The sequence below is a fragment of the Agelaius phoeniceus genome, chromosome 17, assembly GCF_051311805.1.
Source record: "Agelaius phoeniceus isolate bAgePho1 chromosome 17, bAgePho1.hap1, whole genome shotgun sequence".
Taxonomy (NCBI): domain Eukaryota; kingdom Metazoa; phylum Chordata; class Aves; order Passeriformes; family Icteridae; genus Agelaius; species Agelaius phoeniceus.
Window position 1 is genome coordinate 1,297,567 of NC_135281.1, and position 205,940 is coordinate 1,503,506.

The 205,940-nt window shown below is 57.3% G+C and overlaps 1 protein-coding gene and 1 long non-coding RNA gene across 10 annotated transcripts; one reads left to right on the plus strand and one right to left on the minus strand.

The window, feature by feature from the left end:
- Positions 1 to 2,509: 2,509 nt before the first annotated feature.
- DLGAP4 (DLG associated protein 4) lies at positions 2,510 to 158,631 on the minus strand. 9 transcript variants are annotated; one of them, XM_077187358.1, is made up of 15 exons: positions 154,208 to 154,667; positions 129,187 to 129,355; positions 72,539 to 72,629; positions 63,212 to 64,229; positions 61,855 to 62,001; positions 55,672 to 55,889; positions 52,670 to 52,784; positions 49,999 to 50,049; positions 48,641 to 48,887; positions 10,640 to 11,001; positions 9,267 to 9,358; positions 8,444 to 8,853; positions 6,507 to 6,598; positions 5,207 to 5,359; positions 2,510 to 4,134 (listed from the first exon to the last, which is right to left on the minus strand). In XM_077187358.1, exons 4-15 carry the CDS (start codon positions 64,160 to 64,162, stop codon positions 3,919 to 3,921), a joined length of 3,054 nt encoding a protein of 1,017 aa, XP_077043473.1. In that variant the 5' UTR covers positions 64,163 to 64,229; positions 72,539 to 72,629; positions 129,187 to 129,355; positions 154,208 to 154,667; the 3' UTR covers positions 2,510 to 3,918. The 9 variants fall into 9 exon arrangements, with proteins under 9 accessions (XP_077043473.1, XP_077043477.1, XP_077043474.1 ...); XM_077187362.1 differs by lacking the exon at positions 61,855 to 62,001 and adding an exon at positions 62,621 to 62,674 and having other exon boundaries at positions 154,208 to 154,665; XM_077187359.1 differs by lacking the exon at positions 154,208 to 154,667 and adding an exon at positions 154,054 to 154,070.
- Positions 158,632 to 184,947: 26,316 nt separating this feature from the next.
- LOC143695414 (uncharacterized) lies at positions 184,948 to 189,977 on the plus strand. The gene is made up of 2 exons (XR_013184573.1): positions 184,948 to 185,256; positions 188,574 to 189,977. It is a non-coding gene; the product is annotated as an uncharacterized LOC143695414 (long non-coding RNA).
- Positions 189,978 to 205,940: the final 15,963 nt, after the last annotated feature.

Consider the following 205,940-nt stretch of genomic DNA (forward strand, 5'->3'; position numbering starts at 1 on the left):
AGCTCTGCTGCCCCTCCTGTGGCCCCAGGCAGACCTCGTGGTTCCTGAGCTGCACGCGGGGCTCTGCGCCTCCGGCAGGGCCTGGGGACCCCCAGGCAGCTCCAGCAGAGAGCAGCAGCTCCCAGGGGCTCGGGGCCAGTGAGCTGGGTGGAGGTGCTGAGGGACAGCATGGGGCACAGGGGGAGGAACCGCTCTGACCTGCACCACCTCCCCGGGCAGCAGCTGGGGCTGGGAGGGTCCTCCAGGAGGGCCCCCAGCCCTGCTGCCCCCCAGGCCCCGGGCTCTGACCCAGGCACACACAACAGCCCCATTCATGTGACACTCTCATACTTCCCAGGGTGGTTTGGGTTGGAAAGACTGTAAAGACCATTTAGGCACAGCCCCCTGCCATGGGCAGGGACAGCTTTTCCACTATCCCAGGGTGCTCCAAGCCCTGTCCAGCCTGGCCTTTGATTCTTCTAGGGATGGAGCAGCCACATCTTCTCTGGGTAACCTGTGCCAGGGCCTCCCCATCCGCACAGGGAGGAATTTCTTCCCAATATCCTTGATCTCTGATAATGTGAAGCCATTCCCATCCCTTGTCCCAAGTCCCCCTCCAGCTCTCCTGGAGCTCCTTTAGGCCCAAGAAAGGTCTCTGAGGTCTCCGCAGAGTGTTCCCTTCTCCAGGCTGAACACTCTCAGCTCTCCCAGCCTTTCCCACTTCTCCAACTACTCCGCCACTGCCAGTCCTGCCCCAAAACTCCCAAAAAGTGGGTGAGGCTCCGGGACCCTCCCTGGCAGTGCTCCCCCATGGCTGGGCCGGGGCTGTGCCCAGAACAGCGCAGGAAGCGGGGACCGCTGTGCACCCCCGAGGGTCCCGGGACCGCTGTGCACCCCCGAGGGTCCCCAGCCCCGCGGTTGTGCCGGAGGCAGCGCGATCCCCGCGCATGGACGGAGCCGGGAGCCGTCCTGGGGTGGCCCCGGGGACAGGCGCTGTCCCGCTCCGGGCGGGGACCGAGCCGAGCCGGGCAGAGCGAGCCGAGCCGGCGCCACGGGGCATTCCTGGAGATTCCCAGAGAACGGGCCCCGCGCGGCAGGGGCTGGGCCCGGGGAAGCCGCGGGAAGAGCCGAGAGCGGCTCCAGGAGCCGGAGAGCGCGGGGCTGCAGCGCCCGGCCGAGACGGGGACACGGACACGGACACGGACAGCGGACAGAGACACGGGACAGGGACACGGATCCCAGACACGAAGAGGGACACAGGCGGGCACGACGCCCTCCTGCCCGAGCACGGCACGGAACAAGAGGAGACCACGCCCACCGCCCCCTCGAGCCCCGCCCCTCCCAGCAGCCTCACGGCCATTCGCCGCAGCACTACGTTCTGTGCTGTGATTGGTTGATAGGGCCCGGAAGTACTGTGACACACGGCCTCACCCCTTGTATCCACTGGGGGCGGCCATTTTGTTTCACCCGCCATCTTATGGGAGGGCGCAGCCATTTTGTTAAACGTCACACCGTGCTGTGATTGGCAGGCAGCCATCTCGTGACACCACCATCCCCACGTGATCTTAGGCAGCCCCGTGATTGGCTGCACCTGTCCTTAGGGCTCAAAACAGGTGGATTCAAGGAGTAGGCATGAAATTATTTATAAAAGGGGTGTTAAATATCTGCAACAAATAATTCTCAGAGTTATAAGAGGTGTGTCTAAATACGTATAACACGTTTTTGTACACGTCTTACACATATTTATATGTATATGCATATAGAAGTATGTAACTCTACCTCTGTATTTGTGTATGCATTTTAATACATGTAGAGGAATTTAAAGTATTGTATTAATTATAAGATACAAAACCATATTAAAATTAATTAATTTTTGCATCTTTATAAATTCACTTACATGTTAAAATATATGCACATATATATATATATATATACACACAAATCCATATTATATAAGAACATAAATATTACGAGCAAGCCCAGCCCAGGGCAGCAAGGAGAGCTTGACCACTCCATGAACAGCAGCAGGGAAGAGTAAATGATAAAATAAATAAATGAACTCCCACATCTCCTTGGTGTTCTGTTTCTCTGCCAGTGATTCCTAAAGCTGCATCTGCCCCAAAATCCGATAGTGCAACCCAACAAAGTCTCTGCCCCCACAGAATCTTTAGGTTTGAGAAAGGCCTCCAAGAGGAGTCCCAGCTGCTGCCAAACCCTGCCATGCCCACGCACCACCAGGTGCCACCTGCACAGACCCTTCCAACACCCCCAGGGCTCGGGACTCTCCCCCTGCCCTGGGCAGCCCTGACCACATTTTCCATGAAGGACTTTCCCTCAGTATCCAATGTAAACCTCCCCTGGAGCAACCTGAGGCTGCTTGCACTTGTCCCCTGAGAGCAGAGCCTCATCCCCAACTCCAGCCCAATTTGAATCCCAGCACAGCCAAGCTTTGGGAATTCTATGGCTGGGGCAGAGACCTCAGAGCAGTGTTCATGGACAGCCCCAGACAGCACACAATGGGCAGCAGGCATCGTTCAGGATTTCACTTTTATTTATTTTTTGCCTTCTGGATCACCAACACTCTCACTGAAACCACTGGGATTCCACCTCCACCCCCATGACAGTAGCACACAATCTCCCAACTTGTTCAAACGTGTGAAGAGGAAAAAAAAAAAAATCCCCAGCAAGATCCCTCAGGATGGGACAAAAACCTTCTGTGTGAGAGGGTGGCAAAGAATCAGGGGGTGGCAGCTCTGGCTCTGAGGAGCCAGACCGGAAAGGAGACCTACAAAGGGGAAGAAAAAATGGGCTAAAAAATATTTAGCAATCCTTCCTCTACCCAGAGAGCAGGGAGATAAGGAAAAAATAGTCATCTGCTTACACACAGGGTATATATTTTTACACACACTTGGACACACATCTAGATATAGTACATGTAAAAATATATGCTATACATCTGCCCACCCCCGCGGTGGCGTGGGCAGGATCCGTGTGTAGGAATTACTATACAGGTACTACTAAGTGTATATGTGCATATGTACACCCTCCTGTCTCCTCCTGGACACGCTGACCCCACAGCCCCCGCTGCAGCAGCTCCTCTCTCCACCAGCCAGCCAAGGACAACGGTGTGGGAATGGGAAGAGGAGGGAAACCATAGTGATGTGCTCGTGCTCTGTGCTCCTTCAGCTCCGGCCCGGAGCGGGTTCCGGCTCTCGGGGTCCCCTGCGCCAGGTTTATTGCACATTTTGCTTCTGGGCTGCATTTCAACCCCACATTCCACAGCCCCGGCGTCCTCTCCCTCCAACAAGCTGAAGATAGGGCCCCCTGTGCCCAGCCTCCCCCACCCCAGCATCCCCCTCCCAAGAACACAAAGCCCAGCAGGCTGCTGGCTGGAGAGGGCAGCAGGAATGACACACCACAGGTGTTCTCTGCGGGGACAGGGGGGTCCGGACACGGGAACCGAAACCATGCAAAGGGTGGGAGAACGGGAGCAGGAGGAGGGAAAAATAAAGGATGAGAAGGGCAGAACAGATCTGAGGAGGAGGAAGAACACAGCATGGCAAGTGCTCAAGGCTTCATGTTTTCTTGTCCTCTTCTTGTAAACAAGCTAATAATTCTCATGAGATAGAACAAGTAAAAAGACTGAAGTTCCAAGTCGAGGGGCTGGAGTTCCCAGGAGTCTGTCCAGTCCATTCAGCAACACCACAGCTGGGGAGAAAACGAGGGGCATTTTTTCTTTTTTTTTTAATTTTTTTTGTTTGTATTTTTTTTTTGTTAAAATCTTCATTACTTAAAGCTGAGAGAGAAAAAAGCCAACTCAGGAGCCCTTTTCAAGGATGGCTCATTGTCTGTAGACTGAATAAATCACACTAGTTTCGAGAGAACCTTTTTTTTCCCATTTAATGACTTATAAAAGCCGCGGGCTGGCCGTGGCTGGGCTCAGAGGCGGGTCTGGGCCTCGGGGACGTAGATCTCGATGCTGTCGGCGCTCTCGGTGGCCGAGTTCTGCCGCACGGAGGCCGCGCGCTTGGCCGCCATCAGCCGCTTCCGTGCCTCCTGCCGCTGCTTGTCCGAGTCGGAGCCTTTGTCCCGGCTCAGCTGCGATTTGGACTTGGCTGGCTTCTTTGGCACTGGAGGGGGTGGCTTCTTCTCTTCCTTTAGGGAGACAGTAAGGAAAAACCCACAACTGATACAGATGTGCGCGGCTGGGCGCCGGCTCAGCCCTGGAGGGACTGGGATGGTGCTGGGGAGAGCAGCTCTGCAGCCAGACACCCCTCAAATCAACTGCCCCTGTTTCTATAAGGAGCCATTTTGCATTTCACAGAATCACAAAATGTCCTGCATGGGAAGGGACCCACAACAATCATGGAATCACAGAATGGTCTGGGTTGGAAGATCACTCAGTTCCACCCCCTGCCATGGCAGGGACACCTTCCTCTAGACCCTGTCCAACCTGACCTTGGACATTTCCTGGGATGGAAGTCCACAATCCAGGGGCTGACGATCCACAACCAGGATGATCAAGTCCAACCCCTGCATGGACACCTGCAGGACAGACACCCTGTGCCTGAGAGCAGTGTCCAAACACTCCTGGAGCTCTGGCAACCTCGGGGCCGTGCCCATTCCCCGGGGAGCCTGGGCACTGCCCAGCACCCTCTGGGGGAGAATCTTTTCCTGTTATCCAGCCTAACCCTCCCCTCCATGCAGCTTCCATGGTACAGGATTCTTCTGGAATGGCCTGGAGTTCAGAAATTGTCTGGTTCAGCTGCAGCTCAGAGCACAGCACAGGCAGCACGTAGACACAACTTCACGTGGAACTACAAAATTTTAATAAGCCACCGTGCCCTGAGTCACAGTCCTCCCTACCCTTACTGGCAGAGCCAGGACCTCACCTCTCCTGCATTTTTCAAAGGTTCAACTTGTTTTTCACATTACTTGGGCACAAGGGATAGTTAAATCCATCTACACAGTGCTAGGAATAGTTGAGGCCCCTGCACCACTGCCCACCACTCTGGGCTCTCTCCATCCAACACCTTTTCCCCTTGCACAAAACTGTTCCCACTATTACTCAAGAGGAATGGCCTTGGCGCCTTACAAGGCAGTGAGATGACCAGTGCAGGATGGCAAAAGCCCTTGGGAGCATCTGTTTGCAGACAAAACCAGACCTCAGGTACCGCAAATGTGTACAACAAGGTGCTGTGGCCACTCCCCAGTGCCCCTCACTCACCTTTCTCTCCGGTGTCTCTGCCAATTGCCAGCTATTAGCTTTGAGGTGGTACAGCTCGTCAAACTTCATGCTGATGTCTTCAATGGACAGCTGGAGGAGATCCCAAAATCCAGCCAAGTCCTGGGCTGTGGGTCTGGGATTGGCATTAGGGTTCTAGAAAGGGAGAAGCATTAAAAACCCCATTTCAGAGAGAATACACCCAGCAGAGCAGCATGAATAGCACCTTCACCCCTTTTATGTCTGCCTGCAGCCAAACTCAGTGAGAAGCCACAGGAGACAGCGGCCCTGAGCATGGACACACAAAGCCATCATTTACAGCCCAAATAATTTCTGCCAAGCTCAGGAGGCAAGTCCTGACTCCTTGTAAGCACTCCTCCTTACAGCAGAGTAATCCTGAACCAGACACCCAGTGCTGGCACTAACCCCACAGCAGGAACCTCCAACAGTAGGTGCCCAGCGTGGCAATCAGAGTGACAATGCTGTCTTCTTACACAGAGACTGCCATTTCAGGGGGGGAATAATGGAAATGGATACCCAGCTCTGATGCCTGGATGTGCAGCACTCTAAGGAGCCAAACTGAGCTTTCATGAGCAAAATAATTTTGCTACATTTCTGCCCAAAACAACCTGAAAGCATCAGTACTTCTCAGGCTGAGTTGAAAAGTTTTAAGTAGCTTAAGTTTCTTCCAAGAATAGAATTTTCCCAGTTCCCAGACAGCTGAACCACCACCACAGACCCTGGAAAGCATGGGATCAGATCCAAGCAGCTCATAGAAAGCTCTGCTGGTGCTGCTGCTCAGCTGGGATCAGCACTATACCCCCTCCTGCTCCTTAAGTCTCTCCAAGATTATTTTACATCTAAAGAGGAATTCACCCCTGAGGAAGTTTGCAAAATCCATATTACCATAAAGCTTGAGGGGAAAACTAAACCACAGATTCCATCAATCCCCATTAGCCAGGTCAGCTCTGAGCAAGGGCAAAGCCCTGCATTCCCTTTCAGAGATCAATTCCAGTGGCCTGGGGACAGTGTCACCAGCCACACACGCAAAGGGAGCATGTGTGGTCAAGAGCAGACCTTTCAAACAGGCCCCCCTATCCAGCCCAGCCTCAGGGGTTTGCCTCAAAAAGCCCTTCAGAAGCAGGAGGCCCCTCTGTGCTAACCCAGCCTTTCCCCAGCTGGCACTGCAGGCTGTGGCTTTGTTTTCACAGGGACTGCAGCCTGTTAACACTGACCAAGTCCTTGTTGTGCTGTTCAAAGAGAGGCATCCTCTCAGAAACCAGGAAAAGAGATCCAGACTCACCAAGTTTTGCTCACAGAGGCCATGGAATTGCTGGAACTTCTGTGACATTAGTAACTGTGCACTGCCCACTGCACTCAGGACTTTTCCTAAGACTGTGAGGGACAAAAAAAAAAAAAAAAAAAGAGGAAATAAAAAGACCTGAATTGAATAGACTATTAATTGTAGCAATGAGCTCCAGCATTTCTGGAGCAAACACTGGAGTCATCAGAAAAGGAATTTCAGAGATCCTCAAGGCACCAACTGCTCTCACGAACTACATTTGCAACTACATTTGTCTGCCATTGCTCCTTCTGGCAGGCCAAACACAGACCTGGCTGAGGACATTACAATATCCAAGCTGGCAGGGAGCTCCTCAAACTGCCCTCAGCCCCTCAGAGAACCACCAGCACCACCTCAGCAAAGTCTGCTGGCACCTGCTTAGTGATCCCAGCCTGCTCTCCCAGCCCTGCCCAGGGGAAAGGTGACAAAGGTGACACAGGGACCACTCTCCAGCCTCCCTGTACCAGCAGGGATTAACACCCAGGCCAGGACTTTTAACACTCAGGACTTTATGCTGCTCTTAATGGGTTTTCCAAGCAGCCTCTGGGCATGGACACGTTCCTCTGCTCATTAGAGAAAATACAGCCTGGGCTTTTCCCTCCCAGAGGGAGGTTCAGAGTCCCAAGCCTGCAAGCTGCATCACCAACAGGGACCACTGAGTCCTGCTCCTGCTCTGCTGCTGCCCTGAGCCTGCTCAGCAGATCCTGGCTGGATGAGCACACCCTGGGCTCTCCCACCCACCAGGGCTGTGGTTACACAACCAAGCAGCCTGCTCCTGGCACACAGAACAATGCCATGCAGGTCTCGCTGTCTTTCCACTGCTCCTGGCACACAGAACAATGCCATGCAGGTCTCGCTGTCTTTCCACTGCTCCTGGCACACAGAACAATGCCATGCAGGTCTCGCTGTCTTTCCTTGCCACAGGTCAAGCCAGGCCAGCCCCAAGGCAGGGAGATTCCCTGCCAGGCAGCACCTCAGGGAATCAGATTAGGGATTAGCTCCTGGATACCCAGCAGTGACAGTGAGCTAAAACTGAGCCTCACCTTTGTTTCACCTTTCTCAGGTTTTAGAAACATCAAAACCAGGCTCCACACAAAGACCCTGCCTTTTGCAGCCTTGACTCCTACTCCTGTCACTCTGTATGCACCAGAGGCGTGATTCCCACTGCAAAAAGCCCAGGGGTTTTGCCAAGGCATTTGAAAATAGAGGAACAAGCCTAGCTGGGACTGAACCCCATAAAATCAACTGGCCTCTTGCTCCCTGTTCCATGCTTTTGGTGTACCCAGCACAAATTCAGTGATGCTTTCCCATGTGAGGAAACCTCTTCTTTGCTTTAAAAGACCAGTTCACCAACTGAACTGAGCAAACAAGCTCCAGAGTTGTGTTCCTTCTGCCCCACTGCCAGCTAAGGTCTCCCCTGCCTGTTTGAGGGTAATGGGTGAGGCAGGGAGATATCCCACAGCCTCCCTAAAAGCTTTTTCCATTTGACCTTTTTTAAGATTAAACCAATTTAAGCTTTTAGCAGTTTTGAGTGGTCAGAAGTCACACCATGCCCTGTACATCTTTCATGCTGCATCACAGCATTATGTTGTACTCCATTTGCTACAGGAACTACATTACCCTTTCCAAGGAAAAAGCATTCCTCATCTCATCCTCATCTCCATGCTCTGGCTCTGTGGGCTGTCAGCAATTTCACAGAATGGTTTGGGAGGGAAGGGACCTTAGAGCTCATCTCATTCCATGGGCAGGGACACCTTTCACTAGACGAGGCTGCTCCAAGCCCTGTCCAACCTGGCCTCGGACACTTTCAGGGATGGGCCAGCCACAATTTAACCGACCCAATCCTCAGCTCCAACTCCTTCTTGAGGGAGGAGCTGCTGGGCGGGTTCCCCACCCACCTTCCTCAGAGAGATTGTTCTCTTTGGTCTCCTGGTCCATCTGGCGGCACCAGCCCTCCAGGCGCTCGGTCTCTGCCTGCAGCAGCTTCAGGAACCAGAAGCCGTCCCGCCGGCAGGGCCCCGCCTGCGCCGGCTCCGACGGCGACGTGGAGGAGCTCTCGAGCCAGGGGTCAGGAGGAGGGAGAGAAGAAGGCTCCAGGGCCGGGTCGTTGTTTTCTCCATAGGAGAGGTTTCTCTTAATCTGTGAGGGCTTGGCTGGTTGCCTGGTGGAGGCATCAACACCAACAGAGTTGTTGTGCTGGGGGCACTCAGCGAGGCTTCTCTCAGATGATTTACGGCTGGAGTTATTGGGCTCCTGTGTGTCAGAGTCTGTGTCCTGTTTGGAGGACATGCTGCGAGAGTGGCTGTTTCTGCAGGGATCAAAAGCCATCGTTCAATAGGGCTCAGCCTGGCTGGCCTTCCACACCGACAGCAAAATCCATGGGCACAGCAGAGCCCCCCCTGCCCCTCCTCACACACACTCACAATTACAAGGTTGCCTGCTTACTGCAGCCGGCCGTTCAGACGAGAGGCTGACGCATGACTATAATTACAGCCCGGAATTTTTTAATTTTTGATTTAATTTCAACCTCCCATTGATTTGGCTGTTAGAGAACAAATGCTTTAATGCTTTTTGCAGCGGGTGTGCACTGTGGAGGAAGAGTTATCCGTGGGCCCCATTCAACACCACTCACTGGCACAAAGCAGGGCAGAAGGCCTAAGCACAAGTGGGGGAGGCACCATTTAAAAGAAAAGGAAACTGCACAAGTTGCGTCTCACTTACCGCCACTCGTCCTCTACCTGTACCCCGATGGACTGGAATTTGGTGGCTGGTGGAGGAGGCTCCTCTTTTGCCACTGGCTGAAGGCAGTCAACCTTATTGAACAAAAAAAATACAGACAAAAACAGACAGAAGAACTTGTGGCTGGAATCCACGTTAGTAGATAGACCAGGAGTGTGCACACACAGAGCATGCTGACACCACACAGGAGGGCTGGCTAAGGACAGGCACGAGGCTACTGCTCAGCTCTGCTCCCACCTCAGGAGCAGGGCTGTGTCCTGCCAGGCTGCTGCCACCACCTGTGCCAGGAGCCCTGGGCTCTGCATGGCAGTGCCTGTGGCATTCCACACAGTCAGGCACCACGGCATCCAAGGGAGGACAGCAAGGTGATTGAGACTGACAGCAAAGCCTCTCTCCCAGGGATTGACACCCTCCATGGCTCTGGATAAGAGGGTTAGAAGGTTTTAGGAAAGAAATCCAGGTGACTTAAGAACCAGCTCAGAAAAGGAAAAGCAGTGGAAGGCAGTCAGCCTCTCCAGTGGATTTCCCTCCCCTCGCTGCCCTTTCAGGTGTTCTGTCCCACCAGCTTTGCTGAGAGCCCCTCACTGTCACCTGTACTGAGCTGGCCTTGCTGTAAAGCTGATGGAGAACTCATTCAGCACACACAGAACAGCTCAAAGCTTAGACCCTGCACTTGGAGCTGCCCAAGCTCCCCTCTGCTGGTAACCAGCACCTGGGACAGAACCAGAGCTCACAGCCACCTGTGACTGAGAAACCCGTCCCAGAGGATGCATTCTGCTGACTAAAGCACCAATTTACACTACTCACTGGGCTCTCATTTCACTGCTTTATCCACAGCTCTTTTCCATCTATTCCCACAGTTAAATGCTTCCAGCAAGGGAAGCATCAACCTGCTGGGAACATGGGGTAGCAAGGAATTGCACCCTCCTGCCTGCAGCCCTGGGATCATTTGGCACTGCAGCAGCCCTTCCCACATCGACATCAAGGAGAAGGGCCCACCTCTCAGGGGAGAATTGTCCCTACAACCATGATGGACAAGAAGCAGACTGATTAGAAGCAACACAGAGTACAGGGCACAGGCAAAGCAGCAGCAACAGGCCTCTTCAGAGGGACTCACCCAGTTAACATGGCCCCTCTGCTCTAGAAAACATTTCAAATTTGTACTGAAAGAGCTTAATCCTTTTGGGGCTGTTAAGGGAAAGTGCTGTTGTCTCTCACCCTGGGAACACAGGCAAGGCAGTGAGTGTCCCTTGCTATTCTAAGTGAGCTCAGATGCACACCTGGTCAAGCAAAGGCACATGCTAAATGGATGGGGCAAGGACATTCCTTGGGACAAAGAACAAACTATTCCATACTTGTATTCCTATAGATGATAGCTTTCGTTTGGGGATATTCTCCACTTTAGGCTCTTCGTTAGTCAGAGTCCCTTTGTCACTTTTCAAAGTTGCATTTTTCTGAGGTAACTCTGGAGTGTCTCTGGCTGGAGTCACGACGCTGCCCCTGGTGACGCTGGGCGTCCTGGTGCTGTCCAAGCTGTCTGAGGAATTGCTGAGCCCCGACTGGCTGGTGACCTCACTCTTGTGGTCCTGGCTGTCCAGGTAGGTGTCCTGGGCTGACTCAGTGCTGCTCTGCACAGTGACAGAGATGAAGGGCTTGGACGTGGTCCGAGGTGGGACGGGAGGTGGAGTCTTTTTATATGCCACTAGGCATGATGAACCTGCAGGGACGGAGGGGGACAACGGAGAACGCAGGAGACAGATTGGAGGGAAGGAGATACAGTGGAAGAGAGAGAAAAAGCAGGTCAGTCACAACATCCAAGAGGAGCCTCCGAGCAGCAGCTGGAGGCAGAGGTGCAGAACCAGCCCACAGGCAGCAGCTCACGCTGGGGACCCACACCAAAGCATAGGGGAAGCGAAGGCAGAGCCAGAGCTAGCTTGCAAAAGAAGTCAAAAGGAATACCATGATGTGTGGAAATCTGGAAATGGAGAAGAGGGATAGAAAAGCCTCCCAAGAATGCTACAGGGTTTGGCAGGTGTAAGCTTCCACAGTGGGGAAATATTCTTTGGCTAAACCCTATGTTTTAGTGTCCTAGAACAGCCAAGTGTCTCAGCTCTTTGTCCCATCAGTTGACGAGTTTCAATGTCTGGATCAGGGTGATGTTTTTTCCTATAAAAATGGAAAGAAGCCATAAAAATTGTTAGATGTTGATGGCAGGAACACACATTTGAAGCCCCTGACAAGCCCAGCTGCTCCATGCCAGAAGAAAAGGCATTATCTGGATGCAACAGCCCAAGAGTGGTGAGGCTGCTACTCCATGGCCCCAGATCCAAGTGGCAGCAAGGCTGGAGACGTGTGCCCAGCAGACACAGAACACACATATCCCACCTGTAGGGATAGATACGTGGCTGGCTGCACAAACCCAGACAGCAGCCACAGCCCCAACCTGCTCCTGTCTCTGGCTAGCCAGGATGGAAGTCCACCAGTGAAAATACATGTAAAATACAAGTAAAATCCATGTGGCTGCTGCAGCAGCCATGTTTAGGCTCTCAGTCTGCCCAGGATATACAAGCCCCTGAGGCCAAAGTCCCACTCCAGGTGCTGTGCATGCAGGACAGCTGCACTGGGCAGGGCATGGCCAAACACACTGAGCAGCCACCTTCCTACACACACCTGATCCCTTTCCCCTCCTATCCATGCACTCTCAGTCCTCCCCAAGTCACTAGACTCCCTTTCTAATCCTACCTCCACCTCTATCCTACCACTAGACTCCCTCTTCTTATCCCTCCTGCCATTAAGTCCTGTGCAATCCCAAACTGGTTTTCACCTGCACCCCATAACACATCCCAGCCCTTGCCAGCAGTCTCCTTAGTCCCAGAGATCTGCAGTTACTCCCCACTCCACACCTGCCTCACCATTTCCAGCAGAGCCAGAGCCAGTTCTGAGCATCCCTGGGAGCCACATTCCCTGTGGGGCAATCAGAACTGCCCCAGGAGCCTTACTGACACTACGTGGACATGCCTGCACTTACACATCCCACGATCTACCATATTAAGAGCTAAAGCTCCACTTCAAAGGAGGACCTAAAAGGGAGGAATCACAGAGGAGGAGATCTGTGTTTCCAGCAGCATTTCTGTGCCCAGAAATGCTGAGCAGCACCACAATGGTTCTGCTGGCAGAGGAGAAGTGAGAGGCCTGTGCAGGGCTGCCAACCCAGCTGTCTCCAGCCTGCATCTGCACAGGAGCTCAGAAAGCACCTAATGCATCCCAGTTCCCTCAAGCCACTACACTAAGTCCAGCACAAACTGAGCAGTGTCCTGATGGCAGAACCCACCACCCTCTGCCTCACAGGGGTGAGGGGTAACCACAGTCCCCCTGCCAGAGCTGCCTGACGTGGAGCATCACCTCCAGCAGCAATTCCTTGGCCCAGTCTCACGGCCTGACTCACACAGCCCATCTCAATGGAGCAGTGTAGGAGCAGCCTGACCAGAGCCATGGCAGGGGGCACTCCCTGGATCAGCTGTGCCTACACCCCAAAACAACAGGTTACTCTGTTACTGCACCAGGGCTACAGCAGCCACTGGCCAGGGCAAGCCAGAGCCACCCCAGCTGGCAGAGCTGAAAGCATGGCACATGTCCCTTCAGTTAAATCCCTCCACATGGCCCTGCTCTGCTCCAGGCACAGTGCCCAGGGTGCCCTGCGACCCACAGCCCCTGTGCCACTGTCCGGCTTGGACAGCCCTTGGTGGCTTGGCTGGCACAGCCACAGGAGCCCAGCCCAGCTCCCCAGCTGCTGTGGGCACTGCCAGGGCTGGGGACAGGACACTGATGGCTCTTTGCCATAGAACAGCCTGGCCAGGCAGAACAAGGGGAGGGCACAGCAGCACAGAGCTTCTGGGGCAGATCAGTGGTGTCCAAGGCCAGGCAGCCAGACCCAAAGTCATTGTCCACCTACCAACAGACAGCACAGACACTCTTTGTGCTGCTCTGCTAAAGGGGGAAACCACAGTACCCCCTTGGCACGTTCCTGGGATCCCTTTGTGCCACCTGGCTTGGCTGAAGGGCAGCACAGGCTTTGCTGGAAGGGAAAGGCCCAGGAGCAACAAAACACACCCCTGTCCATGTATGTGTGCTCAAAGGGTTCATTGCCTGAGCTACTAAAGTAAGTCTAAGTAAGGCTCTAAGAAATATTGCAAATGACAAACACAAAAGGATCAGGAGCTTTGAACAACTGGGCATGCATTAGTTAGTGCAATTGCAAATTAACCCCACTGAAGCCCTCTGCAAATATAAAACAGGACTTCTGACTGCCCAGCAATCTCAGAAACCACACCTTAGAATGGGCTTCAAAAACCAAAGTCAGAACAAGCCCATCCAGAAGAGTCTGTCCTTGGCTCTCAGCACAACACTGAGCTAAGGGTCAGTGCTTCCTGCATCTGTGGCAGGAGACAAACCCTGAGGAAGACAAGAACATCCCAGTGCTTCCACAGGAGAAGCAGGGAGCATTCCCTCCTGGCTCTGAGGCCAATCCCACCGGTCAGGAGCATTCCAGTTGCTGACTTACCCCTCCAAAGGGCTACAGCTCAGCAGCCATGATCTGCTCTGGATTTGCTGAGGTTACTCACAGCTTGTGCTGCAATGTAGAACTACAATTCCTGTGGGCACTAGAGCAGGACCATCAGCTCAGTTTGCTTAGGAACATCATCCCTGCTCCAAAAAGTGTAGAACAACAGGAGAACATGGAAATCATGCTTAAGCTTCCAGTTTTGCAGCACTAGGCTTTTCCTGCTCACAGGATTTTCTGAGGCTTATTTCAGCAAGCAGGTGGAATTCACAGCATGCTGTGGATGATTGATTTTGGGGAGGAGGATGTTTGTTTATAATCTTTCTTCTGTAATTATTTTTAGAAAGCAGCATGCTTCCAAATGAACACCTTGCACCTGCCCTCAGGGGCTTGGGCAATGGCCACAGATGCAGCCCTGGGCAGGGGAGCTGTTTGCAGAGCCTTACACTGGAGAGTCCTCTGCACCCTCAAAATCCAGCTGGGCATGCTGGGCTCCTCTCCCTCTCCTTCCAGAGGTGCTTGCTTCTTGGAAGACTAAAAGTAGAGTCACAAGAGAATGTGAAATCCAGCCCCAGTTCCCCCACCAGGCTGGTACCTGCTCAGTACCTGGCAGCACCACCAGGGTCACAGCCAAGGTATTTGGGCTCAGATTTAAGCACCACAATTGCCCTCAAGTGTGTCTGGCCTCAAGTGCCAGTGCTCTGTTGCTATTGTTGATTCAGTACAGCCTGGTGACATTTCCAATCCTTCCAGGAACTTCAAAGACCTTCTCAAACCATCTTTATTTTTGTTAAATCACCTCAAAGGCCCCAGCCAGAGTCAGCTGAGGAGGCAGAGTCAGCTGAGGAGCTCCCCTGCCCTCAAACATCAGGGCTGGCTGCTATCCCTGTCCTGCTCCATGCATCCCCCTTTCCCCTCGGGAAGGGCTGGAGGAACGACCTCATTTCCTCACACAGAAAGCAGAACACTGAAATAATCTCTCCTACAAGGCAAGCTCATTTGCCTTTTAAATAAAACAGCCATAGAATAATCTTGCAGCAAATGGCATCAGTGGCATTATTCCCTTGGAGATCCCAGCTGCAGGGCTTTGGGCTGGCCTTTGCCATAGGGTGTCCTGGCTGGAAGGAGCTGCTTTGGGAGGCACTTTCCAACAGCAAAGGGAACTGGAACAGCTGCATTCCAAGTGACCTGACCTCTGATTTTCATCAGCTTCAGGAACACTTCAAGGTTGGAGCTGTAATGAACTGTAGGATGTTTTCTTTGTAGAGAGTCCAAGTGAAAATGAGCCCCAGGGACAATTCATACCCAAGACAATATGGACACATTGATTTTATGGGTCACAAGAATCAATTCAGACCTGATTGTTCTCCTTCTGCAGGTGAAGATACCTGTACCAGTTAGAGGCACTGCTAAGAAGCCTGCTCAAATTTTGTTAGTCAAGAGGAAAATAATACAAGTTAGAAATCATAGAGGCTTGGGTTGGAGGGACCTTAAAGCTCATCTTTTTCCTACCTCTGCTATGGCAGGGACACCTTCCACTATCCCAGGTTGCTCCAAGCCCTGTCCAGCCTGGCCTTGAACACTGCCAGGGATGGAGCAGCCACAGCTTCTCTGGGCACCCTGTGCCAGGGCCTCATCACCCTCACAAAGATAATTTTTCCCCTAATATCTAACCTAAATCTCACCTTTTTAAAACAATTTCTGCTTGTTCTATTACTATCTGCCCATGTGAAAAATCACATGGCTCCCATGTATTTCCATCTAGACACAATGGGAAATGCCTGTGAAGTGCCACCTCCTGCTCTGACAGAATTAATGTCTTTAGAGAGCTGGAGGAGATTTAAAAGAAGTTTTATAGTGATTAAACAAAACTCCCAGAAAACAAAGTCAAGTGACTGCATTTGTTCAGAGAGGCAGTTTATGGAAATGCTATAAAATACCTCAGTGCTTTCCCTTTGTGAATGTCAGTAGCAGTGATCTTTGAAAAACTAAAAATCTTACCTTGATACTACACTGAGTAAGAGACACACACGAGGGGCTGTGGGAGCCAGGATAGGGCTCTGGGCTCTCCTGCCCAGGGAAGAGCCCTCTCACCTGTTGTGACAGCCCTGCATAAACCCAGCCCAGACACCATGAGTACTTCTGAAGGAGGTCAGAGGAGAAACTCAACACTCCCCATCCTCAGCTTCCAGCCCCAGCATGGCTGGAATGGCAGCTGGGACAAGGGGACCACTGCAGGCCGGTCACTTCTCCCACCATGTTATCCTCTTGTTCCCAGGACAGGGCCAGGTCCTGGGCTCTGCCACCCTGAGCCCACAGGGACTGCAGAGGCAGGAGAAGCCCAGCAGGGTCAGGGAGCAGAGCAGAGGGCAGGAGGGATGCAGCAGGGACAGAGGAGAGCAGAGGGGCAGCAGGCTGGGGTCACACCCTGCCCCTCCAAGGCAGGAGTGTCACTCCAACCACTGCAGCTGTTCCCACCAGCAGCTACAGAAGATGAGCAGCCCTCACTCAGAATGACACCCCAGAACACTTTTCCTAACCCATGGGAAGTGGCTATTTCCTCCTGAACAGCATCAATTCATTGGTGGGAAAAGCACAGAGAGGGGAGATGCCATTCCTGAGTACCCCTGCTCCCACAGAGGCTCCTCTGGGAGCAGCCTCCACCCAGCCCCACACTGCAGCTCCCCTGGCACAGCTGGTACCAGGCTTGCACACACTGCCTTTCAGCAATCTGGCATTTTGTTACAGAGAGAAATAAGTTGTTAGCTTTAAGCAAATGGCCTCCTCCAAGCCCTCCCTGAGCAGGCAGAGAAGCTGTCCCAGCACTGTCAGACCTGTGCCAAGCACACGGCCATGGCTGGGAGAGGTTTGTTACCCATTGCTCCTGTTCAGGTCCTGGCCACAGCACTCCTGCACACCCCAAAGGCTCTGCTGGCAGGACAGTATTTTATCATCCATGTATCCATCTGGCACTTGGTGTCAGGAAAAAAGGGACTGCCCTGCACTTGCCTGACCACTCCAAGTACAGCACGTTCCTGTGTATCACTGGAATGAAAGAACTGGACATATCTGCAGAAAAAGGACTTCAAACTCAAGGGAACATCTCTCAAATGTTGCAATCAGAAGCAAATGCAGAAGCAAAGGCTCTCTCTGAACATCAGCTGTGTTTGTAGGCCAGCAGTAGAGCTCTCATCCAGAAATGCACCACAAAATGCTCTGTACAACCATTTGTGCTCTCTGATCAGCCGTGACTGAGATGCCCTCAGTGAGAGCTGCAGCCCTGCTCACCTCAGAGCCACCCCACAGGGTGCCCAGGGATGCCTGGGGCAGCCACAGGGGCACTCAGGGCTGCATGAGCCCCAGCAGCCAGCTCCAATCACAGATCCAACCACAGACCCAGTCCCTGTACTTTGGGAGGGAACATTTCACCAGAGAAGGAAAGGCTGAGGGCTGTGAACTCTATACATGAGGGACTTTGGATTTTTCAATGATTAAGCATCATGGAGATGCTCCAATTTGGAATTCCTGAGCACAGAAACGATAATAAGCACTGATATACTGAGAGCTATTACACTGGGAAGGCAAAGCAGGCTGCTTTTTTTATAAAAAAAAGCCACTTGTAGAAGGTCACCAATTTAAAAGAGGCATGAAGCAACAGAAGACACACCCCAAGAATGCTGGGGTTAAAAATAAGGTACCTCACTGCTGGCTCCTGACAGATCTGGCCAGCCCTCCTTTCAGCAGAGCCTGCTGCAGAGTCAGCAGGGACACAGCAGATGCTGCAGGGGACACCAGGCACAGGCACTCCCAAAGGCAGCTGCAGCAGCTGACACTGGGGCTGCTCTGTGTGCCACAGGAGACACTGGCATTTCTCCCCACCCTCCCCAAAGCCATTGTCAGGGGTTTTTAAGCGAGTTGAAGCCATGGTGAGCAGCTCCACCCTGCTCCAACCACACATCCAGCAAGTGTCCCTTCTGTCCTGCGGGCTCAGACAGGTCTCCAACCCAGCCAGCACAGGGCAGCAGCCCAAAGGAGCATTCCCTGCCTCTCCCTGCCCCAGGTGAATTCATCAACAACCAGCAAGGCCCCCAAGCCCAACCATTCTGCCTCAAGGAGTCACCAGGTGGGAGGAGAAAAGCCATGAGCTGGTACCAGGAGGAGCAGCCTGCATCTCTGGGTGAGGGTGCCTCATCCCAGGGATGGGTGCCCTGCCAGCTCAGTGCCCATTTAGTGCTAGCACACACTTCTTCCACAGAGGGGCTGGGATAAGGTGTGGTTTCTGAAGCTCCTCTGCTCTGTGCTGGGCCCCAGGATGGGCTGATCCCCCTCAAAAACACTCACTAATGAGGGCTGAGGCCTTTCACACCAAAGAGGTGAAGCAGCACAGACAGTGGAGCCCTGGCATCTCTGATCAGCACCACACTTCTGCTGTTCACCCAGCCCAGGATCCCACACTGTCCTGCAGCACCTGCACTGTCCAGGTGGGCACAAGAGAGTCACCAGTGCCTCCTCCTGCTGCCACATCCTGCCTGGCTCCTCCAGCACAGCCAGGGCTGCCAGAGGAGCTGAGAGCCCAGCCAGGCAGGCCTGGAGCTCAGTCCTGGTGGCCAGGCACAGCCCTGCACACAGGCACCCTGCAGCACAGCAGGGTGGGCAGAGGCCATGGGGGCAGGGCCAGTGGAATTCTGATCTCATGCAGGTTTTGTAGGAGCACAAAGCTCCAGGCAACAGGAGCTCAGCTGGGCTTTAAGGCCACCCCATTCCTCCCTGCTGGCCTTTGTGCAGAGGATGCAGAAATGGGGTCCCACAGTATTAAGGAGCACCAAGTTGGGAGACCCAGGACTTGCTGCATCACCCACAGCCTGTTTGTTTGCTACAGACTCCTCTTCCTCACTCCAGGCCTTCCTCACTCACAGCTCCAGAGGGCTCTGAGCCCTGGCAGCACAGGGGGAGGGAGCAGGTCCCTGGCTGCAGCAGTGGGGATGTCAGGATGGAGGGGTTGGAACCTTTCTGTGCACACAACTGGAACATGGGAGAACAGAGAGAACCCACACTGCTGCTTTTCCTGCCTCTGCAGAAGGCAAGGAAGCCCTGCAGACACCCTGCCTACACATCTGCACTGAACAGCCTCAGCAGTCCTCTTCAGAGGGCCATCAGGAAGGGCTCAGCTCTGAACCATCTGTGCCACAGAGCATTTCCAGAGAGAGCAGGCACTTCCATCAGGCCCTGGCACTGGAACAGGGCACATGGACCTTCCTGCAGCCAGGGGCAGGTAAGAGAATGCAGGACTGGACAGACTGGAGCACACAGCACCTCACGGAGCCTGCCCAGCAGCTCAGCACCCACCACTCCCAGGAGATACCAGACCTACATGGAGCACAGCTTAAGGACCACGTGTCAGCCACAAGCTCCTCAGACAGTGAGACAAGCTGTGCTGAAAGGTGCTGCCACAACAAGAGCAATCCTTTCTGCTGAGGCACTGAAGCATCATCCACTTCACCTGCCTGATGCAGGGTCCTGTGCCTGCAGCATCTCATCCAGATGTGGCAAATAAAGCTCAGCAGCAGCACAAGGAAGTGTCCCCTGGACTCAGGCACACACACAGGTGGTCAGTGCAGCAGCACAAGCACACAGTGCCCAGGGCAGCTCGAACAGCATGAGCCAGCAGCTCAGAGACAAGAGGGACCTGCTAGCACAACAAGAGAGGGAAAACACAACTGAAGATATGTAGAGATTTGCATTCCAGAGAGTATTTCCCAGGAGTGGCACTTATTGCAGGCAGGCTCCATCCCTCCTTGCTTTTAAACACTTTTAAACACTTTCTAAACATTGAGTGGCAGTCCCAAAATGTCGGTTCTGTCACTCTGGAGCTGCAGGGTCTGTTCTGCCAACTGCACTCTGAGCTTTGTGTCTGGGCTGGTTTGGGCTCTGCAGGCTTGAGTGTCTCTAGGATGTGCCAGACCATGGAACCAGGCAGAGAGGGGAAGGGAACTGGGTGCCACAGGATTCCTGTCCCACAGCAGTGACCAGCCCCTGTGTCCCTCTCCCTGTTAATTGCTGCCCTTTCTGCAAGGTTTGCTCAGGGTTATCCAGCACAGACATGGAATTAGGGCATAAATGTGAACCAGACAGGAATTAGCCAGTGCCACCAGGTCACAGGCTGCTCCCCTATCCCTCCTCCACGTGGGATGGTTTCCAGCTGCTCTGCAAAGCAGCAAACTGCAGGGAGGAGGGGATGCTTTGGGAGGGTCCATGTAAGGAATGATGGCAAATCCTCCATGCACCCAGTACTGCAGCCACTCCTAGGTGCACCAAGGGTATCAGCATTAATCATCCATGTTTAGTGCAATTAGGGAGGTCTTGTTAGTTTTTCTCTAAGCTAGCAGTTTCTAGAATCTCCTGCAGAAGTAAGTTCCACCAGCTAATGATGCACTGCATGAAATATCCTCTCCCTTCACCATCACTTCACTTCAAGCACTGCCACATCACTTGGAGGATGGCATATGTGGATGCTTTTAACTCACTTCCCTGCCACTGCAGAAGTCCAGGGAATCTCAACACACCTCCTCAAAGTCACAGCCAGTCAAAATCCATATGGCCAGAAATGGCTGGAAACCATGGCAAACCAAATCTCTTCTTATCTGTGTCAGAGCTCAGCAGTTGAAACAAGCTATTTTAGGTTATGCTGATTGCTGAAGCCCAAATCCAGTCACTCCCAAGCATCTGCTCACGTGTCACAGGAGACATCTCAAGCTCTCCATGCACAGGCAGCGAGATGCACCTTGAGCACAACAATAAGTGCAATATCCCAGGTGCTGCCATCTCAGAAAGGTGAGTGTGCCAGTCCAGCAGGGCTGAACAGCACTGAGACTCCCCACATGCCTCCCTCTCAGCCCAGGCACCTCCCCCAGCCCACCAGGAACCTCTGCCCAGGACTTTGTGACAGCGCCAGGAACAGGAGTTGCTCCCCTACAGCAGAATCACCCCCAAAGCTGTGGGACAACCAAGCCCACAGAGGGGTCCACAGAAGGTTTTGCAAACACTGCCCCGCTGCTGAAGCATTATTGGCACATTCCCACTTATGGACAGTCCTGGAAGCAGAGTGGAGGGGTCACCATCATTTGAAGTGTGCCACTAAACACTGTTCACAGAAGAGCTGGCCAAGAGGGTGCTGAAAACACTGATGGCAGCCAGCAGCTTGTCAGCACAGAGTGTGATAACAGGAACAGGCCTGTGCCGATGGCAGCAATCACTGAGCTCCCCAGCACAAATGGGGCTCCCAGGGAATAGCTGCATCCCCCAGAACATAAGTAACCAACAGTCCTGCAGCCCACCTAAAATTCTGAGAAATTGCCACCACCATCACTGCCAACAAACCCACCCTCAAGGTAAGAATTAATTTCTCCATCACTTTGTTCAGCATCAGGGTTTTTATCACCGTTTTCAGTTACTGTATCCCAAATTTTACCTGATGCAGGAAATCTGCTACTCTCCCTTGCTCACAGGAAGATATTCCACTGTTTTAGGCAAGGACAAGCATTTAGTGATGCCACCAGAGGAGCAGCAGAGGTGGTTTTCCCAGGACATTATGAAAAACCTTCCCTCCCCACACCCAGATGACGAGGGATTCTTTGCAAGCTGAAAACAAACCCCACCCTGTAGCCATAGGGCCAGGGAAAGCACACGTGTCAGCAGCTGAGGAGACAGCACTGAACAAACTCTGCACCTGGGACATGGGAAGGCATCAGGCTGGACTCATCTCACAGTGCAAAATTCCAGCCTTTAGTCAACACTCTTTCCACTTGGACAGTGGCTGTCAGGCAGCCAGCACCCAAGATTTACATCTCCTAAGCTACAATCATCAAGAGGCTTTAATAGCCAGATTCAGTTGAAGCTATTTCCTCCCTTAAGTATGTACAAACCAAGATGTGGCAACATTATGCTAATAGTGAAGAATCAAAGTCAAAATTGCTGGGAAACTTCTGTTGGCTGAGGCACAGGACAAGCTTTGCATGTTAGAGAAAGCTACTCCATATTCTATTTCATTGTTTAACATGGCATTATCCATAAGATTAAAAAAAAAAATCACATGAACAAGCGCAGAAAAGACTGTAGCAGGCTGCTCCCTCTCCATTAGCATTAAATTTGACAGTGGTTCAGCTATTGCAGCACAGTCTGGTCTGATCTGGAGAGGAAGGGAAGTCCTCAGACTCGGAGCAGACAATTAAGCAAATACTCCAACCTTTTATTCCCTTTGGTAGGGTGCTAGGAAGCTTTGGAAAGCTGTGCTCATTGCTTGGATTGCCCAGGGCTCCCAGCTGAACTAACCATGGACCCTGCAGAGCACAGAGCTCTGTGCTGGTGACAGAGGCACACAGGAGCAGAGCCATGTGTCCCCAGTGCCACTGCTCATACTGCTCTCCCAGAGGCCAAGAGTCCCCAGCTCTGAGTACCTGAGAATTCCAAGTGTCACAAGCAGTCCCTGAACAATGGATACAAAGGGAGGGGGTATCTGGAGCAAACCCAGCACTTTCTACAATATTTCTGCAATAGCTCATTTCAGGAATTGAGCAGGATTGACAAGAGGAGCCACTGTGCAACTCCAGCTCTGAAATCAGAGAGCACAACAGACCCCAGGCCTGCACACAGAGCCTTCTTCTGGGGCTCCAGTACCTGTGGCCTACAAAGCTCCCAGCCACCACCAGGTCCTCATCTTCACAGCTCGCTCTGCTTTTCCTGCAGGCTCCAAAGCACCACATTCCTGCTTCACAGGCCTCAAGAGTCCCCAGAAGCTTTCAAGTTCAGAGCCCAGACCACCACTTAGCCACAAGTATGGGTAGCAGGTCTGGATTCAGGGTGCAGGACCTGTTTGCCCACAGCCCAGCCCCTCCAGCCTGCAGAACCTGCCATGAAGGAATGCCAAGGATCTGAGACTTTGCTAGGAAAGGGACACAAGGGAGAGGCCAGAGCCCAGCTCTGCCCAGCACATCCAGTGAACAGACTCAGTTCTAGCCCACAGAGCTGAAGGCACTGCCTTAGTCATACTGTTCCCGTGGCACTGGGACCTACTCCCTTCTGTCCCCTGTCTGGAATCCAGGATGTGACAATGACTCCCTGGCCTTCCAAGGAGGGTTATCAGTAAAGCCCAGCCTCCAGCAACAGCATTAAACATCACCAGAGCACTCCCTGCTGCTTTCAGGAACCTACTCACTGTGGAACAGACCATTCTCCTGCCTTGGCAGTTATTGTCAAAAGCCTTCTTGGCTTCATTTCCCACCTTGCTTATATTTATTCCTGTTTCCAAATGAGTGATCTCCTCTCCCTCCACTCCTTTCAACTTAGCAGTTGTGTAACTCCAGCTACAAAATAAAAACCATCCACACCAAATTCAGAAATCTCAGGGTGTTCTGCAGGATATTCCAAAAAGCTTCCTCCCAGGAAGCTTTTCTCCTTCCTCCCTTCACCTGTAAACACCAAATACCAACCAGCAGGTGAAGAGAGGCATTTTGGCTTTTCCTGATCAGTGGCTCAGCACTGGTAGAGGGTGAATGGCAGGATAGGGATCATGTAACAAGTGATTTAGAGTGGCTTAAGGAAGGTGATGAGAATGATCCAGACAGATCATGTTTTGAAGGTGCTCCTGAAAGAGACAGTTAACCAGAGGTGTCTTTGGAAGAAGCCACTCCTTGCTCAAGCACAGCAATGGGACCTTCCCACAAAACAGTGCTCACTTGGTCTCCCAGAGCCTGCTGGAAAACACACCAGCCCAGCTATTCCATAGTCCAAGGAGCTCTAAACAGATCAAGAGCAGCCTTGAAAGAAGCCTATCCACAATGCCCCTCTTCTTGCTCATCTGCAGCACTCCCTCCCAGCATGTTCCAGGTGCTCTGAGGCACCTGCACCCACAGCAGGCACCACAAGGAGCACTGGGGTTCTCAGGAATGCAAAGCCCCTGCTTTGGCAGTTCTGAAGTGACCTAACCAGGAAGCACAGTGGGGCCACAGCAAAAATGTGGGATCTGCTGGACTCAGTTTAACAGAAAACATCAGTTCAAGGGACATTGCAGATAGGAATTTATGGGGCTCTGCTTACAGGTCTGCAGAGTTACAGCCCTGCCCAAAAGCTGTCTGCCAGCCTTTGAAGGCACTGAGAGGTTCAGCAGGCTGGTGATGTTCTAACCATGTCCATACCCATCCCTTCCCCTGCTCCCAGCCCAGGTCCCAGGCAGCTCCTGCTCCAAAGCACACAGGGCAAGTTCCTCCTGCAAGGGCAGATGGAGGCAACAAATCAAACTGCTCCTTGCAGACACCTCCTCACCCAACCAAGGCCATAATGGTTTTGGAAAGAACCAGCTCAAGATTTCTAAAACTTGACTACTAAGAGCTACACACCAAGGAAAAGATGGTGCCATCAGTTCTCCAGGAAAAATCCCATCTCTACACTTCTCTGAAAATCCCAGCCAAACTGCAAAGATTGCCCAAGGCTGCAGTTATTCCTCCACTTGGCCAACTCCCCACACTTGGCCTGGGAACAATTTTAGACTTGGAATGCATTACTGCATTCAAGCAGCCACTCCTTGTCATGCCAGTTGTCCAACCCCCAGACCAGCTGGAGGATGAAATTCCTAGGAACAGTGACATGCCAATCTTTGGATGCAGGGCTTTCCAGGGCAGCCACCAGCTCAGCCTCTGCTGTGCTCAGCTCCAAGGCATTGCTGAGAACAGCTCCTGTGGCCTCCCAGGACAGACTGACTGTGTCAGCTACTTGGGGTGAGTCCAGCAAGTGCTTTCACCTGAAGTGGCCTCGTGAAATAAGAGCCACCAGCCAAAAATAACCCAACAGTGAGTTGAGCCCTAGAGCAGCACTGAGCTTGTGGGATACGAGGGTGGCAGCAAGGAGCAGGTCTCCAACTGCCTGCTCAAGGGGCTTGTTTGCCAGGAGGAATCCTCCATCAGACTATGGCAAAATGCTCCAGAACATGGTGCCACTGTGGGGGCACATGGCTGGGAAGGACAGAAGGACACTGCTCTGCCCTTGTCACTGCAGGGGGAAGCACAGAGCCTATCCAGGCAGGACCCTCAGCACACACAGTGGGTCCCAGTGTCACCTGTACAAGGGCTTGGAGTCACTTCTAATGTCTGGGACACCACATTGGGAAACAAACCCACTGTATCCCTGCTGCTACATTTTCCTGGAAAGCACTTTCAAGGAAACATCGGGTTGTTTATGTAGCAGAGGCCCAGTTTCAGAGGAAGAGCTGCCCAGTCAAGTTTCTTGGATCTGGGCCCTGCAGAAGCCTCAAGACAGGCACAGCAGATACTGACTGAAGATGAAGGTCAGTGGAACAGCATGACTCCACCAGACAATTCCTCTGTAGGGCTCTGGCAGCCAGGCAGGACCAACACTGTGAACTTGCTGTCAGCAAGAGACTGATCCAGCAGGGAGAAGTGCAGTGCTGGAAAGAGAGAGGGGTTAAACTCTCACTGCAGCCCAGGTTACTGGAGACCTGCAGCTCATACTGCAGGAATAACTGTCCTCCTCAATACACCTAAAAAAGTCTGCTCTCAGCTCTGTCACTGTATGATAGCAAGTGAAAAAAAGTCCTTTATCCAACATCCTTTCCAAAGCCAAAACCAGCCACAAATGCTTTTGAAGATAAATCAATGGTAAACTGAAGGCGGCAAAGAAGTGGGACATCAATGAATAAGAGCATTAATTTTCACATCTGACTTCTCTTGTTTCCAATGGCACAGAGCTGGTGAAGAGCTGGCAGATCTTGGACCCCAGTCAGAGGGGGCTGGTGCACCCCAGAAACGTGTGGGGCCCAAAGCCCTGCTGCCCTGCTGCCACTGCCCCACAGGGCCCCCACACTGCTGCTGGGTGGGGCTCCACCTGCTCCAGGGGCATCCCAAACCCACTGGAGGTGCCAGCTGCTCTGGGATTAGCCTCTTGTGGCCTTTCAGGGAGGCACAGCAGCTTTGCCAGCCCTTCCCACAGTGGCCATTCTCCAGATGCTATGGCTGGTGCCCCCAGCAGCACCATCACACCAACAAATCCTGTTCTCAGGGGTGTTTCTATTCCTGTCCCAGACATGCAGCAGACACAGGATGCCTATGAGATGACAGCAGACAAGCTTCATACCTACAAGCCCAAGGCTTGAGATGGGGAAGACAGCTCTGCATTAAAGCAGCCACAGGCAAAAAAACCCAACAACCCCCTTTTAGCAAGAGATTCAATACCAGTCTTTAGCTGTAACTATGACACACAGCCCAGCTGAGGAAACAGAACAGCAACACATTATTTTGGATACTGCTTTGTAAACAGATGTGTGGCCAGTTATCTAATTGTGGGAACATGGACGGGAGTAGGCTTGGAGGGAGCAGCAGAGCACTTGCAGGGTTATTTCACTGCAAGCTCACAGCAGTTTGCATCATCTTCATCAGGAAATTTCCATGGACTGCAATGTCAGCAGCTTTGCTGCAACATGCCTGGGAGAATGTGTGAGGTGCCACCTCCCTTGGGTACCACAGGACCGTCCCCTCCTACTCTGGCCACTTACAGACACAACTGAGGAGACAGTTACAGGAGGTATTTCCTCAGCTAATTGCTAATTACATTAATTGGCAAGATGTCTGACTCAGCTGCTCTAGAGCCTGGTGGAAGCTGGGCCTCCTTCTCCCTGTAGCAGGAATGCCTTATCCGTGGGGACAGGGTGTGACAGCAGTGAGTCACCTCAGCCACAGCAGGCCACCACAACTGGTGCCAGCACAGCGTCCTGACTGCAGGAGGATGTGTCTGTCCTGGCAGCTCCCAGCAGGCAGGCAGTGCTGGCAGGGCTCCAGCACCAACACAGGTGTTCTGCACAAGGTAACACAGCCAGCATTCCTGTGATGGCATCCATGGACAGAGGACAGCAGCCAGAACCGCTGAGCTCAAAGGAAAAATGGACAAAATAGCCCAGGATTGGGGTGGCACAACACAGAACATAGAACTGTGCTTGCACTCTGCCCTGCCACACAGTGTCACAGCCACAGGGACAGCAGCAGAGCTGGGAACAGCAGAGCCAGGGCCCTTTTGCTCCCACCTGCACCAGACTCCCCCAGTGCTGAGCAGCCCCTGCCCACACCCAGGTGCCAGATGGACACACAACCCCATCCCACTGTGGGGCCATGGGTGTCTCAGGTCTGAGCTCTGTTAACATCCCACTCATGAGGGACAGAAGATCCAGGTAACTTCTGGTTTCTCTAGGTCTGGAACCCAACCAAGCATGCTCCAATTTAAAATACAAATATCAGTACTGTGTTAAGTATCTAAGTCAAATATCAGTGTTAGGTTAAGTACCAGCTGTCCTGAAAGCCAGGATGGCATCCCAAATCCAGCACAGCCTCTCAGGCTGCTGTCTGGCAGGACATGTGCCTGGCACAACAGAGTCTTCCCCAGGACTGTTCAGCTGGAGTGTTTCAGAAGAGCTCCCTGTTCAGAACTCAGGGACACAGTTCAGTGCTATGGCAGGGCTGAAGGAAACATCTCAATACAACTCTGCTGGGAGTTTTGGCCAAGCTGGTAAATCTCCCACAGGAGCACCAGTGCATGCCAGTTCTGCAGGCACAGATATGCACACAGCATTTCTGGGAGTGGCCAAGAATGGACTGGACACTAAGTACCCCCTTTTAAACTAACAGCACTCTGGAATTGTCTTACAGACTTCAGTCTGAGCTTTCTCTTTGCTCACTTCTGCTGTGATTTTGTAGCACAAACATGATTTAGAAGAAATTTTAACAGGGTCTGAATTCACATGATGGCTGGAAGCCTTGCCTTAGCAGGCTGCCTTTTCTTCCTTCAGCTGCATCACAGGACACCTGTGCCCTACCTCCTCAATACATGGAGCACTCTGAACACAGAGGAAGGCACAACAGCACTTCCTAAAGCTAGAGAGGGGCTCTTGTGAGCAAATGATCCTGCACTTCCTCATCCAGGCTGTTATCAGAGAAATAATGCTCTCAGGAATCTAAGCAGAGAACTGCTTTATGGTTTGATTCAGCAGCCCCTGCCAGAATGAAGCATTGTGCTTTAGGCTTTGGTTCTTGCACACCAGATGCCAGGAGTTTCAAAACCCTCAAGTTATTTAGATTTCCCCATTCACCATATGTTCTCTGTAAGGGTCAGAACAATCCTTAGTTACTGTTAGGTGTAAGAGCCATAAAGTGCAAAGAGCAATGCCAAGGAACAATAATTGCTTCTGCAGTGTGGAAGCTCTCAGCCTGGCTGTGGCAGGTTTCAGTCAGACTTTGTCCTGCCATGTCCCACTGGGATCCCCCTGGATGAGGGATGTTGACCTGCTGGCTCCCTGAAGGTACCAGGGAACAAGAAGACAAACTGAACAAACAAGTAGGCTCAACCTGAAACTCTGGAGAGAGAGCGCACCACAAAAATCCCCAAACCACTATTAAGTGTAGGTTTCCCTCCATTAAGATGACCCATCCCTGCTCCCCTTCCAGCCAGTAAGTACTGTGGGGATCTCTGTGCAGCCCACCAAGGTGAGCAACAAGCACCTGCTGCCCCTCAAGACCAGAAACAACCACAACACCAGCACACACAGTAAAGCAGCTGCACTCTGAGGAGCACGTGCAGAGCTGGAACCACAGCACTTGAAGAGTCATTTCCCATAGGAGAACATGGGCCCAGATTTTCATGCCTTGGTGCCTAACAGGATATCAGGCAGCAGTTCAGAGGTGTTAAGCACTATGCTTTATCAATACTAGAAAAATCAGACCTCCCAAGCAGAAACTCCTTACTAAGGAAATTCACTTGCTTGTCTTACCAGTGAGAGTTCACCATAAAGCCAGCTAAGAAGTTTTATTAATAAATCTCACCTGCAAGAGGAAAAATGAGTTATACCTTCAGTTTTTAGTTACTGGAACATGCAGAAACTGTGCAGAGACCAGAGTTGCCATATGCACAAGTTCCACTACAGAACATGCAGAGTTCCCCCTTCAGCAGCTCTGTGCTGGACTATTTCCTTCCTACAATTCTGACTGTAGCTACTTGAAAACCCCAACTCTGACCTTCCCCACTTAGAGATGGAGGAAAACAGCAACCAAGAGTTCAGAACTACAGTCAGTGCTTGCCAGCAAGAGAACTCCACTGGCAGCCTTCCAAGCCTGTGCACTGGACCTCGACGTGTTACACAAGGCCAGCTCCAAATCCAGGCAGCCAGAAGCACCATGGTCCAAGAGCAGGGCCAGGTCTGGCAGGAATCAGCTGTGATGCAAATGGATGGCTCAGAGAACCTCAGCACAAGAGGCCAATTGAACAGCAGCCATGACCCCTTCAAATAAAGAAATCTGCTGGTAACCTGAAGCCAAGTGCACAGAGAGAATGTGCAGAACAGCTGAGCTCAGGTGTGCCCACGGTGCAGCACAGCACACACAGGTATTCCCAAACCAGGACAGACCAGCCTCCTCCTGAATCCATCCCCTCTCCAGGAAAACCTCAAAGGACTTGGAAAACCTGGGCACGGGGTTATGGCTTCTGGAGTTTACTGAGAATCCCAGGAAGCTCTGGCTGGAAGGAACCCAGAAGGTCATCCAGTCCCACACACCTTCCACTAGCCCAGGCTGCCCTGTCCCTGTGGCCAGGTGTGCAGGCTTCCCAGTTTACCAGCCATGCCCAAGTTTCTGGCAATCCTGCCAAGAGGATTAAGCACCCGTCAGCCCAAAGAGAGTTAAACTGTCAGCTCAGCTTTCAGCACCAGGAGCACAGAGGTGTCTGACAGCACTGCCAGCTCTGCTTCCCTCCAAGCTCCAAAGTTTCTCACAGTGTTGCACAACACACAGTGCAGCAAGTCTGCCTAAAATATGCAAATATTACTGACACACAAGTGATTCACAGCCTGGCTGGACAAGGAGATCTTTAAGACTGAAGAGCAACCATGTGCCACCCTTGCCTTCTGGGCTTGCCCCAGCAGTACACAGAGCTCAGGCACAGGTACCTTGGCTCACTGAGCTATCTTCCTTCTGCTGAGGGCTTAGAGAAGCACAGACAATGAAAAAGCAAATGCATTTCTCTCCAAAGCAGCAGGAAGGATTCTCTTCTCTTTTACCTTCACTGACCAGTTACCAAGAGGCAAAGGGACACCAAGGGAAAAATCCTGCTCTGTGTGGCAGCTGGTCCAGATGGGAACCTGAGGCTTCACCACATTCAGTAACTTCACTTTTCTACTCATCTGCCTGCTCTGCAGCCTCTCCTTCTGTTTGCTTTGAGCACAAACCCATATTTGTTAACCTCCATCTCTGGGTGATGCTTGCAGGAGCCATCACCTGTATATGAGTACACAAGGCCATGGCTGCAACAGGATCAGGCAGCTCTGGTTACACAGCCTTTATCAGAGATCACACACAACAATTTGATGCTTCTGCAAGCCAGGACCTGGAGACAAGCAATCTCTTGACTTGCAATCTGAACAAGCACTCAGTGTCACAACCCTGAACCAGCTCCTGCTGCAGGAATGAAGGAAACTTCAGTGCTGGGGAGATGCCCAGAGAGACTTGTAGCAATTTTCACTAATTTATCTTTCAGGCAAGAACACTATTTCCCTGTATCTTGGATATTTTTGCAGTTATTCTGTAAACACTGTCAGTGTCCACTCACTCTTCCCTTTTAAGCCTGGACACTATTTACCACCCTGTAGGTGACCCTCTTCTACAAAGACATTTTAAAAGTTGTTTGAACACTGGTCTGAAGTTCAGAGAACTCAGCAGAACACCACATTAATTTGCAGAATATTAGGTTTTATGATTCTGTTCCCATCCTCAAGCATTCAGCCTGCCTTGGTTGGCACCTCAGGTTTTCCTTCTTTTCCTTTTTCAGAGGCCAACTGAGCTCACCTGAGGGGTTTGAGGAACCTGCAGGTCCTGAGAGAAGGGGGTTGGCACAGGGGAAAGGACATCACCCAATGCATTTGCAAGGGTAAAACCCTTGCACTGCAGCCCAGGGGGGTCTGTGCAGCCCTGCAAGGAAAAGCAGATAACAGCTAATCCTCTAGGGCTCAAATCTGGGGGATAAGGAACTCCACACAGTCCTATTCTGAGAGAATAAACCATTTCCCAGTGACTTATTCATGCAATAAAGGAATTTGATGAGTTAACTATTTAGACAAGCCCATGAGTAAGGACAGAATCAACCTACTCTTCCAGGAAGCAACCTACTCATAGCCTTTCATGGAAATCTCCAAATACTTGGGAAGTAGTTGTTTTGCTGTATTAAGGGAAACTTCATCACCCTTCCCTGTGGCTGAAAATGTTAAACATGCACACACTGAAAATGTTAAACATGCTACAATATAGCTAAACCTACAAAGCATGCAGTTTGTAGGTGAGTTTTTAACTCCTTTCCTGAACAGCCTCTGTCTGCCCACTGCAGCCATAAACAATGTCAATCCCAGACCTTCATGCTGTTATTTTCTCCTCTACAGGAACCTGAGTGCTGGAAGTCAGAGTCAAGTAGCCTTGGAATGGCCTTGCAGCCACCAGGACAGATGTGACCAGTGTCAGGAGAGAATGAAAACATCTCCTGCCCTCTGTTTTTCTAAGCAGTGCTGGTTAAAAAGCAGATTTTAGCATCTTTAGCCAGACAGCAGCTACTTTAAAAACAGCAGCAGTATAAATTAATATGATTCAAATGCAATTGGCCTTTCAGTCATTTTTCCCCTAAACAGGACATGTATCAAATGTTTCAGGGGAACAGACAAGGTAAAAAAAAAACCTTTGTCTTCATGCTAAGAGCTGTTGTAGCCTTTCATCCTGAAGACCCAGCAACCCAGAAGAAAAACTAGGAAAAGAAAAAAGGATGAGTCTGTCAGCAGAACTGCTGGAAAACAGTTCTGATCTTTTCAGGAAAACAGCCAAAAATTTCTCTCACGCTGAAGAAGTCAACGCGTTTGAGCTTCCACATTACACAAAGTTTTGTCCTTTTTGCCTGAATACAAGGTTGCTTAAAGCAAGCAAAGCTCAAGGGAGCTGATACACTTGCCAAGGAAGTGTCAACCCTGAGAGATGACAACCTGGAGCAGCCCCAGCCAAACTGTGCAGGTGCCATGCACAGGTCCCTGCTGAGCAGTGGGACCAGCACACAGCACCCCAATCTCACTCAGAGACACCCCACAAACAGAGGAAATCTGCTTGTCCATCCCCCAATATCAAACATTACAAACAGAACAGTTACAGGTAACAAGCTTCTGTGTGTTGTGCTTCTTTGTATGACAAAGCCCTCTAACAAAACCAAGAAATAACTGGAAAGCATCAGCTCCCTGCTTGCCAGGCCAGGCACTGACACCAGCCTGCCTCCCATTAATCAGGAGGAAGTTAGTTAATATTTGAGTAGGCTATTACAGTTCAAGGCAGAGGATTGAGTACACCGTGCCATGCTCTCAACCAGACTCCTTACAAAACAGTTAAAACAAGATAAAGCTGGAGACAAATGCACAGCAAAGACTGTACAGGGCAGAATATATCCTCACAGTGTTTTGGTGACAAATCATGGTATTTCAGGAAACAGGAAGTTCCCCTGGTTTTGGCAGAGTAGAATTAAGCCATGAAATAAGCCCAGTTCTCTGCTAATCCCTGCCTCTGCTGAGTTCACACAGACCGTACTGGCTCTCCTGGTCTCATCACCCAGCTCACGCCACTGGTGCTTTCCACAGAGGAGACAGCTGTCTCAGGAGTGCTGGAAAGGCAGGAGGCCCCAAAAAAGCTCTTCCAAGTCACACCCTGGTGAAACACCAGCTTTTCTGACTGATGTCAGAGCTGACACAGCTCGGTGTACCTGTCCCCCAGCCCAGCAGCACCATGCCCAGGATGTGACCCAGTGGGGGCCTGGGTTTTTAGCACCACAAGCATTTGACAACAGAGCCCACAGCACAGCAACTGCTGAACATTTGGGACTTGCTGGCATTAACTTAAGTGAGGTCAACAACACACGAGGAGATGGAGACAGTTTTGAGAAGGAGAGTATATGAGATCTTTTCTGCCACCACCGCTCTGGTAACAGCCTTAAAATCACAGCTGTAATTCAGGCTCATTTCAAAGCTCCATATCTTCCCTGAAGTCTATTGAGCTGTTCTGCTTTCTGCTCCAGCTATTGATTACTGGGATGGATGGGGTGAGGGGGAACATGAGCCACTGCCTCCCAGCCACTTCTCAGTGATGCCACATCTTGTGACATCACGACTGTCTCCATGGTGACACAGCAACACAACTGAATTGAAACAGGAGGAGGCCAATTAGAACAAGAAAGCTCTTTTGTGGCTGGAACCATAGTAATGAGCAGAAATAAGAGAAGCTGTTATAAAAAAGACATGGTTGTAACAATAAAAAGCTTGCTTTTAGCTTGCTAGGTGAATCCCAAACCATATCTGTATGTGAAATCCCTTCTAAACCAGGAAACCCATGATACCACTAGCTGCATTCCCAGATCCACAGAACGCCTGGATCCAAGAGATCACTTTTCATCTCCCCTCTGTCAAGTTCTCCTCTCCCCTGGAGCCTGCTCACACATTCAGGAGGCTGCTCAGCCCTTGAGCTCGAGGAGAGCACCCAAGCTGAGGTGCCTTTCAGCCTCCACAATTAGCACACACACGTGTGCGGGGGCACACACAAAAGAATCCAAGCCCAGGCCGCCAATGCACAGTGACTCAGCCAGCAAAGGCTCCACCCTCAGGGATGAAGCACACTCCGGGTTTGGAATGGATGACATGAACAAGATCTGGACCCTCTAAATATCTATTCTGATTTATTTTCAACCTCCAAATGAGAGACACACAGGAGCCATCTCAGCCAGAGCCAGCAGCACCATGACAGTGCCAAGTCCGACTCCAGTTGATCCGCGCTTCCCATCCTACGGCGCAGGTTGGTCAGGAAGCACTTGCTGCAGTCCCACAGATGAGACAGCTGCTCCATTGCTCCAGAGTGCCCAGAAGCAACACACAGCTCCAGGAACTCCCCAGGGAGAGCAGCTGCTTGGAGTGTTCCACAGCCAGGCTCTCAGCCTGAGGCACCTCCACTGTGGCTATGCATTCAGCCCATTAAACACCAGTGACGTGCCGTACACTCACCGGATTTTTGTTTTCTCAACCAAGTCAAAAACTGCAGCAGGAGGGAACAAGCTGAGCACAAACTTCCCAAGAAAGGAAGATTGAAGGTGTGAGGCACAGCACAAAGTCAGGGCACCTGGAGCAAGGAGAGCAGCAGCCAACAAAGCCACTGAAGCACAGCAACTCTGCACACACTGGAGGTTAAACCTGCACGAGAAACGCTGCCTCCCACAGCTCCTGGGAGCAGCCCTGTTGTGCTCCTCTCCTGCAATTCCATGGGAAAGCGAGGCATGCAATGCTGCCAGGGCAGGCAGAGCACACAGGTCCCTGGTCCTGGCACCCCCATGGCATGAGGAGGCAGGGCAGCAATCTGCTTGGCAGCTGCTCTGTGATAAGAGGCACAGCTGCCCAAAACTGAGTTGCCTTAGAAAAAAAAAAAAGATGCTGAAAAGCACCATAAGAATTAGGATAAATTAGATTTAACAGGTGCCCTCAACCTCTGCAGAAGCATTTTTTGGTCCTAACCCATTCAAGTGAGTCTTTGTACATAACCCTTGTACCAGCCCCTGCATCTGTCAGGTGAGGTTATTTCACATGCAGCAGCAGAACCTGAGGTAAGGCACTAACAGTGACTGGGGTTCTTGCTGGGATTCACCATTAAAAATGAGCCATCCTGTGGCACACGGCTGAGAAATGGGACAATGGCACTTCCTCAAGCCACTGTCACCTCTGAACACAGCTGGTTCAAGCACAGCTTTTGGCACACGGCTTCTGCAGAGCTGCACCTGAGTGGCTCCAATTTCCAAACAGCAGAGACCCTTCAAAAGGTTTGTGTTCATGTTTTAGTATATTCTGGACCCTGTGTTCCTGCTTTACCAGCTCCTTCACCCAGATCTGCAATCACATGCACCTGCTGCCTGCACACACCATCACCCACACCCAGAGCATGTTTGCTAACAGAGCAAGAACTAGCACAGAGCAGAAAACATGATTTTCTCTGTGAACCAGGCCTTGCAGCAGTAGAAAAAGCATCAGCTACAGTAGGGAAAGAAACAGGCAGAGGCAGAAAAAATGGCTTTGGAAATAACCAGCCTCTAAAGTTATTTTTAGAGCTGCCTCCCCCAACACCCAAGATATTCAGAGCCGTTCAAAAAAATATAAATCAAAGGTAAGTGCACAAATAGCACTGCCAGGAGCAGGCAAACAGTGCTTCAAAGTTACTGCTGCCACCAACAGCGATGGCTGGCCTGCTTCTGCTCCATTCAAGCAGCCTCCTCAGCCTGGGCTCTGCTTTGCTGTGCCACAGTGAGCGCAGGGCAGCCAGCCCAGTGTGCTGGGCACTGCACACAGTGCCAGCCGGGCACTGCGGTCCCGGGGGAAAGAACAGCGCCTCCATCCCCTTGGAGAGCACGCAGGTACAGAATCAATGAGATTGGAAAAGACCCCTGAGACTGAGTCCAACCTGTGACCAAACATCATCCTGCCACCTAAACCAGGACTGAGCGCCCTGAGCCGCCTCCTCTGAGACCGAGTCCAACCTGTGACCGAACATCATCCTGTCAACTAAACCACGGCTGAGCCTCCTGAGCTGCCTCCTCTCCAGGCTGCGCCGGGTGCCCCATTCCCTTCCCTGGACAACGGGGCTGTGTCCCTGCGCACTCTCGGAGCGGCACTCGGAGCTCACCCGGCCCGGCCCGGCCCCGGCCCCGCGGGCAGCGCCTCAGCAGCGGCCCGGCCCGGCCCGGCCGGCGCTCAGCTCGCCCTACGGCCCTGCTGCAAAGCGCGGCGGCCGCAAAGCGCGCCCGGCGGCGGCCAGGGCAGGGCAGGCAGCGCCCGGGGCCGGGGCCGAGCGGGACCCCCCGGCCCTGGGACCGCCCCCCCCCGGCCCGGGATCTCCCCCCCGGCTCCGGGATCAATCCCCCACCCCCGGCCCGCAGCGCCCCGGGCTGGCCCGGCCGCTCCCGCTGCGGCCCCCGGAGCAGCACACCGCCCCCGTGCGAAATCCGCCCTGGGCCCGTCTCGCCAGCAGGCACCGGGCAGCTCCCAGCTCCAGCTCCCGGGGCCCAGGCGGCTCCTGCTGTCACTGAATCACTTGGGCTGGAAAACACCTCTGAGACCACTGGGTCTAACCTGTGATCTGTCCTCACCTTGTCACCGCCCCAGAGCACCCAGTGCCACATCCAGTCCTTCCCTGGACACTTCCAGGGAAGGGGACTCCACCATGTCCCTGGGCCAGTGCCTGACCACCCTGTCTGTGAAGAAATTCCTCCTAATGTCCAACCTAAACAGCTTAAGGACAGTGTCCTCTCATCCTGTTGCAGGCTGCCTGGGAGCAGAGGCTGGTCGCTGCCCTGAGGACACCACTCAAGATGTTCTTCCTTTTATCTCTTAACCTGCACATTTCATCAGTCCTGATGCACTACAAAGAGGAATTAAAGCATCCACAGATGAACACCCAAAAGGCAGGGATCTCTTCTGGCTGGGGCGCACACAGGGCCCCAGTGTGTCAGAGGGAACGTGTGACTGTCAGAGCTGTGTGTCCAGCAAAGCCTCACATGGCTGAGACAGCGAGCAGCAGCCACAGCAGCAGCCACCCAGGCATGGTGACAGCAGCCACAGCTCCATCAGGCCTTTTGGCTGCCCTCCCCAAAGCCCTGATTCCCCCAGCCAGCCTGGTTCAGTGCTTGACTCATGTGAGAAGAGCTCCTGGGAGGGAGCAGGGCCTGGAGGGCTGCACTGGCAGCGTCTCCTCAGCACCTGGGTGCTCTGCAGCACTCATCTCCAGCAGGGCCCTCAAAGGAGCAGCGATAAAAGTTAATGTGTGGCACCACACTGCTGGTCGTGCAGCAGCGAGAAGATTGCAGGGTGACAGCAACGCTGACACTGAACCTGTGCCAAGAACAAAGGCCAACAGCAGCAGCACCGTGGCCAAGGCAACAGGCTGCTGGTGAGCAGGGCTCTGCTTCCCAGCATCCAGGATTCCCTGCTCAAGGCCTGGCGCTTGGCACGCTGCAAACCTAAGCATCACTGAAACCCAATACGTTGGAAATAAAGTAGCTGCTTTGTCCAGAACCAGGAGCTCAGAAGGTGCAAGCACTGTCCCAACACCCTCATACTTCCAAGGGATCAGACTAAACACTGTTTCAGGCACTGGGAGAAGTCTTCCAGCTCCATTCCACCAGCATCCATCTCCCCAGAGCCACCTTCTCCCCAGGAAAGCACCAGCCCAGGCAGTACAAGGCTGGGCATTACAGCAGTCCTGCACTGCCAGGGAGCTTGCTGTGCTGAGAGGCCAGAATTCCCAGTCTGGGCCTGCTGCTGGAGGGGCAGCTCAGACTGGCAGCTGCTCAACGGAGCACACCAAAGCCTGGAAGAGTTCCTGCACAGAAATGTTTGGGGCATGCTGAGGGACTGAAAAGCCTCAGGGTTCAAACAAGGGAAAGGAGGGCTCCCAACAAAGCAGCCACTGCAGTGACCTGAGAGCCCTGGCAGGGCCCAGGACCTGTCCTGCACACATTGTTCTCCACAGAGCAGCACTGACCAGGCTGGCAGCCAAGCACAGACACAGCTCCTAACGAGGGCCTGCAGCAGGGTCCAGGCACTCCCTCAGGGACAACCCCACAGCAGCCTTTGGGACACCTTCTCTGGCTTCAGATACAGGTAGCTGGCTTATGTGTAAGGCCTAAGAGGGATGCAGCATTTACACTTCAACCTCTGAATTTGAACTTCTAATTCAATGCAGCTCTAGATATGCCCACTCTGGGTATGAAGTTTAGGCTTGGAGATCCCTCCTGCATGCAGCAGATGCCTGGCTGGGCCCTGTTCAGGTAGATCTTAACCACTCCCAGAACAGAAACAAAACAGGACAAATAATACTTAGAAGTTAGACTAATCTTATGAAAAGAACTTGTAATAAAAATTCCCTTTTATGAACTCTTAAATAGCTTTCAGCTTTCATCAAACATCACGTTGCACTATGACAGTGCATCAGCAGAAAAGCATAAGCAACTTCTGATCTCCACTTCAATTCCAGCTCTGACAGACCAGCACCACAGGTAAGAATTTACCTTTGAAACATTCACCACTCAAGTTTCTTGGTCAAACTTCAAACTGAAGAGACAAAACAGCAGCTTAAGCTTTGATCTCTTGGAACTAGGTTCAGAAAAGATGCCACCACAGTGAAAAGATTTTCACTGCAGTGAAACCTGGATGTCTGAATGAAGAGCACTAAATGGGATACACAAGACTGACTGTCAACACACCCTTGATGTAAATACTAGTGCTAAGGTTTAAAACTTATGCACATTCCTTTTCAAGTACTGCTGTCTGATGCACCAAGCTACAGCCTGGCTCGGGTGAGTCCCCTTAGAGACTGGTTTCATGTTCTTGGTGTTCCCAGAGAAACTGAGAAACTGCACCCCCCTAGACCATGCAGAGCAGAGGGGATAACCCAGTTCTGCATGCACAGTCTGTTCAGGGGATGCTGCAGCACCTGTGCAGGCATCAAGCACCCTGCCTGTGTGCCAGCAGGTGCATGTGCCCCTCTGCCTTTACTGGCAATTCACACTGCAAGGCTAAGGAGGAAGGAAGGAGGAGAGAATCAGAACTCAGCTGCTTTCTTAGATGTACAGAAATTTGGGAAGAGGCCTGGCAGTGCATAACCCACAGCCCTGTCCTCTACAGAAATGGAGCAGTCTCCAGACCTGGGGGACCATTAACTCCCTCAGCAATGCTTGTCACCTTCTGTGACAGCAGATCAGCAGCCACATTGAGCTATGTCAACACTGGGACTGGCCTACCTAATGCTGCCCATTTATTTAATTAGAGACCAGACTCATGTGGGCAGATGGATCTGAGCACTTACCTCGCTGTTTTCAGTGAAAATTACAAATACTTTTCAATGGTGCCTTTTGCATTCACCAGCCAGACCCTAGCAGAGCAGAAGTTGTTTCCTCTTGCTTCTCCAGGGGACAGAAGGTTGGTACTTAATGCACCGATCTGCACCAAAGGGCCAGCAATTAATTAATTCTGCAAGATAAATTGAAGTGGACAGAATTTCTGAATATTTTCTCCTCTCCTAAACTGGCCCATCTGCAAATAGTTTAACTTTTGCCTGTTTAAAGGCAGCTTATGTTAAACCCTGGTGTCATTCTGCACCCCACTTCTTCTGTCTATGTGGGAGACCAGGAGAGAAGGGAAAGAAACTCATTTTTCCATGAGCGCTTTTGGAGAGACCCAAATTCACCATTCCCAACTGCAGCTCTCACAGAACTTTATCCAACGCCTGAACTCTAATCGCCTTTCACAGCGAACAGCAATCATACTTAGCACTGCTCCCCTCCCTTTTAAATCTGCTCTGATAGAAAACACACTGACAACTTTTCACTGCAGAAATTACAGGGGATTTTTCTTGAACAAGGCCACCCGCCTGCACAGCCTTAATCCTTCCAACTCACATATGTCCCTGTAACTTGCACTGCTCTGAATCCAATTATGCCTCTTCAATCCATTAAAAATATTTGAGGCTGTTGTGCAGGTTGCACAGAGCAAGAGTATCAGCTGAAGAGGCACAACCAGGCCCTGCTGTACCACAGCTCTGCAGGTGGGCATGAAGTGGGTTATGAGAAAAATTAAAGTGTCACGGTGACTTTCACACAATCCAGTGACTAGCTCACTCCAGACCATCCCAGTCTGGGCTCAAACAACAAGAAAATCCATACAGGAGACAGGACCTGACACCCAGCTGTTTGTAAATGCCCGGCTGTCATTAGTTATCCATGAAAGCTTTCACATCTCTCTTGCTCTGGCAGCACACACGGCTGGGAACATGCTCACAGAGCAGCAGGTCTCCCGTGCATCAGCTGGGGCAGCAGAATAACCTCGAGCTGAGCAGTCAGAAGTGTCCACAAACCCAAACTGCACACCACACACAGATCAAGCACCCAACCACTGACATACAGAGCTGTGAGCAAAGCAAGCTGACAACATGTGCTGTGACACTGGCTACAGGGACCTGTGGGGCTCCCAGCACACTGTGCTTTGCTGATCCCACTGGACTGTACAGACAGACAACCCACACTTCACAGAAACCAAGTTCTTCCCTTATCACCTTTGCTACCCAGGGTCTCCTTGTCTTTTCCAGGCTGGCATAGTGCATAGTAGTTACACTCCAGCACTTCCCCAGATCCTGGGGTCCTCAGCTGCACCCCAAAGTTACACTGCCATGACAGAAGTGGGACGAAGTAGCAAGCTAGATGCAAAATTAGCATGCGGCAGTTCGGCATTTGCACCTTAAAGATGAGGTTTTAGGTTTTCCACACCTGCCAACAACAGACAAATTCTGCAGATAACCCTCCTCCAAGTATCTGGGCGCAAACACACATCAATACTTATCTGAAAGCCAAAGAGACTGAATTTGATCAATAGTTACAGCTTTCTCCATGCCTTCAAGCACATGTAACTTCATAGCACCAAATGCCTGTTGGAAGAGCAATTACCAGCAAAGTAATTTGGACCCTCTGGAATCAAGTCTGCCAACTTACACGACTTGGCAATCTGGCTTGTTATCATCCCACATGATTGGAATTTATTTTAGGATTCAATGCCACATGCTGTGGGTTTTTTTTTTCCTCTCTTTTCTTCTTTTCCTCTCCCAAGTGACAAGCTACAGCCTAGGATTCAGAGGTCCTAATTCCATTCTCATCTCAAAGACATTTCCTGCCCACCCTGGGGTCAAGGTCTTGGCAGAATAAGTGATATTAGCACTACCAACAGCATCCTGCAAACAATCCTCCTTTTTGAGCCTCTTTATCAAGCCTGGAGTAGAAATTAAGAGCTACATCCACTGACTGCTCACAACCAACCGCAACATCCTCACCGTCCTGCAAGGCACACTAAAGCCGGGTTGCACCTGCAGTTAAATCCCCAGGGGTTCAGCCTCAACTCCTGCACAGGGCGAGCCTGGGCTGCCACACCAGGTACCTTCAGCCAGGACCTGTTCTCCCAGGCTAAAAAAAGAGACTTTTCAGAGCCAGCTCTGGGCGGGAGGTGCCAGCTCGCTGCGCTGCGAAATGTCAGCCTTCAGCTCCGTGCCTCGCCCAGACAATTCGCTTTTCTTCTCCAGGGGAGGAAGAATCCGAACGCCTCTCCAAAGAAAGGGCCCGTGTCCCCCGGCGGGGAACCCATTTCGTGAAGCGCCGCTTCCCTCCCTGCGGCACCCAGAGCCTCCGGAAGGGCCCGAAGCCCCGGGCCGGGCACCGGCCTGACCCCGCGCGGCCCCCGGGGACGGCTCCAGCGGGGCTGGCAGCGGGCAGCGCCCACCCCCGCCCGGCCCGGCTCCCGCGGCGCAGGCGGCATGCGGGGGAGGAGGAGGAGGATGGAGCGGCCCCCGGAGCCCAGCCCGGCCCGGAACCGAGCGGGGCGGCCCCGGCGCTCCCACGGAGGCCCGGGACGCGCGTGGGAAGCGGAAGGGGCGGCGGGCCCGGCAAGCGGCGGAGCAGCGGCAGCAGCGAGGGAAGGAGGGAGGGAGGGGGCGGCACCCCCGCCCGCAGCCATGCAGGGCCCGGCTCGGCGCCCCGCTCGCGCGGTCACTCACATTGCCTGAGGAGCTCCAGACACAAAGCCATGGGAGACACAAAGAGGGGCGGAGGGGACCAGAGAGACGGGGGGGGCGCGGGGCGAGGGCGCTCGGCCCGGTCTGGGTCCCGCGGAGGGGAGGAAGAGGAGGACGAGCCGCCAGCGGGGCCGCTCGCGGTCCGGGGCCGCTCCGGCTGCTCGTACGGCCGCCGCTGGAGAAGGGAGGAGACGCGCGGAGCCGCCGCCGCACTCACCGCGCCCGCCCGCCGCTCCGGCCGCGCGCCCGGGCGGGGCCGCGCATTAAACGGCCGCCCCGCCCCGGGACCGCCCCGGCACCGCCCCGCGCCCGGGCACGGCACCGCCCCGCGCCCGCCCCGCCGCGCTCCCACGGCCGCGCGGGTCCCTCCGCCCCGCCGGACACGCGGCGGGACCCCCGACAGTACCGAGAGGGGACACGGGCGGCGGCGACCGCTACCTCAGCGCCGCTGCCGCGGGGGGAGCCTAGCGCTGCTGAACAAAGCGGGCGCCGCTCCCACCCCACGCGGGAGCTTTGTCTCCTTGTCTCGGTGACATCTTCCCCAGCGCGGCCGCGGTCCCACCCACGCGCAAACGCGGGTTTGGCTGAAGGAGCCCTCCCGTTTTCCCCGCTCCAGCCGCGGAGCGGGCGCGGTGGGACCCCCGTGGGCGGAGGTGCAGGGGCGCAGCGCTGCCGCCACGCACCTCCTGCAGCATCGCCGAGAGGAACCCTCCTGTGCAGAGGGAAACACATGGAAAATGAACAAGTGGGACAAGGAGGTTTCCTTTGTGGGTGTTTTCCCCTGGTCCTAGATTTGCTGGTGGAGTTCTTCCCCGCTGGGCGTGGGGAGAGGGATCGGAAGCTCAGCGGGTGCGGGCGGTGTGTTGGGGCTGTGCTTTGAGCCTCCCCTGGGGCTGCCAAAGCAGGGCTAATGGAGGATAGAGGTGTGGAGGGGAGCAGGGCTGCCACAGCGTGCGGGCTGCAGGAAGAACCTGCTGGGCAGAGCCACCCGGCTCTGCGCCCCGGGCACAGCCACGCTGGGTGCTGCAGGAGCATCCAGCTCTATCCCTCAGATCCTGCCCTGACACATGGAGCTCATGAGCCCGGGACAGCTCTGCGAGGCCGGAGTCGCTCTGTGTGGCGTCTGAACGAGACGGGCAGTGGGTGCGGGCACTGGCGGTGCTGGGCCCTGGGCAGGGCCGGGCCGTGCGAGCCCCGGTGCTGCCGCGTGGCCCCTGCCAGCAGAACGTGTCCTGCCCTGGCCCCTCGCTGCTACCATCACTCCTCGGTGCTGGGATTTATTGATGGCTCGCTGGGCTCCCAGCACTCGGAGAGGGGCTGGTGTGCAGCAAGGAGCGATCAAAGCGCCGTGGGAAACAGCGCGCTGAGCTCAAGCGCTGCCGGCTCCGCAGGCAGGACCGAGCCGCCGCCGCCCTCGGCGTTCAGCAACAGAATCGCTACGGATTTGCTGCTTCCGCTCTTGGAAGCAGCAGCACAATGGGGCTGAAGGAAAATTTGGTCAGAGTCAGTCCTGAGCCTTGGGACCTTCAGCCTAGGGCCTCCCCACTCTGCTGCCTACCAAGGAAAAAAGGAAACTTGTTTTCAGTTCAGGGTCTCCCACATAGCTCTGAACTGCCAGTCTCTTCCTGAACCTTCAGAAATACCCAGGTCATGGCTCAGTAGATGGAAAAGATAATGGGAAAGTGTGAAGGAGAAGAAAACAACCCAAACCAAGACATACACAAAGAAACCCTCATTTGCCTGCACTGTCTGACATCCTGAAAATGCTCCAGGCTGTTTGCAGAGCCTCACTCAACCCCACCCGGCCCTGCTCTCCTGGCACATGTGTGTCTGTCTCAGCTAAGGCTGTCCTTGGCTGCTGCAGGGACTTCCCCAGAGATGGCACAAGCCTTGTCAGAGGGGCTGAGCATCACCAACAGAGGGGACACAAAGGGGCACCTGTGACTGTGTGGTGTCAGGGCAGCTCTCTGCTCACCTGGGTCACAAGGATGGCCAGCACGTGGGGATGCCACCAGGCCCCTTGGCCTGAGGAGAGACCTCAGGAGTCTGTGTGCCTGACACACTGCCCTCCAGCCAGCTCTCCTCACGGGCAGAGCACAGCACTGTGCACGGACTCCTGGTGCTGCCCTCCCAGAGGCTCTGAGTGAGCTGAGGCACCCCTTGGTGCTTTGGCTTCTCCCCTCCCACGAGGACAGCACCAACTCCCTTTCCTGCTATCAAAGCTGATAAAAGCAAGCAACAAGAAGGACTTGTCTTTCTGACCATGTCAGCAAAGGGAAATGCTGGCAGCTGCCTTTGTTTCTACTCCTTTGTAGATGATCCCTGCTGGGAGAAGGCAGGCTGGGCCAGGACCTTGGAGCCGTGCTCACCTCCCGTCTGTGCCAGCACAGCATCCCACAGCGTGGCTGCAGCCCCCCCTTCCTGGGGACCTGGGCATTTCTGTGGGCTCAAACCCACTGCAGCTGGTTCTGTGTGCCAGCCACGTGCTTGCAGCAGGCAGGGGCTCACAGCCCTTGGTGCTGCCTGTGGGAGTGCTGAAACCTGGCAGCAAAGAGCACCGGGCACATAAAGACAGGGATGGTTTGGGTTGGGGGTGGAGCCGAGAGCGGGGCTGTGGCCGTGGCTTCCGGGGGAAAAGGGAGCGCTGGCTGGGCACAGGGCGGTGCTGGAGTTTCCATAATAACAAGGCAAAGATCAGAGGTGAAAATTGAATTGACAAATGTGGACAGAAACAGCTGTCATGAATTTCTTTTTGTCCCACAGACACATGAATACATCACAGAACGTGTGTGCGTGCCCTTTTTTCCTCTGCAAACACTGATGGAGCATGCAACAGAAATCTTTCCCTGGCACACACACATACACACACACACGCTCTCCCTCTAATCCCTTTCCTGCTTGTATGTCAGAGAAAGCTATTTCTGGAACGTGAAATCTAGGTCAAAAAGAAGGAGAAAATCTGAAGGGAATGATAGCAGTCCCTCCCAAAGGCCGTGTGGGGTCAGCTCAGGCCGAGGGGATTAGCAAGGGGCCGCAGTGGTGCTTCAGCCCCGGCCCAGCCATGGCTCCTGGCCTGGTGTGAGCTCCCTTCGCCTTCCCACCGCTGCTGCTTCCCCACACAGGAGAGAAGGCCATGACAGCCAAAAGGAGTGCAACAGAAACTGCCTGCCCACACAGAGCCCGGGATCATGGCACACCGAGGAGGAGAAGGAGGAGGAAGATACACGACTTTCCCAGAAGCCGTGGAAACTCGTCCCACAGTGAGCCAGCCCTTGGAGGGTGCAGGCACTTAGGCACTTTGTCCTTCCTCCTAAGCACAGCCCTGCAGCCCCTGCAAGAGCACCAATGCCAGGGTCCTGTGTGCCTTCCCCCAGCACAACCATGGGCCCTGAAGCCAGCTCTCTAATTTAGTCACAAACAGGGAAACAAAAGCAATACAAAGAAGACAGGAAACAGGTGGGAGACAGAGGGCAGTTGTTCTGTCCTGACCTTTGGGAGTATCTCTCCCAGGCAGTGCTCTCCTGCCCAGCCTGGGCTTGGAAAAGTTCTGGTACATGGAGGGCACAAGGTGCGTGCAGCCCTGGCCTCCCTGCAGGAGATCTGGACACAGGATAAGGAGCTGGACACCTGAGCTTTTTGGGAGCAGGCTGCTGAATCCCAGGGCAGGATGCTCTGAGCAAGGGTGGTGTTACCAGATGGCACAAGGAGGACTGGGGAGAGCTCGAGTACAACTGGCTTGGTGTGAGCTTTCCCTGCTGTATTTGCTTGCTCACCTCTGCTTTCCTGTTTCCCCTGGACATCAAATACTCTGCTCTGCATTGCAAGCAGTCTATTAAACAAGTAATTCCCAGAGCTGCCTCTAATAAGCAGGAGCCGGGGCTGGGGAGCCTTTTGTGGTGCTGGGAGCGGGCGCGGCTGTCACTGCAGGCCTGGCAATTAGAGGAATGGGTTCCACTGGGGCTTTTGAGTCTCCGGCTGTGCGAGGCACAAAGCTTTGTTTAAGGCTGATCAAGGGCAGCTCATCATCTGTCTCGCTGGCTGTCAAACGGGAGCTAATTGCCCTGTAATGTGCCGATGACACAGGCATTAGTGGGAGGAACTGGCGTGGCAGGGGTGTGACAGCTGTCAGGGCTCTCCCCCGTGCTCCCCACACACCGCGCATGCAGCTTCCTGCCCCTCCTCCTGCCCTCAGACGGTGCCCAAATCCCTCTGCTTCAGCATCCAACCCCCACATGGCCCTCAAGGAACAAGAAGCCTGTGTTGGCCCCAGAACTGCTGCTGCTGGTGCCTCTTTAGGATGTGTCCCTGCACAGACAAAAGCGTGGTGGTCCCCATTGCTCTGGGCTGGTGCACAGATGCTGGATGAAGGAAGGTGTCCCTGGGATGTGTCTGGATCAGGGCTCTTAATGGTGTCATCCCAGAGCCCTGCATGGAGCAGAGGCCTCGAGTGACCGTTACATCTGCAGGTGACAGTGCACCCACCCCTCCCCGTGTGTCCAGGCTGATGCCACCAAGCTGCCACCTGCTGCTTGGGAGGCCCCTCCCCTACACCACCAGCCACTTAGAGCCTCGGGGATGCACAGAAAAGGCCCTGGGAGTACTCGTTGACAGCAGCAGAACATGAGCCAGGTGTGCCCAGGTGGGCAAGAGGCCAATGACACCTGGCCTGTACCAGCCATGGGGTGGCTGTCCCCTGTGACTGTCCCCTGCGCTGAGCACTGGTGAGGCACCTCATGTGCTGTGTCCATTTGGGCCCCTGTGACAAGAAAGACATTGAGGAGCTGGAATGTATCCAGGGAAGGAAATGGAGCTGGGAAAGGGGCTGGAGCCCCAGGAGCAGCTGAGGAAGCTGAGGGGCTCACCCTGCAATAAAGGAGGCTCAGGGGGGACCTCACTCTCTACAACTTCCTGAGAGGAGGGTGCAGCCAGGTGGGGATCAGGCTCTTCTCCCAAGTAACAAGTGGCAGGATGAGAGGAAATGGCCTCAAGATGCACCAGGAGAGGTTTAGGTTTAGGTTGGATATTAGGGAAAGCTCTTCATGGAAAGGGTGCTCAGGCACTGGCACAGGCTGCCCAGGGCAGTGGTGGAACACATCTCTGGAAGTGTTCAAAAAACTTGTGGATGTGGCACTCGGGGACATGGGTTTGTGGTGGCCTTGGCAGTGCTGGGTTAACAGTTGGACTTGATCCTAAAGGGCTTTTCCAATCAAAATAATTCCATGATTTGCAAGGGAACTGAGCCCAGATGGCTGATTAGAGGTGTGAGTGCTGTCCAGATGTGTCTCCTGCCTCCCACATCCTGTGCATGCACAACCACAGATGCTCCTCTCTGCTCCTCAATCCTCCACCAAAACCCTTTCCCTCCCCAAGGCCCAGCAGCCAATGTGAAGGGCTGGGGGATGCTCTGGGAACCAGCAGAACTGTGCTGGGTCATGTCAGAGAGAGGTGGCACCCAGGCATTTTGGAAGCCCCCTCTGTGCTGTGCCTGCTGCTGCTGCCCGGTGCCAGCCTGGACCTGTGGCAGCACTGAGCTCAGCAGCACTGAGAGCAAGGAGAGGGCTGTGGGACAGGGGCAGCCAGGTGTGGGGAGTGGGACAGAGCAGAGCAGAGAGGGTGGCAGGAAGGAGGGACAGGGCTGAGCAAACAGCCCATCCCTCCCAGGGATGTCCTCCAGTTCCTGCCTCATCCTGGGGACCTTGACTGGGATGGCTCTGCAGCTCAGACCACTGAAGGGAGATGTTCCATGCCCATATCCCTGGGGAGGAAGGTCTGCATCCAGGCAGGAAGGCTGCAGTGCCTCCTCCCCATTCCCCACTCTACCCAGAGCTGGGATGTGCTGTCTCCCACTGACAGCCCATCCCATCCCATCCCATCCCATCCCATCCCATCCCATCCCATCCCATCCCATCCCATCCCATCCCAGTCCTGTGGTAGCTTTGCCCACAGCAGATGAGCTGAGGCTGCTCTGAACCCCCCTTGGTGCCAGGGCTGGTGCTGAGAGGCCCCATCCTGCTGGGGACCCATGGGGATGGGATGTGCTGCCTCCACAGACAGCCCTGGGGAGGTTCTGCATTCCTCCTGCCTGCTCTGCCACCTGCCTTGCACCATGAACAGGCGCCACCATGTTCAGGAACACCAAGGCATCACCTTTGCTAACCAGTTCCCAAAATTATCCCCAGGATGGGACCTCTCAGCTCCTCACACCTTGTGCTACACCTGAGCCCCATCTGGAGCACCGGGGCTGGCCAGAGCTGGGAAGGGCACAGGTTGCCTTGGAAAAATTGATGCAAAGTGATGCAGACCAAGTGACTTGGAGCATTATGGAAATGCTGCCATGGCTCAGCACAGGGATGCTGGGCTCTGGGGCTTGGGAATGCTTGTTGGTGCCTTAAAACTCAGTGCAAGATCTGTTTGTACTCCACAGCCAGGGATGTTGGGTTCTCTATGTGTCATCACAGAGTCACAGAATGGTTTGGGTTGAAAGGAGCTTAAAGCTCATCCAGTCCCACCCTTGTCCTGGGCAGGAACACTTTCCACTAGACCAGGTTGATCCAAGCCCTGTCCAACCTTGGATCAGCTTTGTCCAGCCTCGGACACTTGCTGCTCTGGGCAACCTGTGCAAGCACCTCACTAACCTCTAAGATCTTCCTGGAGCCTTCTCTTTTCCAGGTTGAACATTCCCACCCTCTCAGCCTATCTCCGGAGCAGAGGGGCTCCAGCCCTTGGAGCATCATCTCCATGGTATCCTCTGGAGTTGCTCCAGCAGCTCCACATCTTTCTTGTGTCAAGGGCCCCAGAGCTGGAGTCACTCTCCAGGAGGGGTCTCATGAGAGCAGAGTAGAGCAGGAGGAATCTCCTCCCTTGACCTGCTGGTCACACCTCCTTTGACACAGAGCCCAGAGCCTGTCTGCCATTCCAGCACCCACATCCAGCTGCTGCCCATCCTCTCGGCCGCACAGCAAGCCCCAACACGCCCCAAAAGTCACGGTCAGCCACGGCCGGGGATGCAGGTAGCCGAGCCCAGCGCCTCGCATGCCCGAGAGCCCCCAGGCAGTGCCAGCCGTGTCCCTGTCCCCGCACGCCGCGGCACTCACTGCTGTTGGTGGGCAGGGTCCTGCTGCCGCTGAGGCTGCCCGTGGGCGGCGGGGAGATGGAGCGGACGGAGCCCGTGTCGTCCTCCTGGGAGCAGCCCGCCTGGATGGCGCGGAGGTAGCTGTGGCTCCGGGATCGGAAGTAGCTGGGCAGAGGCAGGTCCAGCACCTCCGCAGCCGCCGACTCGGCCTCGCTGTAGGTGGAGTCGCAGACGGGCTCGTACTGCTCCCCCAGCTCCGGCTCGGGTGCCTGCACGGGGACAGCACAGTCAGCCCCTGCCTGCGGCCGCCCTTCCTTTCCCTTCCTTTCCCTTCCTTTCCCGTCCCGTCCCGTCCCGTCCCGTCCCTCCTGCTCCTCGCCCTCCGGCCGCTCCTGCAGGTCCTGCTCAGGGCAGGGGGGACGGCAGGTCCAGTGGTCAGTGGTCAGTGGTCAGTGCTGCTGGGCACAGGGTGCCCGGGGCTCTCTGCTGAGAGAGGGAAGAGGGCCCCTCCTTGGAGGGGAGAGGGTCCCAGCTTGTGGAGTAGGGGACACTTACCAGCACAGTGCCTGTAAAACACCCCCAGTCCTGCTGCTGAGAGCACCTGTGGCCAAGATCCCAGTGCAAACTCTGCCAGGGCCTCATCCCAGCACAGCTGGGATACCTCAGCCTGAATGTGAGAGCCCACCAGGGCATGCTTGCTCCTCGGGGGAGAATGTGGGGAGACAGCAGGGGAGAGCTGTGGGCTGGGGGACAGCCCCCACACTTGCCTAGGGTGGGTCTTGGAATCCACCCCAGCCCCATCCCTGGTGAGGGCCAGGAGAGGGCTTGGCTGTGGCCAGGGGTGAGCAGGGCTGGGGCAGCTCTCCCACTGCACTCCCCTTCCTCCCTCCTGCCCACAACCCTGCCTTGCTGTCCCATGGCAGCTGCTGGGCAAACTCGGTCTTGGGAGAGGCTCAGCCAGGTCAAACCAGACCCAGCCCAGAGCAGACTGGTCTGAAATACAGGTGAGAGATGCTGAGACTGGCCCTGTTGCCCACATCCATCTCTCCTGGCCCTTTCTTTCTCCTGGCACACAAGGACATTGTTTCTGCCCAGCACTGGCATCTGAGCTCCATGAGGTTTGGCTTAAGAAGTTCATCTGCTTTCCCCTTAAAACTGAGGGTCCCTAAGCCCCTGCTGGGCCCAGGACTCAAGCTCTCCAGCTGCCTTGCAGTGCCTGGGTAAGGAGTGCTGTCTCCTTCTCCTCCTCTTTTCCTTCTCCTGCCACTGGCCTGGGCATGGGCTGACCCCAGAGCCCACCTCACACCCTGCCACGGGTGTCCAGGCTGGCCCCAGAAAGCTCCATGAGGAAGGATGAGAGAAACGCCAGTGGGACAATACCTGCTCTCCATGGGTAAATATCTGAGGGATAAGTGAGGGGGGTCCAAAGATCTGGAAGAAAGAGTTGGAGAAGGTTAAAGGCCAAGAACAGGGAGCCCCTCACACAGACAGTGACTGCACAGGGACTGAGCACAAGGGGAGCAGGGGGCTGTCCCCTGGGGCCACTGCTGCTGACACTTCAGTACAAACTGCAGAGCTCGTAAGATGCCAAGCGAGGCCACACGCCCCTCAGACAGTGGCACGGACACGGCAAAGCTCCACAGGACACCTCAACCACGGGAGAAGCTGCTGAGCATTCAGCCTGCTGTGTGCACCATATCCATGTACACCACAGGGGACACTGGGGACACCGTGCTGGGACAGCCCTCTGCACACAGGGGCAGCTGCACAAGGTGGCTGTGGCTCCCACTGAGCACCTCTGGGTAGCCCCCAGCACTGGCCACACCTCAGAGCCCACAGAGCCGTGGGCAGCCCGAGTGCTCCGTGTGGGGGGAGCTGTCCTGCAGCCTGCAGGGCTGGCCTGGCCACCTCGCTGCTGTCCCCCTGTGCCAGAAGAAGCCACACAGAAGCTGTTCTGCCTCCCCAGCAGAGCAAAGCCACGGCACACATATGGACAGAGTCCTGACAGACACTGCACTGCCCGAGGGCACGGCTGCCTTCTCCTCCTCCTCTCCACCCTCAGGGCTTTGCCTGGCACCGCCTGCCCTGGATGACCCTCTTGGGGAGAATGTAGGCTCAAAGTGTGCCTGAGGGAAGAGGCTTGGCTCTGGGAATGGGCCTGGCCCTCTTGCACAGGGCACAGCTCATGGTGGGGCTTGGCAGTGCTGGGGTCACCAGCTCTGTCCCCCTTGGTGTGACCGGAGGTGCTGACATATGCACCTGGTGATCCCTGGACTGCCAGAGGTGGAGCTGAGTGGGACCGAGCAGAGGGGATTTGTCTGTCAGAGTTAGGGGTGTTTCCATGTGGGAAGACACTGGGGTCTGGCTGGACACACAGGGAAGGTGGTGGAGGTCGCACTGAAGTGAGGGCAGGGCAGGAACTGCCTCTGGCACTGAGATGGATGAGACCAGCACACACTGACCATGAACCAGCTCCATTCTGGACCAACAGACATGCAGTTTGTGGGAGGCCTCTCAATCCTGACCAGCTGCAGCTGAGCTCTCTGGTTTTCAGGGGACAGTGGCAGAGTGCCTGTGTTGGCAGCAGCCCCCCGTGTGAGCGGGTGCTGTGGCAGTCGGAGTGTCCCCAGCAATCCCAGTGCCACCAGCCTGGCTCTGGGCTGGCTGCCTGTGCAGCTCCTGGCTCATCATGGGCTGCTCAGACCCTTCAGCTCCAAGACCCTCCTGATGTCTCTGTGGGGCTGCTGCACTCAGCTCCTGGAAGCAGCTCTGGACATGGACAGAGCACAGAGCCATGGTCTCCTGCAGGGACTTCAGCACGGACTGACACGCAAAGGACGAGGACACGGTGGTGCTGACCCCGCTGTGCACTGAGACACCCAGCACATGGCTGCTGCTGCTGCTGCTGCTGCTGCTGCACAAGGGTCAGGACTGGCCACAGGGAACAGGAATGCCCAGCAATGCCCCTGCTCCCCCAGCTCCCCTCCAAGGGCTCCGACTGCTCTGGGACAGCAGCAGACTCCAGCCAAGGGCTCAGTGCCCCCCACACCTGGATGGGAACACAGGCAGGACATGCCCTTGTCCCCCCTCCCCCAGGGCTTCTGATGCTCCCTGCTGCTCTGGTCCCCTACACACACAGAGCAGTGTGGGGGTGCTGCCCGTGCAGACACACAGGAACAGATGGGGCAGAGGCCTGGGGTGACAGGGCTTGCTGGGCAAAGCCATGGGGCCATCGCTGCCCTGCGGTGGAAGGGCTGAGATGAGCACGTGGAACCTCTGCTCATCCTGGCACCAGTTATCTGTGGCCTGGGAGGCAGCTTCAGAGCAATCCCAGCCCCAGGGAGCTCCAGAACAACCCCACAACCATAGTGTGGGAAGTTAGACCCATTTTGCATCAACTACATCCCAAATGTTGTGGTTGGGGCATGAGCTCACCTTGTGGCAAGGGGTTTGCCACCCTCTGCCAGCATCTCACAGGCATCCTTGGCTTTGCCATGGTGCCCAGGAATATCCAAAAGAGACATGCCCAGCTGGCTGGCTGGACAGCCTCCCCAGCTGTGGGCTCTTTGTTCCTGGGGCCAGTCTGCTGCACAAGGGGTGAGGTCCTGAGCTGAGCAGGGTGACTGTCCCTGGTGACCCTGCGGAGTCCCAGGCTGGACATCACCAGATGAGGTCGGCTCTGGACCAACCCAGTGGGCATGAGGGGCTTGCAACAAGGTTGAACAGCCTTGTAGATGGTTCTGGGGGTGACACAGTGAGACCCTGCACCTAGAGCAGCCATGAGCTTCACCCAGCACTGTGGGGCACCCTCTGGGTTACCATATCTGTGGCAGAGGGGTTTTGGCTGCGCCAGCAGCGTGAGAGGAGGCAAAGCTGCAGGAAGGAGGTCTAATAGGAATCCTGATTAAAGAGCTGGTCATGACACTGGTAAAGCTGCCAGGGAACAGCCTGTGCAGCTCCTGGAGCACAGCCAGTGCCTTGCTTTGAAGAGGGAAGAAGATGCTCCTTCCCTCCTGAGCTGGCCTCCTCACTGCCTGTGCCAGCATCTCACCTGGTTGATGCAGCTGGACTCGTTGGCACTGTCAGAGATCTGGTTGTATTCTTCCTCCCAGGTGGGGAACTTCGGAGGTAGGAGGATCTCGACAGAGTCCAGGCGGTCCAGGCTCCTGCTGGCAGAGAGAGGGTGTCAGGGTGTCCCCATGGCTGGGGCAGTGCTGGGGCAGAGCCAGACCCCCCTGCCCATGGCCAGACCCCACAGCCCACGGCCAGACCCCCCTGCCGACGGCCAGACCCCCCTGCCCACGGCCCCTCTGCCAGGCACGGGCATGGGCACAGGCTCAGGCACGCATGGCAGTGCTGAGGTGATGCTGGGCACTGTGCCCACTGCTTGGCTGTGGAGAAGGCAGCTCTTCCTTGCCCTGCCAGCCCCTGGCTGGGAATGGCACACAGGGAAATGGTTGTGGGGTGCAGTGGAAGGAGAAGGGCAAGATTTTGGGTCCTGCTGCCCCAGGAAAGCACTGCAGATGCCAAGTTAGTCCAGCAGAGCCTCAGGGAGCATGTGCGATCTGTGCCAGCCTCCAGCCACAGCACTGCCTGGATTGCTGGAAAAGGGGGGAGAGGCAAGGTAAGAAATGACTTTTAATTTGTATTTTGTGGACTTTGCAATTGGAAACAACTGCAAGATATATATATTTACATTTGTATAGATTATCTGGAAGAAGTCCAGTGGGAACCTAGCTGGAATGACAATGCTGCACGAGCAGTGGATCAGTATTTCCAGTACAGCTTTGCTGGGAGAAACTGCCACTATGTCCTGGGGCAGAGCAGCAGGCTGTGCACAGGAGAGCCGGGCTCTCACTGAACCTGACCCAGCCCAGACCTCAACTGAAACCCAGGCACATGGGGGCAGGGAGGGATGGGGAAGGATGGGGCAGGGAGGGATTGGGAAGGATGGGGCTCCCCTGGGGCTCTGTTCCACCACAAGACCATGTGTGAAGGAGTCTGCGTGCACACGGAGGGGGACATCGCCAGCCACAGTGGCCCAGGACAGCTGTGGGGCCTCTCCCCTCTCCCTCTGGAATGGCCTGTGATCCCAGCACAGGCCCTCATGGTCGCCTCCCCCACATCTGCCAGGGCCGTGGGTACAGAGCTTTGATTGGCACCTGCCTGGGGACAGCAGAGCTGGGGGCACAGCAGGCCCTGTGCAGCCTGTGGGCATCCCACAGGGACTCTGAGGTGTCCATCCCGGGGTGGGATGGGAGCGGGGAATTGTCCCCTCTGCCAGGAGAGATGGAGGAGACACCCCTTGGAGGGTCTTGGGGCCCAAGGGCCTTGCGACTCCCCCAGCGTTGGGCTCTCTGCTGACTGCTGGCTTTCCCTCATGCTGAGAATTTTATCTGTGAGCTCACGCCACGAGCCAGCCGCGTCCTGGCATGGGCAGCGTCCCTGTGCCACCCCTCCGGCCTTCCCTCCGCCTGCCCGCGGGGAAACCGCGTCACCGAGCGGCCAGCAGCCCTTGGAGGGGCAGAGACCATCGCAGAGGGACGGCCCTGTGCCTTGCCCTGGCTCTGGCTGGCCCTGCGGCCCCCCTGTCCCAGCCCCAGCCCGGGGTCCCTCGGCTGCCGGGGCTCGGGGCTGCGCTGGACGGCGAGGGTCGGGCACCAGGTGGCGGCCGCGCTCCGCTCCCGGCTCCGGCCGGGCCCCGGCCCCATCCCCGGTTCTATTCCCGGCTCCGGCCTCATCCCCGGTTCTATTCCCGGCTCCGGCCCCATCCCCGGTTCTATTCCCGGCTCCGGCCCCGGCTCTATTCCCGGCTCCAGCCCCAGTCCCGCCTACATTCTTGGCTCTATCCCTGGTCTCAGCCCCGGCTCTATCCTCAGCTCCAGCTCCGGCTCCGTTCCCGGCCAGGCTCTGCCGGGTCCTGCCCCGCAGAGCTCCTGTAGGGCTCGGAGCCCTCGCAGCCGATCCCTCTGTCCGCGCTCCCCAGAGCTTCCCCAGGCCTGGCCCGGCCCTGGCTGAGCCCAGCGCTCAGGGCAGGCCACATCCCGAGGGACAGGCTGCATGGGCACAAGGAGCCCCAGCCTCTCTAGGTGGGTATTTTTCACCAGAGACCCCAGGACCCCACCCTGCTCCCCTGAGGCGGATGTGAGGGCTCAGAACAGGAATGGATCCAGAGCAGGCATTTCCAGGGCTCCCTACAGCTGATTTTATCACCGTCTCCCAGCAGAAAGCAGCACCTGGTCTTGATGCGAAGGCTCTGTGAGGTGCCCCTGCGCTGCCTGCACCCCACTTCCCTCTGCCTGCTGAGCCTCAGCAGTTCATCCCCAGCAGTTCCTCTGTAGCAGCCACAGCTGCCCCAGCTGCAGCACCCGGAGCACTGAGAGCCCCCAGGTGCCTTGTCCCGGGATGTGGAGCAGGTGCTGAGGACACTGCACGGCATCACTGCCCAGCTTATGCAGAGCCCCTCCTTCAGGACCAGCCTCTGGCCCAGCAAAGCTCCTGCTCTGCTCCCCTGGCTTTGTCTGGCTCAAACCACTGTGGGTCTTCCTCCTTCAAAAACCTCTCAGCCCTTCAGGATATCCTCCATCCCAGTGTGCCACCTTTCTGTTCCAGAGGTGGAACAGCTGGAACACCTGCACACCTCTGGAGCAGAGCAGCTCCAGGCACAGTCCCAGCAGGCTGAGTGTCCTCAGCCATGCCAGGTGAGCAGCTTCCATGGCCAAGAGGCCTCTTGGGGTTGGGATCTCTGCATTCCCCCAGAGCAGAGGATGCTTGAAGAGGAAATCCCCACAGCTCCATCAGAGGAGTGCTCCCCCCATGGCTGAGGGGACAGAGACCTAAAGCAGCTCCTAACGCCGGGGCTACTGGGAATCACCAGGATGGGGTGCCACATCTTCTCCTGTCAAGCTGTCTCCTCATCTCTCTGTTAGAGCTGGGGTGCAGGAGCCCTGCTGGGCTCTGATGCCACACTCTGTGGGGTGCTGCAACCCAAGGACTGCTCCAGGGGTGGCCCTGAGGGCCTGTGCAGAGCTCCCAGAGGAGCTCCAGCGTTACCTTTGTGTGGTGCTCTGCTCACTCAGGGACTGTTGTGTGGCCTTGAGGTAACTCTGCCTCCGAGCTGCAGTTTTTGGGGATGGTTTGGGGCTGGTTTCTGAGTCCTCGCTGTCATCATCCCCCATGGCTTTGATGTAGCTCCCGCTGCGCATGCGCCGGCACGGGATCTCGCTGTCCTTGTCCCGGGACAGTGTGCTGTTCCACTCCCCGTGGGGCACCTGCAGGAGGAAGGGCAGCATCAGCAGATGTGAGGGAGGGCGCAGCCCACCATCCTGGGACCAGCAGGATCGTGGGGAGCTGGGGAGATTGCTGTGCTTCTGCTGTGGTGTAGTGGGAATAAGCAACACAATTCCTTCGCAACCCTCCCTTAGCAGCTCATGCCAGGCAGCCCTTGCTTTGGTGGCCTCTGTTTTAGCACATCACAGCCATTCCCTGCCACTGGACACCTCCATTCCAGACATGCTCACACAGCCAGGACAAGCTGCACAATGCCAGGCGTCACAGGGGGAGGAGGGGACGGTCTCACTGGGCCTCTGTGGGGCATTGGGACAGGGCTGGACCCGGCTGTTCATCACACAGACCACGTCACTGAACATAAAAGTGCTGCTGTGGACAGAGCTTGGGGCTCAGAGCCCAGACCTTCATGGGCTCTTTAAGGTTTTGAGTTGAATGTGACTCTGAGTGGCTGAAATTACTTCCTGAAACAAGTCAGGCTCACAAGTCCCTCTAGAGGAGCCTGGGCACACAGACCTTGTTCTGGCCTCTCTGCTGAGAGATGAGTGGCACCTTGGGCATGAAAAGCACTTCTAACCCCAGCAAGATGACAACTCCACAATTAATTTAAAGCAGACACAGTCTCTTGTTCCCTCACTAGACAGGAGTGAACTGTTGGTGCCACAGGAGGCCTGAAGCACTGAGCAGACACAGCAGCCTCCACCCCGCCTGCCCATCCTGTGGGGGGGATCAGAAGCAGAGCCAGGGCACCCAGGACTGACCAGGATGAGCCACATGTGGTGGGGGACAAGTCAGGAGAAAGATGGGGAAGCCCAGGCTTCCAGGAGCAAGCCTTGGCTTTGTGGCTCACTTGAATTGCTGCTGACCTTTGTCCTGCCCTCGAGGACGTGGCCAAGGAGCAGCCAGGCCAGATGTGAGGATACAGCCATGTCCATGCCACACCAGTGCCAGGGCAGCCCAGACTAGGGCAGCAGCTGGGATGCCATGGGGAGCAGTGCCAGCCCTTGTGCTGAGCACAGCTTGTGCTGACAGGAGATTCCACCTTGGCTCTGCTGGATGGAGCTGCTGGCCCTGCCCTGCTGCCCAGGGAGCCATGGGGCTGAGCAGCCAGAGCTCACATGGTGCTCTGGGGATGCAGGGCTGTGCTGCAGCTGTGAGGAGCCAGCCCTGCATTGCCTGTTCCCATCCCTGCTCCCAGCAGGGCTTCCCTGGGAGCCAGAGCCAGTCTGAGGCTGTGTCTGATGGTGTTGGGTTGGAGCACCTCCAGGTGAGGCTCACATCTGCAGGCTGTGTCCAGGTGCAGGCTCAATCCACAGCTCACAGCTGAGGGTTTGTTCCTGCCCGAAGGAGCAGGGACTCAGCCCGTGTCCTGCCAGCCTGCTCCATGTGCCCACTCTGGAACAGACCCCAAACCACCCCTGGGGCTGCTTTGGGGACAGGCCCCTGCCTGGAGTGCACCCATGACCCAGCACCCACATTCCTGGGGGTGTGGAACAGAGGCAGGGCTGATCCAGGTGTGTGAGATCCAGCTGGGACCCAAGTGGAGCGAGTCTCCCATGTGAGAGACACACACTGGCCAGGCCTCCCTGGGCCCACTGCTGCTGGTGTGGAATCTCCCAGCTCTTTCCACTCTGCTCCTGCCATCTTTATGCCTGGCCATGGCTCCCAGGCCAAGCTCACACCACTGTCCAGCTCAGGGGCTGTGGCTGTCAAATCTCAGGTCCTGATAAATGCAAGAGCTGAGAACCCTTTCCCTGCTGGGTGGGAGTGCTGCCTCTGTCTGTACTGGTGGCCTTGAGGCCAGGAGGGACCCCACTGGCTCCAGCTGAGTCCTGCCACTGGGAGGATCCCACAGGTCACTGGGATGCCTGGCTCTGACCCTTTCCAGAGGAGACAAGGACCCTGAGAATCACTTTTATATCGATCACCGTGATGTCAGCTCTGACTGCAGACTGCATTTTGCTGCCTGCCTTCTCCTCAGGCTGAGCTGCACCTCCTGCCTGTGGGGTCTGGGCCAGCATGGGGCTGGAGAGGGCAGGAAGGGCTGGTGAGGGCAGGAAGGGATGGAGAGGGGCAGGAAGGGTTAGTGAGGGCAGGAAGGGCTGGTGAGGGCAGGAAGGGCTGGAGAGGGCAGGAAGGGCTGGAGAGGGGAGGAAGGGCTGGTGAGGGGCAGGAAGGGCTGGAGAGGGGCAGGAAGGGTTGGTGAGGGGCAGGAAGGGCTGGTGAGGGCAGGAAGGGCTGGAGAGGGGCAGGAAGGGTTGGTGAGGGGCAGGAAGGGCTGGAGAGGGGCAGGAAGGGTTGGTGAGGGGCAGGAAGGGCTGGTGAGGGGTAGGAAGTGTTGGTGAGGGGCAGGAAGGGCTGGAGAGGGGCAGGAGGGGCTGGAGAGGGCAGGAAGGGTTGGTGAGGGCGGGAAGGGTTGGTGAGGGGCAGGAAGGGTTGGTGAGGGCAGGAAGGGCTGGAGAGGGGCAGGAAGGGCTGGAGAGGGGCAGGAAGGGTTGGTGAGGGGCAGGAAGGGCTGGAGAGGGGCAGGAAGGGCTGGAGAGGGCAGGAAGGGTTGGTGAGGGGCAGGAAGGGCTGGAGAGGGGCAGGAGGGGCTGGAGAGGGCAGGAAGGGTTGGTGAGGGGCAGGAAGGGCTGGAGAGGGGAGGAAGGGTTGGTGAGGGGCAGGAAGGGCTGGTGAGGGGCAGGAAGGGCTGGAGAGGGCAGGAAGTGTTGGTGAGGGGCAGGAAGGGCTGGAGAGGGGAGGAAGGGTTGGTGAGGGCAGGAAGGGCTGGAGAGGGGCAGGAAGGGTTAGTGAGGGACAGGAAGAGCTGGAGAGGGGCAGGAAGGGCTGGTGAGGGGCAGGAAGGGTTGGTGAGGGCAGGAAGGGCTGGTGAGGGGCAGGAAGGGTTGGAGAGGGGAGGAAGGGCTGGAAAGGGCAGGAAGAGCTGGAGAGGGGCAGGAAGGGTTGGTGAGGGCAGGAAGAGCTGGAGAGGGGCAGGAAGGGTTGGTGAGGGGAGGAAGGGTTGGTGAGGGCAGGCAGGGCTGGTGAGGGCAGGAAGGGTTGGTGAGGGCAGGAAGAGCTGGTGAGGGCAGGCAAGGCTGGCTGCAGCCCCTGGCTGAGGAGGGCAGGGTCAGCCAGCAGCCAAGTGTGCCATGAAGGACAGGGGCTGCCTGGCTGTCCCTGTGCCGGGCCAGTGCTGGATGGTGTGGGGCAGTGAGGGGTGCTGAGCCCAGCCCAGGAGAGTGGGGGCTTTCAGATCTCAGGGTTCTACAGCTGCTCTGCTGCCACTGCTCGAGGGCACGGGCTGGGGGCTGCTCAGTTCTGCCATGGCTGCTCCATTTGCCCCCTGGCCTTGGGCTCCCTGGGCACAGCAGCACAAAAGCAGTTCCAGTGGCACCTGGCCCTCACCAAGCTGCCTTAATGCTGCTTTCCCTGCCTCTCCTCTGCTCTGTGCCTTGGCAAGGCAGCAGGGCACAGAGCTTCTCTCAAGGTGCTCTGCATTCCAGCTCAGCACTCAAGGAAAGGAAGGTGCTTGGGAGGACACCCCTGAATCCACTGCCCCACTTTGGAGCATGTCCCACCTCTGCCTGCACAGGGTTCACAGGTGTCACAGCTCCCGTGGGACAGAGAGCAGGACAAGTGTTTCCTAAGTGTCACACCTGCAGAGACAAGCAGGTGCCCTCGGGGCCCTGCAAAAGCAGTGCAGGTCCTTTGGGTGCTGTTTGGGGTCCTCTGGGTGTTTCTGTGCAGGAGGATGTGAGGAGCCTGTCCTGCAGTCTGCAGCTCTGCCATGGGGGTGACAGCCAGAGCAGCTGCTGTGATCAAGGACAGACGTGACAGTGGCCAGTGCAGCCCCTCGGTGGCAGCAGAGCTCCTGGCAGGTGACACCCGGGGCTCTGAGCACTGACTGTGTGTCATGCCAAAGTGGGATGAGGGCACCCAGGCAGGCACAGAGCAGTTCCTCACAGGTGGTGGGGCCCTGCTGCCCTTCCTGCTGCTCTGCCAGGTGTGGCCTTGGCTCTGCCCATTGTGCTTTGGCTACTGAAAGAGTGGGGAGCAAGAGGATGCCCAGGTCCAGAGACTTTATGGGGACTTGGGGGCTGCAGGATGTGGGTCCTTCCTTGTGCTCAGTCATGGGCCGTGTGGTGCCATGTGGTGCAGGGGTGTGGGATCCAGGCACGTGTCCACCCCTGGAGCTGGGCTCCAATGCTGCCACCACACTGAGCTGTCACCAGGTGCTGCCACCACACTGCACTGTCACCAGGTGCTGCACAGTCCCCAGCCAGCAGCACCGTCTGCCTGTGCTGCTCTCCTGTCCCCCAGTCCCTGGAGCCCTGACAGAGCAGGGGCAGGGGGAAGGGGAGCTGCTCTGCTGGGCTCTGGCAGGAGCTGCAGTGCTCCCTCCACTCGGGGCAGGTCAGGGGGAAGAGACTGGAAGAGCAAACAGGGTTTCCATCACACAAGTGCCAGCTCTGCCATGCACACACGGACATGCAGCACAGAAGGCCCTGCTGAGTGCAGCAGGGCTGCAGGGCCATGCACAGGCTGCACTGCTGCGGGCACAGCGCTGCTCCCTGTCCCTTGTGCTGTCCCACGGGCTCAGCCATGTCCTTGAGAAGCAAGCTGCAGCCAGGCTGTCCCTCTGGAGGGCACCCTCTGGGAAGGACCTGGGCTGTGCTCCTGCTCCGTGGCAGATCGGTGGGGCTGGCTTGAGGCACTCAGCACCGTGGAGTGGCTGGCACTGGTCAGGCCACCCACTCTGGATGATGAATTATTTTTAGGGCTCCTGGGGGTTAAGGAAGCTCTGGGGTGGTCTGGCTGTAGGTGGGGTTGGGGAGGCTGGTCTGGATGATGCATCAGGTCAATGGTGACTGTCCCCTCTGAGCCACCACACTGCCTCACTCCAGTGCTGTCTGTGGATCCACAGCTCCTGCTCACTCCTGCCTGGGGTATCTCCCACTCCAAGGAGCTCCTCAGCCTCTTTCCTTGTACTCTCAGCTGCCCAAGGGGCCCATGGGGACAGGGGGACCGGGGATGTGGAGCACAGCCTCCCTCCTTGGAGACTGTATTCTAAGGATGGAGCTGTGTCATCCTAGGGACTGATCTGAGAGTTCCCTACCCTCATGGGATAGGGAGGGCTGGACCTGGGGCTGGGTGATCACCAGCTACAACATCTGGCTATGGATGTTTCCAGGGCCTGGAAACATCACATGGACCCCCAATAGTTGCTGATGAATCCCCAAAATACCCCCAAAGGACCTTTCAAATGGGGCAGGAGAGGTGAATAGCCTTGGGGCCTGGGCTGTCCTGTTTGTCCCCATCCCATTCCTGCCCTCCCCTGTGTCCCTGCACCTCTGGCACCCACTGGGCATTTCTGCCTGGCAGCAGCACCCTCTGCAGCAGGGCAGGGCCCTGTGTCCCCAGGCACTGGGAAAGTAGATCCTTGCTGTTCCTCCCCCTGGCACATGGAGGGAGTGGGCTCGCTCTGTCCCCAGGTGTGACAGGGGACATTTGGCCTTGCAAAAGACATTCCCCACACACAGGCTCCAGGGGTCACTTCTCCATCGCCTCTCCTGTGCCAAGGAGGGGCAGGGATACAATGACCCCATGCTCCTGTGAGGTCCCTGAGCCCTGATCTTTGGGGCTGACATTGGACACCTGGGGACAAGGTGAGCCCAAGTAGCTTGGGGGGGCACCAGGCACCGTGGTTTTGGGACTGGGTGCCCGAGGTCTTGTCTCTGGTGGTGAACCACTGGTGAACCAAGCACAGGGCCTGCCCCAGGCACTGGGGATATTGGTCACACCCTGGTGTCCCCTGTGTCTCTCCTGACACGCCAGTCGTGGCTGTTGGCTGCTCCCTGCCCGCTCCAAGTCCGGTGGCGCAGGCTGAGCCCCTGGCCAGCGGTCCCAGGAGGATCAGAGCAGGAGGAACTGGGCAAAAGCTCCTGCTCCAAACAAGATCCCTACCTGGGCGCTGCCTGCGTCGGTCGGCGCGGGGCTGAGGGGCTGGTCCCAGCTCTGCGGGGCAGCCGTGTCCTCCCAGCCGAGCGGTGGCGCTGCCCAGCTGCTGGCCAGGCCCGTGCCACCCAGCTGTGCCCACAGCCCTGCGTCAGGCTGTCGAGAAACGGAGGCTCATTACATGGGGGGAAGGAGCAGGGCAGCCTTGCACCCCAGAGCCCAGGGGCTGTCGGGGCTGCCTGCTGGGCTCGGTGCTGCAGCCTGAGGGAACAGGGCCCTCGGAGAGCTTGCCTGCAGCTCTTTAACCTCAAATGCTTAACGGGAAGGAGCAGGGGGAAAGAAAAAGAAACCAGGCCAAGATCATTTTCCCTGCTGGTGTTCCTGATGCAGTCAGTTCAGTCCCTTGGAAATCTGATTTGCAGCCATGGCCAGCGAGGTATTGGAAGCTGAGTGTGCTTCAATAATTCATCAGTTTTTAAAGCCTCTAACCTGGCTGGGCACAGCCAGGAAAGCCCCTGGCACCTTTGCATTAAAAGGATGCTAGAGATTTACATGCACAGGCTAGTCCCCTCCTCCCCCCACCCAGGCCTGGCTTATTTGTCTTCATTCCTCTCTCTGGGCACAACCAGGTTCATGCTGCTCCAGCACCGCTTTTGGAGCCTGCTGCAGACCTGGAGCTGCAGGTGCCAGGCTTTCAAACCAGCATCAGCCATGCAGGCCATGCAAGTGGGGCTGGCACTGCCCTGCTGCCCCACCCTGCCCGCTGGGCTCCTACCAGTGCTCCAGGGAAGCTGGGCAGGGCAGGGCTGGCCGGGCACGCCGGCGCGTCCTGGGATGCGTGGAGATAAGGGGGGAGCGTTAGTCAGGGCTGCTGACCTTCAGGCACAGGGGGCTCCGTGGGGCCTGGGGGCTGTGTCCGGTGAGATGTGGCCCCTGAGTGTTCCCGGCTGTGTGGGCACTCAGGGCAAACAGCCACATGGGGCAGCTACGTCCCCACTGCCCAGGAGTGTTCCCCAGCAACTGCAGGGCCTGGGCAGGCAGTGGGGATGCGTGGGAGCCCTGCAGGGAATGGGGTCACACCCAGCAGAGGAGGTGGGGTGGCATGTCCCCTCCACAGGGACTGGAGGCGCTGGGACTGTGCCGCAGCTGTGGGAGATGGACCCCATTAGTATCAGTGTCCCCACAGGAGGAGTAGGGGCCTGTTCCCAGGGCCCTCCCCAGCCCTCTCCTGGCAGTGTGACCCGAGCTGGCAGCTGAACCATCTGGAGATGTTGGATAAGGTCACACAGGTGCCCACCAAGAGGATGTCCCTGAGCTCCCGTGCTCTCCCTGCACGGAGCACCCCGGATTCCCCCGTGGCACCCACCTGCAGGTAGTGGTAGGCCAGGTCCTGGTGGCAGGACTTGGATTTGAGCAAGGCTTTGTCGATGGTGGCGGAGGCCTTCTGGCACACCTCCCGGGCATGGCTGAGTGTCAGCGTGGACCAGGAGCCCCGCTTGATGTAGTTGGAGTCGTTGTTGATGGGGATATTGGTGCAAGGGGTGACCTTGAGGTCGTTATTGCTCTTGGAGGATTTCAGCATGTGCTCGCTGATGGTGTTGTAGGCGTGCATGAAGTACTTTGGCTGGCTGTGGTCGGGCTGCCGGCCCAGTGTCATCAGCCCCATGGGGTTGCGGTAGCTGCAGGTGTCGCTGTCCAGGTTGTCATCGGAGCTCCACCAGCCCGAGATGTTGGACCTGGTCCTGCGCTTGGGCTCGGAGGTCTTTGCCCGGTCCTTGCTCTTGCTCCTCCGGTTTTGCTTGGTGTCATCTGCCCCCTTCTTCCCGTTCACGTTGCCCTTGGCGGGGCCCTCCAGGGACTGGGACTTGGCAAAGAGCTTCTGCACGGAGTGCACCAGGTGCCGGATGCGGCCCGGGCTCTCGCTCCGGTGCTTGGCGTCGCTCCGCTGGAACTGCAGCGTGCTGAAGCCATCCCTGTGGATGGGCAGCTGCTTCTCAAACTGGTCGAGGAGGTTGGCAGGCAGGCGGTTGATCTTTGTGGCTTGGGCGTGGCTCGGAAAAGGGTTTTCATCCGGGACCTCGAAGTGGGAGTTGTAATGGATGCGGGGGAAAGTGCTGCTGTTGGAGATCTGGTTGTTGAGCGGCAGGAGACAGTCTCCGTGTACGGTGTTCTGGGCCGGGAATCGGGGATCCATGGTGAAGGAGTCGGTGGGGCTGAGGAGATAAGGGTTCCTGTCCTGGGGGGCATAAAGAGAGTCTTGAGGGGAGTCCAGGTTTTCGGAGAGATGGCGGCTTCTGTTGTCTCCTAAGCCCTTCATGGTCCCGGTGCTTCCTAGACCATGGCTCAGGGACGGTGTGGCAGAGCCCTCGCAGACCTCCCTGTAGCTGGAAGAAGAGACCAGATGTTGAGAGACCACTGTGAACCCCTCTGGCACCCCTCTCCTCACTGGGGGCACATCCCTGTCCCCCTCTGAAAGCAAATGCCACCACGGTTAAGGGACAAAGGAGAGAAGCAGGATGGCAGAGGCAGGAGGGGAGGAGAAGGGGTCTGAGACCAGGGGCTGGAGAGAGCAGGCCCAGCAGAGGAGGGACAGGATTCACGTTCCCACTGCAGCTGCAGCGCTCGTGTGCCTCAGTGCCCAGCCACAGGCTGCTCAGCAACACTGCTGCTGCTGCTCTGCTGCTGCACGTGGGATTGAACAGCGTGACAGAGGCACTGCCAGCAGGTCCCTGCTCTGTCCATCTGCTCAGCTGGGAGGAAAGCCTGCTGTCAAAGCCCAGCAGGTCCTGCTGAGCCCAGCCAGTCTGGAGCTGAGCACCCCAGCTTTGCAGGGTGCCTGGTGTTCCCAGGTGATGGATCCCAGGGCTGGCACAGCTCCCACAGCTGTGCTAATGTGACACCATTGCAAACACCTCTGCTGCCTTCCTGGCAGGTTCTGCCCTGGAGCACAGCGTGTCAGTAGCTCCATAGGAGCTGAGGTGTTTCTGAGCACTCAGAGCCTGACCTGAGAAGCTGTTGGCTGCTCAGACGATTATTCCTGCTGGGCTGCACCACTCCTGAGGAGCTGTGTCACCGGTGCCACCCTCCCAGCCAGCCCCTCTGTCCCCTCTGCCACAGTGAGGGGCTGGGGTTGGTCCTTCCTTTTAGCAGATACAGAATCCCTGTGGGTGGTGGAAAGGCAGCTGGATCCCCCGAGGGATCCTCACTGAATATCTCCCCAGTGGTCTTGCCCCATCCTGCTTGGTTCAGAGGGATCCTCATCTTTACTGTGTTATAAAGGGAAAAATGACAAACCTTTTGGGTTTGCTTAAAAGAAAAATCAATGAACATTTATCTGAGTTGAGCTGTCAATCAACAAGTTGATTTTCCATACTCAAAACTTAAAATCACAGAGTGTATAAATGAACTCTTATTTCCTGTTACATTTTAGTTTAGTTTCTTAGTTCCTTTTTGGTTTAGTTTGAGTGTTGCTCAAAAAAGAGAGAGTGGCTTTTAAGAGATGCAGATGGTATGTCCCTGTGAGGAGCACAGGTGGCAGTCTGTGCTCCTGGCTTCTCCCTTTCAGCCATGAATGCGTCTCCAGTCTCCTCCAGGAACTTGTCCCCCACGTGCAGCAAGGCCAGCAAAGGGGTGTGGGAGTGGAGCGACCACTGCAGGGTGGCAGGAATCGACAGGCTCATCTTCCTCACTCAGGCAAAAATATATTAATAATGAAAAGCAGCCAGAGCTTTAAATAATTGTTTGGAAGCACGAAAGAAAAAGAAGTGGAATTTATTCCATGGCTTAATGGGCTTTGCAGTCTCCATTTAACTCTGTCACTCCCAGTGGGTTGGCAGAGCCAAGCTGGGCTTTGTAAAGCTGCAGCAAGCACAGCCTGTGCTTCCAATCCTGCTCCAATGGAGACCCCAGTCCCCCTCCCCTGAGCCCTGCTCAGAGGGTCCTGCCCAGGCTGACCTCAGCCCACCTGCCCTGGGCACTGCCCACCGCTCCCTGCACCCATGGCAACTTCCCAGCACTGGGCATCCCTGGGCATCCCGGGCCCATGGGGCTGGTCCTGACCCAGGCCCTGCAGAGGCTGCACGGCCCCATGCAGTGGCTGCTCCTTTCCTCCTGCTGAGCTGCTCCAGCAGCCTTCACCTCCAAGCTGTGCCCTGCCCCTGCTGGGCTGTGCTGCTCTGGGAGTGAAGATTGGCCCCTCTGCCCCACACAGACAGTGCCCAGGCATTTGGGGATGGGGACATGGCCTTAGCTGGGAAGTGTTGACACCAAACCTGACCTTTCTGCCCAAACATCAAATGCAGCTTTAGCCTTGATGGGGCCCAGCTGCTTCTGGTCCCTGTGGGTGCAATCCTAATGCCCCTGTAATTCCCCTGTGGGTGCGATCCTAATTCCCCTGCAGGTGTGATCCTAATTCCCGCTGTACTCTCCAGCAGCATCAGCCCCCTGGAGTCCCCTGCCCATGGGACCCACTGGGCTGGTGGATCTGGGGTGGTGCTGGCTGGGGGGTGCCAGCAGGGAGGCTCAGGTGTGCCAGCTGGCACCCACAGTGCCCACAGAGCAGGGACAGAGAGTCCCAGGTGATGTTCCCAGAGGAAACCCTCCAGGCAGAAGGGAAGGATGGGGTGTAGGACAGGCTCCAGGCTGAGCTATTGATCTGAATTCCAGATGGCTTTGGATGGCCAAGCTCCACCTGCACACCTTGGAGAGAAGCCCTGCAGGAGGCAGAAGCTCAAATCCTCCCTGAACACCACCCAGGCTCAGCTCTGCCTGCCACAGCCACTCTCCCTCCCCTTCTTCCCCCAGTAAATCCCAGTAAAATCCTTCCCTTGTGCCCAGGGCCCTCCTGCTCCAAGAGATGCTGTGGAACCAGGCTCACAGGAACCACCACAGGAACCAGGCTCCCTGAGGAGACTTCACACCCTGATTTGATTACAAAGGGATGTCTTTGGATATTGATAGTAAATACATCTTTGCCTTCTGAGAACAGGTGATATTTGAAGCAGGAATCTCTTCCTAAGGCAGCCCATGACTGCCTTGTGCTCACTGGGTTCCAGATAAACTCAAACTGCCTTAAGAATCAAAGGAAGTAGGGCCATGAAATGGAATGAAGCAATGCAGATCAATGCCGTGCAGTGAAGGTCTGGTGTGCACAGGAGGAGGAGAAGAGCTAAGGCCAGGCTGGTTCCAGGTGCTGGAGAGGCAGAGGGGCAGGGAGGAAACCCTGAGGGGCTGGGGGATGAGTGGGAAAGGAGAGAAGAGAAAGTTTTGGAGGGGCAGGAGCAGAAGAGGTGGGAAGGTGGGAGCAGGGGAGCTCCCTCTCTCCCAGACTGGTTTCCCCCTGCCAAGGGTGGGCACTCACTTCTGTGTGGCAGAGTTCACTGCTCCCTTCTGCTGTGGGGCTGCCCCAGGTGTGATCCTGCAGCCTGTCCTGTCTGCTCCAGGATCCCTTCCCTTGGCAGCAAGGGAGGTGTGAGGTGCATCCCTGCTGGGGGCACATTCTAGTGCCCACCATGGTGTCTTTGCTGCCTCCTCTGGCAGCTGGCCTCCCTCTAAGAGGGATTAAACTGTTTTTCTACATTTCAATTACCCTCTGCAATCCTTGGCACTTTGTTAAGACATGGGGACAGGGAAAGGAAAAGTCCAGTAAGAGCTTCCCCACCGTCTTTTGGATTTGGAAGAATGGACAAAGCTTGAAACTAAATCTCCCAAATCCAAGATCCTGCAGCTCACAGACTGTCAAGGGCTGTCTCCTGGGACAGGTGTCAGCCCAGTGTCCCTGCTGTGTCACCCTGCCCTGAGCCAGGCACCCAAGCAGGGGTGGTCAGCCCTGCACCACAGAGGGGACACCAGGGTCACTGCAGGAGAAGACCTGTCCAGCAGAGGGTCCCAGAGGGGCTGCCAGGGCCAGGACAGGACCCCTGAGCCCATGGAAGGGACTGGTTTCACCCCATTACCTCTGTTCCCCTCAGTCTATTTCCTCAGGACTGCCCTTGCTCTTCCCAGTGGCTTTGCTGATGCTCAGAGGGGATGCACTGACCTGACCTGAGCTGATTTATGGCACTTTTGTGTGTACCTGACCCCGGCCAGATGCAGCTTCAGGGCCTGGTTCACAGCCTGCAGGTTTGGGTGAGCTGTACCCAACCCACCTCCAGCAGCACCTCCAGCAGCTCCAGACACCAGGCAGGGCCTGGAACCACAGAACAGAATTCCTGGGTGGTTTGGGGTGCAGGGACCTTAAAGTCCATGGGCAGGGACACTTTGCACTAGACCTGGAAGGTTACTCCAAGCCCCAACCAACCTGGCCTTGGACACTTCCAGGGATAGGTCTCCAGGCAGTGAGGCACCACAGGCTGTGATCAGCTTCTGGCTGGGGCTCTGCACCACAGGGGAATTGGGCAATGCCACTGCCCACCATGCCCCTCCTCAACTCCTGGGGTGGACGTGGCTTTCAGAAGATGCTGCTCTATTTCTATTGTCTTCAATGCTGCAAATCCACCTTAGACCAGCTTAGCTGAGGGCACAGAGAAGGCAGAGGATGGGGCAGACTCCCTGCCCTCTCACAGCCTCACCCCACTGCTCTCTGCTCCAGGATCTCTCTTTTCAGCTGGCTGGCATTTGCCAGCCCAAACCATGGCAGAGGCCCTGGGCAGGGCTCAGTCCTTCTCACCAAGCCTGCCAGATCCCAGGGAGCTCTGAGAGCACTCCACACTCACCCAGATTTCTGCCCCTTGTATGTGCATGTTGTAGCCAGAAGTGTTCCACAGGTGTGTGGATGTGGCACTTGGGGACACGGTGTAGGGGTGAAGGTGGCAGTGCTGGGTCAGTGGTCAGACTCCATGGAGGCCTTTTCCAACCTCACTGGTTCCATGGGGGCACATCCAGCTCCATGTTGCTGTGGGGTGTGTGTGACACAGTGCTGTGTGTGACACAGTGCTGTGTGTCACACATCATGGCTGCCCAGGTGTACGGGCTCTGGGGGGGTGCACCTGTGACTGGGGTGCCCTGGGTGTTTCAGGGCTCCTGCAGAACCAGGGAGTGCTGGGCTGGGGGCTCATTTCACCCTCCAGGGCAGCTCTGTGCTGCCTCCCTGCTGCCTTTGCCCCTGCCCTTGGCACACAAATGCCACACAAGGACTCCCTGTCCCCTCCCTGGCCACCCCGCTCTCCTGATGCAGCCATGGCTGCCACAGCTGAGCCATGCCTTGGCCCAGAAAAGGGCACATGAAGAGCTCCCCACGTGGAGCTGAGGCCCTGGCACAGGGTGCCCAGAGCAGCTGTGGCTGCCCCTGGATCCCTGGAATGTCCAAGGCCAGGCTGGATGGGGCTTGGAGCAGCCTGGGACAGTGGGAAGTGTCCCTGCCATGGCAGGGGGTGGGACTGGATGGCTTCAAGGTCCCTTCCTACCCAAACCATTCCAGAATTCCCTGGTTCCCTGGTTCCATGTACTACTGAGGCAGGGCTGGCCAGAAAGGGCTGGGAGCCACTTGGGTGATGCTCAGGAGGGGCTGGCAGCACATCAGGAGATGCAGCAGCCTGTGAAACGGGACTGCCTGGAGCACACATCCTCCAGGAGGAAGCCACCCCGGGCTGATGGGGCTGAGGGCACCCTTGGGGTCAGCCTGTCCTGCCCTCTGCCCATCAGCTCCTCCAGGGCTGCACATCCCCCGGCCCAGCCATCCAGGCTGGCTGCAAACACAGAGGTGCCTTTTGTACCTGGAGCCAGCAGCTCGATAAACACGGGCTGCAATCCGGGGAGGTGATTTGCCACCTGCAGGGGGAAAATGCCTCCCTCTCCTGCTGCGGGAAGCTGAAAGGATCTGCGAGCTGTGCTGCAGGTGACGTGGGCCTGCCCACGCGGAGCCCAGCGTTCCCTGAATTAGCAGGAGCTCTGGATGTGCTGCTGGGGCCGCTGCCTGCCAGAGCCCTGCATTAATGATGATTCAGAGTTCACAATCTGATCGTGGCCGATAAAAATAGCTGGAACAATTCCTTACACAACAGAGCCCCCTCCCGCCACGCTGCTCCGGGGATGCTGGGCAGAGCCGTGCTCAGGGATGGGCAGCAGAGAGCACTGCCCATCCTGGGGTGGAGGCAGGGGCTCCTGAGGAGGAGTTAATGCCACCCACCGTGACAGTGCCACCAGGGAGCCAAGCACAGCAATGGAGGGGACAGCGGCTTCCAGCAAACCAAGTGTGTCACCTTTTGGGATCCCTGCTCAGGGGACAGGGAGTCCTCAGTGGGTCTGCCCAGTGCCTAAGGATGTCCAGGGCTCAGCCTGCTAGGCAGGTGAAATGCAGCCAGTGCCAGCCTGAGCTTGGCAGTCTGATCCCTCAGCTGCATCCCTGGGCAAGGATTTCCCCATATCCCTCCTCATGTGGGAATACATGGCTGGTGCCCTTTGAATGAGGCATCTACACACAGCTCCTGAGGCCCCATAACAGCTGAACACCAGTGGGTGATGAGAAGGATGGGATCTGACTGGCACCATCCCAAAATGACAAAGAGTAATTTATCTTAAGAACTCTAACTACTAAACTCTAACTACTATTTTTTTGCCTTTTTTTTTTGTTTTGTTTTGGTTTTGTTTGTTTATTTTTAATCTACCAGCAAAACCAAATGCTGTGAAAGTCAAAGGCTGTGATATGCCAAAGATTTTTGACTTCAGGTGTTGTCTAAGCTGCAGGAACAGATGAACTCCTGAGAGAGACAGAGAACTTATTTCCATGCAGATGTCACTGGAAATATAACCAACTCTCCAGGGAACAAAACCCCAGAAATTCTGCAACCTATTTGTCTGTCCCTAAATAGAAGTTTCTCAAAGTTCTCTGTGAGACGGGATTTGCTCTGAATCAGGAAATGCAAAGCATTAAGTAGGTCAAATGAGACAAATGAGACAGATAAGAAAGGGAATTTTCAGGAAGGGAGCAGGACAGCTGATGAGGTGGCTGGAGGGGAGGGACCAGGGCAGGAGCTGGATTGTTGCCTTTGAAACCCACCTGCAGCCTCTGCTGCCTTGCAGAGCACTCGGGGCACAGGCTGGTGACCACATGGGGCATGTTCCAGCTTGGCTGGAAGAGCAGCTAATGAGAAAGAACATCCTGGCCCAAAGCCAACCTGTTCTGGCCAGTGGTGTTCAAGGTTGGTGTTCAAGGGGTCTGGAGGGGGTGAGGGGGTGTCTGCACAGCCCCCAGGGAGCGAGTGTGGGATGCAAAGCCCTCAATGCAAAGCCCTGACCACGGCTGCCCTTGGGCTGCCTCTGTCCTACTCCCAGGGGTGGAGGTGTCCAGCCTTGCACTGAGAACTTGGGACCCAGGCAAGGCAGAGACTCTGCTTGGCCTCCTGTGCTGCCAGCCTGCCCTGACCCCATCTGAGCCCTCCTGCCTCTCTGTGCTGCCAGAGCCATCAGCAGCCCCAGGGCCACAGCCCCAGTGCCCATCCCAGGGCACAAAGACCGCGCTGAGGAGGAGGAACTTCAGCCTGGAGAGGAGGAGACTGAGGTCAAACTTCATTGGAGTCTTCGAGGAGGAGGAACTTCAGCCTGGAGAGGAGGAGACTGAGGTCAAACTTCATTGGAGTCTTCACGGGGGGAAGGTGCTGAGCTCTGCTCTGTGTGACCAGTGACAGGACAGGGAATGGCTGGAGCTGGGCCAGGGCAGGCTCAGGCTGGACACCAGGGAAAGGTTCCTCATCCAGAGGGTGCTGGCACTGCCCAGGCTCCCCAGGGAATGGGCACGGCCCTGAGGCTGCTCCCCAAGGAGTGTTTGGACAGTGCTGCCAGGCACAGGCTGGGACTGTTGGGGTGGCTGTGCAGGGTCAGAGTAGGATCAATGATCCTTGTAGGTCCCTTCCAACTCAGCTCATTCCATGATTCTCTGTGTCCTTGCCCTTAATGTGTGTGGCAGAGTCGTTACAGGATGCTCTGAAAGGCTGTGACTGTCACTGCTGCACCACCAGCTGAGCAAGGACCTTCCTGTGCTCCAGGGCAGAGGTTCCCGCTCCCTAAATCTCCACACGAAGGCAGGCAGGGCCCTGCCTGCATTTGGGATGCAGCCTGGAGATGCTCTTGGCACTGGCTTTGCTCAGGGCCTCAAACAAAGCAGCTCCTGTCGCCTGAGGGTCCTGGGATGAAGAGGAGCAGGAGGAAGAGGCAGCAGCTCCCTGTGCCCTCCCTTCGGAGCCGGGCTGGGCCCGTGCGCAGAGCTCGGAGCTCGGAACATTTCCTTTGTCTCAAAGTGGGTCAGGCGGAGGCGTGACGTTACCATGGCAATGGGCAGCAGATTTCATAACTTTATTTTGTGGGGCGTGGCGCAGGATTCGCCAGGAGACGGAGGGAGGGTTGTCATTGAATCACCCTCCAGCTTCTCTTCCCCAGGCTGCTCCTGCAGGAGCTCCACTGCCCCTTGGGCACACGCACAGAGCCGGGGCTGTGCCCCCCGGGCCCCTTGGGAGTGCCAAAGCCACACAGGGCCATCCCAAAGCCACCCCAGGACCATCCCAAAGCCACTCTGGGGCCATCCCAAAGCCACCCTGGGGCCATCCACAGCCACCCCAGGGCCATCCCAAAGCCACTCTGGGGCCATCCCAAAGCCACCCAGGGCCATCCCAAAGCCACCCAGGGCCATCCCAAAGCCACTCTGGGGCCATCCCAAAGCCACCCAGGGCCATCCCAAAGCCACCCCGGGTCCATCCCGTACCTCTCAGCTTGCTGGGCTCAGCACTAGGCCAGACTCAGCATCCTGAGCACCGTGTGTCCCTCTGGGCTCCAGGGCTGTCCCTCATGAAGACCTGCAGGGCAGAGAGAAAAGGGGCCGTGTCCTCCCAGGGATCAGAGAGGTGTCTGTGATCCCTGTGATCAGAGTTCATCTCCCTGACAAACATCCCACAGCCCAATGCTGCAAACACTCGACTGCTCTGCCTGATACCCAGGCTGTGTCCAGCAAAGGGCAAATGGCAGAGGGGGAGGCAGAGGCAGTGCCCACAGGATGGGGAAAGATGTGGGAGTGAGTCCTGTGTCACTCTGGTGTCACATGGACTGAGAGGCTGAGCTGGAGATCAGCCAGGTGGGGAGGAGAACATCCAAAATGCTCCTTGCTGAGGGCTCAGGCCTAGGCAGAGCCCCTTTGTGGGAAAGTGCTCTTTGTCTTCCCTTCCCTTGTTTGTTTATGATGGACTCAGCCCCTGCAGTCCGTGGCGATGCCAGGAGCCACTGAGCTGGGCAGGGGGATCCTGTCACCCTCTGTGCCTCAGCCTCTGGGCTGTCCCCTTTGAGCCGAGCCCAGGGAGGCAGGAGGGACAATCCTGGGGACAATCCCCCTGCCTAGGGTGGCAGATGGCACCTCTGGTGCTCCCCTTGCTGTGTCCCAGCACAGCAGAACCTGCTCTGACTGTCACCTCCAGCTGCTCATGGCAGCTCCCACTCAGCCTCTCCCATCTGGTCACTAGGTGCTACTGTGCTGCAGCTAAAGCCTGCTGCTTCCTCCTTCCCTGCCACCCAACCACGCTGCAAACCATGGCAAAAATGCTCCCTCTGTGAAAAACCAGCTAAATAAATCTGGGAAACCCCCCCATGTTTCTTAGTGTCCCCAAAACCCCACTGCCCCACAGAGAACACAGCCTGAGTTATCCACTCAGTGGTGTTGGGGTTTGCCTTGATGAGCACCCACAGCCTGTCTGCCCTGCACTGGGAGCTGCTGGGGCAAACTGGGCAGCTCCTGCTGCAGGGAAGGAGGGGTTGGAAATGGCATGGGAACCAAAACAGGAGTTAGCCTTCCTAGGACAGCTTTTTCATTCCCACTTGAATGGAGGAGGCCATCTAGGTTTGAGAAGGTCTGTGAAAGCTCAAAGAGGGGTGAAAATAGGTGAACCCCAGTTTCTTGGCTCAGATGGAAGGCTGGGACAAGGACACAAATGTCAGCAATTTTTCTAGGAAAGCCAGATCCAGGTGCTGGGCTTGACTCCCCCCCCCTGGTGATGCAGAAGAGGAGCAAACCCAGAGATGAGGCAGCAGCTCTTTGTCCCCAGAATGGAGAGATGGGCACTGCAGTGCTCCTGAGGCCCCACTGTGCCCCTGCCACACCCAGCCAGAGGGGCTTCTCCTGCCTGGGGCACACCCAGCCCGGGTGCCTGGCTGGGGCACCGTGCTCTCCTCAGACAGGCCCAGCAGCCTCCTGGAACCTGTGCCAAGGAAGCAAAGCCTGGGGAGATGGAGAGGCACAGTGCAGGCAGAGAACAGAGGACTGTGCTCACTCCAAGGCCCTCAGAGGGGATATCCCAACAGACAGAAGAATGGGAAGCCTGGGCAGATCAGCAGACTGGCCTCCTAAAGTGGGTACAAACCCTCATCACCTCCCCACTGTGGCCCAGCACTGCAGAGGGAAATGCTAAAGCAAAGGGATGTGTGCTGGGACAGCTGAGCAGGGCATTTGCATCTGTCCCCACAGCTCCCCTGCCTCCTACACCAACACCCCCCTCTCTCCCCTGACTTTCTTGCTGCTGCTGGGCTGTGAGGTCAGAGCCCGAGGCTGCGACAGAGTGAGGCACATGTGGCTTCACCCAGCCCAGGAGGCCTCTGCTGTGGCCCAAGGGACACCTCCCCAGCCCAAAGGCAGACATTCCTGGGCTCAGGGGTGTCCCTGAGGTGGCTGTCAGCACACTGTGTGTGCCAGGATGAGCTGTGGCAGGGCCAGGTGCCACGGGCTGCACTGCACAGTCACTGCACTGGCACTGCCTGGCCCTCTCACAGCTTCTCCACGGCAAAGGGAATTCCAGCACTGGGAGCTGTGTTGAGTTTGAGCCCATGGTGCAGACAGCAGAGCCACCAGCACAGCCAGGATCCATGGCCAGTGCTGCCCCCAGTGTCAGCACCCAGCTGTCTCTGTCACCCACTGTGTGACAGTGCCCTGCTCTAGTGCCACCAGTGCTGGGATGGAGGGCAGCACCACCAGAGCCACTGATGGCCACCATGGAGCCAGCAGCACCTTCTAGGGATGCCCCAGCACCCTCCTGGCTGCACAGGCACCAGCACCCAGCATCCTGTAGCAGCAGTGGTGACCATTGGGAGGGAAGTGCCTGTTCAGAGCTTGCACCCCCATCACATCTGTGTGTGTCACCAGCACTCTCAGGGTGCCTCAGGCCCCCAGGAACAGCCAATCCTGGCACCCCCTGGCACATCCAACAGGTGGGAGAAGCAGGGCCTGGGTGCCAGGCCTCCCCTCACCCAGCAGGTTCCTCCAACTAAACAAGGTCATTGAAGCTCTGGAGCAAGAAGCATTTTGGTGTGGAACACTGTTTTTCCCTTTGCATGCTGTTCTTGCACAGAGAAAATGGCACCATAATTGCTTTTAATTAATATCAGCATCAACGCCCAAGAAAATGCAAATGAGCAATTGTGTCAGCAGCCCAACCACCTGATGTTACCAACCAGCCAGACACCTCCAGTGCCCCTTTCCTCCTCCCTCCACCCAGACACGTCCATTGTCCCCCTGTCCCTGCCTCCATTGTCCCCCTATCCCTGCCTCCATTGTCCCTCTGTCCCTTCCTCCACTGTCCCCCTGTCCCTGCCTCCACTGCCCCCCTGTCTCTGCCTCCATTGTCCCCCTGTCCTTGCCTCCACTGTCCCTCTGTCCCCCTCCATTGTCCCCCTGTCCCTGCTTCCACTGTCTCCCTGTCCCTGCCTCCACTGTCCCCCTGTCCCTGCCTCCATTGTCCCCCCTGTCCCTTCCTCCACTGTTCCCCTGTCCCTGCCATGCTCACAGCAGGGTGCTCTCAGCTGGGTGTGAGGGGTGGGATGGAAGCTGCTGTGTGGAAGGACAGGAGAGGGGCTGGAAGCCCAGGGAAGGGGATTGGGAGCAGGGGCCCAGCTGGGGCCCTGCTTTTCCAGGCAGTGAGGGCACGGGATGCCAGAGGAAGCAGTCAAGGGTCCATCCAGGACCCTGCTCTGCTCAGGGGTGCCTTGCTGATGAACTGATGCCCCTTCAAGACAATTTTGGTGAATGGGGTCTCAGATGCTCTGCAGCCAAGCCTCACTGGAGAATCAGCTGGTGATTATTGTCCTCTTGGTCTAAGGGAGGAGGCCACAGCCTGCCCTGCTGCAGCCTGGGTGGTTCTGTGTGGCTGGAGAAGGCCTTGAAGGGATGGATCTGGTGCTCCTGGTCCCACCTCAGAGGTGGCTGCAGGTTGGTGATGAAATATGAAGCATCAGTGTCTGCTGGGGCCTCCTGAGGAAGGCAATGGGGTTTCAGCCCAGTGAGCAGATGAGGAGGGCAGGGTGGTCCTTCCCCTTCTGCCGCTCCAGGGCCACACTGGTGTGCTCACAGCCAGGGCACAGCAAGGCCAGCAGAGCTGGGCAGGTGCAGGTGGTGCTGGGATCTAATTCTAGGGAAAATCCTGTGGAATGTTACAGCTCAAACAGCAGCATCTTGGGATGGTCCCTGTGAGAAGAGAGGACCCTCCCAGTCTGGGCTGTCACCTCCTGTTCCTTCCTGTTCTCCTCCAGATTTGGAAGAGCCTCAGCAAACCACCCACAGCTGCTTTTGGTAAACCTGAGAGGAGATGAAGCCTCCATGCCAGGGAACTGGCACAGTGACCTGGCAGCCAGCCCAGAGCTGGACCCAGAGCTCTGTGAAAAGGCTGAGAGTCCCTGTGGGATCCTATGAGCACAGCAGGGAAGCTGCAGGGCTGGGGGATGAGCAGGCCTGGCACAGGGGCAGGGAGGAAAGGGTGAGGAGCAGGGCACAGCCCCACAGGCAGGTGCCCAGCAATGGCAAGGGGCTGAAAAAGGGCCCCTTCCTCCTGCTGCCACCCCTCCTGCTGCTGTCCCCAGACTGAACCCCCTCTAACACTTGGATTTACAGACTGTAAGATCAGGGACAGACATTGCCAACCTTTCTGAAAGTGGCCACAACACCATTGTGTGCAAATCCAGCAAGAGAACTAATGAAAATAAATATACATGGGCTCTTGTAATCTCTGCACCACTTCTCAGGGTAAAACAAATGCATTGAGCTCCTTTGGGCATCCCAGAAAGAATCACCAGGGAGGATGTTTGGGGCTGAGCTGGGGGCAGCACCTCCAGGGAAGGACAAGAGGCTGCTTGGAGAGAGGGGAGAGCACAGGTGAGGTATGGCTGAGCATAAGGCAGGAGATTTGTAGGCAGGATTAAGATCCTTCTGAGGAGGCATGGAAGGAAAAATATGTGTGTGAAAACACCAGAGGGAACAATGGAGCAAAGGTGGGAAGGGTGGGAAGTCCTGCTGAGCTGTGAGGAAGGTGCTCCCCTCCCCAAGCCCAGAAGGTTCCCACGCAGATGCCTCGTCAGCAGGGTCCTGTTGGGGCAGGGCAGCAGGGAAATGAGGTTACAGCACATGGAATGGGCTGTTCCTGCTCCTGTCCCTGCTCTCCTGACAGGAGGGTGTCCTGAGCACAAGGACAACACACACTGATCCTGCTGAAGATGGAAGTTGAAGTCAGCGAGAAGCTGAGGCAAAGATCCACCCTGACAACTCCTACAGGTCAAACCCCACATCAATGTCAACAGTGATTCCTCTCAGTGTCCTTGGGGACAGAGTGGGGACCTGACAGTAGCACTCCTTTATACACAGGGGGACCTACCAGACCTTGGAGGCACCTCCTCAAGGAAGAAGAGTGACTTTGAGTGCCTGAAATCTGTTTGATTTGAAAGAAACATCACCCTCCCTTCTGCTGAGGTCTTATATTAAATTTGCTGGCACCAATTTACTAAATAAACACTGAGATAAGCTCTGCTCTACTCAACTGGTTCAGATTAGGTATTAGACAAAACAGTTTCACTGAAAGAGCAGCCAGGCACAGGAATGAGCTGCCCAGGGAGGAGGTGTGGAAGTGTTCAGGAGCCACTGGGATGAGGCACACAGGGATGTGGGGTGGCTATGGTGGGACTAGGTTGATGGCTGGACTTGGTGATCTTGAAGGTCTCTTCCAAGTTGAGGATTCTGTGAGAAGGGAGCATGGCCAGGCCAGCAGCCCTGGAGGGCAGGGGAGGGCACTGAGGGTGGGGGTTACCTGTCCTTGGCATGGGAACAGCAGCAAACAGCCCCGAGATCCCAGGGCAGGAATGGGGGAAGGAGCTGGAAGGAGCAGAGCTGAGCCTCTCCCTCCAGGCAGTGAGACCTGTGCCCCCAGCAGGGAGGACAATGCTCCTGCTGAGGGACCCCAGGGGGGTGGCACATCCCCTCCCCAGGGCCCATCAGGGCATGTCTGTAAAGCTGGGCAGCCTGGAATTGTGAGCAGGGATTCTGCACTGGGGCCACAGCCCAGGGACAGGAGCTCCCAGGAGAGGCAGGGCACACCTGAGGCTGGGGACTGCAGGGACCTGGGAGAGGCTTCCTGAGGGCATGGGGGTGTGGGACAGACCTCAGGACAGGAAATAGTGAGGGAGAAGAACAAACAGGAGGGACTGGGAGCCCTCACCTGCGTGACATCATGATGTGGAGAATAAAATTGGTCCAGACAAGGGACTTGGAGAGAAGAAATTCCCTAAGTGCCTTCCCACCAATGCCAGGGAGCCTGATAAAACACTCTGCTCACATATGGACAAGGATCTGACCTAGTTGTGCTCCTGAAACCTGGCTGGGAGCGTCACATAATTGGAGTGTTAAAACCAGCAAATGCTAAAATCAACAACTTCAGGGAGGAATGAGGGCGCAAAGGGGCATCAGATGTCATGGCAGGCAAGGTCAGCAGTTTGAGTCATACCCACCTGCAAAGCTCTCAGATCTGCTCCAGCAGAGGAGAAGAAGGTGCAAGAATGCACAGGGCCCTCCCCAGGCTGGCAGCTGCTCTGCCAGCAGCTCTGTGATCTGCAGGGGAAACAGGTTCCCTTGCTATGGGAGAGACCAGTGCTGAGCCTGCATCCCAGGGTGAGCCCACCAGGGGTGTGCAGGACACGGTGGCTCAACAGCTGGACACATCTGCACAGAATCCTGGCTAAGGTGAGACCCTGCCTCAGCCAGGGAAGGCAGAGGAGCAGGGCCTGTTTGGCACCCACAGTGCCCTACTGGAAGAGGGAGTCAGTTTATGGTAGCTGAGTGTCTGGGAGGATGGTCACAGAATCAGGGAGTCAGTAAAACCAGAAAAGCCCTCTGAGATCCCCAAGTGCAACCCTTAACCCAGCACTGCCAGGTCCACCACTAACCCATGTCCCCAGGTGCCACATCCCCACGTTTTTTTAACACTTCCAGGGATGGCGGCTTCACCAGTGCCCTGGGCAGCTGTGCCAGTGCCTCAGCACCCTCGCTGTTAAGAAATTTCCCCTAATATCCAGTCTGAGTGACTGTGGAAAAGAATGGAGGCACACTTCCCCAAAGCCAGAGGAAGGCTTATTTCCATTGCTACAGCTGCCCCTACACCCAGCCAGGGACTGTCCCTGGTGCTGCTGGCTCCTTGTGCAGCCCTGGGCTGAGCAGCACAGCCAGGGCACAGCGGGCTGGGACAGCCAGCCCGGGCTGCAATGGGGCTGCAGAGGGAAGAGAAGGCCAGAGGTGCTGCCTCAGAGCCACCTCCTGTGGCACCCAGCCTGTCCCCAGCCTGTCCCCACCAGGGAACCCTGGGTCCTGCTCCTGCCTGGGGTCAGGGGACAGAGCACAGCCCCTGTCCCATGTCCTGGCCCTGCTGGGAGCTGCCCTGCTCTCCTGTGCAGGAACACCTGAAGGATCTGTCCTGCTCCCTGTCCCTGACACTGCCTGTCTGCTGACCAGGGACAAAGGGCAGCATCTCTCATTGAGGCTGGGCACAACCTGACATGGCCACACCAAATTCAGCAAAAACCCCCTAAACCGGGTCAGACACACCACACAGGTGCCAGAAAGCTCCACGCTCGTGCAGTCCTGCTGAGAAGCCTCAGCTTTGTTCCTGCTCTGTCTCTGGCAGGGAAGGGACAAAGAAGCTCCTGGTGTGACTCCTGGGAGAAGCTGCAGCACCCATGGGAGCTGCAAACACCCGGCCTGGCCTGGAGCAGGTCCCTGCTCTGTGCTGGCCCCGAGCCCCGCGCTGAGGTGGTCACAGCAGCACCTTGGGCACAAGGGATGGAGCGAGGAGAGGCAGGGCAGGGCCGGCCCCGGGCTGGGCTGGGCTCTGGGGCTGGGCTCTGGGGCTGGGCTCTCTTCTCTGGCTGCTGTCACAGCGATGTCACCGCCTGCCGGCCACCAATTCATGGCAGTGCGGGGGAGGCGCGGGGCTGGTGGCCACAGGGTCGGGCTGGTGGCCACAGGGCAGCACTGGTGGCTGCCGGAGGAGGGGACGTGCCGTGCCCATCGGGGCTGCCCCAGCTCTGTCGCCGCGGAGCTGCCGTGTCCCTGCCGTGTCCCTGCCGTGTCCCCTCGGCAGTGTGGAGGATGCTCGTGTTCTGAGAGCAGGGAGAGCTCTGCAGGTGCTGCCTTTAACGATTACGATGAGTAATTCCCTTTCAGTCCTTTAATCAGTCGCTTTTAATTAGCGTGCCAGTTGTTTTTTCCTTAGCAAACAGCTCTTTCAATGAGGGTTTTCGCTGCATCTGCTGGGTTGGGAAAACACTGCTCCCTGATGGGGCTGTGCGCTCATTCTTTGGCAGGAGCTTCCTCCTGTGCAGGCTCTGGGTCTGGGCTCACGTGCAGAGCATGGCACAGGTCCTGCTCGTCCTTGGGAAGCCCCTTGTTGCCGGATGGAGCCATTCCTGGAGGTGCCCCATGCTGGTGGCATCCTGGACGTTGCTTTTTCCAGAGCCCCTCCTGCAGGCAGGGCCATCCTCCTCATCCACACCCCTTTTGGCCTTTGCCATTTCTCCTTTGAAACTCCCTTAGCTCTGTGACTCTGGTATCTCAGGGCAGCAAGTTCCCCAGGGGAATTCTGCCTGTGGAAGAGGATCCCAGCTTGGTCCCTTGGGATGCTTTGTCCCCTGGTGGGGAACAGAGTCCCCACAGCAGCCGCTCCCTGTGGGCCAGGCTCTGTTTCCCAGCTCCAGCCCCTCTGACAGACACAGAGGTGCCCTCACCTGCAGAGGTTTGTTCATGGTGCAGGTGTTTCCCTGCTGCTCTGCACATCTGGGCACTGCTGCCTGTGGGTCACCCAGCCCCACATTCAGAGCCAACACCCCAGTGCTCCTTCCCCTCCTCAACTCTACATCACTGAACTCCTCCTGACCTCATCCTACATCCATGTCAAGATCCAGCTCTTGGGCCAAAAGATTTGCTTCCATTTTCCCTTGAATAATAGCCTCCTTTTGGATGGGTTTTCCCTCTCCCTGGATAGGCTTTTCCCTCTCCTTGGGTGGACTTTTCCCTCTCCCTGGCTGGGTTTTTCCCTCTCCCTGAGTGGGTTTTTCCCTCTCCCTGGCTGGGTTTTTTCCTCTCCCAAGGTGGTCTTTTCCCTCTGCCTTCAGAGGACCCTGTCCCTTGCTCCTTTGCCCTCTGGAAGCTCTGTCTCTCCGAGGGGCCCCAGCCTCTTCCCTTTTCCTGCCCAGGGCAGGATGTCCAGACTGGCTCAGCTTCCCATGAGTCACCAGCAAATCCCAGCTTCCTTCTCAGGGCCCTGGCACCAGAGCCCTAATTACAGGGCAAGACTAGCGGAAACAAGCTTATTATTTACCAGGCTAATGAAAATTAATCATGCCTCCCCCTCCTTTCCTGGGAGAACAGTCACGGACAAGAAAGCAGATTATAAAAGCATTAGGGGTGCCTGCTGTGCTGGGCTCTGGCACTACCTGAGGGCTGTGTGGGGCTGTGTTTGCAGGTCACCTGGAACTCAAGGGTTAAAACTGCCCCCCAGTGCTGCCCGTTCTCCGCCCTGTCTGCTCTGGCTGAGGCTGGGCCCAGATGGAGCCCCCAGGCACTGCCAGCCAGGCTGGAGAGCCCTTCCCTGCCTGTCCAGGCAGCTGCTGGATCCCCAGGGCCTGGACCCCTCTGGCATCCTTGCAGAGAGCAGTGTGGGCTGCAGAGGGGCCCCAGCCCAGGGCAGTTCCCAGCACAGCCCAGTTTGCCCCATGCAGGCAGCCAGTGGCTCCAGGCTGCTGCACAAGGCAGGGAGATGATGGAGGAAAACATGACAAGGAATGGCTCATGTTGCACAGATGTGGAAAACCAGAGCACCCTGTACCCACTGGAGCCACTGGTTCTGGAGAGAGTGCTGCAGCAGAGGAATGAACTCTGGCAAATGCAAAACCCGCCAGCCTCACTCAAATTATCACCCCCACTCAAAATATCACCCTCACTGATAGAGGGGAAACTGAGGCATAGGATGGGGCAGGTCAGCCTGGAGACAGGGAGAGAGCTCCAGCCTGCTGAACCCTGCCAGGACCTGCCCCCATGGTCCACCTGGGGAAGGAGATCCCAGGGAGGCAGCACTGCACACCCAGTGCCCAGAGCTGCCCAGCCTGCCTGCCAGGCTGAGCACAGCCCTCCTTTTCCAGGCTTAAACATCTCCACACCCATGATCAGCCTCCCTCTCCCTGAGGCTGCACAGGCTGGGACTGGGGAAGGGACCAGGAAGGGGAAGATTGCCTGGATCAGGGTGTGGGATGGAGGGAAGGAGGTGAGGCCCAGGTTCCAGGGCTGGGCTGGAGAGCTGCTCCCTGCCAGGCCTGTCCAGGGCAGTGTTGCCCACCTCAATAATTAACTGTTGCTGTGAAGAAGACAGGAAATGAGCAGGAGGTCAATTTTCCATTTCCCAGTTGTGCATAATCAGTTCCAAGTACACAGCCTGCAAATAAATCTCCATCAGGCTCGTTACCTCTTAATTAACATCACCAGCTCCGACACGTACTGCCCAGCCCAGCCCCAGCCCCTGCCTATGTACAGTGACATGGAGCCAGGGCTGGCCATGGCTGCTGCGAATTCTCCAGCTGGAAATTCCAGCCCTGCTGTCCAACAGGCTGATCCTGCCCTGCTCAGACAGGAAAGCTCTGCTCCAGCATGGGGAGAGCTGCTGGATCTCTCCAGAACCAGCTGCTTTGGGGGCAGCTGGCACACACAACTGGAAGGAAGTTGGTGACACAACTGGAGTTTGTTTTCCTTTTGAATAGATTGGAATAAAGAAGAAAAGAAAGTCCTGTGGGTGAAACATTAGATTAGAGGGATGGAACCTCACTCATGAGGAAAGGCTGGGAGACCTGGGGGTGTTCAGCCTGGAGGGCAGAAGGATCCAGGGGGACCCCTGAGCCCCTTTCAGGGCCTAAAGGGGCTCCAGGAGAGCTGAAGAAGGACTTTGGACAAGAGCCTGGAGGGACAGGACAAAGGGAATGGCTTCCTACTGCCAGAGGGCAGGGACAGATCAAATAGGGGATAGGGAAAAATTTCTTCCCTGTGAGGGTGGGGAGGCCCTGGCACAGGGTGCCCAGAGCAGCTGTGGCTGCCCCTGGATCCCTGGCCAGGCTGGATGGGGCTGGGAGCAGCCTGGGACAGTGGGAGGTGTCCCTGCCATGGCAGGGGTGGAATGAGATGAGCTTCAAGTCCCTTTCAATCCAAACTTTCCATGATTCTCTTTCCCATCAGTGATTTCCCTCTCAGGCTGTCCCCTCCCCTGGCCTGCACCTGGAGCAGCCCTGTCCCCCCAGGTGAGCTGGCACAGGGAGGGCACAGGGGCTGCCACCCTCAGTGAGGGGAGGAAGGAGATGGGATGCAGGAATCCAGTTCTGCTCCTACCACCCTCCCACCTGGCTCTTCCCTTCAAAGCACTACGCAAACATCAACTCCTTAATCCTCCCAACGCTCTCGGGAGGGAGAGACATCGACAGGGCTCTGTTCTAGACACCTGATAAACACAAAGGGAGGCTGGAGGAGATGCCAGACAGGCAAAACCTGCAGGTCACAGGAGTTGCTCTGCTCTTCCTGCTGCTCCTGGCAGGGCTGGGCAGGCAGGGGACGTGCAGGAATCCTCCTGTGCTCTGGGATGGAGGGGGCACAGCCATGGAGGAGAGGGGTGCAGGGCAGAGCAGGGACTGTGGCAGAAATATGAGAGATGGTAAAACAAAATGAGAATGGGAGGAAGAAGATGAGCCCTGTTGTCCTTACAGACAGACAGACAGACAGACAGACATTCTGTTTCCAATTCCAGCTTTGATGGAATTTTATAAATATCATGAAATTAGCTGAAATGGAAGGAAACCCTGACACTGCTGCTGAGGCATCCTGGAGGGAAGTATTGAAAGGAAGCACTTGTACTTAAAAAAAAATGGATTTTGACTTGCTCAGTTTGGCAGGTGAGCTCCCCAGAGGATCTGAAAAATCAAACCATTGGTTTCCAGCCTGAACATCCCCAAACACTGCACCAGTTCTTGTGTCCTTTAGCTGAGCTCTTTCTTCTCCACCCCCGTGTTTACCCAGGAATGCATCAGGAGGCAGCTGCTGCAGCCCCTTCCTTTCACACAAGCCAGGCATCCCCGGGATTGGCAGCCTGGCTCTGATCCCTCTGGATTGGCCTCTCTGGAATCCTGCATTTGTGCTTCCTTGCCTCCATCCCTAAACCCTCCTGGAGCTCCCTGCGTGCCAGGATCCACTCTGTGCTCCCCAGGCTGTGCCCTGCATCCAGGCTCCCCCAGCCAGCTCTTGGGAAGGACCCTGGCTGCAGGCAAATCCCTGTGCCAAGGGATGCAGCTCCAGCCAGGGAACCCCCCCAGTGCTGCTGGGGCTGCCTGGGGACCTGCCCACAGCCCTGGGACCTCCTGGGCCTCTCCAGCCTGCTCCACAGATCCCCAGCACGGTGGGATCCCCAAAGCCCAGCCAAGGTCCTGCTGCTTTCCTGGGAGCTGAGTTCAACTGGTCCAGTCCAATTGTTTCCAGGAGAGATTTGCCTGCTGTGCCTGAAATCAGAGGTGCTGAATTTTTAAACTCAGCAGCATGGGAAGGCCAAAACCAGAGACCAGGGGCTCCTCCCAGTCACTGCCCAGCTCTGCAGAGACACAGCCTTGGGTCTCAGTCCCCTTGGGGGGTTTTTCTGGAGATGGAAAACCCTGGCAGAAACCTGCCATGGCACTGGCTGGATTTTGGGCTGGGCCTGGAGCCCCACCTCACTCAGACACACACACTTTGCAGAAGGGGATGTGCTTTGCTCTGGTTCCCCAGCACACAGAGGCAGATTCTGGGATAATTCCTCCCTCTTGCCCCAACCTTCCCCAGGGGAAAAGCTCCTTGAGGGTTTCTGCTCAGCTGCCCCTGCCCAGGGACACCTCACTGCTCCCCAGAACCACAGAAGAATTTGCTCTGCTGGTGTTTCCCCATGAGGCTGCTGGTCTGGTGCAGCTCAGAACCCCAGTGGGGAAAGGGAAGGTGACATGTGCAGGGATGGCAGGACAGCCCTCTGCCCAGGGTGGTAATGCTGAACCTCCAAAATCCTCCCCAAACAGAAACCCCAAATCCTGATGTTTCCAAAGTAAAACCCAGCCAGGAAGGGTGTCTGCTCCTGGCTGCCAGCACACAGGCTCCAGGTGCCTGAGGCCCCTCTGAGGGAGCTGTGGGCTCTCCTTTCTCTCTCACAGGATGTTTTTTAGCAGCTTGATCCCATTCTTGCCATGTCCTGCCCCAAAGCACACCCACCCCAGCAGCCACAGGCACCAGGCAGAGCCAGGGCAGCCCCTCTGTGCCCAGCCTGGGACAGGGGCTCTGCAGCAGAGCAGTGCTGGGGCTCCCCCCTGCTCCCACACCAGCCCTGTCCCATCTTGGAGGGGACACAGGAAAAGAAGAGCCTTTCCCAGGGTGGTCATGGGCCTCTATCAAGGACTTTGGGTGCTAAAGTCACCCACTCACTCTTACACAACCTCCCAGAGAAGCTGTGGCTGCCCCTGGATCCTGTCCAAGGCCGGATTGGACAGGGCTTGGAGCACCCTGGGCAGTGGAAAGTGCCCTGCCCGTGCCCATGGATGGTTTTAAGATCCTTCCCCACCCAAACCACTCTGTGATCTCCTCTGTTCAGCTCAGCCCCTGCTGCAGTGCCTGTGTGGCAGCAATGCCTCCTGCAAACAGCTGGGAACAGCTGTTCCCTCACCACCCGGGGGAAACTGAGGCAGGCAGCACACCCAGACAGGTCTGCAGTGCTGCATGCAGCTGTGCAGCTCCCCAGCTCCCTCCGTGCCTCTGTCCTGCCAGCCCAGGATGGCAGAAGTCTCAGTTTCAGTTTCTTCTATGGCCGGTGATGGGGAATGCAGCTGTGGGCATTCAGTGTCTGCAGCTCAGGCTGGAGCAGAGCTGAGGCCAAAGGTGGGAGGCTGAGCAAAGCCCAGGGTTCTGCAGCTGAAAAAAATCCGAGTTTCCCACTCCAGGAGAGTGATCTGGGGAGGGGATGGAGTCACAGAATCAGAAAACCACTAGGGTTGGAAAAGCTCTCCAAGATCATCAAATCCAACCATTCTTCCAAGCCCACCATTAGCCCATGTCCCCAGGTGCCACATCCACACCCAGGAATGGTGACTCCACCACTACCCTGGGCACACTACTCCAATGCCTGACCACCCTTTCCATGAAGAAATTTTCCATAATATTCAACCTAAACCTTCCCTGGCACAATTTGAGGCCGTTTCTTCCTGTCCTAAAATATATTTGGGGACACCAGCAGCCTCTGCAGACCCCTCCATGCTCTGGGAACATGGGTTGAGCATTGGAGCCTCCATCCCCAGGTTTGCAGCCCACGTTGCCGAGGTCTGGGGTGCCCAGGTGGCTCCAACCTGCTCCTCTGCTCCAGTCTGGGGATCAGGAGACAGCTGGAGCCAGAGGAGCTCCCATGACACTGCAGATGTCACAGATCTGCCAGCAGGCCCACAGGTGACACAGCTACCCCTGAGCCTCAACCAGCCCTTCTGGGCCACGGCTTTCCTTGTTCCAGAGCACAAAAGAGGGCAGGCTGTGTGCCCTGGGGTCACCTGCTCCCACTGCTGCCTGTCTGCACAGGTCACAGCCCCAGGGCCATCAGCAGCCCCAGCCCCCGGGCTCACACCCTGCCAGAACCCGGGGAATGCAGCCCTGGTGGCGAGGACAGGCTGGTGGCAGGGTTGGTGGCAGTGCTGGTGGCAGTGCTGGTGGCAGGGCTGGTGGCAGAGCTGATGGCAGAGCTGATGGCAGAGCTGATGGCAGGGCTGGTGGCAGAGCTGATGGCAGGGCTGGTGGCAGTGCTGATGGCAGAGCTGATGGCAGTGCTGGTGGCAGAGCTGATGGCAGAGCTGATGGCAGTGCTGATGGCAGAGCTGATGGCAGAGCTGATGGCAGTGCTGATGGCAGTGCTGGTGGCAGTGCTGATGGCAGGGCTGGTGGCAGTGCTGATGTCAGTGCTGGTGGCAGGGCTGGTGGCAGTGCTGGTGGCAGTGCTGATGGCAGTGCTGGTGGCAGAGCTGATGGCAGGGCTGGTGGCAGTGCTGATGGCAGGGCTGATGGCAGAGCTGATGGCAGGGCTGGTGGCAGTGCTGATGGCAGGGCTGGTGGCAGTGCTGGTGGCAGTGCTGGTGGCAGTGCTGATGGCAGGGCTGGTGGCAGTGCTGATGGCAGGGCTGGTGGCAGTGCTGGTGGCAGTGCTGGTGGCAGTGCTGGTGGCAGGGCTGGTGGCAGTGCTGATGGCAGAGCTGATGGCAGTGCTGATGGCAGTGCTGGTGGCAGAGCTGATGGCAGTGCTGATGGCAGGGCTGGTGGCAGAGCTGATGGCAGGGCTGGTGGCAGTGCTGATGGCAGAGCTGATGGCAGAGCTGATGGCAGTGCTGGTGGCAGAGCTGATGGCAGAGCTGGTGGCAGTGCTGGTGGCAGAGCTGGTGGCAGTGCTGATGGCAGTGCTGGTGGCAGGGCTGATGGCAGAGCTGATGGCAGTGCTGGTGGCAGGGCTGGTGGCAGAGCTGGTGGCAGGGCTGGTGGCACCCAGCCCAGGGAATGCAGCCCTGGTGGCCAGGACAGGCCGATGGCAGCCACTGGTGGGCACCAGCAGCCTGGGAACAGCCACAGGGGCTCTCCTGCAGCACTGGGCGAGGCAGACGGGGCTGAGGTGCAGTGGGAGGACAGGCTGTGGGATGCAGCTGTCTCAGCACGCACACAGCTCCAGAAATCACAGGGAATTCATGTGAGCCCTCATCCCCAGCCTGTCCCAGGAGCTGGGGGAGGTTCTCCTCTCCCAGTGCTTGGCACAGTCCTGGCACAGTGACTCTGAGTCCCAGGATGCAGCTGAGGTGGCAGAAGGGCTCCCTGGCACTGCTGCTCCTCTGTGGGCACCCTGCACCATGCCCAGCTCCCTGTGGAACCTCCTCTGCTCAGGTGGATCCTCCCTGGTGCCTCCCTCCTCAAACACTGGGCAGTGTCCCGAGGTTCTGCTGCCATGGAACACCAGGACATCAGGCAGGGGTTGGGGGAGGCCCTGGGCCAGCCCCAAAGCCCAGTGGGTGACCATGGAGAGCCACAGGCACACATCCACTGGGTCCAGGGACAGGGAGGTCAGAAACAGCCCTGGGCTCACCCCAACAGGGCAGGGACACACCTGAGACACTGACTGCTCACAGGACAGGCAGGTTATAAACAACCAAAGCCTTTCACCCCAAATATGCAACAGATGTGCCTCAAATCCCTCCAACAGTGTCTCAGAACCAGGATTCACAGCCCCAGCCTACACTGGCACACCTGCTCTCAGCAACTCCCCCGCTCCTCCTGTCCCCACCATTGCTACAGCACCTTCCACCTGGCCTTCAGATAAAAGGAAAGGAAGAAAACAGCACCAGAATTCTATTTTTTGGCTTGCAAATGCTGGTTTTCAAAGCTGAGCTGGCCACTGCTCCACAGGGGAGGGGGTACCTGGCCTTGGCCTGATGCTGTTGGGCCTTGAGACCCCTCCAGATGGCCCAGCCTGGGCAGGGGTGAAGCAGAGGGGCTGTTCTGTCACACAGCAATTCAGACCCAAGGGTGCAGGAGCCCCTCTGGGGCACCACAGCAACGCCCCCACACCCTCAGCCCAGCCAAGAGCCCCTCTGGGGGGGGAGAGCATCCCCCCCACACCCTGAGTTCATCCAGAAACCCCCGTGGAGGGCACAGCATCCTCCACATCTCTGAGGGCAGCCAGGAGCCTCTCTCCAGCCAAGCTCCACACACTGCAGGGCCTCTTTGTACTTCCACAGGAAATTACCAAACCTTTTCTGCAGCTCAGAGCTCAGGTTACTCCTCCCCACAGCACTTTCTGGTGCATGAACACTCAGTGTGGGGTCCCCATGCCCAGCTCCTGGGGTCACCCCAGCCTGCTGTCCTGTATTTAATCAGCAAAGCTCTGGCCTCCTGATCTCAGAATTCCCACGGGGTGCCAAACAGCTTGGAAAGTCAGAATGCAGCAAATAAACCTCGACATGAGGTGTTTACAAATTCCTCCCTCTCTGGCTCTCTGGAAGGCCGAATGTGACACCTCAGCACCCAGCAATGCTTGTCCTGTGCCCATTTCCAAACCCACCTCAGTGCCCCTCTGCAGAGCAACTCCTGACTCCCCAGAGCACGGGAGAGCTGGGCCCAGGGCTGGGCTGTGCCAGGAGGACAGAGCCAGGGCCACCTGCATGGCATGGCCAGTCCCTGGGGACACAGCCCTGCCCTGGATGTCGGCAGGGATGGATCCTGGGTGAGCACAGCCTGTGCTCGGGCTGGCAGCACTCACCCTGCTCCAGGTGAGCCCCTCTCACCCCCAGCCCCTGCCATACCCTGCAGGGATGCTGCTGGGCATCCAGGGCTGTCCCCGTGTGCCCATGCCCACACAACCCTGCTGACATGGGCACGCACACCGGGCACGTGCTGACACAATTCCCCAGGCTGTGACAACGAGCCAGAGCCACCACAGTGCCCACGAGAAGGGGGAGCAAAGGAGAGGGAGACAAACCCCTTGGCATGTGCCCAGGAGAGCTCAGGTGCCAGCAGCAGGCAGGGGACATGCAGGATGACAGAGCCCCGGGCAGACAGGCGCCCTGGGATCGCCTGGCTCCCTCTCCAAAGCTCTCCTCCACATTCCAGTGGCTCCTGGAGCTGCTCTGGGGTGGCTGGGCTGCTCCCCCAGAGCCACTGATGGCAGCAGGACGGTGGCTTTCCCAACCTTGGCACAGGCAGCACTGCTGCCCCCCTGCGTGGCCCTGCACAGGCAGGGACAGCTGAGCAGAGCAGGAGGGGACACGGCTGCTGCTGCCTGGCCAGGTCCCAGGGGCTGCCTGCAGCCCACCAGCCTCGTGGCACGGGGGAGCTGGGGGCTCCTGGAGGAGCTGGGGGCAGCTGAAGGATTTGGGGGCACACAGAGGAGCTGGGGGCTCATGGAGGAGCTGGGGGCACCTGGAGCAGGGCTGGCAGCTGCAATTCTCCTCTGAGGCCACCTCCTGCTTGTGCCACCCGGTGTTTTTAATGAGGGGACACTGAAAGGCCACACCTTCTTCCAGGGATGCTTCTGCACCTGGGCTCTGGAGATGTCCTTCTCCAAATCCCTTTTAAGTCACTTAAACCTTTTGGTACCTCAATTCCTCATCGGTAAAGCGAGGCTTATCCCATTTCCTCTGCCTGGCTTAGCAGGAGAGCTCCTAAGCCCTGCAGGGCTGGAAAAGCCTGTGGATGTGGATTTCTGTCTGTCTGGCACAGTGGGGCCCGGCCTCATTAGGGACTAACGTGCTCACTGTGCTGTGTGTGGCAAGCAGAGCCTGATGCTGTGTGCTGCTGTGCTTGGAGCTGGCAGGGGAGCAGGGGTGACCCTTCCAAGGCCTCCTTGTCATTTTGATCCATTCCCATGTAACGGGGGTGGTGGGCTCAGCTCAGGCAGCCACAGACACCAATTTACCTTGTGCCATTATCTGACAACAGACTCTTAATAAGGAGTCTGCATGGGTGGAAAAACTCCCTTCCAAGGCAGGGGGGCTACAGTGCTCCTGTATTCACACATATTTACATTGTGGAGAAGTACAACACCTCAAATGAGAAGGATGGTCACCTAAAAACACCCTCCTGTCACACTTCCCTTGCTGTGTCCCTGTGCCTGTCCTCCAGGGATAGCTGTGTAAGGATGTGAATAACCAGAGAGCAGCCTGAGGAAACAAGGTGGTGCTGGCCTCAGCTGCCCCTCAGGCAGCCCTCAAACACCCCCTCAGACCTAAAAACCTCTAAATCATCACAGCTGAACATTTACCCCTTTGCACTGCACCCCTGGGGGAGCAGCAGAAACTCTCCAAAGGGTGAGCAGGGTAAGGGGGCTGCTGCACCAAGTGTCTCCTGGGGAAATCTGGGGATTGTGCAAAACTTGTTACAGCTGTGGAAAGGGAAGGATCTTGGTAGAAAGGGAGGAACAAGCATTCAGGCTGTCCTGCCTTCTTATTTTCCTGTCTGGTCCATCCCATGTGGTCACTGGAGATGTTCACAAATTCCAGCGTGGCCTGTGAGTGCAGCAGGCTGTGCTGGAGTCAGACCCTGGGAGACTGAGGGTCTGGGAGCAGATTCCAAGGAGGCTCAGGTGGGCTTTGTCCCTGAGCTGTGAGCTTCAGGAGCAGGATGGGCCTGTTCCTGGTGCCTCTGTCTGCTTCCTGCCCTGGCTGTGGGTGTGTGCCCAGCAGGGACCTGGCCACAGCGCTGGGAAGAGATTCCTTATCTCAACCACATCCCTGGGCCCTTCAGCCCACAGCACTGAACTGCTCTGAACAGTCCTGGCCAAGGATAAGCTCAGGAATGACCCCTAGGACAGGAGAGGCTGAGAAGCCCATCAGTGCTGGGCTGGCAGGTGCTGTGGGAGAGTCCTGCAGCTCAGGGGTGTCACTGTCCCACTGGCACAGCAGCCCTGTGACCAGGCCAGGCAAGCTGCTGCTCGAAGTGATGAGTGAATGTGAGATGAGAATTTATTGAGATCTCCTTAGTCCTGTCTTTGGGACCATTTGTCATCAGGGCAGCTCATGCTGCTGGCTGGGAGTGCAGGGCAGGGTGAGCTGACCTCACCAAGAACACCTCCAGAGCCAGGCCAACATTGGGATGCCACAGAGCACCAGCTGGAAATGGCTCCTGACTGTGTCCTCCTTGCCCCCTGCACACATGGAGATGATCAGAGCCACCAGGTCCCTGTGGGAGCTGATGGGACATCTCATCACATGCTGCTACCCAGGATCTTCCTTTCCCAGCTCCCCCACAGGGCAGGAGGCTCCACCCTCCCTTTGCCCAGGTTTAGGAGCCAGTGCTAATCCCGTTTGGGATCCTGCAGGAAGCACCCGGTGGACTTGGGAGGGCAAATTCAGGTCCCCATACCCAGGTGCAGCCCCTGCCCCAGCCTGGAGCTGTCCCAGGGCTGCTGTGGGGCTGGGAGGGTGGAAGCTGCACCTCCCTGCAGTGCTCCATGTGCTCCTGGCAGTGCTGGGTGTCTGTGCCTGCATCTGCCAGACAGCAGCACTGCCAGGCAGCTGAGAGCAGCTCCTGCAGCGTGGGCACAGCAGCCACAGTGCCACCGGTACAGCAGCCACAGTGACACCAGCACGGCAGCGACAGTGTCACCGGTACAGCAGCCACAGTGACACCAGCACAGCAGCCACAGTGACACCAGCACGGCAGCCACAGTGCCACCGGTACAGCAGCCACAGTGACACCAGCATTGCAGCCACAGTGTCACTGGCACAGCAGCCACAGTGACACCAGCACGGCAGCCACAGTGCCACTGGCACAGGAGCCACAGTGCCACCGGTACAGCAGCCACAGTGTCACTGGCATTGCAGCCACAGTGCCAGCGGTACAGCAGCCACAGTGTCACCAGCACGGCAGTCACAGTGACACCAGCATGGCCAGATGGGCAGTGGCACTGTGGGCTCCCACAGCCTGGGCCAGGGAGCTGCGAGCAGGAGCCCAGGCCAGAGCAGGCATGGGGGGCCAGCATCCCCCTCAGAGGGTGGGAGAGGGGCCTGTGATCAGTATGGAGCCATCATCCCCTCAGAGGGTTGGGAGAGGGACCTGGGCTGTGTATGGAACCAGGATCCCCCTCAGAGGGCCAGGAGAAGGGTCTGTGTTGAGCATGGAGCCATCATTCCCCTCAGAGGGCCAGGAGAAGGGTCTGTGTTGAGCATGGAGCCATCATCCCCTCAGAGGGTCGGGAGAGGGACCTGGGCTGTGTATGGAACCAAGATCCTCCTCAGAGGGTCAGGAGAGGGGCCTGTGCTGTGTATGGAACCAGGATCCCCCTCAGAGGGCCAGGAGAAGGGTCTGTGTTGAGCATGGAGCCGTCATTCCCCTCAGAGGGTCAGAAGAGGGACCTGTGCCAAGCATGGAGCAGCACAGCAAAGATGAGAGGGAGGCCATGCTCAGGGCGGGGGACGACGTTTCAGCCCTCGCCCACTCAGAAGCAGCTCTCCAGCCGTCCTTTCTTCCTTTTCCTGTTTCCTCTTGTGACCCACAGATATCAAAGTGCCTCTTTCCAGACCTGCTGCAGCCTGGGCTCCTGCTGAACACTCTCACAGCCCACTGGGGACACAGGCAAAGGCTGTGGCACTTGTGAATGCAGCTCCTCTGCAGAAACACACGGTCAGGAGTGACTGATCAGCAAAAATCCCAGAACAAACCATCTGCAGGATGAGCGAGACAGAGCCACCCCCTCCCTCCACAAGGGACACGTGTGCTCCATCCCCAGGACACGGGACAGGCTGTGTCCCCAGTTGTTCACCCTGTCACTGCATCCCACTCTAAACACTGCCTGACTCTTTGGAAGGCACCTTTGGAAGAATTATTTTCCCACCAAGAGTATGAAGTAGATTTTTGGCAGGGGGGCCATTTCATCAGGGCTGCCTGGTCTCCTCCAGCTCGGCTAGGATGGAGAGCAGGAGCAGGGAACAGCAGCACTGGGCAGAGCTGGGATGTCTGTGCTGGCAGCAGCCTCAGCTTCCCGGCCATCTGGGGTTATCCAGGAACAGCTGCCAGCGCCAGGCATGGCCACAGGCGGTGCAAAGCACCACGAGTGTGCAAAAGTGCAAGGGGCAAGGACACAGAGTCACTCACCTCCCTCTGCCTCCCCAGCAGCAGCACCCAGTCCCCAGCTCCAAGGGCTGTGGCTGGGGCCCTCTGTGACCCCCATCAGCTAGGGGGTTTTGAAGAAGCTGATGTTGGAACTGGAGGCAGAGAAGCGACAGGGCTGAACTCAGTGGCAGCCTGAGAGCACCATTCCTGGAGAGGCAGCACTGCCTCCCTCTGAGTCCAGCTCCACACAGCTCCCACGCAGGGCCCCATCCCAGAGAGACACCGGGGCCACATCTGACATAGCTGGGGCCTGGGGGGACACAGCTGGCCCTGGGCTTGGTGTCACCATGACTCAGGAGCTTCTGGAACCCCAATTCTTATATTAAATTTTCCTCTGCTTTGTGGTCTCTGCAGAGCAGCAGCCACCCTCAGCTCAGAGCTCTAGTGCCCAGCAAGCCTCTGCCTCCTTGGGGAGCTGAAGGGCATCAGCAGCCCTTGGGATGCCTTGAGAATCAGCATCCCTCTGGGGGTGCCTTAGTCTCAGCATCCCTTGGGATGTGCCTGGAGGCTCAGCATCCCTTGGGACGTGCCTCTCCTGCAGTTGCCCAGTTTCCAGGACTGGGAGCAGGGTTTGAATGTGCAATTTGGGCCCCCTGAAGAGCCATCCCTGCCCCCTGGCAGCACCTCCTCAGGGCAGGGCATTGAGGGTTACTGTGCCTCTGTGCCTGAGCCAGAAGAGGTGGGAGGAGAGTAAACACCTCCCCCTCTCCAAATAACAGAGCCCTGGTTTTGGAAGATAATTCTCCTGTAGAACCTCAGCTCAACCTGGGTTTAATTCACTGCATCACCCAGCACCTGCAGGAACCTGGTTTGTCATGAGAGCCCCAGCAAATGGTCCTGATCTGGAGCTGACCCTGCAGTGCTCATCTGTCCCAGCCCAAGCAGCACACACACACCTGGGCTGGCACTGTGCTGGGACCCTCCAGGACACCAGGTTTGCTGGCACCTCTGGGGTCCCTTACTGCCCCAGCAGGCACGTGGACCCAGGAAAGAAATCACTGGGGTCACTGCCATCAGTCTGCCACCAGCCCTGCCACCAGCCCTGTCCCTGCTGTCAGGCCCAGTCCCTCCATCAGCCCCAGCTCTGCCTCCAGCCTCTCCAGCACATGGCCCAGGCAGGGCCTTTTTCTCCTGCAGACAAAGTCTGGCACCTCCAGGCTCTCTGTGAGCCCTGCCAGCCTCACATTGCCCAGCCCATGGCCTCCTGTCTGCCAGGGCTGGGGACATGGCCCAGCCCAGGCTGTCCCTGTCACTGTGGGCTGAGTGAGCAGAACAGAGCTGTGTGGGGAAGCACCGGGGCTGCTCCTGGGCTCCCAGGGCTGCTGTGGCACAGGTGGGCTCCAGCCAGCAGCACCACAACACAGCTGGCTGGCAGGGAGGTGAGCAATGCAGGGCAGCCTTGGCTCAGCTGAGGAAAAGGGATCAGCATCCCAAAGAGGACAGCAAGGGATGGCTCCAGGGTCTGCTTCTGCCTCTGTGGGATCCCTGCCTGTGCCTGCTGAGATCCAGGAGGAGAGGCATGGCAATGGTCAAGCGGCAGCAGGGTGGGGAGGGTGTGCAGCCCCAGCTGCAGCACAGAGCAGCCTCCTGGGGCTCTCTGTGCCCTGTTCATACAGGAATGCACAGAGCAGGTTTGTGGCTTTGCCAGGGCTCAACAACCCTCACTCTTGAAGTACTTTACAAGCCCTTTCCTGTAGAAAATACTTTCCTCACACCAAATGCCCCTGCTCCCTGTTAAAATGCACAGCTCTTGGAGAGGAGCAGTGCAGGTGGGAGGGTGGTGTCCCTCAGGAAGCTCCAGCAGCTCTCCAGCCTGGGAGGCCAGCTGGGAATTCCAGAGGACACTCAGGGTCTGGGTGAGAGCTCTCTGGCTGGGATGCACCCCTGTCTGCCATGGCTTGCTCTGTGCTGGGGATGGCACAGCCTCCTCTGCTGCCTGGCACAGGAGAGAGAGGGGCACAGCTCCTTGGGCTTCTCTCAGTCCCTCAGCAGCCATTCCTGAGCCCGCAGAGGTGACAAAGCTCCCTGGCTGCTGCTGTTCCCTGTGAGGCCCTGCCCTGTCCTCCCCCTGCCCAGCCAGGGCTGGGCCTTGTCCCAGAGCTGCCAACCCTGCCTGGACCTGCAGGACCTGCACGGGGAGGGTGCAGGGGATGCTCTCAGCCCTGCAGTGACCTGGAGCCCTGCACTGATCCTGAACCCTGCACTGATCCTGAATCCCTGCATGGATCCTGAATTCCTGCACTGATCCTGAATCCTGCACTGATCCCGAATCCCTGCACTGATCCTGAATCCCTGCATGGATCCTGAATCCCTGCACTGATCCTGAATCCCTGCACTGATCCTGAATCCTGCACTGATCCTGAATCCCTGCATGGATCCTGAATCCCTGCACTGATCCTGAATCCCTGCACTGATCCTGAATCCCTGCACTGATCCTGCAGCCCTGCACTGATCCCGAATCCCTGCACTGATCCTGCAGCCCTGCACTGATCCTGAATCCCTGCACTGATCCTGAATCCCTGGCTGATCCTGAACCCTGCACTGATCCTGAATCCCTGCATGGATCCTGAATCCCTGCACTGATCCTGCAGCCCTGCACTGATCCCGAATCCCTGCACTGATCCTGCAGCCCTGCACTGATCCTGAATCCCTGCACTGATCCTGCAGCCCTGCACTGATCCCAAATCCCTGCACTGATCCTGAATCCCTGCACTGATCCTGAATCCTGCACTGATCCTGAATCCTGCACTGATCCTGAATCCCTGCACTGATCCTGCAGCCCTGCACTGATCCTGAATTCCTGCACTGATCCTGCAGCCCTGCCCCAATCCTGCACCCCTGCTGTACCTTGCAGCAGTGCTCAGCTCACCTCCTGCCCCGGGATCTCTGGCATCCTGCAGTGCCATGGGCTCTGCCCTGGTGCCATGGGCACTGCTCTGTGCCACCACCGACTGCCAGGAATGGGAGCAGCCCCTCCAGCCCCCTCAGACCCAGTGCCTGCTGAGGGGGTGGCTTTGAGCTGCTGAGGCTTTGGCTACAAATTCTCCCGTGGCTGGTGATGATTCCTTTCCAGTCCCACTCAGCTGGTCCTGAAGACTGGCCTCTCCTCATAATTCCTGCTTTTGCTCATTCCCTGGAGTAACAGCTCCAGAAGAAGAGGGCTGAGCTCCCTGACGTTCCTGGAGCAGAAACAAGGGCTCCTTTCCAGATGTGCCCTACCCAGTTCTCCTTCACGTTCTCATGGCTCTTCCTACTCACCTCTGGCTGCTCCATCCCTGGTGCCCAGTGCTCCCCAGCTGGTGTGGGCTGAGTGCCAGCACTGGGACGAAAGTCAGGACTGCCCAGGGCAGAACGTGCCAGGAGCAGCCCGAGGGGAGGGCATGGCTGGGGACTCATTGCACATGGAGGGAGCTGCCCGGGAGTCCCCAGAGGCCACAGGGCTGGTGACCCTGCATGGCTGAGGGGCTGCTCGCGGCCCCGCAGCCCCTGTCAGCTCCAGCTCCCTGCTCGGCTGCCTTTGTTTGGGACTGTGGCCAGCTGCCCGCCCCAGGGTCCTGCCTGCTGAGGGCCCGGGATGCCACAGCGCCCGTGCCAGCTGCGCGGGTCACAGCGCGCTCAATGTCACCTTCCCGAGCTGCTGGGGCAGGCAGGGACTGCGCGGCTCCGGGGCCAGGAGGTGCCGCAGGCTCCCGAGCCTCTGATCCCGCAGCAGCTCCAGGGACATCTGCTGACATTCAGAGACACAGGCTCTGATGCACGAGCTCTACATTTGCACAGTTTGCAGCAGGGAGCTCAGGGACTTCTGTTTATTCTCACAAACGGGAAGAAACCCCCACATTTAGCTGCAGTCACTCCTCATTCCCAGCGGTGACCGACAGGGAGCGGCTCCCTGGCTGTTCCCAGTGACCCACCCCGCTGGCACAGGTGTACCCTGGTTGTGCCATCGGGAATGCCCTCCCCTGTCCGCTCCAGCGTGAGCAGAAGGCACTGCTGCAGCGGAGCCAGCAGTGCTGGGTGACACAGGGGCCTGAGAGCCAGCACTGGGCTCCAGCGCAGCCCCTGCCCAGCCTGGAGCGGAGCCTCCCTTCCCCTGCCAGCCGGGGGGCACAGGGCTGTGACAGCAGCCACTCCACAGAGCTAAAAACAACCACGCTGGTCCTCCAGCTGACACCACAACACCTTCACCTGGTGCCAGGCCTGCTGAGGGCTCAAACCGCTGCAGGAGCCAGTAGCGAACACAAGCAAACACCCAGGGGTGGAGCTTGGGCAGCACTGGGAGAGCCCTGCACTGTCCTGTTTGTGGGGGGAATTCCCAGAGCTCCCCTGCAAGACTCAATCCCCACGAGATCCTGCTGATCAGGGCTTGGCAGTGCTCACAGAAACAGCCAGCAAGACACCCAGGTGTCCCCAGAGCAGGCTGTGAGTGCCACCAGTGCCCCTGCCCACCACGGCCACCCTCCCCTCCCTGCAGGGAGGATGGAGCTGCTTGAGTGTTGCTCAGGCTCTGGCTTGACCTCCCTCTAAGGAGGGAGGTGATGGAAGCTGTGCCTGGGTCTCTGCAGTTCCATAACCCCTGGTGAGCCACAGAAAGTCCCTGCAGTGAAGAGAACCCTCAGCCTCATGCTTGCAGCTGGCCAGGGCCCAGGTGTCCCCAGAGCCAGCCCACCCCATGGCATCGTGTCCCACGCTCTGTCCCAGCCCTCTGGGGGCTGGAGGTGGGCACAGAGCCCTCTCAGGGCTCCCAGGTTGGGTTCCCAGCACAGACACCTTGCTGAAGGGACTTGGTGTTTTTGCATCTGGACAACACTGTGGGATCAATGGCATCAGTGGGATCAATGGGATCAGTGGGATCAATAGGATCAATGGCAGGTGCCATCACTGCTGATCATTGAACAACAAATGTGTTTCCTTACACAATTCCTCATCAATCCCTGTCCCACCCACTCTAAAAATGCAGTTTTGCCTTGCTGCCTATGAGCAGGAATTTCATTCCAGGTGATTTCTCCCAAGGACTTCACTTTCTTAGGTCTCCTCCACAAATCCACCAAGCAATTGTGTCAGCAAGACCCCGAGATCACTGTGGCCATAGATCCTGCAGCAAATGGCCAATAAACCTCTGCTCTGGGCTGTGTGTGCACCAGCCACAGCAGGGAAGGTTTAGTGAGAGGAAGGAGACTCTGGAGTGTTTGATTTCTCAGTGTTTCACCACAAAAGAGATGAAGGACAAGAACATTGTCTTGAAGCTCTGGGGGAAAGGCACAGCTGGTAAACAGCAAAGGAAATGATCACCTGTGGCCTTCACAAGTCTCACCTCACCCATTTCCTGATGGACTTGGGCTCAGCTTTCCCTTCTAACCACTGTAAGACACAAGCATGAACCAAGCAGTGAGGGAACGAGCCTGGCACGTGGGCAAAGCACTGCTCAGCCCAGCACTGTCCTGGCAGCACCTTCCAGTGCCTGACCACCCTTCCCATGAAGAAATTTTCCATAATATCCAACCTAAACCTCCCCTGCCGCAGCTTGGGGCTGTTTCCTCTTCTCCTGTCCCTTGTTCCCTGGGAGCAGAGCCTGACCCTCACCTGGCTGCAGCTTCCTGTCACAGGGACTTGCAGAGAGCAAGAAGGTGCCCCCTGAGCCTCCTTTTCTCCAGGCTGAGCCCCTTTCCCAGCTCCCTCAGCTGCTCCTGATCAGATCTGTGCTCCTCAGGCAGGCACTGATGGCTCTGCTGGACACAACTCCCTCCCTCCACGGGAGTCCTGGCAGCGTTTGGAACCTCCAGAGCTACCAGATGTCACTGGCACCTCTCCTGAAGAGGTCTCACTCCTGTGTGCTTCCAGAGGAGCACAGACTGAATCACAGAATACAGAATATCCTGAGTTGGACCCACAGGGATCACCCAGCCCAGCTCCTGGCCCTGCACAGACACCCCAACAACCCCACCCTGGGCATCCCTGGCAGTGCTGTCCAAACCCTCCTGGAGCTCTGGCAGCCTCGGGGCTGTGCCCATTCCCTGGGCAGTGCCCAGCACCCTCTGGGGGAAGATTTCCTGATATCCAGCCCACACCCTCTGAGCCCCCCAAACTCCTGTGATCCTTTGGGTCAGCAGCAGCTCAGAGCTGGCCCAGGGGGAGATCTCCAAATTGCCAAGTGGTCAGACAGTCTCTTCCCTAGCCTCCTGTGCTCCCAGAGCACTGCCATGGCTCAGGATGGCACTAATATATATTCATACATATAAATTTGGAACCACAGCCTGCTCAGGTCATTACAACCCTGCTTTCCTCACCCAGCTCTGGGCCTGCTGGTGCTCCCACTGCTCTCACAGGGGCAGGGGCAGCAGATGAGTTCTCCCAGCCCTGCTATGGCAGCATGAGAAGAGGAAAAGCTTGATTTCCAAGGAGAATGATGGATTTGTGAGGACCTCTGACAGCCTGGGGGACAGCATGGCAGCTGGGGCCCTGCCAGGGGTGGCCACTGAGGGTGACAGGGATGGGATCAGGAGCAGAGCAAGGGAGTCAATGGCTCCCAAGGCTGTACTTGGGGGCTCTATCTGGGGCTTTCAGGGCCAGCAGAACCTCTCCTGCATTGAGAGCAGCCTGCAGGGTCACAGCCCTGTCCCTTGGGGCCAGACCTGGCTTTTGTTACTCTTTCTTCTACCTGAGGCCACTCACCTTCACAGAGCACAGGGGAACAAAGTCCCTCCTTCAGAGGTGACATTTTACTCCTCTGCCTGAGACAAAAACTTGCAGAACCTCCCAACTTTTTCCCTCCCAGCTGGGTGTCCTATTCCAGCTCCAGAAATACCAGCAGCCTTTTAGTTCCCATAAGATCTCAGAGGGGTGTTAAGGTGACAGGTGAACTCTACCTAAAATGACCTCAGAACCAGGTGAAACAGTCTCTGAGGGTCAGAAACTTCCTCCCAAAATAAAAGAAGTGCTGAGATCCATTTATCTTTTCATGGGGTTTGTGTCTTGAGGATGTCTGTCATTTGTGCCTGCTGAAAGAAGCAGTGAATTCTGTTTTATCACCCTCTGTGGAAGTTGAAACCCTTTGGCCAGGTTTCCCCAGTTTCACTCATTGTATTAAATTCTTGCATAATTTTTCAATGAAAGCTTGGCTCTTTGTGGGAAGTGAGGATTTTGGGTTGGATGAACATTGAAAAGGAGGAAAAGAAAGAGAAAGAAATAAGAAGAAATCTCTCACCGTAGGGACCCTGTGCTCAAGTTATATGTCATAAATTGTTATGCCACATGGATTTCTGTCTGATATAGGCAAATGCAGCTTATGGACAAATAGGGAAATGCAGAATTAGGGGAAGGCTGAGCTCCTGCAGGTCACCTCTGCTGCCAGGGCTGTTCCTGCTCCTGGACCCACTGTAGGGCTTTGCAAAGACTCTCCCCTCTAGCACATCCTGCAGCCAGGTCCTGCAGCCACTCCTGCTCTGGGAAGCCCTCTGGGAATGTCCTTTCCCAGGACACTGTGTGTGGGGTGTGCTGCTGTTTCGGGGTTTCAGCAGAGACCTGAGATCCTGCGCCTGTCAGAGCTTTGCTGAAGGTGACTCGCAGGTGGAAGGGACTAAACATGGAATAGTGGGTGGAGGGGACATGGGAGAGCTGTGGGATGTGCTGGGGTCATGGTGACAGTGATGGAGCTGTCATCAGGCCCCAGGCTGAAATCCCAACTAAATCACACACACTTTAACGTTCCTCTCGTTCCAAAGCCCCTGCCATGGGCAGGACACCAGGTTGCTCCAAGCCCTGTCCCACCTGCCCTTGAACACTTTCAGGGAAAACCTCCAAGAATCAAATGTCAGTAACCCTCTGTGAACCTCCTTCCCAGCCAGAGGAATGAGCTCCTTGTGACCCTTATGCTTGGCAGGCTGTGTCCCTGTGGCCACCCCGGAGATGAGAGGAGGCTGGGTATTTCTGGGATGGGGCTGCACAAATCCCCCCTGCCCCCCTCGCTGTCCTCACCCACCCCACCCACGGCAGGGCCGGAACGTTCACACCCCACGGGATCAGGGTGCAGGGGCTGCTTGCAAGGCTCAGTGGGGACACTGCAGGCAGCCTGGGATGAGATGGTCCCAGAGGCAGCCCAGCTCCTCTGCAGGAAGCTTTTCCATGGGTTCCTGGGGAGCAGTGTTCCCAGCACCACGCTCCGCAGAGCCCTGGCTGGCTGCAGCCTGGCGGCACCAGGGCTGTTTGTTATTCACTGACTCCATCCTCCAGCCAAAAGAGCTTTGCAAGTAGTAATAAACCAGGATGAATGGGATGGCATGGGATGATTAACCAGGACTGTGGAAGATGGGCCAGCACCTGGGCTGCTGGCAGCACAAGCACCTGGTAAACAGGGCTGTGTCCCACATCCCATCCTCTGCTGGAGGGGCTGCCCTGAATCACTGAGCCAGGGAATGGTTGGGGGTGGAAGCGACCTTAAAGCCCATCCAGACCCACCCCATGCCACGGGCAGGGGCACCTTCCACTATCCCAGGCTGCTCCAAGCCCTGTCCAACCTGGCCTTGGGCATTTCCAGGCATGGGGCAGCCACAGCTGCTCTGGGCAGCCTGGGGCAGTGTCCCAGCCCCTGCACAGGGCATTTGGCACTGCCCATTCCCAGCACGACACTCCCAGCAAAGCTGGGCTCTCACAAACAGGCTCTCTTGTGTTGCTGTGTTCAGGTTTTTGATATCCTTCCAGCAGAACCTCTCAGATTTATCCCTGCTCTCCCCACACCTTGCCACGACAGTTGGGATTTTGATGCAGTTCTAATCGTTCTGGACTATAAAAAACAAGCCCTGTCTTTCACTAGCATATGGTTCTCCCCGTACAACAACAGACACCAGAACTTTCAATTAAGTTTCTGGAAGCGGTGCTGAAGCACACATGACTCATTTCACAAGTGCACTAACGAGTGAAACGATCCTGCTTTTTGCCAGATCTCCATTCCTCAGGAAACAAGCAGTATCTGATGTCTTGCTTGCTTTACACGCTGACGAAAACAACACCCTTCTCTGAGGCTGCCGAGCCCGGGTAGAGATCGCCCAGCTAAATATTCTAATATTTGATAACAGCCCTGCCAGCATGGAGCTGACTCATTCCATGGCATGTGCTGCTCCCTGAGGATTGCTCTCAGCACAGTGAACAATTAGCTGCTTCATTCATCCCAGCTTGAGAATGGCAGATAGTTACAGGACCACGGGCATGCTCCTGACGGGAGGGATTTATCAACACTCGTAGTTGTTGCTCCTGTAATTAATCTCATGCTATTTCCACACACTCTCACTCACCCTCTGCTCCCACTCTGCTCCTGGCTCCCAAACACTTCTTTATGGTCAGAATGGCACAGAAATAATTTTGGTTTTTGGTCAGTGACATGGAAATGACCAGGAAAAAAGGATGTAATGTGGGGGCTCTGCTCCCCAGCATTCCTTAAATCCTTTGGGGCAGAGCAGAGGCGTTCAGCCCCAGCCCCAGCCCCAGCCCGCGCTGTCCGTGGGCCAGCACAGCCCTGTGACAGCGATGTCACACCTCCCTCCACGTGCCTGGCCCCACAGCAGCCCAGGAACACACGGCTGCTCCATCCCCAGGCAGCTGCTGGCTCTTGGTGTCTCAGGGCTGCTGCTCCTGCTCCTGCCTCTGGGGTGGAGCTCAGCATCCCTCCGGGATGTGCTTCCTGGCTGCCTTGGCGGTGGGAACCCCCGGCAGTCCAAGCCCTGCCGTGCCCCTCCTTCCTGCTCAGGAATCTGACACTTGCATCCTCCAGCTCACAGCGAGATGGCAAATACCAGGCAAAGCATTTCTGTACCCCACATCCCTGCAAAACAGACAGCTCCTGGGATCTTCTGCCTCTAATTTTGTCCCTTCCAAGTCCTCAGACTGAGGCTCCAACTGGAGATTTATTTTATTGGCTGTTCATTGCTACAGTGATGGCCAGCGTGAGGACGGCGTCCTTGGCACAAGTGAACACAGCACTGACTTCAGCATCCTCCTCTTGTAATTACTGCCCAAAACTTCACCATGGAAACCAGGAGAAAGGGGGGATGCTCAGGAAGGCATGGGAAGGAGCACTCCCAGTGTCCCAAGGAATCACCCCAGTGGCTCTGAGAGTGGGACCCAGGGTGTGTCTGGCTGTGAGGAGGCAGCCCCTGGCTGCAGAGGGCTGGTCCTGCCACCCCACTGCCAGGCTGGGCTGCCCATCCTCCTGGGACAGGGCAATTGTGTCCCCACAGCTGCCATTGCTGCTTTGGGATCACACCCTGACCCCACGGAGGTGCTGCCACAGGGGATGGAGCAGGGACACCTCTCACATCTCCATGGACACCAAGAGGCCACCACGGAGCACATCCATGTGTCACAGAATCCCAGGATGGTTTGGCTTGGAAGGGACACTCAGGCTCATCTCATTCCAGCACCCTGCCATGGGCAGGGACACCTTCCCTGAGGGCACAGCCTGAGCCTGGCCCAGGCTGTCAGAGCTCTGTGTGCTCTCATCCCTTCATGGTGGCTCTGACTGTGACCCATGCTGCTCTGCCCTCCCTGGGCACATCCCCCAGCCCCTGCCTGCACAGCACACATCCCTGATGTCCACACTCCCCACGTCCCTGTGCCAACCAGCAAGGACAGGTGTCCCAGCAACCTCCCAGCTGTGGCTCATCCATCCCAGCTTCCAGCACAGCCTGACAGGAACAGGGGCCTGGGCAGGCACCAACCATTTCCCAGGGTGGCACAGCCCCTGGGGCTGGCACTGACCTGCTGTGCCCTTGGTGCCAGGTGCCCTTGGTGCCAGGTGCCATCTGTGCCCGCTGCCATCACTCCCTGGTTCTGCGCTGGCTGGACATGGACACAGGGCAGGGGACACCTCAGCAGAGCACTGCTGGGGCAGCTGTCCTGCTATTACTGTCACCCTCAGCTGGACCAGTGACAGCTCATGGATTCTTTGTAGGAGCTGGGGAGATTGCTCATGGAAAGGGGTCCAGGCACTGGAATGAGCTGCCCAGGGCAAGGGGGAGTCACTGTCCCTGGGGGGATTTAACAGATGTGGGGATGTGGCACTTGGGGATGTGGTCAGTGCTGGGTGATAGTTGGACTCAATGATCTTAGGGGGCTTTTCCAACCCTGATGGTTCCATGATTCTGTGAGATTTTCTGGTAAGAGCTGCCCAGTCATGTCCCCACTGTGTTCAGCCTTCAGCTCCCCCCTCCCAGAGCCAGCACCTCCCTCCTGGAGCTCAGGAGCTGGGACAAGGACCAGCCCCACCAGCTGCCTGCCCTACCACTGCCAAACCAAACCAAACCAAACCAAACCAACCATACCAAACCAAACCAAACCAAACCAAACCAAACCAAACCAAACCAAACCAAACCAAACCAAACCAAACCAACCAAACCAAACCAAACCAACAAAACCAACCATACCAAACCATACCAAACCAAACCAACCAAACCAACCCAACCCAACACAAACCAAACCAAACCAACCAAACCAAACCAAACCAACCAAACCAAACCAAACCAAACCAAACCAACCAAACCAACCCAACCCAACCCAACCCAAACCAACCAAACCAAACCAAACCAAACCAAACCAAACCAAACCAACCAAACCAAACCAAACCAAACCAAACCAAACCAACCAAACCAAACCAAACCAACCAAACCAAACCAAACCAAACCAACCAAACCAAACCAACCAAACCAACCAAACCAAACCTAAACCAAACCAACCAAACCAAACCAACCAAACCAAACCAACCAAACCAAACCAAACCAAACCAAATCAAACCAAACCAAACCAAACCAACCAAACCAACCAAACCAAACCAACCAAATCAAACCAAACCAAACCAAACCAAACCAACCAAACCAACCAAACCAAACCAACCAAATCAAACCAAACCAAACCAAACCAAACCAAACCAAACCAACCAAACCAAACCAAACCAAACCAACCAAACCAACCAAACCAACCAAACCAAACCAAACCAAACCAACCAAACCAAACCAACCAAACCAACCAAACCAAACCTAAACCAAACCAACCAAACCAAACCAACCAAACCAAACCAACCAAACCAAACCAAACCAAACCAAATCAAACCAAACCAAACCAAACCAACCAAACCAACCAAACCAAACCAACCAAATCAAACCAAACCAAACCAAACCAAACCAAACCAACCAAACCAAACCAAACCAACCAAATCAAACCAAACCAAACCAAACCAACCAAACCAAACCAAAACTAAACAAACCAACCAAACCAAACCAAACCAAACCAAACCAAATCAAACCAAACCAAACCAAACCTAACCAAACCAAACCTAACCAAACCAAACCAAACCAGTTCCCCCTGCCCCTCTCAGCACTGCCCCAGGGAATCTGCTCCAATGCAAGAGGGAAGAATCACAGAATCACAAACTCACAGAATGACAGAAACTCCTGAGCTGGAAGGGACCCACAAGGGCCATCGAGTCCAGCTCCTGGCCCTGCACCAGACACCCCCAGGACTCACATGAAGTGATTCACCGGCTGAGAGCTCTCCTGGGCCAGGGTGAGGAGCTGAGGTTTGGTGCTTGGCTGGAGCAGAGCAGAGCCCAGACCATGCCCCTGCTCAGAGCCCGAGTGCCAAACCTGCTGCAGCTCCTGCTCACCTCCCCTGCACAGGAGAGCCAGGGACCATTAGCACTGGATGAATGGGAAAGAATTGAAATCAGCTTGGAGACAATCCCCAGGCCGGAGCAGAGGCAGAATTAACCAGCTTATTATTTTTATTTAATGCCCGCATTGTGTCCCCAGATGAATAATTGGTGTGTGGGGCTCTGTGCACAGGGCTGTTATGAAGTTTAATTCATTAGTGCTTGTAAAGTGCCTGGAACTCGTGAGATGAAAGGTGTTCTCAGAGCGCCAGGAGCTGTTCCAGCTCCAGCACTGCGGATCTTTAATAAGGATATTGAACGACTCCTCTGAGCCAGCACATTGCTTTTTAACTTCTTTATGGCTGTTTTTACAAGCAGGATCCTAGAGAGCCAAAAAAAAAAAAAAAAAGTTGAAAGAGAAAGCCCCATCACAGTGCACAGATCTGGCTCTGCACAGCCACAGACCGGGGTGTGCCACCCTCAGCCCTGCCCTGGGGGACAGTGCCAGGGCTCTGTCCCCATCACAGCCCCTCCATGGGGACTGGGAGCTGGACAGCTCTGGGGATGTCACTGGATGAGTGCTGAGAGGGGCAGGTGGGAAGAAAGGAAGGTCTGGAGGAAGCTGGGGGCTGCTTGCCTGGTTTGCCTGCAGGGTCTGCGGGGGCCTGGCCTGTATTCCACGTCCTGAGTTTGGCTGATGCAGGGGGAGGGGACAGTGGAGGCCATCTGGCCATCCCTGACACCAGCTCACCCATCCATGGATCCATTATCCATCCATCCATCCATCCATCCATCCATCCATCCATCCAATCCATCCATCCATCATCCATCCATCCATCCATCATCCATCCATCCATCCATCCATCCATCATCCATCATCCATCCATCATCCATCCATCATCCATCCATCCATCCATCATCCACCCATCCATCCATCCATCCATCATCCATCCCTCATCCATCCATCATCCATCCATCCATCCATCCATCATCCATCCATCCATCCATCCATCCATCCATCCATCCATCCATCATCCATCCGTCCATCATCCATCCATCTCCATCCATCCATCCATCCATCCATCCATCCATCCATCCATCATCCATCATCCATCCATCCATCCATCCATCCATCCATCCATCCATCCATCATCCATCCATCCATCCATCCATCCATCCATCCATCCATCCATCCATCCATGCCTGTTATCCTGCTCTGACCAGCACAGTCAGACACGTGGGTGAGTGGAAGATTTTAATGGAATCACAGATTCATGGAATGATTCATGGAAGGGACATTAAAGCTCATCTTGTCCCACCCCCTGCCATGGAAGGGACACCTCCCACTGTCCCAGGCTGCTCCAAGCCCCATCCAGCCTGGCCTTGGACACTTCCAGGAATCCAGGGGCAGCCCCAGCTGCTCTGGGCACCCTGTGCCAGGGCCTGCCCACCCTCACAGGGGAGAATTCCCTCCCAATATTCCATCCATCCATCCCTGCCCTCTGGTAGTGGGAAGCCATTCCCTGTGTCCTGTCCCTCTAGACCCTTGTCCAAAGTCCCTCTCCAGCTCTCTTGGAGCCCCTTTTAGGCACTAGAAGAGGCTCTGGGGTTTCCTGGATCCTTCTCCCATCCAGGGGAACACTCCCATCTCTCCCAGACTGGCTCCTGATGGTGTTTCCTGCCAGCCCCATTTCTCTGCTCAGTGCAGCCACTCAGTTTGTGACAGAACCATTGCACTGAGCCCAGCTGTGCCAAGGCCAGGAACACGAATCCTTTGGAACACCTGCTTCTCCCACATCCATCTTCCTGCAGCTACTGCTGCTCAGTTACCTGGCACAGAACCCTGGCTGTGAGTGCACAGAAAACCCTTCCAGCCTCAGCCAGGTGGGAAGAGCTTTCCTTGTCTGAAGTGCCACCTATGGCATCTCCAACTGCTGCTGCATTTCCCACCACAACGAGCTTGGAGCAGAAGGTTTTTTAAATGTCCCACTGGGAGGAGAGCGAGCTGTTGTAAATTAAAGATGACTCTGACGAAGGGAACAGAATGATGTATTTGACTCCATGGATATCAGAAGGTTAATTAATTACTTTATTATACTATATTATTTTATATTATTATACGATATTATTTTATATATCTAAATCTGCTGATATTTTATATATCTGAATCTGCTAAGTATTTAACCCTGCACACACTGCACACACTGCACTGAATCTTGTGACTGTCAGCTGACACACACACACACACACACCTGGCCCTGACAGGCCAAGGAAACAAAACATCCTCACTGTGGGTAAACAATCTCCATATTGCTTTCTACTTTGGCACAACACAGGCACAGCAAGTGATAAGAATTGTGTTTTCCCTTTCTCTGAGGTTCAGAGAATGTGAATCTCAGAAATCCTTGGGAAGAATTGTGCCTTGCTTTTCTCTGTGAAGGGAAATGTGGCAACAGCGAGCAGCACCAACGAAGGACGCAGGATGGGGCTAAGAAAGCAGCAACTTCTTCCCTTGAAGGAAAAATGGATCCTCAAAAGTGGAGGCTGAGACCTCCCCACCTGCCTGCCACTCATTGCTCTCCTCCTGCTGCTGCAGAACTCTTGTGTTTCCCTGGGAGCTGTTCCCAGTGCTCCACACAGCACAGGGAGTGCAGGGAGCTCCTCCTGCCCTGGAACACCGGGAACAAGCCATGGCCTTGCCCCTGCTCACAGGAGAGGAGGACTCATTGTTTGCTTTAATTATCCCAAAGCTTCTTTACTTGGAGGAAAATAAAATATTTATCAGGGACTTGTGGCTCTGGCGAAGGAGATTATACTCAAATTAAATTTTTAGATGCCTGTAAAATTTAATTGGCCTTAGTGCAGGGCAGTTCCTGTCTCTGACAAGGAGAAGGGTTTCTCTGACCAGCCCTCAGCCTTTGGAGAGCTGTCCCCCCCAGCACTGCCAGTGCCGCCCAGGGGTCAGCTCAGGCTGCTGTGCCTGTGCCACCAGCTGTGCCCAGCCTGGCAGCCCCTTCCCCACGTCCTGGGAGCACAGAGAGGTTGATCAGTGTGGGGGAGGACAGAGCTGCCCAGCCCAGCTCCACAGCCCAACCCCAGCTCCTCTCTCACCACCTGATGGATGGGTCAGGTCCTCACCAGCCTCTGGAGGACCCTGCCCCTGCCACATGTCCCTGACTTCTCTGAGGTTTTTCATGGACAGCCTTTGGCCCTCTCCTAGTCCCCATTCCTGACTGAAATCCCTCCTGTCCCCAGGCCTGAGCCTGGCTTGGCCCTTCCCTGGCTGTGTCCCTCCTGCCCAGGATGTCCAGGGTGATGTCCCTCCTGGGCAGAGGAGCCTTCTGCAGACATCTGGAAAACCCCACTGCCTGTGGTGGAATGCTGTGGTGCCACCATGGTGAGGGGACAGGCACAAACCCCCATGGACACTGTCCCCGCTGGGGAGGGCCCAGGGGCACAGATCAGTTTATAATGACTGAACTGTTTGTTATCCCACTCCATTCTTGCAGAAAATCCCTTTGCCCGTGTGTGTGGAGTGATGGACTCCAGCTCTCCCCTGCTGGGAGTGATGGGCTCCAGCTCTCCCCTGCTGGGAGTGATGGGCTCCAGCTCTCCCCTGCTGGGAGTGATGGGCTCCAGCTCTCTCCTGCTGGGAGTGATGGGCTCCAGCTCTCCCCTCCTGGGAGTGATGGGCTCCAGCTCTCCCCTGCTGGGAGTGATGGGCTCCAGCTCTCTCCTGCTGGGAGTGATGGGCTCCAGCTCTCCCTTCGTGGGAGTGATGGGCTCCAGCTCTCCCTTCCTGGGAGTGATGGGCTCCAGCTCTCCCCTGCTGGGAGTGATGCTTTGTGTCCAAAAAAAGTCAAGGATGGAGAAACTGTGCTGCCAAAGGGATGGAGAGCCACTGTCCCACTTGGGCTGTTCCTGACAGACAGGATCTGTCCCTGTGCTGTCCCAGGCTGCCCCACAGAGCCCTGCTGTGCCCTGCCAGCCTGAGCACTGCTCCACTGGGAATCCAGGTCTCCAGGCTCCTGCTCCTTGCCCTCACACTGTGCTTTTCCCATTGTTGCTGACAGCTTTGCCAGAGCTGGGAAAGCAGGATTTCATTTTGTTCTTATTCCCGGAGCAGAAACGCACAAGTGCCAGGGAAAGAAATCTGAACCACAACGTGGAAATCCAGAGGGATTCAGGTCTGGCATGGCAGGGATCACCCAGGAGCCTCACTGCTAGTGAAATCCTACACTGAGATCAGAATCAGGGAGTTTGAAAACACATCCTATCCCCTTTGTGCTGTCCTTGGGCTCCCAGCCCCACAGGTGCTCCCCCAGCTCCGCTGCCTTCCCAGCAGTTCAGTGGTTTCCTTTCCCAGCCAGCCCTGCCCATGCAGGTTTTTCATTTCAGGATTAATGTCCCCAGCTCCAAAGGCTTCCCAAAGGCTTACAGGGCCATCAAGGGGGTTAACCCTTCCTTCTCCAGTAGGCAGGAACCTCCCCGGCATCACTGAGGGAATTAAACAGAGACATCAAAGGCCCTGTCAGAGCCAGGGGAAGGCAGAGACATTCCAAGTCCCAGCAGAGTCTCTGTCAGATTTAAAGAGGACAAATCCTTCAGAGATTTCTCCTTCAAGGTAAACAAGGATGGAAGCACGAGGGTGGCAGGGGTCTGAACAGGCAGAGAGCAGCAGGAGTGAGGTGGGGCTGGGGCACAAAGGACAACACAAAGTCTGTCCCCAGGGACACCCTAGAGCCACACCCTGCATGGGAGGGGACCCTGCTGGATCAGGCTGAGGCACCCACAGGGGACAGGCTGTGTTTGGTGTCCCCAAGGACAGCCAGGTCCTGCCCTGGCATCCCCCCAGTGCCCTCCCACTCATCTCAACCAACCCTCCAGTGCCAAACCCACTGCAGCCCTCCCCAAATCCACACGATCCCGTGGGATCCATCAGCCCTTGGGCTGAATGCACAACACCAGCCTGTGGATCATGGAGCAGCTGCCTGGATAGTGAGTGAATTTAGGGAATATAAGCCAGGCAGGCTCTGGGCCAGAGGCTGTTGTGACAGGGACACTTTGGAGCATCTCAGATAATCAGCACTTAAACTGCCCCCTAACCCTAACCCTAACCCTAACCCTAACCCCAAGGTTCTGGTAAAGTGTCCAAGCCCCAGGAGCTGCCCTGTGTGTGCCCCTGGTGTCCCCACCAGCTTGGGCAGATCAGCCCAGTCCAATGTGGCTCCAAGGGAGGCTGCACAGGGAGCTGCAGGCTTCACCAGCCTCTGCAGTCCTCCTCATCCTCAGGGGAGGCTCTTCATCTCCCCCCTTCCCAGGTGGAACAGATGGATGTGCCAGGGATGAGAAACAGTGACATGGTGGCGTTTCAGGGGACTGAACACCAGAGACCCCTGAGAGCTGCTGGGCAGGGAGAGGGATGGGGAGGGATGGGATGGGATGGGATGGCATGGGATGGCATGGCATGGCATGGCATGGCATGGCATGGCATGGCATGGCATGGGGGCAGTGGGAATGTTTGGGAGCCCAGGGCAAGGTGGGATGGGAAGGTGGGGATGGCTGTGGGAGCCCAGGGCACTGCAGGGTGTTCAGTGCTGGGGTGGGGGGTACCAAGCCCTTCCTCCAGGCTGGTGCTGAGTCCAGGGCTGCCTCTGCCAAGCTGGGCAGGTGCTGGCAGGACGAGGAGTGCTGGACATGGGCATCCTGAGGTGTGACAGGGCCTGAGTGCTGGTGAGCCCCCTCTGCCTGCTGGGAGCTGGGGGACCCTTGGAACGAGTCCCTAGAAGCTGGGACTGGGACTCCTGAGGCCCCACAGCACTGGGACCACACATCCTCCCCTTGCCTGGGGCTGTCCTGTCCGTGTGACCACGGCAGCCCCACAGTGCCAGGAGGGGGGACACTGCTCACAGAGCAATGCTGCAGGGTGCTGAAGGGTGGGGCATCCCCCAGACACCCTGCAGAGCCTGGACACCCTGCAGGCAACAGCCACGAGACACCTGAGCTCACACACAGGGAAGGGTCAGGAAAGGACAAGGAGACATCACAGGAGAAGAGAATCCTGCAGGGGAGGGACAGGGACAAACCCTGCCCCTGAGTGGGGTCAAACCCCAGCTCATCCCCTTGTCCACAACACCAGCCAACACAGGAGCACACCTGGATGAAATCACAGCCTGGCAGAATCCATGGACAAACCCCAGGAATGATGGATGCAAGAATTACAGAAACCTTTTTGGTTGATGGGAATGCCCAAATTTCTCCCAAGAGGTCACTCTGGTCACCAGAGCAGTGGTGGGAGCTGGGGTCTGTGCCAGGCAGGGAGCTCTGCCAGCTCTGCCATGGGCACCCCACGAGCACAGGGCACTCAGCTCCACAGCCAGGGGAAAGCAGCAGCAGCAGCTGCAGATGGAATCTGTGTTTCCAGGGATAATGGGAATCAAATGGAACGTGGCTGCTGTGGGGATGGCTGCAGCCCCTGGGGAGCCCTGCCTGGGCTCTGTGACCTCTGTCACACCATGGAGCTGCTGATGTTCCTGTGCTCCCCTCCTGCCACTGCCCCAGACTGGCAGCGTGGGGCAGAGCCTGGAGCAGGGAGGGCAGGGATTGGATCCCTGCATTCCAGGGAGGGATCAGGGACAAGGACACACCACACACAGCTGGCCTCTTGCAGCCCTGTCTCCTACAAGCTCTTCTCTTCTCTTCTCTTCTCTTCTCTTCTCTTCTCTTCTCTTCTCTTCTCTTCTCTTCTCTTCTCTTCTCTTCTCTTCTCTTCTCTTCTCTTCTCTTCTCTTCTCTTCTCTTCTCTTCTCTTCTCTTCTCTTTTCTCTCTCTTTTCTCTTCTCTCTTTTCTCTTTTTTCTCTTCTCTTCTCTTTCCAAGCAAACTGTTTGGAACTCCAGGATGCCCCAACCCCCCCTGGGTCCCCAGGCCCAGGGTCTGGCACCAGGGAGGAGCCTCTGCTGTGCCCCTGGTGCCAGGCACTGCCTGGGGGACGCTGGCACACCTGGTCACAGCTCAGGGGAGGGACTGCCCCAGAGCCACCTGGGGCTGCCTCAAGCCAGGAGGGCACCCTGGGAGATGCAGGCAGGAATTCCTGATGGCTGCACACCAGCACTGGCACCACACCCAGGCCCCACATCTTCCCTCCCTGTGTCCCTCAGCTCCGTCCCAGAGAAGTGCCAGGACATCAACAAGGAGGTGACATCCCTGTGACACCCCAGCACCATTGAGTAATGGGGTGTCACCTGTGGAACCACACGGCCTGGGTGACCCTGAACCATAAGTATGGCATGGATGGGGGGTCAGGACACACAAGTGGGGATTTAGGGGGTGCTAGACACATAAATGGGTGTTTGGGCCCCATAAATGGGCTTTGGGGAGTTGTTTGTGTTCACGTATGGGGGTCAGGGAGTGTTGGGATCCATAAGTGGGGAGCTGAGGAGGGTTTGGATCTTTAGATGGGGTGTGAACCTCACAGATGGGGGTCAGGGGGTGTTGGGATCCATAAGTGGGGAGTTGAGGAGAGTTTGGATCTTTAGATGGGGTGTGAACCTCACAGATGGGGGTCAGGGGTGCATTGGGCCCCTCAGACTGGGTCTGGGGGCTGTTTGGACCCATAGATGTGAGGTTAAGGGGGAACAAGGACACACAGAGAGGAGTCAGGGGGGCTTTGGGCTCCATAGGTGTGGGACTGAGGGGTGCAGGGGCCCATAGGTGAGGGTTGAAGGGACACCATCACCCTCAGATGTGGGGCAGAGGGGTTTTGTGACTCATATCTAGGGGTCAGGGTGCACTTGGAGGGCACAAGAGCCACAGCCAGGCTCGGGGGCTGTTCTGGGGTCTGGCATGAGGCAGGGGCCACCCCAGGAATGGTGTGGGGCACTGGAGGCACAGGTGGGGCAGGATGTGTCCCTGTCCAGCTGCTCATGGAGGCTCAGTGACAGGGACAGAGCTGGGGGTGTCCCACAGACCCCCCAGTGCCAGGAGCTGCTGCAGGAGGTGGGGCTGAGCTGGGCACCCGTGTGGGAACAGGGCACAGAAGGGTTTGCAGCTGGGAGCCCAGAACGATCCTTCACAGGACAAAACAGCTCCTAATCCTATTTTTATGCTGTGGTAGGAGCGTGCCCTACAATTCCCAGGGAGGCTCTTACAGGGACAGAGACATCAGGCAGGAGAAGGAAAAAGCAAAAAGCCGGAGGGAGGCAGGGCTGGGAGGATGAGTTACAGCAGAGACTGAGGGAATCTCATTTGTATGGCCTAGAAAGGCAGCGCTGCAGGGGAACAGGATAACACTGTATAAATATCTAAAGGGCACTTGTGTGAGGAAGGGGAAAAAAGTGACGCATGCAGCAGCCGTGGGAGGGACGCGATGGGCCGGAGCCGGGAACGCTTCCCGAGGAGCGGCGGCTGCTGCAGCCGGGCGGGCAGAGCAGGAGCCCCCAGGGCTGCGGGGGCTCCAGGGCACCAGCAGGAGGGAACAGCCTGGCACGAGCGGCTGGTGAGCCTGGCACAGCTGGGAGGCCGAGGTGGCACTGTCCCCACAGCCCATTGTCCCCACAGCCCCAGCAGTGACCAGGGCTGACCAGATCTCTGAGGTGCTGTTCCTGCTGCCTCAGCACAGAGCTCCAGGTGCCCTGGCAGAGCCTGACCTCTCCATTCCCTCTGCCACCACAGCTTCCCAAAGGATGGAGTCATTAAGGCTGGAGAAGCCCTCTGAGACCATTGAATTCAATCCTTAACCCAGCACTGCCAAGGCCACCACTAAGCCGTGTCCCCAGGTGCCACATCCACACGGTTTTTGAACACTTCCAGGATGGTGACTCCACCACTGCCCTGGGCAGCTGTGCCAGTGCTTTTCTATGAAGAAATTTTCCCTAATACTGAATCCAAACCTTCCCTGGCACAACCTGAAGACTGAGGCATTGAAAATGCTCCAAAAATTCACCTCAAATCCTTTCTAGTACAGAAATTCCCTGCAGAATTCCAGCCTGAGGCTGACCTGCTTCCCCTTGGCCATGAGGAACCTGCCCAGGCTGGTTTGGGGTGTCCTTGGAGCACAGCCCCCAGGCTGGGCTGTGTGGGATGAGCAGGAACCACAGCGGTGCCAGAACGGAGCGCGCTCCCATCCCTGCCTGCATTCCTGCCCCTCTCCCGGCTCTTCCCTGCAAATTCGAGCTGCTTTTCACAATCACATTTGCTTTTTCTTCTTCAAAATAAAAAAAAAAAAAAATAAAAGAAGGTTTTTCTCTGTGCCGTTGCCATGTGCAAACCCACACAAACACCAGGAAAAGCCGGCGCCGGCTCTGCAGAGCCCGTGCCCGCAGAGCCCCTGTCACAGGCAGAGCCGGGAAACAGGAGAAAAATAGATTTTCCCTTCAGCCCTTCCAGACACATGACTGAAACTTATTATAGCAATAACAGGCACGGGGGGTTGCAGAGGCTGGCCCTGTGTGTTCCTCCCCTCGCTGCTGGGCCCCTTCCCTCCCCAGGGAAGGTGGGGCAGGTTCTGTGCAGCTGCCCCAGGGCTCAGCAGAGCTCGGGAAGGATTCTGGGCTCAGGAATCCCTCAGGCTCCAGCAGGAATGCAGCCATGGAGCAGAGCTCCATCAGGAGATGGTGCTCCTGAGGAGCACGGTGGGGGGTGTTCAGCTTGAAGAGAGGAAAGAGCCAGGGAGAGCTCAGAGCCCCTTCCAGTGCCCAAAGGGGCTCCAGGAGAGCTGGAGAGGGACTGGGGACAAGGGCCTGGAATGCCAGGACAAGGGGAATGGCTTCCCACTGCCAGAGGACAGGGATGGATGGGATTTTGGGAGGGAATTCTCCCCTGTGAGGGTGGGCAGGCCCTGGCACAGGGTGCCCAGAGCAGCTGTGGCTGCCCTGGATCCCTGGCAGTGCCCAGGGCCAGGTTGGACACTGGGGCTTGGAGCACCTGGGACAGTGGGAGGTGTCCCTGCCATGGCAGGGGTGGCACTGGATGGGCTTTAATATCCCTCCCAACCCAAACCATTTTAGGATTTCCCTAGGATTCCCAGCTCTTTAGCTGGCTCTGAGCCCAGTGCATGTTCCTGATCCCCCAGTTTGCAACAACACAGCACAAACCATAGGATGTGTGTGTGCTGGCACTGGAAGCCCTTCCTCTTCCTCCTCCTCCTCCTTCTCAGTCTCTGTCTCCTTCTCCTTCCCCTCTTCCTCCTCCATCCCCACCCCCCAGCCCAGCTCTGGGGGACCATGGGCACACACTGCCAGGGGCAGGAGCTCCAGCAGAGCAGCCTTTGGGATGATTATCTCGTATGCTCTTATCTCCAGAGGTTGGAAAACACCAGCACGTCTGGCTATGGCCATTTCTGAGTGCATCTGTAACGAGCCAGGCTCCCTGGAGGAGGGAAACCGTGCTGCCTGCCCTGGAACTCCTGCCCAGCCAGCTGTGGGTCGTCATGGGAACCACATCTGTCACATCTGTCACTCACTTCTCCCCAGGCCTGGTAAAGAACCCAGGTCACCCCAGCCTTCCCCACAGGGCTGTGTGCCCACCCTGGATTTCACTCTCCCCTCTGCTTTGGTGCCACTGTACCCCAAAGAGCAGCTGGGGTGGCTCCTTTGCCTGAAGCCAGGGAAGGGGGAGCACCCCAGGGCCTGGGCAGGGCAGAGAGCTCCCCAAACTGCTGAAGAGAAGAGCAGTGACAACAGAAGGACACAGGGCAGGTGTCACTGCTCACTGAATCCTGGCACATCCATCCAGTGCAGTGTGGATATCACAGCTGGGGAGGGCTGTCTGTGTGTCCTGTCCATGTCTGTGTGTCCTGTCTGTGTGTGTGTGCCCTGTGTGTCCTGTCTGTGTCTGTGTGTCCTGTCTGTGTGTGTGTGTCCCATCTGTGTCTGTGTGTCCTGTCTGTGTCTGTGTGTCCTGTCTGTGTCTGTGTGTCCTGTCTGTGTGTGTGTGTCCCATCTGTGTCTGTGTGCCCAGTCTGTGTCTGTGTGCCCTGTCTGTGTCTGTGTCCGTGTGTCCTGTCTGTGTGCCCTGTCTGTGTCTGTGTGTCCTGTCTGTGCCTGTGTCCGTGTGTCCTGTCTGTGTCTGTGTCCGTGTGTCCTGTCTGTGTCTGTGTGTCCCATCTGTGTCTGTGTGTCCTGTCTGTGTCTGTGTCTGTGTGTCCTGTCTGTGTCCGTGTGCCCTGTCTGTATGTCCTGTCTGTGTGTCCTGTCCGTGTGCCCTGTCTGTGTGTCCTGTCTGTGTCTGTGTGTCCTGTCTGTGTGTCCTGTCTGTGTGCCCTGTCTGTGTGTCCTGTCTGTGTCTGTGTGTCCTGTCTGTGTGCCCTGTCTGTGTCTGTGTGTCCTGTCTGTGTGTCCTGTCTGTGTGTCCTCTCTGTGTCCGTGTGTCCAGGCTCCCCTCAGGCCCAGTGGCCCCAGGACTCAGAGCTGTGCCCTCCCTGCCCTGCCCTCCCTGCCCTGCCCTCTCTGGGCTCCTGGGAACAGAGCCAGGGCAGCACCTGCTGGGCACTACAGAACCACAGCAGCGCAGAATGCTTTGGGTGGGAAGGGATTTAAAAATCATCTTGTTCCACCCCTGCCAGGGCACAGACACCTCCCACCAGGCTGCAGGGGTCCTGGAGCCCCACCCAGCCTGGCCTTGGGCACTGCCAGGGATCCAGGGGCAGCCACAGCTGCTCTGGGCACCCTGTGCCAGGGCCTCACCAGCTGGGCACAGCTCCTGCCCTGCCCAGGGCACCCAGCCCTGCTCAGCACAGCCCTGCAGGGCTGGTGTGAGGCCACCTGAGCAGGAGGCTCTTCCAAGGTCACTGCAGAGGGTGTAGGGGCAGGGGAAAATGAGGAACCACCCCCAGTGTGGGTCCATTGGGGATCACTGCACCCACAATGTTTCTCTTGGTTGCACATGGAGGGCTTCACCACGTCATTCCCAGAGCCAGCTCAGAGTCCCTCACTATGGAGCCAGGCTGGGAGAGCTGAGGATGGTCAGACTGGGGACGAGAAGGATCCAGGGAGAGCTCAGAGCCCCTTCCAGTGCCCAAAGGGGCTCCAGGAGAGCTGGAGAGGGACTGGGGACAAGGGATGGAGGGACAGGACACAGGGAATGGTTTCCCAGTGCCAGAGGACAGGGATGGATGGGATATTGGGAGGGAATTGTTCTCTGGGAGGGTGGGCAGGCCCTGGCACAGGGTGCCCAGAGCAGCTGGGGCTGCCCCTGGATCCCTGGCAGTGCCCAGGGCCAGGTTGGATGGGGCTTGGAGCAGCCTGGGACAGTGGGAGGTGTCCCTGCCATGGCAGGGGATGGGACTGGATGAGCTTTAATGTCCCTCCCAACCCAAACCATTTGGGGATTCCATAATTCCCTCACTCTCCAGCTTCCTTCATCACTCCTCCACAGCTTTACCTCTTTCAGCCAAGCTGAGAACAGAGGGGAGTGAGTGACCCCAGGGTTCTGCAGCCCCCTGTGCTGTGCCAGGGCTGTGGCTGTGCCTGCTGGGGGAGGTGGGGCCGTGCCTGGTGGCACTGGGACACCCCCAGGGCTCAGGGCCAGCCGTGGAGGGTGAGGGGTGGGTGCTCAGGGGTGTCCCCCCACACAGGGGTGATGCAGGACAAAGGGATCAGCCCCAGGGAGCCCCTCCAGGGGGGTTTTCTCCAGGACAGCTGCTTTTTCCCAGCAGACACCAGCCCAGAGGAGCAGCCATGGCTCCTCCAGAGCTGAATCCCTGCCCAGATGCCCCCTGGAGCAGGAAGGACTTGTCCTGCTCCCAGGCCTGTCCTGAGGCACGGGCAAAGCCCTTGGCTGTGCCTGGCAGAGGCTCCTCAGCCAAGGACATGCTAAAGGGGCCAGGATCAGGATCCTCCCATTGCAGCCCAGACTGACTTTGGCTCCTGGCAGGGACTGAGCTGCAGCCCCAGCCCTGGGGGAGCCTCCCCAGCACCTGCAGGGATCCCCTGCACAGAGCACCCAGGGGTGCTGGCCCTGCTGAGGCGCTCCTGGGCCCTGGCATGGGGTCAGGGCACTGCTGGGACTGCTCCTGAGGCAGCACATGCCACACTGCATGTCCCTGCAGAGCAGAGGGAAGGACAGGAGCTCCAGGAGAGATCCAGGCCCAGAACTCCGTGCCAGCCTGCCCTGGGCGCTGGGAGCGAGCCCTGAGGGGCTGGGCTGGGCCACCAAGGCCCCAAGGCCTGCACCAGCTGCTGCCTCTGCATCAGGCCCATGGAGGAAGCTCCAGCTCTTCCCTCCATGAAGGATCCAGCCTTTGTCACCCTCAGGTGACAAGGAGGAGCCTTTCCAGGGGCTCCAGGGCAGGACTGCCCCACTCACAGCTCTGCTGCAGAGCAGAAGTGCTGCTCCCAGTGCAGCACATGGCCCATCCCAGGGGCTGCCAGGCACTGAACAGGGAAACAGCCGGTCCCCAGCCTGTCCCCAGTATGTCCCAACCTGTCCCAACCTGTTCCCAGCCTGTCCCAACCTGTCCCCAGTCTGTCCCAACCTGTCCCAACCTGTCCCCAGCCTGTCCCCAACCTGTCCCCAGTCTGTCCCAACCTGTCCCCAGCCTGTCCCAACCTGTCCCAACCTGTTCCCAGCCTGTCCCAACCTGTCCCCAGCCTGTCCCAACCTGTCCCAACCTGTCCCCAGCCTGTCCCCAACCTGTCCCCAGCCTGTCCCCAGCCTGTCCCCAGCCCATCCCAGCCTGTTCCCAGCATGTCCCAGTCTGTCCCAGCCTGTCCCCAGCCTGTCCCAGCATGTCCCAGCATCTCCCAGCATGTCCCAGCCTGTCCCAGCATGTCCTAGCATCTCCCAGCCTGTCCCCAGCCTGTCCCAGCCTGTCCCAGCATGTCCCCAGCCTGTCCCAGCCTGTCCCAGCCTGTCCCAGCACATCCCCAGCCTGTCCTGAGCATGTCCCTGTGCCCCAGTACTCAGCCTGGGCAGGGGAGACATCAGCTCCCACCTCCTGTCTGGGGCCAGGGATCTGTTCTTTTCCTGCCCCAATGTCTTTCCCTGGCTGTGTCCATGGCCCCCGACCCTGTGCCACCCTGTGTCCCCTGTGCCACCCTGTGTCCCCTGTGCCAGCCCGTGTCCCCTGTCCCCACGGCCAGAGCCGGAGGTGGGCGCTGAGGGTGGGCATGGAGCCCATCCAGGAGGGGCTGTTTGAGCACTAATTAGATCCCAGGAAACCTCCTGGACGGCGAAGCTCCAGCCCTGCCGCCCCCTCAGGACATTGGCCATGCCTGGATTGCTGCGTGATTCCCATCTCCATAATTCACGCGAATCCTTGGGAGCGGCTCGGGCGGGCTCAGCTCACGGCTCACCGGCTCTGATCCCGCTGCAGCAGCGCCAGCGAGGCCAATGGCACAGGGGGGACACGGGGATGCTCCCGGGCACGGGTTCCCCATCCAGCCCACCAGTGTTCCCAACCTGCCCTCCTCTTCCTCCCTCACCCCAGCACAGCTGCACTGGGAGGAAGAGGAGGGGAGGAAGGCTGTCCCCCGGGCTGGCTGGGCTCAGAGCCCTGCGTCCCCTGAGTCCCGGCTGTGGCCAGGGCTCGGCGGGGCTGGGGACCCGAGGGAAGCTGGGATTGCGGATGAGGGGAGGGGACAGATCCCGCTGAGGGAGGTGGCACCCGGTGTCATCTCCAGGGACAGCCCATTGACCCCGGCCCAAGCCAGGGACAGGCGGGCAGGACACCAGACACAGCCTCCAAACATTCCAAACATCCCGTGTGCCTGGAGCCATCCTCGCTGTCACACCTGAGGGATGGGGACAGGAACCACACCTCCCTGTCACACCTGAGGGATGGGGACAGGAACCACACCTCCCTGTCACACCTGAGGGATGGGGACAGGAACCACACCTCCCTGTCACACCTGCGGGATGGGGACAGGAGCCATCCTCGCTGTCACACCTGTGGGATGGGGACAGGAGCCACACCTCCCTGTCACACCTGAGGGATGGGGGCAGGAGCCATCCTCGCTGTCACACCTGAGGGATGGGGACAGGAACCACACCTCAGGGATGGGGACAGGAATCACACCTCCCTGCCACACCTGCGGGATGGGGACAGGAGCCACACCTCGCTGTCACACCTGAGGGATGGGGACAGGAGCCATCCTCGCTGTCACACCTGAGGGATGGGGACAGGAGCCACACCTCCCTGCCACACCTGCGGGATGGGGACAGTCATGCCCAGGTCCCCACACGTGTCCCCCCAAGGCAGGTGGCAGCAGCCCCCCTCTCCTGCCCCTTTCCTGCCCTCTCCTGCCCCTTCCCTGCCCCTTTCCTGCCCCTTTCCCAGGTGCAGCTGAAGCAGAGCACAGAGCCCAGCGCTGCCACCCCCACACTCCTTGGGCATCCCCCCGGCTCTCCAGCTGTCTGACAGCAGAGGGGAGCTGGGGGGACCCTAAATGCCCCCCAAGTGCCCCTCCACGGCCTGCCAGCCCTGGGTGTTGGGCAGGAGAGGTTTCAGAGAGGTTTCAGGGATGTTTCAGGGAGGTTTCAGGGAGGTTTCAGGGAGGTTTCTGGAGAGGTTTCAGGGAGGTTTCAGAGAGGTTTCAGGGAGGTTTCAGGGAGGTTTCAGGGAGGTTTCTGGAGAGGTTTCAGGGAGGTTTCAGAGAGGTTTCTGGCAAGCCCAGGGCCCGGAGCAGGACAGAGCCCTGGCTCAGGATGAGCCCAGGCATTCAGGGCTCCCTGTGCCTCTGTGCTGTGCCACAGGAGAGCCAGCACAGCCCCACCCTGAAGCCTCCTCAGCTTGAGGGGCTGCTGGGAAGGGCTGGAGCCCCCAGCCAGGCCCCAGGCTCTGCCTCCCCCAGTCCCCAAGGCTGGCAGTGCCCGTGGGAAGCAGACCCTGCTGTGGCTCCTTGGGCATTGCCAGCAGGGAAAGGTGCTCTGCAGAGGCACTCAGAGCCCAAATTAGCCACTCTGGGCTCAGTCTGAGATTCTGATAGCGGATGCCAAATTTATTTCCAAACGCACTGTGGAAATGTCAGCGTGCTGGTCGGAAGGAATTGGGTACATGCTCCCTTTTAAATAGCACCAAGCATATGGGAGGAGGATGATTAGATTGCTTCCAAGCTGCCAAATTTCTTTGCTGCAGCTAAAAATCTTCTCCAAAATGTCCCAGCCCACAGTGTTTCTCAGCACTGAAGTCTGTGCCGAGACTTTGCCATTGACAGTTGTGCTCTGAGCAGGAAAACACAGCCCTGCCGAGCATCCCGGGGGTCCCACTCCCCAGGGCTCTCCAAGGGGGAGCTCTGCCTCCTCTCAGAAGCTGGAGAAATTCCTCCCCTCCTGCCAACCCACCCTTTGTGAAGGAGCAGAGCTCCTGATGTAGAATCACAGAATATTTTGGCTTGGGAGAGACCTTAAAGCTTATCTAGCTCCAGCCCCTGCCATGTGCATCCAGTCCAGAGGGACAACAGCTGCCCAGCAGTGCTGGCAAACCAGGAGAGCAGGGAAAGCCCCTTCACCTTCCTGGGCTTCCATGGAAACGTGTCCTGCAGTGTCCCCAGCAGTGGAATCCAGTGCTCCAGCACAGGTGCCTGCAGCTCCCACCCTGACTCAGCCAGGTGACAGCACAGGTAACAGCTCAGGACAGAGCAGGGCATCCTCCACTGCCCAGGATGGGGCTCAGGCCTCCTGCTCAGCAGGGTGTGGGGGCAACAAGGGTGGGAGGAGATGGGGCTGTGCTCTGGACTCCTTGTTCAACCCTGAATGTCCTGCCAGAGCCCAGAAATCCCAAGGCATTCCCTCCAAATCACCCCACACCCCTCTCAGTTCAGGGGAAGCAATGGGAGCCACCACAGCCCATTTCCCCAGGATCAGCAGCCCAAAGCACTGTGATGTCCTTCAGCCCAGCCTCAGCAAAGGGGTGACATTGGGATCACCCAAACCTTCCCAGTCCCATGGAGGGACTGAGGAGGGCACAAACAGCTGCTCTGGGCCTGGCAGGGGCGTCCTTCTCCCCATGGGTGACACTGAAGCTTCTGCAGGGAGCTGAGCTTGGTGGCCTGCCAAGGAAAGGATATGACCACACCCCCAAACCCAGGGATGGTTCCCTCTCCCACCCAGCCTGTGGGAATTCCTGGTTCACTAAGGACCAGACATACACTGTCCCTCCAAAACCAACCTCCACCCTCACTCTCCCAGCAAGACCTGAGGGCACCAGGAGCCGTGTCCTGCCTTTGGATGTGGGACTGACCTGTGACACCTTGGGGTCCTTCCTCCTGCCAAACACCCACTCATGGATCACACACGGATCTGCTGGATCCCAGACTCCCTGTCCTACACCTGCACTGCCTCCCCATAGTGCTCTCCATGCCCAGGATGCCAAGAAAGGCACTCAGTGATGCCAGCCATGCCAGCTGTGCCAGCCACCCTGTCCCTGCTCAGTGGCCGAGGGAATGCAGCGCTGGAAGGAGACAGAAGCCCCAAAGCAGCAGGGAGCAGAGCGTCACCTCCATGGTCCCAGGGCAGAGCCCTGTCCTGGGGCACGGTGCCCAGAGGGTCTCCATGGTCCCTCCTGGCAGGGAGGGGGTGCCAGAGGCAGGACTGCCCAGGGTGGGCCGGGGCAGGGCAGGGTGTGGGGCCCAGCCCGTGGGAGTGCAGCCGCTGCCGGCTCCGCTCGCTGCCCACGCTGCCGCGTGGCGGGTGGGAGGTTTCCTCTGCATTGCAAATCCTTCTGTGTGAGTGCTGCAGTGCTGCTTGGGAGGAAAACAACCCCTCTGGAGCGAGCCCAGGGGTCTGGAGCAGCACCAGCACCTCCTCCTGCCCCAGGCAGGCCTTGGTTCCCTTCCCAGGGTGCCTGGCTCGGGAGATAAAGCCAAAGCTTCTCTGGCATGCAGCCTGGCGGGAGCAGCACCAGCCGTTCCCATTTCCCTGTGCTTGTCTCTGGCACAGACAGCCCCAGCTGAGCTCTCCCTCCAGACCTGGGAAGTGGGAGGAGGAGGAGGAGAAGGCAGAGGGAAGAAGGCTCGCTGGTCTGCGGCAGCTGGCTGGAAGCAGGACAAGGGCTTTGGGAAGGGCAGAGCATCCCTGGGAGCACAGGCCAGGTGCTGTGGGGGCTCTGGGCCATGGGGACACTGATCCAGGTCTGGGGGAAGCTGGACTGGGGGTGGAGGGATCTGTTCCATTTTGGCATCTGCTGTTGGGCAAGCTGCTCACCTGCACAGGGCAGGGTTGGTGCTGAGCCCCAGGAGCAGGGCTGCCCCCTCCCAGAGCTGTGATTCCATGCTGGAAGCCATCCACTGCCAATCCCAGCCTGCTGATGCATCCCCACACTGCCAGACCCTGGCAGCTCATTCTCCTCCTAGACTCATGGCACTGCTGGGCTGGGGGGATCTTCCCAGAACCCACAGAGAAACAACCCCCACATCTGCTGGTGCACGAGATCCCTCATTACCAGGGGTTTTGGAGCCACCCAAATGTTTGGCACAACTCTCCAGGAAGACAGAGACTGGATTTGAGCTCCTCAGGGACTGGTGGATGGAGGAATCCAGGGACAGCAACCTCCTTTCCAGGGAACAAGATTTCAGGGGATTCAGCCCAGGGCAGGAGCACTGTGGAACCCAGATTCAGGAAATGCAGGGAGCCCCTCAGGAGGAGATCTGCCCCTAAAATCCATGGCTCGTCCTGCTCTGGGCACTGCGACTGAGCAAAGGGGATGCAGGGAGGAAGGGGGGTGCCTCTCACAAGGGACAGAAAATTCCTGTAGGTTTGGCCCAGCCCACCCATTCCTAATGGGAATGCTCATGCTGATGAGAGCTGAGGAGGCGACTAAAACATCAAACCCTAAAAACAAGGGACAGCAAACCCTGGTAGCAGAGCCGTGTCTGGGGCAGGGTCCTGGAGAGGATTCCAGGCACCAAAGCCCCTGGGATGAAGCCCTGAGGGATGCATGGGGTTGGAACCACCTGCCCTCAGTGGAGCCTGTGGGTCTGGCTCTGCCCCATCTTCCCACCACAGCATCCACCACCACACCTTTCTGGATTCAGGCAGCTCTTTAGGATAAATCCTTCCATCCCTCCATCCATCCATCCATCCATCCATCCATCCATCCATCCATCCATCCATCATCCATCCATCCATCCATCCATCCCTCCATCCATCATCCCTCCATCCATCCATCCATCCATCATCCATCATCCATCCATCCATCCATCCATCATCCATCCATCCATCCATCCATCCATCCATCCATCCATCATCCATCATCCATCCATCCATCCATCATCCATCCATCCATCCATCCATCCATCCATCCATCCATCCATCCATCCATCCATCCATCATCCATCCCTCCATCATCCATCCATCCATCCATCCATCCATCCATCCATCCATCCATCCATCCATCCATATTCCATCCCTCCATCATCCATCCCTCCATCATCCATCCATCCATCCATCCATCCATTCATCCATCCATCCATCCCTCCATCCATCATCCATCCATCCATTCATCCATCCATCCATCCATCCATCATCCATCCCTCCATCATCCATCATCCATCCATCCATCATCCATCCATCCACCCATCCATCCATCATCCCTCCATCCATCCATCCATCCATCCATCCCTCCATCATCCATCCATCCATCCATCCATTCATCCATCCATCCATCCCTCCATCCATCATCCATCCATCATCCATTCATCCATCCATCCATCCATCCATCATCCATCCCTCCATCATCCATCATCCATCCATCCATCATCCATCCATCCACCCATCCATCCATCATCCCTCCATCCATCCATCCATCCATCCATCCATCCATCCATCCATCCATCCATCCATCATCCATCCATCATCCATCCATCCATCCATCCATCCATCATCCATCCATCCATCCATCATCCATCCATCCATCATCCATCCATCCATCCATCCATCCATCCATCCATCCATCCATCCATCCCTCCATCCATCATCCATCCATCATCCATCCATCCATCCATCCATCCATCATCCATCCATCCATCCATCATCCATCCATCCATCATCCATCCATCCATCCATCCATCCATCCATCCATCCATCCATCCATCCCTCCATCCATCATCCATCCATCCATCATCCATCCATCATCCATCCATCCATCCCTCATCCACCCATCCATCATCCATCCCTCATCCATCCATCCATCCATCCATCCCTGCCTGCCTCTGTCCTCCAGCCATCTCTCTGTCCAGTTTCCTCTTTTATCTCCACACAACCCAAATCCATTGCCTGTCTGGATCTCTGCCTATCCCAGAGAATCTCCATTTATCCCCTCCCAAGTGCCCAGGGGTTTTTCCCAGGTGTGTGACTCCTGCTTTGGCTTCAGCCAGGAGATGGATCTGCAGAGCTTTGCTTGCACAGACCCTGCTCTGAAAGCGTGGCCCAGGCCACAGACACCAACCCTTAACATCCATCCTGGCCTTTCCCAGTCCCCAAAGCAGGAAATGCCACCATTCCCACCCAGGGGTATCCCAGTGGCACGGGCAGGGCAGGAGTACATCCCATGCACACAGCCCTGACCTGACCCTTGAGCAACACAAGCAAAGACATCCCTGGGCTCTTGCACCCTCTCGTCCCAGGTGGAGAGGGATCACCCCTCCTGGTCAGGAGCAGCAGGAGAGGATGAAAGGAATTGAGGAGAAAGGCTGGGGGGCACAGAGGAAAGAGGCTGGGCACACACACGCTGGAGGCATATGTGGAGTTTTTTTCCCTCACCCTTTCCTTACAGGATACAGAAAAGAAAAAAAAAGGAAGGAAAAAAAAAAAGCAAAATAAAGCAAACCCAACAACTCCAATTTCTCTCTTAATAATAATAAGAATAAATGAAATGCATCCCAAGAGGCAATTAAGCGCTTTGAACCAAACATGTGTCACATACATTAAAAAAACAGCCCAGAGAGAAATCCAGCAGCTGCAGTGAAGGGAAGGAGGCAGCTGATGACTGCTGGGGGCAGGGCACTGGGGCTGCTGCTGCTCCCACCGTGGTGTTCGGGTCCCCCAGGGGAGGGGAGTCCCACCCAGGGGGTCTGGGGACCCCCCAATACCCAGGGGCATTCCCAGAGGTTTCTCTCACCCTAAGGACCTCACTGTCCTGTGAACCTTTCACCATTGTGCCCCATGGGAACTGGGACCATTTGATCCCAGGTCTTCCTTCCCAAATCCCAAAGTAAGTTTTGTCTCACGCTCCCTCTTGATGTCACCTCCAGGGAACACCCAAACCCACCCGACCTCCTGTCCTTGTCCCTGTCCCTGGTGCTGCCCAGAGTGTGGCTGGGTCCCAGCCTTCACCAGGCACTGCCCAGCTGACACTGCTGGGAGGAAGAGGAGGGCTGAGGAAGGCTTCCCTGCCATACAGAGGGGCTCTGATTGGGTTGGGCAGGGTCTGAATCCTCATCCCAGCACAGCAGCCACCCCATGGGTGGGTGTCTGACCTCCATCCTCATCCCCAAATCTCCTTCACATCCCTGCACCACTGCCAGAGCCTTGATATTGGGAGAGCCCTCCAGAATCCAGCCTGCAGAGCTCTTCTTCCAGAACGGCCCAGAAGGCTGCAAAGACCCCTTGGATTGGCCCAAAGAGGTGCAAAGAGATCAGCTTGGCCAAAACCCCCCATGGATTATCCTGTGACACACTCACAGCAGCAGCTGCAGTGAGGAAGAGCCGTGCTGGGAGTGCCTGAGCTCCCCACACTGAGCTCTCTGGGGAAGCTGTGCTTTACTTCTGGCTGGTGGCACAGCAGGACAGGGCACCCAGAGCAGGACAGGGCACCCAGGGCAGGACAGGGCACCCAGAGCAGGACAGGGCTCCCACAGCAGGACAGGGCTCCCACAGCAGGACAGGGCTCCCAGGGCAGGACAGGGCACCCAGGGCAGGACAGGGCACCCAGAGCAGCCCCTGCAGCACTCCCAGCCCTTGGGCTCCCACAGCTGCTGCCAGGCTGTGAAGGACAATCCCCTGACATGCTTTGGATGCTCACTGGGTTTTCTGCCCATCTTCTCCCCTTGGGAGGCCAAACCCAGACTGAGTGTTTGGATGGGCTGGGCTGATGGAGCTGGTGTCACTTCTGGAACACACCAGGAAATCTTTGCTGATGTGGGAAGCCATGGGATTCATTCCTCTGCAGGTCTGGCCTGTGTGTTCACCCTGCCTGTGCTTTCAGAACACGTCCCTTCCCCAGGGACCAGCAGCTGCCACAGCTCTGCCCAAGCCCAGAGCCCTGTCCTTTCCTGAGGGGGAGCAGAGGCTTCCCCTGGGCTGGCACGTTCCCTGCAGGAGCCTCCTTCCCTGGCCAGTCATGGTGCTGAGCCCCCTGCTCGTGCCCAGCGTGCCCACAGTGAGCCCAGAGCTTGGGGAGCACATCCCAGGCTGAGGGTGCAGAGCCCAGGGCAGCCCCAGGGAGCCCATGCTGGGCTGTGGGTCTGCTCCCCACCTGGCTGGGGCTCCCTGTGGGCTCTGCCCCCGCTGCTCCCGGGCTCTGGCATTGCTCACAGCCCTCCCTGCCCCAGGGACATCTGCAACAGTGCCTTGCAGTGTCCACAGCAGTGTCCTCCAGCCACCCTGTGTCCCCATGCTGGGGCACTGCCAGCCCCTCACAGCAGCTCAGCCCTGTCCCCTTAGCAGCCCCGTGCCCCTGCTCTGCCAGCAGCACCTCTGCTGCCACACTGGGCAGAGAGGAGCACCCCACGAGAGGACACAACCCCCAGCGTCTACAGCCTCCTCGTGCCCCTCACCCACGGAACCCCCGGAGCCACCCCGTGTCCCCAAATCCTGCCCCGAGCACTCACGGGCTGGGCGTGGCTCTCCTGGGTGGCACAGCTGCTGCAGGTGGCACAGCTCTCCTGGGTGGCACAGCTCTCCTGGGTGGCACAGCTGCTGCAGGACGCTGCCGTCATCCGCGGCGGGCGGGGGGACGCTGGTGGCCCATGTGCCGGCTGTGGGTGGTGGCAGCTCGGGCTGAGGAGGGACAATGCACACGTGAGCCCAGGGAGCTGTGGGTGCACCCCAGGCTCTGCCCTGCCTCAGAGCACAGAGCTGTTAAGGTGGGAAGGACCTGCTGGATCACTAAATCCAGCCAGCACTGCCACCATGTTCACCCCTGTCCCCAGGTGCCACTCGCCTTTTGAGCACTTCCGAGGACAGTGACTCCACCACTGCCCTGGGCAGCTGTGCCAGTGCCTGAGCACCCTTCCCATGAAGAAATTTTCCTAAATACCCAAACTAAACGTCCCCTGGCACAGCTTGAGGCCATTTCCTCTCATCCTGTCCCTGTTCCCTGGGAGCACAGCCCAAACCCCACCTGGTTGTCCCCTCCTGTCAGGAGCTGTGCAGAGCCAGAAGGGCCCCCCTGAGCCTCCTTTTCTCCAGGCTGAGCCCCTTCCCAGTTCCCTCAGCTGCTCCTGGTGCTCCAGCTCCTTCCCCAGCCCCGTTCCCTTCTCTGGACTCTGGTTGTGAGGAGCCCAAACCAACCTGGGGCTCCACAGAGCTGCTCTCAGCAGTTTGAGGAGCAATGGGGTTCAAGGCTTGAGAAGAGTCAGAGGTGGCACCAAGAAGGGCAGGGCACCTCCCCACTGCCCTCTGCCAGCCTGGCTGCTGCAGCAGGGACAGGCACATCTGTCCTCCCCATGCACTTCCCAAAGAGCAGCTTACACCCGGATCAGATTAGGGGAAGAAAACTGCATTGCAATAAATCCAGGGAGGGAACTGGCTGCTGGGCCTTTAATCTGAGAGGAGCCTTCAAGATAAGAGCATTAGGAGGGGATGAAGCAGTCTTGGTGCAGGAATGGTGGGGCTGGTCCCTTGTCTGGGATTTGGCAGAGGGAGAGATGGCTGTGCCATGCCCTGGCACTGGGAGGGCCCTGCCACACCTGAGCAGCTCTGCATAGCTGCAGGACAGGGCACAGCACTCAGAGCACTGCTGCAAACGGCAGGAGCTGGAATGCCAAGTGGGAAGGACAGCACTGTGCTCAGTGGGACAGCTCGGGGCAGGTGGGATGTGTCCTCCAGCCCCTCCTTCCACGAGGGGACCAGCCTCGAGTGCACCTCAGCCCAAGCAGCCACGGGATCCCTTCTCTGGAAGTCCCTCCCTGGAGCGTGGGCTGGGAGGCACAGCGCTCATGGCAGGGCTCTGCTCCTCCCCCAGAGCCATCCTCTCCTGGTGACCTCCAGCCCAGCCCGTGCCCGGGGATGGATGGGACAGGAGCTGCTCCACAGGGCAGGAAGAAGCTGCCTGCTCTCCAGCTCGCTCTTTGGGAGAGGCAGGCACCTTCCTCGTGTGCATGTAGAGAGAATCCCCACAGCAGCACTGGGGCACAGGGAAGGGGAAGGCTCCCCCTGCATCCCCGGGAAGGAGGAGGGGAGCTGCCTGCTCCCACCCCCTGCAGGAGCCCCCCGGGATGGGCTCAGTGCTGAGAGCTCAGGGGAGGCCTCCCCTGCCAGGGGCAGGACAGCTGGGCACCAGTGGGGGCAGGGGAGGAGGGGACAGTGGCTGGGGTGGCCCCTCCTGTGCTCTGCCAGCTCAGCCACAGATGGATGGAACCAGCCCTGCAGCCTGGTGTAAGTAATTGAGGGAAGAACATTTGTAAGGCAGGAGACAGCTGGATTAAAAAGGTGAAGCCCAAAAAGTAAATGAAAAGAGCATCACTGATGATGGATGGGAAGGCAGTGCCTGAGTCCAGCTTCTCCCTGGATGCTCTGGTGAGCAGCAGCAAGGCAAGGTGAGCTGAGATCAAACCATGGCAGAAACCTGGGCAGCCATGGGGGCTTGGAATCATGGATAAATAAAGGTTGGAAAATCCCTCTAAGGTCATTGAATCCAGCCTAAGGGCTGCCAGCACTGCCAAGGCCACCACTAACCCATGGCCCCAGGTGCCACAGCCACACCTTTTTTGAACACTTCCCAGGGATGGTGACTCCACCACTGCCCTGGGCAGCTGTGCCAGTGCCTGAGCATCCTTCCCATGAAGAAATTTTCCATATTATCCAATCTAAACCTCCCCTGGTGCAACTGGAGGCCATTTCATCTCCTCCTGTCCCTGTTCCCTGGAGCAGAGCCCGACCCCCCCAGCTGTCCCCTCCTGTCAGGAGCTGTGCAGAGCCAGAAGGTGCCCCCTGAGCCTCCTTTGCTCCAGGCTGAGCCCCTTTCCAGCTCCCTCAGCTGCTTCTGGACCCTTCCCAGGCTCATCCCCTGCCCTGGCTGCAGAGGCTGTGCCTGTGGAGAGGTGCCCAGGTGCCAGTGCTGCCTCCCCAGAGATGCCTCTTCCCCTGCCCTGCCAGGGCCTGCCCCTGCCCCCGCAGAGCTCCCAAACATCTGCCAAGTGTTCCCTGAGGCTCTGCAGCTTGCTTTGCTAATTGCTGCTGATCAGATGCTTCCTTGGCAAGGTAGGAAAGACATTTGGGTCAGAGAAAAGTAAATTGAATTTGTAAGATAGAAGAACTCCCAATTGCTTGGTCTGCAGGAGGGGCTGAGCAGACCCAGCCCCATCCAAAGCAGGGGCTGCTCCTCCAGGCAGAGCCCTGGGATGGGTCCCATCCCTGCTGGGGGAGAGCAGAGGAGCCAAGGTGAGCCCACCTGAGCAGGGTCAGACGTGTCAGAGCAGGACATCACAGCCCCAGCACCCCAACATCCCCTCTGTGACCCTGCCCCTGCAGCCTCACCACAGCTGTCACTGGAGCCCATCACAAGGCACAGAGTGCTGTGCCACCCTCTCTGCCAGGATGAGGCCACCACCAGGACACCTCCACACCCTCCCAGCACAGCCCAGGGCCCATCTCCCCACACTCTGCTGCCTTTTCTTTCAGGCATCTCCAAGAGGCTGCAATTCCTGTTCCCCATCCCTGGACAGGAGATGCCTGAAAGAAAAGGCAGACTCATAACCACAAGCAGACTGATCTCAGTGGGCACTCTGGGGACAGTGGCATGAGGCTGTCCCCACACACTGTGATTATCCCCACACGCTGCAGGTCCCAGCAGTGCACAGCATCAGCACCAAGCCTTTCCCCAGCATGGCCAGTGAGCCCCACCTCTGCCTGCAGCTGGACATCATGGGGCATGGAGGGGCAAGGCTGTGCCAAAGAGATCCCAGAGAGCCAAGAGAACAGCCAGGGATGGGGCCTGGCTCTCCCAAAGCCCTGGCTCATGGCCCTTGATCCCTCACATGAGGACAAGGAGATGGAGCAGCCCAGGAGCCTCCATCTCCCAGGGATGGGTACAGTGGCTATGGCAGCGCTCAGGCTGGGACATCACTGCCTGGAGAAACGCCCTGGGCCATGCCCAGCACCCTGTGGGCAGTGGGAGGCACAGAGCAGAGGCGCAGCACATCTGGGCAGTGAGAGGCACAGAGCAGAGGGGCAGCAGCCCCCAGCCAGCCGTGGAGCAGAGCTCCAGGATCAGCATGCCCAGGATCTCTGAAAGCCCCCCTGGAGCACCGACAGTCCAGGCTGGAATATTGCAGGAGTCCAGGCAGCCAGCACAGAGCACCAGGTGTGCCCAGCCTGGGGACACTGCCCTGGGGTCTGAGTCACCCTCCAGGGCAGACACAGCCCCTGCCCCAGCCCCAGGGCAGTGGAGCACCCTGGACCAGGTTCCCCTTGAACCCGACAGAAATGTAACCAGGAGAGGGGCACAGCCAGCCCTGCACACCCTGGGCAGCTCCAGCCCCCAGGGCAGGACAACTGCAGAGCTGGAGGAGCAGCAAGGCAGGAACCACCGGGCACAGCCAGGGCAGAGGTGGCACCACGCCAGGGAGCAGCTCTGCCACTTCTGCCACTGCCCAGGGACACTGCCACTGCCCAGGGACAGTGCCACTGCCAAGGGACACTGCTACTGCCATGGGACACTGCCATTGCTGTGGGACACTGCCACTGCCCAGGGACACTGCCACTGCTCAGGGACACTGCCACTGCCATGGGACACTGCCACTGCCATGGGACACTGCTACTGCTGAGGGACACTGCCACTGCCCTGGGACACTGCCACTGCCATGGGACACTGCTACTGCCGAGGGACACTGCTACTGCCGAAGGACACTGCCATTGCTGAGGGACACTGTCACTGCCCTGGGACACTGCCATTGCTGAGGGACACTGCCACTGCCATGGGACACTGCCACTGCTGAGGGACACTGCCACTGCTGAGGGACACTGCCACTGCCCGGGGACACTGCCACTGCCATGGGACACTGCCACTGCTGAGGGAGGGACACTGCCACTGCCATGGGACACTGCCACTGCTAAGGGACACTGCCACTGCTCCCTCAGCGTGGCTGTTCCCTGTTCCCAGTCAATTCAGATTGGCTCTTCCTCTCTCCAGCACTGAGGGCACTGAGCTGGAACAAACCCACCTGGCCAGGGAGGCCAGGCAGGGTGTGGGGACACAGGCAGGGTGTGGGGACACGGGCAGGGTGTGGGGACACACAGGCTGTGGGACATGCGCAGTGCTGTGGGGACACACAGGGTGCTGTGGGCACCCAGTGCCAGCCCCCAGCCACACCTCAGCCGTGCCCACACCTCCCCACAGCGCGGGGGGAAGGCCTGGGCACGGAGAGGCATCCCTGGAGCAGAGAGCCGCTGGTCCAGGCACGGCTCTGCTGTTTCCTCCTCTCCTTGCCCATTTCCCGTTTCCCCTTTCCCATTTCCCCTTTCCCATTTCCCATTTCCCTGCTGCCTGACCGTCTTTCCAGCTAATTACCCCCACTCCTGCGGGCATGGGCCATGTGGCAGCTGGCATCTGCACCGGCTCCAGAAACGACCTTGGCTGCTCAGAGGACAGCAGGAGCCTCTCTGCCTCCCGGGCTTCCCCCGAGGCAGACAAGGATCCTCCAGCAGGGGGGACGAGGAGCCCTCCCAGCCCAGGAACACTTCCAGCCCCAGGAGCTCTTCCAGCCCCAGGAACACTTCCAGCCCCAGAGCCCTTCCAGCCCCAGGAGCCCTCCCAGCCCAGGAGCACTTCCAGCCCAGGAACACTTCCAGCCCCAGGAACACTTCCAGCCCCAGAGCCCTTCCAGCCCCAGCAGCCCTTCCAGCCCCAGGAACACTTCCAGCCCCAGGAACACTTCCAGCCCCAGAGCCCTTCCAGCCCCAGGAGCCCTTCCAGCCCAGGAGCACTTCCAGCCCAGGAACACTTCCAGCCCCAGGAACACTTCCAGCCCCAGAGCCCTTCCAGCCCCAGCAGCCCTTCCAGCCCTGCTGGCAGCTCTGCTCTCCCTGCTTGGGGGCACCGACCTGTGGCTCCCTCCTGTGCTGGGGGTCACTGTCACCTCCCCCAGGACCCCCAGCACTGCCTCCCTGCCTCCCTGCAGAAATTCCCACTTTCAGGTTTGGAGATCTTTCTCCCACAGTTTCCTGCCCCGGTTTTGTGGCAGCGCTGCCCTGAGCCAGGTCTGGCTGCATCCCCTGCCAGCTGTGCCATGGAGAGGGGGCTCAGTGTAGAGAGCTTCGGGAGGAGCAAGGGCTGGGTCTGGGGTCCTTTAGGGAGCCACCTGGGGGTGGCATCGCTGCCACTGTCACAGCCTGTCTTCCCTGGCATGGGGAGAGGTGGAGCAGAGAGGAGGCAGACACAGAAGCTCTCTGGGATGGCAGCCCCTGGGGACATCTGACAGAACAGCCCCGAGCTCCCCAGGATGGGAGGGAGCTGTCAGCTGGCACACGGCTGCCAGGCACAGCCTGGGGCTGGAGGCAGGGCTGGCTGGCCCCAGGGAGGGACAGGGGCCAGCTGAGGTCATGGGCAGTGATGGGACACGTGTGGGAAGGAGCTGGGCATCGTGGGGACACTTCTGGCACCTTGGCCCCTGCCCTGCTGGGAGGGAGGGCAGGACAGGCAGTGTTGGGGGCTGGACATGCTGAGGGACTCCAGGGAATGAGGTCCTGGGTGCTGCCCATCCTTAGGAGCTGGGGCAGGGCCAGGGCAGTGCCTGGCCAGGTGTTTCACACCTTCCTGTCCTGACCTGGCTGCCAAAGGCTCAGCAGCTGCACAGGCTCCTGTGGCACCTGGGGAAATGCCCCCTCCAAACACCTCGGTGTGGAGGTGCTGGACTCCCCCGGGGCTCGGGCAGTGACACACAGGTGACACACTGGGTGTGTCCCCACTCCCAGGAGCTCAGCAGCTCCTCCTGCCTGGCTGCTGCCTTCACCTCGAGCCACCGTGGCACAGCTGTGTTTGTGTGGGGGGGTTTCCTTCAGTCTCCTCCCCAAACAACCCCCATCTCCCTCCACCTTTCACATCTGCACATCCCTTTGCCTTAAAACAACCAAGTCCCTGCTGTGAGGGGCTCACTCCTGCCCTGCTGCAATAGAGGGAAAAGACCAGGGGAAAATTTGCTTCTCTAGCACCTCACTGTTGCTCCAGCTCTGTGCTCTCCATCCTCATTCCTCATTCTCCTTTCCAGGAGCTGTCAGTAAGCCTTGGATAACACCCTCCTCTCTCCCAAAGCCAGTGTTCCCTCCTGCCTGTGCCACCAGAGACACGTCACACAGCCCTGTGATGTCAGGCTAATGTACAGACAGCCCTGTGTGCCTGTGTGACAAACACCAAAAGCCAGCTCTGCCCCACATCTGCTAATTCAGGGAGAAAAGGGGCAAAACCACATCTTCACATGAATTCTTGCTGTCCAGCACACAGGCTGGGCTTCCCAAGTGGCTGAGCCAAGGATGTACAGGGTCCCACTGACCCCCACCCTACTGCGCCCTGGGGGCAGCCCTGGCAGGTCTCTGCCCAAAAGTGCCACCATGCAGCCTGGGCAGGGGGTGGGGCAGCTGCCAAGTGCCCCCTTACAGCAACCCAAGCAGCTCCAGCCCAGGTTTGGGCCAAGGCAGTGTGAGGGTGGATTTGCAGGAAGCCCCCACCCGCTGGCAGGGCAGGTGCCAGGGCTGTCCTGATGAGCCTGGCACCCCCACAGGCCACATCCCTCTCCAGCCCTGCTCCAGTGCCTGTGGGGCTCCCAGAACCTTCCACTGCTCCCTCTGCCTGAGGAGGGGTTTCTCTGATCCAAGTGAGCCAACACATTCCTGGGTAGGATGGAGGATGAGCCCCTGCCCTGCCCTGCCAGCCTGGGAGCAGCCCTGGCTCCAGCCCCCGGCCCCAGGAAACCTCCCCAGCCCTGGGGACCAAGTGCTGCCCCCTCCAATCCCTCAGAGCTTGGGATGAGCACAGGCAGGAGCCATCCTAGGAAGGCTTTGGATGTATCCAGCACCCAAAGATTGATGGGCACACCCAGAATTCTGTTCCCACAGCCCCGGGTCTCCCCTGGGTGCCAGCAGGGTCACACCCCGCTGCAGACAGGGCACCCTGTGACCCTGGAGGATGGACAGAGCAGCCCAGCTGGGTGAGGAGCCCCTCCAGCCCCCCAGCCCTGCAGGGAGCAGCACCAGGAAAGCAGGCAGAGCTCCTGTCCTTCCCCTGCCCTCCTCTCAGAGCCCAGCACCGTTTCCTTTCCATCCTCACATCCTGCTCCTGCAATGGCTCCACAACCAGCCCAGCACATCCCTGACCCTTCCACCCCCAGCCCCTCTGCAGCAGCCAGAGCTGTGTGTGCTGCCAGCACATGGAGGAGCAGGGGCTGACCCCACCAACCCCGGCCCATCCAACCCAGTGCCACTGCTGGTGCCACCATCGCCACTGCTGCTGCCACCATTGCCACTGCTGCTGTCACCATCGCCACTGCTGGTGCCACCATCGCCACTGCTGCTGCCACCATCGCCACTGCTGCTGCCACCATCGCCACTGCTGGTGTCACCATCGCCACTGCTGGTGCCACCATCGCCACTGCACCCAGAGTGCCAGTAGGGAAGGCAGGACCTGTGCTGGGCCAGTCCCTGCTTTGCCTAAAGCTGCCAGTGATGCTTGGGGCCACCAACTCGTCCCCAGGGAGCGTGACAAGTGTGGCAGGCTGGCAGGCAAGCCCACGGCAGTGATGAGGCTCCGTGTGACTGCCTCAGGCTCTTGCTCATCCCGGCTCCGTGACTCACAGCCCTGGCAGTGCAGGAGGGGCTGGGGGGTGTGTGGGGTGTGTGGGACACTCACCCAAGCACGGGGGTCAGGCTGGGACCTTCTGCCACCAGCAGGCAGTGAACAGCAGGTCCCGGTGGTGTCCCACAGGGTGACCCTGTCCCACACAGTGACCCTGTCCCACAGGGTGACCCTATTCCACACAGTAACCCTGTCCCACAGTGATCCTGTTCCACACAGTGATCCTGTCCCACAGGGTGACCCCATTCCACACAGTGACCCTGTCCCACAGCGACCCTGTCCCACACAGTGACCCTGTCCCACACTGTGACCCTGTCCCATACAGTGACCCCATTCCACACTGTGACCCTGTCCCACACTGTGACCCTGCTCTGGGGTGATGTGACACTGTGACCCTGCTCCCTGTGGTGACCCTGCTCCTTGGACAGAGACCTGCTCCATGAGACCTTCCCCTGCTCTGGATATTGACCTTGTTCCATGGTGGACCTGCTCCACACGGTGACCCCATTCCTCTGCTTTGTCCCATGCAAGCCACTCCCAGCCAGGCCTGGCTTGAGGCTCATCTTCCAGTTCAGCCCCAAAGGAGCTCTCCTCTCCTGACCCACAACTTTCTGTAGAGCATGGACTGCAGTGAGAGCAGCTCCTGAGGCTCCTCACTCCCTGCTCTGGCCATGCTGCCCCTCCATCCCACAGACACCTCCTGCTGCTCCTCCAGGAGCTGGGGGCTCTCACTATCCCCTGTCCTGGGGTGCAGCTGGCTGGGTTACCAGAACAAGCTCCAAAACTGGAGCATGTGGCTCCTGAAGCCTCCAGTGACTGCAGCCTCCCCACAAAATCACTTCCTTTCTCCCTTCTCCTATCTCCTTTCCCCTTTCTCCTCCTCTGGCTCTGGAGCAGATCCTCAGCATCGGGGGAGCTGCGGGGGTCTGGGACTGGGGGGGGGACGGCCAGGACGATGTTGTCTCTCAGCTGCCCTCTCGGAACGCCCCGGACGGCCCTGCCCTGCTAATGGCAATGTGGGAGAGAGGCTGGGTTTGGCTAAGCCGGAGTCAGCGGAGCCCCGCTCGTCATTAGCGGTGAGTAAAGCGCGGTGAGTCACTGCTGCCATTACCACACTGCTGAAGGCAGGGAAATGCAGCAGGAGAGGGCAGCTCCTCGGAGTCACTGCCTGAGCTCCTGCCTTCCCCGGCATCTCTGCACTGCCCCTCGGGACGGCTCTGTGCCCCGCCTGCCCGCGGGTGGCTGTCCCCAAGGCCGTGTCCCCAGGGCTGACACCCTGCCCGTGCCCGCCCCGCTCCCCTGCGCTGCCCGGCTGCTCCTGGCCCGCGGCGTTTCTAAGGTCACTGCATGCAGGACACTTGTGCTTTTCCCCAGCTCACTGGCGCTGAAGACACGGCCGGCATGGAGCTGCTCGGTGCCACCCTGGCGAGGGCACTGTGACCCTGTCCCACTGCTGCAGCCCCGGCTCTGTCACAGCCTGACCCTGCCTGTCACCCCTGCCCAGGAACCCAGAGCTATCTGTGAGCCCAGCACCCTGTCACCACTGCCTGTCCCCTTCCCCGGGCTCAGCCCCACTCCTCGCCTTGGCCACTGTTCTGTCCACTGCTCTTGCAGTGCAGGGGAGCTGCTGGGAGCCCTGGGAGTGCTGCTCCATCCTCAGCCCTGGGAGTGCTGCTCCATGCCCAGCCCTGAGCCCAGCTCCATCCTCAGCCCTGGGAGTGCTGCTCCATCCTCAGCCCTGGGAGCTCCATGCCCAGCCCTGGGAGTGCTGCTCCATCCTCAGCCCTGAGCCCAGCTCCATCTGCAGCCCTGGGAGCTCCATGCCCAGCCCTGGGAGTGCTGCTCCATGCCCAGCCCTGAGCCCAGCTCCATCTGCAGCCCTGAGCCCAGATCCCTCCCCAGCCCTGCCTTGCTCCTGAGCTCTGTCCCAGGCCCACCCAGAGGCTCTGACATGGGTCAGCTGTGGCCTCACACCAAACTCCTGCTCCACACGCTGCTCTGGCCAGCCCAGCTCAGCCTCTCCCTGCCCATCCCACTCAGGGCTGCTGCTGCTCTCTGCCTTGTCTGCTCACCTCACACCCTCAATCCCTCTTCTTTCACTTCTTGTTTTTCAACCTTTTGGCTTTTTTCCATGCCTCTGCTCCAGCTCTCATTGTATCCTCGGCACTGAGAACACAAACACGAGCACACCTGAAAGCAGAGCCCTGCCGGGATGGCTTTGCCCTGGGGGGTTACCCTGGCCCCAGCCCATCCCAGCCCCGGTGTGGCCATGCCCAGCTGGTGCTGCAAAGGGCCCTGGTGACCAGGTACAGTGCCCTGCCACTGCCACCACTGCGGGGACAGCAGGAGGTGACCCTGCTGCTGGGGATGCCGTGCTGGGTACCACAAAGAGAAATGAAAATGCCAAAACTCCAAAGAAAGCAGAAGGCTCGTGGAGCCTGAGAGGGCAGAGCAATTCCTGCAGGCACCAGGAGGACCCTGGGCACAGCCCTCATCCCTGCTCTGCTCCATGCTGCCACCCCCACGTCCTGCCCAGGCTCCAGGGCGAGACACTCCGATCCTCCTATCCAAACGGATTACAAATTACTGTCTGATCCACTAATTAGGACGGGAGGATGAGTGTGCCTCTGACAGTGCTGTTTAGCAGCCATTTAGCAATGGCTGGGAAGGCAGCGTGGCCGCGAGCACCACACGGTGAGCGGCCACATCTGCTCCAGCAGCGAGCCCGGCAGCGCCCCGGGACCACCCCCAGGGGCAGCCCTGCTGCCAGCAGCTCTGCCCGGCCCCATCCCCGCTCCCAGAGCTGCTCCTGCCCCGCTGCAGAGCCCCCCCGGCTCCCAAGGATGTCCCCAGGTCATTTGGCTCCCAGCTCCGCTGCCATTACTCTGTATTTATTTAACAAAATTAAACCCTGCTTAGTGGGGCTGGCGAAGGCAGGGCAGGCAAATCGGATCTGCCGCTGCTGCTGCCACCGGGTTGGAGCCACCCCAGCGGCCGTGGGGGCACACGGAGCCTCCTTCCCGAGGCTGGGCAGCAGCACAAGCCCCGCAGCTCCCTGGCACCCTGGCCTGCTGTGTGACAGAGGCTGGCTCTGCCTGGGCACCACTCCAGGAGCAAAGCTCCGTGCTGGGCTGGGCTCCCTGAGAGCCCTGGGTCATGGTGCCAGGCATGGCCACGGCTCTGAGAGGAGCCCCCAGCCCTGTGCCCGCCTGCTGGCACAGGGGCAGCTGCCTGTGGGGTTTGGGTGATGCCAGGTGTGTGGGGGCTGCTCTGGACCCCTCCTTCAGGCAGTGCACAGCCATGGGACACTGCCCCAGCCAGGAGAGCCCTCGCTGTCCCTGGCAGGGCCCCTGTGTCCCCTGTAGCTCCTACAGGACCAGGCTCCTCTCTCCTTGGTGAGAGACCTACTCTGGGTCAGGCAGGAGCTTGGGGGGCTCAGGAACATCTCAGGAACAGCTCTACAGCCTCGGCCTTCCCAAAACTCATCCATCCCCCAGCATCAGAGCCCTTCCAAAGCCACCCCAGGGCTGGGCACAGGAGGCTCAGCTCCCATGGGACAGAGTCCAGAGCCAGCAGCACAAACCACATCCCCGGGGCACCAGGGCAGGGATCCCCCTGCCCTCCAGCCCACTGGGACCCCTTGGGTTCTCCCAGCCTGCTGCCCCTGGGCACTGGGACAGCCCTGGCACAGCCCTGGCACAGCATCACCCAGCACAGGATTGCAAAGCCGTTGGAAGGCAGAGGGAGGGGGGAAGCCTCAGGTGCAGGCACAGGCACCCAGAGAGGGAAAGCTTCAGCACAAAGCCTGGCCCAGCCATCACCAGAGGAGTTACAGTGCCATTAATGGATGCTTTCCATTTTAATGAAGTTAATCTACCTTTAAAAGCTCTTTAAGCCCATAAACATATGAGCTGAGAGAGAACAGGACCTGCAGCCACATTTTTACAGCATTTGAGCATGGTTTTTGCAGCCACCTATTTCCCAGCAAAGCAGCTGGAAGAAGAACATCCCTGGGCAGACTGCAGCCCCTCCACTGTGCCAGTTACATGTGGAGATCCATGGCCTTCCAGGAAAAGTGAGATCCTATGTTCCCATTATGATAAAAGTTAGAAAAATAGTGAATTTCAGTGAAAAAACACATACTGTCTTTTCTCAGCTGGGGAGAAGATGGTGCTGGCAGAAGGAGGTGCTCAGGGGGTGGTGAGAAGCCCCTGCCCAGCACAGCCCCCTGGCCCTGGGCTCTCCCTGTGCCCCCTGCTCCCATCCCAGCCCATGGTGCCAGCCAGGCTCTCACAGCAGGAGCTGTGCTGGGGCTGCCTCCAGCCCCCAGCAGGTCCCTGCCTGCTTTGCCAGCTAAGGATCATTTTCCCAATCTCCTGTTACTCCTGGACAGAGTGCCTGGGTTTGATTCTCTGGCTCCTTTCCAGTTTCACCTTTCCCAGCACTGGAGAAAACAGGAGAGTTGGAGCTGGATTTAAACCTGGCATGACCTCCTCAAACACACAGGTCTGGATTCGTTCCTCCCTCCTCCTTGGGAATCCTGTGGAATTCCTGTGCCCTTCCAGCAATGCCAGCCCAGCTGTCAGTGCCAGCAGCACCTTGGGGAGCTGCTCCTTCCTTCCTGCAGGGGAGGACACACACAGCCACCTCCCCAAAAACCTCCAGCTGAGCAGAAACTTCCCATCCCGCCTGCAGAGCCAGGCAGGAGCAGGAATGGCACTGGAGGCTCAAACATGCCTAGGGACAGGACAGATTTCCTCCAGGAGAGGCAGGCAGGGGCTCTGAGGGCTCTTGTCATGGCCTGGGTGAGAGATCCCTGGATGAGGAATGGCCTGGGTGAGGGATCCCTGGGTGAAGGATCCCTGGGTGAGAGATCCCTGGGTGAGAGATGGCCTGGGTGAGGGATCCCTGGGTGAGAGATGGCCTGGGTGAGGGATCTCTGGGTAAGAGATCCCTGGATGAAGGATCCCTGGGTGAGAGATCCCTGGATGAGGGATGGCCTGGGTGAGGGATCCCTGGGTGAGAGATCCCTGGATGAAGGATCCCTGGATGAGGGATCCCTGGGTGAGGGATCCCTGGATGAAGGATCCCTGGGTGAGAGATCCCTGGATGAAGGATCCCTGGATGAGGGATCCCTGGGTGAGGGATCCCTGGATGAGGGATCCCTGGGTGAGAGATCCCTGGATGAGGGATCCCTGGGTGAGAGATGCTCAGCCACACTGGGTGCCTCAGGCATGGGCACTTCTGAAGACCAGGATGGGTGTTCAGGGCTCTCCAGAGGCAGAGCAGATGCAGTTTGGGGTGTATTGAGGTTAAAGCCTGACTCAGAGTGACCCCTCCAACCCCTGGTTTGCCTGTGGGACTTTGGCTCCAAGACCAGTCCCATGTCCTGCAGCTGTGGCAGGCACTGGATTTGGAGCACCTCTGAGCTGTGTCCTCACTGCCCTGCCCTGCAGGAGGGCTTTGCTCTCTTGCATTGGATTTTTGGAAAAAATTCTTCCCTGTGAGGGTGCTGAGGCCCTGGCACAGCATGCCCAGAGCAGCTGTGGCTGCCCCTGGATCCCTGGAAGTGCCCAAGATCAGGATGGCCAGGGCTTGGAGGAGCCTGATCTGCTGGAAGGTGTCCCTGCCCAGGGCAGGCAGATGGGGTTGGATGGTCTGTGAGGTCCTTTCAACCCTTTCAGTCCTGGCAGGGAGGTGGGATGAGCCCAGGGGGGGTGAGGGGCTGACCCAGCTCCCACCACCCCCTCCCTGACCCTTTCCTGCAGGTCACAGGGTCTCCCAAAGCCACCAAAGCCCAGCAAGGAGAGGACACGTGGCCCCCAGGCAGGAGAGAGTGAGGGAGGAGCCCAGCAGTCAGCGCTCCCGCTGGAAGTGGCTCACCTTCCCTGGGACCAGCAGTGCCACCAAAGTAGGGCTGCGGGCACGGAACAGGGCGTCCCATCTAATTATATCAGTGTGTCCCACAAAGAGCAGCTGCCACTGGGCTGCCCTATTTCCTGAGCCCTCCTCTGGGCCGGCAGCGCCGCGCTGGCACCAGCCCTGGCACAGCTCCGCACCCGGGACAGCCTGGCCTGGCTCACACTGGGCTCCCCACAGGCTGTGAGTGATCCCACAGTGCCACAAGGTGCAAACACCAGAGCGGTGCCATGGGCACAGGAGCCAGCCCAGCCGTGCCCTCCCACAGGACACTGCAGTTTGTGTCCCCACTGCCCCAGCTCCCACAGGACACTGCAGTTTGTGTCCCCACTGCCCCACCTGCCACAGGCACTGCTGCTGGAGCCACGAAGGGCTCTGCTGCACAGGGACTGCCCTGGCTCCAAATGGGTGCCATGGGCACTCCAAACCTGACAGTGCCCTCACACCTCCTCCTGCCCCTCTCCCAGCCCAGCACTCGCTTTCCAGCTCAGCTCAGCCCATGCCCCAGGAGAGCCCATCCCCCTCAGGGCTGTGGTAGGATCACAGAATCCCAGAATGGTTTGGGTTGGAAGGGACCTTAAAGCCCATCCAGTGCCACCCCCTGCCATGGCAGGGACACCTTCCACTGTCCCAGGCTGCTCCAAGCCCCATCCAACCTGGCCTTGGGCACTGCCAGGGATGGGGCATGGATAGCAGCCCTATGCCAAGATCCTCTGGAGGTGGCTGGAGCCATCAGGAGGTAAATGGCACCTCAGGCAGCAGCAGGGCTCTGTCAGGAGCAAACCCCTCCTGCCCCTGATGGAACAACTGCAATGAACACGCTATGCTGGGATCATTCTCTGGCTCGGACAGCAGCAGGCAAGGGACCAGCCTGGAGCCAAGGATGCTCAGAGTTGCTGGTGGAGGGGGTGACAAGGGGTCAGCGGATCCCATCCGAAGTCCTCTGTGTTCAGTCTCCCAGAAACTTCACTCTGGAGGTCCTGGCACAAGGCTCTCTCTCCTGACAGAGGATCTCTCGGTGCTCCCCACTGCCAGCAGCCTGTCCAAGGGGTGCCAGAGACCTGGTCCCTCTGTGCATGCTTGGACATGCCCCTTGGACCTCCCTGGGAGCTGCTCCTGGGGGACCCCTCCCTCCCTGCACCCAGCTGAGCCCCGCTGAGCCCCTGCTGCTGGGGTGTGGGTGGCAGGCACGGTCCTGCTCCCCACTTTGCAAACTGGACAGCCCTGAGCCCCTCTCAGGGAAGCCCAAGGGCTGGGGAGTGGCTGGGGGCTGCCTGGCCCCTGCCACCCAGGGGGATGATGGTTTAATCCAAGACTTATTTTGGTTGCTAGGTGATCAAATCATCCATCTGCTTGTGACTGGAGAGCGCCATGAGTCAGCCCCTGCCACCAGCAGCAGAGGGTTCACTCCAGCTCCAGCCTGCCCAGGCCTGGCGTGCCCAGGGCTGCTCTGACAGCAGGGCCTGCCATGGGCACGGGAACAGGGCCTGCCATGGGCACGGGAATGGTCCTGCCATGGACAAGGGAATGGTACTGCCATGGGCATGGGAACAGGGCCTGCCATGGGCACGGGAACAGGGCCTGCCATGGGCACGGGAATGGTCCTGCCATGGACATGGGAATGGTACTGCCATGGGCATGGCAACAGGGCCTGCCATGGGCACGGGAACAGGTCCTGCCATGGGCATGGGAACAGGGCCTGCCATGGGCACGGGAACAGGGCCTGCCATGGACACGGGAATGGCCCTGCCATGGGCACGGGAATGGCCCTGCCATGGGCACAGGAACAGGGCCTGCCATGGGCACGGGAATGGCCCTGCCATGGGCACGGGAACAGGGCCTGCCATGGGCACGGGAATGGCTCTGCCATGGGCACGGGAACAGGGCCTGCCATGGGCACGGGAACAGGGCCTGCCATGGACACGGGAATGGCCCTGCCATGGGCACGGGAATGGCCCTGCCATGGGCACGGGAACAGGGCCTGCCATGGACAGGGGAACAGGGCCTGCCATGGGCACGGGAATGGCCCTGCCATGGGCACGGGAATGGCCCTGCCATGGGCACGGGAATGGCCCTGCCATGGGCATGGGAACAGGGCCTGCCATGGGCACGGGAATGGCCCTGCCATGGACATGGGAACAGGTCCTGCCATGGGCACGGGAACAGGGCCTGCCATGGACACGGGAATGGCCCTGCCATGGGCACGGGAATGGTCCTGCCATGGACATGGGAATGGCCTTGCCATGGACATGGGAACAGGGCCTGCTATGGGCAGGGGAACAGGGCCTGCCATGGACACGGGAATGGTCCTGCCATGGACATGGGAACAGGTCCTGCCATGGGCACGGGAACAGGGCCTGCCATGGACAGGGGAACAGGGCCTGCCATGGGCACGGGAATGGTCCTGCCATGGACATGGGAACAGGTCCTGCCATGGGCACGGGAACAGGGCCTGCCATGGGCACGGGAACAGGGCCTGCCATGGGCATAGGAATGGTCCTGCCATGGGCACGGGAATGGCCCTGCCATGGGCACGGGAACAGGGCCTGCCATGGACATGGGAACAGGGCCTGCCATGGGCACAGGAACAGGTATTGCCATGGACATGGGAACAGGTCCTGGCATGGACATGGGAACAGGGCCTGCCTGGACAATTCGGGCTGCCACGGGGCTGGCCCCATCTGCCCACGTGCTCCTGGAGAACAGGATCCCCACAGCAGCGTGGAGAGCACCTCTGAGCTGTGTCCTCACTGCACTGCCCTGCAGGAGGGCTTTGCTCTATTGCATTGGATTTTTGGAAAAAAATCTTCCCTGTGAGGGTGCTGAGGCCCTGACACAGGGTGCCCAGAGCAGCTGTGGCTGTCCATTGATCCCTAAAATTGTCCAAGATCAGGATGGGCAGGGCTTGGAGGAACCTGATCTACTGGAAGATGTCCCTGCCCATGGCAGGCAGATGGGGTTGGATGGTCTGTGAGGTCCTTTCAACCCTTTCAATCCCATTCTGGGATTTAGTGATTCAATCAGAGCGACTTGGAAGGATAAGATGAGCCCCACTAGAAGTATAGGAAGGTTTGGTGTTCCCCCCCAGCACAGCTCAGCCTCCCAGCACAGCTCAGTCCCCCCAGCACAGCTCAGCCCCCTCAGCACTGCTCAGCCCCCCAGTAACTTCCCTCTTCTGCAGGGACATCCCTACCCCTGTACACTGGGAGCCCAGGGAAAGCCAACAGGCTTCTCAGGAGAGCAAGGCAGAAAGGCAACAGTTTGGGAGAAAATAACATTTTCATAAAGTGTTTGAAGTCATTTGGAGGAGGAAAGTGGGAAGGGAGAGGAATCAGAGTCCCTGTGAGTGTGTGATGCGTGCGTATGTGAGAGTGCGACAACAGGAGCCTCCCTCTCCGCAGAGGAGAAACCATCTCAGCTTCTCAGCTTTGGGAGAGTGTTGAGACACTGGGAAATTAAAGCAATGCCCACAGAACGTGTTTGCAAAGTCCAGTTTCTTTGGTGAGGCACCACGTGTAGGTGTCACACTGCTGCTGGCAGCGGGCACGTGCTGGGCACGGGCGCTGGGTGCGGGCTGGGGCTGCCCAGGACCCTATGCTCTGCCACGTGCAGCCCTCGGGACCTGAAGGCCACCAGGGCCAGTGCAAATCTCCAGTGAGATGCCCAGGCCTCTGTGGGAGCATCAGTGGCTACCCCTTGCCCATGGCAGCCCCAAAGGAGGAGAACCACGGATGGCAGAAATGGGACAGAACCACAGCAGAGCAGCTGGAGCTGCCCCAAGCTGCTTTCTCTGCCTCCTGCCACTGCATGTGGGCAAAAGAGCCCCGACTGTCCCCTCCCTCTTCCCCCAGCCCTGCTGAGCTGTGCCAGGGCTCAGCCAGCACCCCGGCGGCCCCACAGCATCCCAACCCCAGTGCCGGCATCCCAAAGCCCGGCAGCGGGGCTGGTGGCCTCCCCGCTGCTCTCCACAGCCCTGCCAGCTCCCCCGGCAGCTATCACGACTTCTTAGTGCAGAGAGACTCACTAATGAAGTGGAAAAGGAGGAGGAGGAGCAGGCTGAACGGTCCGTCCTGAGGGACAGTGCAGCAAGGAGGAGGAGGAGGAGAAGGAGGAGGAGGAGGAGAGCCTCAGCACTGATCTCGGCTCAGCAGCCACCCAGGAGAGGAAGCAGTGCCGGGGCAGTGGCGGGGCAGTGGCGGGCTGGAAGGGCCGAGGGCCGGCAGCCGGGGTGGGACCCGTGCCGTGTGGGCAGGAGCTCGGCCCCGCTGCGTCAGGCCCATCGGAGCGGCCTCGCCCCCAGGGCGGGAGGGAAAGGGGACCTGTGCGCCCAGGGACAGCCTCGGCACCCTCTGGAGCTCAGGAGTGCCCAGCCCGCAGGGCAGCAGCCCCGGCAGGGAGCGGCAGCTCCTCACAGCAGCACGGGAGGGCAGGGGAGGGGAGGACAGGCTGGGCTGTGTGGGAAGGGGGTTTTTCTCCACATCAGGTGGACCCCGTTCCGAGCTGCCTCTGCAGGGCCTGGCTGCTGTGCCTGTGGGCAAAGCATGGCCGGGGGCTGCAGGGAGCTACCGACCCCCGGGCACCGGCCCTGGCTGGGCAGCAGCCCCAGGAGCAGTGCCACAGGAGGGGCAGGTTATCCCAGGCCACAGCTCCAAGCAGAGCCTGGGAGACATGAGGGTGACCGGGGCACATGGGCAGAGGCTCCTGCAGCTCTGAGGCCTCGCTCCATTCCTTGGGGCCCCGAAGCTGGGGAGCCCCAGAGTGCAGCAGCCTCCTGTCCCCAGGTGACACGGGGGGCTCTGAGCCCAGCCGGGCCTCCACCGCTCCTCTGGGGGCAGGGGGGCTGCTGTCCCCTGCTCACAGCCCCAGTCCAGGCTGGGGACAGGACTCCTGAGCCTGCCCAGGGCCAGGAAAGGACCGAGGAGCTCATGGGGAGCTTGGGTGCCCCATCCCTGCCCATCCCTTCTCTCATCATGGAGGGCATGCAACTTCTGGGAGCATCATCCCTTCCATGAGCACCTCTCCCTCAGGGAGTGTCACTCCATGCTGAGCAGGGCAGGACACACCTCTGTGCTGTGAAGGTCTGGCTGTCCATGTCCCTCCCATATATCCTGCTTGGAAAGCACAACACCAACCTTGGCTTGCCATGAAATCCGTGTTCCCATCCCAGAGGTTTTCCCCACAACAGGCAGGGCAGGCAGGGAATGGTTCCAGTGGCTGTGAGGGGACAGCTGAGAACTGCTCCTCCGTTCTCCAGCCAGCTGAAACATCTAACACTGTCACTGGGCCTTGAGCTCTGCCCAAACCAGCAGCAGTGCCCAGCTGAGACTGAAGGAGGGTGGGATATTTAGAAAATGCCAAACCAGCCCTTTCTGATTGTTCAGAAAATTGCCTCAAACTGTTCAGAACAAGAAAATCACTGGACAAAGGGCCTTGTCCATCAACTGGGTCAGTCCTAACCCCAGCCCCGAGCCCTGGCTGCCCCAGCAGCTCTGCCCAGGAGGGAGGAGGTCCTGGTGCAAGGCACTAGGTCCCTGTCCCACCTGGCTGTGGTGCCCGTGTCCAGGACTTGCCCAAGCCAACGTGGCCCAGCTGCAGCCCCAGAGCAGCCACCAGCCACCATCCCACCTCCAGCATGGGGAGGATGAGTCGGTCAGGCGAGCAGCGAGGGAGCGTCACCTTCGCTCCCGCAGTGAGAGCGGAGCCATTCGAATTCTCTCTCTCTGACACACACTGAGCCATTTCCGGGAGTTTGGCAGGGAATAACATTATCTATAAATATATAAATAATGTTATATAAATATACCATTATCTATAAATACCCTGGGGTGCTGCTGTGCTGACGGCCCTGCCCATCCCAGGAGGGCTCAGCCTGAGGGTCAGGGACAGCATGGCAGGGCTGTGCCAGCCCAGACTGCGGGCAGTGGGCACAGGGCAAGAGCTGGGCAGGACCTGGGGGCACAGAGTGAGCCGAGGAGCACAGGGGTAAGGGAATGAGGGGGTTCCCAAAGCACATCCTGAGGGTCCCTCTGCTGCTGTCTGACACAGAACCAGCTCATCTCTGCCTCCCCAGGGGGACCCCAGGCACAGAGGGGCTCTCACACCACAGCAGGCACCAACAGAGGCTCCTCAGGGCACCAGGGGATGCCCTGAACACTCCAGGGACACTTGCTGCAGGCATTTCACAGCTCTCCCAGTGGAGGGAAGCTGCTCCCTGCAGACTCCTGGCCATCAGCTGGGCAAGCCTAGGATCAACATGAGGAATCAGTGACACCTCCAGCACCTGCTCCTCTACCAAGGCCCTGAGACACTGGGTGAAGAAAACCCTTCAGCCCAGATGAGAGGGAAGCAGTGGGGAGGGGACCCAAGCCTCCCCACCCCCAGGCAGGCTGTCCAGCCCCCTCTGGAATGGCTGGAGCCTGGTGCTGTCACCCGTCTGTCACCTGCCAGGGAAAATGGTGTGGGTGGTCCCAGTCCTGTGGAGACACACGAGACAAACAGCTCAGGGGCTGGGATATTAAATACTTGACGTAAGGAGACTCTCATGATGCTCACCACAGGCCTCACCACTCCTCCTCAGCACAAGTGTCACTTCAGAGCTCCTGCAGAGAGCTCAGCTGCTCTGAGTCCTCAGCAGCAGCCCTATGGACAGCACGGGAGAATGCCGGGGAAACCAAACCCAAAGACAGCTGTTGGAGGCCCGAGGAAATGGGGTCCTTCCCTGTGGGAGTCGATCAAGAGATGTGCAGAAGGGTCCATACATCCCAGGGACTGCAGAAGCCAGGCCCAGGAATATCTAAACCATCCCACAGCCAGCACAGCGTGGGTTTGGGGCTGTCTGTCTCTTTTCCTCCATCCCATTCAACTCCAGAGGGCATAAACCCACAGAAGACCACAGAACCGTGGGATCAGGGACTGGTTTGGGTTGGAAGGGACCTTAAATATCATCTAGTTCCAACCCTTGGCCACGAGATCTCCACAACAGCTCTGGAAGTTGTGCTGTGCCTCCTTGCAGTAGCTTTGCTTTCCTGGCCAAGAGCTGCAGCCAGGCAAAGCTCTCAAGAAAGACAATTTTCCTGACAGCCCATGGTCCAGAGCTACCAGACAAGCACAGGAAAGGCTGACATACATGGGAGCCTTCCTGAGCAGAGCCAGAGCTGGCACAGGAGGGCTCAGCATGGTAGGAACCTTCTCTCTACAACATCTCTACAGCAGGAAGAGGCTCAGGACCTTCTCCTGCACACCCAAACCAGGGGTTACACAGAGCCCACAGCAGTGTCCACTGGGAGCTGCATGGTTGCTGTAGCCACAGTCTGTGCCCACAGATGGATGCAAGGGACCTCCCAGAGCAGAGCTGTGGGCAGCTACAGGTGAGGAACACAGACATCTGCAAACCCTGCCATGGAGAGCAGCACAGGCCCAGCCCGGGCTGCAGGAGCTTGGTGCCAACCCCTGGAGTGTGGCTTCAGCAAAACTCTGCTGTAGGGACCCAGATTGCAGCACCTCAAACCCTGAGCCAAGGGCTTCCCTCACAGACCTGAGCAGAACCTTCACCTCTGTTTATTCTGCACAGAGCTAAACACACCCCTGAAATGAGAACACCAAAGCGGCCTCAGTGCCCAAAATTACTGCCCCTGAGCCCCCCAGTGACAGCCTGAGATCTCCTGCAGCCCCTTTGCCTCAGCAAGTGTGACCAGAGGCCGCCTCCAACAGGCTCCTGGTGGGTGGTGGGCAGTGCTCAGCCTGCCCTGGGTGCCCAGCACAGAGGGGCAGGGGGGCTGCAGCTGGGGGCTGCCCACCCCAGCATGGCTGGGCCAAGCACAGCCAGCTGTGGATCCTGGGCAGGATTCCCCCTGGAAACAGGGCAAGAAAAACCCCACGAGCTCGGAATGAGCTCCTTGAAGCCCATCCAGGAGCAAACGGGAGCCAGCCCAGCTCCTGGCAGCCAGCACTGCCCGGGGCTGGCGGCCCTGGCCTGGGCTGGGCAGCAAACGGGGGACGCAGGTGGCTGTCGAGGCCAGAGCCCTGCCAGGGCCAGTCCTGGCTGCTGCCCTGCGCTGTGCCCTGCGCTGTGCCCTGCGCTGCGGATGGCACCGGGAGGATGCGGGGAGGCAGCTGCCATCTGGATCCAGGGCTCTCCATCTCTGCGGCGTGGCAGCAGCGCTCGGTGCTGATTGTGGGCAGATTAGAGGGGACACAGCGTGCTCATCCCGATCCTGCTGCGCTGCCGCTACCCAGGCTGGAAATAAAGCCTCGTTTTTCATGCAAAGATGCACAATGGTTAACAGGGAAAAGCTTGCCTGGGAGGCATGCAGGTAGCAAACCAATTTCCAAACGGGTCTCCAATTACTCCTGATGGTTATTCGATTTACATTTTTTTCTGGCTCACCAGATGTTGATGCTCCGAGGGTGAAATTGGGCCCAGCACGAGGGTGTGGGAAGGTGCAGGAGTCCCCTACTGCAGAGTGGCACGTTTCCCTGGAGCTGCTCTGTTCCTCACCACTCACAGCCATGCTTCCAACCGTACCGTGCGTCACGGACACGGAGAGGAGCGAGGGAGCCGGGCTGCTGCAGACACGGAGCCACATCTGCCAAGCCCACAGCTGGAAAACCCCCATTTTCCTGCCAGCACAGGCGGCAGCCCCGCGTCCCAGAGCAGGAGTGGCAGCTCCTACCAGGTGACAGCTTCCTGTGAGAAGCCCCTGGGCTGGCTCTGTGCTCTGCTTCCTCGGAGGAAAAGCAGTGGAGGTGGATTCACGAGGCTCCGAGAGTCCATTTTGCAGGAAATGCTCCAAGCTGCCCGGGTCCTGTGGAATGCCAGCCCCATGGACACGGCTGCCCCTGGCACTGCAGGTGCCAGCCCCACACCAGGCACGGGGTCAGGAAGGTCAGCAGGGCTCTGCTCCTCAAAGGCATGCTGGTGCCAAGCTCCAATGGAAACGATGGCAACAAGGCTCTGAATCCCATTCCTGCCTGGGCCTCATCCTGGCCCTGAGCTTCCAGAGTGCGTCACGGCAAAGGCCCAGAGCAGAGTTTGTTATGTGGTACCTCTCTCCTGCAGGGGACTGGCATGGGGAGGGGACATTTGTCTGCCCCTCCAAAAGCCTAATGATAGTGCAACAACCCAACCACAATCCTGGAACTGATCCCGGCCCTTGGTGCAGCTGGAGTGGCACCGGGGGTGGCACACGGGGACAGGGACAGCAGGCACTGACCTGCCAGGCGCTGCCACTCGCTGCCAGCCAGCTCCATTCCTCATGGGCTCCACTGCTGCCCACAGCCCCACCAGCTCTGGGCAGCCTGGAGCACCTTTACACAGGAAATCCACTGGGAGAAGGGTGAGGGTCGGGCACAGGGTGAAGGTCAGGGAGCTCTGCCTGCAGCCACTGCCCACACACTGCAAACCATCCCCGCCAGGGGAAGGACAGGGCACATCCCAGGCACGGCAAACACTGGCCAAGGCCATGCTCAGTGCCAGTGGCCACTCGTGACATGGGGACAGGTGCCCAGAGACCACCAAGGCTGCAGCCAGGCGGGGGCCCAGGCACAGGTGTGCTCACACAGCTCCCCACACGTGCCTGCTGCCTCCATCACCCCTGAGCGTTCCCTGGCACACACCTCCAGCCTTGTGCCCTGCACACCCGCAGGGACATCACCAGCGACCGCTGCACACGCGTGTGTGTGACACACACCCCCAGAGGGACACACGAACCCCAGGGGAACACACACACACCCAAGGGGAGCACACACATATCCTAGGGGAACACATGCACATCCAAGGGAAGCACACACATATCCTAGGGGAACACACGCACACCCAATGGGAGCCCACACGTATCTTAGGGGAATACACGCACATCCAAGAGAAACACACGCACATCCAAGGGAAGCACACACATATCCTAGGGGAACACACGCACATCCAAGGGGAATACACGCACATCCACGGGGAACATACGCACACCCAAGAGGTGCACACGCACCCAGAGCAGAGCACACACATATCCAAGGGGAACACACGCTCGCCGATGGGAGCACACGCAGGCGCGGGCCGCGCACACCCGCACGGCCGGGCTGGGGCCGCTCCCCCGCCCCGGCTCGCTGCGGAGGGCACGCTCCGGGAATCGGGGCCACCCTCAGCCCCGCAGCTCAACCCCGGCCCCGCGCCGTGGCTCCCGCAGCCGGCACGGCTCCGCAGAGGGTCCCCGCACACGCTCCGGGCCGGGGCTCCCGCACACGCATATATTTGTGATATTGGTGATGCGGGGAGCAGCGAGGCAGCGGCGGGGCCGGGCTCTGCCGTGGCTCCCGCACCCCTGCGCAGCCGCGGCCCCGCCACGCCGCAGCCCGCAGCGGCAGCCGGCCGCCCTCTGCCCCGCACGGACACGCGTGGGGTGGGCTGGGCCACGCCCCCGGGGTGCGGGATGTCTCTCACACACAGACACACAGACACACACATTCACACTCACACACACACTCACACACGCTCTGAGCCCGGTTGCTCCGCAGCCACTTAACTCTTTGTTGCTCGTTCCCGCACCAGCCAGCCCAGCCCTGCACCAGCCAGCCCCTTCCCGCACCGTCCGGCCACACACCCCGCTCTGTCCGGCCATCCCTGCCGCACCGTCCGGCCACACACCCCGCTCCGTCCGGCCACACACCCCGCTCGGTCCGGCCACACACCCCGTTCCGTCCCGCCATCCCTCCCGCACGGTCCGGCCATCCCTGCCGCACCGGCCGGCCCCTTCCCGCACCGGCCGGCTCCTTCCCGCACCTCTCAGACCTTCACCCCGCACCGTCCATCTCTCCATCCCGCACCGGCCGAGCCGTTCCCCGCACCGTCCGTGCCCTGGCCCCGCACCGTCCATCCCCGCCCCGCGCTCCCGCCCCGCTCCCGGCGCCCCCGGCCCCCCGCAGCCCCTCCTCACCTGGCCCGGCTGTGCGGGTCCCGCGGCGGGGCAGCGCCCGCTGCTCGCAGCGCCCCGGCGGGCTGGGCGGGGGGCCCGGCTCGGCTCGGCCCGGCCCGGCCCGGCCCCGGCCCCGGCCCCGGCCGCTGGCCGGCCCCGCTGCCCCCCTGCCCGCGGCGCGGTGCGGCCGCCTCGCCCCTATGCGGAGGCTCGAGCGGCACCGAGGCGATGCCCATTCATTCAGCTTGGCCCCCGCAGCCCTCCCCTTCCGCCCCGCGCCCCAGCCGCCTGCATGGAGGGGGCTGGCGATGCTGCAGCGGTACCCAGAGCCCCCGGAGAGCACAGTGCGGAGAGGAGGGAGGGAGAGGAGGAGGAAGGAGAGCAGAAGGAGGGAAGAGGAAAGAGGGAGAGGGAGATGGCTGCCCCCAAAACCAGAGCTGGATCTGGAGAAGACTCTGGGATTTCCACCAGGAAATCAGGGCAGGGAGCGGAGCGGGGCCGGCGCAGCACCCCCCGCCCAGCCCGGCACGGCAGCCCCAGCCCCGCTCCCGGCGGTGCCGAGCCAGGGGCTGGGGGCTGCGGGCGGTGGGCACGGCCCCGAGCGGGGCCAGGGCAGGGCACGGCCCCCCTGCCCAACCCAGATGTCCCCCCTGAGACCGGGCTGACCCAGCCGGGGGATGCCAATCTCCCCAGCCAGGAGCTTTGCTTTAAGGGCATGGAAAGCTTGGGGGGCACCTTTTGGTGGTGTTGCCAATCTGGTGTACGGGGGCTGCACGCTTGGCCCACACCTGCATTTTTGCAGAGCCCAGCTTTGCTCAGATGGGGCCCCTTGACCCTCACACACAGTCAGGACCCCCTCACACGCACCAGGGTCCTGAGCCCCAGGATAACGTCCTGCACGCCACATCAAAATTTCTCAGCTTTTCCTAATCTGGGTCTTGCCTAACCCTCTGGAAAATAATCCACTGACCATCTGCCACAGTGAAATTCATTTACAGCCTTGCACAAATTAGGCTCAACTGTTCACTTCCTGCTCCTCTTCTGCTCAGGGCTTTTGGTCGCTCTGGTGCACGTGTGTCTCCCTTCCCATGGACTGGGGGTGACCTTCCCATGGACTGGGATGTCCTTGCCGTGGACTGGGATGTCCTTGATGTGGACTGGAGGTGACTTTGCCAGCACTGGGCTGCAGGGCAGTGCCTGCTCCTGACACACTCTTGGATCTCAGGGTGCTTTCTCCTGATGGGATGGCATTCCCATGCCAGGATGGCATTCTCATGCCCAGCTTTGCCATGGACTGGGGGTAACTCTGCCATGGGCTGTGATGTCCTTGCCCTGTGATGTCCTTGTCCTGGGCTGGGTGTGACCTTGCCATGGAGTGGAGGTGACCTTGCCCTGGACTGGGCTGCAGGGCAGTGCCTGTTCCTGACATGCTCTGAGATCTCGGGCTGCTTTCTCCTGGTGGGATGGCATTCCCATGCCAGGATGGCATTCCCATGCAGCCATGGCATTCCCATGCCCTGATGGCATTCTCATGCAGTCATGGCATTCCCATGCCCTGATGGCATTCCCATGCCCTGATGGCATTCTCATGCAGTCATGGCATTCCCATGCCCTGATGGCATTCCCATGCAGCCATGGCATTCCTGTGCAGCCATGGCATTCCCATGCAGCCATGGCATTCCCATACAGCCATGGCATTCCCATGCCAGGATGTCATTCCCATGCAGCCATGGCATTCCCAAGCCAGGATGGCATTCCCAAGCCAGGATGGCATTCCAATGCCAGGATGGCATTCCCATGCCAGGATGGCATTCCTATGCAGCCATGGCATTCCCATGCCCAGGGCACAGAGCTCTGCCCTTGGGAGGGCTGAGGAGCCTCTTTGGGGACCAGCCTGTCCCTCTGGCTGCCCTTGGAGGTGTGTGCAGGGCAGGTGAGGAGCCTTCATGGGTCCAGGCAGGACAGAGCAAGAGCTCCTGGATTTCCCTCTGCCAGGGATCCCAGCCTGACCTCGGGCAATCCAGGTATTGATCCAGGTGTTGGTGGTTTCAGAGGTGATTCCAAACCCGTGGATTTTGCTGGTTTGGGATGCCTGGCCAGGGCTGCCCCGTGGGAGTGAGGGCTCAGAGCCAGGACTGCTCAGTTCTGTGAAACACCTCTGCAGTCCCTGCACCTGCTTAAAGCCTGGCCTGGGGGTGAGCACCGTGTGGGAGCAGCGAGCACGGGGATTTTCCCATCCCTTTGCCCTGGTGCTTTTGCAAATGGAGAGCTGGCTTTCTCGGGAAGAGGCTTCATTCTCTAAGGAAAATGGAAATATACAGATTTTTTTTTTCCTTCCTGTAGCAGATTCAGCAAAAGTGCAGCTGCCTTCCCAGTCCTGAATACAGAATTGACCATTCAGTTCATCCCTAAGGGGAAATGGCCCAGCAGAGAGGAACAACGAGCCCCACAGTGCTCTCTGCACCCTCCAAAGTCTTTCTCAACCCTGGAATTTTCCTCTCCCAAATTCCAGGGGTGCCTGGCTCCCTTTGCAGGGCAGTGAAGGTTTTCCTCATGCTTCCAAGCCCCCTATCTGAAAAGCTATCAGCTTCCAAATGTATAGTCTTTTCCCCTTAAACTGTAATTTTCCAGGTTATTTGTCCATGATGGAGCCTGGGGGGCAGAGGCACTGGGGCAGCCAGAGCAGGAGCTGGGTGGGTGCTGGAGGGCACCCCAGGGGGACAGGGCATTCCAGCCATGCCAAGGGCATGGAGGGCTGGCACCAGGCAGCCCAGAACCTTCTGGCTGTGAGGAGCAATGCCTCTGCCATCCTTCTGCCTATTCCTGAGCCTCATGGCCACTCCAAGTGGCTGGAAGGACATGAAAGGAAGGCACAAGGGATGATGTTTGCTGCTGATTGCACTGTGAGTGTCCGGGTGCTGCTCAGGAAAGTCACTCAGTGTCCTGAGCAGGCCAGGCCAGGTGCAGTGCCAGGGGCATGGAGCAGCCCTGGCAGGCTGCAGGAGCCCCTGCTGGGCTTTCAGTCAGCAGCCCAGCAAAGGCCGTGTGGAGGAAAAGAGAAGAAGGGAATTTAGGAAGACATTTAGGAATCAATTATTTTATAATATTTAAGAAGAAATTCCTCCCTGTGAAAGTGGGCAGGCCCTGGCACAGGGTGCCCAGAGAAGCTGTGGCTGCCCCTGGATCCCTGGAAGTGCCCAAGGCCAGGCTGGATGGGGCTGGGAGCAGACTGGGATAGTGGAAGGTCTCCCTGCCGAGGGCAGGGGGGTTGTAACAAAGATGCTCTTTGAGATCTCTTCCAGCCCAAACCATTCTGGAATTCTGGGATTCTATGAATGAAGGGCAGCTGGAGAGGTTTTTCTGTGAAAGAGCCCAAAGCCTCATTTCTCAGCTATACCAGAGTGAAGAGGGGGCTTGGGCACCTGCAGGAAAGCCACAGGCAGCTCCAGAGGCTTCTCCAAGTGAAGACAAATGGTTCTCATTCCTGGTGATCCAGGAAGGAGAATGGAGGGTGACACAGTTCAAGGCAGAGGGGAAATGATCTCTGCAGGAGCTGGTGTGGTGAGCCCTGGTTCACTGCCAGGCCAGGGAGCTGAGGGCAGCCCCAGTGCAATGGCAATGTCCCTGAGCAGGGCAGTGCTGTCCTGAGGCACTGACACACCTGGAGCACTGATGGCTCAACAGGAGGGACTCAGGCATGACTGGGCTCCAGGGGGAGCAGAGCAGTGTCTGCACAGCAGGGATGGGCAATGGGCAGCAGATTTCATAACTTTATTTTGTGGGGCGTGGCGCAGGATTCGCCAGGAGACGGAGGGAGGGTTGTCATTGAATCACCCTCCAGCTTCCCTTCCCCAGGCTGCTCCTGCAGGAGCTCCACTGCCCCTTGGGCACACGCACAGAGCCGGGGCTGTGCCCCCCGGGCCCCTTGGGAGTGCCAAAGCCACCCAGGGCCATCCCAAAGCCACCCCGGGACCATCCCAAAGCCACTCTGGGGCCACCCCAAAGCCACCCTGGGGCCATCCCAAAGCCACCCCGGGTCCATCCCAAAGCCACCCCAGGGCCATCCCAAAGCCACCCTAGAGCCACCCCAAAGCCACCCCAGGGCCATCCCAAAGCCACCCAGGGCCATCCCAAAGTCACCGCAGGGCCATCCCAAAGCCACTCTGGGGCCACCCCAAAGCCACCCCAGGTCCATCCCAAAGCCACCCCAGGTCCATCCCAAAGGCACCCCAGGGCCATCCCAAAGCCACTCTGGGGCCATCCCAAAGCCACCCTGGGGCCATCCCAAAGCCACCCAGGGCCATCCCAAAGCCACCCCAGGTCCATCCCAAAGCCACCCTGGGACCATCCCAAAGCCACCCCAGGGCCATCCCAAAGCCACCCCGGGTCCATCCCATACCTCTCAGCTCGCTGGGCTCAGCACTAGGCCAGACTCAGCATCCTGAGCACCGTGTGTCCCTCTGGGCTCCAGGGCTGTCCCTCATGAGGGGACACAGAGAACAGGGGCCGTGTCCTTGCAGGGTGCAGGGTGGGTGACTCTGTGCTCATCCCGGGCCCAGGGGCTGTCCCTGCAGCAATGGCAGCCAGGCTGGCTGGGTGTCAGGGCAAGAGACGAGGCTGGCACAGCATGGGGGAGCTGAGAGTCACCATAGTGATGTGGCTGGAGCAGGTGGGTGCTGGGGATCACCAGCCATGGCTGGGAGAGGGGACAGGCAAGGCTCTGGGCAGCCAGCAGGACAGGGAGCCAGGCCAGAGGCAGGCATGGATGACAGAGGCACGTAGGAAACAAGGGAAGGGCATCAGAGAGGCTTTCTGAGCCTTTCTGAGCATGGCTGAATGTGTGGAGAGCAGGAGAAAAATCAGAGAGCTTTGAAACTTTTGGGAGAAACACAGGGTCAGGACTCGGCTGGGCAGGGGGGACAGAGGGCAGGGACAGTGTGAGTGTGGGGTGGAGAAGAGAAGGCCTGGGAGATGGGGCAGCAATCCAAGCAATCCAAGGGGACTTCTCCAGGCTTAGAGATGTTTGTGCTGCAAACCTGAGGGGCCCTGGCACTGCTTATGGGGACAGCAGAGCAGGGGGACGTGTGATCAGGCTGTGCCCGTGGCTGGGAGCTGAGGGTGCTGCCAGGACAAACAGAGGGATCCAGAAGAGTCCCAGCACAGCCGCAGGGCACAGCACAGGAGGGTGAGGCCCTTGCATCCCTTATGGAGGATGCTGTGTGGGAGGGCTGAGAGGAGCAGGGTCCTTTAGGGAGGAGGAGATGGGAGCAAATCCCAGAGGAGCTGTTTGGAGCTGAGGAGTTTGCTCAGATTGGGATCTTGTGCTATGGTTTGCCCCATGGGCACAGGGAGTGTGTGACCCCCCAGGTCACACCAAGGCCCTTCTGTTTCAAGTTTTGGCATGGCAGGGTTCAGCTGCTGGTGGCTCTGCAGCCCACAGGACAGGCTTGGGGTGTCACTCTGCTCTGAGGCAGGAACAGCTCCCCTGGCACTGCATTGCTGCTGTCCCCAGGGGTGACAGAGCGGGCGAAATGTGACAATGGCCAGTTCAGTTATAATGGGCCAGATCTTCAATGCCAGCAGGAGAAAATGATGGGTCTGGATCACTCCAAGAAGCTGGGGAGGCACTGGGGGAAAATGTGTGGAGTGGGAAGTGAGAGGAGAAGGAGGCAGTGCCCAGGGATGGACACAGTGCTGAGCATGAGCAGGCACTGCTGGGGCTGTGGGACAAACAGCCAGGGCTGGCCCAGGAGCTGGGGACAAGGGCAGGTAAGTGAAGGCAGGGGAGGCACTGCAGGTGAGCAGGGTGCAGAACTCCCACCCCCACAGAGGGGCAGGAACAGGGACGGGCACTGAGCACTTGGCTCCCACAGACTCAGCAAGCTCTGAGCCCCTCCAGGGAGATCCTGCAACCTTCTGCACTTCAGGGTGCTGCAGGTACCTCTGGAGACCACTGAGGGGTGGAAGGGCAGGAAATCTGAGGTGGGCTGTAAGAGATGAGGGATGTGCCTGGTGGGTGCAGACATCCCCCTCCTCCCCACCAGGCAGAGCACTGCCTTGCTTTGCTCTCCTGCCCATAAATCTCTCACAAGTCAAATCTTGCCCTTTCTGCTCCTCACTGCAGTCAAACACTGGTGAGCAGCAGCCTATTGAGGCAGCCTGGTGCCCAGAACCTCAGTGTCCCCCTGCCCCTGCCTTGCTCTGATGTGGCAGCCCCTCCAAAGCCTGGTCCACATGAAGGAACCTCTGCCACAGCAGCCTATGCTACCCTTTGTCCCAGAATTCCTCCTGAGCAGGTAGTGGCTCATTCCAGGCCATGTGGCTCTGCTGAAGGTTTGAAATTCTCTCTGAGCACAGATGGGAGTTTATTCTGTGGGCAGCTCTGGGCAGATCAAGAGGGTCTTGCCCTATCTGGAGGCCACCAGCCCTACTGAGGACAGACATGTTCCATGCAGACAAAATGCATCATCTCCATTCAATGAGATCTTGGAATGAAAAATGTCCTGTGCCCTGTTCTTGGAGCACACACAAAATAGGACACAGCAAGGGCTGAATACCCAGCAGGGTGAGAGACTGAATGGAAGGCAGTCCAGCTGTCCCATGTGAAATGTTCAGTTCCACCCAGGATGAGCCAAGGAGCGAGCACAGCAGGGCTGGAGTGTCTCTGCTTAGGGAGGAGCACTGAGCAGTAATGGGATAGAGCTGCAGGGAAGGGCTCAGGAGGGCTCAGGAGGAAGATTAGGTGCTTAGGGAGCAGAGGAGCATCTGCAGCCTCCTCAGGCCCCAGGAGGAAGCACAGAAGGGATTGCAGCTCTCCTGCTGCAGCCAGGAGCTCTCCTCAGGGCAGGGCTGGAGCCCAGAGGCAGGAATGTCCTGCAAGGAACCCACCAGAGCCATCAGCCCAACTCCTGGCCCTGCACAGACACCCAGCAATCCCTGGGAGCAGTGTCCAAACCCTCCTGCAGCTCTGGCAGCCTTGGGGCTGTGCCCATGCCCTGGGGAGCTTGGGCAGTGCCAGCACCCTCTGGGGGAAGAGCTTTAGGTGTATTTAAGGACGTCCTTGGGACTGTTTGCCACTGCTGGACATGCAGACAGGACACCAGTCTGCTCCAGTGGGATGTTTGCAGGTTTTTACAGCAGGAAACCATGGCCTGGGCATGAGGACACAGCTGGCCACTGTCCAGTGCATGTGGCATCTGCACAGCTCTGAGTGAGACCTGTGAGAAATGAGCCTGTACCAGAACAGAAGGAGGACATGAATAGGGCAGCTCCAGTGTTCCCTGCACAGCTCAGGAGCTCACGGTGCTGCCCCACTCACAGCAGGCTGGGGAGCAGCTTCACTGAGGAGCTGCAGCCCCTTCCCTTTCCTGCCAGGGCAGGGCAGGGGCACCAGGCAGGGCAGGGGGTCCTGCTGTGCCCATCAGCACCTGCAGCATGGCCCTGAGTACCACAGCTTCACAGGGCTTTGCCCCTGAAGCCCAGCTCAAGGTGCTCCCCTGTGCTGCCAGCCTAGGGAGGTGCCAGGGCAGGGCAGTGCCAAGAGTGCAGTGATCCAGTGGCTGATGGGAGGCAGGAATCCCTTCTGGAAGGAGAAGAGGAGCAGGAAGGTGGTTGTTGTGTAAGGATGAGGCCAGAGCAGGATGCACAAACCTCCCTGTGCCCCGACTCCTGCCCTGTCCCCATGGCTCCAGGTGTGGCAGCTCAGCCCACCCACTCCTGTTTGCCCCCTGAACCAGGTCAGATCCTCAGCTCTGGGAATCCTGGGCTCCTTCATGGGGCGATCAGGCTGCAGGCTCAGAGCATCCCAGCTCCTCTGGGGGGGAATTTCACCCCCACCCTACCGAACACAGAGTTCTGCAGCTCTGGGGTGATGGAGCCCTGGGTCACCCTGTGCCTTGGGTGCCACCCAGTGCCCCTGCCCATGTCCCCAGGGCTGAGTGCCCGAGCAGGAGGGGCAGGCTGGCCCTTCCCCAGGCTGGGAACACGGGTCCCTCCATCTCACAGCAGAGATCAGCTGCTGGATGCTCGTTGCTTGGCAGCCACAGGCTTAGAAATGTCAATTTCTAATTAAAACCATGCACCCAAAACCTGCACAGCCCCCCCAAAGCCTGGGATTTTGTACCCTGTTCTCAGCTGGGGGGGCATGGCAATATCCCCCAGTGTGCCAGCACCTGGGCATGAGCCGGGCTTGTGCCAGGGAGGAGCCAGGGAGGCACAGGAGGGCCTGAGCAGGAGGCACCCAGCTAAAAAAGGCAGATGCCAGCTGAAAAGAAGGGAGATGGAAGATGTGACCCAGAAACAGGAGTGAGGAAAGCTCCCCTGGAGCACATGGCAGGGTGCCAGGGTGCCAGGCACAGAAAGCAGGGCAGTGGGGTGGGAATCCATGGCACAGGGCAGTGCTGGGGCGTGGTGTGGGAGTGAGGGCACTGAGCAGTGGGCAGCCCCTGTGCCAGGGCAGTGCCAGCACCCTGGGCCAGCCTGGCCACAGTCCCTCCTTGGGGACCCCTGTGTCCCCTGGGCCCCTGTGCTGGGCAGTGATGCCTGGAAATCATCAAACCTCAGAATATTTTGCATGGGAAGGGACCTTAAAGCTCATCCAGTGCCACCCCTGCCATGGCAGGGACACCTCCCACTGCCCCAGGCTGCTCCAGCCCTGTCCATCCTGATCTTGGGCACTGCCATGTACCCAGGGGCAGCCCCAGCTGCTCTGGGCACCCTGTGCCAGGGCCTGCCCACCCTCAGAGGGGAGAATTCCCTCCCAATGTCCCATGCAGCCCTGCCCAGGTGGTGCTCCTTGTGGGAAGTGGTGTTTGCAGTGCTGGGAGCTGGGACTCAGCTGGGGTGACCTGTCCAGGGCACCTGGTCCCTGGCTCTGCTCTGGGCAGGGCCACAGCAAATCCAGCCCCTGTGGCTCCAGGAAGGAGAAGGTAACTCCATGGTAAAGTCTGAGCATGAAAAACTCAACCCACTGAAAAGCGCAGTAAAAGAAATTTGTTTTTTAAATCCATGTCATTGGATTGCAGATTTGGGGAGATTAAAAATTCAAATGTTGGCTCTGGTATCTGAACCTTTAGCATTTGTATTTCTATGCTCTTGCTCCATGAGAATGACAGGGAGAGGGAGGAAAGGTACTGGGAGCCCCAGTCCAGCCCCCTGCCAAGCAGGCCATGGCCAGCACGGGGCTCACAGAAGCAAACAGCCTCACTGGGGAAGGCAGTTTATTTTTTGAAGTTTGCAGAACCTCTTTTTAGCATTTTCTCACGGAATAATTCTGGGTTTCTGCTTCCAAGTGACATTCAATTTCCACATCTGAGCTAGGGATAAAATGAATATTTTTACAACCTGACTGAATTCAAACCAAAATGCTCAAAAAAATGATGAAACTGTCATCCATGGAGCCAGGCAGGGGTGGGCAGGCAGCTCCAGCTGCATGGTGGCTGGGGGTGCTGGTTTACCCAGTTCAGACTGGAGGAAGCCCCAGTGTGCCCAGTGCCCACGGGGGGCAGCCAGAGGAGATGGGCACTGGAGCAGCCCCAGGGCACAGCCTGGCCAGGGGCTCTGCCCCTCCAGGGGGCTTTACCCTGTCAGATCAGCCTGGTACCAGGCTCATCTCTCCATCCTCTGCCTCCCTTGTCTCCTTGCAGCTGATCTCAGGAGACATTTGATTGGCAGGTCATGCCAAACACATTTGCTTTGAAGTTTTCCCAGTTTCCTTGGAAAAGGCTTTCTTATCCAAAGGACCTCACTGCCTGATTTCCCTCAGGTGGAGAGCAGAGCCCTGGGCTGGGGAGGGTGGGAGATGTTTCACTGGGCAGCCTAGGCTACTGCAGGTGTCCCTGCCCCAGAAATCCCTGGCGTTTATGTTCTTTTCCCACCCAAACCAGTCTGGATTCTTTCATAAAGAGACCAAGAACTTTTTTTCTCCCTCAAGGTCTTACATCCCCTATGCCATAAAATAATCCTTTAATTAGTGAGGCCAAAGTGTTCAATAATTAACAGAGGAATCTTTTTTCCATCATGTGCATAATGGACAAACCTAGTTAGTCAGGTTTAGTTAATCCTGGGTTTGCTCCACTCTCACCCTTCAGCACTCCCTGACCTTTCTAAAATCTCCAAATTCTGTCTCAAAATCCAATTCCAGGCTGAAGCACAGACAAAGCAGCATTTGCTCCTTGTTTTGCAAGGTTCTTTGGGAAAAGACAGCTGGGCAAAGACCAAACCTTTAGCTGGAGAGAGGAAAAATGCAGATTCCAGGTGTCAGGCTGGAGTTCCCTCAAGAGGGAATTTCCAGAGGCTGTAAGGAGCAAACACAACCTGTGGGGTCACTGGGCTACCCCAGAGCAATTGGCCCTACCCCAGTGCAGGGGAAATGTGGGAGCATTATTCCTGAGGATTTGGGGTTGGGATGCTGGGGTGTCCCCTGGCAGGATGGGATGGGGGATAGGGCTGTTCAGAGGTGCAGCATCAGCATCCCACAGGCCTGGAGTTAATTATCCAAAAAAGCCAACTATAAGCTTCATAAAAGCCTATAAAGGCTTTATAAAAGCCTAATAGAAATAGAAATAGCTGTGCTTTGTTTTTAAATCACTTACAACACGGATCATTATTAGTCTAATTATCTCCCTGCAGTGTGGAGATGCCATGGGGTTTTTTGGGTTTGTTTATTTTTTTGTATTTTTCAGGCAGAGAAAGCACACAAGGCACATTTTGGGGATGAAATAGGAAGGCCAAGCAGGGGAAAAGGAAAGCTGTGCTGTCCCAGGAGCTTGGGGCGACTCCTGGCCCAGTGTCCAGCTCCTTGCCGCCCTTCTGTCTTGGTTTGAACAGACAGGTGTCTGCTGAGGAAGGCAGGAGCCTCCCCTGAAATGGAAAATGTAAACACCCTCTCTCTGAATTATTATAATTTTGAAATTAAAAGGCTCTCAGGCAAAGATATGGGAGCAGGAATAACAGTTCTTTATTAGGAAAATTAAAAATACAAATGCAGTAGTACAAATAAAGAAAACAAACCCCAGCCAGAGTGAGAGCAGGCCCTGTCCCCTGTGTGTCAGGGGGGTGGCACAGCCCCATCCCATGGGGGCTCAGCCCTCCTGCAGTGCCAGCTGTGGCTCTGCTGGAGCAGGGATCCTGCACAAGGGGGGAGTTTTCCTCTGCAGCTCCAGGGCTGCTGCAGATGGGCCTGGGCTCCCTCTGGCCATGCAGGGCAGCAGAAGCTGCTCCTCTGGCAATGCACTGGGCAAAGGCTGCTGGGCTGTGCCAGGCTCAGATTGGATCCAGGTAGGAATGCTTGGCTCCTCCCAATGGATGCTGGAATTGGATCAGCCATGCAGGGACACTCAGTGGCCATGGACAGAAGATAATTAATAATTAATAATTAATGGCCCATGAACAGCAGAGATCTCCTGGAGGGAGGATTGGTTGTGGGAGAGATAAAGAAAACTGCCCCATGAACAGAGGATAACTGCCCCAGCTCTGCCAGATGGCGAATGGAGCACACACATCTCTTACAGCCCAGGACACCTTCCCAGTCCAGATCCTGGACCCAACAGCTGCAAGGTTCAGCCCAAGGCTGGGCTGAGGGGCAGAGCTGTGGCACCCCTGGCACAGGGTGTGAAGGTGCCAAGAGTGAACAGGAACAGAGGCAGAACAGCCTGAAACAGAAATTAGTGACAGCACAACACAAGAGTAAAAAGTGAATAAATGGAAATAAATTAAATTCACAGACAATTAATTAAAGCCTGGTCTTGAATATCCAGAGACCAGGTCTGTGTTGTGAAGTCCATGAGCTGAAGGGGACTGGATGAGCTTTAAGGTCTCTTCCTACCCAAAACTTCTGTGATTTTATTGTTCTGCGAAATCCCCATTCTGTGTTCAAGGCATTGACACCAACAAGATCCTACAGCCAAAGGACACAAAGGAGATTTTCCTTCATGACCTTGCCATTTTTAGTGCCAGATACACTTCTTCCCTGCCAGCCACTTGTTCTCCTTTACTGATATTCCATGCATTTCCTGCTGGCTGCTGCTCCCTGGGTGCATCAATGGCAGCAGCTCAGCACATCCCAGAGCCCCTCCTGAGCTCCCTGTGGAGAAGCAGAGCCTGGCCCAAGGTCCAGGGAAGTTCAGAGGTGGCTCTGGGGATGAGCAGTGAGGCAGGAGAGACCTTGGGAGCAGCAGGGCCAAAAGCACTTTGCACTGGGGCACCCAGCCAGGCACCTTTGGGCACAGCCTGAGGTGTCCCCATCCTCCAAGGGCACTACAGCACCCACAGGACTGCCCTGGAGCTGGGACACAGCCACTCCAGCTGGGAGCCTGCCTGCTGCACCCTCCTGTCCCCACCTGCTGCAGATGGAGCCAGGGGTGGCATTCCATGGGCACAGGGATTGCTGCTGCCCTGCACGGGCATCTGTGCAGTGACAGGGACCCTGAAGACACTCTTGCCCGGGTGGAAAGGTTATTTCAGCATCACCTCAAGTGCCACACTGCCAGGGGGCTGCCCAGGGTGTCCCTGTGCCCTGGGAGCCCTCAGCTGCCTCTGTGGGAGCTCCCTGAGCAGCCAGGCCAGTGTGGGCAGGGAAGGTCAGGCTGGCACCTCTGTGGGTTCTTCTGCTGGGATCTGGGAGAGACAGGAGAGGGCAGAGGCAGTGCCCAGGCTGGCACCCAGCCAGGGAGGGCAGAGAGGGGCCTGGCTGGGCTCACGTGCAGGAGGGGCAGCTCTGCCTCCCTGTGTGCAGCTCTGGCCACCAGAGCTCTCCTCTGACACCTTTGTGGCCTCTGGGCCCTTTCCCAGCCCCAGGTGGCACCAGCAGGCTCTGGCACAGCCCTGCCAAGCAGGAGGAGGCAGTGGCAGACCCCAGCAGGTGGGGATGGATGGGCTCTGTCCCCCTGCCAGCATCACCTGCTCAGCACGTCCAGGGAGCCCTGGTGGAACAGGGAATGCCAGGCCTGGACATTTTGGGTGCAGAGCCCACAGGTGAGGGCCTGTCAGAGCTGCTGCACGTGTTGGGACAGGAGCAGTGGCCAGGATGGGGACAGTGACAGAGGCTTGGGGCAAAACAAGGGCACAGGGACCTGTGACCCTGCAGCCTGGGAGCCCCAGAAGCCCAGAATGGCTTCCATTGAAAGAGACCTTAAAGCTCATCCTGTTCCAGCCCCTGCCCTGGGCAGGGACACTTCCACCACCCCAGGGTGCTCCAAACCCTGTCCAGCCTGGCCTTGGACACTCCAGGGACAGGGCAGGCACAGCTGCTCTGGCAGGAGATTTTCTGGCTCTCCAGGAGGCACCAGAGCAGCCAGGAGTGAGTTAATGCCACAGCAGGGCCCCAGCTGCCTCCTGCTCCTCAGAACACAGGGAGGCCAGCAGGTGCTCGTGTGACACGAGGGACATGATGCTCCCTCCTGCTCCCAGCAGCTCCAGGATGGCACCACGGGCTCTTGGTGGAGCTGGGCCTGGGCTCTGGAGCCAGGAACAGAGTTAGGGCCAGAGGGGATGGCACAGGTTGGGCAAGGCCCCCTTGGATGCTGTTTTCCAGCACGGTCCGTGGGGAATCCCAGCATTCCCAAACTGCTCTGGCTGCAGGAGCCACCCCGGGGCTGGGACAGGAGCCTGGAATGTGGAACAGCCCCTGCTCCACCCCCTTGTGCTCCCACCCTTGCAAGAGGAGGGAGGTGGGACCCCCTGTGCAGCCCCTCTGGGGCAGGGGTGAGGGGGAACAGCTGGGCACAGCTGAGACATGGGGCTAGGAATTGGAGGGGTATTGATTAGAAATGGATATTTAGATGAAATATTGATTAATATTTGCTGCATTTTACTGTGCTAACTGCCTGTAAAGGGAAGACAAGGACATGGGGACCGGGTATATGTGGGAGAGCAACATGAAAGAATGCAGGGATGTGTGATAAGGGAAGGATGATATTCATCAAACAGGACAAAATTACAAGGCTACCAGGATAACAAGGCTCCTCTGGACCCCCAACTAGATCAAACCATCCTCATGGTTTGGACTGTGACCAAAGAATCCGTAAGCATGTGTAAGAAGATGAGGTGAAGAGGTCAGCTCTGATGAAGAGTACTTACTTCATCCCCCTGTGACCTCCAAGGAACCCCAGATGACCACCAGAGACAAGTGTGCAGGCACAGGGGACTGATAAGGTAATTAACTGATAAGATAATTAACATATGAAGCAGGACAAGGTGGAGCCAGGAAATGAATATGCATTGATGTATTGCAAAACCTAATGTATATATAACATTTTAGAAGATAAAAAAGAATGCTGAGAACAGGGAGATGCACATGTATTTGTGGAGGTATCCTGCCTGAGCCCAGCCCAAATTACATTCCTACTTTATAACTTTGTCTTTAGCTTTTAGAGTCTCTGTGTGTGTCACAGTCATGGGGCAGTGCCCAGGGTCGGTGTCACAGCAGAGCTGGCAGGAGGGGACATCCCCAGCTCCCCTGGCCACCAGCCCATGGGGACAGCAATGCACAGCCAAAGGGTGGCACCCACCTGCACCTGGCAGGGGCTGAGCCTTGGAAACTGCATCTCATAAAAAACTGTCACCACCTGGAACCTGCATCGATCCCAGCCGAGGGGGAAACTCTTCACTAAAGAGAGCATTTCCAAAATGGATATAACTGGGAAAGCAAAAGTGCAAATTGTGTTTTAAAACAAAATGCACAAAATTTAGAATGAAATGCTGACTCCATCCCTTTCCCAGGTATTTCTTTCCATTTCTCTCACCCAGCAGTGCTGTGTAACATGCACCAGGTACATGGTGGGGCAGAGGATTCCTGCTCTTCCATTAATTTATTCCTATAGCTGTATTTGTTTTACAATATTCAGAACAGCTTTTACTCAGTGTTGATTGAAACATCTTATTTTCCAGATCAAAGTGCTGCTTTGTGCTTTAATGAAATACTTTGACACAATAGCTCTGCGTTTGTTGGAAATCATTATTGAATATATTGAGAGCTGCTGGTCCTCTCATTAACTTGCTGTGTGCTTGTCTTCCCATCTTGTTCAAAGTGTCAAAACATTTCCCTACAGAACAATTCCATCAGGATTTACCAGCAGTGCTTGTACACACCGGGATGAGGCTTTGGGTGGGATCTCTGTGCTGGTCCAGTATCAAAATAATAGCAACAGTGAAAATTAGAGGCTTGAAATTGAAATTCATTTTGAGTGTAATTGTTGTTTCCCCAGTTAAAATTTTTTACACTTTGCCTGAATTCCACCCTATTTCTCCCCTTTTCTGTCCCTCACCTGTCCCTTTTTCCTTTATGTTCATTTCTCTGCTTGCTTTATACCTGTAAAAGTCCCTTTTTTCCACTTGCAGTGCCCAGTGTGCAGTGGAACAGGGACATGGTCTTTGCCAGGCTCTTCATCCCTGTTAGGAACACAACAATCCCGTTTCCACAACATATTTGCAAAATCCTACAAATATTTTCACTAAAATTGCCAGTTTCTCTAATCCCAGGGAAAAAGTATAGAAAAGGAATTTTAAGAAGAATTTTAAGCATGATTTAAATTGTCCTCAGCCTGAAAATATCCATTTTGTGACTCCCAGAGAAAGGCTCAACTTTAAGAGCAGAAATCTCAGATGTGGAGGAGCAGGGCAGAAATTTGGGCAGTGCAGAGCTGAGCTGCTGCCCCCCTGCCCACCTGGCTCAGGGTTGGTGCTGCTGCTCTGGGGCACAAAGTGTGGCTGGGTTAATGTGGGATGTGCATCCCTGAGCTCCTGCAGACAGACACGTGCCCTGTCAGGGACAGGCTCGGGTTTTGCACTCCAGCTTGTTATAGATACACATTATAATATTGGCTTTTTGCAAATATTAACATGGATTTTATATGTGTGGTGTTAAAGTAACTTTGGTATATAGTTTTTATTTCTACTGTTAATTAAGCTTAAGACATAGTACTGATATCAGTGTGCTTGTGTTAAACTGCCTGCTTGGATGGGATAAAACCCAATGCACACAGGATGAGCACACCTGGACAGACCTGCCAACCATCAGCATTCACCCTCTGAAGGTGGTGTGGGCCAGGGCCCAAAACCTGGAAATGATAAAGAGAAGGAGCCAAAACCACAGCCAAGAAACACACATGCTCTGAAAAGACAGAAACGAGGAGAGGCCATGTAAAATAGTCCTGAATATGCAAACCAGTTTATGGATATGCATAAGGAGCTATGAATATGCAACAGGCTGATGTAATTCAAGGTATTTCAGGGGGATCCCCGAAGAGAGCAGTGTGCTCCTGGCTGAGTGCCCAGATGCACCTGGCCCTGATAACCTTTGCTCTGTGCTCCTGGTCTCCCATTGTCCTTTCTTGAACTTTTGACATTTTCACAGGAGAGTGAACGTGTTTTTCACAAGCTGAACCATGAGAGGCTTTAAAAGGCTCTTTCAGGCCGTGCTCAGCCCCTGCCCCCGTGTTCATCCAGCCTGTGATCCCAGTGATTCACCTCGCTGGGTTCCCTAAGCCTGAACCGGGCATGGCCCCTCAGTGTGAGGGTGTGCATGGCACACAAAGCACACTGAGACACCCAGCTCCATCCCTGTGCTCACCCAGACACCCAGCTCCATCCCTGTGCTCACCCAGCTCCATCCCTGTGCTCACTGAGACACCCAGCTCCATCCCTGTGCTCACCCAGCTCCATCCCTGTGCTCACCCAGACACCCAGCTCCATCCCTGTGCTCACCCAGCTCCATCCCTGTGCTCACTGAGACACCCAGCTCCATCCCTGTGCTCACCCAGCTCCATCCCTGTGCTCACTGAGACACCCAGCTCCATCCGTGTGCTCACCCAGCTCCATCCCTGTGCTCACCCAGCTCCATCCCTGTGCTCACTGAGACACCCAGCTCCATCCCTGTGCTCATGGAGACACCCAGCTCCATCCCTGTGCTCACCCAGCTCCATCCCTGTGCTCACCCAGACACCCAGCTCCATCCCTGTGCTCACCCAGCTCCATCCCTGTGCTCACTGAGACACCCAGCTCCATCCCTGTGCTCACCCAGCTCCATCCCTGTGCTCACTCAGACACCCAGCTCCATCCCTGTGCTCACTCAGACACCCAGCTCCATCCCTGTGATCACCCAGCTCCATCCCTGTGCTCACTGAGACACCCAGCTCCATTCTCAGCTCCATTCTCAGCTCCATTCTCAGCTCCATTCTCAGCTCCATCCCCATCCTGGCTTTGGGCTCTCTGCTGCTGCAGGAGGCAGCTCGAAGCAGCTCCTCAGCCTGGGCTCTGCCTCCCTGCTCCCTCCAGCCCCTTCCATAGGGTTTGGCCACTCAGCTATGGGATAATCCAGGCCTGGACCAGGGAGAAGGGGCTGGGGGCATGGGGAGGAGGGCAGGGAAGGGCTGGCATGATCCTGGCACCCCCTTGGGGAGGGCATCAACCAGACCATGGTCCCTGCTCCTGGGCATGCTCACAGAGGCAGCAATGCAAAGGCTTTGTGCTGGGGGGAGAAGCAAGAGTGGCAGGGAATTGTGCCATCAGGAAAGGCCCAGGCTGTGGTGGCTCCTGCAGGGTCCTTGGGGCATGGAGGGGAGGTGAGGGAACAGGACACAGGCAGCACTGGCTGTTCACTGTCTCAGCACAGGTGCTGCCACACACAGGGTTTGAAATGTGCAAAAGGCAGGATCTGCCCATAAACATGTGTGGGAATTATGGAGAATGAGGGGATTTGGGATGGGGGAAGTCAAACACCCAGGGTGATGGTGTGCACACAGTCCCAGCAGTCTCTGGCCCAGCAGTGGCACCTCAAGGAGGCAGCTGTAGTTTGGTTTTCATGGTCCCAGCCCTTCTCCCTCAGCATCCTCCGCTGGCCACAGACTCTCATGGCAGCAAAGTCTGGAGGTTCCTTTCCTCAGTACCTCGAACACCCTGGCATTGCCACTCCATCCTCTGGAGCAGCTCCTTTCACAGCAAATCTGTCCCAGAATCCCAGAACGGTTTGGGTTGCAAAGGACCTTAAAGCTCATCTCAGCTTCCCCCTGTGCCATGGGCAGGGCACCTCCCACTAGACCAGGCTGCTCCATCCAAGCTGCCCTGGAGCACCTCCAGGGATTGGAAGTGGGCTCAGGGTGTGGAGCCCAGCCCACAGCTTGGGACAGGGCTGGATTTTGTGCAGGGTGTCCCTGTGCCCCTCTCTGTCTCTGATCTTTGACAGAGAGGTGGAAGGCATGGCCATGCTTGCCCAAGCATGCCTGCCCTGGCTGCTGATCCAGGCAGAGGCCGAGCAGGAATTGTCAGCCAGGAGCACAAAGCCATGTTTCATTCACCTCAGGTACATAAAGCAGGGTTTGGCCTCACTGCTCTGCCCATTCTGCGCCACAGATCAAAGGAGAAGAGCCCTTTCAGCGTGGCACTGCCTGCTGGGGCACAGCCAGGGCTGGGGGACATGGCCAGCAGGGCAGGGCCTTGTTTGTCACCAGGGTCTGTCCCAGGGCACCCAGGCAGGGGAGCAGGGCAGGTTCAGCCCAGAGCCACCAACACCACAGCAAGAGGAGATGGCCTCAGGCTGTGCCAGGGGAGCTCTGCAGGGCACATCAGGGAGAGTTTCTGCAGGGAAAGGGTGCCCAGGGCAGTGGTGGAGTCACCAGCCCTGGAGGTGTTCAAAGCATGTGTGGATGTGGCCCTGGGGACAGGGGTTAGTGCTGAGCATGGGTTAGTGCTGAGCAGGGTTAGTGCTGAGCAGGGTTAGTGCTGAGCAGGGTTAGTGCTGAGCATGGGTTAGTGCTGAGCAGGGTTAGTGCTGAGCATGGGTTAGTGCTGAGCAGGGTTAGTGCTGAGCAGGGTTAGTGCTGATCATGGGTTAGTGCTGAGCATGGGTTAGTGCTGAGCAGGGTTAGTGCTGACCATGGGTTAGTGCTGAGCAGGGTTAGTGCTGAGCATGAGTTAGTGCTGACCATGGGTTAGTGCTGACCATGAGTTAGTGCTCACCAGGGTTAGTGCTGAGCATGGGTTAGTGCTGAGCAGGGTTAGTGCTGAGCATGGGTTAGTGCTGAGCAGGGTTAGTGCTGAGCATGGGTTAGTGCTGAGCATGGGTTAGTGCTGACCAGGGTTAGTGCTGAGCAGGGTTAGTGCTGAGCATGGGTTAGTGCTGACCATGGGTTAGTGCTGAGCAGGGTTAGTGCTGAGCATGGGTCAGTGCTGAGCATGAGTTAGTGCTGAGCATGGGTTAGTGCTGAGCATGGGTTAGTGCTGAGCAGGGTTAGTGCTGAGCAGGGTTAGTGCTGACCATGGGTTAGTGCTGAGCAGGGTTAGTGCTGAGCATGGGTTAGTGCTGACCAGGGTTAGTGCTGAGCATGGGTTAGTGCTGAGCATGGGTTAGTGCTGACCAGGGTTAGTGCTGAGCAGGGTTAGTGCTGAGCATGGGTTAGTGCTGAGCATGGGTTAGTGCTGAGCAGGTTAGTGCTGACCGGGGGTGCTCTGGGGTCCTGGCTGCACTCACTGATCTCAGAGGTTGTTCTGTCCCTAATGATTCCATGGGTGACTGTCCTAGGGTGAGGTTCTGATGCTGTATCCCCAATCCTGTGTTCTGTTCATGCTGGATATCATGTTCTGTGCCTTCCAGACTGGCTCTGCAGAGTGAATGTTTTGTTTTGGTTTTGCTCTCAGCTGCTTCCCCATGGCTGGCGGGACACACAGACAGGGCAGTGCATGGTGCTGCTTTTGCTTTTTGCTTTGCTCTTGCTTCTGCTTTGCTCCTGCTTTGCTCTTGCTTTTTGCTCCTGCTCATTAGTTAGTTTAGCTAAGCAGCCCAAATTTTCCCTGGACTGTTTCTCCTTTCCCTTTTTTGGGCCTACTCGAACCTGCTCCGGACTGGGGCCTGGCAAACACCGAGAGTTTGCACCTTGTGGCTGCAGCAGCTGCCCCAGCACAGGAGGGACTGAGAACAGAGTGACCACCCCCAGAGAGACTTTGTGAATTTGTCATCTTTGTCAGAGTGGTGACAGAGTGGTGTCACCTTGTATTGTTCATTCTGTGTGCTGGGGGTGCTGTGCCTGGTAAATAAACAGGTTCTTTCCACTTCTCTCTGAGGAATCCTTCCCGTCCTGGCTGGGAGGAGGGGCCGTGTGGGTTTGCTTTCTGGAGGGGCCCCTTTTGGAGGTTTTCTCCCAAATTTGCCCTAAACCAGGACAATGATCAGACAAGTCCCTGGTGCAGGCACAGCTCCAGGGCCCAGGTGAGCCCAGGAGCAGGCCCAGGCTGGGCTCAGCCCAGTGCCCAGGAGCCAACCCAGGCAGGGCAGGGGCCCAGGAGCCAGGCAGGCCCTGGGTGCAGGGCAGGGCACGGTGCCACAGAGGGGATCAGCCCTCAGCAAAGCCCTGCAGAGCCCTGGGCCTGCACCCAGGGCCCCAAGGGACAGGGACACCCTGGAGCCTCACCAGGGGAGCTCCTGTGGGGGATGCTCTGGGACCACCCTGTGGCTGCTGGGTGCCAGAACACGACTCAGCCTGGCAGGGGCAGTGGCACAGGCACTGCCAGCACCCAGGGACAAAGTCCCTCAGCTCTGGGGTCACAGAGCCCCTGGCAGCCTTGGTGGGCTGGGGTGAGGCTGCCCATCACACAAACACAGCAGTGCACCTGGCTGTCCCCATGGAAGCACCTGAAATGTCCCTGAGCTGCTCCCAGGAAACCTCCAGAGCCCAGTAGGGAACAGGAGCGTGCCAGGGGAGCTGGGGAGTGCTGATGGCAGGGGGTGCAGAGCCCCTCCCAGCCCACCCTGCCTGTCCCAGGCCTGGGACCCTGCTGGCTGAAGTGCCCCAGAGATAAACACTGCCCAGGGGCTGGCTGTTCATTGTGTTTTGCAGTAGCTGCAGCCCAGGGGATGTGCTGGGGGTAAAAGGAACACTGAGGAACACCTGCAGGAGCCACCTGGGAGGCAGCTGGGCCAGGCTGGCTGCAGTGCAAGTCATGGCTCATCCCCAAATCACAGAGCTGGGCTGGGCTTGGATGGGAACATAAGTCCTCAAAGTGCATCCAGAACTGTCCCTTAGGGTAGGGGACCCTGCTGTCACAACCCCCAGCTCCAAGGACTGATATCACCCCTCTGTGGTACAGGTATGGCACTAATGAGCCTGGGGACTCCTCCAGGACAGGACTCAGTCTTCCTCAAAGCACAAGAAAACACAAAAATGTGGGTTTGTCTTCCTTGGGACCTTCCAGGAAACTCCCACCAAACTCTGTTGGTTGTATTTGTGCCCCTGGGATACCAAAGTTTGGATATAAAAGACAAAAAGCCCTGAATGAAATGAAACTGCTGACCACAAACCTCCCCTGAGACATCTGAGCACTGCAGTGGTGGAGGAGGCACAGATGGGGCAGCAGGGTCCTGCTCGAGGGCAGCAGCAGCAGGGCTGGGGCAGGATCCACAGGGATGGGGCAGGATCCACAGGGCTGGGGCAGGACCCACAGGGCTGGGGCAGGATCCACAGGGCTGGGCTGGGCAGGATCCACAGGGCTGGGGCAGGATCCACAGGGATGGGCTGGGCAGGATCCCAGAGATGGGCTGGGCAGGACCCACAGGGATGGGGCAGGATCCCAGGGATGGGACAGGATCCACAGGGATGGGCTGGGCAGGACCCACAGGGATGGGGCAGGATCCACAGGGATGGGGCAGGATCACAGGGATGGGCTGGGCAGGATCCCAGGGATGGAGCAGGACCCACAGGGATGGGCTGGGCAGGATCCCAGGGATGGGACAGGATCCACAGGGATGGGCTGGGCAGGATCCCAGGGATGGGGCAGGATCCACAGGGATGGGGCAGGACCCACAGGGAGGGGCTGGGCAGCAGCAGCAGGGCTGGCTCAGGATCACAGGGAGGAGCTGGGGCAGAGCAGGACCCTGCCCATGCCGGGAGGGGGGACTGGGGCTCCCCCAGCACAGAGCCCAAGGAGCAGCCTGCAGTGCAGCTGGGACACGAGGCTGTGGCACAGGCTCCTGCAGGAACCTGCCCTGCCCAGGTCACCCCCAGCCCCTTCCCCTGCCCAGGGCACTTCCAGGGCACTGACATTGCCTGTGCTCCCCTCTCTGGCAGCAGCAGCTCCTGGGGAGCAGCAGAACCTTGGTGTGAAGGCACCCCAGTGAAGTGCCAGGGTAAGGGCAGGGACAGCCCCCAGCACTGGCACCCCAGAGGTGGCTCCGGGGGTGCTGCTGGCACAGGGCAGCACCTTGGGCAGTGGGGGCACATTTGGAAATGCACAGAGCTCAGGGTTGGTGCCCTGGCTCTGTCCTGTCCTTTCTGACTCCACCCTTGATCCAGCTCCCAGCAAGCACCAGCCAGGAGAGGTGCAGGACAAGAGGGGGGACAGCCCTCAGGTCCCCACCCTCACAGCCCAGGGTGAACCTGCCTGCTCTGCCAGGGCCAGATCTCCCTGTGCTGGTGTCCCTGGTGTCCCTGGTGTCGCTGGTGCCACTGGTGTCCCTGGTGTCACAGGTGTCACTGGTGTCTCTGGTGTCCCTGGTGTCACTGGTGTCACTGGTGTCACTGGTGTCCCTGGTGCCACTGGTGTCCCTGGTGTGTGTCAGTGACTGCTCAGAGCCAAGCCTGGCTCCTCACTGTGCAGCATCACCCCAGACCTGTTATTCACTGGCTCCATCCTTTTCATTGCTTCACCTCCTGATGGTTCCCAAAGCTCTGTGGTGTCTCTGCTGGCTGCCTTTGGATGAAAAGGCCTCAGTGGAGCCCCTGGGCTCTGCCCTGCTCTCCTGAATGCTCCACTTCACGTGAAGCCCCTCAGGGCTCTCCCCCCTCCCAGTCAGCTCCCATCCATCACCGTGTCTGCAGCCCTGCAGCCCCATGTGCTGCTCTTTGCAAAACTTGTGTCCTTCCCTGGCACAAACAGAGCCTCTGCCAGGTCAAGAGCATCAGGGCAGCTCATGCTCCATGAGCCAGTCTTTGTGTTTACCTTTGGGGACTGAATCCTGATCGTTTTGAGTTCATTCTGTGTCCTTCTGGTGGCTGTCTGAGCTTTTCCTCATCTCTGAATTGCTGAAAGGCCTCATCTCCTCTGAGGAACCCATCAGCCCTGGCAGCGTTTCCTCTTCAGACTCACAAGAGCCACAAATTCTCTGTGCTGATTTCTGCACTCAGGCCAAGGTGCTGCTCAGCTCCTTGGGTTTTCTGAGGGGCACAGAGCTCCCCAATTTCCCACCATTCCCCATGATCATCATCTTCCTCTGCCTCCATTGAGGGAGAGCACCACAAACATCCTGGGCTCCATGTAGGAGGTGAGGAGCTCCTTCCTCATCCTTCCCTCACCTTCCCTCACCTTCCCTCATCCTTCCTCATCCTTCCCTCACCTTCCCTCACCTTCCCTCACCTTCCCCATCCTTCCCTCATACTTCCCTCACCTTCCCTCATCCTTCCCTCACCTTCCCTCACCTTCCCTCATCCTTCCCTCATCCTTCCCTCACCTTCCCTCACCTTCCCTAGCTGGCAGAGACCCAGATCCAGCTCCCCCTGCAGGGCTGTGCCCTGGCCAGCCCTGTGCAGCTCCCTGCTGGCCTCCTCCCCCTGGCACCCCTGCAGCCCCTGGGGGAGCCCTGGCAGCGGGCTGGGCACAGCCCTGCAGCCTGGCCCTGCTCAGTCCTGGGGGACAGCTCCCATTTGGGGACAGCTCCTGCTTTGGGGACAGAACCCATTTGGGGACAGCTCCTGATCTGGGGACAGCTCTGCTTTGGGGACAGCTCCTGATCTGGGGACAGCCCCTACTTTGTGGCTCAGCCCCCTCTTTGGGGTCAGCCCCTGCTTTATGGCTCAGCCCCTGCTTTGGGGTCAGCCCCCGATTTGGGGCTCAGCCCCCCGTTGGGGTCCCTGCAGTGCCCTGCAGGAGCACAGCAGGTTTGGGGTGGCTGAGGGGAGGCCCCCTGGGCTCTGCTGCACCGGGGGTGCCTTTGCAGAGCCCTGGAGCCCCACAGCAGGCAGTGGATGCCCTGTGGCAGCCAGGGTGGGGACAGGGCCAGCAAAGCCTTTGGCACGGGGTCCCTCCCTGCAGCCTCAGCCAGGGCTGCTCTGAGCTGCTCCATCCCCACGGCCCCAGAACAGCCCCTGAGCTCTGAGCACCAGGACAGCCCCCCTGAGCAGAGCAATGGCACAAATGGCCCATCCCACAGCACTCACTGGGGGCTCAGGTGGCCACTTGTCTTGGTTTGGAAAGACAGGAGTCTGCTAAGGAAGGCAGGAGCCTCCCCTGAAATGGAGAATGTAAACCCTCCCCACCCCTCCCAATTGCTATCAATTTTAAATTAAGGGGCTCTCAGGCAAAAATATGGGAGCAGGAAATAACAGTTCTTTGATAGGGAAAGGAGAAAAATAAAAGGATACAATAAACAATGCAGTACACGAGAACAACACTGCCAGAGCCAGAACCCAACCTGACACCCTGTGGGTCAGGGTGTTGGTGGCAGTCCCATTGGAAATGTGGCTGCAGCCCTCCTGAAGTATCAAGTATGGTTCTGTTGGAGCAAGGGGGTCCTGTAGAGAAGGATGTATTCTTCCTCTGAGGATCCAGTGGGAGAAGAGGCAGCTGCTGTTCCTCTGGGGAATCCCGTGGAGAAGCTGTGCTGGTGTCTCAGAACCTCTGGATTATATCTGGGTAGCAATGCTTGGCTCCTCCCTCTGGGCTCACATCTCCCAATGGGATGCTGTAGTTCTTATCAGCCATGCAGGGACATTCAATGGCTGTTATCAGCAGGTGTCCCCTCCCAGGGAGGTGTGAATGTGGTCACTCAGAGAGAGAGATCAGGCAAACTGCCCACTTGACACAGGTAATCTGCCCTACAGATGGGAATTGAAAACATCTTGCATTGCAATCTTCAGCACCACTTCACCCCTGGGATTGATGGGGCCTGTTCCAAACCTCCCTGTCCTTCACCAGCTGGCACTGACTGATGCCCATGCCCCAGAGCCAGCACGGGCACAGAGTGCCCAGCAGTGTGGGGTGGGGCTGATCTGGGTGCTTTGAGGACACAGGTCACCTGTCCCTGCCCTGCTGAGGGGCAGCTGCTGCCAGCGTGGCCAGGGCACATGGCACTCACTGTGCAGGGACAGGGCAGGAACTCTCAGAGCCATCACAGCCCCACAGTCCTGCCCTGCACTGGATCCCCCAGGGGACACAGCACCAGCTCCAGGCTGAGCCCTGGGACCCTCCTGTGCCCTCCTTCTGCAAGGTCACCCAAATCCCTGGAAATCACCAGATATTGGGAGTTGCTGTGATGAGTTGTCATGTTGCCCTGATTTTTTAAGATTTTCTAAGCCATCTGATGTTTACATTCTTGTAACAAACTTTCTCTCACACTTTATGTAAATAACTCATTGTTTTGCATTCTTTTATGGAGGAGAAATTTATAGACTGTTGGTTTGTCCAGAGTCATTGGAGAGGTGGCACTGTCACCCTCCAATTCACTGTCACTTTTGGAAATCTATAAATGTTGGAGTCAGAAATTTAAAAACTCTTTTACCTTGAAAAGAGCAGCATGTCCACATTGTGTTATCTCGTGTCCTATAGTGACATTGTCCATGATGCATCAAACCCCTGTCACCAGCAGTGTGCCACAGGCTCCCTTCCCTCCTGCTTCCCCCAGAACAGCCAGGGAGGGTACCCAGCCTGGAGCAGGCTTCCTCCTGCACCCCCTGTGCCTCCTCCTGCCCCTGCTGTGCCTCCTCCTCCTCACAGCACTGCTGAGGAAGGCAGGTGAGGTCCTGCCCAGCGCAGCTCTTGCCTCATTCTGCCAGGGAGCATCACGTCAGGGCAGCGGTGCCCTGCTGTTGGCACAGGCAGCACTGAGCACACGGGCACGAGGGCACCTCAGCCCCTGCCAGGAGCTGCAAAGGTCCCAGGTGGCCCCAGGAGCCAGAGCTGAGCTCTGCCCCAGCCCTGGCTGGCTGCAGAAGAGGCTGCTGGGCCCCAGAGGTGTCAGCCCTGCTTTCAGGCTCGGCTGGACAGCAACAGGAGCAGTGCTGGCAGCAGTGGTGGCAGCAGGGACAGTGGTGGCAGCAGGGACAGCAGTGCTGGCAGCAGTGCTGGCAGCAGGGACAGAAGTGGTGGCAGCAGGGACAGCAGCAGTGCTGCAGGGGACACCAGGGGGTCTCAGGGGGGAGCTGTGTCAGCTCTGAATGCCCAGTGTTGGGGAAGATGAAACAGGAAAGCCTTATAAATATGATTGTCTGGCAAAAGATTTTGAGAATATGGAAACTATAAGTGAGATTGAAATGAAAGCAAGCTTTGAGATCCCTCAGTTACTGAACAACTGGAAAACAATGGCATGGCCAGCTGAAGGTGATCCCCTTTTGATGGAACAACACCCTCTGCTTGCAGACAGGCCCAAGGGTCAGAGCAGACCCTGCCAGCTTGGCAGAGGGGCCCAAAGAGGAGTTTTTAGGGTTTAAAATGTAACACAGTGTGGTAATGTAGTGATTCTTACAGGCTGTATGGAAATGCTATAGGATTTGTACCTTGTACTAGATTGGTTAGGGAGAATCAGAATATTCAGCACAGAATTAGATTTATTGTATTGTAAAGGGAACTTTGCTCTCTTTCCCTCTTGCTTTCATTCTTCTCTCTCTCTCTCTCTCTCTCTCTCTCTCTCTCTCTCTCTTTCTCTCTCTCTCTTTTGGGCTCCTCTCAGTCCTGCTCTGAGCTGTGGCTGGCAGCTCCCAGCAGGGCCCTGTCCCCAGGCCCTTTGCAATAAACCCCCAGTTTCAGCCCTGGCTGCAGAGATCTCTGCTCTCCATCCATCCTGACCATCCTGCCCTCATCACTCCTACAGCCCAGCTCAGAGCAGCAGCCCCCAGAGCAGGGCTCTGGACAGGCTCTGGTGCTGCTGGGAGAAAAGCAGGGCTGAGACCCCTCTGCTGCAGCCCCCTGTGCTCAGAGCACCTGGGGGGCTGCACCTGCATCCCAGCCCTCACAGGAACTGAGGGAGCTGGCCAGAATTTATTCCCTTCTGACCTTTCCCTTCAGAGCAAGAGAGTCTTGAGCTAAATTGGAGCTTTGAGTCTCAGAGTTTGGTTGTTAATTGCAGCCCCAAGATGTGCAGGGTGTCTCTGTTTCAGCCCATGTCTCCAAAGAACGAGTCAGAGCTCTTCAGTTTTTGGTCTTGAGGTTGTTTATTAATTCTTATCTATAAAATTTTCTTCCTGCCCAGCCAAGATCTGCTCAGCAGGGCAGCCACAAGCACTCTGACCGCCTCTGAGGTGGGGTTGTCTTTTTATACTACAAACTACTTATAACATATTTACACTTAATTCCCAATACCTATCACCTATGTTAGATAGTGAAATTCTACTCTAAAACAATCCCAAAGTGCCAACATCACTACAGAAAATGGAGAACAAGAAGAAGAAGGAGAAAGGCTAGACAAAGGCCCAAGTTCCTCCATCTTGTCCCCATAACCCGCATACCAAAAACCCTAACATCTACATTTTCACCCTGTGATAATTTTATTATTACACTATTCAAACCTCTGTGACTTTCAGGTCCTCATACAAAGCTGGTAATTTCCTCCACGGGTCATAATCAAATCCCCAGGTGTTCTGGGCTGTGTGCCAGGGTCTCTGAGCCCCCCAGCGGGGTCCCAGCAACTCTGGACACCCAGAGGGATGCACTGAGTTCTGACACTTGAGGGGCTGAGCAATCTTTAACCTGTTTCTGCAAGCTTTTTCTTTTAAGACACCCAAGAAAGGGTCTGTGCAGTAGGAACAAACCCAACTCACTTGATTCCAGTGAGCTGTGTGCTCCTGCCCAGCAAACAGCCTGGGAAATCAAAAAGCCAGCAGGGATTGCTGAGGAGTGAGCCCAGGGATCAGAAAGGCCTGCAGGGGTCCCAGAGTGTCCCTGACCACGGGCACACAGCAGGGAGAGCATCCCTGTCCCTGCCAGAACAGGGATGGGGTGGGCTGGGACTCTGGGGGCTTTGGGGCCCTCCTTCCCCATTGCCCCTGGGAGGGAGAATGCTTTGAGCTGCAGCCACTTTTCTTCATCAGCCCTGGCTTTCTGTGCAGGATGTTTTGTGTCAGTCTGGCTCTGTGACAGTGCTGCTGCTGGGCCGTGCCTGCAGCCGTGGTGGCAGGTGGCTCCGTGTCACTGTGTCCTTGCCAGGGCCCTGCAGGGCTGTGGGGACAGTGCTGTGCCTCAGCTGTGCCTCTGCAGGGCCCAGCCTGGGCTCTCTGGCCCAAATGGAGCCCTTGTCCCCTGTCCTCCATCCCAGCAACCTGGGGCTGCCAGAGCAAAGGGAGGCTGGGGCAGGGCTGGGTGCTTGTCCCCAGGGCTGGGAGCATCCATGGCTGTGCCCCCTGCCAGCCCTGCCCCTCAAAGGGTGGGAGAGGCTGGAGCTTCCCACCAGGACAGGGACATCCCACCAGGACATCCCACCAGGTCAGGCACATCCCACCAGGACAGGCACATCCCACCAGGACATCCCAAGGACAGACTCGTGGGCTCTGCTACCCAGAGCAGTGTCCCCAGCCACCTTGCAGTGACCCTGCTGACCCCTCCCTCTCCCCCCATCCAGGGCAGAGCCCAGCTGCTCCTGCAGCATTCCCAGGCTCTGAAGGCCTGTGGGCCTGGACAAGGCTGCAGAGACAGGAATGAACCCTCCAGGGGCTCGTCCTGCTGCTGCCATGGCTGTGCTAGCCAAGGGAGAAGGGTGGGAGGTGCTGTGGCTCTGCAGGGATGGGCACACAGAACCATGGCCCCATGCCCTGCAGCCCAGGACTGGCACTGGTGGTGGCATCAGGGGACTGCAACCAGAGGGCTCAGGGAGGGCACTGAGCCTCCAAGGCAGCATCTGGGCAGATCTCCTGGATAAATCCAGGCCAGACTTGTAGACCAGGCAAACCCAGCCAGATCCAATTGGCAGATTGGGTTAGTGAGGAGAGATAAGCCAATCCACTTAGGGGCTTTGCTGGGCTGGATTGGCTAAACCAGATTAGGTACAGCTGCTTGGGGGGTGGAGGTGGCCCAGGGCTGGGACAGAGCACCAGGGACACGGCACCAGGGACACGGCACCAGGGCTTCCCTGCCAGTAATGTCTGCAGTCTCCAGGGGAAGAGCTGCCAAGTGGCATTAATACAGAGGGATGGATTACATGGCAGGCTTGGAGGCAGCATTAGGCACAAATTTCTGCTTTGGCTCACTCCAGACACCTCACCCCAGCCCTTTTCAGAGGCAGGGGATGCAGCAGTGCTCAGCTCCCCTGCCAGGTGCTGCCCCTGGCACTGGTGGATCTCTTTGGCCAGGGCACTCCAAGCCCTGTTTAGCCTGGCCTTGGTCACTGCCAGGGATCCAGGGGCAGCCACAGCTGCTCTGGGCACCCTGTGCCAGGGCCTCACCACCGTCCCAGTGAACAATCCCTTCCCAATATCCCATCCAACCCTGCCCTCTGGCAGTGTCCCTTGTCCTGTCCCTCCATCCCTTGTCCCCAGTCCCTCTCCAGCTCTCCTTGAGGCCCTGGGGCACCTCTCCCAGCCTTGCCTCCAAGGCTCAGAGAGCTGGGTCTGGAGAGGAGAAGGCTCCAGGGATACCTCAGAGCTCTCTTGGAACCAGGGGAGCTTTAAGATCCCTTCAAACGCAAACCACTCTGGGTTCCATGATCCATCCTCCCTCCTGTGTGTCCCTGTGGCTGTCCCTGTGTGTCCCTGCTCCTTCAGGGCCAGCTCCAGCGGTGGCAGTGGTGGGCAGGGCAGTCCCGAGCGGGGACAGGACGGGAGCAGCTCCCAGAGCAGGGAGGGCAGTTTGGCTCTCGGCTCTCGGGTTTCCTGTTGCTGAAATGGCTCCCGAGGTATTAAAGAGTTTTTTTCCCCAGCCCCGTGACCGAAGAAGAATTCAGGATTCCTTGGCTCTGGTTCTCAAGGTTGTTTATTTTCTCTTATCTATTCCATTCTTTCTCTGACCTGCTGAGATCTGTCCAGCAGGTTGGGTTGTGGCACAGTCCCTGCCCTTGGGGTGGTGTTGGCTTTTTATACTAAGAACTGTGTGTACTTTATTTACAATAGTTTTCCAATACCTATCACCTCTGTTAGACAGTCTATCTCTGCTCTAAACCAATCCAAAAGTGCCACCATCACAGCAGAAGATGGAGGACAAGAAGAAGAAGAAGGACAGGACATGCACAGATTCCTCCATTTTGCCTCTTGAACCCCCATTCTAAACCCCCAAAATTCTACTTTTTCACCCTGTGACACATTAACTATCATTCTACTCAAACTCTTGTGGCTTGTAACTCTTCACACAAAGTAAGGAATTGTTTCCATGGACTAAAACCAAAGGCACAGGTGTTTTTGACTCCATGCCGAGGTCTCTGAGCCCCTGCCAGGGTCTCTCATCACCCAGGGCAGCCAGAGCAATGTCCTGGGCCCGACACTCGGGCAGCACCTGGGGCAGCCCCGCCCGCTGCTCTGAATGAATGAGGCAGCTGATGAATATTCAGCATTGGCAAAGCAGATCGCTTTCAGCTAAATTTGATCACAATACAGGATAAATTAAGCCCCGGGATGAATGCATCTGAAATGAAGATTAAAAGAACTCACTGTACAAAGTCAGGAAAGTAGGTTTAGCCAAAATCTGACAATGTACACAAACAGATAAAAATAAAGTTCCTTTCACTGAGCAAATAATGAGGTCGGGATCAGCCTCTCTCCAAGTTCCTATGGAAACATGGCTTTTTTTCTTTTTAATTTAAAAATAAAGGGGGTGGGGGTAGAATGCCTGGGAAGCAAATGATGCTCAGAAGGTCCACGAATAGAGGGAGGTGCTCAGCACAAGTGAGATGTGGTGAGAAAACAGCCTCGCCTCAGGGGAGGGCCGGCAGGGGCCTTGGCCCCCACACCCAGGAGCTGCAGGAGCAGCACAGCACCAGCCCCAGCACGGATGAGGCCCAGCTCAGATCCCTTGCAGAGGTCCTGGATCAGGGCCCTGTGCTCTTCTGGCAGCTGCGAGAAGAGTGAAGAGGAGGAGGAGGAGGAAGCTTTTGGGTTTGCCATGGGAGCACAGAACTGGAGAGCTGGCAGGAGGCTGAGGAGAGGAATGGGGGCTCGCATCACATCTGCTCCCAGGTTTGGAAAATTCACATTATTGTGGGTCCCTAAAGCAAAGCCAGGGATGGCACAACTGGGGAAACTGAGGCAGGGAGGCTGCCAGGGAGCTGGGCACCCCCTTCCAGGCACAGGCAGGGTTTCCATCACCTCTCACTGGCGGTATTGGCATTGCTGTCACCTCCAAGGGACCTCTTCCCTCACCTCACATGTCCCCGGCTGTGTGCTGGGCAGGCAGGACAGTGGCAGCCCCACTCCTGGGTGAGGAGCATCCTTTGGGGTGGGATCCCCCTCTGCCAGCAGGTGCAGGAGGGCAGAGCTGCTGCAGGGATACAGGACCTTTCTGAGCCCGCTGTCACCTGGCCCTGGTGTCCCTGCCAGCAGTGGGGACAGCCCTGCCCGTGGCTGGGCACAGTGGCACAGGGCAGAGGCTGCGTGTCCAGCCCAGGCAATGCCTCCCTGGGCACAGTGCCCCCCTGGAAATGCCTGCCCCCGGGCACAGTGCCCCCCTGGCAGTGCCTTCCCTGGGCACAGTGCTCCCCTGGCAGTGCCTGCCCCTGCACAGTGCCCCCCTGGCAGTGTCCCCCTGGCAGTGCCTGCCTGGGCACAGGCTGCAGGAGCCAGGGCAGGGCTGGCAGTGGCTGGCACCGCCTGTGAGCAGCCCCTGGCAGGTGAGGGGAGCAGCAGCCCCCGAGGCCGGGGAGGAAGGGGAGGCAGAGGCAGCAGCGTGTCCGTGTCTGGGGCTGTTGTGGCTGAGCAGGCAGGAGGAGCCGGGGGGTTCTGAGCCCCCCCCAGCCCAGCCGTGCTCCTGTGGGGGCTCCAGGCACCGGGGCTGCCCTGGGCTGGGGGTGCCGGGTCCCAGGGAGGGGGACAGGGACAGGAGGTCCCCAAGGAACGCCCTGTGCTCACCCCTCAGCGTTGGGCCCTGTCCATCCCACTGGGCTCCAGCAGCACTGGAGGGTCTGATGGCTTCCCCTGCCACCCTCCAGTCCTGGGCTCAGGAACCTGATGGATCCCCAGGGGCACCGTGGGTCCCTCCCTGTGTCCCTCTGAGGGGCAGTTCCTGAACCTGCTCTGCAGAGGACATGAAAAGCCACCAGTGCTGGAGCCAGGGTACGAGGGACCCCAGGGGACAAGGGGGAGGCAAGTGGCAGCAGGAACAGGCCAGGGCCAGGATTTCCAAATGCCTGGAATGGAGGGCATTCCAGCCAGGGAAGTACAGGAGGAGATGGGCCCTGGCATGGCAGCCCCCAGGAGGGCACAGGGCCAGGCAGGTGCCACCCCACCATGGGCAGGGAGGAAGCTGATGGCCACAGCAAGGGGTGCAGAGAGCTGGGGGCTCACAGCCCTCAGCCCCTCCTTGGGGTGCCCTCCTTGGAGCTTTCCTCCTTCCCATCTCCCCCAGCCCCGGAGCTGTGCCCACCCCAGTGCCAGCCTGAGAGGAGCAGAGGGCTGGGGGCACAGCAAGGTCCTGCTCAGGCCAAGGGCTGTTAACAGCCATGTGCAGCTTTGGCCTGGAAGAAACGGGGATCTGAGCTCAGCCAGAGGGGCAAGGACACTGGAGGCAGTGCAGGATCCTGCCCTCCACGCATCCCCACCCCATGGCAGGGCCTCAGGAACTGTGTGCTGCCTTTGTTGGAAACAACTGCTGCACCAGGAATATTTATTTAACTATTTGTTTAGAGCTCAAGCTGGAAAAACCAAAAAATGGTGATTTTCACCTTCTGGAGAGCTTTCCACAGGCCAGGAGGAGCATCCAGGTAGGGGTCAGAGGGAGTGAAAGGAAGGCACATCTGTAAGAGGCTCTCCTCTTGTTCCCAGGCTTCTCCCTGCTCCTCTGGGTTCTTTAGTGGTCCCACTGTGCTCAGAGGGTCTCACCCCTATTTCCTGTGCCCTAAAGGGGAACTTGTTTCTGTCCCTGAAATGCCAGAACCTGCTCTGCCCCCCATGTGGGGGCATTTGTGCCACACCTGGGGATTGTGGCCCAGGAGGGGGAGGACCCCAGAGAGCCCCAAAAAGGAATCAGGGCCAGGGCTGAGTAACAAGTGACACAGACTCCATATATTTCATATTTCAGAAAGCTAATAATAACTTTATTAAGAAACCCATGCTTTTATACCCTACTTCACTGCAGGTGGACTTGATTGGTCCTTTACTAAAACACCATCACCATTGGTTAATTAAGAAACCACCCTTTGGTAAACAAATCTCCATAACACATTCCACATGTGCACAATACCAGGTGCAACAAGTGAAGATAAGAATTGTTTCTCATTCTTTTCGCTGATTTTCTCTCAGCCTGTCCCAGAATGATGCCTGGGAATGTTGTGTTTCTCTCTGTGGCCAGAGAGCTGCTGCCACAAGGGGCATGGAGAGGCCAAATGTGCTTGCAGAGATCAGCACCAGCTGCTCCAGCAGTGTGGGACCCTCTGTGTGACAGGGCAGTGTCACCAGTGCCACCTGGGGAGCCTGGGTCACTGCAGGGCTGCAGTGACACACGGGGGCTGAGCTGCTGCAATTAGGGGCACTCATTAAAGGAAGTGCTGCATTAATTATTGACAGGTGGCAGCTCAACCCCCATCTCTGGCACTCAGCAGAACTTCCACTGGAGTTGGCTCCCAGCCCAGGAACTCCCCTGGAATCACCCCAGGACGTTCCCAGAGCTCCCTGGGGATGTGTGGCAGGGTGGGCCCTGTCCCCTCCTCCTCCCTGGGCTCTGCAGGACCTGTGCAGCCTGAGGGCACTGAACACTGGGGCCATTTGCCACAGGCCACCAGGACCAGGCAGCTTCTCTTTTCCTTCCACTTCCCTCCCTGTGCCGAGCCCTGGGGAGAGCCCAGCACGTGCCAGCCCTGGAGGAGATGAGGCCACACAGGCTGGGGGAACTGTCCCCACAGAGGGGACCTGGGCCAGCACGAGCAGACCCAAAGCAGCAGGTCCTCCCAAACTGAGGAGGCCTTGGAGTGATGAGGAGGGGTCAGGATGGAGCAGCTGCTTTGGCTGAGGCTGCCAGAGCCAAGGGGATCCTGGGCATGGCCTGGGCCATGCTCCTGTCACAGCCACAGGGCCCTGGCTGGGTAAAAACTGATAGAGACTCCATGTATTACAGAAGGCTGATCAATAATAATCTTTATTAAGGAACCCATTGTTATTTTATAGACAGTTATGGCACAGGTGGACTAATTGGTCCTCCAATCCAAACCCAATCACCATTGCTTAATTAAGAAACCACCCTTTGGTAAACAAATCTCCATAACACATTCCACATGTGCACAATAGCAGGTGCAGCAAGAAAAGATAGGAATTGTTTCTAATGATTTTTTCTGCTCTTCTCACAGACTTTTCCCAGAATGATGCCTGGGAAAGCCAGAGAGCTGCTGCCACAGTTCCCACTGTGCTGCTGTGAGTGAGCCCCCCATGGCTTCCCCTCCCCCTGCAGCCCTGCCTGGCTGTGAGCCCCTCCTGCCCTGAGCTCAGCTGTTTTACCTGGGCTTGGCCCCTCTGAGGGATGGCAGCTTTGGGCTCTTTCTCCAGTAAAGGCTCAGGGCTGACAATGCCAGTGGGAGCTGCAAAACCAGAGGAGGAGTCTGGGCAAATCCCTTCCAGCCCTGGAGCTCTCACAGAAGGCAGAACAGAGCTCATGCTGAGTGACAGGAGCTCTGCTGCTCTGCTCTGAGGTTTGGTCTGTCCCATTCCATGGAGTCAACAGCCAGTGACACAGGATGGAGAGGGACCAGGGCCTTCACCTGCCCACAGGGACAGAACTCCCTCTGCAATGGACTGGCTCCTGTTCCTGTCAGCAGCACTTGGACCAGGACAAGAAGTGTCCTTTAAACCCTTTACATTCATTCCCCACCTTACAGGTACAGGAACAAAAGGATCTTCTTGAGTCAGAGATTCCAAGATCACAGAATCATTGGACCACGGCATAGTTTGGGCTGGAAGGGAATATAAACCTCATCCAGTGCCCCCTCTGCCATGGCAGGGACACCTCCCACTGTCCCAGGTGTTCCCAGCCCCATCCAGCCTGGCCTTGGGCATTGCCAGGGATCCAGGGGCAGCCACAGCTGCTCTGGGCCCCCTGTGCCAGGGCCTGCCCACCCTCACAGGGAACAATTCCCTCCCAATATCCCATCCATCCCTGTCCTCTGGCACTGGGAGCCATTCCCTGTGTTCTGTCCCTCCGTCCCTTGTCCCCAGTCCCTCTCCTGGTCTCCTGGAGCCCCTTCAGGCACTGGCAGGGGCTCTGAACTCTTCCTGGAGCCTCCTCCAGGGGAGCACCCCCAGCTCTCCCAGCCTGTCCCAGAGCAGAGGGGCTCCAGCCCTGGGAGCATCTTTGTGATCTCCTCTGGACTCACTCCAAGGCAAAGAGATCTGCATCAAGAGATCAGCAACAAGAGACCTGCAACAAGAGATCTGCAACAGGAGATCAGCAACAAGAGATCAGCTGCTGCCTCCAACCCCTGCCCCAAAATCAGGCAGTGCTGAAGAGAGGAGCTGGTTTTGGTTGAGCCATGGGCAGTGCCCTGCAGCTCCCCTCCCACCCTGAGCTCCTCCTGCTGCATTCCAGGGGGGTCCTTCCCCAGACCCCAGCCTGGCACTGATTTCTTCCTCATTGTTCCCCAGATGCTGATGTTTAAAGAGCTCCACCCAGCCTTACTTAAAAGCCACATGAAATTTTCATGTTGTCAGTCTGCAGGGACAACTTTAATGCTGTTTAATAAAGGCTGATGGTGCCTGAACTTCACAGCAGAGTTCCTTGGCAGACTCCCTGGTGGAGGCTGCTCTGGTCCCCACTGCCTCTTCCACTCGATCTGTCAGCATGAGGAGCAAGGCCTGGTGAGCCACGTGGCTGCTGTGCTCCTGAGACAGCAGAGGAAACCCTGGGCACTCCTGGGTATTTTGTGCAAATGAGTCAGCATGGTGAAAAGCTGTGCTCTGGGTTTTACAGTCAGGTTTTGCTCTGAACCGAGCTGCTCTGGGTTAGAGAGCCAGGGAAATGCTGTCCCTACACCCCAGGAGGAGTCTGGTGGGGAGAGCCAACAGAGCTGGACAGGAGCCCAGTGTGGTCCTGCCCAGCTGTGCCAGTGCTCCCCTGGGAGCCCAACCTGCTGCACCCAGGGCAGGTGTCAGCACCTGGCACTGCCCAGCAGAGCCCCAGCACAGGGACCCTGCCCCGAGCTGGCTCCAGGCTCAGCTGCAAACCTGCCCAGCCTGGAGCTGTAAACCCCATCCTGGAGCTGTAAACCCCATCCTGGAGCTGCAAACCCCAGCCTGGAGCTGTAAACCCCATCCTGGAGCTGCAAACCCCAGCCTGGAGCTGTAAACCTGCCCAGCCTGGAGCTGCAAACCTGCCCAGCCTGGAGCCCCTTAGGGGCTCAGGAGCCCCCTCCCAGCAGCTGTGGCTCAGGCTCCAGCCCATCCATGGGCACACACCCCAGGGCTGCTCCCAGCACACCCAGAGTGGGACCAGAGCCTGTCCCACCACGGCTGGGGCTCTCACTGGGGCATGGCAGACCCCCAGGCTGATGGCATCTGAGGAGGAGAAGCTCCCTGGGCACCTCATGGCTGAGATCTGAGAGCCCCCAGGAAGGTCTGGGAGCCAGAGGGGCTCTCAGTCTGTTCAGGAGATTGGAAGGTACTGAGGTGACAAACCCCACCCAGGGCTCAGATGTGGCACCAGCCTGGTCCCTTCCAAGCTGAGATGGATCAAGCCAGGTGGCAGGAGGGAGGGGAAGAGCAAGGCAATGGTTTCCCTTCCCCAGCTGGGGGACACAGCAGGAGCACTGCTCTACCTCTCTGTGCAATGCCAGGGCACAGAACAGACCCACAGTTCCTTAGGGACACGTTTCCCCACGGGTTCATCTCCTGAGAGGAAAGGAGCAAGGCTGCAAACAGAACATCCCACTGGAGTTACAGGTCTGGAATTCAGAGCTCTTGGCTTTGAGAGGTGTCCATGGCAAATGCCTCTGGGCTGCAGGACCAAAGGCATCCTGAGAATGGCATGAGGCAAAGAACCAGGTAGACACCTCGTAGACATGGGCAGTCACCCAGGACTGTGCCAGCATCTCCCAGATGGACTGGGAGCATCTGCCAGTGCCAGCCAGAGCCAGAGGCAGGGGGTCCTTGCTGAGGAGTGATCAGCCAGGGCCTCACTGGCTCCCCTGGAGGGTGCAGGTCTGTGACGGGGACACCCACATGGGTGTCACAGCTCACCTGGCACGGGCAGGAGGGAGCTGCCCACAGCTTGGCAGTGCCACCAGCACTCACAGCCCGTGGTGCCCACCTTCCCTGTCTCCCCAGGCTCTGGGATGTGAGGGCATGGATGCAGCTCTATCCCTCAGAAATCAGAGTGGAAATGATCCCAGCCCAGAGCAAAGCCATCCCTGCTGTTCTCTGTGCTGGAGCAGCTCCTTGGTGCTGGCTGAGCTCAGCCCTGGGGCTGCACCGGTGTCCCCAGCGTGGCTGTGGGTCCCTGTGCTCCCCTGGATCCTCTCTGGAGCACCAGGCCAGCTCCTGCACTTCTGTTCAGATCTCTGAGCCCTTCAGACACTGCCCAAGAGCAGAGGGAGCCACAGGTGCCCCTGTCCTACATTCAGAGGCCCAGCACCATCTGGTTATTTTGGGTTGAGCACCTGCCTCCTCTCTCCAGCGACAGCAGTGCTGTGCCAGGAGGTTGGCATGGAAGGGCTGCAGGTAGGAGGGAGCTGCCAGCCCCCTGGCAAGGGCTGCCCTTGGCCTCCTGCCCCCTCACCTCTGGCTCAGCCCCCCCTGCTCGCTGGGGCACCCCTGAGAACAGGATGATCCCCAGGCCTGGGGGGGCACTTTGTCCTCTCCTGGGGCACCAGGGGCTGCAGCCAGGGAGCAGATCCTGGCAGGACACAGCAGCCAAAGGAACAGAACAGTCATCAGCAGCTTGGACAGCCCTGGGCACTGCACAGACACAGTGCTGGCCAGGACATCAGGATTATCTTTCTCCATTAGCAAAAAGCACTATGGGAGTGCTGGCATCCACCTGGAAAGCCATCAGGGACGGCCAGGAGGACGTTTCTCAGCAAGAAGGGCTGCTGCTGCTCAGCATTTGCTCCTGGGAGGCTTTGCCTTAGACCCCTGGGTCCCCTTGAACTAATAAACCTTTTATATTCCATATCTTGATGCTTGGAAGGAGGGCACAGGACTCTGGAGCTTCCCCAGGAAGTTCATTTGCACATTTGGCCTTGGCTGGCTCTTGGACCAGGAGGGTTTAGGTGGTCAGACCACAGCGTCTGTGGCAGGGCAAGGAGCAGGGGGTGCAATAAAATGGACTCAGGGCACCCTGATGCAGGTGACAGCACCCTCGAGTGCCCCTCTGGCACTGCACTGCTCCAGCAGCCCCGCTGGGCTCCTGCTGTGCCACAGCTCACACCAGGGAAGGAAAGCCTGGCAGCAGCAGCAGGAGGAACATCTCCTGCTCATGTGAGAACAAACTCTGCTCTGCAGCTGCTCAGGCTGGGCCGGGGGTGCTGCAGAGCCACTGCCCCAGTGCCATGGCTCTGGGGGCATCCTGGGGGGAGCTGGCACCCCTTGGAGCCCCTCCCAGGGCTAAGGGGCTCATTAGAAAGAGACACAGGGATTTTACAAGGGCAATGGCTTCAGATGGAAAGAGAGTAGGTTTAGATAAGATACTGGGGGGGAATTGTTCCCTGTGAGGGTGGGCAGGCCCTGGCACAGGGTGCCCAGAGCAGCTGGGGCTGCCCCTGGATCCCTGGCAGTGTCCCAGGCCAGGCTGGATGGGGCTGGGAGCAGCCTGGGTCAGGGGGCAGGAGTCCCTGCCATGGCAGGGTGACCTGGGATGGTCTCCAGGGTCCCTGGCAGGCCAAGCCCAGCTGCTCCGGGGCCGTGTCCGTGTGTCCGTGCCCAGCCCGGCGCCCCCGGGCAGCGGCTGCAGCGCTGTGTGGGCTCCAGGCTCTGTGCAGGGGCTGCCGCCCGCCCGGGGAGGGCAGGGTGACCTTGTCCTAGATTTTAGAGGCCACTTTTCATCTCCAGCACGCAGCCAAACGAGGGCAGCAGCAGGGAGGAGAGGATGAGCGATGCAGCGAGGCACGGGCGGTGCCTGGCACGGCCGCCCCAGCCCCGCTCCCCTCCTGCCCTGAGCACAGCCCTGGGGACAGGGGGTGCCCAGGGGTGCCCGGGGGTGGGACAGCCCTGGGTGGGTGTGACCGTGTTCACAGGGGTCCGAGGATGAGGGGAGAGACGAGGATCTGACTCCATGGTTCAGAAGGCTTGATTTATTATTTTATGATATATATTATATTAAAACTATACTAAAAGAATAGAAGAAAGGATTTCATCAGAAGGCTGGCTAAGAATAGAAAAAGAAAGAATCAATAACAAAAGCTTGTGTCTTGGACAGAGAGTCCGAGCCAGCTGACTGTGATTGGCCATTAATTAGAAACAACCACACGAGACCAATCCCAGATGCACCTGTTGCATTCCACAGCAGCAGATAACCATTGGTTACATTTTGTTCCTGAGGCTTCTCAGCTTCTCAGGAGAAAAAATCCTAAGGAGAGGATTTTTCCGAAAATATCATGGCTACAGGTGGGGGCCCCTGAGCTGCTCCCACCAGGGTTGGTGCAGCCCCCCCAGCACAGCAGCCACAGCCTCTGGCCCAGCCCTGTTCTGGCTCTCGAGCCCCAGGGAGCTCCAAACCCGCCAGGAATGTGAGGCAGGAGCCCAACACATCCTACAGACATCCTGCACAGTGACCATCCTTATTTCCTCAGGGAAAGGTAAGAATTCTCTGCAAGGGACCCCAGCAGCACCATCACACTCCAGACATGTCCCCCAGCCTGGTTCAGAACTTCAGGACATCAATGGAGAAGCCCAAGTCGGCTTTGGCAGGGCAGCACAAACTGATGGTGGCACACAGACACCTCCCCAGGCGGTGCCAAGGGCCCTCCAGGGACTGTCCTGTCCCTGTGAGCAGCCCTGGCCCCCGGGGAAGCAGGCACTGTCCTTGTCCCTGTCTGTCCAGGGCCTGCCTGTCCCATCTGCTGGGGACGGGAGCTCCTCCAGGCATCTTGTGCTGCAGCTGTGAGCTCTCACTCCCCCTCTGGAAAGCACCTCAGAGATATTCTTCAGCATTTTGCTGCTTCAGGGCTTTAATGACAAGTGCAGGGCTTGGCTGGCAGGAGCTGGAGCTCCCCTCCTCCCTGGGAAGCATTAGCAGAGGACAGGAAAGCTGCATTAGGGGCTGATGGCCTCCATCCAGTCTCCCAGGTTCTGGGAGGAAGGATTGCTCAAGTGCAGCCGTTAGGGAGGAAAGCAGGCCCTGCCTCCCAGCCCTAAAATTGGAAGGTTTGCCCTGGTTAAACAATTCAAGAATTCCTAGGAAAAAAGGCTGAGGTGTCTGCAGAGGAAAGGACAGGGAAGGTCAGAGCAGGGGTGCCGAGGGGACACAATTGTGCACCTGGAATCCAGAGGCAAAGCCTTGCTCTGCTCACAGGGCCCTGCCACAGCCCAGCCTGGGGCTCTGCAGGGCCCTGCCTGCCCCATGTGCAGGTCTGACAAAACCTGGCACTGCCAGCCTGGGATGGGCTCCTGCCCTCATCCCCCAGTCCCTCCGTGCCAGCCCCTCCCGGAGCCCAGGGTGCCACAGTGGGTGCCACAGTGGGTGCCACAGTGGGTGCCACCTGTCCCTGCAGGGAGCCCCCAGCCCTGGGGATGAGGGTGTGAAAAACGCCAATCACTTGTTTTTAATATTTTTAAAGTTTAATGATAATAAAATGGTTATAAAAATAGCAACATAATTAGAGTAATAAAAATTTGGACAAGTAGGATTAGGACAATACAAGACAATAAAAACAAAGAGTCATGGACAGTCCGGGTACCTTTTCTGGGCAACACAAGCCCGAAAAAGGACCCCCATTAACAGAGAATTAACCCTTAAAAGCAACAGCCTGTTGCATATTCATACATTTCATACATGATGCATAAATTCCATTCAAACACAGGATTCTGTCTGGGCAGTGTCAGATTCTTCCTCTGAACCCTGATGGCACCTTCATGGCCGAGTGAGGCAGGAAGAAGTTAATTTCTTCTCATAAGAGAGCAATAAATCCTCTTTCTCTGAAAGATTGAGGTGTCCTGTGGCTGCTATCTCACTGCAAGTCCTCTCTTTAAAAAAGTATCCTACATAGCATCGTTTCCATGTTAACATTTTGTTATAACCCAAAACTATATTTAACACACTACTTAAGAAAATTAATCCAGCGTAACTTTCTAACATAACACATATAATATTCATTTTAATATTTGTGAAAAGCCAATCATAAAATACGCATTTTTCACAAGGGGGATGTTTGGGAATGTTTCCCACAGTCCTGGCTGCTGCTCTCAGGTGCAGCAGGGGCTCAGCCCCTGAGGCTGTGGCTGCTCAGAGTTCCAGGCTCCCTGGAGATGCTCTCAGATGTTTTTGCCTCCAACAGTGGGCACAATTTGAAGTAAAAAAGGGAGGTTTTAGACAGATGGGGCTCGGGGCTCTCCCAGTAACGAGTGAGAGGACAAGAGAAACAGCCTCAATTTGCAGCAGGGGAAATCTAGGCTGGAAATTCGGGCCAAGTTCTTCCCAGAAAGGGTGGTCAGGCACTGGCACAGCTGCCCAGGGCACGGTGGAGTCACCATCCTTGGGGGGTGGCTGTGGCACTGGGGGACAGGGGTCAGTGGTGCCCTTGGCAGTGCTGGGGGAACAGCTGAACTCCAGGATCTTAAAGGCTTTTCCAACCAAAAGGAGGGCACTGTGCCCTTGGTGGCACAGCTCTGGGGTCAGACCCGGGCTCCATGGCCAGGGTTCAGCTCCTCTGGGGTGAGCTCAGGGCTGCAGTCCATGGATGGTGCCAAACCTGGGCACGGAGCCTCCTGCAGGAGCCACCCAGCCCCGCTGGTGCTGCTGTGCCAGCCCAGCCTGCACAGTGCAGGAGCCACAGGGGTGCCCACACCACGGGGGGAAAGGGGCACCAGGAGCAGCTGGGACTACAGAGAAAAGAGAAAATACAGTCCCAAAGGCACTGCTGTGAAAATCCCCCCCAGTGCCAGGAGGAGAGGCAGGGCAGGGAGTCCAGGGGCTGTGCTGAGCTCCTGCAGCCCTGGGGAGCAGCCAGGGGCTGAACAGAGGTGCCTTCATCCCTCACACGGGATGCGACCACTTATGGGGGTTTTTTTGTTTGTTTGTTTTGTTAATTTTGGGATTAAATTGTGAGATGGTATTTTTGTTTGCATTTAGATGTTTATTAGTTTTTATTTATATTATTTTATAGTAGAAATATTTTTATTTATGCTATTATTATATTATAATTTTATTTACATTATATTTTATTTATTTATATTTGTATATTTATATTAATTTTAAATTTTTATTTATGTTATATTATATTAATTATATTAATGATATTTTATTATATATTAGTCATACATTATATATTATATTATTTTAGTATATAATAGATGGGCTCCTGCCCATAATTTATATTATCATATTATAATATTATGTATCACTATATATAATATTATAATATAATATATTACATTATATTATAATATTATAATATAATATATTACATTATATTATAATATTACAATATAATATATTATATTATAATATTATATATAGTGATATATATAATATTATACTATATTATAATTTTGAAGTTGTGAGTTTCATGGTATTTTATTCTAATAAGGTAAAAAGGGAGACATATCTTTTTTATAAGGTTTTTTAAGGGTAAATTGTTTAATTAAGAAATGATATTTAAATTATTTTTATTTTTAACTTAATAACTAATTATTTGTGTTCTGTCATGTGGATTTTTTTATTTAATTATATAATACTACTTAAACTTATGAAGAAGAAGGTTAAGAAGAAGGATTAGTTTTTATCTTAAAACTTCTATTTTGTTTTTTATATATTGCTATATTTAAAACTTTAAACTTAAGTTTTCTATTATGTGATATACACTTTTAATTAAAAAAAAAAAATTAAAAAGTGACGCAGTGATGCCTGGAAGGAAACAAGGGGAGGAAAGGAGGGGAGGAAAGGAGCCTGCAGCAGCCCCAGGGGCACTCCTGGTGCTCATTGTCTGCCTGGGTCAGTTCTGCACCCTGGGCATTTGTGTGTGGCATCCCCAGCCCTGCTGCTCCTGCCAGCCAACATCCCCGGGCACCGGGGGCACCAGGGGCACCAGTAACCTGCTGGCAGAGCCAGGGCTGCACACCTAAGGGTTTATTCTACTGAAAGCACAAAACTCACAGCAGCCATGGAAACAGTCTGGCCTGGGGAGCCAAGCCGTGCTGGCAGTGGTGAGCAGGGTGTGACAGGAGGGACAGCAGCACTGTCCCCTCCGTGCCGTGGGACAGAGGAGCCAAAGGGAGGGGCCCGCAGCCGTGGGAACACAGAATGCTCTGGGCTGGAGAGACCTCAAGGGTCACTCGTCCCACCCCTGCCATGGCAGGGACACCTGGCACTGTCCCAGGCCGCTCCCAGCCCCGTCCAGCCTGGCCTGGGGCACTGCCAGGGCTGGGGCAGCCCCATGGGCACCCTGTGCCCGGGCCCAGAGCCGGTGCAGAGCTCCAGGTGTGCCCGGCTGAGGCAGGCGAAAGGAGGAGCCTCCTGCCCCCCCTCCTCTCCCCGGGCTGGATCAGTCCCTGGCCCTGACCTGGAGACACCAATCCCACCACAGCCACATCCAGCCCTCCCTGTTCCCTCCCCACATCTCCCTCTCGATTTTTTCTCCTCATGGGACGCTCTGCTCCTCGAATGCTGCCGTGTCTGTCACTGCTGCTAGGAGCCCAGAGCACGTCCTGCTGCCATTACCCATTCCTGTATTCCTGTCTGCCCCTCCCCGTGCTCCCAGCGCCCTGCCCTGCACAGGGGGAAGGGCTGCGTGCCCTGGGGCTCCCTGGGGCTCCCCTGCCCGCCCGCATCGGGCATTTCCCTGGGCAGGGCTCTGGGCACTGCTGCTCTGCTCCATGGCCGTGCCAGGGCTCTGCTGCCCAGCAGCAGGAGCAGCAAAGGGAATTCTGCCCCTTCCCCTTCCTGCCATCCCTGGGACTGTATCCCTGAGGGGCACCTGGGAGGTGCCACTGAATTGTTCAGGCTGGAAAAGCCCTCCAGGATCATGGAATCCAACAGTTCCAGCAGCACTGCCAGTGCCACCACTCAGCTGTGTCCCCAGGTGCCACATCCACACCTTTCTTCAACACTTCCAGGGATGGTGACTCCACCACTGCCCTGGGCAGTCTGTTCCAGTGCCTGACCACCTTTTCCACAGAGAAATTTCCCCTGCTGTCCAATCTAAACCTCCCCTGGTGTAACTGGAGGCTGCCAGAACCAGGACTTGTCACACATGGAGCAGAGCACCCCTGGGATGTCCCAGTGCCCCCCAGCCCCTGGAGCCCCTGCCCGGCCTGCCAGGGCCAGGTGGCACAGCAGGGCTCTGCAGCTCGCTCCTCTCCTGACCTGGGCTGAGCCAGAAGGGATGCAGGGCTGGGGAGCTGCAGGGTGCCAGTTCTGAGCAGGGACAGGCCATGGCAGGAGCCTCAGCCCAAATGCCCAGGGCATTGCCAGGGGCCACACTGGGAGCACAAGCCCTTTAGCCAAGGAACAGTTCCCAGCCTGAATATCCAGGGAGGGAAGAGAGGAGCCTTGTGTGGGACAGAGAAGGCACCTTCCAGGCTGCCCTCCTGGTGCTGCAGCTGCCCGAGCACAGAGCAGGGGGCACAAGGACTCACCAGGGCCATCTCCAGAGCCACAGACCCCTCAGCAGCAGAGCAAGGCAGATGTTGCTCTCTCCCCAGCCAGCCACATCTGGGGGTTCCCTCAGCCACAGATGTTTGCCCAAAGCTCTTGGAGGTTTTCTCTCCCATAGCTTAGGTCTGTACCCCACCCTGTGAGGAGCTTCCCAGGCACACCTGGGGCTGCTGGAGGGAGGCTCTGAGGCCATCAGGTGCTGCCAGCAGCTCAATGGAAGCTGTCCTGGATCCCACCCCTCCTCCACAGCTCTCTCGTTTCCATGATATTTTCTAGAAAATCCCTTCACCAGGATTTCTTCTCCTGGGAAGCTGGGAAGCTTCAGCTTCTCCATGTTTTGCTCCTCTGGAATGTGATTTGGAGAATTGTTTACCCAGCATGTGAATTGCTTTTAATTAATGACCAATCACAGCCAGCTGTGTCGGATTCTCTGAGTGTGTCACGGGTTTGTTTTTATTATCATTCCTTTCTAGCTTTCTGATGTATCCTTTCTATTTCTTTAGTATAGTTTTAGTATAGCATTTTCATATGAGATGATATATGATATGATATGGTATGATAATTAATATAATATAATATAATATAATATAATGTAATGTAATGTAATGTAATGTAATATAATATATATACTAAAATAATAAATCAGCCTTCTGAGAACATGTAGTCAATTCTCATCTCTCACCTTGTCCTGGGACCCTCACAACACCACAACACTCTCTGCTTTCTCAGTCTCAGCAGTGCCTGTGGTGCCTGGGACACAGGCACACCCCCTGCATCCCCAAAATCCCCCTGTCCCCCCACAGACCCACAGTCACTGCAGAGCAGCAGGGACACTGGCACACACAGGACACTGGCACACACAGGACAGTGGCACACACAGGACACTGGCACACACGGGATATTGGCACACATGGAGTACCCAAGGGGACACAGACAGGCTGACAGCACTGAGGGCACTGTCCAGGCCAGCTGGGTTACCTGGCCAGGTGTGGCCATGGCAGCTCCTGGAGGGCCACAGTCCCCCTGCAGGCCCCACGGGTGCCCTGCTGTCCCTGCAGCCCGGGGACACAGGGACACAGAGCCCTGGTGGCGGCCGTGCTGCCCCCAGCCCTGCCCACGGTCCCCAGAGGAGGAATGAGTCAGTGCTCCAAGGCCACTCATGCACGGTGTGGGCGGAGCAGAGCTGCAATTTCTTCCCCAGGAGATGACACTCCTTGCAAAGGCTCTTTATTTATTTCTCCTTTTGGAACACAGCAATTGCTGACTCGCCAGCTCCCCCGCAGCCGGGGCTGCCGCACGTGGGCAGGGGACACTCCCAGCCTGCAGAGTGCCAGGCTGGCAGCACAGCTCAGCCAGGGCCACAGGCTCCTCTGGGACCCGTGTGACACTGAGGGGTCGGGAAGCGAGCAGCAGCCTCACTGCTGGGCCACAGGACACCTGCAGCACCATGGCCACCCCTACCCTGAGTGGGGCACTCGGGTGTGGCACCCAGAGGGTGCCAGAGGCGCCCAGCAGTCAGACACAGCCTGCCTGGGGCAGTGCTGGGAGAGAGGCAGGAGGAGCTGGGAGGATGCTGGAAGGAGCCTCAGGGCTCCTCCTGGCTCTGTGGCACTCTGTGCAAGCTGAGATGGTGTCACCCCATGTCCCCAGAGAAATGCAGGTGTAACTCACTGCCAGCTGCAGACAAACAGAGCCTTTAGTGCAGGGGACACTCCACCACATTTCCCAGGTGTAAGAGCTGAAATGAGAGATGTGACACTCCAGGAGCTCTCCAAAATGCAGTTTATTGTATCCAAAATGCAGTTTATTGTATCCAAGAGGTTACAGCAGTCCAGGGTCATGGGTGACAGAGCTGTGCCCACAGCTGTCAGCTCCAGCTGCAGGCAGGCCTGGAGACCCTTTGGTTTTGGTTACATTGCATTATTTACTTTTCTTTGCTTAGCATCTTAATACAGTAGAACCAATCTATACCTTAACTATTATCTACAGTCTATCATAACTACTATAATTACCATATTCATGTTACTGTTCTCCAATCACTAACAGTCAGTACATTACAGTTTAAGCTAGAAGTTGTTATCCAGTTTTCTTGCAGTGGAAAATTCTGAGACCTTTTTTCTACTTGCAACTTTGCTGCCTTGTTTGCCTGTGCTCTCTTCCTGCTTGGTAAAAACATCTTCTTGTTTGGGGTGGGTTTATCCTTTGCTCTAAGCCATAAAACCCCTTCTAACTAACACACCCTTTGCCTCCTTGGTTATCCAGTAAGACTGGCTCAGCAATTCTTTTCTTCTATATCAAAACTTGCTTCCATCTCTATTCCTTCATCAGACTCTATATTCAAAAATCTTTCTGCTAAGCATACATATCTGTGACACTTTCTTGTCAAACTTTCATCCTTCCCAACAGGCAGGGACAGCTGCAAGGTCCCTGCTCTGAGCAGAGCCCTGGGGCCGCTGGTGGCCCTGCAGGAGCCCAGTCCCAGCCCCACAGGAGCCCTGTCCCATCCCTGTCCCACCCCTGTCCCACCCCTGTCCCATCCCTATCCCATCCCTGTCCCATCCCTGTCCCAGCCCTATCCCAGCCCTGTCCCATCCCTGTCCCATCCCTGTCCCATCCCTGTCCCACCCCTGTCCCATCCCTATCCCATCCCTGTCCCATCCCTGTCCCACCCCTGTCCCACCCCTGTCCCATCCCTATCCCATCCCTGTCCCATCCCTATCCCAGCCCTGTCCCATCCCTGTCCCAGCCCTGTCCCACCCCTGTCCCAGCCCAGTCCAATCCCTATCCCACCCCTATCCCACCCCTGTCCCACCCCTGTCCCATCCCTGTCCCATCCCTATCCCAGCCCTGTCCCATCCCTATCCCAGCCCTGTCCCATCCCTGTCCCATCCCTATCCCACCCCTGTCCCATCCCTGTCCCATACCTATCCCACCCCTGTCCCAGCCCTATCCCATCCCTGTCCCATCCCTATCCCAGCCCTATCCCACCCCTGTCCCACCCCTCTCCCAGCCCGGCTGTGGTGGCCCCACCTCCCCCAGCTCAGCAGCGCTGGGTCCTGCCCTGCCAGGCCCCGGGGCTCAGGGAAATAAGGGAACTGATGAAGGGCTGTGAATGGGGAAGCATTCCTTTAATCTTCATTCCTTTAATAGTTTCATTGCTTTAATTTTCTCTATTACAGCTCTTAGATTAGTCCGTGGTTCAGCCTCCAGGTGATGATCCTGTATCCAGAATCAGATGCTTGTTCTCAGCAAAGGAGTTGATTTATCCATGCTGATTTGTGCTCCTGGTTCTTGAAGGAAATTGCACAGAGTGGTTAATTGTGTTAAGGTGAGGAGTGTTTGGGTGACAGAGGAGGAGCTCATCCATATCAGCAAAAGTCCCACCATGAAAGAGGCTGCAGCTGATTTCAGCTGCAAGGGCAGGAGAGAAGGGATGGAGGAGAAAAGGACTGGGAGAGACTCCCATTGCAGCTTTCCTAAAATAGTAGAGGCATTCTCTGTCAGAGATAGCAAGCCTGCTCCCACTAGCTGGGTTAATAAGACCATGATAAAAAGCCTGAGATAAGTCCAAAGAAATCCTGGGCATCCCTGTGGGCAATATCCCACAAAGTGTGGTGAGATTTGGGGCCCAATATTTTGGAAACAGCTTAGAATTCTTTCCTCTGGAGAGCTGACAGAAATCCACCTCAGGGCTGGGCACGAGCCAGGCTGTACTTTGGGGAGGGCTCAGGGCTGAGGACAGCACCCAGCACAGCTCACATTCAAACATCAGGGCTGCCTTCAGTCAGCATCACCAGAGCTCAGAACTCTCTGGGAGCAGCTTCAGGCACTGCTGGGAGAGACAGAAAATCCACCAGATGTTGTCCAGGCAGGATGGAAGGAAAGCAGAAGCACTCCAGGAAAGGTCACCTCAAGGAAAAGCTCCTCCTGTTGTCCTCTCCAGGAGCTCTCCTTGCTGAAGGGCTGGAGTCTTCCCAGCACATGGACTGCACTGCCTGAGGCCTCTGCCCCCACAGGGGGGCACAGGGAAGCAGCAATGCCCCCATGTCCTGCCAGGAGGGACCCCCAGACCCAGCCCAGCCTGTGGCACTGCTGGGCTGCCCCTGCTCTGCACCCAATTCCTGCCCAGCACAGAGTCCAGGGCAGCAGGAGGTGTCCCCTAGTGCTGAAGATTGCAATGCAAGATGTTTTCAATTCCCATCTGTAGGGCAGATTGCCTTTGTCAAGTGGGCAGTTTGCCTGATCTCTCTCTCTGAGTGACCACATTCACACCTCCCTGGGGAGGGGACACCTGCTGATAACAGCCATTGAATGTCCCTGCATGGCTGATAAGAACTACAGCATCCCATTGGGAGATGTGAGCCCAGAGGGAGGAGCCAAGCATTCCTACCCAGATATAATCCAGAGGTTTGGAGACACCAGCACAGCTTCTCCACGGGATTTCCAGAGGAACAGCAGCTGCCTCTCCTTCCACTGGATCCTCAGAGGAAGAATACATCCTTCTCTACAGGACCCCCTTGCTCCAACAGAACCACGCCTGACACTGCAGGAGGGCTGCAGCCACATTTCCAATGGGACTGCCACCAACACCCTGACCCACAGGGTGTCAGGTTGGGTTCTGACTCTGGCAGTGTTGTTCTCGTGTATTGCATCGTTTATTGTATCCTTTTAGTTTTCTCCTTTCCCTATTAAAGAACTGTTATTTCCTGCTCCCATATTTTTGCCTGAGAGCCCCTTAATTTAAAATTGATAGCAATTGGGAGGGTTGGGGAGGGTTTACATTCTCCATTTCAGGGGAGGCTCCTGCCCTCCTTAGCAGACTCCTGTCTTTCCAAACCAAGACACATGGGCAGGGTCACTCCTTACACACGTGTCACTCCAGCTCCCAGCACACCCAGCTGGCAGAGGGATGTCCCTGTGGCTCTGCCCCAGCCCTGGCACGGGCTCCCACCCCCCCTCACCCTGTGTGCCTCTCCCCACCATCTCCCCACCAGCACATTTCTCATCCCCAGTGTGGGGCTGGGGCCTCCCCTGGCTACTGGCCCTGCTGCAGAGACCTTTCCCTGCTGCTCCCAGCCCTGGTGCTGAGCTTGTCCCAGCACATCCTGGGGAGGAAGAGCTGTGGAGTTGGAGGCAGAGATCCCCTTGTTCAGCCCGGTCAGGTTTTGCTGTCCTTTCTCATTCCAGACACCCCTGTCTGACCTCCCCCAGATCCCACTGCCCACACAGGTCCCCATCCCACCTCACCCTCTCAGACATGCCCCAAAACTGCCTTCCTCATGTCCTCTTGCTAAATCCAGGCATCTGAATTCCTCAAACCTCCTCCAGCCTGCTCCTGCCCCATGTCCTGGTGCCACTATCCCCATCTGGGAAGGTCTCCAGAGACCGCTCTGCTCCCCAGACCTGCAGGGGCTCTGCTCTCCTGGAGATCCCACTGGGTGTTTTCTTGGGCTACTGGTGCCACACAGGGTCGGGAGGGAGCAAAACGCCTCCAGCACCTCCTCAGGCCAGCCCTGGTGCCTCTGGTGCTCAGCACTCCCCACACTGATCCCACAGTGAGCCAGCTCTGATGTGTGCCCCCATCTCTGCCTTGGCCTCTGCAGGTTCTCCAGGGCAAAGGGCCCTTCCAGGGATGCTGTGGCACCATCCTGGTCACACATCTGTGTCCCATCTCACAGGACAGGCTCCTGGCACCAGGAGTGTGCTGGGGCCAGGTCTCTGCAGCCACCATGTCACTGTCATATTTTCTGGAAAAATCCCATTGCCCAGGATTCTTCTCCGGGGAAGCTGAGAAGCCTCAGAGAAAAAGGAAAGCAATTCTAATCTCATTTGCTTCTCCTGTGTTTTGCTGCTTTGGAATGTGGTTGGAGATTGTTTACCCACAGGTGATTGTTTCATTGGTTTCATGTGAGTTGTTTTCACTCTTTGGCCAGTCAGGGCCAAGCTGTGTCAGGACTCTGGAAAGAGTCAGGAGTTTTCATTATTATCTTTTTAGCATTGTGTAAGTATCCTTTCTGTATTCTTTAGTATAGTTTAGGATATTATTCTTTTACATTATATAGTATCTTAAAATAATAAACTAACCTTCTAAGAACATGGAGACAGATTCATCATTCCACACTTTGGGAACCCCACAAATCCAAGAGCACCACACCAGCAGGGCCAGTGGACGAGGGCAGGAACCTTGGGCAGCCTCCACTCTCATTCCCATTCCCCTGGGGAGGCAGCCAGGCCAGTGGGAGAAAAATGATCCTCACTTCCAAGAATTTAAAAGGTTTATTCAAACCTAATCAAAAATCACAACAGAAGACTGAATAGAGACAATATTACAGTGCCAGGAGCAGAGGATCTTTCTCACCATGTGCTCACCCACACAATGGAGGTTTCACCTTTTAACCCTTTAGCTCCTTCTAAAGTTCTGTCCATCAACTCCTTCTTCACTGTCCAGTGGTGGAGATCTCTTCCTTAAATCCTGATTGGAACTCAGGTGCTGCCATAGTAACAATCCCAGCCTCCCAAATGTCCCAAACCCAGGGCACCCCTGATAACAACACAAGGGGGTAAAGCATAACTATAAATCTACAAAACATAACATACATACAGGACATTTGCCCTTTAATTGTGAGAGTCAGCCATGGCATTGCTCACCTGTCACACCAGGGGCAGGAGGGCACACAGAGCTCCCCAGCCCTGCATCTCCCATGGGGACAGAGCAGCAGAGGCCAGGATGAGCAGCAGAGAGAGAAGCCAGGGCTGTGGGGAGGAGGAGGAGCAGCTTTGGAAGCGGGGCAGCCCCAGGGGATGGGGGCACAGCAGTGTTGCAGTGTGATGTATTAGCCTGTCTCAGTACCCTGGTTCTTTCCCCAGGTGTGCCAACAACCTCTCCCTTCCCCTCCCTTGCCCCTGCTGAGTGCTGCTC

What these genes read in the sequence shown, in the direction of transcription:
- DLGAP4 (XM_054644551.2), bottom strand. Translation starts at nt 64,162, where the DNA reads ATGAAGGGCTTAGGAGACAACAGAAGCCGCCATCTCTCCGAAAACCTG. An exon ending in GACCCTGCCCACCAACAGCA is followed by an intron (nt 11,002 to 48,640) that starts GTGAGTGCCGCG and finishes CCGTCCCTGCAG; the next exon opens with GTTCATCATGCCTAGTGGCA. An exon ending in GCCTCTGTGAGCAAAACTTG is followed by an intron (nt 5,360 to 6,506) that starts GTGAGTCTGGAT and finishes CTCCCTTTCTAG; the next exon opens with AACCCTAATGCCAATCCCAG.